General features: G+C 38.5%; 4 protein-coding genes, 2 long non-coding RNA genes and 2 pseudogenes across 12 annotated transcripts in view; 5 read left to right on the top strand and 3 right to left on the bottom strand.

Annotated features, from left to right (window-relative positions):
• The first annotated feature begins 76,666 nt into the window (after positions 1–76,666).
• Positions 76,667–77,300, top strand: LOC145511423 (large ribosomal subunit protein eL22-like; annotated as a pseudogene).
• Positions 77,301–85,785: 8,485 nt separating this feature from the next.
• LOC145511424 (uncharacterized) lies at positions 85,786–224,723 on the bottom strand. The gene is made up of 3 exons (XR_014057841.1): positions 224,645–224,723; positions 211,197–211,286; positions 85,786–89,468 (listed from the first exon to the last, which is right to left on the bottom strand). It is a non-coding gene; the product is annotated as an uncharacterized LOC145511424 (long non-coding RNA).
• Positions 147,759–160,996, bottom strand: LOC145511427 (uncharacterized). Its single transcript, XR_014057846.1, has 2 exons — positions 160,733–160,996; positions 147,759–149,949 (listed from the first exon to the last, which is right to left on the bottom strand). It is a non-coding gene; the product is annotated as an uncharacterized LOC145511427 (long non-coding RNA).
• On the top strand, positions 215,316–215,406 carry LOC145511827 (small nucleolar RNA SNORA42/SNORA80 family; annotated as a pseudogene).
• Positions 224,724–224,965: 242 nt separating the features above from the next.
• Positions 224,966–232,293, top strand: CCNG1 (cyclin G1). 3 transcript variants are annotated; one of them, XM_081504632.1, is made up of 7 exons: positions 224,966–225,264; positions 226,368–226,681; positions 228,609–228,862; positions 229,419–229,497; positions 229,578–229,676; positions 229,894–230,088; positions 231,054–232,293. In XM_081504632.1, the coding sequence occupies exons 2-6, from the start codon at positions 226,418–226,420 to the stop codon at positions 230,083–230,085; spliced, it is 888 nt and encodes a 295-aa protein (XP_081360758.1). In that variant the 5' UTR covers positions 224,966–225,264; positions 226,368–226,417; the 3' UTR covers positions 230,086–230,088; positions 231,054–232,293. The 3 variants fall into 3 exon arrangements, with proteins under 3 accessions (XP_081360758.1, XP_081360757.1, XP_081360759.1); XM_081504631.1 differs by having other exon boundaries at positions 224,966–225,172; positions 226,418–226,681; XM_081504633.1 differs by having other exon boundaries at positions 224,966–225,172; positions 226,418–226,681; positions 229,422–229,497.
• Positions 232,294–237,385: 5,092 nt separating this feature from the next.
• NUDCD2 (NudC domain containing 2) lies at positions 237,386–245,794 on the bottom strand. The gene is made up of 4 exons (XM_081504634.1): positions 245,545–245,794; positions 243,351–243,399; positions 242,981–243,132; positions 237,386–240,224 (listed from the first exon to the last, which is right to left on the bottom strand). Exons 1-4 carry the CDS (start codon positions 245,731–245,733, stop codon positions 240,141–240,143), a joined length of 474 nt encoding a protein of 157 aa, XP_081360760.1. The 5' UTR covers positions 245,734–245,794; the 3' UTR covers positions 237,386–240,140.
• A 475-nt stretch (positions 245,795–246,269) lies between these two features.
• HMMR (hyaluronan mediated motility receptor) lies at positions 246,270–275,321 on the top strand. 5 transcript variants are annotated; one of them, XR_014057840.1, is made up of 18 exons: positions 246,270–246,407; positions 249,456–249,554; positions 250,038–250,117; positions 252,507–252,554; positions 255,944–256,132; positions 257,192–257,278; positions 257,355–257,455; positions 259,212–259,286; positions 259,417–259,595; positions 260,234–260,382; positions 261,832–262,046; positions 264,235–264,351; positions 269,168–269,314; positions 269,575–269,727; positions 269,815–269,950; positions 270,724–270,936; positions 273,254–273,416; positions 274,373–274,452. XR_014057840.1 is itself a non-coding variant. In XM_081504624.1 (18 exons), the coding sequence occupies exons 1-18, from the start codon at positions 246,362–246,364 to the stop codon at positions 274,390–274,392; spliced, it is 2,145 nt and encodes a 714-aa protein (XP_081360750.1). In that variant the 5' UTR covers positions 246,270–246,361; the 3' UTR covers positions 274,393–275,321. The 5 variants fall into 5 exon arrangements, 4 of the variants coding, with proteins under 4 accessions (XP_081360750.1, XP_081360751.1, XP_081360752.1 ...); XM_081504624.1 differs by having other exon boundaries at positions 269,815–269,914; positions 270,760–270,936; positions 274,373–275,321; XM_081504625.1 differs by having other exon boundaries at positions 252,510–252,554; positions 269,815–269,914; positions 270,760–270,936; positions 274,373–275,321.
• An 11,806-nt stretch (positions 275,322–287,127) lies between these two features.
• Positions 287,128–288,358, top strand: part of MAT2B (methionine adenosyltransferase 2 non-catalytic beta subunit) — an 18,243-nt gene continuing 17,012 nt past the window's right edge. The window contains exon 1 of the mRNA XM_081504630.1: positions 287,128–287,247. Within this exon, the coding sequence (XP_081360756.1) occupies positions 287,218–287,247 (30 nt within the window). The 5' untranslated portion in view covers positions 287,128–287,217. The remainder of the gene's footprint in view (positions 287,248–288,358) is intronic.

The following is a 288,358-nucleotide window of genomic DNA, read 5'->3' on the forward strand; positions in this document are numbered from 1 at the left end:
TTCTAAAAATCCTAGGGTCCTTAAGAATTATGCTGAATCTACTGTGCCTATAAATGGAACAACAAAGTCTGGATGACTGCACATCTGTTTACAACAAGGTTTACTGAATATTGTCAGCCATTGTTGAGACCTACTGCTCAGAAAAAAAAAAAAGTCCTTTCAAATTATTACTGCTCATTGATAATGCACCTGGTCACCAAAGAGCTCCGATGGAGACATACAATGGGATGACTGTTGTTTTCATGCCTGCTAACATATCTGCAGCTTGTAGATCAAGAGGAAGTAATTTCAAAGTTCAACACTGCATTTCAGTGTTAAGAAATGCATTTCATAAAGCTACGGTTGTAATAGATGTGGGCAAACCATTCTAGATACCATTAAGAACATTCATGTTGCTTAGGAAGAGGTCAAAATATCAATATTAATAGGGTTTGGAAGAAGTTGAATACAACCCCCATGGATGACTCGGAAGGATTCAAGACTTCGGTGGAGAAGTCACTACAGATGTGGTGGAGACAGCAAGAGAACCAGAATTAGAAGTGGAGCCAGAAGATGTGATTGAATTGCAGCAATCTCATGATAAACTTTTAACAGATGGGAAGCTGCTTCCTACGGATGAGCAAGAAAGTGGTTCTTTGAGAAGGAATCTCCTGGATTCAACAATGAAGACTATTGAAATGACAACAAAGGATTTAGAATATTACATAAAGTTAGTTGATAAAATAGCAGCAGGGTCTGAGAGGACTGACTCATATTTCAAATGATGTTCTACTTCATGAAAAGAAGAGTCAATCAGTGTGGCAAACTTTATTGTTCTCTGATTTTAAGAAACTGCCAGAGCCACTCCAACCTTTACAAGCTACCACTCTGATCAGTTAGCAGCCACCAACATCTAGGCACAGATGATGATCAGAATTTTTAGCAATAAAGTAGTTTTAATTAAGGTACATACATTGTTTTATTAGATAAGGCTATTGCACATTTAATAGACTATAGCATAGTGTAAACAACTTTTATATGTATTGGAAAACCAAAAAATTTGCATGACTTGTTTTATTGAAAACCTCACTTTATTGCAGTGGTCTGGAACTGAACCCACAGTACCTCCAAGGTATGGCTATGCTGTCAATCTCTTCTTAATTAGCCTGTGAGCTTCAACAGAAACAGGCAATGTCTGTAGTACCATATACTGAATGTTCCGTCACTGGCAAACCATTTGGCATGTACTTTGTAGAGAAACAGTAAATTTGGCATTTTTAGAAAACTCACTAATGAAGGAAGTAAGTATATTGAAAGGTTAACTAATGACGCAGCTCTATTAGGTTTCTCCAGAGAAACAGAACCAATTGGATAGAGACAAGGAGAGATTTATTATGAGGAATTGGCTCTTGTGATGATGAAAACTGGCAAGTCCCAAGATCTGTAGGGTGAACTGGCAAACTGGACACCCAGGAGGGCTGGTGGTTTAGTTCCAGTCCAAGTCTGAAAGTCCAAGAAGCAGGGGACCAACGCCCTAGTTCAAGAGCCACCAGGCAGGAAGAATTCTCTCTTGTACCAGGAAAAGTCAGTCTTTTTGTTCTATTCAGGTCTTCAACTGATTAGATGAGGCCCACTCACATGATGGAGGGCACTCCTTAATGTTAATCTCACCCCAAAACATCCTCACAGCAGCACTCAGTACAATGTTTGACCGAGTATCTGGGCACATGTAGCCCAGTCAGGTTGGTTCATAAAGTTGCTATATTAGCCAAGTAATTTCATGGGTTTGGCTTTTTATTGAACATTAAATGTCCTTATATCTCCAAAATATTAATGTCAAAGCCAAAATCCTAACACACAAAGGGTTTTAGGAAAGTCAATTTGTCTGACACATTATTGCATGACTTTATGATTTTCTTTTCCTAACTGCTGAACTGCATTATACTTCAAAAACATAAAAGCCTAAAAATGATAGTGGAACTAATCATTAGATGTTAGATGGTCCATGGGCTCCCCCTATATCCTCCCACCACCACAGACAATGCCCAACAACTAACACAAGTCTCTGTTTTTCTGAAGCTGGACAGAGAAAGAAAAAGAAATTTAGATCTAGATACTCAGGACAATTTTTTGCAGAGTCTAAGGGAAATAATTGTAAATAAAAAGTTAGCTGGGCTTCCCTGATAGCTCAGCTGTTAAAGAATCCACCCTCAATGCAGGAAACCTGGGTTCAGTCCCTGGGTTGGGAAGATCCCCCAGAGAAGGGAAAGGCTACCCACTCCAATATTCTGGCCTGGAGAATTCCATGAACTGTATAGTCCATGGGGTCGCAAAAAGTCAGACAGGGATTCTTTTAAAGTATGATCCACAGTCTCTAACTTTGTTTCTCTGTAAGTCCTTCCTCGTCTTTCCATCCTCAAAGATATAAACCCATACCTTCAGTGTGAAGAAATGCTCAGTTATGTCATAGGGTCCACTGCCTTCCCCTATCCATGGCTCATCCTTCCCCATCCACAGCAAAACACAGTTACATATTCTAGTACATTTTCTGAAGAGTATTCATTCTATAAAAAGGGGACAAAGAGCTCCAGCAAAACACTTCACAATGGAAGAGGTTTGACACTCCAAATCTAGCTGATCTCAACGACTTTAAATACATTGGGTTCTTTCATTAGTCAGGTCTCCAAATGCTACAGACTGAATGGGTATGCTGTGATGGTCAATGGGAGGCAGAAGGGTGGGCTGGGAGTTTGGGGTTAGTAGATGCAAACTATTATGCTTAGAATGGATAAACAACAAGGTCTTACCGTACAGCACAAGGAACTATATCCAATCTCCTGGGATAAGCCATGATGGAAAATAATATTTTAAAAGAAGAATGTATATATGTGTATAAGTGAATCTCTTTGCTGTATAGCAGAACTTAGCACAATGTTGTAAATCAACTATACTTCAATAAAAAAAAAAAAAATCACATGCTGAAATCCCATCCCCCAATTTGATGGTATTTGGTTTGGCCTTTGGGAGGCAGTAATGAGGGTGGAGGCTTCATGAATGGGATTAGTGCCCTTATAAAAAGACACAAGCTTGCTCTCTCTCTCTCTCTCTCTCTCTCTCTCTACTCTGCCACTGTGAGGATGCCATATACCATGGTGGCACACTGATCTTGAACTTCCAGCCTCTAGAACCATGAGAAATAGATTTCTGATAAGCCGTCCATTTATAGTATTTATCTTAGCCCAAACTGACTAAGACACAAAATATACAATATTTATTGTGCCCCTACTACATGCCAGGCACTATTTGTTGTGAAGGGCCCACCACCACCAGAAGGTAAAGATACGCCCCTTTCACACTTTCAACTAGCAGAATGCTATATATATATGCCTGCCAGCCTCCTCTGTCCATTGGCATTCTCCAGGTGTGAATACTGGAGTGGAGTGCGTTGCCATTCCTTTCTTTAGAAGATCTTCTCAACCCAGGGATTTAACCCCAGTCTCCCAAATTGCAGGCAGATTCTTTACTATCTGAGCTACCAGGGAAACCCATATATATACACATATACATGCAAATACACTTCTCAGAAAAATAATACTTTCCCAGATGTAAATTTACCTGCAAGTTTCCCCTTCCCACAGTGCAGATAGCCTTTTACAATTCAATACAGAGCAAACTGTCTGAGTGTCTCTCTATGCCCTCTCTTGTTCATACCAAGTCAAGTTATACTTCTGCCTGAGAAACTAGCAGATAACATCATGTACACACAACACAAACATCTACCTCACATCACCACTTCTAGGTAAAAAAGGACCTTAAAAAAAACCAAAACTTCGAGGTTAATTTATTTGTTTCTCCTTCTACCGTTGTCCAAACTCCCCACACCCCTACTTTCCTGCAATTGGTCTCTATATATAGAAGGGGAACAGAAGAGGGTAAGAAGGATGGGCTTTCTTTTCAGTTATACAAATATATACCATATGTGTGTGTGTGTGTGTGTGTGTGTGTGTGTGTATAACTATATATTGTTTAAATTTATTTTTAATTGGAGGATAACTGCTTTATGATATTGTGTTGGTTTCTGCTGTATAACAATGTGAATCAGTCATAAGTATACATACATATGCCCCCTCCTTCTTGAACCTCCCTCCCACCTTCCATCTCATCCCACCCCTCTATACACACATATACATACATACATACATATATATGTATGTATTTACATAGTCAAATAATGTGTCTTAAAATAACACGTAACATTGTCAGAGGAAAGCTCTTTTCCAAATGCAATACTGCCAGACAGATTTTTCAAGTAGGCTCACACTGCATGTAGTCCATGAGTTCTTGAAAGGTGACCTTCACCCCCAACTACATTAGTCAGCAATTCAATTTTCTCAGTGTTTTAAAGAGGTGATAATAGCTGCAAATTGTCCTGGCATATGCTACCAACTGCTTCTTTAAAGCAACAGTTACACAACTTGCTTTCTCTCAATTTGATTTAAAAAAAAAAAAAAACATATTCATCTGTAACAGTTGTTTTACATTTTCAAACTCGAGTTTGGAATTGAAAGTTGGGAACTCACATATGCAGGAAGATCCAGTAGCCAGCCTCAACTAAACATATTAATCTTACAGATACATAATTCACCTTTTCTCAATCTCATTATTTTTTGATAACTTGAAATGCTATCCTATTGGATCATGTTTATGTTGTCTGTCATTGCAATTTTACACTACATCTGAAATAACACCACATTTTTTTCATAGAATGTTCACATCTCTCATTTCTCAAAAGCCTCACAACCACTGTGAGTTTGGTAGGTGGGGTGGCTAATATTAACCACAGTTTAGAAGCGATGAAATGGAAGCTTAAAGAAACTAGAGTGTGAATATTCTCAAAAACTCTGTCATGAGTTCCTGTTCTTCCACTACACCAAAGACCTCTGGTACTATGTCACTCTAGATTCAACATGCCTTGATATGATGGCCTCATGAAATTCTAACTTTAATTTCTCCTGTTTATCTGAGCGTTGAGCTTGTGAATCTAAATGTCTCTTGAATATTTTTTGCTGTATATTTGACTATAATTCAAACTGAATTGACATCTCCTATGATCTTTTTTCTCCTTCATTAATTCCTACTGCTAGCACCTCCATATCTCACTCTGACTTAAAAATCTTCAGATTCTTAGGGATTCTCCCATTCATTTCCACAAATTAAATTAGTGTGATGTCATCTAACTCCTCCCCTCAGAAATCTTCAGTAGCTCCCCATTTTCTACCACAAATGGCTAAAACTTCTCCAAGGCCTTACCATCCTTGAATAACAGGGTGAAGGTATCTTATCTACCGACTTCATTTTCGGTTGCTACCCATCTCTTGTTCTGCTTCTAATTTGCATATTTGTTTGCCTTGTGAAGATACTAGAATCATTCTTGAATGTCTACCTTTCATGTTTTTCTTTTTACCCAAAATACTTTACACCAATGACTCAGTCATCAGTATTTTTTCCTTGTATGGCTAAAATTAATGTTTATATCAAAAATTCAGCTATTCAACATGTTGCTATCACTACTTTTTTTCTGAAATTTTTCTCACCTTTGAAATCCTTAAATAAAATATGAAAATAAATAAAGTAATTTCATATCATTTTCCAAGTACCCCAGCCAAGAGATTAGATACATTCAAGCAAAAGAGGTGGCAAGGGCAGTTCTGGACTAGAAATCTGAAAGTTGAGTCGACTAGCTTGCAGTGTGACTTTGGATAACTTATTTAACTTCCTGGATTGCAAGATCTCTATCTACAAATATAGAAATAGTAAAATGGGGGTGGGGTGGGAATCCCTCAAAACTCATTTACTTCCCATCTTCATGATCTACCTACTAAATCATTGCATCTGGTTATAAATAAATAGTGATGTCATCATCACCCAGACTCCACATCACCTTCCAACTACCACCCAATTTTTCTGATGCTCTTAATGGCAAGGCTGCTCAAAAAGTGTTATTCTATTCTTTCTGGGTTCATTTTTCACTTTCATGTTTTCCTCAACTCATTGTAATCAGATATTTTAGTTTTCAGTCACTCAGTTGTGTTGGACTCTGCAATGCCATGGACTGCAGCATGCCAGGTCTCCCTGTCCATCACCAACTCCTGGAGTTTACTCAAACTCATGTCCATTGAGTCGGTGATGCCATGCAGCCATCTCATCCTTTGTTGTTCTCTTCTTCTTCCACCTTCAGTCTTTTCCAGCATCGGGGTCTTTTCAAATGAGTCAGATCTTGGCATCAGGTGGCCAAAGTTTTGGAGTTTCAGCTTCAACATCAGTCCTTCCAATGAACACTCAGGACTGATCTGTTTTAGGATGGACTGGATGGATCTCTTTGCAGTCCAAAAGACTTCCAAGAGTCTTCTCCAACACCACAGTTCAAAAGCATCAATTCTTCAGCACTCAGCTTTCTTTATAGCCCAACTCTCACATCCATACAGGATTACTGGAAAAACCATAGCCTTGACTAGATGGACCTTTGTTGACAAAAAGTAATGTCTCTGTTTTTTAATATGTTGTCTAGGTTGGTCATAACTTTCCTTCCAAGGAGTAAGCATCTTTCAATTTCATGGCTACAATCACCATCTGCAGTGATTTTGGAGCCTAAGAAAATAAAGCCTGTCATTGTTTCCCCATCTATTTGCCATGAAGTGATGAAACCGGATGCCATGATCTTAGTTTTCTGAATGCTGAGCTTTAAGCCAACTTTTTCACTCTCCTCTTTCACTTTCATCCAGAGGCTCTTTAGTTCTTCACTTTCGGCCATAAGGGTGGTGTCATCTGCATATCTGAGGTTATTGATATTTCTCCTGGTAATCTTGATTCCAGCTTCTGCTTCCTCCAGCCCAGCATTTCTCATGATGAACTCTGCATATAAGTTAAATAAGCAGGGTGACAATATACAGCCTTGACATACTCTTTTTCCTATTTGGAACCAGTCTGTTGTTCCATGTCCACTTCTAACTGTTGCTTCCTGACCTACATATAGATTTCTCAAGAGGCAGGTCAGGTGGTCTGATAGTACCATCTCTTGAAGAATTTTCCACAGTTTGTTGAGATCCACACAAAGGCTTTGGCATAGTTAATAAAGCAGAAATAGATGTTTTTCTGGAATACCCTTGCTTTTATGATGATCCAGCAGGTGTTGGCAATTTGATCTCTGGTTCCTCTGCCTTTTCTAAAACCAGCTTGAACATCTGGAAGTTCACGGTTCACATACTGCTGAAGCCTGGCTTGGAGAATTTTGAGCATTACTTTACTAGCATGTGAGATGAATGCAATTGTGCGGTAGTTTGAGAATTCTTTGGCATTGCCTTTCTTTTGGGATGAAAACTGACCTTTTCCAGTCCTGTGGCCACTGCTGAGTTTTCCAAATTTGCTGGCATATTGACTGCAGTACTTTCACAGCATCATCTTTTAGGATTTGAAATAGCTCAACTGGAATTCCATCACCTCCACTAGCTTTTTCATAGTGATGCTTCCTAAGGCCCACTTGACTTCACATTCCAGGATGTCTGGCTCTAGGTGAGTGATTACACCTTCGTGATTATCCGGGTCATGAAGATCTTTTTTGTATAGTTCTTCTGTGTATTCTTGCCACCTCTTCTTAATATCTTCTGCTTCTGTTAGGTCCGTACCATTTCTTTCCTTTATTGAGCCCATCTTTGCATGAAAATTTCTCTTGTTATCTCTAATTTTCTTGAAGAGATCTCTAGTCTTTCCCATTCTATTGTCTTCCTCTATTTCTTTACAATGATTACTGAGGAAGGCTTTCATATCTCTCCTCGCTATTCTTTGGAACTCTGTATTCAAATGGGTATATGTTACCTTTTCTCCTTTGCTTTTTGCTTCTCTTCTTTTCACAGCTATTTGTAAGGCCTCCTCAGACAGCCATTTTGCTTTTTCACATTTCTTTTTCTTGAGGATGGTCTTGATTCCTGTCTTCTGTACAATGTCATGAACCTCCATCCATAGTTCATCAGGCACTCTGTCTATCAGATCTCGTCCCTTAAATCTATTTCCCACTTCCATTGTATAATTGTAAGGGATTTGATTTAGGTCATACCTGAATGGTCTAGTGGTTTTACCTACTTTCTTTTATTTTAGCTTTTAATTTTACTTTTGCACACTAGTAAATGATGTTTCTTAAGGTTATAAATATCTCTATTTTGCCAAATCGAATGATCAGTTGTTAGGTATTTGAACCAACTAGCAGCCCTTAAAATTATAAATCATTCTATACTTCTTTTTGTTTGGGATTTTTTCTTCCAATTTCATTCAGATATAACTGACATGTAGCACTATATAAGTTTAAGGTGTACAGTATAATGATTTGACTTGCATATATCATGAAATCGGTACTGCAATAATTTTAGTGAATATCCATCATCTCTTATAGTTACAAAGCAAAACAAATTTTTAAAAATTCCCTTGTGATGACAACTCAGTAATTATTCTCAACAACTTTCATATATAATATACAGCAGTATTAATTTTATTTATCATATTGTATATCACATCTCTAGTACTTATTTATTTTATACCTGAAAGTTTCTGTCTTTTGGCCACTTTGACACAATTCCCTCTCCCCTGACTCCTTGCATGTTGTAACCACAAATCTAATCTCTTTTTCTACATGTTTTGTTTTTATGCCTGTTTTTGTAGTATAACTGATCTACAACATTATGTTAGTTCCTGTTATACAAAGTAGTGATTTGATATTTTTATACCAAACAAAATGGTCACCATGATAAGTCCAGTTACCATCTGTCACCACACAAAAATACTACATAATTATTGACTATATTCCTCATATTGTACATTTCATACCAGTGACTCATATATTTTGCAACTAGAGGTTTGTACCTCTTAATCGCCCACATCTATATCTCTTCAGAGAAAAATGTCCTTCTTGAAATATATACTTAACCTGGCTTCTAGAATACCACACTACCCTGAGTCTTTCTCCAAACTTCTACCTATCAAGGCTCTATCTTCAATCTATTTATCTTTCTAATCTACGTTAATTCACTAGTCACACATTCAACTTTAAATATCATCTTACACATATACACTCAAACATAAACCCATTTATAACCTTTCATTTACACTCCAGATTCATACACACTACTTATTGAACATCACCCCTTAGATGTTTAGTAGGCAACTCACTTTAAAAATGTCCAAGATAAAACACTTTAACAAAACTTGCTTTAAAATCTCCAAATTTTCTCTTCCCTTATGCTTCCCCTTCTCAACAAGTGGCAATACCTTCTTCTTCCATCATGAAGGTCAAAATCATTGGAGACATTCTTGACTTGTCTCTTTTCTACAACCCACGCATCTTACCTATGAGCAAATCCTATTGATTAAACTTCTGACTTATGCTGATTTCCTTCTCTTTTCACCACCTTCATCATCACAACTCCAGTAAAATGAAAGATGCTACCGGCCTAACGTTGTCATTGTACAAATTATTTAAAGGTACTCACTTTGAGCAGGAAGATATTTGGATGCAAAAATGGGACATCTGTGAGATTTAGAAAAAAATATGCACCTTCTGTGAGCAAATGGCTTGGCCACAGATGACTCTGCAAAGATTGGAAAAAGGCTCTCCTACCTGTAGGTGAAAACAACCCTGTGCCAGGGCAGAAGGCTGGGAGAGCAGAGCTCTAGCTGTAGTTTAGCCCCTATTTGATGCTCAACCTGCACAACTATACTTAGCAACTCTGAGTCAACATTACCCTCACCCCTCATCTAGAATATTGCAATCACTTCCTATTCACCCAACAGGTGTCCCACTATATCCAGTTCTCCATGAAACGTCCAAAGTGTCACTTCTGAATTATAAAGCTCACAGGACTCTCTCCTTGATCAAATTCAAGTCAACTCCTCTCAGTCCATTTCTCCACTAGGCCCTAAACTTGGGCTTTACCCTTGGCCTACAGAGTCCAGTTTTAACAAGAAAACTTCTCGTTGGACATTTAGGTTGCTTCCATGTCTTAGCTCTTGTAAATATTGCTCCAATGAATGTTGGGGTACATGTGTCACTTTGAATTATGAATATATGTCCAGTAAAGGAATGGGATTGCCAGATCATATGGTAGCTCTATTTTTACTTTTTAAGGAATCTCCATTCTGTCTTCCTCAGTGGCTATATCAATTTTCCTTCCCATCAACAGTGTAGGAGGGCTCCCTTTTTGGTGGTCTGTAATGACCTAGAGGGAATGGAGGGAGCCCCGACAGGGAGGTGAATATATGTATACTTATAGCTGATTCACTTCATTGTAGAGTAGAAACTAACAATACATTGTAAAGCAACTATACTCTAATTTTAAAATAGAAGAAACCTGCTGGATCAGTTTAGTAAGATTCTCTCATCCTCAATATCTAAGCAAATTCCTCAGCCTCCACCTTGGGTTCTGATCACCCTTGATATCCCTCTGGCCAGCCTTCAGCAAGAATCCTGTCAAGTCACTTTAGCCAGTATCCCCCAATCTCTTGGGAATTTTCTATCCACTGATCCCCGCTCTGTTCCTTGGCTATAAATCTGTGCTTGTCCTTGTTATATTTGAAACTGAACCCCATCTTTCTCCCCTACTGCAAAATCTCCATTGCAGAAGCCCCTTCTTGAATAAAGTCTTTCTTATTGTCTTTAACAACTATTGTGATGAATTTTTCTTGAACAAAGTGGATCTTAGCATACCCTGACTTAAAGATTGCCAATGACTTCCCACCACCCTCAGAATAAAATGCAAACTCCTTATCATGGCCAACAAGGCCTTGTATGATATTATTTTTCCTCTTTCTTCACTTCATCTTTCTACATGTTCTGCCATATTCACTCTTGTTTAGCCATACAGCTTTCTTGCTGTCTCTCCAGCATATCAAGCTTATTCTGCTCTAAGTCTCTATAGCTGTTGCTTCTTCTATGTACAATCACTTTTTCTAAGACCTTTACAAGTATTGTCATTTCAATTTACCCCAGTCCTCTTTAAAAAGTTCCTTCCTGAGTGTCCTATATCTAAAATAACACACACACATAGAAGAACTCTCTATCCCTCAGCCAGCTTTACTTGTTTTCATAGAATTTCTTATAACATGATATATTTTATACTCATCCACTTTTTCTATCATTTGCTTTTCCTTCTAAGTTGTATAGTTGTTAAAGGGGAAAGTATCCATCCTATCACTATATCCTCCAATGTCTAAAACACAGACTGGCACTAGTGGATGCTTGATACTTAAATGAATGAATTAATGATAATTGCCAGGCTTATAAACCACCTTTACAACTGTTTACTGACATCGTTTTACTTAAACTGATGAATGTCTTTGTTATCTAAATGGCTATATTTTAAAGGAAATGTTTTTTTCATTTAAATTAGAAAATGAAAGCAACTGATTAGTAGTGCATTTGACTCAAATAGAAGATAATATAAAAAATGGATATATTGAAAACAAAATAGCATCACAATTAGCTATTATTCTAAAAGATTACATGGCACTGGAGAAGTGATAACTCACTAGCACCAAACTGACTTTCTTCTTTTGAGTAAACCAAAGCAATCAAGAGAAAAACTAAAACAGAGAAAACTTGTTTTTCTTATGAGGATCAAAGTTACTGAATGCCATGCCATTAAACTACTTAAAATTATCACACACACAATAGTCGACTTCTGTTGAGATGCCCTGTACTAGGTGGTTAAGCCTTTCACACCTCTCACTCTATAAGGAATAAAAGCAATTTGCCTAGGTTCACACAACTGTTCAGGGTGGATTAATACTTGGTACAAGATTTTCTTTTCTTATCCCAGGGCTCTGTATACTAAATTAACCATCTCCCCCACTTGACATCAAAACTATACTTGCCAGCTTTCTATGCACTTGGATCTGTCTCTGGCCTTCCCTAAAGTGATAAAATATTCCCAAGTCTCTGGCCATGAATTGTACTCAAAGCTTACCCATGGGTTAAATCAGGGTCTAAGAGAATAACAAATTTTACAGTCCTTAATGCAAAGTCAATTACACCACAGGGTTCTTTTTTTGAGAGTTTACATCATTTGCATATGTGAAATGAAGTTGATGTGCAGTTGAAATGACAGAAACAGATGCTTCTGCCATCACTTAATATGAAACATAATTTTCCATGCTGGTGAACAGAAGGCTCTCAGTTGCAGAGGCTATAGGTACAAAGGGTCTTACATTTCAGAATCTATCAAGTATAAGAAGGCTCTAAACTTTTCCCCAAACACATTTTGTTTTGCTCATTTAATGCTGTGCATTCCTATATTAGTTTGGGTTGTAAACCTCACTGCTTAATGCTTGTCCCTAGGTTGGTAGTCCCACTCTTGTTTCTAAGATTAAAAGAACCTAATTGAAAACCTGAGCTTCTGACCACCCTAGGCCTGATAAGCACTTCTTTGTTACAAATGATCATCATAGCAATAAGCAGAGTATTCCAAAATCAAGATAGATTAATACATTCACATAAAACTTAGAGAACTTAAAATATCCAATTTGGGATCTTTAAGATAAAAAAAAATTCTAAATCCGCTACAGTACAATGGTGAATTAAATGTCCGTATTCAGCAGGTTTTCCAGCCTTAATTTAACAAAAGTCATTTGTTATGAGGAGGCAATATAATAGGGTAAGAAATTTGGTAATATCAGTATATACTGCTGGGTTCATATCCTACTTCTCCCACTTACTAGTTATTAACTAGTTAACTTGGAACTAGTCCAAGTTCTAAGGCCTTGGACTAGAAATCTGGCTCTTCTGTGACTCTGCTTCATAGTCTATATTAAAAAAAAAATAATAATGCCTTTCAAGGCTGTTGTAGAATTAAGTAACATGTGAGTCCATTTGGAAAACTCAGCAGTGAGTTCATTTGGAAAACATTTCTATTTTTGTTTTGACACTTTTGGTTGCCCATGCACCAGGTATTATGCCCATTTTCCTATTTTCTGGAACAATCTGCCTTGGATTATGAAAGCTGGAAGCATCAGATTCTCACTTTCTCATGCATTTTTGAAGCTCAGAGTTGGACATGTGACACAATCATAGGGAATTCTGTATAAAGATTTGAGAATAGTTTGACTTCTAGTCAAAAGATCTGTGAGGAGAAATTCCCCACATTTCCACTTATATATATTTCATGGATGTAATTGTATGAGGACATGATGTCTGAAGCTAAAGCAACCACATAGCCTCTATGAAGGGATAATCCTAACAGTGAAAATCAAGCCACCCAGAATGGTGGTTCTCCAAAGGACAGAAAAGTTTTACCCTCAGACAGTACCAATGATCTTCTGAACTTGCTAATCCTAAAATCTGCCCTGTGTCCAGAATCCTTGTTGAATGGTTAATAGTCTTTTCATGGCTTCAGACTCTTTTGGCTGTATGTTGTACTTAGAGGGGAGAGCCCTGTAACTATTACACATCTAATTATACTGTTTCATAAATTTATCCTTCCCCACACCAACTTGTGTTTGTCTACTTGAACATGACCTTTATTATTCAAAGTCCAATGAAATTTTTGACACCTGACAATCTCATTCCAAGAGAAGATAGCCCTGCTCCAGTTCATTAACTTTTATTATCTATAGCAGTGGTTTAAACTGCTTGTTACTGAAAAGAATTATTTGAGGAACTCGTTAAACATTTAGCTTCCCAGACTACTTTCAGACTTACTAAATCAGTCTCTGGAAGAAAGAAATCTGGAAATTTGCATTTTTAGCAAGCTACTCAAATAATTGTGGTAAACCTCTAACTTCAGGAAGTTGCTGTTGTTGTTTAGTTGCTTTGTTGTGTCTGATTCTTTTGTGACCTCATGGACTGTAGCTTGCCAGGCTCTTCTGTCCATGGGATTTCCCAGGCAAGAATACTGGGATTCCCACCTACCAATGCAGCAGACATAAGAGACATGGGTTCGATCCCTGGGTCAGGAAGATCCCCTTAAGAAGGGCATGGCAACCCATTTCAGTATTCTTGCCTGGGAAATCCCATGGACAGAGGAACTTGGTGGCCTACTGTTCACAGGGTCGCAAAGAGTTGGACACAACTTAAGCAACTGGAGTGGTTTGCCATTTCTTTCACCAGGGGAATCTTTCTGACCCAGGGATTGAACCCATGTCTCTTGCTATAATTAAGCGATTCTATACTATTGAACCACCGAGGAAGTCAAATTTAGGAAGTACTGGTCCATATCATACTGATACTTAGTTTATATGTTTATTATCTAACCCCATAACCAGGTTTGTAAGCTTCTAGAGGCAGAAACTAAGCCTTAAGTCACATGTTTCAGTTTTTTGGGCATATTTTCTGTATTCTTCTAGGGTAGGATTACTCAAAAATGTAGCCCAAGACCATGTCAGGTCTAGAGATTATTTTAGGTGGAGCATTATATTTTGATAAAATGAATAATGTGATATGCTTAAAGATATGACCTGATATCTAATTTCAAAGCAGTCATTAAGAAGCAGAAAAGCAAAAATCATCCCTAGGAAACTAAATAATAATAGAGGTCCATGAGAATCACTTTGTTATATCATACACCAGGAATTGCTCAGAATTTATTTTTATATTTACCTTTTCTTTATTACACATAATGTTAATTTAGACAAAAATAATATGTAAAAAGAATCAAGGTAGAACTCAAGTTGTTGAGAGTTGAGGAAGATTGCTCTGTGGGACTGCGGTATATAGATAACCTTAATTTCATTAGCCATGACAGTAATCCCTTTAATTAACTGGGGGGAAAAAAAAAGGCAATCTACCTTTCAACTTGATGTGCTGCCTTGCACCAAGTGTTGCACATAGTAAGAAATGCATTAGTATAAAGGAAAATAAAATTGCAAATTTTACCCTCTCAACAGTGAATCTCTAAGGTCATTCACACACGCAGTACTTCAATCATTCAACAAATATTCACTGAGCATTTGCTATGCAGCAAGCTCTGTTCAACCAACTATTTGGATGCTACAGTGACTGTGTAAAAAAGCTTGAAATGTCCATTTTTAACAGGTGATCTGAATGACTGTGATGAGCCTTCAGGTTTAGGAAGCATTAGTCTGTGTTATATGAATGTTTAGTCATATATTCATTAACACTGTCCTCATGGAACATGTATTTTCCATGTGGGGAAGTAGGTAATAAACAACTGAGCAAATAAACACACAATATGACATAATAAATACTACAGAAAAAATGGACTTCCCCAGTGGCTCAGTGGTAAAGAATCCATCTACAATGCAGGAACAGCAGGAGACTTGAGTTTGACCCCTGGATAGCGAAGATACCCTGGAGGAGGGCATGGCAAACCACTCCAGTATTCCTGCCTGAAAAATCCCATGGACAGAGGAGTCTTCTGGGCTATATAGTCCATAGGGTTGTAAAGAGTCGGACACAACTGAAGCAACAGCTCTCAGACATGCACATAGAAAAAATAAACCATGGTAGTACCAATTTCAGGCAGGTGGCGTTATTCAGTAACCATGAAGGTGGCACTTGAACAAGATCTGAAGAAAGGAAGAGAGTGAGTCTTGGGATATCTGGGGGAAGAGTGTTCCAGAAAGAGAGACAGGGGAAGGCCCTAGAACAGGAGCTTAAATGGAATGTTTAAGGAACAACAAAGAGGCCAGGCTGGGAAGTTGAGCCACTGGAGAGAAGCAGGAAGTGAGGTTAGTGAAATAGCAGAGGGGCGGAACTTGAAAGACTATTTGGCCATTAATAAGATTTGGAATTCTTCCAGGTATAAAATAGATGGCTAGTGGGAAGTTGTTGTATAACAGGGAGCTCAGTTCAGGGCTCTGTGATGACTCAGAGGGATGGAATGGTGGGTGGTGGTGTGGTAGGAGGGAGGTTCAAGAGGGAGGGGATATATGTATAATATAGTATGTATACTATATATATATATATATATGTATATGTGTGTATATATGTATACTATATGTATATATATAGCTGATTTATGTAGTTCAGCAAAAAATAACATATTTAAGCTATTATATACTTCAATTAAAAAAACTAAAAAAAAAAGAATAGTCACACCACATATATCTAATTGAAACTTTGCAACATCCATTTACATCCTGACTCTGACTAATCTAAAAAGTACTTCCCAGGTGGAGCTAGTGACAAAAAACTCACTCAACAATGCAGGAGACATAAGAGATGTGAGTTCAAACTGTGGGTCGGGAAGATTCCCTGGAGGAAGCCATGGCAACCCACTACAGTATTCTTACCTAGAAAATTCTATGGACAGAGGAGCCTGGGCTACAGTCCATAAGGTTGTATAATCTAACTTATGTTTTAGAAAACTTATTTTGCCTGCAACATTGAGTATAGACCATAGGAAGAGCAAGTGTGGAAGCTGGGAGACAAGTTAGATGAACAGGCTGTAATGTGCACAGAAAATGAAATTTTATTTTATCATAATAAGAACGGTAACAAATGGATCAATTTTGTATGTGTTTTGACAGTAGAGCCAACAGGATATCCTGAAAAATTAGGAGCCGGTTTGGGAAAAATAGAGAAATGAAGGGTTATTCTACATCTTTTGTTTTTGTTCTTAGTTTGTTCATATTTTATTTATTTTTGCTGGGTTTTTTGCTTGTTTGTTTTTATCTGAGCAACTGGAAAGAAGGAATTTCCATTTATTAAAATAGAGAAGATTCTTAGAAGATTAATGCTGGGGAGAAAAGGACAGAAATCAAAGCATGGTTTGAGACATACAATACTAAGTTAAATAAGTCTGAAGTACATTGAAATAGAAACAGTAAGTAGGCATTTGAATCTATGAGTCTAGTGTTTAGGGAAGGAGCCAAGGTTGGAGACAGAAATTTTAGAGTTGTTAATAGTGAGAAGGTATTAAAGCCACGAGATCTGATGAAATCACAAAATGAGGGAGAACGGAAAGAGACATTTAGAGATGTAGCCCTGAGATGTCCCAAATAAATTAAGGAGATGAAAAGGAACTAACAGACTGAGGGAAAGTGCCATTGATATAGAAGAAACATCAAGAAAGAATGGTGTCCCCAAAGCTAAATTGAAAATTAGGAAATGAGCACCTGTGTCAAATGACCTGAAAGGTCAAATAAGATAAGAACTAGGGATTGGCTACCAGATGAGCAAAAGGAAAGTCACTGATGACTCTGATAAGCACAAGTTTGATGGAATAAGCAGAGAAATGCAAAGGAGAACAGGAGGAAAGAAAGTGGTCACAGGTGATAGAGACTGTCTTTCCAGAAGTGTTGTTATACATGCATGCATGCATATTAAGTTGCTTCAGTCATGTCCAACTCTTTGCGACCCTATGGACCACAGCCTGTCAGGCTCCTCTGTTAATGGGATTCTCCAGGTAAGAATACTGGAGTTGTTGCCGTGCCCTCCTCCAGGGGATCTGCCCAAACCCAGGGATCGAACCCAAGTCTCTTATGTCTCCTGCATTGGGAGGCAGGTTCTTTACCACTAGCACCACCTGGGAAGCTCGTTGTTATATAGGAGATATGGAATGAGACAGGAGCCAGAGGAGAAAGTATAACCAAGCATTTTTTTGGTGTATGATGGGATATAAGTCCATACAATTAGGCTAATAAAAATTACAGTGGAAAAACTAATTTCCAGGAAAGAGAAGAATTGCTAAAATGATATTTTTGAGAAAGCACAGGAAAATGAGACTCTCTGGACTAAGGAAACCAGTTTTTCCATAGTAACAGAAAAGAAGGCAGGATAAGTGAATACAAATGCATACAAGCTCACACATGTGGTAGCATCAGCTAATACCTCGTTAAGTATGAAGTGAAAGTCACTCAGTCATATCTGACTCTTTGTGACCCTATGGACTGTAGCCCTCCAGGCTCCTCTCTCCATGGAGTTCTCCAGGCAATAATAATGGAGTGGGTTGCCATTCCCTTCTCCAGGGATCTTCCCAACCTGAGGATGGTACCCAGGTCTCCTGCATTGCTGGCAGATTCTTTACTGTCTGAGCCACAAGGGAAGCCCTAGTACCAGGCCTCAACTACCCAAAATAATCTATGTTTCATTTGACAAGAAGAAAAGATGAGCCAGTATTCTGTTTTTCCACCAATAGCCTTTACTAGAAGATTTTAAATGGAACCAAGTTTTGAAGGAACATACATTTACAGAGGTGTTCTAATTCAATCAGCTGGAAAGAAAAATTAGAAGATAGCAATATTCAGATATGTAATCAATCAAAACTATCTTGACTTCAAAAGCTCCCTAACAACAAATAAAGGAGGAGTAAAGTCGGAAAGTTACTTCCACTTAAGTATATTACTCTTTCTTTTTATTGTTATCTATCACAACTAATCATACCATAACTCAATAATAAATCATTTCCTTGACTGCAGTTGGTTGTAATTATAGGATGAGGTGATTGATCATGGCCTGGCTTAGTCAATGATGATATATCTCTATCAACTTTACAATAGAATTTGACTTAAGAGTCCCTGGTATCTTTGAAATTGAAATGACCATTTAAAAGCCTGTAGAAATATGTAATACACTGAAATGGTGTACCTCTGGATGGGATCCAAAAAGTGATTAGCTTAGCCTGTTACCCCACCTCAGGCCAAAGTCCCTAGAATGCTGAAGCATCAGTTCTGGATCAGGGTCGGACTCAATCCACATCCAAAATAAATTAATGTTTATAGGAAAACTTGAACAAGGTTGACCGTCAAGTCCTTGAGAACAACTGAGGCTTGCATTTCTTATTCTGATGAGCTAACAACAACAACAAAAAATATAATAATGAAACTACAAAACCTTCAACTTCAAGCTAATTTTCCCATTGACCACAAGTATACGCAGCATTCTCTCAATATTCAATAGCTTAAGAATACCACTTCTAAGGGCAAAAACATCTTTACTTTATTTGAGAATATTTGATATTTACATATAGAGTCAGAAACTTTTCACACTTGATCCAAAAATGATGGCTGAGCCAAGGCCTACAATTTATTTTTTTTAATTAGTTGTTGGGAGTCAGTCATTCTGCTTCCAATGTTAGATTTAAATCATCTCTGCCTCTTTCCAAGTCACCCTACAAGCAGACCAATTCTTTTGGGCAATACAAAATTAAATTTTTTAACTTCCAAATATTGAAAAATCTTATAAATAGAACCTAAACTTTACTCATCATAGAGTTACCAATCCTTCCTCATGGTTCAATGAGAATATAAAACACTTAACTCTGAAAAGATATGTCATGATGTAACACGTTTCGGTACATCACTTTCTGAGTCATTAATAAATATACAAATCTATACAAAGTACATGTTATTGGAAAACCAAGCACAGGAAGTATCCGAATGACTTGCAAGCACCTGATAATCAGGAGAGATGGTGTCTTGAAGGACAAGTTGAGCTTTTCAAATGTTCTAGCCTACATGAATCATTAATATTTCTTCAATTATTTAGGACACAATTTTTACTTTTCACTGGAGGCATCATGAGATTTATAATAGTTTCTTCAGTGGTAACATTACCACTTCTGTTTACCTAAATAAAACTGTATCTTCTTTTATGTATGTGCCCACGACCACATTGCAACATTTAAGACCAAAAGCACAGTGCAGCAGGCTTTGTAACATCAACCACTTCATTTTTCTTAATTCCCATGGATATCAGAAGAAAATATTTTAGCATTTTTAAATACCTGTGTCATAAACAACTGCAGCAGAAATAAGCGGAAATAGAATCATGTCCACTATAATTAGCTGATATATAATTCCACATGTAAACTACAGTAATACAAATACATAAATGATTTTAGTCATAGTTTTCTACCCATAGAACCACATCTAGCTTTTCTTCACTTTTTCTCTAACTAGAAATTTCATGGGTGAGTCAGAACTCAAAAGAAAGTGAGGAGGGAAAAGAGTCAGAAAGTCTTTGAGAAAAGCTATAAAAAAAAAAAATCCTGGACTTCCCTGATAGTCCAGTGGTTAAGAATCTGCCTGTTAACGCAGGAGACATGGATTCGATCCCTAGTCCAGAGGATCCCATATGCCACGGAACAGCTAAGCCTGTGCTCTAAAGGCTGAGAGCCATAACTCCTGAAGCCTGCTCACTCTAGAGACCACGCTCTACAACAAGAGAAGCCACCACAATGAGAAGCCAGTACACCACAATGAAGAGAGTAGCCCCTGCCTGCTGCAAGGAGGGAAAGCCCTTGCAAAGCAACGAACACTCAGTGCAGCCAAAAATAATAAAGAAATAAAGAAATAAAATAAAAAAATTTAATCCTAATTTTCTTATCTATATTAATAGAAAACAGTTCTGTCTCCATCAGTTCAGTTCAGTTCAGTTGCTCAGTCGTGTCCGACTCTCTGCGACCCCATGAATTGCAGCACGCCAGGCCTCCCTGTCCATCCCAACTCCCGGAGTTTACCCAAACCCATGTCCATCAAGTCGGTGATGCCATCCAACCATCTCATCCTCTGTCGTCCCCTTCTCCTCCTGTCTCCATAATGTCATCTAATATTATACAATGGTAATTAACAGCATAAGTCAAAAGCTTTTCATTAATTCTAGAAGCACTTCTGGGTTCAGACCTTCTTTCTTCACTCCTTATGTCCTGTTTATGGTTGGAGAAGGCATGGAGGGCACTGATTCTCAGAACAGATTATGCATCAGAACTAGGTCTGTTTATCTAGAATCCGCCCACCCCATCAGGAGGAGCTCGGCCCCACAGCTCCTGAGGACTACATGGCTCTGATTTCATTATTCATGTTTAGTCTTCCTATTACAGCAGCATTCAGAGAGCAGGTTAAATGGAAATGTTTTGAGCTTCCATTTTGTGGTATGAATACTGACAGTAGCTTGTAACATCTACTGTAGTGAGCCCTGGTCACTATCCACACATGGTATGAAAGGAAGGAAAAAGATACTAGTATCTACCAATGTGTGAACACAATTCCCTCTGCTCTTCCTTTCTGCAACACAGGTTCCAAGAAGGTTATGGCTTTAGATAGTCAATAGATGACATATTCAATATTCTGTAGACCCAAGTACATCCAGACAGTATTTTTCATGAAAAAATATGACCACATTGTTCCCTGCATTGATCAATAATGCACTGAAAAACTGGTTTTTATACATTCTAATGGCAACATAGTTTAGTAGAGAAAAGATGGCCCTGATGATCAAAGACTATAGCTTTATCTAAGCCACCAAACATTTAGGACTGCAGAATTGTCATTTTTCAGGTTCCCTTGCTGGTATATGGGGATGGTATCTGATTACAAGCAAATGCTATGGGGTTGTGATTGAGAGAGTCCTGGATACATGTTTACAGGAGATGGTCAAGAGCAGCATGTACTTTCCAGTCTATCACTATGACACTCCTCTCCACAAGGCCACAGGAAATAAGGCAATGACATTGTGAGATAAGTTCACTGGAGACTGTCTTTGGGATTGAGTCACGTTTCAAAGCAGAATTTAAACAACTGTGTATCCCAGCAGGCCCAGTCTTTCTTGGAGCTTTTACCTGCATTTGCTTCAGCAGAAGCAGGGACCCTGCTGTCACCTTTCCATCCCACTCATGGTGGAAACTCTGGAAACCAAACGGCACATCTAAATGGCTTATTCACTCTGAAAACACACACACATGCACACAAACACGGAAAGAGTCTACTTTCAACAGCACAATTTTTTTGTTCGTTTGTTTGCTTTCCCTGCTTACTGAGGCAAAGCTCAGTACCTTTAAAAAATAAGAAGTGTTAGTAAGTATAATGTGCAGTATGGTTCCTTCTCTGAGAACATTTTACTGTAGAAGGTCTCTAATTGACCTTCATTTAAATGAATCACTAGATTAAAAGATCTGCTCCATTCCCTCTAACAGACTCACCAAACTGACTAATATCCATGGATTGATGAAATTTGGGGCATTTTTCTAAGACTCTACCTAATTATGCGCCCACCAGTTGGGTTGTAATTTTAGCAAGAGTCAACTGTGTTTCTTTGTTCCTACTCTATTTAGACCAACAGAACTTGTTAAAGTAATTAAAGCACTTATTAAACTACTGTGGAGAGAATTCTCTGGCAGACAAGTGGTTAGTGGTTTCCCAGGAGGTAGCACTAGTGGTAAAGAACTTGGCGTCGATGCAGGAGACATAAGAGACGTGGGTTCAATCCCTGGGTCAGGAAGATCCCCTTGAAGAGGGCATGGCAACCCACTCCAGTATTCTTGCCTGGGAAATCCCATGGACAGAGGAGCCTGGTGGGCTACAGTCCATAGGGTCACAAAGAGTCAGACACAATGGAAGCAACTTGGCAGACACGCACACCAGAGGTTAGGACTCCTGGCCAGGTTTGATCCCTGGTCAGGAATCTAAGATTCCACAAGCTGTGCACCTAAAAAAATTTTAAATACTAGCATGTAACCACAAAAATATGAATCCAAAAGAATGAAAGGTGTTTTTTTATGACAACCAAGTTGAATGTTTTGAAAAGATTTTCTAAATAGGACCACAATTACAAATTTTCCTATTAAGTATGAATGGGATTGTGGGGGGTCATAAAGAAATCTAGATAGAATCTGGAAGTTGGTAGCTTCACAAATATTTTTAAATCCTGACTCTTTTTAAAGAAATAGAAACTGGAAACAAGATATGAATGACACAGCCTCATGGGTGCAGCTTAGTCAAGAAAAAGAGAACTCCAGTCAGTGAAGCTCCCCCCAAAGGCCTTAGATTATATTAGTGAGATCACCAAAGGAATATATATTTAAGTATTTTATACTAAAACAAAATACTTAAGTATGTACGCTTCATTTTTTCATGATTCCCGCTTTACATGACTTTTTCAATTAATCCGCCACCCATTGTTTCTACTTACTTTGAGTAAGGTCCTCTTTTATTTTGCTAATTTAACCACATTTCACTTCCTCCTGTTACTCTACTCCTCCCAAGACAAACCCCTCTGAATAGTATTTATTAAGAAATCTCTCTATAGCATGACTAAAAATGCTGGCAAGTATAAAGATAGCAAGTCTTTGCATTGTAACAGTGAGTAGTGATAAGGAATCCTAACAACCTGCATACATTAAGATTTCATTTTGGCTTCAATTTACTCCTAACCCTGTTATCATCCCACAACATTTTGCACTACTAGGGGAAGGGGTTAGCTAAAGTCGTTGGTACAGATGTAATTTATGGCAATTTAAACTGAGTCAAGAAATTAATAAATTTGAAATAATGCATGCACTTCACACTGAGTTTAATCAGGGCTTACTAAAGATGAGTTACATGTGCCTTTTTGCCCTTCATGTATCCTGATGTAGAAACAAGCTCACCTGTAATTAAGCAAAAGCCCTCCAATGCTCTTAGTATCTTCTAAATTGTGAGCTTTTTGTAAAAATGACTTGTCAGAACATAAATGGTTAAAAAAAAGATTCCCGCTGCTCACCTTCATCCCTCCTCGGGTACATTTCAGGTACATTATCAGCTAAAAGCACATTTTTCTCCACTCTGAAAGTACAGAAAATGACACTGTTGTGAAGCCTCCAGGACTCCTCACTAAACATGAATATTCAGTACCAAGAAATGAAGCTTCAGCACATCAAATTAAATGTAACCTTAAGAAGAACTTATCATTTTTGAGTCATTTGCATCTTTTCCCCCTAGACTTCCCTTCCAAACTGTAGAGGATGACTGGGCATTTCTACCCAGCGTGAACTTCAAATGAATTCTTTTGCTGGGGCTCCAGGGTGGCAGCTCTGGCTGGTCACCTGTAACAACTGTGCATCCGCCAATGAGTCAGTATTCTGTGGATAAAGGTTATCACTGACAAGCCTCGAGATACTATTCAAGTCCTGTGAGATAAGTATGTGTTAGGAATTCTCAATTAGGATTGTTTGGTTACAAGTATCAGAAACCCCATTAAAGCTGATTTAAGCACCAGCAGGCAACCCACTCTGGTATTCTTGCCTGGAGAATTCCATGGACAGAGGAGCCTGGTGGACTATAGTCCATGGGATTACAAAGAATCAGACATGACTAAGCAACTAATGCTTTCACTATTCTCAGGGATATACTACACTTAACCTGAAAGTTACAGGGGAGCAAACTGGCCTCAGGCATAGATGGTTGAGGGGTTCAAACAATGAGGTCATATCTCTTTTTCCTTATGAATCTCTGCTCTCCCAGAAAACCTGCATTGTATAAGGGCAGCAATAATGTATGTTGTACCGCAAGCCTGCAAATTCAGTAAAAAGAACACCACTGAGTGTCTGTGTCAGCCTCTGGATTGTTAAGTTCCCTGATTGGGTTATATGCTTTTGGCAGGGTACCCAGGGCCAAAGAATTAACCCTTTCAGAGATCAGGGTATGGGAAAAAGACAGTTCCCCCCAAAAAACAGACACAGGATGAACCAAAAATAAATTTAATTAGTCAACATCCACAAATATCCCATAAAAGAGTCAACAGACAGGCAGATAGCCAGGGAGGATACATATGAGTAAGGACAAGGATACAAGCTTTGGAACCAGAGTTTTGTCTTTGAAAACTGTTTATACCACCTACAAGCAGGGAGTCCCTAAGTCAGTCATCTCTCTAAGCCTGTCTTCCCACCTGCAAAGCAAAAGCAAGTCCTACCTGGCAGGGTTATTCCAAGAATTAGATTTCCTCTCCATAAGGCACTTAGCATGGGGCCTTCCAGAGAGCAGACATCCAGTATTCTGTGCCCAGTTTCTAAGTAGTATCTGATTCTTTGTGAGTTCCCATTTCCTTCTCCAGGTGACCTTCCTGACCCAAGGATCAAATGTGCTTCTCCGGCAATTGGCAGGTGGATTCTTTGCCACTGTGCCACCTGGGAAGCCCAGACATCAAGGGGTAGTTCTTATTTGGGTGCAGCAAAGGAGCCAAAATAAGGAGATCAAACCAGTCAACCCTAAAGGAAATCAATCTTGAATATTCATTGGAGGGACAGGTGCTGAGGCTGAAGCTCCAATACTTTGGCCACCTGATGCAAAGAGATGACTCACTGGAAAAGACACTTATGTTGGGAAAGATTGAGGGCAGGAGGAAAAGATGGTGACAGAGGATGAGATGGTTGGATGTCATCATTGACTCAACGGACATGAGTTTGAGCATGCTCCAAGAGATGTTGAAGAACAGGGAATCCTGGTATGTTGCACTCTACGTGGTCACAAAGAGTTGGGTATGACTGAGCAACTGAACAACAATCAAAAAGAAGCAGACAGTTGGAGAGATATGAAAAAAATGTAAGTTTACTCGATCTGTGCTGTGATTAGTCACTCAGTTGTGTCCAACTCTTCACAAACCCATGGACTGTGGCCCATCAGGCTCCTCTGTCCATGGGGAATCTCCAGGCAAGAATACTGGAGTGGGTTGCTGTGCCCTGCTCCAAGGGATCTTCCCATCCCAGGGACTAAACTCAGGTCTCCCGCATTCCAGGCGGAGTCTTCACTGTCTGAGCCACCAGGAAAGCCCTTACTCCCTCTCAATTCAGTTCAGTGACTCAGTCGTGTTTGACTCTTTGTGACCCCATGAACTGCAGCACGCCAGGCCTGCCTGTCCATCACTAATGCCTGGAGTCTAACCAAACCCAGGTCCACTGAGTAGGTGATGCCATCCAAACATCTCATCCTCTGTTGTCCCCTTCTCCTCCTGCCTTCAGTCTTTTCCAGAATCAAGGTCTTTTCAAATGAGTCAGCTTTCCCGATCAGGTAGCCAAAGTATTGGAGTTTCAGCTTCAACATCAGTGCTTCCAATGAACACCCAGGACTGATCTCCTTTAGGATGGACTGGTTGGATCTCCTTGCAGTCCAAGGGACTCTCAAGAGTCTTCTCCAACACCACAGTTCAAAAGCATCAATTCTTCGGCACTCAGCTTTCATTATAGTCCAAATCTCACATCCATACATGACCAGTGGAAAAACCATAGCCTTGACTAGACGGACCATTGTTGACAAAGTAATATCTCTGCTTTTTAATATGCTGTCTAGGTTGGTCATAACTTTCCTGCCAAGGAGTAAGCGTCTTTTAATTTCATGGCTATACTCACCATCTGCAGTGATGTTGGAGCCCAGAAAAATAAAATCAGCCACGGTTTCCACTGTTTCCTCATCTATTTGCCATGAAGTGATGGGACTGGATGCCATGATCTTAGTTTTCTGAATGTTGAGCTTTAAGCCAACTTTTTCACTCTCCTCTTGCACTTTCATCAAGAAGCTCTTTAGTTCTTCTTCACTTTCTGTCATAAGTCTGGTGTCATCTGCCTATCTGAGGTTATTGATATTTCTCCCGGCAATCTTGATTCCAGCTTGTGCTTCCTCTAGCCCAGTGTTTCTCATGATGTACTCTGCATATAAGTTAAATAAGCAGGGTGACAATATACAGCCTTGACATACCCCTTTTCCTATTTGGAACCAGTCTGTTGTTCCATCCACAGCTGGGTATCATTTTTGCTTTGGCTCCATCCCATCATTCTTTCTGGAGTTACTTCTCCACTGATTTCCAGTAGCATATTGGGCGCTTACTGACCTGGGGAGTTTATCTTTCAGTGTCCTATCTTTTTGCCTTTTCATACTGTTAATGGGGTTCTCAAGGCAAGAATACTGAAGTGGTTTGCCATGCCCTTCTCCAGTGGACCACATTCTGTCAGACCTCTCCACCATGACCCATCCGTCTTGGCTGGCCCCACACGGCATAGCTTAGTTTCACTGAGATAGAAAAGGCTGTGGTCCGTGTGATCAGATTAGCTAGTTTTCCGTGATTATAGTTTCAGTATGTCTGCCCTCTGATGCCCTCTCGCAACACCTACCGTCTTACTTGGGTTTCTCTTACCTTGGACGTGGGGTATTTCTTCACGGCTGCTCCAGCAAAGTGCAGCCGTTGCTCCTTACCTTGGACAAGGGGTATCTACTCACGACTGTCCCTCCTGACCTTGAATGTGGAGTAACTCCTCTTGGCCCTCCTGTGCCACACAGCCTCTGCTCCTTGGGCCTGGGGTAACTCCTCTCGCCACCGGCCCTGGCCCCTGGCCAGGCCTAGCTCCTCTCGGCCAGTGGCCCCGGCACCCAGCCTGGCCTAGCTCCTCTCGGCCACGCTTCTGCGCGGAACTGTCGCAGAAGTGGACTTTTGTTGGTAAAGTAATGTCTCTGCTTTTAAATATGCTATCTAGGTTGGCCATAACCTTCCTTCCAAGGAGTAAGCGTCTTTTAATTTCATGGCTGCAATCACCATCAGCAGTGATTTTGGAGCCCCCAAAAATAAAGTCTGACACTGTTTCCACTGTTTCCCCATCTATTTCCCAATAGGTGATGGGACCAGATACCACGATCTTAGTTTTCTGAACGTTGAGCTTTAAGCCAACTTTTTCACTCTCCTCTTTCACTTTCATCAAGAGGCTCTTTAGTTCTTCTTCACTTTCTGCCATAAGGGTGGTGTCATCTGCACATCTGAGGCTATTGATATTTCTCCCAGCAATCTTGATTCCAGCTTGTGTTTCTTCCAGCCCAGCTTTTCTCATGATGTACTCTGCATACAAGTTAAATAAGCAGGGTGACAATATACAGCCTTGACGGACTCCTTTTCCTATTTGGAACCAGTTTGTTGTTCCATGTCCAGTTCTAACTGTTGCTTCCTGACCTGCATACAGGTTTCTCAAGAGACAGGTCAGATGGTCTGGTATTCTCATCTCTTTCAGAATTTTCCACAGTTTATTGTGATCCACACAGTCAAAGGCTTTGGCATAGTCAATAAAGCAGAAATAGATGTTTTTCTGGAACTCTCTTGCTTTTTCCATGATCCAGCGGATATTGGCAATTTGATCTCTGGTTCCTCTGCCTTTTCTAAAACCAGCTTGAACATCTGGAAGTTCACGGTTCACGTATTGCTGAAGCCTGGCTTGGAGAATTTTGAGCATTACTTTACTAGCATGTGAGATGAGTGCAATTGTGCGGTAGTTTGAGCATTCTTTGGCATTGCCTTTCTTTGGGATTGGAATGAAAACTGATCTTTTCCAGTCCTGTGACCACTGCTAAATTTTCCAAATTTGCTGGCATATCGAGTGCAGCACTTTCACAGCGTCATCTTTCAGGATTTGAAATAGCTCAACTGGAATTCCATCACCTCCACTAGCTTTGTTCATAGTGATGCTTTCTAAGGCCCATTTGACTTCACATTCCAGGATGTCTGGCTCTAAGTGAGTGATCACACCATCGTGATTATCTGGGTCATGAAGATCTTTTTTGTATAGTTCTTCTGTGTATTCTTGCCACCTCTTCTTAATATCTTCTGCTTCTGTTAGGTCCATACCATTTCTGTCCTTTATCGAGCCCATCTTTACATGAAATATTTCCTTGGTATCTCTAATTTTCTTGACGAGATCTCTAGTCTTTCCCAATCTGTTGTTTTCCTCTATTTCTTTGCACTGATTGCTGAGGAAGGCTTTCTTATCCCTCCTTGCTATTCTTTGGAACTCTGCATTCAGATGGGAATCTCTTTCCCTTTCTCCTTTGTTTTTCACTTCTCTTCTCTTCCCACCTATCTGTAAGGCCTCCTCAGACAGCCATTTTGCTTTTTTGAATAGTAATTATATTTAAATAGCAAAGTAGTGTTATATGGTGAGTATTCAGCTCAGTTCAGTTCAGTCGCTCAGTCGTGTCCAACTCTTTGCGACCCCATGAACCGCAGCACACCAGGCCTCCCTGTCCATCACCAACTACCGGAGTCCACCCAAACTCATGTCCATTGAGTCAGTGATGCCATCCAACAATCTCCTCCTCTGTCGTCCCCTTCTCCTCCTGCCTTCAATCTTGCGCAGAATCAGGGTCTTTTCAAATGAGTCAGCTCTTCACATCAGGTGGTCAAAGTATTGGAGTTTCAGCTTCAACATCAGTCCTTCCAGTGGTGAATATTACAGTGACATTTACAAACCAAGCATGTGCTCAGAATGTGTAGTTGCAATAAATATACGGCAAATTTTTTCAGTCTCAATATTCGAATTGATATTTAATACACACTGAATAATTAGCACAACTCAAAATGTGTTTCTAAAAACAGAACTAGGTGAAGGCAGCAGGAAAAGCTTCTGGATGAGTAAGGAATAGAAGCTATTTAGAGTTTGAAATCCCATTTCTGGCTCTCACAGTAACCTCCTCTATGACCTTGACTGCCAGTCCATTAACTTCTTTTTTTTTTTTTTAATAAATTTATTTATTTTAGTTGGGGGCTAATTACTTTACAATATTGTAATAGTTTTTGCCATACATTGACATGAATCAGCCATGGGTTACATTAACTTCTTAATGCTCGCCTCATCTGTGAAAGAAAAAGCTAGTGAGTTCTAATCTCCTCTAAAAGACAGTTTGTGTTTGAGAACATGACACGAAAAAGGAAGAGAGTGTATTTCAATCCTTAAATTTCACCTCACCTCCCAGGACAATTTTATTAAATGAGCAATTAATTAATACACACCTATTCTTCTCATCAGTTGTACATCCATGCTAATTGGGCTTTAATAAGTAAGATCAAATCTATTAAATTGGCAAATTGTATAGTTAACAAAGGAATTCAAATCCACAGAGTCACAGAGCTATAAAGACAGGTAATCTTGGAATTGAACTAGTCTAGCCTATTCATTCGGAGAAGGCAATGGCACCCCACTCCAGTACTCTTGCCTGGAAAATCCCATGGATGGAGGAGCCTGGTAGGCTACAGTCCATGGGGTCGCTAAGAGTCGGACACGACTGAGCGACTTCACTTTCACTTTTCCCTTTCATGCACTGGAGAAGGAAATGGCAACCCACTCCGGTATTCTTGCTTGGAGAATCCCAGGGACGGCGGAGCCTGGTGGGCTGCTGTCTATGGGGTCGCACAGAGTCGGACACGACTGAAGCGACTTAGCAGCAGCAGCAGCAGCAGCAGCAGCAGCAGCAGCAGCAGCAGCCTATTCATTTTATAGATTTGGAGAGTCAGAACCAAGTTCATATCTTCCAAGCCTGAACTCTCTTCTACCATTCCACTAAAGAGATTTTTTATAAGGTTCTAGAGTCTTCTTTTAAGGCAGTTTTAGGTCTCTCAACTACAAGGAGTGAAATAGAGTCAACCTAAAATTGAGTTCCTGTGCAAAGTTTATGACTAACCTCTCTATCCAAATTGTTCTTCTCTTTCTTTTCCAACACCTGTTCCTCTCAAGATTAAATAATATCAAAGAAAAGGGGGAACTGAAACCAAGCAGGACTCTAGGGGGCCATCCCAGGCACAAAAGTCCTTCCATGTCCCCCATTTCTTGTTGTAAAGGAAAAAGGTTTCTGTCTCTTAGACCTTCCGGGAGTTCCAAAGAGCAGATTTAAATAGTTACTAATTAGGGAAGTAAAGAAATGCAGAAAGAAACAATAGTGCAGAGATGAGGCTTGGTCTTGGCTCCCTGCCAAGAGTTATACAGAACAATCTGATACATAATCTCTGAGCTCTTCTACAGGAACTGCTGCTGCTGCTGCTGCTAAGTCGCTTCAGTCGTGTCCGACTCTGTGCGACCCCATGGACTGCAGCCTACCAGGCTCCTCCGTCCATGGGATTTTCCAGGCAAGAGTACTGGAGTGGGGTGCCATTGCCTTCTCCCTACAGGAACTAACGCCCCCAATTAAGTGGAGCAAAACCAGTTGGAACCAGAAGCTGATAACTGAGATGCCTGAAACACCACCTGGTTACCTCATCACCAACAAATCAGAAGAAGGTCACACACCCTGCAGACCTCCCCCCAAATTTCTCCTATAAAAACTGTTCCCTGATAACTATTGGGGTGTTGAGGTCTTTTGAGCATGAGCCATTCCTTTCATTTCTCCACTCCAAACTTCAACATTCAGTTTGCTTGACTTCACTGTGCACTAAACACACAAACTTGGGTTCGACAACAGAAAAGAAAAAAAAAAAAAAAAGTAAGAGGCCGTGCTGAACACTGATGGTCCAGATTAGGGTTTGGTTGAAAAGATGTCCTTGAGATGAGATACTGGGGAAAGCCATTAACCACCGGGATGAATGAACAAGCAGAAAGATACAGAGATACTCAGAGAACTTTAACTTAATAATCTCCACATCCCACAAGTATACAACATGGTTATCTACAAAGTAAAGAATCAGGTAGATGGACATCAGAGTGAGAAATAAACGCTAGAATTCAATAGAAATGTTCACTTTACTAATCAATAGAAGGTTACTAAATTAACAGTTGGCAAGGAAAAGTTAAATAAAATGTCATCATATCCACAATGATTTTGAGTACCTACAAGCAAATTCTAAGCAAAGAAAAGATGATTATTAGTAGGTAATGTGTGCTAAATGCCTAGAAAATCAACAAACTCATTGTGTTTAATGATAGAAAAAAATTGTTTTTTAATCTTAAATATACAGCCTCTGTAATCTAATCTTTATGGCTCAGAAAACAACCGCTAAAAAATGATTTGAGTAAAACTCTTGAGATTCTAGAGTAAAAAGCTCAACAGACCCTCCCTCAGAAAGCATTGATAAGACTGAAAAATAAAATTATCCAAAACTAACATTTCAGAATTTTGAAATGGACCAAAGGTAAAATTTCACTGGAAATGGGATGATGGCATACCACAAACTGAGATGGGTTTATGTAGGAGTCTGTGGGGTTTTAGCCTGGAACTGCTTCCAACCCCCAACCCAGCACCATTAGCTACATAGATCTACTAAGGTCAGGGCAAGCTGTGAAAACCAGCAGTTTTATTGCCTGAGGGGGACACTGATTTAGAGAAAAAAAAAAAAAAAAAAGTGCTCCTAGGAACTGCCAAAAAGGGTAGTGCTCCCTTCAACAGCACATATACTAAAAAAAAAAAAAAAAAAAAAAAGAGTAGCCTCCTTGATGTTAACAGAATGGGGAAGATCAAAATCACAGCTGACCTGAGGCAATGATCCTAGATAGCTCTAGTAAGAAACAGGCAGACTAGCTAGGAATTTAACAGGATGATTCAGAGAATGAGATTCATGTATTGGGTTTTGATAAGCTACTACCTACCCCTGGTAACCTGAGACTGCACATAAGGACAAGGTCAGGCAAGAGGGCAATCACACACACTTGGCTAATTAGGAGGTCATGCACCTGTGCAGAGGTAAAGCAAGAGGGCTCAGCAATGACACTTCCCCTGGTGGTCCAGTGGCTAAGACTTCGCCCTCCAATGCAGGGGATGAGGGCTTGATCCCTGGTTCTTAGGGAACTAAGAATCCCACATGCCACAGAGAGTAGCCAAAAATTAAAAATAAATAAATAAACACAACATTGTAAATCAACTATACTTTAATTTAAAAAAAAAATTAAGAGGACTGAGCAGTAAATAAAACTCAAGGAAGACTTGTAAACTGATAGAACTTTGAATGCATTACCCCAACCACACATATATCCATTGGCAAAGGATGGAAACACTACCAACTTGAAATGTTTGAACATGAAGGAGATGTTCAGAATATCTTACCCCTAAACGTGCTACTTTGGTACAAGGATTATTTTGACTTGAAGGCAGTTGAGAAGCAGATAAAAGAAAAGATTCCTGCCTCTTTCTCTTTGCCTAAAAGTAGGACACAAGTTTTCAAAGGTGTCTCTCCTCTCCTCTCTACTAAGAAGGACAAAAGTCAATCATCAGAGACAACTTTAGACCCTATTAGCCCAACGCCTTTTATCTACCATTATTTTCCCATATATTTACATTCCTATAGTTTGATGCCCTAGAGGCCTATTATTGCTTTCCTTTGTCTATTATTTCTTTACCAATTTATTGTACTTTGTTGGAGTTACTATATAAGTCTGAATTCTAAGCCAGATCTCTGAGTTACTCTTCCTAGAACTACATATATAAAAATATTAACTTATGTTTTTATCTTGTTAATTTTTTATTATAGAACCTCAGCCGAGAATTTAAGATGAATAGAGGAAAAATTTTCCACCCTTACAAACAAAACTTTGGCCAAATACTGGCTGAATATCAATTCATGCTGGCTCAAGAGTGACTCCAAGGAAGTCAGATTTTAATATACATACAAAACTTAAGGGAAAACAGTAAAAAAAAAAAAAAAAACACTAAATAGAGACATCAATGGCTACACACCAAGGGGAAGACAGACTCCACAGAATTAGTCCAGGCAGCTTACTTAAAAAACAAATAAAACGGTAACAAAAAATCCAGAAAGGGAAAAATCAGAATCCAGAATTATATTAAAAATGCCCAGTTTCAAGAACAAAAAATATATGTGAAAAGAAATAGGAAAGTTTGATTCTTATTGGGGGAGGAAAAAAATAGGCAATTAGAAATGTTTCTGAAGGTTCCCAGATATTGAACATGGCAGAGAAAGATTACAAAACAACAGATAAATATGTTTAAGATACTAAAAGAACTATATTTAAAGAATTAAAGGCAGTTATTATGACAAAGACATATTAAACAGACAATTTCAATAGAAAGCATTTTTAATGAAAATCCTGGAGTTGACAAGTACAATAACAAACTACTAAATCTGACTTTAGGAAAAGTAGAAACAATATTCTTTCATTTACTCTTTCATAAAATTCCCTAAGGCCAATATAAATAAAGACACAACAAGAAAATAAATTACAGAACAATATCTCTTATGAATATAGATGTAAAATTTCCTCAACAAATATTAGCAAGTCAAATCCAATAATATTTGATAATGATTAAACACCATGGCTCCAAACTGGGAAAGGAATACTACAAGGCTGTATATTGTCACCCTGCTTATTTAACTGATATGAAGAGTACATCATGCAAAATGACAGGCTGGATGAAACACAAGCTGAAACCAAGATTGCCAGGAGAAATATCAATAACCTCAGATATGCGGATGACACCACCTTTACGGCAGAAAGCAAAGAGGCACTAAAGAGCCTCTTGATGAAAGTGAAAGAAGAGAAGAGAGTGAAAAAGCTCGCTTAAAACTCAACATACAAAAAACTAAAATCATGGCATCTGATCCCATCACTTCAGGGCAAATAGAGGGGGAAATAATGGAAACAGTGACAGATTTATCTTCTTGGGCTCCAAAATCACTGCAGGTGGTGACTGCAGCCATGAAATTAAAAGATGCTTGCTCCGTGGAAGGAAAGTTATGACCAACCTAGACAGCATATTAAAAAGCAGAGACATTACTTTGCCAGTAAAGGTCCATCTAGTCAAAGCTATGGTTTTTCCAGTAGTCATGTATGAATGTGAGAGTTGGACTATAAAGAAAGCTGAGAGCAGAAGAATTGATGCTTTTGAGCTGTGGTGATGGAGAAGACTCTCAAGAGTCCTTTGGACTGCAAGGAGACCCAAAACCAGTCCATCCTAAAGGAAATCAGTCTTGAATATTCCTTGGAAGGACTGATGCTGAAGCTGAACTCTCATACTTTGGCCACCTGATGCAAAGAATGGACTCCTCAGAAAAGACCCTGATGCTGGGAAAGATTGATGGCAGGAGAAAAAGGGGATGACAGAGAATGAGATGGTTGGATGACATCACTGACTCGATGGACATGAGTTTAAGCAACCTCTGGGAGATGGTGATGGACAAGGAAGCCTGTTGTGTTGCAGTCCATGGGGTCGCAAAGAGTCAGATATGACTGAGCAAATGAAATGAACAGAAACACCATGACCAAGTGGGATTTATCCTCGAAATCTAAAGTTGGTTTTCTACCTCAAGATCAATCAATGTAATAAGTTTATTAAAGAACAAAAATCATATGACCATCTCAATAAATACAGAAAAGACATCTGATAAAAATTCAACATATTCACAACTTAAACTCAACCAAGAAGGAAAAGAAGACAGTCTTCTTCAACTTGATAAAGAGCATTTAAGAAAATCTATGACTAATATCAAACTACACTTTGCTTTCCCATTAAGTTTGAGAACAAGGCAAGACTGTCACTGTCTGCCCTGCTGTCATCACTGCTATTTGACATTGTACTGGAGTTCTTGCCAGTGCAATAAAGCAAAATAATAATAAAATAGTAATAATAGAAAGGAAGAAGTAAAATGAAAAAAATTCAAACTGTAAAAATATGTTCATGCACAGTAAAATTTTGTATAAAATTCTAGGAAATCCACAAAAACACTGCTAGAACAAATAAACATGTCAGCAGGTTCACAAATACAAGACTAATATTTAATAACTCATTGTATTTTACACATTAACAATGAGCAATGAGAAAAGGATGAGGGGAAGGGACAGTTAGGGAGATTGGGACTGACATGTACACACTGCTATATTTAAAATGGATAACAATAAGGTCCTACTGTATAGCACAGGGAACTCTGCTCAATGTTATGCAGCAGTCTGGATGGAAGGGGAGTTTGGGGCAGAATTGATACATGTATATGTATGCGCGTGTTCAGTCACATCTGACTCTTCGCAGTTCCATGGACTATTGTAGTCTGCCAGGCTCCTCTGTCCACAGAATTTTCCAGACAAGAATACTAGAGCAGGTCGCCATTTCCTACTCTAGAGGATCTTCCCAACCCAGGGATTGAACTTGGGTCTCTTATGTCTCCTGCATTGGCAGGCAGATTCTCTACTCAGTAGAATACTATTCAGCAACAAAAAGGAACTAACTACTGATCCATGCTACAGTTTGCTCAAAAACATTATCCAAAAGACAAAAAGATTATATATTACATAAATCCACTTAACTGAACTGTTCCAAAAAAAAACTGAAGAAATAGGCAGTAGATCAATGGCTGTCATGCAAGGAGGTAGGAGCAGAAATTGACCAGCAATAGGCAAGAGGAATTCTTTGAGTTGATAGAAATGTTCTAAAATGTAATCATAATTGCACAACTCTATAAATTTACTAAATTCGTTAAATTTTACACTGAGAACAGATGAATCTGATGGTATGTAAATTTCACTTTAAGAAAGCTACTAAAGTAAATGATAGATAAAAAATTAAGTGACTAGAAGTATAATTCAAGCCACTTGCAAATAATATGCCCTGAAATTACACATAGGAATCTAAAGCAACTTCTATCTTTCCTTGATTTCCCTTACAGTAGGGGATGGTGCAATCAGTTCTCTGTCAATTTCAAATCATGATTTGGAAGAGATCTGGGAACTGAACTAAATAAAGGAAACAAGTGACACAAGTTTTGTTTTAAACAAGTCTTTAAAATAAAGTTTAAAGACTAACTGAAAACCTAAACCACAGTGTATGACCATAATAAGATCAAGATCACACATAGGTCACTGAGCACTAAATTTCATGTCACTCCATTTTAATCACAGATAACAGATGAATGAAACCATGAATGCTGATATCTCTGAGCCCTAATGTGAGCATCAAAAAGAATCCGAGTCAATTGTTCTAAAAGTCAGAAAACTTAAATATTCACACTTTTCATCCTTCTCTCTTTCCACACAAAGAAACTGATAAACTGTGAAATTTCTGAAATCACTGTTTTCCCAGATAAAATATTTTGGAAATTCTTTTCCCACATTTGTAATAATTTAATAATCCTCATTTCTTACCTGAGAAAGACAAATAAGACTTTTCTTCTTTCTAAGGACTAAATTGGGCTAAGGAAAGCATATTTCTCTTACCCTACATACATTCAAAGAAAATATGGATGTTTTATTGATATTTATTGATACTGGACTTATAATCACAAAAACTTAAAATACTCTTATATTAGGCATTGAAGACTTTGGAATGTGTGGACACAAATATTTACTTGGCAGTGTTGTATGCGCTGAGCAAAGGTTTAAAAGCAAACTGTTGCTTATGGAATCTGTGCTGTTATGGAAACTGGACTAAGGATGAAGAAAATAAGATTAGAAAACATTGTCATAATGGATAGGAGCTCATTTAAAAACTCCATATAAAACCTTTCTTCCTTGAGTTATGCTTAAAACCAGCCTGATCTCCTATTGTTATCATCAAGTTCAAATAACTCTCCTGAGGTTTTATAAGCCAGGCTGATCTTTATATTCTTGCTTACCCAGGATTCTCATTGAGCCTCAGTTACAGGATGTGGGGAGGAGTATTACAGAATCTGTAACAAATTGACCTTATTTAACAACACCGAGAGATTACAAAGATCTTTAACACTAGCACTTGATTTCTATTTTTATAAAGATGGACTCATCCTCCTTTTCAAAACTAAGCTGGAAGGCAATCAGTTCAGTTCACTTCAGGCGTTCAGTCATGTCTGACTCTTTGCGATCCCATGGACTGTAGCACACAAGGCCTCTCGGTCCATCACCATCACCTGGAGTTTACTCAAACTCATGTCCATTTAGCCGGTGATGCCATCCAACCATCTCATACTCTGTCGTCCCATTCTCCTCATGCCTTCAACCTTTCCCAGCATCAGGGTCTCTTCCAAGGAGTCAGATCTTCGCATCAGGTGGCCAAAGTATTGGAGTTTCAGCTTCAACATCAGTCCTTCCAATGAACACTCAGGACTTACTTCCTTTAGGATGGACTGGTTGGATCTCCTTGCAGTCCAAGGGACTCTCAAGAGTCTTCTCCAACACCACAGTTTAAAAGCATCAATTCTTCAGTGCTCAGCTTTCTTTATGGTCCAGCTCTCACATCCATTAATGACTACTGGAAAAACCATAGTTTTGACTAGATGGACATTTTTGGCAAAGTAATGTCTCTGCTTTCTAATGTGCTGTCTAGGTTGGTCATAACTTTTCTTCCAAGGAGTAAGTGTCTTTTAATTTCATGGCTGCAGTCACCACCTGAAGTGATTTGGGAGCCCCCAAAATAAAGTCTGTCACTGTTGCTGAAACTCCAATACTTTGGCCACCTGATGCAAAGAGCTGACTCATTTGAAAAGACCCTGATGCTGGGAAAGATTGAGGGCAGGAGGAGAAGGCGACGACAGAGAATGAGATTGTTGGATGGCATCACCGACTCAATGGACATGGGTTTGGGTAGACTCCGGGAGTTGGTGATTGACAGGGAGGCCTGGCGTGCTGCGGTTCATGGGATCGCAAAGAATCGGACACGACTGAACAACTGAACTGAACTGTTTCCACTGTTTCTCCATCTATTTGCATGAGGTGATGAGACCAGGTGCCATGATCTTAGTTTTCTGAATACTGAGCTTTAAGCCAACTTTTTCACTATCCTTTTCCACTTTCAGCAAGAGGCTCTTTAGTTCTTCTTTGCTTTCTGCCATAAGGGTGGTGTCAACTGCCTAAATGAGGTTATTGATATTTCTCCCGGCAATCTTGATTTTAGCTTGTGCTTCATCCAGCCCAGTGTTTCTCATAATGTACTCTGCATATAAGTTAAACAAGCAGGGTGACAATATATAGCCTTGACGTACTCCTTTCCTGATTTGGAAACAGTCTATTGTTCCATGTCCAGTTCTAACTGTTGCTTCCTGACCTGCATACAGATTTCTCAAGAGGCCAGTCAGGTGATCTGTATTCCCATCTCTTTCATAATTTTCCAGAGTTTGTTGTGGCCCACACAGTCAAAGGCTTTGGCATAGTCAATAAAGCTGTAGTAGATGTTTATCTGGAACTCTCGTGCTTTTTCGATAATCCAGCAGATGTTGGCAATTTGATCTCTGGTTCTTCTTCTTTTTCTAAATCCAACTGAACATCTGGAAGTTTACGGTTCACATACTGTTGAAGCCTGGCTTGGAGAATTTTGAGCATTACTTTACTAGCATGTAGGATGAATGCAATTGTGTGGTAGTTTGAGCATTCTTTGGCATTGCCTTTCTTAGGGATTGAAATGAAAACTGACCTTTTCCAGTCTTGTGGCTGCTGCTGAGTTTTCCAAATTTGCTGGCATACTGTGTGCAGCACTTTCACAGAATCATCTTTTAGGATTTGAAATAGCTCAACTGAAATTCCATCACCTCCACCAGCTTTGTTCGTAGTGATGCTTCCTAAGGCTCAGTTGACTTCACATTCCAGGATGTCTGGCTCCAGGTTGGTGATCACACCATTGTGAGTATCTGGATCATGAAGATCTTTTTTATATAGTTCTTCTGTGTATTCCTGCCACCTCTTCTTAATATCTTCTGCTTCTGTTACGTACGTACCATTTCCATCCTTTATTGTGCCCATCTTTGCATGAAATGTTCCCTTGGCATCTCTAATTTTCTTGAAGAGATCTCTAGACTTTCCCATTCTATTGTCTTCTTCTATTTCTTTGCATTGATCGCTGAGGAAGGCTTTCTTATCTCTCCTTGCTATTCTTTAAAACTATGAGCCATGCTATGTAGGGCCAACCCAAGACAGACGGGTCATGGTGGAGAGTTCTGACAAAATGTGGTCCACTGGAGAAGGGAATGGCAAACCACTTCAGTATTCTTGCCTTGAGAACCCCATGAACAGTATGGACATTGAAAAGATAGGACATTGAAAGATGAACTCCCCAGGTTGCTAGGTGCCCAATATGCTACTGGAAATCAATGGAGAAATAACTCCAGAAAGAATGAAGAGATGGAGCCAAAGAAAAAACAACACCCAGTTGTGGATATGACTGGTGATGGAAGTAACTCTGATACTGTAAAGAGCTATATTGCATAGGAACATGGAATGTTAGGTCCATGAATCAAGGCAAATTGGAAGTGGTCAAATAGGAGGTGGCAAGAGTGAACATCAATGATTTTAGTAATCAGCAAACTCAAATGGACTGGAATGGGTGAATTTAACTCAGATGACCATTATATCTACTACTATGGGCAAAAATCCCTTAGAAGAAATGGAGTAGCCCTCATAGTCAACAAAAGAATCCAAAATGCAGTGCTTGGATGCAGTCTCAAAAATGACAGAATGATCTCTGTTCTTTTCCAAGGTAAACCATTCAATATCATGGTAATCCAAGTCGATGCCCCGACCAGTAACATTGAAGAAGCTGAAGTTGAATGGTTCTATGAAGACCTACAAGACCTTTTAGAACTAACACCCCCAAAAAATGTACTTTTCATTATAGGGGACTGGAATGCAAAAGTAGGAAGTCAAGAAATACCTGGAGTAACGGGCAAATTTGGCCTTGGAGTACAGAATGAAGCAGGGCAAAGGCTAATAGAGTTTTGCCAAGAGAACACACTGGTCATAGTAAACACCCTCTTCCAACAACACAAGAGAAGACTGTACATATGGCCATCACCAGATGGTCAACACCGAAATCAGGTTGATTATATTCTTTGCAGCCAAAGATGGAAAAGCTCTATACAGTCAGCAAAAACAAGACCGGGAGCTGACTGTGGCTTAGATCACGAACTCCTTATTGCCAAAATCAGACTTAAACTGAAGAAAGTGCAGAAAACAACTAGACCATTCAGGTATGACATAAATCAAATCCCTTATGATTATACAGTGGAAGTGACAAATAGATTCAATGGATTAGATCTGATAGAGTGCCTGAAGAACTATGGACAGAGCTTCATGACATTGTACAGGAAGCAGGGATGAAGACCATCCCCAAGGAAAAGAAATGCAAAAAGGCAAAATAGTTGTCTGAGGAGGCCTTACAAATAGCTGTGAAAAGAAGAGAAGTGAAAGGCAAAGGAGAAAAGGAAAGATATACCCATTTGAATGGAAGGCAATGAGAAGTTTTAATAGAGAAATCCTTAGTCACATTCACTTTAAGATAGGAATTGACTGTGAGCACAGACTAAACTTTCAAAATAAAGCTGCTTGTGGAATAAAAGAAGCCATCTTGATGTGCTGTTCTATGTGTTAAAGGTACAGAGCTCAAAACTGCATCATCAATGCTACGAATAGCCAGAAGTATGGAGTACATATCTGTGGGGCATCTCTCATAAAGACCTCCTATCTATTCTTAGCACAAGTGAAGAGGAGCAAACCTCTCTGTTCACTGACTGCTTTTCTGGATTATATCCTGTCCATATATTCATAAGGTGATTTACTTTTTTCCTCCACTATAATAAAATTACAGCCTGGTATTTTCATTTGTCTGTTTTTAGATGTTGATGTCATTACTGCTTTCTTGAGTCTTAAAGTTAGCCATCAATAAGAAGACATTAAGGTATTTGTGTTTATTTTGATCTTTCTGGATACTTAGGATAATGTTTCAGTGCAAAGACCTCTGAGGTCAATTGACTTGAGTAGAAGTCTAGGCTTTGTCACTGTGAACACTGGGGAAATTTCCTTAATCTCTCTAAGCTTCTCTAGAGTGATGGAGAGATGATTTTAAAAAATAGCATATATAAACTATGACAAAGCCTGACTGAGAGGGTTCATTCAGTAAGACAAACAAGAGGACATTTTCATAATTAAAACTGAGTGTTTGATCTTAGGAGTTATCTGACTCCTGCATTTCAGTTTATGCATTATGGAACAATTAAGGCTGTAGAAAAATGCATTACACTGAGAATTATCCAGATCTTAATGCCTGTTCTACCGAGGAAGGGGCGAGCTAACTATTGCCCAGAGGACAACCAGTCTACAACCTGTTTTTGCAAATAAATTCTTATTAGAACACAGTATATCCAGTCATCACATACCACCTATGACTACTTTTACTTTGCAAAGGAAGAGTTAAATAATTATGACAAAAACTGTATGGCCTATAAAGCCAAAAATATTTACTACCTGGTTTTTCTGAAAAAAGTTTACTTACCCCTCCTGATATTAGAGCTAGCTGTGCAAGCGTGTACAGCAAAACCAGTATCAGAACCTATATAGTCTTATAGATAATTTCAACCTTAATAATTAAACTTAATCTACTAAGAAAAGAAATTATAAGCATGGAAAAAATAAACTGTGACTGATAACACTTTGACAAAAAATTCCAGGAGAATAGGCCATGATCATGATTCCAGTGGAATGTCTTAAAAATCCTACATTCTGATCGGGGGGTAGGAAGATGTTGAATGTAAAATAAAATTTTCTTAACATATTTTCCAACTTAAATTATCAACACTCAAGTAATTTGCAGAAGAAAAAGTTTATTCCAAAACAGACTTATTTCCTGAGTGACATCTAGGTATCGAAGAGTCTACAGAAGTGTTATCTCATGGGCACTGAGTCATTTTTTATGTGTATCTGTTTTTAAAGTTTAAACAATGAACACTGCTCAAAAGACAGAGACTCATGGAAAGATAGCAGTCTATCAGCCTTTCTTAATCAGTATTTCATGAGATCATTAAGTCCTGATGGTCCAAGACATCCATTATATATAGTGAATCAATTTATCTCCTATGCACCTAGAATGGTAGTAGTATACTATCCTTAGGAGAACTCAAGAACGAGTAGCTCAATCATTTTCTACACGCCTTCAGTTCAGTTCAGTTCAGTTGCTTAGTCATGTCCAACTCTTTGAAACCTCATGGACTGCATTGCGCCAGTCCTCCCTGTCTATCACCAACTCCTGGAGTTTACTCAGACTCATGTCCATTGAGTCGGTGATGCCATCTAACCATCTCATCCTCTGTCATCCCCTTCTCCTCCCACCTTCAATCTTTCTTAGCATCAGAATCTTTTCCAGTCCTTTCCAATGAGTCAGTTCATCACATCAGGTGGCCGAAGTATTAGAGTTTCGACTTCAGCATCAGTCCTTCTAACAAATATTCAGGATCTTCTACCATGCCTTAGTTTTCTCATAGAACACTAGTAGACAAAAGCTGGTACTTACAGGGTTGGGCTATGATTTAGTCACATTTTCTTGACAAGATGTATAATGCCCTACTCTCTGTACTCAGACTTGACCATCAAGGAATGTCTATGGGTTGTGAATTAGATCCAAACCAACTAGGATAAGAGATTATAAAGAAACCACAGAATCATCACAGCTCTGGAGTTAAACACCTGCTGATAGTGAGACTTTGGTAAACTAAATGTAATAATGCTTGCTGTGCTGTGCTTAGTCACTCAGTCATGTCTGACTCTATGTGACCCCATGGACTGTAGCCCACCAGACACCTCTGTCCCTGGGGATTACAGTCCATGGGGATTCTCCAGGCAAGAATACTGGAGAGGGTTGCCACGCACTCCTCCAGGGGTTCTTCCCAACCCAGGGATTGAACCCAGGCCTCCCACCCTGCAGGCAGATTCTTTATCATCTGAGCCACCAGGGAAGCCCCATAATGGGCTTACAACTTAGTAGGGGCTCAATAAATGATCATGGTTATTAATTTTTCCTACAACTATACCCAATTCTCAAAATCATCTAGTAGAAAGAACCACCTTGATTTAAATGCACCATACCATAATAGCCAACCAGAGTCTCATAAGAGAATGTTTAGAAGATGAGAATGGAGGAAATACTTGAGAATATCTTTCAGATTTTCAGTAGGTTACTGAGTCAGAAATTCAAAGATGTAAGTGACTAAAGAATCACTATTCTTACCATCCCTACTTAAAAAATAATGCAATTTTATAATGCCTGAATTTTTAAACATTGATTCAAACCTTAATAGAAGGAACAATGTTTTACAGTTCTAAGGAGACTATAACCCTTAAAAATTCTGAATCACCATAATGTATACCTGTAACTTACACAACATTGTACATCAACTTTTTCTCAATAAAAATAATTAGGAGGACCAGAGCATACAGGTTTATTGTTATATGAAAGTGAGAAGACTCTTTAACCTATAAGAAAATTTACTGGTAATTAGGAAAATACAAATAAAATGAAAATGAGAGACCGTTTTCACACATCAGTTTGTAAAAACTAAAAATAAATAATAAATATCCATTGTTACCAATGAAGAGATAAATATTCTCACACAGAATTATATATTGGTTCAGTCTTTTCAGAGGGTAATTTGATTATCTGTTTTATTTTCACATCTTTTCACTCAGTAATTTCACTTATATGAATCCATGCTGCAAAATTCTGACATGTTTGAAGATATGTGTTCAAAAAGTATACTTTTTGTAATTAAAAACAAACAAAAATTCCATCAATTGGAAAATGTATACAGCAATTATGATTATACTATGTCATGGACACAATACAACCATTTTAATCATTAAATAGTTTTTATATGCTACTTTGAAAAATCATCCCAGATATATTGTTAACTGAAAAGAGACTTTAAAAAAGCAAATTCCAGAACAATCTCCATAGTATGCTATTATTTATGTAAATATTATTTTTGTTGATAGGGTGCATTTGTGCACATTTATGCACAAACATAATTCCATCTGCAAAGAAAAGTATGAGGAAAGATACATACCAAACAGATAATAGGATTCTATCTGGGGAAAAAAAGATGGAATTGGGAAAAAGTTAATAGAGAAGATTAATAGTTTTACACTCTACTTACTAATTATTTTTAAGTTATTTAAAATTTCCATCAAGCACACACTACTTTTGCAATCATAAGTACTTTGAATCATTACTAATAGATATGATATCTATGGTTCCTACTGGGTTCAAATATAGATCTAGAAGTTCCACCTAATAATGAAGGTTTCTATCAATATGTCAGAAGTTTTTCCCAGTTTTTCAAAAGTAAAGAACAATAAACATTTTAGGATAACTATAAGTACAAAGAAACGGATAGCCTAATTTTAAATTCAACAAGCATTCATTTAGTACTAGCAATGTGTCAATCATTGAGTTTCTTGGCATTGAAAGATTAATAAAACATATAGACTCTTGCTTCAAGGAGTTTTCAGTTTAGTTGAAGCATCTGATATGTAGACAGATCGCTTCAATATCCTAGGACATGCAGAGATTGAATCATCAAAAGGCTATAATAACAGTGAAGAGGAGGCCCAGAAAGGAAGTCTGGATAATGTTTGCTCGTAAACTCTAAGGAATTAATCTCTAGGAACTGAGAGTCATCCATCTAACTGCAAATAAGCCCAATTAAAAACCAGAAAATACTAAACAGGATATGCCCTAATAACTCTTCAATATATTTTTCTACTTAAGGAGTAGAAAATTAAAGATCCATGTCAACACCACATTATACTTTAGCTTACTAAGAACAAGTGAAAAGATTTGGAATTACATGTTTATTTATTTCTTGTTGAGTTCCCACCAATATGTGTGTGCATGCTAAGTCACTTCAGTCATGTCCTACTCTGTGATTCCATGGACTGTAGCCTGCCAGGCTCCTCTGTCCATGGGAGTCTCCAGGCAAGAATACTGGAGTGGGTTGTCATGCCCTCCTTCAGGGGATCTTCCCAACCCAGGGATCAAATCTGAGCCTCTTATAACCCCTGCATTGACAGGCAAGTTCTTTACCACTAGTGCCACCTGAGAAGCCCTTCCACCAATACAGTCATGGGCAATTATTCAGTCATTTATAGTTTATAAAGCATCTACATGTACATCATTTCACGCCCTCCTTACAATTTTTGTGTTAGATGGGAGGAATCTTTTCCACTGAACAGATTAGAGAAGGGAGGATTACAGAGGTTACAGTATACTGTCCCTAGTCAGATGACATTCTGCCAAAAATGGGGCATTTTTCTTCATCTGAAGGAAGATTCTGGATTTGAAAATACAATATTTAATAACTAGAGAAAATATAATAAAGTGTTCCTGTTTTCTCCATAACAAACAGCAGGACTTTTTAATGCCATGCTTACACGATTACAGTAATTATCGTGGTAACAAGAGTAAAACATACTGTTAGAAAAGGAAAAAAAAATATCACCCTAACTTCCCTGAGAACCCCTTAGAAACACTCAAAATGGCACCTTATATTTTTTCAACTCTTAATTACTTCATGCAATTGTCCCTCCAACCAAAGCTCCTTTTACCGATAATTTAATTTTCCATTTCCATGAATTACTTCACCAAGTTACTACACCAACCATGTGACATTCAGGAAGTTAAATACAAAATAGTTTATTTAAAAAAGGAAAGATTTAGAATCACATAATGTAAATTTCAAGAATATGTATGTTTCAGGTATATACTGATATAAGGGCTCAAATAATGACATAAGGACCCAGATCCTTTCTTTCCATTGGTTCTGCCCTCCTCAGTGTTGGCATCAAATCTCAGAGGGCAAAATAATTGCCAACAGTTCCAGACCACAGGCTTCCAGGTTCAAATCCAATAGGAAAAGTGCTTATACCTTTTTCTTAGCAACTCAAGCAATTTTTGTTTTGCCTCATTGGCTATTATTGAGTAACATATTTATTCCTAAACTTTGGTCAGAATAAAAGTGATACTTTTAATGGTTAGGCGTAAATCTCAAGTCAATCCCTGAAACTGAGGATGAGCCAATGTGACACAAAGCACATAGAACAAGAAGGAAAACACAGTGTATCTCACCAGGAAAATCAGTTTACAGTTGCCAGAAGGAAACTTACTGGATTTTGAAAGGCAGAAACAATAGTCATTCATGACAGATCCATATTGGTCTTATATTAAACTGCAAGCTCAGTTTTGTATTAATTGAAGACTGAATGCTGGTTTTGAAGCATAAAAGTACATAAGGGTAAGAAAAGATGCTATAGATCAGGTTCCCTGAGAAGCAGACTCTGAAATGGAGATCATTTGTATGAATTTCACTTAGACATGCATTTATCAACTTCTAAGTGGGTGAAGGAAGCAGTACTGAGCAGTGGAAAAGTTTGAGCTCTGAAAATGTTGGTCTTAGTCAATCCCACAGGGAACTTTGAAGCTAGTATGGTCTCCAGAGTTGTCCTGAATTTAGGCAAGTAATTGATTTCCCACATTATCTAGTATTGGATATAGGCTGCTCCTATATCCCATTACTGGATATAACCTTGGGTGAGACAACAGCCTTCCCTGAAATGAGTTCCTGGGAGACACTCAGTTGCACCCTCCCAGCAGATAACTACCAAAAGCTGGGGGAAAGAGCACCTTGATACTGATGTAGCTAATCTAGGCAGCACACCGCAGCATTCAAGGGTTTACCTCTCGTGCTACCCAGATCCATTGGTAGTGATAGGCAGCCTCCCCAATAGCTCAGCAGGTAAAGAATCTGCCTGCCAATGCAGGAGACACAGGAAATCTGGGTTCGATCCCTGGATCAGGAAGATCCCTCGATCCCTGGATCAGGAAGATCCCTTGGAGGAGGAAATGGCAACCCACTCCAGTATTCTTGTCTGAAAAATCCCATGGACAGAGGAGCCTGGTGGGCTACAGTCCAAAGAGTCACAAAGAGTCAGGCATGACTGAGCGCATGCACACACACACACACACACACACACACACACACACACACACACCATCTCCTTTAGCATTCTGGTTGATCGCTTCCTGGGAAAACTTGCAAGTAGAAAGTTAGTGGGACAAACTATAGTCCTCCACCACTGCAACTATTCTCAGGGCCTCAACTGATATTTATCATCTCCTTCCTTTACTACCAATTTAAGATTCTCCTCCACCTGCCACAGCTAGTTCCTTTGCCAGTATAAGCCCATTTTCATCACTCCTTTCTCAGGTTGCTGCCCTTGTCCACTTATGGTCAAAATTAGGCAGCAGAATACCAAGAGGTGTCCCCTGGATGTGTATTTGAATCTGGTGTGTTCATTATATAAACACAATCCTACTTTCTCCTGATGATGACAGTCAATTATCCTTACCAGAGTGCTTCCCTCTTCCCCTGCTTTCTAATTTTTTGGCCCAAGGATATCAAAGTGACTGGATCCTTAGTCATGGGTCAGAACTTAATGGGATGCTTTGTGGGTCTTCTGGTAGATGGATTCTCCCTCTGAGACCATAATCTCTAGACCCATAGAACCCAGAGTTATAAGAACAAGAAAACCAATTTCTCAAAGGGTCTCAAAGTAATAGGAAGCAGGTCAACTCCTACTACCAATCCTTGGTTTCCAGACCTATGCATTTGATCTTGCTGGGGACACAGCATCATATAATGGTTATTGATCAAGAAAGATTGTATCTGATATTCTATGCCCTTAGAAAGCTGTTTATTCATTACTTCGTTACTCTGACAGGCCAGCAGATCTTGGTACAGAATGAAACAGTGAATAAATGGTCAAGCACTCACAGTTGCACCTCCTTTGCTGTAAAGTGGGTCTCTTGGTCTGAAGCCATATTATATGGAATTGTATGTCCATGGATTAAAGACGACTCACCCCTTGGATAGTAGAAACAGCTGAATCTCTGTGGACAGGAAACCCAAAACCATACCCAAAATGTATTCCAATCCCAGTCAACATTAATCTCTCCTCATTCCATGGTGGGAGGGGTCCAATATAAACAACTTATTGTAATAACTATCAAATGGCTAGCTAATCTTTTCAAAGAATGGTGCCAAATCAAGGGCTCAGCATTGTCTCTGTTGCTGGAAGTTTAGACATTAATCAGCAGCAACACAGCTGAATTAGCCTGGGTGGTGATGACAGGCTGATAGACATCTCCAGGTATAATCACTGTTATCTATTTAGTTGTTTCATAAAATTTAGTACAAATTTTCTCTATTATGTATTAATATAATGCAAAAGCTTTCACACAAGATGAAGTTAGAGACTAAACTTATACTCCCACTTGAAATGATTTTTAAAAACCAATAAAACATATGAAAGCACAGTTTCAACATACTAGATACCAAGTAACAAAAAACAGTGATTCCCTTCAGTTGAGGAGATACAGCTGAGAATTCATCCCTAAAGTATGGAAAAAAATTGCCAACCCAAAATTGTATATTCAGTGATAATATCTTTCAAAACTGAGGATGAAATAGAAGTCTTTTGAAAGAATTTATCAACAGCAGATGTGCACTACAAAACATGGTAAAGTAAGGCCTTGAAGTAGTAGGAAAATGATACTAGATGAAAACATGAATCTACACAAAGAATTAAAAATAGCAGAAATGGTTACTACATAGGCAAATACTTCTTTTTTCCTTATTATTTAAATGTCGTGAAAACAATTGGCTTTTTGAACATAAAGAATATCAACATATTATGGGATATGTAGCATATATTCATATGTAAGTATTATAAAATAAGAGCACTAAATTGGAAGGATAAAAATGGAAGGATACTACCATAAAGTATTTACACAATTTTTACAATATATGAAGTGGTATAATACCACTTGAATGTAGGCTGTAGTAAGTTAAACATGTTTTTAAACTCTAAGTCAACCACTAAAATAACAAAGAGTTTAACAAAAGAGACAAAATGGAATCATAGAAACTACAATTACTCCAAATGAAGGCATAAAAAGAGGGAGGAAAAGAAAATAAAGAACAGATAAGGCATATAGAAGATGAAAAGCAAGAGGATAAACTTAAACACAACCATGTCAATGATCACATTAAATGTAAATGCCTAAAAGGAAAAAAGATATTCCATGCAAATGGAAGCAAAAATAACTCTGGGGTAGCAACACTCAGACAAAGTAGACTTTAAAATAGCTTATAATAAATGACAAAGAAGAGCATTATATAAATAAAAGAGTCAATCCAAGAAGAGGGTATAATATTGATAAACATATGCACCTAGTTTAGAAGCACCTAAATATATAAAACAAAAATTAACAGACAGAAAGTGAGAAATTAATAGTAATACAAAAATAGTAGGGGACTTTAACACCCACTCTCACCAATGGCTATATCATTCAGATAGAAAATCAGCAAGGAAACACTGACCTTAAATGACATACTAAACCAGATTAACTTAATAAATACCTACAGGACATTCCATTCAAAAAAATTCTTCTCAAGTGTACCTGGAACTTTTTCTAGGATATATCACATGCTAGGCCATAAAACAATTCTCAATAAATTTAAGAAGATTGAAATTATATCACAACTGCAATGGTATGGAGCTAGAAATCAATTTGTTGTTGTTTAGTTGCTAAGTCATGTCTAACTCTCTTGTGACCTCATGGATTGTAGCCTGCCAGGCTCCTCTGTCTATAGGATTTCCCAGGCATGAATACTGGAGTGGGTTGCCATTTCCTTCTCCAGGGGATATTCCCAACTCAGGGATTGAAGTCATGTTACCCACATTGACAGGCAGTTTCTTTACCACTGAGCCACCAGTGAAGCCTCAGAAATCAATTAGAGGAAGACAAATTTTTAAAAACACACAAACATGTGGAGACTAAACAAACCTGCTACTAAAAAAAGGCTAAGTCAACAAAGAAATCAAAGAGGAAATCAGAAAATATAAAAACAAAGCTTTCCAAAATGTATGGGATGCAACAAAAAGAGTTCTAAGTGGGAAGATTACAGGCTACCTCAATAAACAAGAAAAATACCAAATAAATGACCTAACTTTCCATCTAAACAAATGAAAAAAGAACACACAAAGCTCAAAGTCAGAAGAAGGTAAGAAATAATAAAATCAGACCAGAAGTAAAACAGAGGCCAAGAACATCAGTAAAACAAAGAGCTGGGGTTTTTTGTTTTATTTTGTTTTTTTAAAGATTAAAAAAAATTGATAAACCTTTTGCCAGGCTTATCAAGAAAAAAGAGAGAGGACTTGAACGAACAAAATTAGAAATGAAAGTGCAGAAGATACAACCAAAATATAACCCAGCTGAGCTACCAGGGAAGCCCTAAAATATAAACAATCATTAAGAAAATGCTACAAACCATTATATGCAAACAAATTGGATAAACTAGAAGAAATGAATAAATTCCTAGTAACATACAGTCTTCCAAGATTCAATCAGTAACAAACAGATAATATGAACAGACTGATTACTAATATTAAAATTGAGTCAGTAATCAAAACACTCCCTACAAAGAACAGGATCTGACAGCTTCATAGGGGAATTCTATCAAACACTTATAAAATTAATACCTATCCTCCAAACTACTTTCCAAAAAAGTCAGTGAGGATAGAATACTCCCAAATTCATTCTGCAAAGTCAGAATTACCCTGATAACAAAACCACACACTACACAAAAGAAAAGAAAGAAAATTACAGGCCAATATCCCTGATGAACATATATGCAAAAATCCTCAAAAAAAATTTAGCAAAGTAAATTCAACAATACATAAAAAGGAGCATATATCATGATCAAGTGGGATTTATTTCCAGGGGTGAAATGATGGTTCAATATGTGTAAATCACCAACGTAATACACCACATTAACAAAATAAAGGATAAAAATTACATGATCATCTCAACAGATATAGAAAATGCATTTGAAAAAATTCAACACCTATTTATGATGAAAAACTCTCAGCAAAGTTGTATAGAGGGAATATACCTCAACATAATAAAGGCCATGTATGACAGACGGACAGCTAACTTATACTCAATGATGGAAAGCTGAAATTTTCCTCTAAGATCAGGAAAAAACAAGAATGCCCACTCTCACCATCTCTGTTTATCATGGTACTAAAGTCCCAGAAATAAATTCAAATTAGAAGGAAAGAAGTAAAACTCACTGTTTGCAGATGACTTGATACTATGTATAGAAAATCCTAAAGACTCCACCAAAAACTATTAGGACTAATAAATGATTTCAGTAAAGTTGCAGGATACTAGATTAATACATCAGAAATAAACTGCTTTTTTATGCACTAACAATTAGCTATCAGGAAGAAAAATCAAGAAAACAATTATATCAAAAAGAATAAAGACTTAAATGTAAGACCTGAAATTATAAAACTAGAACAAAACATAGTCTGTCCACTTTTTGACACTGGTCTTAACAATATTTTTTGGATATCTCCTCAGACAGGAGAAATAAAAGCAAAAATAAAAAAACAGGACATATTCAAACTTAAAAAGCTTTTGCACAGTGAAGGAAACCATCAACAAATCAAAAAGACAACCTAATGAATAGAAGAAGATATTGGCAAATTATATGTTTGATAAGGGGTTAATATGCAAAATATACAGAGAACTTACACAACTCAATGTCAAAAAGACAATCCAATTAAAAAACGGTTAGGCTTGATAAGCAGTTTTTAAAAAAAGGACACAGTTGGCCCAACAAACATATAAAAAATGCTCAGTATCACTAGTCATCAAGGAGATGAAAATCCAATCACAAAGAGATATAAACTTATTCCTCAGAATGGCTGCTGTTAAAAAGACAAAAAAATGAACAGTGTTGCTGAGCGTGTGGGAAAAAGGGAACTCGAGTACACTGTTGGTAGGAATGTAAACTGGCACAACAACTATGGAAAAAAATATGGAGGTTCTTCAAAAAGCAAAAAATAAAACTACCAAGTGACGCAGCAATTCCACTCCTGGGTATATATCTGAAGAAAATAAAAACACTAATTTCACAGTTCAATGTTTTCATTATTTACAACAGCCAAGATATGGAAGCAACCTAAGTGTCCACCAAAAGATGAATGAATAAAAAAGACAATAGAATATTGGCCATAAAAAGAATAAAGAATGAAATTTTGCCTTTGCAACAACGTGGATGGATCTGGAGGATATTATGCTTAGTGAATTAAGTCAGAAAGATAAAGATGAATAGTGTATGTTTTCATTATATGTGGAACCTAAAAACTAAAATAAATGAATATTTTAAAAAAGAAACAGGCTTATAAAAACAGAGAACAAGCTAATTGTTACCAGTGGGAAGAGCGGTGGGTGGAGGGACAATATAGGTGAAAGGGATTAAGAGATACAAACTACCAGGTATAAAATAAATAAGTTACAAGGATGTAATGTATAGCATAGAAAATACAGCCAATATTTTACAATAACTTTATATGAGGTGTAATATAAAAAAAAATATCGTTACTATGTTGTACATTTAAAACTATTAGAGTTTTCCTCTTTATGATTTAAATGATGAATGGAAGATGAACTAATTTTAAAAATTAGGATAGGTGTTAGCTCTTCTCTAAATTTTTGGTAGAATTCAGCTGTGAAGCCATCTGGTCCTGGGCTTTTGCTTGCTGGAAGATTTCTGATTACAGTTTCAATTTCTGTGCTTGTGAGGGGTCTGTTAAGATTTTTTATTTCTTCCTGGTTCAGTTTTGGAAAGTTGTACTTTTGTAAGAATTTGTCCATTTCTTCCAAGTTGTCCATTTTATTGGCATATAGTTGCTGATAATAGTCTCTTATGATCCTTTGCATTTCTGTGTTGTCTGTTGTGATCTCTCCATTTTCATTTCTAATTTTGTTGATTTGATTCTTCTCCCTTTGTTTCTTGATGAGTCTGGCTAATGGCTTGTCAATTTTACTTATCTTCTCAAAGAACCAGCTTTTGGCTTTGTTGATGTTTGCTATGGTCTCTTTTGTTTCTTTTGCATTTATTTCTGCCCTAATTTTTAAGATTTCTTTCCTTCTACTAACCCTGGGGTTCTTCATTTCTTCCTTTTCTAGTTGCTTTAGGCATAGAGTTAGGTTATTTATTTGACTTTTTCCTTGTTTCTTGAGGTAAGCCTGTATTGCTGGGAACCTTCCCCTTAGCCCAGCTTTTACAGTGTCCCATAGGTTTTGGGTTGTTCTGTTTTCATTTTCATTCGTTTCTACACATATTTAATTTCTTTTTTGATTTGTTCTGTGATTTGTTGGTTATTCAGCAGCGTGTTGTTCAGCCTCCATATGTTGGAGTTTTTATTAGTTTTTCTCCTGTAATTGACATCTAATCTTACTGCATTGTGGTCAGAAAAGATGCTTGGAATGATTTCAATTTTTTTTTAATTTACCAAGACTAGATTTATGGCCCATGATGTGATCTATCCTGGAGAAGGTTCCGTGTGTGCTTGATAAAAAGGTGAAATTCATTGTTTTGGGGTGAAATGTCCTATAGATATCAATTAGGTCTAACTAGTCTATTGTATCATTTAAAGTTTGTGTTTGCTTGTTAATTTTCTGTTTAGTTGATCTATCCATAGGTGTGAGTGGGGTATTAAAGTCTCCCACTATTATTGTGTTATTGTTAATTTCCCCTTTCATACTTGTTAGCATTTGTCTTACATATTGTGGTGCTCCTATGTTGGGTGTATATATATTTAAAATTGTTATATCTTCTTCTTGGATTGATCCTTTGATCATCATGTAGTGTCCATCTTTGTCTCTTATCACAGCCTTTGTTTTAAAGTCTATTTTATCTGATATGAGCATTGCTACTCCTGCTTTCTTTTGGTCTCTATTTGTGTGGAATATCTTTTTCCAGCCTTTCACTTTCAGTGTGTATGTGTCCCTTGTTTCAAGGTGGGTCTCTTGTATACAACACATATAGGGTGGAGATTCCTTAAAAAACTGGAAATAGAATTGCCATATGACCCAGAAATCCCACTGCTGGGCATACACACTGAGCAAACCAGAATTGAAAGAGACACGTGTACCCCAATGTTCATTGCAGCACTGTTTACAATAGCCAGGACATGGAAGCAACCTAGATGTCCATCAGCAGATGAATGGATAAGAAAGCTGTGGTACTTATACACAATGGAATATTACTCAGCCATTAAAAAGAATACATTTGAATCAGTTCTAATGAGGTGGATGAAACTGGAGCCTATTATACAGAGTGAAGTAAGTCACAAAGAAAAACACCAATACAGTATACTAATGCATATATATGGAATTTAGAAAGATGGTAACGATAACCCTGAATGCGAGACAGCAAAAGAGACACAGATGCATAGAACAGTCTTTTGGACTCTGTGGGAGAGGGCGAGGGTGGGATGATTTGGGAGAATGGCATTGAAACATGTATATTATCATATGTGAAACGAATCACCAGTCCAGGTTCGATGCATGATACAGGGTGCTCGGGGCTGGTGCACTGGGATGACCCAGAGGGATGGGATGAGGAGGGAGGTGGGAGGGGGGTTCAGGATGGGGAACACATGTACACCCATGGTGGATTCATGTCAATGTATGGCAAAACCAATACAATATTGTAAAGTAATTAGCCTCCAATTAAAATTTAAAAAATTAAAGGATTTTCTTATGCTACCTTTAAAGAAATGTAAATGGTCTAAACATGCTAACAAGTCAGCGGTTGAAGAAATAAAAAAACAAGAGCCAAATACATGCTGCTTATAAGAAATGAACTTTAAATACATAAGTACAAATAAGCTAAAATAAAACAGATGGAAAAAGATACTTTCCATAACTTTTTGATTAGATAACACTAGTCAAAAGAAAGCTGTGTTGAATATATTAACTTTAGCATCACCTTCAAGAAAAGGGACTGCACTGGAATTTAAGAGGATGTAATGATGTTTTTCTTTCTGGCTTACTTCATATATAAGGAATTTGAAAGATGGTAACGATAACCCTATATGCGAGACAGAATGAGACACAGATGCATAGAACAGTCTTACGGACTCTGAGGGAAAAGGTGAGGGTGGGACGTTCTGGGAGAATAGCATTGAAACATGTATATTATCATATGTGAAACAGAACACCATTCCAGGTTCAATGCATGAGACAAATGCTCAGGGCTGGGGCAATGGGATGACCCAGAGGGATGGGATGGGGAGGGAGGTGGGAGGGGGGTTCAGGATGGGGAACACATGTAAACCCATGGCTGATTCATGTCAATGTATGGCAAAAACCACTACAATATTGTAAAGTAATTAGCCCCCAACTAAAATAAATAAATTTATTAAAAAAAAAAAAAAAAGAGGATGTAATGAGTCACTTCTGCTGGTCCAGAGGATTCAGGAAGATGGTAAGTGTTAAGTTTCTCAGGTATTTTAACTTAAATGTCTCCATTCTAAGACAGCATCCTGCTCCTTCCCAATCAGGATCTTTTCTTTGCACAGCAGAACTGCTGGCCTTGAGAATACTGTGATTCTCTTAGGAGCCACATTTTGATCCTGGTATTCAGTTTTCTCATTTCTCTGGCTTTGAGAGGTGAGAATTTCTTTACGTCATACTACTGAAGTTCTTGAACTTCACACTTAACTCAGTGATCAGTCACCTGCAGCCTTGCACTCTCTTCAATGTTTCCATGGCACTCAGCAGGAGATAACCAACTCTGCAAACCTTATGACTACTACTTTCCCTAAGCCTATCAAATGTCTGCAATATTGAATCTTGTAGTATTTCCTTCTCTCAGCATCTGATCTTGACTCACCACCAAAGGATATTTGAATATTCGCACTAATAACACAGGCTAGCTACACTCTACCTACCATTGGTGATGTAATCTTTATTGCCATCCAACTGGTAATCAGTAACAAAATCTCATTTTAGAGTCTACTTGTTGTTTATATTCTGCTGATTTCAACTGTCTTAAGTCAAGCTCACAGACTCTGAGGTTAAATTTGCATTCAAGTAGTCTATTAGGAAATGCGTTCAAGACAAAATTCTATAGGAGCAAAGGATATAGGACTGAGCAGGAGAACTTGAACTGTGATGGAGTTGAAACAGACACTTTAGCTGGTACCATGAGGGCCTCTGAAGCTGAGATTTCCTGAACAGAAGCAAGAGAATTGAGCCCTTACTCCCCAAATTGGTAAATCTCTGGATGTGGGCTGTCCCTGAGGTGGGGCTTAATCTTGGGTGTAATCTCCTTGCTGAAGGAAATTCCTTGGTAGGAACTCAGCTGTGAGCTGTCAATAGGGAGTTTATGACAAATTATGCATGTATACTATAAATTTTCACTCAACTTCTAAAATGAAGCTGATCAAATAGATGCCTTGATGCTAATGCTAGAAGGTGCTAGGGAGAGACAGGAAAAGAAATTAGGTAGCGCATCACAGACCTACCAAAATAGTATTGAGTGAAAAGGGGTAAAACAGTTCACCTCATTCCTATTTTTAATTCTGTGAGCTTCATTAAAAAAAAAAAAGTATCACTACTGCTTCAACCTTCTTGGGAGAAGAACCAATGATAATAAACAAACCCTTCAGTAGGAGTTTTTGGCATCTTCCTAAAAGAATCAGAAAGAATAGATCTCCTTTACTTGACAGTTGTCAAATGGTTACACACTCATTACAAACACATAATTCTTTTACTTCAGATTGCCCAGTGGATGCATCAGTCTATCATGGATGTAAGAGAAAAGGTCAAGGGAACAAAAGTCTAGCTGATACTCATTTTAAAATCAAACAAAACCATTTCCCAAATGCTAATTTCTCTTCATTGTTAACATGAGCTCAACATTTCTGTTTTATCCTCATTGAACACATATTGTAGGATTGGTCTACTCAATACATACTAATTCAGTTGAAATAATTTTTAATGTGTAAACAGAAAATGTGTGTCTGATCTTTTCCCAAATAAACATTATGTGGAATAAGTATTTCTGGATCACACAATTTCTTTTTACCTTCATATAACTCAAATCCCTTCATAAGGAAGTTTTTCTCTTTTAGAGTTATTATGAGCCAGACCTATCCAAAAGCAATGAATGGCTCTCCCAACAGAAATTGCTGCCTGACTATATAATCTCACCTATAAAACAGGGAGGGGGGCACAGTTCTTGAGGCACCAGCCTAATGTGTTCCTTCTTGGCCTGATAAAGAAATAGAGCCACTCTTTCTCCTCTATAACTCTGTATTTCTGTTTGGCACTGGTGCAAAAAGAGCCAAGAATTGGCAACACCCCCAAACAAATGCATCAGACAGTTTCATTTCCTTGACTAAAGCTGGCTTTACTCCAGATTCTACTTCAAATATTACTCACCCCATACATTCTCCACATGGTACCTAACAAAGTCACAAGAAGCCATCCACATCCAACCATCACAGGTTCCACCTACACCTATAAAGTAAGCATTGACAAAGTCCATGCCATGAAATCCATATAATTCCACATCTTCAAAGAGTTTCAGAATAGAAAAAACATCTGCCTTTACATCCCAAAGAATCACTGCAGGATTCAGATGCATGGGTTACTAACACCAGAGAAATGAGATAACTAACTGCATTTGTCTGCTCAGGCTGCCATAATGAAGAACCGTATCCTGTGTAGCTTAAATAGCACAAATTTATTTCTCATTGTCCTGAAAAGTACAAGATCAAGGTGCCACCCTATACAGTTCCTCGTGAGGGCCCTCTTCCAAGTTTGCACCTTCTTGCTATGTCCTCACAAGGTGAATAGAGAAAGAACTTTGGTCTCTCTTCCTCTTCTTATATGTATACTAATCTCATGATGGGGCCCCACCCTCATGAAATCATCTAAACCTAATTACCTTTCAAAGAATCATCCAAATACGATCACATTGGGCTTAGAGTTTCAACATGAATTCTGAAGGAACAGTCTATCACTAACACACTCAGAGATTCAAAATTATGTACTGTTTTGTCATAATTTCAAGACTGTTTTCTGTATATTAAACAAATGCCTACATTAGCTGCTTAATGAACAAGAATTAAAATTGGCCACAAAGTACATTTTAACAATGACTTTTAAACACAGATTCAATAATAAATAACTGGTTAGATAAATGGTTTTGTGATATTCTCTTGAATTTAACCTTGTATTTTAATAGGATATTTTATCAGCTAAACATTTTACATTATATGGAAAGCTCATGCTTTGAGAAACTATGGTTAACAAAATTGTTTGGTCAACTAAATATTGAGGCAGAAGATCGATCCTTTAATTCAATAATCTGTGTGCTTTGAATACAAACACACACACCAATACACACTTTATGTATATCAATCTATATCTAGCTAGACATATATCGCAGAAGGTAATGGCACTCCACTCCAGTACTCTTTCCTGGAAAATCCCATGGACGGAGGAGCCTGGTAGGCTGCAGTCCATGGGGTCGCGAAGAGTTGGACACAACCGAGCGACTTCACTTTCACTTTTCACTTTCATGCATTGGAGAAGGAAATGGCAACCCACTCCAGTGTTCTTGCCTGGAGAATCCCAGGGATGGGGGAGCCTGGTGGGCTGCCGTCTATGGGATCACACAGAGTCAGACATGATGGAAGCGACTTAGCAGCAGCAGCAGCAGGCATATATCAGTTCAGTTCAGTATCTGAGTCATGTCCAACACTGCGACCCCATGGACTGCAGCACGTCAGGATTCTCTGTCCATCACCAACTCCCGGAGCTTACTCAAACTTATGTCCATTGAGTCTGTGATGCTATCCAACCATCTCATCCTCTGTCATCCCCTTCTTCTCCCGCCTTCAATCGTTCCCAGCATTAGGGTCTTTTCAAATGAGTCAGTTCTTCTCATCGGGTAGCCAAAGTATTGGAGTTTCAGCTTCAACATCAGTCCTTCCAATGAATATTTAGGACTGATTTCCCTTAGGTTGGATTGGTTGGTTCTCCTTGCAGTCCAAGGGACTCTCAAGAGTCTTCTCCAACACCACAGTTCAAAAGCATCAATTCTTCAGTGTTCAGCTTTCTTTATAGTCCAACTCTCACATCCATACATGACTACCGGAAAAACCATAGCTTTGACTAGACGGAACTTTGTTGGCTAAGTAATGTCTCTGCTTTTTAATATGCTATCTAGGTTGGTCATAACTTTTCTTCCAAGGAGCAAGTGTCTTTTAATTCCATGGCTGCAGTTACCATCTGCAGTGATTTTTGAGCCCAAAAAATAAAGTCTGTCACTATTTCCATTGTTTCCCCATCTATTTGCCATGCAGTGGTGGGACTGGATGCCATGATCTTAGTTTTCTGAATGCTGAGTTTTAAGCCAACTTTTTCACTCTCCTCTTCCATTTTCATCAAGAGGCTCTTTAGCTCTTCTTCACTTTCTGCCATAAGGGTGGTGTCCTCTGCATATCTGAGGTTATTGATATTTCTCCCGGCAATCTTGGTTTCAGCTTGTGCTTCATCCAGCCCAGCATTTCTCTTGATGTACTCTGCATATAAGTTAAATAAGCAGGGTGACAATATGCAGCCTTGACGTACTCCTTTTCGTATTTGGAACCAGTCTGTTGTTCCATGTCCAGTTCTAATTGTTGCTTCCTGACTGTGTGGATCACAATAAACTGTGGAAAATTCTGAAAGAGATGGGAATACCAGACCACCTGACCTGCCTCTTGAAAAACCTGTATGCAGTCAGGAATCAATAATAATTATACCATAAATACAGATGATTAACATTAGGCTGTTTTGTACATATCACAAAGTATATTTGTATATTTTTCATTTTCTGAAAAAGAGGCAGTCCTTCTTTGAATAGATGTAATACATATTGTGTAAGTCCAGCCAATTAAATGCTCCAAGATTACCAAGAGAAACACTCATCTGTTACCTAGAGTAACAAAAACTTAATACAAATACAATATCATAAATTAGGAGGTGAATTTACTTGTAATGGCACAGTCATGTTGGCTTTGGTCTGCGAAGCTACAGAATATGCAATAGGTTTTGATAATAACTATAAAGGGGTTGTTCAATCTTGACAGATACAACAACCTTGAACTAAAAGGCATAAATCGTCTTTCTTTGACCCGGACTTACACTTCCCAAAAGCAAGGATTTTATTGATGTCATTCAATATGAAAAACATGTCTTAAATCCTCTTCTTATCTACTCATCTCTTATTCAGAGCTACTTGGGAAATGACAAATTCCCTTTATATCCATCCCATATACAGTGCCTAGCTCCTGGCCCAATTTATGACTCCCAGTCCCTGGTCCAGTCATTGGTCGCAGTCTAACTACTGGCTCTATCTCTGCAACACAGAATTCTGCAAGTATGACTGGGGCTGCGATAGAAAAGTAAATAGTCAGGATGCCAGAATAAGAACAAATGGAATTGCACTCTAGAGAGAAGAGATCCAGCTCCACCCACCAGAACACCGACACAAGCTCCCTCAACCAGGAAACCTTGACAAGCCACCCGTCCAACCCCACCCACAGTGAGGAACCTCCACAATAAAGAGGAACTTCAATCTACCAGAATACAGAAAGGCCACACCAAACACAGCAATCTAAACAAGATGAAAAGGCAGAGAAATACTCAGCAAGTAAAGGAAAATGAGAAATGCCCACCAAACCAAACAAAAGAGGAGAAGATAGGGAATCTATCTGAAAAAGAATTTAGAATAATGATAATAAAAATGATCCAAAATCTTGAAAACAAAATGGAGTTACAGATAAGTAGCCTGGAGACAAGGATTGAGAAGATGCAAGAAATGTTTATCAAGGACCTAGAAGAAATAAAAAGGAGTCAATATATAATGAATAATGAAATAAAGGAGATAAAAGACACTCTAGAGGGAACCAACAATAGAATAATGGAGGCAGAAGATAGGATAAGTGAGGTAGAAGATAGAATGGTGGAAATAAACGAAGCAGGGAGGAAAAAAGAAAAAAAGAATCAAAAGAAATGAGGAAAACCTCAGGGACCTCTGGGACAATATGAAATGCCCCAACATTCGACTCATAGGAATCCCAGAAGAAGAAGATAAAAGGAAAAGCCATGAAAAAATACTCGAGGAGATAATAGTTGAAAATTTCCCTAAAATGGGGAAGGAAATAGTCACAGAAGTCCAAGAAACCCAGAGAGTCCCAAACAGGATAAACCCAAGGCGAAACACCCCAAGACACATATTAATCAAATTAACAAAGATCAAACACAAAGAACAAATATTAAAAGTAGCAAGGGAAAAACAACAAATAACACACCAGGGGATCCCCATAAGGATAACAGCTGATCTTTCAATAGAAACTCTTCAGGCTAGAAGGGAATGGCAGGACATACTTAAAGTAATGAAAGAGAATAATCTACAACCCAGATTACTGTACCCAGCAAGGATCTCATTCAGATATGAAGGAGAGTTCAAAAGCTTTACAGACCAGCAAGAGCTGAGGGAATTCAGCACCACCAAACCAGCTCTCCAACAAATGCTAAAGGATCTTCTCTAAACAGGAAACACAGAAAGGATGTTTAAACACGAACTCAAAACAACAAAGTAAATGGCAACGGGACCATACTTATCAATAATTACCTTAAATGTAAATGGGTTGAATGCCCCAACCAAAAGACAAAGACTGGCTGAATGGATACAAAAACAAGACCCCTATATATGCTGTCTACAAGAGACCCACCTCAAAACTAGGGACACATACAGACTGAAAGTGAAGGGATGGAAAAACATATTTCATGCAAACTGAGACCAAAAGAAAGCAGGAGTCACAATACTCATTTCAGATAAAATAGACTTTAAAATAAAGGCTGTGAAAAGGGACAAAGAAGGACACTACATAATGATCAAAGGATCAATCCAAGAAGATATAACAATTATAAATATATATGCACCCAACATAGGAGCATCACAATATATAAGGCAAACACTAACAAGTATGAAAGGGGAAATTAACAATAACACAATAATAGTGGGAGACTTTAATACTCCACTCACACATATGGATAGATCAACTAAACAGAAAATTAACAAGGAAACACAAACTTTAAATGATACAATAGACAAGTTAGATTTAATTGATATTTACAGGACTTTCCACCCCAAAACAATCAATTTCACCTTTTTCTCAAGTGCACATGGAACTTTCTCCAGGTTAGATCACATCCTGGGCCATAAATCTAGCCTTGGGAAATTCAAAAAAACTGAAATCATCCCAGTCATCTTCTCTGATCACAATGCAGTATGATTAGACTTCAATTACAGGAAAAAAACTATTAAAAATTCCAACATATGGAGGCTAAACAACATGCTTCCGAATAACCAACAAATCACAGAAGAAATCAAAAAAGAAATCAAAATATGCAAAGAAATGAATGAAAATGAAAACACAACAACCCCAAACCTATGGGACACTGTAAAAGCAATGCTAAGGGGAAGGTTCATAGCAATATAGGCGTACCTCAAGAAACAAGAAAAAATCAAATAAATAACCTAACTCTACACCTAAAGCAACTAGAGAAGGAAGAAATGAAGAACCCCAGGGTTAGTAGAAGGAAAGAAATCTTAAAAATTAGGGCAGAAATAAATGCAAAAGAAACAAAAGGAACAAAATCAACAAAATTGTAAGCTGGTTTTTCGAGAAGATAAACAAAATTGACAAACCATTAGCCAGACTCATCAAGAAACAAAGGGAGAAGAATCAGATCAACAAAATTAGAAATGAAAATGGAGAGATCACAACAGACTCCACAGAAATACAAAGGATCATAAGAGACTACGACCAACAGCTATATGCCAATAAAATGGACAACTTGGAAGAAATGGACAAATTCTTAGAAAAGTATAACTTTCCAAAACTGAACCAGGAAGAAATAGAAGATCTTAACAGACCCATCACAAGCACAGAAATCAAAACTGTAATCAGAAATCTTCCAGCAAACAAAAGCCCAGGACCAGACGGCTTCACAGAAGAATTCTACCAAAAATTTAGAGATGAGCTAACACCTATCCTACTCAAACTCTTCCAGAAAATTGCAGAAGATGGTAAACTTCCAAACTCATTCTATGAGGCCACCATCACCCTAATTCCAAAACCAGACAAAGATGCCACAAAAAAAGAAAACTACAGGCCAATATCACTGATGAACACAGATGTAAAAATCCTTAATAAAATTCTAGCAAACAGAATCCAACATCATATTAAAAAGATCATACATCATGACCAAGTGGGCTTTATTCCAGGAATGCAAGGTTTCTTTAACATCCACAAATCAATCAATGTAATACACCACATTAACAAATTGAAAGAAAAAAACCATATGGTTATCTCAATAGATGCAGAAAAGGCCTTGACAAAATTCAGCATCCATTTAATATAAAAACCCTCCAGAAAGCAGGAATAGAAGGAACATACCTCAACATAATAAAAGCTATATATGACAAACCCACAGCAAACATTATCCTCAATGGTGAAAAATTGAAAGCGTTTCCCCTAAAGTCAGGAACAAGGCAAGGATGCCCACTTTCACCACTACTATTCAACATAGTTTTGGAAGTTTTGCCCACAGCAATCAGAGTGGAAAAAGAAATAAAAGGAATACATATAGGAAAAGAAGAAGTAAAACTCTCACTGTTTGCAGGTGACATGATCCTCTACATAGAAAACCCTAAAGATTCTACCAGAAAATTACTAGAGCTAATCAATGAATATAGTAAAGTTGCAGGATATAAAATTAAAATTAACACACAGAAATCCCTTGCATTCCTATACACCAATAATGAGAAAACAGAAAGAGAAATTAAGGAAACAATACCATTCACCATTGCAACAAAAAGAATAAAATACTTAGGAATATATCTACCTAAAGAAACAAAAGACTTATATATAGAAAACTATAAAACACTGATGAAAGAAATCAAAGAGGACACAAACAGATGGAGAAATATACCGTGTTCATGGATTGGAAGAATTAACATAGTGAAAATGAGTATACTACCCAAAGCAATCTATAGATTCAATGCAATCCCTATCAAGCTACCAACGGTATTTTTCACAGAACTAGAACAAATCATTTCACAATTTGTATGGAAATATAAGAAACCTCGAATAGCCAAAGCAATCTTGAGAAACAAGAATGGAACTGGAGGAATCAACCTGCCTGACTTCAGGATCTACTACAAAGCCACAGTCATCAAGACAGTATAGTACTGGCACAAAGATAGAAATATAGATCAATGGAACAAAATAGAAAGCCCAGAGATAAATCCACGTACCTATGGACACCTTATCTTCGACAAAGGAGGCAAGAATATACAATGGAGAAAAGACAATCTCTTTAACAAGTGGTGCTGGGAAAACTAGTCAACCACTTGTAAAAGAATGAAACTAGAACACTTCCTAACACCATACACAAAAATAAGCTCAAAATGGATTAAAGATCTAAACGTAAGACCAGAAACTATAAAACTCCTAGAGGAAAACATAGGCAAAACACTCTCCAACATAAATCACAGCAGGATCCTCCATGACCCATCTCCCAGAATATTGGAAATAAAAGCAAAAATAAACAAATGGGATCTAATTAAAATTAAAAGCTTTTGCACAACAAAGGAAACTATAAGCAAGGTGAAAAGACAGCCTTCAGAATGGAAGAAAATAATAGCAAACGAAGCAACAGATAAACAATTAATCTCAAAAATACACAAGCAACTCCTGCAGCCGAATTCCAGAAAAATAAACGACCCAATCAAAAAATGGGCCAAAGAACTAAACAGACATTTCTCCAAAGAAGACATACAGATGGCTAACAAACACATGAAAAGATGCTCAACATCACTCATTATTAGAGAAATGCAAATCAAAACCACAATGAGGTACCATTCCACACCAGTCAGAACGGCTGCTATCCAAAAGTCTACAAGCAATAAATGCTGGAGAGGGTGTGGAGAAAAGGGAACGCTCTTACACTGTTGGTGAAAATGCAAACTAGTACAGCTACTATGGAGAACAGTGTGGAGATTCCTTAAAAAACTGGGAATAGAACTGCCATATGACCCAGCAATCCCACTGCTGGGCATACACACCGAGGAAACCAGAATTGAAAGAGACGCATGTACCCCAATGTTCATCGCAGCACTGTTTACAATAGCCAGGACATGGAAGCAACCTAGATGTCCATCAGCAGACGAATGCATAAGGAAGCTGTGTTACATATACACAATGGAATATTACTCAGCCATTAAAAAGAATACATTTGAATCGGTTCTATTGAGATGGATGAACTGGAGCCCATTATACAGAGTGAAGTAAGCCAGAAAGAAAAACACAAATACAGTATACTAATGCATATATATTGAATTTGAAAGATGGTAATGATAACCCTATATGCGAGACAGAATAAGAGACACAGATGCATAGAACAGTCTTATGGACTCTGAGGGAGAAGGTGAGGGTGGGACGGTCAGGGAGAATAGCATTGAAACATGTATATTATCATATGTGAAACAGAACACCATTCCAGGTTCAGTGCATGAGACAAATGCTCAGGGCTGGGGCAATGGGATGACCCAGAGGGATGGGATGGGGATGAAGGTGGGAGGGGGGTTCAGGATGGGGAACACATGTAAACCCATGTAAACCCATGGCTGATTCATGTCAATGTATAGCAAAAACCACTACAATATTGTAAAGTAATTAGCCCCCAACTAAAATAAATAAATTTATTAAAAAAAAAAAGAATGAATGGAATCCAATAGATCAGGTTTGCATGTAATGCAAGTTAATTAACAGTAATCTGCTTGACCAGTTTTTCAATATATGAAGTCCTCAAGAACAATACATTTTTCCAAAGCCCTTTTCTCCTGAGCCCACCAAACAGAACAAGCACAGTCTTTCTCTTTACCAGACCATAAGTCCATCTTTTATGCAGCATCCAGATTTCTCACTATTCAACTGACAACTCTTGAATCTCAATTTCATTTGATTTTCTTCTTCTCAGGAATCAGCATAATTCTGATTAGTCAACACTTTTCAGAAGCATATATCAATTAATCTTCAGTAATAACTAACTTCATTTAGAAAAGTCTTTTTATTTTTCATATACCCTTGAGCTAATTCTGAAAATCACTGGCTACTCACACATATGGTTCCTCAGCTTGGTGCTTAACTGTTAGTCTCTGAACACACTGAACAAAACAGAGAAATCATCAGTCCGTATTCATGTCTGATCCTCCCTTTCTCTTTTCTGGAATAAGCAATGGGCTTGTAAATTTTTATTGAAACTGACAGATGAAGGTTGTATTTTTCTTGTCTCCTAAAGAATCCCTTCCCCAAAAAAATACTGGTTAAAAGTTACAGTTGGTTAAAATTTTTTGTCAGTTTGCTGTAACTTTAAACCTATAAAATAAAAAAATATTCTCACCCAAAGCAAGATAGAGAAAAATAGGCAATTACAGCATATTCTGGGCTTTTGATGTATTCAACTTCAAATTTTTCATCCTTTCTGTAAAATTTCTATGCTGAGAACCACTTTTTGTTTCTGTTTAACATTCAGGACAAAGAAATGTACATGCCTATAGACCTATTTTGTCTAGAAATAAAAGTAATGAATGAGAGTCACATTTGAATAACAAGAATGGACTAGACATGAGAGAATAGAACAGGCCTAGGCAGCTTCAATTCTCCATCTTAAAATTACTTACTATTGTTGAGAATAATAGAACATCAAAAGGATAAATTCAAAACTCAAATTAGTTCCTGTCCTCCCAGGAGAGACTGCCTGCCTGATTCTGATCTGTCTTTCATGAGTCGTTTCTCACTCAAAGTTACAATTTCAAGGGCTAGAGTGTCATTCCAATATGCAAACGAGCATTGGCATTAATGAGGGTTATATTTAGAAATCCTTCTACTGTGAGATAGAATATAACATTAAACTTGTGAATTTTAAGGTCATGACAAGGATATATTGACAAGCTAAAGTTTTGAAACTATGTAAATTAGCTACTTGGGTAATCACAGGCTCTACAAATCTTCTGCTCAAATTAAGAGACAAGTTTTTTCATTTCTCCCACAACTCGGGATCTGTCAGAATAGGGCTATGCTATATTTTGCTAACAAACAATCCCCAAATCTTACCAATTGATTTATAAAAGCCAAGGTCTATTTCTCCCTCACACCACATGGCTGCCTTTGCAGGTCTTCTCATTCTCGATGGAAAATGATTGAGAAGCACCAATCTCAAATGTTGCTACTCACTTTGACAATGGGAAAATATAGCTCTAGGGTGTGTTGCACCAGTGATTAACTATTTCTGCCTAGAAACAAGTCTCACTCTTCTCTAACAAGTCGTTGGCTAAATCAAGCCATAGGCATGACAACCAACCATAATGGGGGCAGGGAGGTACAATCTGTCCAGGTATCCAGAGTAAAAAACAACCACCAGAGCAGTGGTCTCAAGAACAAAAATCCATTAGAAACCTATTAGTTAAAGGAGTCATGCAAATACAAAATATACAAATAAGCAAAGGAGGTATGTACCCCACTGGAGTAAGGTTAGGGAGGAGATAACCAATGATGTGGTAGAGTAATGTGAGGGGAGCGAAATTAATTAGAAGGTCCATTTTAGACAAGCTGGTTAGTTGACCCGATAAAGTTGACAGCAGATACATTTTTATATTTTCCCATTGTCTTTTACTCAGGGAAATGTTAACCAAAACTACACGACTTGGCCAGGCCCACTTGTCTGAGTTGTTTCATAACATGAGGTCCCAATAAAGAACATGGTGCTGCCACAGAACACTAACAAAGAGAATTCTGGAAGGACCAAAAGAGGGAAGAGATGGTCAGCCTCCCAGAATCCTTTTTGCTGGAATCCATCTTGGCTGAGCAATGCTACGTGCCACCAGGAAGGACTCTGAGTCAGAGTGATTGGCCAGAGACAACCTGGAAACTAACCCCCTTATTATAAAACCGGAGCTGTAAACCAGGTGGCACAGCAGTTCTCCTGGGTTCACTTACCCTGCTGCTCTCTGCCCAGGCCACCTCAGAGTTACTCATTTTTCCCTAAGTATCTCTCATGTATACAAGATATATATGTTAACAAACTTCTGTTTGATTTTCTCTTGTTAATCTTTTATTATGGACATCTTAGTTAAGAACTCAGAAGAGCAGAGAAAAAATAATTTTTCTTCCCCTTATGGACTTAAAAAATATTCACAACCTAAAAGTTGAGAGTTAGGTTTTATTCCATGGGAATTTTTTTAAGACTGCACGCCTAGAAGACAGCATCACAAGTAATCCTGAGAGAACTGTTCTGAGGAGGCAAGGGGAAGAGCCAGATTATACAGAAGTTTTGCAACAAAGAGCAGGTAATCTGAATGTCAAAAGATTATTGTTAATTAAAGAAAACCAGATATTCCAAGTTAAGGAATTTAGTGCCTTTCTATGTATGGGAAGATGGAAAATTCTGGGCTCAATGAAATCATTACTTTGATATGAACCTCAGCTATCTGGGGTCAGTATCCTGTGTTTTCACATCTTGAATTTCCTCGTGGCTCACCATAGTGAGTGGCTACAGGCTGATGACTGCTAGATCACAGGTATTCTTCTTGAGTTCCCTCAGGGTTCACCAATTCACCATCTGTGATGACTGTGACATCCTTTGTTTATTGATATGGTAGGAAATATTCCATTTCTCACCCTGTATATGTATGGACTTCATCAATGAAATTCCTTCCCTCCTCACCCCGCTGGCTTCTAGTTAGGTTCCCCTTCTGAGAGGCACAAGGGTGAAACCAGAGAGAAGCAGAAGAGTAAAGTCACCATATCGTTCCTGATGGGACTGCTGCTGGCGGACTGCATCCCACAACTATGGTCACAACTCCATAACTATACCCAGGTAGCCCTCATTCCATGCATTCACTTTCTGCCCACAGAAGTGGCCAAACCCTCTTCAGTTACTTCAGGCCCAAGAGTGGTAACTTCCTAATATTTCTAGCCACCAGGTACTGCACTATCTGATATGGTTTCCCTCATTGCTATGAACTGAATTGAGTCCCCACAAAACTCATATGAGAGGACACAGTGAGAAGGCAGACTTCCGCAAGCCAGGAAGAGAGCCCTCATCACAACCCAACCATGTTGGCAACCTAATCTCAGACTTCCAGCCTCCAGAACTGAAAGAGAATAAATACTTGTTGTTTAAACCACCTTGACCATAGTATTGTGTTATGGCAGCCTGAGCAGTATTAGACACTAACCTATACTCTTATAATAATCCCTTTATTAAACTCTTCTCAAATTATCCCACACAAGCATCTCTTTCCCTGCTGAGATTCTTATTCATACAAAATATGTATTTTGAATTCTCATTTGTTTGCACCTATAATTTCTCTCCAACTTATAATTTCCTATATACATGACAGCTTAATTATGACTTAGAAAATGAGAACAAACTTTAGTTTTAAAGGGTAATATATTTAAGCAGATATACCATTTATGTTTTATTTAAGGCACAATACAGCATAATTATTCAGAGAACAGGACTCTAGAGGTTTAGGCTGACTTGGAGTTCACTCCCATTTCTGTACATGGTAGCAGAGTTACTCTGCCAAGTGACTTCTCTAAGGTTCAAGTTCCTTATCTGTTGAATAATAATCACAATCTGAATTATACTCCAATTAAAAATAGATTGAAAAAAATTTTTAAAAAAAGAATCACAATCTGTTTTATAACCAATATGATTATCATAGGGTTGCAATAATAGCCCAAAATGAAACAGAAAAAGCTATTACTATTAATCATTATTACTATTATTCTCTTATCATGAATCCTTTTATGATATTGCTGTTTTGAGAAGCTCCTTGAAACCTGAGCATATCCATGGATACTAGTTCTCACAACCCTCAAAGCCCATGGGATTCTTACATCAAGGAGAATAGATTAGTACCCATATACATGCTCCAAAGGCAGCACGAACTAAGGCCAGGAGGCATCCTGCATTTTGCCTAAGAACATTCCCTGTAGAGGGGAAGTTAATCAATGCCTTATCACCCTTAATGAAGTTCTCATATTAAATGCAGGACACTTGATACAACTTACTTTAATTAATTACTTTTCTATGCTTACAGAAAGTGCTTGACAAACTATTTGTTCTGCCTGGACATTCTCTTTTTATCTTTTTTGTCTGCTGCCACATCAGACATGGATATGTCCTGAACAGAGAGCTGAAAAATACTAACAAGCACTAACTACTACCTCAGCAACTAACATAAGACTTATTCACACATCACTTAATTATTCTTTAATAACATAGAATGTTCTATGGCTCAGCCAATAAGCATCTTATAGGAAAGTCAAGTTAGGCTCTGAAGTCTGCACATATTATGAGCTTTGCAATAGGAAAAAAGATTTCTGAGCAGGCAGACTGAATCATGAAAAGTCTGAAAACCAACAATTTATGCAACAGGGTTATGCAACACGGAAGGTTTAGCTTTTTAAAGCCAATGTTCAAAAATAATTTCTAATAAATTGCTGCTATACATGACCTTGAAAGATACCTAATCAACCCAACTTCCAAGAAGAGAATATTAAACAAATGAGATATACGACCTTCACCAAGTTCCTTAGCCTCTCTGATTTTTAGATACCTCATTAAAATGGGGCAAAAAATGTAACACAGACCAAGGGCTGCTGAGAGAATGACATGAAATAAGGCATACAAACTACAATTTCCTGATGTATAGGAAAACACTCAATTATAGTTAGATGTGTGTGTGTGTGTGTGTGTGTGTGTGTACTCAATCACTCAGTTACATCCGACTCTTTCCTGCCCCATGGACTGTAGCTCACCAGGCTCCCCTGTCCCTGGGATTCTCCAGGCAAGAACACTGGAGTGGGTAGCCATTTCCTTCTCCAGGGGATCTTCCCAATCCAGGAATCAAACCCACATCTTTTGCGTCTCCTGCATTGTCAGGGGGATTCTTTACCACTATTGCCACCTGGGAAGCCCAGTTGTTGGATAGGCTATTATTATGATATCTTATATCCATTTTAGCCCTACTACACTATGGCCCATTGCCATTTAGAAAATTTGACTCGTCCTACAATAAAAATGGGCTACTCATATTGCTATATGACTACTCTTTTCAGTTTAAAGCTTTCAAATAAACATTTGTATCCCAAGAAAAATGTGACAGTTTTCAGTTTTTAAGGTTATCCCATGTGGGTATGTCCATGAAGATCACTAGCTTGTTAAATAACTCCATTCTGATAAGCAACAAAGCTTTTCTGGCCAATCACAATCTAGACTATAATAAAACTAATATAAATTTAACCATGAATAGCTTGGAGAAATAGGGAAACCAAGTTTTCAACATTAAATATTAAGTATCTACTAATTTGCCCAAGGATTCATTTTAACTGTGAAGTTTATAACTTAAAAAATTATCCAGAAAAAATTAAAGAATAAACTAATAAAGAAGTTCTCATTCATGTTTTGAGGTTTCTGAGTTTTATGATTTGCATTTGTTGTTGTTCAGTCACTCAGTCATGTCCAACTCTTTCTGACCCCATGGACTGCAGCACACAAGGCTTCCTTGTCTTTCACCATCGCCCAGAGCTTGTCCCCATGTCCATCAAGTCTGTGATGCCATCCAACCATCTCCTCCTCTGTCATTCCCTCCTCCTCCTCCTGTCTTCAATCTTTCCCATCATCAAGGTCTTTTCAAATGAGTCAACACTTCGCATCATGTGGCCAAAGAATTGGAGCTTCAGCTTCAGCTCCAGTCCTTCCAATGAATATTTAGGACTGATTTTTCTTTAGGATTGACTGGTTTGAACTCCTTGTAGTCCAAGGAACTCTCAAGAGTCTTCTTCAACACCACAGTTCAAAAACATCAATTCTTAAGTGTTCAGCCTTCTTTATGGTCCAACTCTCACATCCATACACAACTCCTGAAAAAACCATAGCTTTAAATAGACGGACCTTTGTTGGCAGGTAATGTCTCTGCTTTTTCAAATGCTGTCTAGATTTCTCACAGCTTTTCTTCCAAGAAGCAAGTGTCTTTTAATTTCATGTCTATAGTCACCATCTACAGTGGATTTGGAGACCAAGAAAATAAAGTCTCACACTGTTTCCATTGTTTCCCCATCTATTTGCCATGAAGCGATGGGACCAGATGCCATGATATTACTTTTTTGAATGTGGAGTGCTAAGCCAGCTTTTTCACTCTCCTCTTTCACCTTCACCAAGAGGCTCTTTAGTTCCTCTTCACTTTCTGCCATTAATGTGGTGTCATCTGCATATCTGAGGTTATTTATATTTCTCCTGGCAATCTTGATTCCAGCTTGTGCTTCATCCAGCCTGGCATTTCGCATGATGTACTCTGCATATATGTTAAATAAGCAAGGTGACAATATACAGCCTTGACGTCCTCCTTTCCCAATTTTGAACCCAGTCTATTGTTCCATGTCTGGTTCTGTTGCTTCTTGACTAGCACACATGTTCCTCAGAAGGCAAGTAAGGTGGTCTGGTGTTCCCATCTCTTCAAGAACTTTCCATAGTTTGTAGTGATCCACACAAGCAAAGGCTTTAACACAGTCAATGAAGCAGAAGTAGATGTTTTTCTGGAATTCTCTAGCTTTTCTGTGATTCAATGGATGGCAGCAATTTGATCTCTGGTCCCTCTGCCTTTTCTAAATCCAGCTTGTAAATCTGCAAGTTCTTGGTTCACATAATGTTGAAGCCTAGCTTGAAGGATTTTGAGCATTACCTGCCTAGCATGTGAAATGAGTCTAATTGTGCAATAGTTTGAACATTCTTTGGCATTGCTCTTCTTTGGGATTGGAATGAAAACTGACCTTTTCTAGTCCTGTGGCTACCTCTGAGTTTTCCAAATTTGCTGGCATATTGAATGCAGTACTTTAATAGCATCGGCTTTTATGATTTGAAATAACTCAGCTGGAATTCCATCACCTCCACTAGCTTTGTTCATCGTGATGCTTTCTAAGGCCCACTTGACTTGGCACTCCAGGACATCTGGCTCTAGGTGAGTGAGCACAACAACGTGATTATCTGGGTCATGAAGATCTTTTTTGTATAGCTCTGATGTGAATTCTTGCTACTTCTTAATGTCTTCTGCTTTTGTTAGGTCCATACCATTTCTATCCTTTATTGAGCCCACCTTTGCATGAAATGTTCCCTTGGTATCTCTAACTTTCTTGAAGAGATCTCTAGTTCTTTCCCATTCTATTGTTTTCCCCTATTTCTTTGTATTGATCACTTAGGAAGACTTTCTTATCTCTCCTTGTTATTCTTTGGAAATCTGCATTCAGACAGGTACATCTTTCCTTTTCTCCTTTGCCTTTAGCTTCTCTTCTTTTCTCAGCTATTTGTAAGGCCTCTACAGACTACCATTTTGCCTTTTTGCATTTCTTTTTCCTGGGGATGGTTTTTATCACCGCCTCCTATACAATGTTATGAACTTCCATCCATAGTTCTTCAGGCACTCTATTAGACCTAATCCCTTGAATCTATTTGTCACTTCCACTGCATAATCGTAAGGGATTTGATTTAGTTTATACCTGAATGGCCTTCTGGTTTTCCTTACTTTCTTCAATTTAAGTCTGAATTTTGCAATATTATTTTTTAATAATTCCAAAATACATTTTCAAAAACATTTTTTAAATGAGGAAGGGTTATAATCCCAAGGACCCTACAACATGAAGAAATGTTTCTGAAGTGCATTCACTCATGCCAGACAGTTGGGTTGCCCTTACTAGATGAACTAGTCAAAAAGAAGGTATATACATGTAGTCAGACAGTTCACAATCCAGTTTTTATTTCCCCAAACAGGATCCAAAATGTAAGGAAATAAGCAGATGATATTCTAGCCCTTTTCAATATTATTTATTTTTTTTAATTTTCTTTGGGAAGAAGAGGAAAGTCTTAAGACAAAAGTAACTATTTCTGCTTTAGAAGTTAATTGTAGTTATGTAACTTAAGGAATAAAGGCTGTCATATAAAAATACAATTCAAGCAATGTTGGGATGCTAGTCAAGATAGTCCACTTCTACAATGAAATCTAAAGCCGGATGAATTGTGAGCTTTCCTATAGGATCAGAATAAAAAAGGATTTAATATTGATTTTCCCAGGATAAATGTTCACAAGACAAATTCTCAGTATTATGCCATGACCAAATCCCTCACACCTACATCCATTCTCACCGGGAGTTAACAACTGGAGAATTTAACAAAGTGACTGTCCCTCAAAGTTGCGAAATAGAAGGGATCAATATAGGATCCTTTAAAACACTTTCAAAACCTCCTGAATGTAGACTGTTCCACAGGATAACCTTCTTGGACTCTTCAAAAGTCAATGTCATGAGAAACAACCACACACATCAAAAAAAGTTTTTAAATAAATAAAATAGAAGCACATCTATTAAACAGCTAAAATTTATAAAAACTTATTTTACAAAGTGTTGGCAAAGAGGAATAGGAACGCTCATACACTGCTATTGAAAATGTAAAATAGTACAACCACCTTGGAAAACTGTTTTGCAATTTCTTCAAAGATTAAATACACATCTGCGACACAATTTGGCCATTTCAATCCTAGAAATATATCCAAGACCAAAAAAAAGAATATGTCCATACAGAGACTGGCGCACAAATATTCCCAGCAACTTTATTTGATATAATCAAAACACACAAACAACCCAGGTGTCCACAAACAAGTAAATGGATAAATGACTTGCAATTGATAGACCCACAAAATGGAATGCTATGCAGCAATAAAAGAATGAACTACTAATATATGCAAAAAACATGGAGGAATCTCAAATTAATGATGCTGAAGTCAGACACAAAATGGTACCTACTGTATGACTCCATTTATATAAAATGTGAGAAAATGTCACTAATCTCTAGTGACAAAAACATCAGTTGCTGCCTGGGGGTAAGAAAGGCAAGCAAAGAGAGGACAAAAGGGAAAGATTAGAGAGGGGAATGAAGCTTGAAGGATGATGTGTATGTTCACTGTCTTGATTGCGGTGACAGTTTCACAGTGTAAACAAGTCCAAACTTTTAAATTTACCAAATTGTACAGTTTAATGTGTATACTTTCATGTCAGTTATACTTCAGTTTTTTAAAAAATGAATTTCTTTAGAATAAAAAGACTGAAAAGCCATTACAATGTGTGACCATTCACTGGACCCTTCTTTTAAAAATCATATAATTGTAGGACATTGAGGAAATTTATCTATGGATTACATAGATATATAGAATTCAGGACTTTTTTCTTAGGTAAAACAACAGTAGTACAAGAGATTCACTCAAAAAGATTTAGGATGAAGAGTTGATTTCTACAGATTAAATAAAATAAAAAATACTGAGAGAAAGGAAGAGAAGCAGTAAATGTGATACAATGTTACCTGCTAAATCTAGGTTAAAGTTAAATAAATGCTTATTTGACAATTCTTTTAATTTTTGTATTTTTGAAATTTGTCATAATAAATGGATTAATACCCTATATTATTTTCTTTCATTTCATTCTTGTCTTCATTCAGGAAGCAATGATACTCAGTAGGGAGTATTTTTTAAATATCCTCCTATGTAGCAGAACACAATAGCCATAAAATCTTCAATTGTTTAATTGGTAAAAATTTATCTTCTCTTTGAGATCTCTCCACAGGTGTCAGCATAGGTTGTTAATGAAGCAACTAACAATGATAAGGATCACAGCAGTGAACTACCATTGGCACTGACAATGGTCTACAGTCTTTACATGCATTTTAGCTCTCTCACCTCTCTTAATATAATTTGCTTAACAATCTGATACTGTAGATACTACTACCATCACCCCTATACTGCAGATGAGAAAACAATACAAAGAGGGTTAACCAGCTCACCCAGAGTTACATACGATAACAGGAGGAGTGGGTACTCAAGACCGGCAGTCTGAGGCCACAGCTTTTGCTCTCAAGTTTGAGGTCACAAATTACAATGCCACTAAGTAGAGGCTGAAACGGAATGACCAGGTAGGAACTCTGACAAATTACTGCATGTGTCCCCTGCTTCTTGGCCAATATTGCCATGTGTGGATTTCTTCAAGAAAAGCCAGAAATACGGATTTTTAGGTGAAGTGTCATATTGCTTTTGTTTGATTATTGGTTTGTTTACATTCATGACATTCTTTTTTTACAAACAGTGCTGTTAAAAAAAGCAAAAATTTTTCAAGAATTCATTTGGCCCATACATGCCGGTTTGCAATCTACGGCAAAACAATTAAAGCCCCTTAGTATTGTGGCCTTAAGAAATAATTAGGAATTTCCCCTCAAAAAATCTCTTTTGAGGATTCATGATCCAAACTGTTGATTCACAAACTGTCCCTCATATAAGGAGGGGACAGATAGACCAAAGAAACAGGCAGATCACTCCAGATGGTAGGCAGCTGTTAAAATAAGCAAGGGAGCCCTTTCTGCCTCCACTGCTGCCATGGCACCTATGAAAAAGCTTGTGGTGAAAGTGAGGCAAAAAAAAGAAGCAGGTCCTGAAGTTTACTCTGGACTGTACCCAGCTTCCCAGGTGGCGCTAGTGGTAAAGAAGCTGCCTGCCAATGTAGGAGACTTAAGAAATGTGGGTTTGATCCCTGGGTCGGGAAGATCCCCTGGAAAAGGAAATGGCAACCCAGTCCAGTATTCTTGACGGAGAATCCCATGGACAGAGGAGCCTGGCAGGCTATAGTCCATGGGGTTGCAAAGAGTCAGACACAACTGAAGTGACTTAGCACTTAGCGTACCCACCCTGTAGAGAAGATGGAAACATGGATGTCACCAGTTTTGAGCAGTTTCTTCAGGAGAGGATCAAAGTGAACGGAAAAGCAGACAATCTGGGCAGCGATGTCGTAACAATCAAAAGAAGCAAGAAGAAAAAAAAGAAGAAGCAAGAGCAAGATCACTGGAACTTCTGAAGTGCTGTTGTCCAAAAGGTATTTGAAATATCTTACCAAAAACTGTTTGAATAAGGATAATCTACATGATTTGTTACACGTAGTAGCTAATGGCAAAGTTATAAACTGTGTTGTTTCCTCATTAATGAAGATGAAGAAGAGGAAGAAGATGAGGATTAAAACTCAATCTGGAATATTTGGATAAATTCTTAAATAAAATTTATCAACAACAACAAAAAAAAACACCCAAGGGAACTTACAGAGAAGATTTGTCTTAAGGGACTGCAAGATGAGTAGCTCTCTGCACCTGCTTACATAGAGCTTATGTAGAGGCGTTAACAGGATTCCCATACTCGGTCAGGATGGTCTCAACCACATAGACTTGCTCTCTCAAGAATGCATCCCTGAATGACTCTGGCTGTGCCAGCAGTGGGCAGAGTGTATGTTCCAAGGACAGGGGTAGGAATGAAGAGCCTCCAAGTGTCTGGGTCCAGTTCACATGTCAAAAGGCAATCACATCCTCTCAATGACCTCCTCCAACAGAAGTTGAGAATTAAATTCTTTGCTCCCATCCATTGATCCTGTTCAGTGATCAGTCTGAAACTGGAAACTCCATCACGCCAAAACACGGGATGGGTAACAGATTTGGTGGAAGGCACACCAGTACACATAGAACCTACAGTGTGCCTTAGCTCGCCACCATTGCACCAAGTCCCTAGGACTACAGTACACAGAGGGTACAGCTAACAAGAAAATCCTTCTCTAAACTCTGTCCTTACACTACCTGACCTTATCAACTTTTCCAGAAGGAAAGGCAGAAATGAAACAGATCACAGTCTCTGCTTGCTCTGCTCAGTGAGCCCAACAGGCAACACAAATGCCCAGACACCGTACCTTTATCTCACCTTGAGCCTGTCATCGTCAGCACCCTGGGAAGGATCAGAGCCTTCTGGTAGCCTCACCACCTGCATGCCCTTTGCTCTGCTGTCAGTCTCACAGCATTCCTCTTTCTCCTTCCATGACAGGGCTCAGCAACTCACCAATGGGCCTTCAGAGCCAAGAAGAAAGGGAAAAGTGGGAGTAAAAGAACATAAAAACTATCTTAACATGAGCATGATCACATATAAACCTCCATAAGCTAACACTAGCAGATGCTGACTGCAGCCACAAAATTAAAAGTCATTTACTCCTTTGAATAAAAGCTATGACCAACCTACATAACATATTAAAAAGCAGAGACATTACTTTGCCAGCAAAAGCCCATCTAGTCAAAGATATGGTTTTTCCACTAGTCATGTATGGATGTGAGAATTATACCACAAAGTAGGCTGAGAGCCAAAGAACTGATGCTTTTGAACCGTGATGTTGGAGAAGACTCATGAGAGTCCCTTGTATTGCAAGGAGATCAAACCACTCAATCCTAAAGGAAATCAGTCCTGAATATTCATTGGAAGAACTGAAGCTGAAGCTGAAGCTCCAATACTTCTGCCACCTGATGCAAAGAACTGACTCACTGGAAAAGACCCTGATGCTGGGAAAGAATAAAGGCAGGAGGAGAAGGGGACAACAGAGGATGAGATGGTTGGATGGCATCACCGACTTGATGGACATGAGGTTGAGCAAGCTCTGGGAGTTATTGAAGGACAGGGAAGCCTGGCATGCTACAGTCCATGGGGATGCAAATAGTCGGACACAGCTGAACAACTGAACTGAACTGAATTGAAGTTAACACTTTGGTGCTGGCAGTGCCAAGTAAAAACGAAGTTCATAGTAACAGTAATGTCTGAGCACTTACTATTTGCAAGATATTAAGTCAGGTACTCTCTGAACACCATCATCATAGGGCCATTTCACAGATGGAGAAACTGAGTCAGAATGAGTTTATATGCCTGTGGTCAAGAGTTTACCTTCAGCAGATGCAGCACCTAGGATTCAAATCCAGACATCATTCCAGTGCCTGAGTTTTTTTCTGTAGCTTTGTATCTCAAAGACCAAAGGTTTGTGGTGAAGAAGAGAGAAACGAGAATTAGGAAAGAGAACTAAACTTTCAGAGCAGAGATGGATACCTCTCTATACTTTGCTCCAGCCCCCAGCCTGCCAAAAAGACTGAGCTATTTCTCACAGGCTTACCTAGTATCTCTGCTTAAGAATGAGCCAGGGAGATAATTTAAAATGCAGATTTCTGGGCCCCACTCCAACCCTAATAAATTTATATCTCTAAGGCAGAGACCAGCAATGTGTATTTTTAATATTCAGAAAAGGACCAAGGCAGAATCTAAAAATCTTGAACAGAAATTTGAAGGCAGAAGGAGACTTTTAGAGTTGCAACACAGAAAGGAGACTTTGCTGTCAGACACATAATTTTTAATTCTCTAAGAGAACAATTATTATCGACAAACATCTGAAGGAAATATAGGCCATTTATTTTACATGTTTTGACATCTGAAGAAAATGACAAGCTGGAGGGAAAAACAGGTTTAAGGATTGCAGCAATTAGTTAGTTTGTGACTGATTATTAAAAAATAATATATGCACCTCTTTGCTTCTCCAGAGGGGAGAGTTACAAATTACTATGGCTGTTGTTGTTGCTGCTGCCATTGCTGGTGTTATTGTTGTTTTTAAAAGATCGCAGCCTTCAGATGTTTGTGAATATTAATATTATTTGAGGTTTGTCAGGTTGCCATAGCTACCTTGGTTCCCTTCTGCCAGCAGGACGTGATGCCCTGGGAGTTAGAATTGCAGAGTCCACAATGTAAATGCAACCTGGGAAGCTGTCTTACTTTTTCCCACAACTCCACACCTTGTTCTTCAGATACATTGACCAAAATACAGCTGCCTCCAGCCTGCCAGCCTTCTCACGCTTGTGTTTTCTCCACTCAGTTATCCTCCCCACCTCCCCTGCATTCCTCTAGGAACCCTTCACTGGGCTCTTTTAAACCCTTGGACATGGATTCTCACTCATCCCTTCTGGCAACACCTCTTCTACCTTCTCTCCTAAACTAAAACCTGGCTTTTCCCAGATAATCATAACACTGAGCTCTCGTGTACACAGATGCTGGTGATGTCATGTTTACCCTCTAATCCACCCCTAGTTCCATCTTCCCCAAGTTTTAGGAGCAAGAAACAGATCAGGATCAATCTCAGTGTTTCTGCTGCTTCTGCTGATTCACCATTTTCATTCCAGGACTCCGCCCTCCTTTGTACTTCCTCCCTCTGGTCACACCATCCTCCTCTGATCTCCCTCTTTGTCTTCTAACCTCTGGGGGACCTCCAGGCTTCCCTGTAGGTCCTGTCCCCTCCCCCGCACTGAGAGATTACCCAGGACTGCACTAGACCCTGGCCACTGCCACTCTGTCTCCTCTACTCCAAAGCTGCTACAGTTCCATTTTCACTTCCATCTCTTGCTGATTTAAGTTTCACCTACAGGTCCTGAGCCAATGCTTCCAGCACTGATCACTTTTCCTACAACATGACTGCATTCTTTCTACAACCCCAAAGCACAGAAAGCAACAGGGTGTGGTACTTTAAGAATTTGGTGTCTGGATTAAACCCCACAGGCAAAGTCCTGGCTTTACCATTTACTGCTTCTGTGGTTCAGGGCAAGCTAACGAACCTTTCCAGGCCTCAACTTTCTCATCCATAGAATAACAATAATATCGCCTATTTCACAAGGCTGTTATACCAAGACAGAAAAAGAAATCTCCTTCGCATAATTTAGACTGTTTGAAGGTAAGAGAAAACCCAACTCTGACTAGCATAAGAAACAAGTATTTTATTGGTTCATTTTCCTCAAAGTCCAGAGCAAAGATAAGGCTTCAGGCTGGGATTGATTCAGTGGTTCAGCCACAGAGCAAGTATATTATATCTCTCCCTCTGTTCTGTCTTCTAACTGTCAGATTCAGTTTAAGGCTAGTTCTCCCTCATGGCTATAATAGACTAAGATTGGGTTATAGACTTACTCATTCAAAGCCAAAAAAGTTAAGAAAATGATCATTTCCAAAAGCTCTCCCAGCATAGTAATGGAGAACTTTTCCAGACATTCTCAGGAAATCTCTCAGGTCCCATTGTCCAGATGTGAATAACAACTCCATTCCTGAGCCAATGCCTGAAGCAGAGGAATTACTAATTGGCTCAGACCTGCTCAAATGGACCAATCACTGTAGCATAGAGAAGAGATTACAAATACTGGAAAGTATTTATGTGCCTATTAACTGTACATTAAATATGAGATGATGGAGAAGGGAATGGATGCTGGGGAAATGACTAACACCCGCTGCACAGAGTCAGCTCCTTGGCTAACGATGGGCAATTAGCAAACACTATGCTAACATCAGCTTGTATTATTATGTCATTTTTACCTTTGAGGACTACTTCTGATTCTTCTTTGTATTATCATTTATTATTCACATGATTGTTTCTTTATACTCTCCCATCCTCAAGCTTGTCAATCCTTAAGGCAGTGTGCTTTACTGATTTTTTACCACTAACGTGGCCCACCCCAAATTCTGTACATAGCAGAATGCATAAGAAAAACTGAGCTTCAGTAAATGCTGATTAAATACATGAATAGACGATAAAAAATGGTTCTACCCAGTGACAAAGCCTCTCTGGCAGGAGTTAAAGATTATGCAATGTTCCTATGTCCTTCAGTAAAGAACAACTTAATACATTTAACAAATATTCTTTCCTGTACAAAATAATATTACTAACCCACCACTGATTATCCAGGCACAGAGAGTGAATGTCTTTGCTATTTTCTAACTGATCAGTAAGAGCTTATTCTTTACCACAACTACACACAATTTATTCTTTCTCAGGTTTCTTTCACAATAACTTTTGAAGTAGGTTACTCCATTTGACAGAAGTATATGCAGTACAAAGAATACTGTGAGACACGTGATTTGCTTTGGTCATGGTACCCTCATAATGAAAGCTAAGAAACCTTCAAGTTGGTATGTTTTAACTATGAGTTATATGTCTCAAAACCACAAATTACCAGGAAAAACTCCCATACTACACAGCACAAAGTTATAAGATATTTATGTGGGAAAAAATTTCCCTGTTCAGATTATTTTAAATGTTCCATTTTGCATAAAATAGACTTCAATTTTAAACCCATATAGATATATGCCTTATTTTGCCTTGTGTTTTTTTCTTAGTAAATAAAATCACTTCCAAAGAAGTTTATTTTAATGCTTTTAAAATTAGGTAATATTAGCAATTCCATCAGAGAAGGCAATGGTAACCCACTCCAGTACTCTTGCCTGGAAAATCCTATGGACGGAGGAGCCTGGTAGGCTGCAGTCCATGGGGTCGCCAAGAGTTAGACACAACTGAGCGACTTCACTTTCACTTTTCACTCTCATGCACTGGAGAAGAAAATGACAACCTACTCCAGTGTTCTTGCCTGGAGAATCTCAGTGACAGGGGAGCCTGGTGGGCTGCCGTCTATGGGGTCGCACAGAGTCGGACATGACTGAAGTGACTTAGCAGCAGCAGCAGCAGCAATTCCATAATAATGCAACTTAATGTAATTTTTAGATAGTCGTGTTAAATGGCTGAGTATGTGAGTTTTTTTAATTTTTTGTATTTCTTTTAAAGTCTGCAGGATTCCAGAATTTTATTATTACCTGAAAATTATCTGACTTAAAAAAAAATACATTATTAAACTTGAAAATGTCTTTGAGAAAAGAAAAGCATGTGGGAGACTATAAAACATACTGGCAGCCTAACAGTAAAATATGGGGAAATGTGGATTCCCTATCTTTTAACTGAGAGGCTGTAGCAATGCAGAACCTTTACTTCTTGTCTGTGGAGACTATGCAGTGAATTTTAAGAGTGAAACCTGATGAAAGAGTAAAACAAGAAATGTTCAGAGAATATAAATTAATCAGACTAGCTGAATTTCATGAAAAAGATAGTAATAAATTTAAAATCATAATTATAGCACATGAGTCCAATCCAGGTAATACTACATATATAAAGCTTTACTACACATTTTATATCTAATTACTCACATGCATGACCGGTCACATTTTTCTTTCATGTGCCTCTTAAAACTGCCACCTTGCTTATCTCTAGCCACAAGCTTTTCACCATCCAATACAAAGGAAGGCCCCAGAAAATAATGAAACAATAGGATGGATAGTTAATGCAGTGAACAGTACTATATCCCCATAGAACTGGATGCCTGATGCAACTCCATGGAGTAGGTATTGTTACCTGAGGCCACGATGTTAAACGATCTTTCTTTTTTCTTCTGAGTATTGGAAATCAGGTCCCAAAGCCCCTGATTGCACTGTAATGTGAGGTCTAGCCAATAACTCTTTTTCCCAAAGCAAAATCCAGCAGAGAAAGTGGGCACCATTAATCTCACACATCCAGCTAAACAGCCACAAGGCTGTGTGACATAAGTTATTCTATTACCTCTGTTGGATTTGGGAGATGAATCACTCCAGTGAAGCTTCTGGTGTTTCCTCAGTGATCAGCCTGCTTGGTGAAGCAATCAAAGTTCATTCAAACCCCTGCAGTCTCTACTCTGGCTTCTTGGAAAACCCTAAGTACAGAAATAATTTAGGATGCAACCAATACAACAGAAAGAGCCCTAACCTCAGTCATGTTTACAAATCAACTCTTTGAGATGCTCAATATTACTCAATATTTAAAAGGAAAAATTAAGAGAAAAATTAAATGCCTTTTTTGCCCATAAAATTTGAATACTATGAATTTTTTTAAACGTCTTATTTGTCAGTAGGTAAACTGATGCACTCTTGATGGATTTAAATTTTAAACATGCATACACTTTGAGCCAATAATTCCATTTCTATAAATGTATTTCTACAAAAATGCTCACAGACATATTCAAAAAATATCACAGTGTTGAATAAGTAGCTACATTTATTATAGTAAATCCATGCAATAGAATGTCATGAAACCTTTAGAAAAAATAGGGTGAATCTATATAGATACTGATATGGAAAATAGCCCAATTTTATTACAGAGTGAGGAGAAGCAGTTTGATAACAAATCTATAACATGATTCCATTTTCACATTATGATTCTATTTGTGAAAAGGTTGTATACATATTTTTTCCTTGTATACATATAAATTTCTGGATGTACTCACAAAATACACACAAAAAATGATAGTCTGTGGAGTGGGAGGAGGGTCAGTGTCGGATACAACAGGGGACCTTAACTTTTCATCGAAAATTTGAAAACTTTTGAAAATTTTTACCATGAGAAGGGCAAGAAATTCTCTTCTCCAATGTCTTGGTTATATGAGGGTGAATATAGATGACATGAATGTCCAGCATAAAGAAACTGTCAGACATCAGGAACCCATGGCTGTTGGTTTTCCCATTCGAACATGAGTGTGAATGTACACACACACATACACACAACTCACTCCTTTCCGACACCTTCTGAACCCTGACATCATTTTACATGCCACCAATCTTACCATATGCCTCCATTATCTTTTAGATATCCTTATTTCCAGAGAGAATTGAAGAAAACCAGCACAGGGAGATGATTTAATTTGGACATACCAGCAGCAGCAGTCCCCTAATACCTAGCTTACGTTTTTTCAAAAGAGAAAGGTGGTATTTTATTTTCCATTTTCAAAACAGAGGGAAATAAAATGTTCCCAGGTACTATCAGTGACATAGGAAAATGCTTCATCCTGCTGCCTACTTCAATCAATCTTGAAAGAAATACTGGGTGGGAACACTTAAAACATGCCTTGACTGTTATTGAAAACCACAAGAATGATGAAACTTTATGCATAATGATGTTGAAATAACCGTCTGTGAATTGTGGGGATTCTGACAAGCAGTGAGATTTATGACTCCTTTCCTCCATTCCAAATCACAGAAACAGTAAAGAGAGTGAAGAGCTAACTTCCAGGTCAGTCATCTCCAAAGTAGAAGTTGATTTCATAAGCCAGTGGTAAAAAAAGCTTGAATAAGCATCCTCAACATATTTTTACTTATTTATAGATCATATAATTACACCATTGTACTAATAATTTAAAACATTAGCAAATATAAAAGTAGAAATTAAAATGTATAAAATTTAAAATATATAGAAAATCAAGCATCTAGTATTTTCTTCCCACACTCACCCAATGAGATACTATTCCAAGTAACTCAAATAGCAGCTATCATGGTGTCTCATATATAATTAAGAAATTTACATTCATACTATCACTCAATATAACAATGAGTTATTATACCAATGAAAAAGTTTCAGGACATGCTTTCAGCTGAAATGCCTCCTCAGATGGACTAGGAGTATATTATTTAATTGAGAAAATAAATAATTCTACCTAATTTGTTGTGAATCAGGGGAGAGTATAATATTTAATAGATGCTTTCTAGGTGCCAAGATTTAAAACATCTCATATTTAATTTTCTCAACAACTCTTTATGGTATATCCTTTACAGACACAGAAAGAGGATTAAACTGGCCCAAGATCAGCTAGTTAGAAACTGGTAAAGGATAGTATCAGAATCTGGTTTAACTGATTTCAATATCTAAACACTAGTCCTCTTTAATGCCTAGAAAAGGAAACACCAGGGGTCAAAAACGTGTATACATACTATATGTACATGAGAAGCAGTTTGAGGGTTGGAACCTCTCTCTACTATCTCACAGTTCTATCACTCTGTTTTTTGTTTGTTTGCTTTTGTGTTTTTGGGATCTTAGTTCCCCAACCAGGGATTGAACCTTGGGCCCTTGGCAGTGAGAGGAGCCTTAAACACTGGAAAGTGAAAGTGAAAGTCGCTCAGTCGTGTTTGACTCTTTGCGACCCCATGGACTATACAGTCCATGGCATTCTCCAGGCCAGAATACCAGAGTGGGTAGCCTTTCCCTTCTCCAGGGGATCTTCCCGACCCAGGAATTGAACCGGCTCTCCTGCATTGCGGGCGAATTCTTTACCAACTGAGCTATGAGGGAAACCCTTAAACACTGGACCACCAGGGAATTCCCTCAATTACTCTCTTGCTACATAAAGTGATTTTCCTGCAACTAAAGGAGAATAGGACCCTGATGCATTCATCCCTGGGCACAGTAAACTCTAAGAACTTTGGTAGGAGAGGTTCAGGGAAAAAGTTTTCCACAAATTTTTAAGTTGTCTCTGTAGATCATATTACTTTCTTTAAACTGAAAATAAAACCACGTAGATTTTTTTTAATGTTAAGTTGTGCATAACGGACTTCCCTGGTGGTCTAGTGGATAAGTATTCACCTGTCAATGCAGGGGACAAAGGTTCAACCCCTGGTCTAGGAAGATTCCACATGCTGTGGGGCAACTAAATCCATGCAGCACAACTTGAGAGTAGCCCCAGGTCGCTACAACTAAAGAAAGACTGCATGCAGCAACAAAGAGCCAGTATAGTCAACAGACAAATAAATACAATTGTGCATATCATTTATGTGATAAATTCTTCTTCAAAGAACTATCTCTGAGGCAGTGGTTTTTATGGGTGAGAAATTTTGGCTCCCATGGGACATGTGGCAATGTGTGGAAACAGTTTTGTCTGTCACAACAGGGAGTGGAAGTGCTGCTGGCATCCAGTGGATAGAGGCCAGGGATGCTGCCCAACATATTAAAATGCACCAGACAGTCCCCTAAAACAAAGAGGTCTCCTTCCCAAAGTCAACAGTGCCAGGTTTGAGAAACTTTGCTCTAAAGAAGTCATCAGTGGTATGCCAAAGACGACTCTCAGATGAGTTCATTAGCACTGTTTGTGACAGTTTCATTATCTGAGACTCATTAAATTACAGTGCATCCATTCATTGGAATGCTGTAAACATTAAAGTTATATTGTGGAAGAATTTTTAAGACTATGAAGAAATGCTCATTATATTTATCCTAAAATAATATATTTAGTGTGATCAGAGCATTGCAAAAGTATACACACACTTGTGTATAGTACTGGAAAATACTTTGAAAGAGTACCAACCAAAATATTATTATCATTTATTTTACCATGTATTTCTGAAGAGTGGTAAGGAGTTCATGTGAAAGATACTTCACAATTAATGTCATTAAAAATATCTACACTATTTATCATCCTGAGGAGGACAGTTGATATAAGCCATTATCTCAAAAACTATACACGTTTGCTAAATACATAAGACTTTGTACCCTCTCTTTTCAGAATGTGTCATTGGAAGAGTCTGACTTCCTGACATCCAGTTCTTCAATGGTAGAAAAGAGTACCTGCAGGTGTTTCTCACCAGATGCCTTTGTGATGGCAGCAGGCAGACTACCCTGGGTATTTTTGTTCAGTGCCAAAATAGCACCTGCTATTCTCATTCCTTCTCTTTAAAAGCCTTCATTGTTATACTATGATTCAAAAGTAGAATTACTCGCTTCCACCCACACCAAAAACAGTACGGTCATGACACTTTGCAAATTCAATAAATGTGTCCAACATCATGAACACTCATCCCCAGTTGAGAAGGTTTTCTGAGTAAGAGGCATTATGATATCATCTGCGATGCAGCCTTATAACTTCCATATTGGGATTTAAAGTGCTGGTGTTGCCAATAAATTACTCCTATTTTAGTGACCAGTAGCCTTATGTGAAGAAGAAAGCAAAATGCCAACAAGTTCTCATAAATAACACAATATTTATATTAACCAACAAAACTGATTAGTTTTGCTCACCAGTATAACTGAACTTGTAATCTCCATTGGAGATAAAGGGAAGGTCGGGAGTAGGGATGCGGAGAAGTAGGGAACTATCCGGCAACTTTATTTGATGTCAATATAATACAATTCGAATTTTAAACATTTTACAGTACAGTAAAGGAAACAAGAAAAAAACCTCTCCAAAAGAGATAGATTTATAGAAGAATTCCAAATAATTTGAGTAGACACCGCCCCCTCAATGAGGTGGGGCTCAACTCCCACCCCCTGAATGCGAGCTGTTTAGTGACTTGCTTCCAAAGATTAAGAGTGTGGAAGGATAAAAAAAGCAACTTCACAGTGGAGAGCGGGACAAGTCCTACCCCTGCCAGTGCATCAAGGTTAACATTACCAGTTATAGGTTATGCTGATAGCACACTCTCTTGATACGATATGATGACAATGGCATTTTATTTCTATGATTTTCCTTCCACAACCATATACTAATCATGGGAAAAAGCTTCAAACAAACCCAAAATGAGAGACACTCTATAAAAAAAGCTTGATGTCAAAACTGTTAAGGCCATCACAAAACAAAACAAAAACCCCCAAACAAACAAATAAACAAGAACAGAAAGTCTGAGAAACTATCATAGACCCGAGAAGGTTAAGGAGATATGTAATTGGTACCCTGAATGATTCTGTAACAGGAAAAGGGGAGTATTAAAAATCTATTAAAATTTGAATAAAGTATGGAAATTAGTTAGTAGTAATGAACTGATGTTGGTTCCTTAGTAACAAAGGTACTACAGTAATATAAGATGTAAATAATAGGAAAAACTTGGTGAAGAGTAAATGGGAACTCTCTACAATATTTTTGCAACTTTTCCATAAATCTAAAACTATTTGAAAATTAAAAGTTTATTTAAACAAAAATAAATTTAAAGTTACAGCAAAAAAATATGTCCTGTTAGAATTTGTTTTAAATTCCAGGTAAAACTGAACATTAAATCTGGAATTAATTAGATAACAAAAGAAGAGCAAGAATCATTTTATGCTAGCAAATTTAATAACTAAGATGAACAAACTTCCTAAAAAATGACAACTTACCATGACTGAAACAAAACAGAAAACATGAATTCTCCTATTAAATAAAATAATTGAATTCATTATTAAACATCATCCCAAACTCTAGGCTGAGATAGTTTGACTAATGCAGTCTGTCACACATTTAGGGAAAATATAACACAAATCTCATACTAACTCTATTATAAATCAAAAAGGCAAAAATACTTCTTATTTTATGAGGCTAACGTAATCTTAATAGCAAGCTGATAAAGACGATAAAAAAAGAAAAACACAAATCAATATTTCTTCTTTTTTAAGTCAAATTATTTTCAGAAATACATAAAAAGAGTAACACACTATTAGCAAACAGGTTTATCTAAGGTATGTAAGGTTGGTTTAACTCTTGAAAATCAATATATAAAATTCACCATGTTCAAAGTAAAAACAAAAATTCATATGATAATTTCAATAGATGAAGAATAAGCATTTGACACAACATAATACCCATTCATGGGCTTACCCAGTGGCTCAGTGGTAAAGAATCTGCCTGCACAGGAGTTATGGGTTCCATCCCTGGACTGGGAAGATCCCCTGGAGGCGGGCATGGCAACCCACTCCAGTATTCTTACCAGGAAAATCCTGTGGACAGAGAAGCATAGCAGCCTATAGTCTATGGGCTTGCAAAGAGTCAGACACAACTGAAGTTACTGAACACACACATACAAACACACACACACACACAACATCCATTCATGATTAAAACCCTCAGTCAACTAGGAAGAGAAAAGAACTTCCTTCATCTGATATAGGGAATCTATGAAAATTCAATAAGTGACCTCATATTGAATGGTGAAATACTGAGCACTTTCTCACTAAATAAGGACTGAGACAAAAATGGCAATTCTCACTGTATTTATTTAATGGAGAGCCCATCTACTGTAATAAGGCAAGTAAAAGAATTAAAGGGCATACTGATTAGATAAGAAGAAGAAAAACTGTCCCTCCTATTTGCAGCTGACATAATTGCTTACTTGGAAAATTCTAAGGAATCTATAAAACAGCTACTAAAGCGTAAACTTGAAAATTTTGCATGTTATAAGAATAATTGACAAAAATAATTTGCATTTACATACATGGCATTCAAATAATTTTAAAAATGACTTTTAAAATTATATTTACAATAGCATTAGAAAATTAAAACACAGTTGGGACTTCCCTGGTGGTCCAGTGGCTAAAACTCTGAGCTCCCAGTACAGGGGGCCCACGTTTGATCCCTGGTCAGGGAGCTAGATCCCACATGCTACAACAAGACCCAGGGCAGTCAAATAAATACATAAAATTAACAAAAAAGAAAATCAGAAAATAATTAAGAATAATTTTAACACAGTAACATCAAAATCCTAGGTAAAAAAATACAAAGCATTGCTGAGGGAATTTTTTAATTAAAATTATATATTGAATAATTTATATGTATCTATTTTTATATATATGAAATCATGAACTGGAAAACTCAATATAGTTTAGATGTCATATTTCCCAAACTGAGGTACAGATTTAATACAACCCTGTTCAAATTTCATGGGAATTTTTTTGTAGAAATTAACAAGCTATGGAAATTCAATAACCTAGAATAAACAAGACAATTTTAAAATAAAAAGAACAGTCGAAGAACTTGACTACCTAATTTCAAAACTTACTACAAAGTTAAGTAACCAAGCTAGGGTGGTACTGGCATAACTTACATAGTTATTGGATACTTCACAGAGGAACCAAGGCAAACTAATGGAGAATTGAAAATCTTTTCAGTAAATGGTGATGAAACAACTGACTATCCACATGGGAAAAAATAAACCATGACTGCTACCTAATACCACATACAAAAATTAATTCATGCAAATCAAAACCACAATGAAGTACCATTTCACACCAGTCAGAATTGCTGCTATCCAAAAGACTACAAGCAATAAATGCTGGAGAGGGTGTGGAGAAAAGGGAACCCTCTTACGCTGTTGGTGGGAATGCAAACTAGTACAGCCACTATGGAGAACAGTGTGGAGATTCCTCAAAAAACTGGAAATAGAACTGCCATATGACCCAGCAATCCCACTGCTGGGCATACACACTGAGGAAACCAGAATTGAAAGAGACACGTGTACCCCAATGTTCATTGCAGCACTGTTTATAATAGCCAGGACATGGAAGCAGCCTATATGCCCATCAGCAGATGAATGGATAAGGAAGCTGTGGTACATATACACAATGGAATATTACTCAGCCATTAAAAAGAATACATTCGAATCAGTTCTAATGAGGTGGATGAAACTGGAGCCTATTATACAAAGTGAAGTAAGCCAGAAAGAAAAACACCAATACAGTATACTAATACATATATATGGTATTTAGTCAGTCAGTAAAGATAACCCTGTATGCGAGACATCAAAAGAGACACAGATAAACAGAACAGTATTATGGACTCTATGGGAGAGGGCAAGGGCGGGAGGATATGGAAGAATGGCATGGAAGCATGTAAATTATCATATGTGAAACGAATCGCCAGTCCAGGTTTGATGCATGAGACAGGGTGCTCGGGGCTGGTGCACTGGGATAACCCAGAGGGATGGGATGGGGAGGGAGGGGGAAGGGGGGTTCTGGAAGGGGAAAACATGTACACCCATGGTGGATTCATGTAAATGTATAGCAAAACAAATACAATATTGTAAAGTTAAAAAATAGAAAATAAACTAATTAAAAAAAAAAAGAAAAGACCCTGATGCTGGGAAAGATTGATGGCAGGAGAAGGGGATGACAGAGGATGAGATGGCTGGATGGCATCATCAAATCGATGGACTCGATGGGTTTGAGTGGACTCTGGGAGTTGGTGATGGACAGATGCCTGGCATGCTGTGGTTCATGGGGTCACGAAGAGTTGGACATGACTGAGCAACTGAACTGAACTGAAGACATATAGTCGACCTAAATGTTTATCTGTGGATGAATAGATGAAGAAGGTGTGGAATACTACTCACGTTAAAAAATGAAGGAAATAATGCCATTTCTAGCAACGTGAACGGACATAGAGATTATCATAGTAAGTGAAGTTAAAGACAAATATCATATGATATCACTTATATGTGGAATAAAAAGTGATACAAATGAACTCATTTACAAAACAGAAACAGACTCACATATTTTGAAAAAAAAGTTATGGTTACCAAAGGGGAAAGGGGGAGGGAGAGATAAACTAGAAGGTGTGTATAACCTACACACACTACTATATATAAAATAGATAATAAACAAGGGCCTACTGTATAAGACAAGGAACTCTACTCAGTATTATATAGTAACCCATATGGGAAAATAATCTGAAAAAAAATAGGTATATGTATAACTAAATCACTTTGCTGTCCACCTGAACTTAACACAACACTGTAAATCAACTATGCTGCTGCTAAGTCGCTTCAGTTGTGTCCGACACTGTGCGACCCCATAGATGGCATAGTCCAACATAAAAAAAAAAAATTTCTTAAAAAAAATAATTAATTCAAGGTGCATCAAAGACCTAAAGCAAAAGCTAAAATAGTAAAGCTTTTAGAGAAAACATAGGAGAATATCTTCATGACTTTGGTTAGGCAACTATGATTTCTTAGGCAAATCATAGAAAGTAATAAGTATTAAATTTTGTGTGGCATGGTGAGTTTAATCTTCACACACTTTTTGGGGAAAGAATAATCAAGTCCAAGATTGTGGACAGCACCTCAAACCTCACTCCTCTCTTGGGCAGCCTTAAGATATATGGTTAGAATAAAGCTGAAGAAAGGGGAAAAATAGGATTAATCAGAAAAATATCAGAAATTATTAGAAAATAAGAGAAGCTTTAAAGATGACTGATGAAGCAATGAAAAAAGACTGATTCTTTGGAAAGATTAATAAAATAGACAAACTTCTGCAATCTTAACAAGGAAAAAAATGAAGGAAATTTTTAAATGAACAATATTAAGTCATGAAAAGGAGAACATAGCTAGAAATACAAAGATAATTGGGGATTTTTGAAAATTTCAAATATGTACAGAAGTAGAAAAAGTATGCTAATTACTCTCGTAGCCATTGGTCAGCCTCAATAATGGCTAACTCCTGGATAATTTTGTTTCATCTCTATCTCCTATCACTGCCCCCAGCCTAGATGATTTTGAAGCAAATCTCAGACATCAAATGATTTTATCTGTCAATATTCAGTGTGTATCACTAAAATTTATCTCTTTTTAAAGATAGCCACCATATCATCATAATGCTTTCAATATTTAGGTTTTTGTTTTTATACTTCCCCAGTCATCTTAGAATTTTTTTTAGTGTGCTTGAAACAGAATCCAAATAATCTCTATATTGCTGTGGGTTGATAGGTTTTCCCTTTCTCTTTTAATGCATGTTTCCCTTCTCTTTTTATCTCTCTCTTCTTCCTTGTAATTTTTTTTCCTTTTTTTGCTGAAGAAACTATCTTTTGTCCTGCAGTTTGCCAATAGTCTGGATTTTGTTGATTATATCCTGCAGTGTAATTTAGTACGTTTCTTTGTTCTCATTTGTTAAAAACTGGCAGTCAAATCCAAAAAACCCAGAAAATTCAAACATCACTTCCATCAGGATCTGATTGTCTGCTTTTGTGATGTAACAGCCATTGATAACCACTGGCCACATCAATTCATTGATTGGAGACGAAAACTGGTGATATTCTAGCATCAAAATAATGATCAGAGAATATTCTGTACAGCTTCATACTGAAAAATCAACAACTCTAAATTAAATGAACTGTTCTCTTGGAATATCTATTATGAAAACAGAGTCTTAAATCAGTAAGAAACTTTAACAGACTAGCTACCATACAAGAAATTTAGAAGGTAATTAATGAAACACCCATGTTTTAGGTACTCATTTTCCAAAACCTTCAAGGGACAGACAATTAATTCTTTTGTTATAAACAGCTTCAGACCACAGAAAAAGATAAAAAATTTTACAGTCCATTTTATGAAGCAATAACCATTTTGATATGAAACCAAATAAGAGTAATGAAAATGACAAACCAGTTTCATTGTGAAGATAAAAGATTATTATCAGCAAAATGAGCACAGCAATATAATAAAATAATTTAAAATCATAATGAATTGGGATGGATCCAGAAACAGAGAGGTGGTTAAATGTTCAGTTCAGTTCAGTCGCTCAGTCATGTCCAATTCTTTGCAACCGCATGAATCGCAGCACGCTAGGCCTCCCTGTCCATCACCAACTCCCAGAGTTTACCTAAACCCATGTCCGTTGAGTCGGTGATGCCATCCAACCATCTCATCCTCTGTCGTCCCCTTCTCCTCCTGCCCCCAATCCTTCCCAGCATTAGGGTCTTTTCCAGTGAGTCAACTCTTCGCATGAGGTGGCCAAAGTATTGGAGTTTCAGCTTCAACATCAGTCCTTCCAATGAACGCCCAGGACTGATCTCCTTTAGGATGGACTGGTTGGATCTCCTTGCTGTCCAAGGGACTCTCAAGAGTCTTCTCCAACACCACAGTTCAAAAGCATCCATTCTTCGGCGCTCAGCCCTATTCACCGTCCAAGTCTCACATCCATACATGACCAGTGGAAAAACCATAGCCTTGACTAGACGGAACTTTGTTGGCAAAGTAATGTCTCTACTTTTAAATATGCTATATAGATTGATCATAACCTTCCTTCCAAGGAGTAAGCATCTTTTAATTTCATGGCTGCAATCACTATCAGCAGTGATTTTGGAGCCCAAAACAATAAAGTCTGACACTGTTTCCACTGTTTCCCCATCTATTTCCCATGACGTGATGGGACCAGAGGCCATAATCTTAGTTTTCTGAACATTGAGCTTTAAGCCAACTTTTTCACTTTCCTCTTTCACTTTCATCAAGAGGCTCTTTAGTTCTTCTTCACTTTCTGCCATAAGGGTGGTGTCATCTGCATATCTGAGGTTATTGATATTTCTCCCGGCAATCTTGATTCCAGCTTGTGTTTCTTCCAGCCCAGCATTTCTCATGATGTACTCTGCATATAAGTTAAATAAGCAGGGTGACAATATATAGCCTTGACATACTCCTTTTCCTACTTGGTTAAATGTTAGAAAATTATTTATACAAAAAAATGGATGTATCCCCTTATTTCAATTGTTGAATATTTTTCTGGATATTCTAGTTAGTGCAAATAAAATATACAGTTGTTTAAAGTTTGGAGATGATATAACTATAAACCAGAAAAATCTAAGATTTCAATCTAAAATTTGTTACCAAAAAAAAAAAAACCAAACAACTAAGTAGGCTGGAATAAAATCAATATACAGAAACATTATGACTTTCATATTTCCAAACCACCACCTTGAAAGAATAATGGAGTAAAGAGTAAATACTGTAAAGTCAACAACAATCAAAATACAAAATATCTAAGAATAAACATTTCAAGAAATTCATAAGATTTAAATAAAAAATGTTTTAAATGAAAAAAACTTTAAAAAGTTTTAAATCCCTTGAATTCTTGAGGAAAATCTAAAAGGTGAACAAATAATTACATACCATATTACTAGATAGGAAGATTACACATCATAGAAATGTTATTTCTTCTTAAATTAATCTATAAATGTAGGGTAAGCCTAACTCCAAAGTTTATAGGGAACAATAAACAAGCAAAAATAGTCATGAAAAAGATATGATGGGGGAAAAAGGCAGAGTACTGAAAGGGACTGGCCCAAAGAGGCATGAAAACATGATGAAGCCACAGTTACTAAAACAGAGTAGTAGCAACACATGAAGAGATAATCAAATCAATGGATTAAAACAGCAGTGTAAAAATGAACTGAAATGAATGCAAAAATATAGTATTAATAAAGAGTTTCTTAAATCAGTAAGGAAAAGATGGCTTATGCAATAAGGGCAATGGATTAGCTATCTGGAAAACTGGATCCACCCTTATACTTAAATAAAATCCCCAAAAGATGAAGGATTTTATAAAACATAAAAGTGTTAGAAGAAACCATTTGCAAACTCTTTTAGAATCTCAAATTGGGAAAGATAACTATGATACAACATCTAAGGAAAAACTTAATAAAAAAAACAAACTAGGCAAAGACACTTACAAATAATAATATAAAAGCCTAAAGGTTTTTCAAGTATGTGAAATATAGAAAGAGTTTCTCAGAGCATGAAAGTGGCTCCTCTGTGACACCCTTGTCAAAACAATGTGCTAATTAATTACTTTTGCCATACTGATAGGTGAAAAAGTAACTTAAGTTCATGCTATATATTTTTAAGTTAACTTATGTATATTCATTCAAGGAAAAAAAGACAACTTTCCATAGTTTCCATAGTTTCTGCTGCAGGGGTACACAAAGTTTTGATTTCAGTGGAAATATACCCCAAACTAAACTCTGAGCTGGGTCCAAGTCTCACTCTGCCACTTCATAAATTACTTATTATTGTTACCGAACTTGAGAATATCCATCTGTAAAGGATTGCTGGTAATATCTACTGTGAACCCTGTGAGGGTTCTCACTAAAAAGAAAATGAGACATTTGTGAAGTTCTGGGCACAGAAAAGGGATTTGACAGGTGTTACCTTTCTTACCTCTTTCTTTTCCTTGCCCTCACACCTGGGCAGTTACATTTCTTCAAAGCTGATGTGGGTGCAGAACACTTTAAAAACCACCTCAGACTCACAGAATGTTCTAAGGGGAAAGGGGATCAAGGAACAGCTAGTAGAAACCTTTAGCTTTACAAACAGTAAAAGAGCCCTTTCAGGATGTTTCTGGAAGAACATCCTACGAAGATGTGAAGGAATAATGACTAAGTTTTCTCCCATCTTCCCGAAACTGTCAAAAACACAAGTCATTGCCAAAACTCCAACTCCAAAGGTCATAGGAGTCTGGCTGGTTTTCCCATGTTCCATGAAATCTATAAATCAGTCTCCTCCACAAACTACCCAAGGCAGCAATCCAGAAGTTAAAAAACAGTCACAATTTTTTGCTTGCCTGTGTCTTTTCTAGAAATGCATAAACAAGCTTAGAAGAGTTAAAGCTGAGAATGCCTCTTGGACACAGCACAAGGGCTCCACCTTCAGCTCTCAGACTGAAGAGGAATTCTTCAAAAACTCTGCTGCCAGAGTCCTCAAAAAGTAGATCTGAAATATAATCTTTTCTCATGAAATTTAAGCCACAGAACCTTTCACTTTTAAATATTTCAGTCCAGAATATGTATCTACTGTCCATAGGTGAAAGGTAAGAGTCTTACTGTGTTATATTGATATTAAATAGACAAAATTTTAAAATATATTATGTTTTCTTTCAGTTTTTCAGAATGCCTATCTTGATGTCATTTTCTTTATAGCTGCAGCAGAGTCTGATAAGATCTTTCATTCTAATTCTCCCATGGTTTCACTCCACTGGACTTATGGTCTTGTAATAAAAGAAAACGCTAATTCTTGCCTGGCAGGACTATCCATAAATTAACAGCAGTTTTTTAATATCCCACTAAATATATGCCAGTTTTTGAAGGCAAATTTTATGTTGACAAAGGAAAGCAAAATTAAATTCTATAAAAAGGCATTAGTTGGGCCTTGAAGATTGATATCTACCAATTGGTAATGGTAAGGAATACAAATTTATACACACAAAAAAAAATAGAAAGGAAATTACTAAAAGATATCCCCATCATTTCACAGAACAAAACTCCCAAATCTAAACTGAATTCTAAAACAGTTTACGTAATTACATAATAGAGTGAACTAATCTTCCACCACATAATCTGTTAAAGGAAGGTGACCAAGTACCCACTTATTTACACATTATGGCATGTAGGAGGGAAAACAGTCATTTTTCTACATTAAAAGGTATCAGTAGATTCGGATTATACAAATACACAAACACTATGTCTTCCAAACTCCAATCATAGGAGTAAATTTGTTGCTAATTTTCTCCCCCTCACTTTCTTCTTGGCTTAACCCAACTCAGATTTCTGTCTCAGCAAAAGGAAGTCATAAACCTTCAGGGTTACAGAACTGTGTCTGCGTAAGGAAAACTAGAAAATTAAACTTATGTTATACCCTGGAAAATTTTTACATGCCTCCTAATGACACCCAGAATTTTCATCTTTTTTGCCCTTAAGCTATTTACAAGCCTGAAATGAGATGCTGACACAGAGAAATGTGAGTTTTGTGTGTCTTGAAGTGGGAGTTGCAGCAAGGACTGAAACTAAGTTCAAACTCTTGTTTTTTCAACACCCAAAACATTTCCAAATCCTAGGCAGTTTTAGGGTGTAATAGTGAGAACTCTGAACTCTGAACCCAAAGCTCCTGAGTCCTTGGCCATATAAAACCTCTTCTGTAAGAGTGAAAGGTTGAAATCTGTAGAGCATTGCTATGTGCCTAGATTCTTTTTTTTTTTTTTATAAATTTATTTATTTTAGTTGGGGGCTAATTACTTTACAATATTGTAATAGTTTTTGCCATACATTGACATGAATCAGCCACGGGTTTACATGTGTTCCCCTTCCTGGACCCCCCACCCACCTCCCTCCCCATCCCATCCCTCTGGGTCATCCCATTGCCCCGGCCCTGAGCCCTTGTCTCATGCATCGAACATGGAATGGTGTTCTCTTTCACGTATGATAATATACATGTTTCAATGCTATTCTCCCAGAACGTCCCACCCTCACCTTCTCCCTCTTATTTTTTTATTTAAATTATTTTATTTAATAATTTAATTATATTAAATATTTAATAAATATTAAATAAAAATATTAAAAAATAAGGTATTTATCTTATTTTATTATTTAAATAAGATTCTTTTTAAATATATTAAATGTTTCTAATTTTCATAATAATTCAATAACTTAGTTTTATTTAAAATATAGTTGCTGTATAATATTATGTAAGTTATAGATGTACAGGATGGTGATTCACAATTTTAAAGTTTATGCTACATTTATAGCTATTATAGAGTATTGGCTATATTCCCTGTGTTGTACAATATATCCTTGTAGCTTATTCTATACATAATAGTTCATACCTAATTCTTTTACTCTTTGTTGTATCATTGAGAAAACCAAGGTTTAAATAAATTAAATAATTCCAGAGTCACGTAGGTTGACTAAACAAGCCCAAACTCTAAACCCCATGCTCTATATACAAATCACCCACAATAACCCTGGATGTAGATAATATCCAATTATATTCATTAAATACTTCTTGATAAATTTCTATTTGGCAGACAATATACCTGATGAAAATGAAGCATAGAACTGTTAAGGGACTTGCCTAAGATCTCAGAGCAACTTCAAAAACGCTAGAACTAGAGCTCTCACACTGAACCTCAATCCTAAAGAGTAAAAACAGGATAATAAGATGAAAGAGCCCCAGCTCTGAAAACAGGCATGTCCACATTCACATCCCAGATCTATCATAGGCTAGCTATGTAACTTAGATGAAACTACCCATCATTTCTTTTCAGTAAGTTCTTTTTAGTGATTTGAGAATAATAATAGTTTTTCAAGCTGTTAAAGTATTAAAGCTACTATAAAAAAAATAATCTAGGACAAAGTATATATGCAAGTACTATTACTTTTCAGTCCAAGGAAACTTAGGAGATCTCTTTGGTCTTTTGCCCACAGCGAAAAATTGTCCCTCACCTTTCAGCAACCTTGGTTCTTACACTTGCTCCAAACATGAGAAATTTAACATCCCAGGACAATGACCCTGGAGCATGGCTGTCCCCGAGTATCTAGAGAAGATACTGTGGTAGGTGGAAAAGTAACCATATATGCCCAACCTCCCTTGCTTGAGTCTCTCTTCTTCTTCCTCATCTTGTTCTTCTCCCTCCTCCTTTCTTTCTCTCTTTCCCTCTCTCTTTCATCTACACACACAGTGTCCCAAATGCGAGAAAAAATTGTAAGATTACATTGTTTCACTCAATGGAAATGAGAAGAAATACAAACCATACAGAAAAATACTTAATTCAAGTCTTGCTATATTTTTGAAGATTAAAAAAAGTTTTACAAAGACAAATAATTACCCTAAGGCTAATTATTTCAATTGAAAAAAATGGAAAGTTATTATATTAATGCCTTTTAAGCTTCTCTCCTCACTAGATTCATGTCAGACATCTACACAGGTCCTTTTATAAAACGAGAAAGAGTCCAGAAGTAAGTAGTTAGATTTCCATTACTGAGACAAGATAAAGAAAGAACTGTTCACCACTCTGAAATCCATCACCAAGACCATTCCTTAGCAGAAAAACCTCTGCTGCTGCTGCTAAGTCGCTTCAGTCGTGTCCGACTCTGTGCGACCCCATAGACGGCAGCCCACCAGGCTCCCTCGTCCCTGGGATTCTCCAGGCAAGACACTGGAGTGGGTTGCCATTTCCTTCTCCAATGCATGAAAGTGAAAAATGAAGGTGAAGTCACTCAGTCGTGTCCGACCCTTAGCGACCCCATGGACTGCAGCCTACCAGGCTCCTCTGTCCATAGGATTTTCCAGGCAAGAGTACTGGAGTGGGGTGCCATTGCCTTCTCCAGAAAACCTCTGGATTACATTAAAAATACATTTCCTTTCCACATCACAATTCATCCAATTTTGAGAGCAGGATGAGACCTTATGGATTATCTAGCTACAGTAGAACCTGCCTAACTTTTGTCCTGTTTCTCTTGAGAATTAACTCCCTCCAAATAATAGAGTGGACCTCTCAGTTATGTTTGTAACAGATGACTCTCCCCTACCTGTTCACAGGCATGGATTCCTGAAACAAGGTGAGAGAATCTGATTAGACCTGAACTTCCTGAACCTCCCAAAGGTTCCCTTTACCCAAACATGCTAATTAGCCTCTGGAATAAACTAGAAGCTAGAGAAGCCATTTTTTTATCATGGGCATACCAACTCAGGGAAAGGAGTCTACAGTATTGAAGGGGAAAAAGAAAACAGATAATTTAAAAAGAGAACATATATGAAGTGAGAGATGGGAAAAGATGAAAAGAAAAAAATAACCTTCTCAGATCCTGACCGCTTTTCTACTTCCAGGTATTAGTGTTTCAGAAAATAAACACTACTTTCTTCCCTTGATTTCCATGCCAACTCGTGATTCATCATGGTCACTTCTTTCACCCTTAATTTATAGTTTCTATTTCCAACAACCAAATAATCCCTCACTAAAAGAGTAGACCAGTACTCTCTTCCCATGACATCTTACAGATCACAGAGAGGCTCAGAAAAGCAATGCTCCTGCTTACTCTGACACACATAATTAGCAGAACCAAATTCAGTTCTTTTGTTTGCAACTCAAGTTTTCTTTCTGCAAGACAGATTTCCATTTAATTCCCTTAAATGCTGAAATAAAAAGTATGCCAACCCCAAATGGTATTCCTGGTATTCATGGTATTCCTCACAATAATTATTCCATTTAAATTAAAAAAAAATTTTTTTGCCCTTACAAATAACAGGTGTTGATGGTAGAAGATTAAGAAAATAAAGACTTACAGGGGAACAAAATATCAAGGGACTTCTGGGGCAGCTAAGATGGAGAAGCTGACGAAGTTTCTCTCTCCTACTGATTTACAACTAAATATTCTGAACAGAATACAAAATATACTACTTGAGGACTCTGAAAAGTAAAAAAATAGCAGGTGGATTGAAGACTAAAATCAGAATATAAATAATTGTCTTCAAAGTGGGAGGCACCAGTCACGAGGAACCTCCTAACAGGAAAGAAAGCTAAAAGTCTGAGGAAAATAAATCTTTCTGATCAGAGGTGCAAGGAAAAGAGAATCTTGGGATCCAGGCAGTATGGAAGAAATCTCAGAGGAGACAGCTGAAGAAAGAGATTCCTCTAACTGTGTGCAGCTGAAGAAAGAGATTCCTCTAACTGTGTGTATGAAGTCACATAAGTTCTGCACTTGCCTCTAAGCTGAGCACACACAGAACAGACCAAAAGGAAAGAGCAAAGGTTTCAAGAGGTGAACTACTATGAAAACCTTTGCATAAAAACTCAAGAGACATATGTGCCAGACTGATTCAAAAAGCACAGCAAGGGCTTAAAATCCAAACTGACCTTGGAAACACCACCATCAGAAAGAGCTCAGAACTTGTGATTTGGATGTAACTAGGTTTGATTGCCTGCTTGAACAACAACAAAAATAACATTCTGAGAATTTACTAGGACCCAAGTCTATCAGCACAGTATTCAAAACCTCCAGGATACAATCCAAAATTATTTAACATACAAAGAAACAAAATTATCTGACCAATACTCAAGAAAATTAACAGCCAACAGAAAACAAGCCTGAGGTGACCAGATGTTGGAATTATCAAAAACTTTAAAGTAGCTATTATAACAATCTTCCACAAGACAAAAGTAAACACTACTGAGATTAAGGAAAAGATGAAAGTTCTCAGAAGCAAAATTAAAACTATTAGAAAAAATGGACTTCCCTGGTTATCCAGTGGCTAAGACTTAATGCTCCCAATGCAGGGGGTCCAGATTCAATCCCTGGTCAGGGAACTAGATTCCACATGCTACAGTGAAGATTCTGTGTGCCACAACTAAAACCCAGGGCAGTCAAATTAATTAATTAAATAACTTTTCAAAAACAAATGCAAATTTTAAAACTGAAGAATACAATAATTTAAATTTTTAAAATTAACCACATGGCTCAATAGCAGAATGTAGGTGAAAGAGGAAAAAGCTAGGGAAATTAAACATAGAGCAATAAAAAGTAGGCAAACTATAGGACAACAACAAAAGACTTCAGATATTATTAAAGTCCCAGAAAAAAAGGAATAAGAAATGGGTGCAGAAAAATATCATCAAGAATCCTGTCATCCATCATCAATTTTAATATTTTATATAGACTCTTCTAGACTTTTTTCCATTTATATAAACATATACATGTATACACATACACACACACACACACACACACACACTCTACTGTAAATAAATTGTGAATGTTTTTTATATTTCAATGCTTGTATGCACATCTGCATAATAACTTTTATTAATTGGTTAATAGTTCATTTGTACTTCCCAGGTGGCTCAGTAGTAAAAAATCCACCTGCCAAGCAGGAGATGAGGGTTAGATCCCTGGATGGGTAAGATCTTCTGGAGAAGAAAATGGCAACCCACTCCAGTATCCCTGCCTGGAGAATCTCATGGACAGAGGAGCTTGGTGTGCTATAGTTCATGGGATCACAAACAGCTGGACATGACTTAGCAACTAAAGAACAACAACAGTTCATTAAATAATGAAGCCATAATTGTGTTATTCAGTAAGCTACCATGATTTATTTTCCCCTCCTTTTTAATTATTATAAAAATTCTACACTTATCCTTAATGCTAAATCACTGTCACCTTTATTATTTCTTCATTTATATTCCTAAAAATAAAATTGCTGCGTAAGAGGATATTAATCAACCAACATTCAGTCAACTAATATTTATTGAGCATTTAGTATAAAGTAGGCACTTTCTCTGAACACTTGCAAATTCTAAATATAATCAAAAACAGTCAATCTTGAATGACAAATTTCAAAAATATGCATATCTTTGGCTTAAATGGCACAAGAAAATTTTCTCTCAAGGGGGCACTGATGGTGCAAGACCAAATATCCAATAAATTCTGTAAGAGTCAAGAATCAAATCACTAAATTAAAAATACAGGAAACACATTGATTCACTTTCTTGCATATTCTTTACTTAATTAATATGAAGTGTTTTTAGCAGCTTCAAAATTGGCTCATGTCAGAGCTACCCATTTTGTCTCAATCACTATACTGGTGATCCATATACATTTAGACAGTCTCAATGTTGCATCAGTGTGACAATTACCTAATTGGCTGCAATTATTTCATCATTTCTGCCAAACAACCAAGTGAGTGAGAGTTGATCAGCTGTGTCCGACTCTGTGACCCTGTAGCCCTCCAGGCTCCTCTGTCCATGTGATTCTCCAGGCAAGAATACTGGAGTGGGCTGTCATTTCCTTTTTCAGGGAAACAACCAAATTCTACTAATTTTAAGATTCCTTTCTAAAGGTTCTATAAAAGGGCAAGGAAAATATCTTGCTATTATTGAAATCATGTAACTTAGATTGGGACTTGAACCCACTCGGCTGGGATTCAAACCAGACCAACACCAGTCTTCCACCTGAGATCACATACCTGGTTTCAGGACTTAATGAAGCTCAGGTTCTTGATGTCTCATTGCAGAAAGAATTCAGTGAGAGACAAACCGATAGGTAACAAGTGGATTTATTTAGGGAAACACACTCCACAGAGCGTGGGCCATCTTGTAAGGAGACAGCGGCCTTGAAATATGGTGTGTTAGCTTTTATGGGCTTGGTAATTTCATAGGCTAATGAGTGAGAGGATTATTCTAACTATTTGGGGGAAGGGACAGAGATCTCCAGGAATTGGGCCACTGCCCACTTTTTGATCTTTGTTGGTCAGCCTTGTAACTGCCTCAGTGCCTCTGGGTGTGTCATTTTGTGCTGATGTGTTACAATGAGGATGTACTGAAGTTCAAGGTTAACGAACCTCAACTTGTCCACCATTATGGATCCATTTGGTTCTAATCAGTGAATGTCCTGTCCTTGGGTTATGTTATTCTTTCATAGGCTGCAACTTGCTCTGTGGCCTGTGGGATCTTCCCAGACTAGGAATCGAACCCGTGTCCCCTGCATTGGCAGGCACTGTGGCCTGTGGCCTGATGTTATTCTTTCATAGGCTGTGCTCTGCCCCTCTTGTTTCATTATTACTACCTAAAATTCCCAACAAAGTAATCCATTCTTCTGTATTATTTTAAGAATTAATCTTTATGAAGATAAAATGTTAGTGGGAGAAGAGCATAAAACGTATTATTAAGGTATGATGTTATCTCTCAGATGGGACACAAGTGCTCAGTCATGTCTGACTCTTTGTGACCCCATGGACTACAGGCCACCAGGCTCCTCTGTCCATGGGACTCTCCAGGCAAGAATACTGGAGTGGGTTGTCATTTCCTCCTCCAGGGGATCTTCCCAACCCAGGGATTGGACTCATGTCTCTTGCATCTCCTTCACTGGCAGGTGGGTTCTTTACCACTAGCACCACCTGGAAAACTAGATGGAATCGTAATGCACAACTATTTTGGTGTCACTTCTTCCTTTGTGACCTCACTTTATCTTGTATATACCATCAGTACATGACATACTCAACAATTATCAGATTATATTCTTTGAAGACTGTCTCTCCTAGTGTACACTGAACCCTATGAGGGCAGGAAATAAATCCTATTCATTTTCATATTCCCACCAGTTAACTCAGAAAATGCTAGGTATGTGTATGTTGATTTTTTAAAACATATTTTGGTCTACTTTCTCTCTGCAAATCTAGAAGATATTCCACTTAAAAAATAAAGTGAATTAAAACAATGTATGGTTGCCAGCTAAAATACAGAACACCCAGTTATATTTGGATTCAAAAAACATTTTTTTTGGGAACACGTATGTCCCAAATACCGCATGTTTATCTGAAATTCAAATTTAACTGGACGTCTCATATTTTTATTCACTAAATCTGGCAACTGAAATAACTGGAGATTTCCTAGAATATCACTCAGACCAGAGTAAAACTTTCTCCCTGATCTAGAAAGTAAGGCTTCCAAAAATCTCCATAATTGGACTGCAGGACTTTTCATCTAACATGGGGCAACATAAGCCACCTTATCAGGGAGGCTGTATTGCTTAACAGTTTGGACGATGTCACTTTCGAGTCTTTGCCTTTTTTCACATTATCCCTATGTCCCTGTGCTTCAATTTCTGGAGTCCTTTTTGCTGCAGAATTAGAAAAGTTTTGGATTTTATCAACTCATCTGAACCAGTGAATCTTGAGGCTTTGAACCGTCCATCTCCATGGCCGGTTCCCTACCTAGCTCTGGGACAAGACCCTGGAGGGTCGCCCCCAGGGGAGATCCTTTGTGAAAGAGGCATATGTATATCACAGCAGCCACATTAGCACACAGCCAGGCTCCGTCTCAGAAGCTATTTTGTAAGCAGGGACTTATTCTCCCACAGACAATTCTTGCTTGGTTACCTTCCCCAAATCCCCAACTGCTGCCAAGGTTAATGCAGGCCCTGACTGTGGCTGTTGATTCTTATTAATTAAGCCAATCAATGATCTTGTATCATCAAGTGTCTGTTTTTAATATAACTTATTTGATGAGGCTATATTAATTTAGAAGAAATATGCATTGGCATTCTGGCACGCACTTTTCCTAATTATCTTACAGCCCTCGTTCAGCAGTGAAATTAGTCTCTGGTTATCACAGTTAACAGATGCCCACAGCTCTGAGCTAAGTGATCTCCACCAGTCACCTGATCTTTTCTTGCTCTCAGCTGCATAAACATGATGGCACTATCTATGCCTTCCCCAGTGAATGCATAATTTGAACGTGGGTGTGAATGTTTTAACAAAATCTTCTGCTTCAGGGCAACAAGATGGCAGTCTATTCTGGTATATTTCTTTAAGTGGATGGATAACAAGATTGGGAAGACAAGGCTGTGAGAGGAAACGTTACACAATAACAGGGGCAAGGCCAGGAGACAGCTTCTGAGGATACACAGCACACTTGAAACCAGACCAAGCAGTTAAAGGTCAGAAGACAGATTCTCCATCAGAAGCAGAAAAGGACATGAAATTCACCATGTCTTCACTCACGGTGCTCTTGAGCTCTACAATGCCTCTCCTGTGTTTTCTACCTTTCTCTTAAAAACTCTGTGAAGGGCTTCCCTCGGGGTCCAGTAGTTAAGAATCCACCTGCCAATGCAGGGAACATGGGTTCCATCCCTGGTCCGGGAAGATCCCACATGTCGCAGAGCTACTAAGCCCATGCACCACAACTACTGAAGTTTCACAAGAGAAGCCACTGCAACAGGAAGCCCACGCACCACAATTAGAGAGTAGCCCTCAGTCCGTGCAACCAGAGAAAGCCCACAGAGCAACTGAAGACCCAGCACAGCCCCCCCCAAAAAAACTCCATGGAGTGCTTAGTCAAATTATTAATTTTTCCTCTACATTCCTATTCACTACATTCATTCATTCATCCGTTCATTCAATAAGTATCTACAAGATACCAAACACTGTCAAAGGCACTGCAAGTAAACCTGATGATAAAACAGAAATAGTCCCTTCTCTCATAGAACTTCAGTCTAGTCAGTGAGACAGACAATTAAACAAGTTAAATAAAACCACTAATTACAAATTGTTAAAATGGTAGGAGAAGACTCTTTTTAAAATTAATGTATTCATTTTAATTGGAGGCTAATTACTTTACAATATTGTGGTGGTTTTTGCCATACATTGACATGAATCAGCCATGAGTGTACATGTGTTCTCCATCCTGAACCCCCCTCCCATCTCCCTCCCCATCCCATCCCTCAGAGCCATCCCAGTGCACCAGCCCTGAGCACCCTGTCTCATGCCTCGAACCTGGACTGGCGATCTGTTTCACATATGCTAATATACATGTTTCAGTGCTATTCTCTCAGATTATCCCACCCTTGCCTTCTAGGAGAAGACTCTTGAGAGTCCCTTGGAGTGCAAGATCGAACCAGTCAATCCAAAAGGAAATGAGTCCTCAATATTCATTAGAAGAACTGATGCTGAAGCTGAAACTCCAATACTTTGGCCACCTAATGCAAAGAACTGACTCGTTGGAAAAGACCCTCACACTGAGAAAGATTGAAGGAGGGAGGAGAAGGGGACAACCGAGGATGAGATGGTTGGATGGCATCACCGATTAGATGGGCATGAGTTTGAGTAAACTCTGGGAGTTAGTGATAGACAGGGAGGTCTGGCATGCTGTAGTCCATGGGGTTGCAAAGAGTCAGACAAGACTGAGAGACTGAACTGAACTGAAAATGCTAGGAATAAAAAAAAAAAATTTTTAATTTTTAACAGGGTTCTCTGATAGAAAGGGCTTCCCTTGTGGCTCAGCTGGTAAAGAATCTGCCTGCAATGCGGGAGATCTGGGTTTGATCCCTGGATTGGGAAGATCCCCTGGAGAAGAGAAAGGCTACCCAGTCCAGTATCCTGGTCTGGAGAAGTCCACGGGGGTGCAAAGAGTCGACACAACTGAGCAACTTTCATTTTACTTCTGATGGAAAATGACCAGGAAGAACCAACTTTTGAAAAGGTACTCAGGGAAGGGCTCTCTGAGGAGGTGATTAGACTCAAATGACCACAATGAATCAGCCCTTCTAAGCACTGAGATAGAACAGTCCAGCAGAGGAACAGCAAATACAAAGGCCCTGGGGCATGAATAAGCATGGTTTGTTCCAGAAGACAAAGGTAGGCTACTGGAAAAGAAGAGAGAGGCTAAGAATATGATCCTCTAATCAGCCCTTCTGCCTTTGGAATCTGGGGTGGAAATGGCTATCTGTCTCCTTCCCTTTCTCTCACTGGACAATAAAAACTTAAGGGCAGAATTGATACATTATTTATTATTCATTACTCACAACTTCAAGTGTGATACCTCTTGTAAAATATAATAGATGACCGAGAAATGTAGTTAAATTTATTTATATTTATTTAAATGTACTACAAATTTCTATTCTATGTGTGAAAAGAGAAAGCTACTTAGTTGTTGACAATTTTGCTAATTATAATAGTTAATGTTTTTTAAATAGTTAATATTTTACTGAGCTGTTATCATTTACCAGGCACTCTTCAAAGGTGACTATACATATTCATTTCTTTAAGGCTTACAAAGATCCAGTAAGTAATATTATGTTTGTTTTCATTCTAAAGATGAAAATCTGAACAGCAAATAGGTCAATAATAAACTAAAATTGAGAATATAATAATTGTTCAACCCAGGATATGAATCTAGGCAGTCAGGCTTTACAGTATGTCCGTAATCATGATGTTAATGCTCCTAGCAGGCTAAATGTGTCTTGGAAAACTAATTAAGCCATTGAGATACTTCAGTATTTAACACTCTGGGATTTAAGTCAGATGTACAACATGACACAGATGGAATATGTGCTGTTCTGTGCTAAGCCACTTCAGTTGTATCTGACTCTTTGCAACACTATGGGCTATAGCCCACCAGGCTCCTCTGTCCATGGGATTCTCCAGGCAAGAATACTAGAGTGGGTAGCCATTTCCTTCTCCAGGAGATCTTTCCAACCCAGGGATTGAACCCGGATCTCTTGACATCTTCTGCATTGGCCTATGGGTTCTTTACCACTAGCACCATTTGGGAAGCCTCAAATGGAATATACTTTCCCTGAATATGTATTTGAATATATCTGAAATATACCTTTAATAAATTTCCATCTCTGCTTTCTTGGTTATAAGAAAGGATTATCTAGTCTTCCTTCAAAAGGTTTGAGTGTTGCTATAGAAACTGCTTTTCCTTAAGTTTGCAAGGTGCCTCTCTCAGCTTGTAAGACACTCAGCTATGAAAACAGTAGATAGCCACAGTTGTACCACAATGCCAACAGCAAGGGGTGGCTTAGGGAAATCTTTAATTTTTCCAAATATTCTCCATCTTTTTCTCTCCCTCTTCCCCCTAACCAATTCAAATACAGAATCTAAATAAAATTAGTGTGCTTGCTATGGAAACATAATTTTAAGACAAATCTCTAACTCCCTCTTCTTCCAACAACCTGCTGGCTTCCCCTAAAATGATCTCAAATAAAGCTCTGGCATATCCACTGCTCATGGAAGATGAAGTAGAGCTATCTCTCAGAAGACTCCTGTTCCCTGGTTATCACCTTCCCTTAGGATGCTTTCCTAAGACAGAGACTAAGGCAAATGGAAAACACACTAAAGGTGTTGACAAGAGCAGGAATGTAAAGTTCTCTGGAAATAAATGAGAAGAATGTAATGAAGTTTTGGCAAAGTGACTCATCTGTCCTTCAAAACCCACATCCTACTTCATCCTCTTATCCACAATATCGAGTACAGTTTCTGGTACCAATTAAATGCCACATAAATGTAAGACATCTCTGGTCCTTTGGGAGACTAATGTATGAGGGAAAGATACAGACAGTTCATAAGGCCACTTCCCTGATTACTCTAGTCACAGCCTTCTCTAAGTCCTTGTGCACAGATTGTCAGACTAGCCCAATCAACATCCAAGATTATCTTTGCAATTATTTTGAAATGCTTCTATTTTGTAATCAAGTATGTTAACCATGCTATTGACACATTTTATTTATTTTTTATTTAGGTCTACATACTATTTCTCTAAGCAGACATTAAGACACAGGTGGAGCCATTTCCCTTCTCATTGTTCTTTTAACTTATCATTTCTAATAACACAGTGCTGAGCACATTATAGAGGTTCAATAATATTCAGTCAGCCGCTGATAAATGCAGAAAGATGGAGAGCTTCCTGAGGGGTCTTACCTTGTTCTTCCAATAAATATTTTGTCACACAAGCTGGGAAATTCCCACAGAAATCTTTCATTCACTCTTCACACAAGGAATCTTGAAAAGGAAGGGGAGAGAGGAGAAGACAGAAGAAAGAAAGAAAGAAACTGGAAGCAACTTTCATATAGGAAGACGGAATTTTAATGGGACTGAAAGAATATGAGTTTGGAGTAAGATAAGCTGAGATCTAATAACACAAGACCTTGGGCAATAAATTGAACTATCTCTCTCTCTGAAATATGAATATAAATACCTTTCCCAGAAAATACAAATAATAATGAGAATTTAAAAGAGATAGAACTCTGAGTTGCAAGTGGGAGGAACACATCTAGCAAAAGCTACAGCAGAGGTTCTATGGGTGCTCATAGAACCCAAGGGGTTAAGGAAGGGGGAGGGTTCAGAGACCATAGAGTCTTCTAAAACTTGATAAGTGTTGTAATACAAAAACTACAGACCAAACATTTACATTTAGACAGTCGTCTATAATGATTTTCCATGCAGGGAAGTGAGAAAGAGAGAGAAAAAAAAAAAATAGACCCCCTATAGAGAGCTCAACTCTCTCAGCTCCATTGTAACCTGAAGTTACAAACATTCTTATATACATCTTCATGTAGAATTAGGCTAGTTACCTAAGGAAGCCATTGTGTCTTTTTCCAATCCACCATTTTCTATGTTAAGAATTTTCTCTTTTTTTAAATTAATTTTTACTGAGGTATATTTGGTTTATAATGTTGTGTTAGTTTCTGCTGTACAGTATATAGAGAGAATTTTCTTATGATATAGGCTGCTACTGCTGCTGCTGCTAAGTCACTTCAGTCGTGTCCGACTCTGTGCGACCCCATAGATGGCAGCCTACCAGGCTCCTCCGTCCATGGGATTTTCCAGGCAAGAATACTGGAGTGGGGTGCCATCGCCTTCTCCAATGATATAGGCTAGCCATGGGCAAAGCAACCTTGAGACACAAGGAAGACTGAGTGGGCCTGAGAGAATCTCCTCTGATTTCTCACTGACTGTTGGGCCTCCTCGATGCTATCTTCAGACCCTGTTATGTGGCCCTCTCGACAACATAGCAGTTTGCTTTTTCAAGGCCAGTAAGAGAATCTCTCTCATTCTTTGAAACTCTCTTTTCAGAAAGATCAAGGTCACTTCTCCATTTGTCTCTGCTCCCATACTAACTGCTTGAATTAGTTGCTGTTGTTCAGTCACTAAGTTTTGTCCAACTCTTTGCAACTCCATGGACTACAGCATACAAGGCTTTCCTGTCCTTCACCATCTCCCAGAGTTTGCTTAAATTCATGTCCATTGAGTCAGTGATGCTATTCAACCATCTCATCCTCTGTCATCCCCTTCTCCTTTTACCCTCAATCTTTCCCAGCATCAGGGTCTTTTCCCTGGAAAAGTACATGAGCTTGAATAAGTACATGAGCCTTAAATCCAAACTGTGCCACAAAATATCTGATTCATTCAGATACTTATCTGTGACCAGATGAGGCAAACTTTTCTCCATTCCACCCCTCACCACAAGAGACTATCACACAGAACACAGGCCAGCTTTTGAACTGGTGACTTGGGATCAGGTGTTCATCTCGAGTCCAATTTCTTGTGCTCAGATAGTAAGGTAATAGAGATTTATGTTAAAGAAACTGCCTTGGAAATGGATTGTGGCAGGCTTGGGTTAATGGGTACACTTCTCCAACCAAAGGATAATTTCAGGTATGGAACTGAGTGTTTTCCTTAGATAGTGGGTTTTTGCATTCATTATTTCTTTTTAACTTTAAAGTCACAAAATTCTGCCATATGTATGGAGAAAGTATTCTAACCTTCATTTTAAAAGAATAAAACTTAGGTCCGACAAAATGATGCCATTCACCCAAAGTAACTCAAAAGACAGTTAGTGTGAAAGCCTGGACCATATTTTGTGACTCTGAATTATTTTTTTTGCTTTCACTACATTACATGATCACTGTGGTCTTCCATTGTTTTATATTTTTTATTATTCTTTAAAACAAACAAACAAACTCTTGTTTACACCATCTCAAAAACAACTATGACCAGAGGAGATAAAGAGGAGATAAAGATGTCAATAAAGGAAGAGAGAGTGTTGCTGCCTTAAGATTGATAGAAGGGAGGACAATCTTAGATCATGCTCCAGGACAATCGTAGATCACGCTCCAACTAGGATCAGTTGGTAGCAGATGTTTGTAACTCTGTGTCAAGAACTCTAAAATCATGTCTTCTCCGGGTGAAGGGAAAGTTTCCTGATAGATTAATAATGTCTTGGGGGAGGAGACTATTTTGTGATTGCTTAGTGATATCTGCGTGGGCTCTGGAAATAACAGGGGAGAAAGAAAGAGGTTATTTCCATGCCAGGCTGAGAGTGTCAACATCATTCATTTGAGATTATGGCACAAAATTTATTATTCTGGTGCTTTTAGTAAAATGAGGGGAAATAATTCTTGAGAGTTGATCTTTGTAAGGGTTTATTCAGGGTTTCTTATATATTCAAATTAAACTTAAAAATGGAACATGTGAAGAGAAATTAAATATAAAATTTAGGGATCATAATATTTGACAAACTATGGCTGGATTTGGTTCAAAGTAACAAAATGAGTAATGATGATGTTGATGATGAGAACAATAGGTCATAGTGCCTAAATATTAATATAAACATTCTCTAGAGAGAAGAAAGCTGATGAAGGAGAATTTATCTGAAAGATTTATACACAGACCTTCCAAAATATAAAGCATCATTCAAACTTGTGAAAAAATAATATTCTGCAGCTGGTTTTCATCTCTAAAAGAGTGCTGAAGAGCTATAGGAAAATTAGAATATCATTCAATTTCATTTTTAATTGGAAAAAATTCAGCTAAGACACATAATTGTTGTTGTAGAGAAATAACACTGCAGATGCAAAATTTTCTAGATTCTAAATTTATTTTATGATTTCTAATTTGAGATGGTGTTTGTTGTCATTGTTGTTTTTACTTACTTTGAGGTTGTTTTTCACTATAAAGCATCATCCTAGAATATCTCCTATTGGAGGGAAAATTAAGAGTCCATTTCAGATGATTAGCTTGAGAGTCATAGAAAAAGCGAGAAGTATAACCAGTGGTTCAGAAGACTTCACTGCACACAGATCAGCATGAGGTTAGGAATAAGGCAGGGTAAGAAAGTCTGGGAAACTAGGCAGCAATATTCTGAGTATTCCATGGCAGAAAACAAACCTGAAGGCCACATCCCAAGGGCAACCAATCTGTCTATGAGAGAACAAAAAAAAAAACAAAACAAAAACAAATCAAATAGCACTGAATTTTATTGTCAGATAAATTGCAATCTTGTTGGAAAGTTATTTACCTCAAATAACAAAAACATAGAAAAATAAACTGACAATAAATCAAACTTGTTCATCTGGAAGAACTCCATGTGCACCAATTAAAGACAACTAGCATTCTAAGTAAAAGTCAATTTATATATACAAATTAAAATATATATAGTATATATTTTTGTACACTTTGGGTTTTATATAGGATGCTATATGTCATACAGAGAGAATATACACCTACATACTTACATATACTGTATATATATATATATATATATATATATATACACTAATATATACTTAGTGTATGCCTACACACACACACACACACAAATATACACACACTAAGAAAATTCTAAAATGTGTGTATGTATATTTATTTGTATTATAAGGAGACTTTCTCTAAAATAGAAACAATATTAAGCACAGTACTCATATGTCTTATTAAAACCATGTAGGACATCTAAAACTGGGCTTGCCATTTCTCTGGAAAGAAAAGAAATTTAGCCAATTTAAGATTGAAAAGAAAAATGAGCCCTGTACATACATATCAGATGGAAAGTAAAAGAGAAATAAGGTAACTGAATCTAGAAATTTCAAATGGAGCTCACTGGAAAAAGAGAAGCCAGATAAAAACAGACTCAAAGCACATACATGATAACAAACATGCAATGATGTAGCCTCTCTCCTAAAGTTAGGTCTGCCTCTGCATTGGGGGTGGGAAGGGTGGTCTGGAAGGAACAATACACCTCAGACAGGCTGGAGGCACATGTTCTTGTGGATGCCTCTGCTTCAGGTTTCTTGCCTAGATCATGAGTCAGAGAGTGCCACTGTCTGGATCTCTCTGAAGAGAAGCTCTATTCAGATCCCTAATTCATTGGTTCTTATTCATCCAACCACCCAAGACTCCATGTTTAATCTCTGTAAATTCAGGGCACAATATATTTCTCTTTACTTCCGAATTATTCTGGTCTGTGGACACTATCCTTCGTTATTCAGTTATTAAACGCTGGGCTGGAGGAAGCACAAGCTGGAATCAAGACTGCTGGGAGAAATATCAATCACCTCAGATCTGATAGACAGAGTGCCTGATGAACTATGGACAGAGGTTCATGACATTGTACAGGAGACAGGGATCAAGAACATCCCCATGGAAAAGAAATGCAAAAAAGCAAAATGACTGTCTGAGGAGGCCTTACAGATAGCTGGGAAAAGAAGAGAAGCGAAAAGCAAAGGAGAAAAGGAAAGATATTCCCATCTGAATACAGAGTTCCAAAGAATAGCAAGGAGAGATAAGAAAGCCTTCTTTAGTGATCAATGCAAAGAAATAGAGGAAAACGACAGATTGGGAAAGACTAGAGATCTCTTCAAGAAAATTAGAGATACCAAGGGAACATTTCATGCAAAGATAGGCTCGATAAAGGACAGAAATGGTAGGGACCTAACAGAAGCAGAAGATATTAAGAAGGGGTGGCAAGAATACACAGAAGAACTGTACAAAAAAGATCTTCATGACCCAAATAATCACAATGGTGTGATCACTCACCTAGAGCCAGACATCCTGGAATGTGAAGTCAAGTGGGCCTTAGAAAGCATCACTATGAACAAAACTAGTGGAGTTGATGGAATTCTAGTTGAGCCATTTCAAATCCTCAAAGATGATGCTGTGAAAGTGCTGCACTCAATATGCCAGCAAATCTGAAAAACTCAGCAGTGGTCACAGGACTGGAAAAGGTCAGTTTTCATTCCAATCCCAAAGAAGGGCAATGCCAAAGAATGCTCAAACTACCACACAATTGCACTCGTCTCACATGCTAGTAAAGTAATGCTTAAATTCTCCAAGCCAGGCTTCAGCAATACGTGAACCATGAACTTCCAGATGTTCAAGCTGGTTTTAGAAAAGGCAGAGGAACCAGAGATCAAACTGCCAACATCCGATGGATCATTGAAAAAGCAAGAGAGTTCCAGAAAAACATCTATTTCTGCTTTATTGACTACGCCAAAGCCTTTGACTGTGTGGATCACAATAAACTGTGGAAAATTCTGAAAGAGATGGGAATACCAGACCACCTTATCTGTCTCTTGAGAAACCTGCATGCATGTCAGGAAGCAACAGTTAGAACTGGACATGGAATAACAGACTGGTTCCAAATAGGAAAAGGAGTACGTCAAGGCTGTATATTGTCACCTTGCTTATTTAACTTATATGTAGAGTACATCATGAGAAACGCTGGGCTGGAAGAAGCACAAGCTGGAATCAAGATTGCTGGAAGAAATATCAATAACCTCAGATATGCAGATGACACAACACTTATGGCAGAAAGTGAAGAAGAACTAAAGAGCCTCTTGATGAAAGTGAAAGAGGACAGTGAAGAAGTTGGCTTAAAGCTCAACGTTCAGAAAACTAAGATCATGGCATCTGGTCCCATCACTTCATGGGAAACAGATGGGGAACAGTGGAAACAGTGTCAGACTTTATTTTTTGGGGCTCCAAAATCACTGCTGATGGTGATTGCAGCCATGAAATTAAAAGATGCTTGCTCCTTGGAAGGAAGGTTATGACCAACGTAGATAGCATATTTAAAAGCAGAGACATTACTTTGCCAACAAAGGTCCATCTAGTCAAGGCTATCGTTTTTCCGCTGGTCATGTATGGATGTGAGAGTTGGATGATGAAGAAAGCTGAGCGCAGAAGAATTGATGCTTTTGAACTGTGGTGTTGGAGAAGACTCTTGAGAGTCCCTTGGACTGCAAGGAGATCCAAACAGTCCATCCTAAGGGAGATCAGTCCTGGGTGTGCATTGGAAGGACCGATGTTGAAGCTGAAACTCCAATACTTTGGCCACCTCATGCGAAGAATTGACTCACTGGAAAAGACCCTGATGCTGGGAAGGATTGGGGGCAGGAGGAGAAGGGGATGACAGAGGATGAGATGGTTAGGTGGCATCACTGACTCGATGGACATGGGTTTGGGTAGACTGTGAGTGTTGGTGATGGACAGAGAGGCCTGGTGTGCTGCGATTCATGGGGTCGCAAACAGTCAGACACGACTGAGCGACTGAACTGAACTGAACAGATATGCAGATGACACCATCCTTATGCCAGAAAGTGAAGAGGAACTAAAGAGCCTCTTGATGAAAGTGAAAGAGGAGAGTGAAAAAGTTGGCTTAACGCTCAACATTCAGAAAACTAAGATCATGGCATTCAGTCCCATCACTTCATGGCAAATAGATGGGAAAACATTGGAAACAGTGGCTGACTTTATTTTTCTGGGCTCCAAAATCACTGCAGATAGTGATTGCAGCCATGAAATTAAAAGACGCTTACTCCCTGGAAGGAAAGTTATGACCAGCCGAGACAGCATATTGAAAAGCAGAGACATTACTTTGTCAAAAAAAGTCTGTCTAGTCAAGGCTATGGATTTTCCAGTGGTCATGTATGGATGTCAAAGTTGGACTATAAAGAAAACTGAGTGCCAAAGAATTGATGCTTTTTGAACTGTGGTGTTGGAGAAGACTCTTGAGAGTCCCTTGGACTGCAAGGAGATCCAACCAGTCCATCCTAAAGGAAATCAGTCCTGGGTGTTCATTGGAAGGACTGATGCTGAAGCTGAAACTGATACTTTGGCCACCTGATGCGAAGAGCTGACTCATTTGAAAAGACTCTGATGCTGGGAAAGATTGAAGGCAGGAGGAGAAGGGGACGACAGAGGATGAGATGGTTGGATGGCATCACCGCCTCAATGGACATGGTTTTGGGTGGACTCCAGGAGTTGGTGATGGACAGGGAGGCCTGGCGTGCTGTGGTTCATGGCGTCACAAAGAATCAGACATGACTGATCAACTGAACTGAACCGAACTGATGCCAACGTGGCCCCTCCAGCCATTGCTTACACCTCTGTAACTCACTTCCAGTCCCTTTGGCTCACAATCAATGAAATGCTACACGATACAGTAGAAGAAAGTTGCAGAGTCAGATGGACCTTGGTCCATGCTTGTTCCTCCACAAACTGCTGTGTGAGTCTTAGCAAGTTGCTTCAACTCTCTGCATTTCAGGTTCACACTAGTATAATTACTGTCTAGATTTACACTAATTTTTAAAACACAATTCACTGGCACATCACGTACACTCAAAGTTATACTAATTATCATCATCTGAATTCCAGGGCTAACATTTCATTCCATTCTACTATTGTGTCATTTCTGATCTTCTGTGGAACTATGCAAAAAAAAAAAACCCACCTTACTCTTCACTAATTAATTCATTCAACAATTATTTTACTGGTTGTCTACCAGGATATCAGCCTCTGTGGTAGGCACTGGAGATGTAGCAAGGAGCACCGAAGAGATAGAGATGCGATGCCTGCCCTCGTCAATCTTTTAGTGGAATAAAAAGTATATTTGTAAAACTCAAATTAATAATTTTGTGTGCTCTTAATTGCTATGTAATAAGGTCATGAAGAAAACGTACTGTGACGCCTAACCTATTGTAGGAAAGGGATTGTTGTTGTTCAGTTGCTTAGTCATGTCCGACTCTTGTGAGCCTATGGACTGCAGCACGCCAGGCTTTCCTGTCCTTCATTACCTCCCAGAGTTTGCTCAAATTCATTTCCATTGAGTCAATGATGTCATTAAACCATCTTGTCCTCTGTGGTCCCCTTCTCCTCCTACCTTCAATCTTTCCCAGCATCAGGGTCTTTTCCAATGAGGAAAGGGGTAGATCAGAGAAATTCCTAAGATATGCTGCTTCAAACTGAGACTTAAACAATGAGTAAGATGACTTATTCAAGCACAGACAGCAGAAGCCACATCAAGAGGATAGATACGTGAGAAAGCCTGAAGGAGGAAAGGTTTGACACATCTGAGGACCAGGAGACAGTGTGACTGCAGAAGTCGCATGCTCAGGCAAAAGAGGATTGCAGTTAAACGTAAGTAGCACACCGGTCCAATGTGGACCACAGGAAGAGTGCAGCAAGAAGCTGTTCCCAAGTCTCTTAATTACTCAATGAGCCAAAGAACAAGGAGGGACCCAGTCTCTGAGACAACATAATAGTAACAGGTTTCCTGCACAGGATTGGGCTGTAGGTGATGAATGTTGCAGTAATTTTGGGAAAACACATGTGCCCCAAAGAATACTTGCCTTGTAAATAGATCTCAAGCTATTTTAGGGACACCTTAAGGTAGCAACTGACAACTACATGATTCTCAGTCACCACATGTTGGTCAACCTGATAATATTCCAGCCACAAAATATTTCTCTCCTCTGTGCTGCCACAGAAATTTGCCCCTGAACCTCATTTAACAGTTCACAGGTCTGACTGTGAAGGGTATGTCTCCACATAAGCTGGATTGGCATCATCTCCCATGCCTAGAACAGTGGGACACAAACAAAAATAATTGTTTATTGTTTAGTCATTGAGTCATGTCCAACTCTTTCATGACCCATGGGCTGTAGCCCACCAGGCTCCTCTGTCCATAGAATTCTCCAGGCAAGAATATTGGAGTGGGTTGCCATTTCCTTCTCCAGGGGATCTTCCTGAACCAGGGATCAAACCTAGGTCTCCTGAATTCGGAGGCAGATTCTTTACCACTGAGCTATCAGGGGAGCCCTGGATCACAAATTACATGCTCGATAAAAACTATATTCAGACTTTTTCTTTCATATTTGGAATATCCTTCCCCTCCCACTTGTTTTTTTGTGAATAACTTCTCTCTCAAATAAACAGATGGACTTTCTGTGTATTTCCTCTAAACTTCACCCATCACTCTCAACTATCCACCTACATTATAGTTATCTCTTTCCTTCAAACCTCCAGGAAACAGTAACATTTATTTTATTTGCTATGCCTCTAGGACCAATAAAAGATGCTTAATAAATATAGTTTGAATTAATTAATGTGTTGAATTTGTAAAAAATGAACTTGCTCATGAGGCCAATTAGCCTCATGTTCATTTTATAGACAATGAGATCTGTCCAGTCAGCAAATTTAGAGGAGCACCAGATTCACAACTCACCAAGCCTGAGTTATAGCTATGGAACTCGTCCCACTGAGTTTGGTTAATTCCCTGTGGCAGACATTAAGGAAGAACTATTGGCATTTAGATTTTATTTCTTTGTTTTATTCTGTTTTGTTCTGCAGAGGGAAATGCTTTGGCATTAGTATCAGCCATTAAAAAACAACAGAAAAGACATCAAGGCAAAGTATCCTAAGTACCTAGAAAAAGGTAATCAAGCAAGAAACAGAATAAAATCAATTCATCACAAAAGAACAGAAAACAACAAATTAATTCTAAAGCTCTCTGGAGGCTAAAATCAACACATGAATGAACCCTAGCAATGCTACAACATATTCAAAAATCATGAGCCTGAATTTGTTCTTTTAAGAAAGAATTGGATCATGTATCCCAGCAGTGTTTGCCTCAACATACTACATGGAACACTCTCTGTGAAGGTCCTTGGTTGAGTAGGTTTGGGCTGAACGATTCATCTTCCTTTATGATTAACATGTATGACAGTGAAGAATCTGTCTCCACCTGTTTAATCCAGTGCTTCCCACACTTATTTAGCTTCAAAAAAAAACTTTTCTTTCCTCCTTTTAACATCAATTAATACTTAGAGAAAGTGAGTGTGTGCTCATGTCTGACTCTTTGTGACCCTATGAACTGTAGCCTACCAGGCTCCTCTGTCCATGAATCGGATTCTCCAGGCAAGAATACTGGAGTGAGTTGCTATTTCCTCCACCAGGGAATCTTCCCAACCCAGGGATCGAACTGGCATCACCTGCATTCGAAGGCAGATTCTTTTACCACTAAGACATCTGGGAAACCCTGTAATGGTCCCCAAAACACTGTTTGGGAAATACTTATGTACGTAGCAGGAGAGAGTAGATGAAAGGGAAAAATCTGTCCCAAGGGTGAATCCACACTAACAGGTCTCTGTGCTGTGCTGTGCTTAGTCACCTAGTTGTGTCCGGCTCTTTGCAACCCCATGGACTGTAGCCCGCCAGGCTCCTCTGTCCCTGGGGATTCTCCAGGCAAGAATACTGGAGTGGGTAGCCTATCCTTTCTCCAGGGGAACTTCTTGACCCAGGAATCTAACCGGGGTCTCCTGCATTGCAGGTGGATTCTTTACCAGCTGAGCTACTAGGGAAGCCCCATAGGTCTCTAAACACATGTAAATGTTAAGCTTTTCTAAAGAGCACTCTCCCATTATTGCTTTCAATTCTACTGCTTGGAATATTTCTGTGTCTCCTAAAATCAAGACAAGTTAGACCATAAGGAGGACTGCAGGAGATGACTGTCCTTCCCCAAGATGAAATAAAACTAGTTTGATATGAAGTTAGAAATCCCAGCTGCTTTAATAATACACTTTCCATTGTCAATCACACCTTTTAATGGATGCATAGCCCCCAGCAACCTCCTAGTCCATTTTTTGGATGCTTAGTGCAAAATGTGCTGAGAATTTCTTTTTCTCCCTTGTTGCTCTAACTCGGTATGGCATGTCTATTTCAAACACATGTCTAATAACATTTCTAGGGATTTAGAGGTAGGAGATACAGAAAGGCCCACAGGAAAAGTGACAGTCATCAAGTCCTGAAGACATGTACTATGCAGGTAGCGGGCAGTTTCTCATAACTGAGCTGCAACTTTAAAAAAAAAAAAACAACAGCTTAGCATCATGGTCTGAACCTGGTGGTGGTACTAGGAGGTGGGGCCTTTGGGAGCTGATTAGGATTAGATGAGATACTGAAATGAGCCCTCACAAATGGGATTCGTGTGCTTATAAGGGTCATGAGAGAGCTTACTTCCTGTCTGCTCTCTGTCATGTGAGGATAACAATGAGAAGACATCAGCCTGCAACCCAAAGGCTGGTCCCCACCAGCACCAACCTAGCTGTCACCCTCATTTGGGACCTTCCAGCCTCCAGAACTACGAGAAACAATTTTCTGTTGTTTATAAAGTGTCCATTCTATAGTATTTTTGTTACAGCAGCCTGAATAGACTTAGTAGCGTGATCCAAAAGTATCTTAATAGTGGGGAAAAAATGATTTAGAAAGCATACCATTGTGAAACGAGCTTAACATTTTCCAAGAAGTTTTAAACCTACAGGGAATCTGTGACAGAGTTCCTTTAAATGGTAAGATTTCTTGGTAATTTTGTCAAGGTGTGTTCAATATAACAAAATATATTAGAAATGTGGGGCTGCCCTATGGAAGTTCACAGTCAAATAGTGGAAATGAACCTGTAGTTAAACAGCTGAAATACTGTATAATATATCTTCCAACAAGATTAGATCACACAGATTAACATGATGAGACAAAATGACCAGCTATACTTAGAAGAGTAAGGGAAGGCTATAACTGAAAAGATGCTGGAATGAGATGTTGGAGGATTAATAGACATTTGCTCGATGGGCATGTTAGAGAGAGGCATTCATAGGAGGGACAATCATATAAGATACTTAAAACAGTCTGGTTAATTCAAGACACTGTGAGGCAATGAGAGTGGGAAGTTATCAAGAGGTGTTCGGGAGAGGAGGGAGTAAGGAAGTCACCTGGGTCTACCTGCTCTCTCCTAGGACATAGTAACAACTTTAACCATTTTTAAGTTTTTTCACATCTGTCAACCAAGACTATTTTCTTCCTCATTTAAAAGATAATTAAATGTCAAAAGAATTTAACTTTATAGAGTTGTATAACAATAAGCTATTACCAAAAGTCAACTCTTGGGCCTACATTCCTTTCTATTGGACAAGAGGAGTTTCTGCGTGAAACAAGAATTTATTTTTGCCAAAAAAAAATTAACTTTCTGGGGACACAAAATGGTAAATGGCTGTTTGCAGGAAAGAACAAAGTCCTTATCAGTTCAGAGGAAGAAGGCAACAGGCCCCAAATGCCCAAGCACCTTTCCTTCAAGTCGTGAACCCCCATCCTGGTGTTCCAACCTGAAATGATGGAGGCCCTCCCCCAGCACCACTATGTCAATTTCATGAAAGAGAGACAGCTGTCAGGGATCCATCATTGTTCTTTGGTTGCAAACAAAATATACAGAATCTGATTATCTTAAGGCAGAAAGGAACATACTGGAGAGACCTGGGATAGTTCACAGAATGAAGGAAAGCAAACATAATTTACTGTCGGGAGCCGCCATAGGCATTACTGACAAAATGGAGGCATGGCCCCAACCCCTTCTCCTCATCCCACAGGCACGGTCCTGGGATGAAGGAGTTAGGTCTTATGATTCTGACTTGTCCTTTCCTTCCTCCGGTTGAGTTGGCTGGAAAGAATGTTATAATCCATAAAGTTAACTATTGACATTTGTTCAAGGATCTTTACAAAGAATGTTCCAGGATGAGCACATGGGCTGCAGCTTGAAGCCATGGGAAACATTGTTATCTGAAACCTGCCTGTAAGGGGAATGTTTATGACAAAAGAAGTTTGCTGAGTTTAGGAGTTAGGAATAATTAAGAATAATTAGAAGCTAAAAGTTTAAGGTATATTGTAGTATTTTACTATAGCTTATAGAGACTAGGAATTTCAGAGATACTAATAGTTAGAAGTCTTTTTAGGAGTTAATGAGCTCAAGCAGGATTTAGAAAGATAAGAAATAAACTGAAGAATGTGGTATACAGCCCAGAGACAAACTTGAGTTACAATGTTATCACAAGGACACTTAAGAGGGAACTCTGAAGGACAACAATGATTTATGGAGACAGTAAATCTGGGTGAGGGGAAACTGAAGATGTCATACCTCTGACCTAATGCTTTCGTAAAAGTATAAAAGAAAACCTGATGCTTAAAATAAACATGCAGCCCAGTGCTTTGAGCGAGAGACTGCATCATTTTCTCCACCGACCCCGTTCATCCTTTCAGAGCGATTCCCTGGCTGCTGGACTGGACTCCGGCAATTTACTTCTAAGAAGGCCCAGCCAGAGGAGCTTCAGGAATCCTGATGAACTGCAAGAACTCTATTCAGTCTTCTCCTGACACCCTCATCAAGGTGGAAGAACTGAGCTGTTTTGGTCCCATTCCTGTGAAGATTCAAAATATAGAGACAGAGGATCTGATCCCACTAGTTTGCATCCCGAGTCTATCCTTTAGCCAAGGGAATCCAGGGCACTCAAACAAAGATGATGACGGAGAGATAGTTTCCCTAAGCAAAATAAGGATGCTGATACCAATATAAGAGAGAGGAGACACTGAACAGATGAAATCAATAAAGGCCACCATAATCTATTATAAATTTTCTGCAAGTGGATCATGCATCTGAAAATTTATAGTCATCCCACTTATTTACTGAAATCTACACCCTGTACCCATATAAATGGGAAGAGATGGAAGAAGTATTACAAGGGAGAGAGGCAGGAGAGTAGAGAAGTAAACAATAAGATTCAGGGAGGCAAACTATGGGACCAGGTCTCAGTTCCACCATTTACTAGTGGTGAGAATTCAGTCACGTTTCTTAAATTCTCTGTGCTTCAGTTTGTGTACGTATAAAAACAAGACAATATTGGTGCTATTGGTAGAAAATATGAGCTAAGCATCAGTCCCCAACATTTTTGGCACCAGGGACCACTTTTCTGGAAGACAATTTTTCCACCAACCAGGGCAGTGGGGGGATGGTTTTAGGATGATTCTGGTGCATTACTTTTATTGTGTGCATTATTTTTAATACATCAACTCCACCTCAGATCATCAGGCATTAGATCCTGGAGTCTGATGACCCCTGAGCTATGACATGTGATGCATTTAGTGCTATGCTGGCATTCTCTAAGCACTCAATAAACATCAGTTATTATCATTTAACTCTCTGGCACTGTGACATCTATAGCTCTTTTTCTTCCCCTTTTAAAATGCCTTGTTTTGATTCTTGTTTTCTCTAGATCCTCTTACATAGCATCACAATGTCATAATAGAAATTCAGAGTGAGAAACATCTTTGTTCCTTTACCACCTTGTTTCTCTCCTACCTGAAAAGAATAGTCAAGATACCATTTAGATTTCAAACTAATGTTCTGTGGCAACTGTTCAACATGGGCAGCATTCAAAATACACCTCCAGCGATTTTTTTCTCTGAAAGGTACACAAGTAAGGTTAATAGAGGTGCCATTTTCAAAATATATCTGCCCTGAGAAACATAAAAGGATTATTTAAGAGGTCACAGGGCATAGGACACACTCTGATATTAAAAGGCTTTGCAACTAAAATTAATATTACAAGCTCCCCCACATACCAATTTTCATTGACTCTGAATTTTCTGTCTAAATTACTTTTTTCCTCTTGTTCAGGGAAGTCTAAAAAAAATGAGTAGGAAGAAGAAAAATCTTTTCATTTGCAAACCATTGCACAGACACCTGCACCTTTTGAGCATTTAAAGGTAAATGACTTTGTCCTTTTGTTGTTCCTTTTTTCTCTGCAGAGTTGACTGATAGCAGTATTGGTACAAAAATAAAATACCTATTTCCCCTCATCAAGTCTCTCTGCTTTTTAAATTATCTTGGATAGTCTTCATTTGTAAATATCTTATCTATGAGAACAGATGCCTTGAAATTTGCTAAAGAAAAGAATAGCTTTCTTTGCTCTTTTATCAAAAAACATATCTTCAACAAAAGTAAAACTGAGAAAGATTTCTGATTTTTGAAAAAATTTATGGCCCTAAAATACTTAATTTTAGCTTGTTCAAACTTTAAAATAGAGGATAAAGTTCAAAATTAGACTAGACAGTTTTTTTGTTTTTGTCTCAATTACACTCCTGGGATTGACATTTGAAATAAATTTCAAGCTAACAAATTATAGGTCAAAATGTTCTCAGAAGTATTTCAAAGTCCAAGATTATGTCTTTATTCTCTTATAATTATTTAAGAGTTTATCTCCATCAAATCATTCTAATTATTATTAAAAAGCAGCTACATGCTTTTGTTTCCTAACTGATTCTGTTGGCTTAGTATTTTAATGAACAATCTTTCTTTTAATGTTCTTTAAATGGATATGGACTGGTTCAAAATTGAGAAAGGAGTACATCAAGGCTGTATATTGTCATCCTATTATTTAACTAAGATGCAGAGTACATCATGAGAAAGGCCAGGCTGGATGAATCACAAGCTGGAATCAAGATTGTCAGGAGAAATATCAATAACCTCAGATATGCAAATGATACCTCTCTAATGGCAGAAAGCAAAGAGGAACTGAAGAGCCTCTTGGTGAGGGTGAAAGAGGAGAGTGAAAAGGCTGGCTTAAAACTCAGTGTTCAAAAACTAAGATCATGGCACCCAGTCCCATCACATAATGGCAAATAAATGGGGAAAAAGTGGAAAGAGTGACAGCTTTTATTTTCTTGGAAAATAAATATTGTGAATGGTAACTGCAACCATGAAATTAAAAGCACTTGCTCCTTGGAAGAAAAGCTATAACAAACCTAGACAGCATATTAAAAAGCAGAGACATCATTCTGCTGACAAAGAATCATATAGTCAAAGCTGTGATTTTTCCAGTAGTCATGTACAGATATGAGAACTGGACCATAAGGAAGGCTGAGTGCTGAGGAATTGATGCTTTCTAATTGTACTGCTAGAAAAGACTCTTGAGAGTCCCTTGGACTGCAAGGAGATCCAACCAGTCCATTCTAAAGAAAATCAGTCCTAAATATTAATTGGAAGGACTGATGCTAAAGCTCAAGCTCCAATACTTTGGCCATCTGATGCAAAGAACTCATTTGAAAAGACCCTGATGCTGGGAAAGATTGAAGGCAGGAGGAGAAGGGAATGACAGAAGATGAGATGGATGGATGGTATCACAGACTTGATGGACATGAGTTTGAGCAAGCTCTGGGCAATGGTGAAAGACAGGGAAGCCTGGTGTACTGCGGTACATGGGGTCAGAAAGAGTCAGACATGACTGAGCAATTGAACAACAAATAACAATTTTTTAAAAGATTAAAATAAAATTGAACAGATTTGGTATTTTCAAACTTTCACAATACACAGTTCAGTTCAGTTCAGTCACTCAGTCATGTCCAACTCTTCGAGACCCCATGGACCACAGCACACAAGGCCTCCCTGTCCATCAACAACTCCCAGAGTCCACCCAAACCCATGTCCATTGAGTCGGTGATGGCATCCAACCATCTCATGCTCTGTCCTCCCCTTCACCTCATGCCTTCAATCTTTCCCAGTATCAGGGTCTTTTGAAATGAGTCAGCTCTTTGCATCAGATGGCCAAAGTATTGCAGTTTCAGCTTCAACAAAAGTCCTTCCAATGAATATCCAGGACTGATCTCCTTTAGGATGGACTGGTTGGATCTCCTTGCAGTCCAAGGGACTCTCAAGAGTCTTCTCTAACACCACAGTTCAAAAGCACCAATTTTGCTGTGGTCAGCTTTCTTTATAGTCCAACTCTCACATCCATACATGACTACTGGAAAACCCATAGCCTTGACTAGATGGACCTTTCTTGACAAAGTAATGTCTCTGCTTTTTAATATGCTGTCTAGATTGGTCATAACTATCCTTCCAAGGAGTAAGCATCCTTTAATTTCATGGCTGCAATCACCATCTGCAGTGATTTTGGAGCCCCCAAAAATAAAGTCATGCACTGTTTCCACTGTTTCTCCATCTATTTGCCATGACATGATGGGACCAGATGCCATGATCTTAGTTTTCTGAATGTTGAGCGTTAAGCCAACTTTTTCACTCTACTCTTTCACTTGCATCAAGAGGCTCTTTAGTTCTTCTTCACTTTCTGCCATAAGGGTGGTGTCATCTGCATAGCTGAGGTGATTGACATTTCTCTTGGCAATCTTGATTCCAGCTTGTGCTACATCCAGCCCAGCATTTCTCATGATGTACTCTGCATATAAGTTAAATAAGCAGGGTGATAATATACAGCCTTGATGTACTCCTTTTCCTATTTGGAATCAGTCGTTGGTGCATGTCCAGTTCTAACTGTTGCTTCCTGACCTGCATACAGGTTTCTCAAGAGGCAGGTCAGAGGCAGGTCTGGTATTCCCATCTCTTGAAGACTTTTCCACAGTTTCTTGTGATCCACACAGTCAAAGGCTTTGGCCTAGTCAATAAAGCAGAAGTAGATGTTTTTCTGGAACTCTCTTGCTTTTTCGATGATCCAGCGGATGTTGGCAATTTGATCTCTGGTTCCTCTGCCTTTTCTAGAACCAGCTTGAACATCTGGAAGTTCACGGTTCATGTATTGCTGAAACCTGGCTTGGAGAATTTTGAGCATTACTTCACTAGCGTGTGAGATGAGTGCAATTGTGTGGTAGTTTGAGTGTTCTTTGGCATTGCCCTTCTTTGGGATGGAAATGAAAACTGACCTTTTCCAGTCCTGTGGCCACTGCTGAGTTTTCCAAATTTGCTGGCATATCGAGTGCAGCACTTTCACAGCATCATCTTTCAGGATTTGAAATGGCTCAACTGGAATTCCATCACCTCCACTAGTTTTGTTCATAGTGATACTTCCTCAGGCCTGCTTGACTTCACATTCTAGGATGTCTGGCTCTAGGTGAGTGATCACACCATCGTGATTATCTGGGTCGTGAAGATCTTTTTTGTACAGTTCTTCTGTGTATTCCTGCCACCTCTTCTTAATATCTTCTGCTTCTGTTAGGTCCATACCATTTCTGTTCTTTATTGAGCCCATCTTTGCATGAAATGTTCACAATATTATGGCTTATAAAATTGCATAAAGAAAATAAATCTCTTCCCCATGCTTTAGTTCTTTATACAGAGCAACCCAGAGAGCAGATAGGAAGACATTTAATTCCTTTTCAACTCTAGCCTGATGCCTATAAAACACAGAATCTGGACATTAAGAAAACAGGGTGAGCATTCAGCTGCTGAAAGAGTGCTACTGGGAGATGGGCAGGACACTGTCTTTTCTACCATCTCCTTACTGGACCATTGGGTTTCTGCTACTGGCCAGCATGCACTGCCCCCTTTACAATTTCAGAAGAAGCCCCCATTGTGTGTTGTATTCATTTCCTAGGGCTCTAGGAACAAAAGAAACTGTTACATGGATTAAACAACAGAAATTTATTCACTTACAGTTTGGGAGTTTGTGAGAAATCTGGGAATGTCTGAGACATCAATGCTTTCCCTGAAGTCTTTGGAGGAGCATCCCTCCTTACCTCTTCCTCACTTCTAGTGGCTGCCAGCAATCCTTGATGTTACTTGACTTGCAGCTACGTCATTCCAGTCTCTTCCTCTATTGTCACGGGGTGTTTTCTTGTTTAGCTGTATCCAAATTTCCCTCTATCCATTAGGACACCAGTCCTTGGATTAGGGCTCACAGAAGACCTTACACCCAAAAAAGATGTCCTTTTCATTATAGGGGATTGGAATGCAAAAGTAGGAAGTCAAGAAATACCTGGAGTAACAGGCAAATTTAGCCTTGGAGTACAGAATGAAGCAGGGCAAAGCGTAACAGAGTTTTGCCAAGAGAATGCACTGGTTATAGCAAACACCCTCTTCCAACAACACAAGAGAAGGCTCTACATGGACATCCCCAGATGGTCAACACTGAAATCAGATTGATTATATTCTTTGCAGCCAAAGATGGAAAAGCTCTATACAGTCAGCAAAAACAAGACCAGGAGCTGACTGTGGCTCAGATCATGAACACCTTATTGCCAAATTCAGACTGAAATTGAAGAAAGTGCAGAAAACCACTCAACAATTCAGGTATGACCTAAATCAAATCCCTTATAATTATACAGTGGAAGTGGCAAATAGATTTAAGGGACTAGATCTGATAGACAGAGTGTCTGATGAACTATGGACGGAGGTTTGTGACATTGTACAGGAGACAGGGATCTAGACCATTCCCAAGAAAAAGAAATGCAAAAAAGCAAAATGGCTGTCTGAGGAGGCCTTACAAATAGTTGTGAAAAGAAGAGAAGTGAAAAGCAAAGGAATAAAGGGAAGATATAACCATTTGAATGCAGAGTTCCAAAGAATTGCAAGGAGAGATAAGAAAGCCTTCCTCAATGACCAATGAAAAGAAACAGAGGAAAACAATAGAATGGGAAAGACGAGAGATCTCCTCAAGAAAATTAGAGATACCAAGGGAACATTTCATGCATAGATGGGCTCAATAAAGGACAGAAATGGTATGGACCTAACAGAAGCAGAAGATATTAAGAAGAGGTGGCAAGAATACACAGAAGAACTGTACCAAAAAGATCTTCATGACCCAGATAATCACGATCACTCACCTAGAGCCAGACATCCTGGAATGGGAAGTCAAGCAGGCCTGAGGAAGTATCACTATGAACAAAGCTAGCGGAGGTGATGGAATTCCAGTTGAGCTATTTCAAATCCTGAAAGATGATGCTGTGAAAGTGCTGCACTCGATATGCCAGCAAATTTGGAAAACTCAGCAGTGGTCACAGGACTGGAAAAGGTCAGTTTTCATTCCAATCCCAAAGAAAGGCAATGCCAAAGAACACTCAAACTACCGCACAATTGCACTCATCTCACACACTAGTGAAGTAATGCTCAAAATTCTCCAAGCCAGGTTTCAGCAATACATGAACCGTGAACTTCCAGATGTTCAAGCTGGTTCTAGAAAAGGCAGAGGAACCAGAGATCAAATTGCCAACATCTGCTGGATCATTGAAAAAGCAAGAGAGTTCCAGAAAAACATCTACTTCTGCTTTATTGACTAGGCCAAAGCCTTTGACTGTGTGGATCACAAGAAACTGTGGAAAAGTCTTCAAGAGATGGGAATACCAGACCTGCCTCTGACCTGCCTCTTGAGAAACCTGTATGCAGGTCAGGAAGCAACAGTTAGAACTGACATGGAACAACAGACTGGTTCCAAATAGGAAAAGGAGTATGTGAAGACTGTATATTGTCACCCTGCTTATTTAACTTATATGCAGAGCACATCATGAGAAACGCTGGGCTGGATGTAGCACAAGCTGGAATCTAGATTGCCGAGAGAAATATCAATCACCTCAGCTACGCAGATGACACCACCCTTATGGCAGAAAGTGAAGAAGAACTAAAGAGCCTCTTGATGCAAGTGAAAGAGTAGAGTGAAAAAGTTGGCTTAAAGCTCAAAATTCAGAAAACTAAGATCATGGCATCCGGTTTCATCACTTCATGGCAAATAGATGGAGAAACAGTGGAAACAGTGGGTGACTTTATATTTTGGGGCTCCAAAATCACTGCAGATGGTGATTGCAGCCATGAAATTAAAAGATGCTTTCTCCTTGGAAGGATAGTTATGACCAATCTAGACAGCATATTAAAAAGCAGAGACATTACTTTGTCAAGAAAGGTCCATCTAGTCAAGGCTATGGGTTTTCCAGTAGTCATGTATGGATGTGAGAGTTGGACTATAATGAAAGCTGACCACAGCAGAATTGATGCTTTTGAACTGTGGTGTTGGAGAAGACTCTTGAGAGTCCTTTGGACTGCAAGGAGATCCAACCAGTCCATCCTAAAGGAGATCAGTCCTGGGTGTTCATTGGAAGGATTGATGGTGATGATGAAACTCCAATATTTTGGCTACCTGATGCAAAGAGCTGACTTATTTGAAAAGACCCTGATGTTCGGAAAGATTGAAGACAGGAGGAGAAGAGGATGATAGAGGGTGATATGGTTAGATGGCATCACCGACTCAATGGAGATGAGTTTGGGTAATCTCCGGGAGTTGGTGATGGAGAGGGAGGCCTGGCATGCTGTCCTCCATGGGGTCGCGAAGAGTCAGACATGACTGAGCGACTGAACTGAACTGAATCCAATATGACCTCATGTTAACTGGATTACATCAGTTAATCAGACCATATTTCCAAATAAGGTCACCTTCACAAATACCAAGGATTAGGACTTCATCTTATCTTTTGAGGGGACACAGTTCAATCTACAACATGTGTGTTTTAATGTGAGACAATGCCTTGTAGCCCTGCACTACACAAGGAGAAATCAGACTGTCCCACTTTCTAGCCAGACATTTGACCTGGTCTCAGCTCATTGGATACTCCCAGCCCCTATATTAGAGCTGGACCAAGTGGCACAAAAGTGAAAGACATTTTAACTTCATTCCCTCATGCAGCACTGATGCCCAACTAATATCCCAATAATAGTACAATTCTCTTGTTTCTTCCAAAATATAAAAACCCTTTGGCCTGACATAGCTAGAGTCAGTTTGTTATTTGAGAAAAACAGCTCTCAAAAATATAAATAGGAGACAAAGGAAGAAAGAAGGCAGAGAGATACCTCCCCTAGAAGGTGTAGATTCTGCAGGAAAAGAATGTGGTCTTAGAAAAGCTAAGAAAGGAAGATCTTACAAGAAGTATCTACTGAAATATGTGTATGGAATCAGTTCAAAATGTTACAGTTCTAGGCAGTAGGATTTAAGAATTCCTGTATTTAGGAATTATGCACATGGGATGAACATGTGCATAGTACTATATATAAGATAGATAACCAGCAAAAACCAACTGTGTAGCACAGAGAACCCTACTCAACATTCTGTGATAACCTATCACAAGAAAAATCTTTAAAAGAATGAAAAAAATCTTTGAAAGAATGAATATATGTATATCTGAAACACTTTGCTGTACACCTGAAATTAACAACATTGTAAATCAACTATGCTCCAATAAAATTAAAATATTATTAAAAAAGAATTCCTGTATTAAAATCTGTAAAGCATTGGAAAGAGAGCTAATTTCTTATTGTTAATTTGATAGAAGAATTTAACAAGAAGGGAAGAAACATGACAAATGTACACCAATCTCTGCTGGTTAACACTGAATCTGGATAAATTTTTCCTAACTGGTGAATAGAAAGATAGACAGATATGTCCTCAAAGAATGATGATAAATGCAAAACATTAAGAAGAAAAGTCACACTGAAGAATCATAAGACCATAACTCTGAAAGTGATTTACTAGTAGAAACAAAGGAAAAAACATTACAAATGGTATAGCACTTCTCAGTAGGATGCCAGAATATATAACCTGTGTAAAACAATAACAGAAAATCAAATATAAAGTAGACTGAGAAGAAAACATAGCATGATGGTAAGAAAATATCAATTAAATTAAAATTAAAGAATTTAATAACCATGGACTAACGTGTATTAAATAACAGAATTTACATTATTGTGATAATTGAGCATAGACATATGTTAAGTTTGGTTTGGTTTGATTTTCATGAAGTCAAAGGTAAAAGTGCAAATCAAGCAAAACAAGGATGAAATACCAGAGTTGGCTACTACTCCTAAATTCAATACTTATCATGCATCTCTTAATATATATGTCTTCTAAAATTAAAGTAAGAACCAAGTGAGAAAAAATTCCTTTGTTTCTTGAAACACTACCCACTGTCTTATAAACTGACAATTTGTTTGCATATTTATCTGATACTTTGAAAAGACAGCATAAGGTCTTAGCTCTAAATGTATGAACAAGTAAATTTGGATAGACAAGTTTAACTGAACACATATTTGAATGGAAATGGATAAACTGCATCTCAACATACTGTGAAAAGACAGCATACAGTAAAGCCTCATAGAAATATCTATAGAAGCATTCCAGCATAACAACATTTAGAGGTCAGAAAAAAAGGGAGAAGAATCAGCAAGAACACTGAGAACCAGGGTCTATGCAAGTTAAGGAAGCTGTCTTCCAAGAGAAGAATGAGACAGACATTCAGAGAAAGGAAAGGATTGAAGGAACCCTGGAGAGATGAAGAAAAAGATTTCAGTTCCTGCCTAGAATGGACTTCAATTATTTTCCCTGTCCAACATCCAGCCCTAAATCTTAGTTTAGGTTCCGCAGAAGCAGAGCCAGAGAAGGAGTTATTAATTAAGGCTGTGCTCTCAGGAGCCAGGGAATGAGGGAAGCAGGATGGACACAGGAGTGAGCTAATCAAGGTGGTGCTCTCTCCTGGAACTCTGAAGCATGACGTGCATTATTACCTTACTCCTCTGAGAAAAGAAGCGGCCCTTTGTGCCCTTGAATCAAATAGTCACTAGGTGCAAGCTGCTGGAGAAAGGGGTGATTTACTTTCCGGATGAGCTGCTTCCTTTGCTGAAGGCAATTATCTGGGGAAGAGGGAAGCTCCACACTGTTAGCAGCCAACACTCAGAGCAGCTCAGGGATGGATGCTCCAGCTTGAGAACTGGATCTGGGAGGAGCACCAGCAGCATCGACTGCACTTCTGTTAACAGACCTCATTGTTCCAACAGGGAACCACTCTTTCTTTACTCTCAACTTGTTCTGCTGGAGTGGTCTCTGCTCTTCCCACCCCAACTGTAGTGATCAATAGGCATGAGAAAGGCTTCCCGACCAATGGGGTCGTAATTATGGGTGTAGCCACCAGCTCATGACTCAATTTGAAACGGTAAGAGCCAGATCCAGAATTTTTGCAAGAATTGTTAGGAGAGGGAATGTCTCTTCACCAGGGTTGCTAAGATCTGAGGATGTAAAGATAAAATTGCAACTTTATCACCAGGAAGGAGTCTACCTAAGAATGAAGCCAAATGAGAGGAAAGCTCAGCTTAGGGACAGAGACAAAGTCCTGACCTTATCTACGCACCTTGATACAAATGTATTGATTCACCTGGGCTTTTTAGGTTTGTGAAACAATAGTTCTTTTGCTTTGGCCAGTTTGAGTTGAGTTTGTCTCTTCTACTCACCTGAAGGTCTAGTTATACTGCCTGAAACTGCCTTCTCTGTGATTCCCTTCTATTATTTACAGTTAAGTCCTGAAGCAAATTTGATTAGCTCTCTTTTCTTTGCAACCAAACATGCAATAAGACACATTTAATACATAGAGATTAACAGTTCAAAGATTATAATACAATTAAATGAACAACCTCAAAATAGCACCAAACACACTTTGATCTTTCTTGGATGACTTAGAAGGTCATTCAGAATGATCCAATGCCTTTGGGTGGGTTATGTTTTCTAAAACTAAGTATCAATATATTTCCCATTTGGAATAAATGTTTAAGGGAGAAAATAGATTTTTTTACTGGCATTTTTCCAAAATAAAACAAACAAACAAAAAACTATCCCTCAATCCACTGTTGTGTGAAAAACCAATATTGGACTAGAGATTGTATTCTACTTAGGTTATCTATGGTCTTTTGTCTGATTTTACTTCTATAAAATGCTATAAATAATCAGTTATTTCTCCTATAACTGTTATAAAATGCTAGTTAGAAATCACTTATTTCCTCTACTTAACCTATTGTCCACAAAACACTCATCAAAATTTTGCTAATATACACTGATCCAGCACAAATCCAGGGAGTAAATAAATCACAACTGACCTTGTTGAAATCTGACAGTTTCATTTAAACCCTTATTCATATCTGTGTATATGTCTTTCTTCATTACAGTTTCAACATACTGCAGTTGTTCTTTGACCCTTAAATGGTCACATTCATTCATAGTGATTTCAACTCCAGTTATAGCAAAGGTTGAAAACTGAGTCCCTCACCCAAGGCTTCTCTCTCATACACATTCACAACTGTCTGACTGGGCATTAAGCTATTGCTAGAACTACAAAAGTTTAACTTTTTAAAGAGAGATTAATGGGAGCAAATAGATCATAAAGAATCGTAACATACTTAATGCATTAATAATAATAATATCATGCAGCCAAATAAATTCTATGAAGGCAATTAGAAAGATTATACATGATGAAATAAAAAGGCTACTGGGAAAATTGTGACAATATATTTTTGTGCCTGTTGTTTTTTTATTAATATGACATCACTCAATAACAAGAGTCCTTTACTCTCTGCATTTTGTAACCAGAGGAGATCCTTCAGAAGAGATGACTTTTCTTTGATTCCACCTCCCCATAGTCCTCTGAGCTCCTCAGGGAGCAATGTCAATTATACCATCGTCAATGCAAATGGCATTTTAAGGAGTTAGTACAGCAGGCAGAGAATGTTAATGCTGCTCAGAAGTGCCAATGTGCACTGCAGACTATCCCCTGAAGTCTACAGCCCATCACATGTCTTTATTCAGTCAGATCTAATCCTATCAACTCAGAGGACAGGCCACTGGCTTGCTTTCTGCCTTTGTCACTCAAACTTACCCATTAAAAACAATCCATTTGCTAAAGTCGGACAGTGTGTAATTCAAGTTTGGCAGCCAAAAGATAAACTCCTCTACATAGAGAATGATAATGAGGAGCCTGCTGGCTTTCTTGCTTGGTAGGTTATTCTTATTAAGATAAAACGCATTCCAGAAGTGACTCAGAAACATGGAAATCAGCTAGTTCTTAAAAAGTTATGGGAGCTTAGGCTTTCAAATTAAGGAAACAAATATGATGAACATGAGCTCAAACTCAGTAGAAAAGTGGCACCATTAGAAAGTCCTCCTTGTACTGTGTTTTCTAATGTTGCAGTATCATAAAGAAGAGTCTCATAACTACATTATCACGAGAATTTAGATGGCTCGATAATTGGAACATCTCTACTAAGTTTTTATTTAATGAACATTTCATTTGTGGTAATCAATTAAGCCTATAAATAAAGAATTATCTTACTTTAATGAAGCATCTACCATGTACAAAACACTGTGCTAAGCATGGTAAAGGGCATAAGAAACTGTAAGATTGAAAAAGAATGTTGCTGCTGCTGCTGCTGCTAAGTCACTTCAGTCGTGTCCGACTCTGTGCGACCCTATAGACGGCAGCCCCCCAGGCTCTCCCGTCCCTGGGATTCTCCAGGCAAGAACACTGGAGTGGGTTGCCATTTCCTTCTCCAATGCATGCAAGTGAAAAGTGAAAGTGAAGCCGCTCAGTCGTGTCCGACTCTTGGCGACCCCATGGACTGCAGCCTACCAGGCTCCTCCATCCATGGGATTTTCCAGACAAGAGTACTGGAGTGGGTTGCCATTGCCTTCTCCATGAAAAAGAATAGATACATGTATATGTATACCTGAACCACTTTGCTGTACACCTGAAACTAACACAACATTGCCAATCAACTTTATACTAAAACCAAGAATAAAAACTTTTTAAAAAGAACAAATAAAAAAAACAGGTCTTTTTCCAAAATAAAGAATAGTATATTAGAAAAAACAATAACCACAATGCAAGAAAAGATACAAAGCTGTGGAATGTCATACAAATCACATGTGTATATATGGCAATCATATAGAAACTCAAAAAGCAATAAAGACAGAGGAACAGCCCATACTGAGGCTGACTGGTACTAATATGACTTTAACAGCTCTATTATAACACTTATTAATATCTCTTTTAAAAAAGACAGAAAACAACCACATCCACTTCAAATTCAATAAAATTGTTCTCAATAAATTTGCATTTACTTTTATATTTACCATCTATTCATGTCAAGTGGCACTCTTTTCCTATTTATATAAATAAGTAGAAATAATACTATAAAGCTTCCATTGAAAGCAAAAGAAAACAGTTAATTTAAGGGGAAAATTGAGTATAGAATAGTACACATGTATAGAGCAAAAATCAAGAAATAGAATGCAATTAAGTTTGGAAAACACAGACCTAGGCTAGGAGCCACTGAACATTTTCATAAGGAAATACTCGAGCAAGCGCAAAACAAGTTTATTCAAGTATGTTCACTACAGCCTTGTTATAATACAGAAAAACTGAAAAAATAAATATTCTCAAATACAGAAGAAGTTAAATAAAATATGGCACCACTATTCTAGATTGCAGCTGTTCAAAGAATGGCAAAGAACTACATGTATTTATGTAGAAATATCACCCTTTTTAAAAAAAATAAGCAAACAAAACAACATAAAATCATGTGTTTGATACTATCCCAATTATTTTTTGAGATATATAAGTAAGCATATGTAAATACACAGAAGAAAAACTGGGAGAATAATCATTATAGTTAATATTGTTTAGCTCACTAACTTCAGGAGAAGTAAGTGTGAAATCCAAGGTAGGGGAAGAGCAATGATAGCCACACCTTCTTTGATATACTGATGGGTTGTTTGAATTTTAATTTCATGTATCTTTGAATTATTGTTGCAATATTTTAAATACTTAAGAAAACAAGGGGGACTTTCAGGTGAATTTCCATTTGTTTAACTCCCTTCCCAAACTACACTAAAACATCAGAACTTTTTTAAAGGGCACAAACCACAAGGACAAAGGAAAAAGGTACAACTGCAGCACAATTTTGAAAGCTGGGTGGATGAGTGGGAAAGAATCTAAGGGGAAGGAATCTAAAGGGAGCTCATTCCTTAATTTGCAGTGGAAGGAGCCAAGAAGAAACTCAATATACTTTGCAGAATCTACAAAGGCTCTGGAATTGGCAACATTAGGTCCTCTGCGAATGCACATGGAAGTGAAATTAAAAACAAGGGGACAGCTGGAAAGACTTAAAGCAGTAGTTAGAGAATCCTGGGATTAGCTACATCCCGCTCCCTTCCCTGTTCTGTGGTTACTTTGGGCATCATCTCTGCCCAACAGGATGAAGGGTGTTTATCCTCTAGAGGACATAAGATAGGTTTACTCTCTAGATGGAGAGCAGAAGGCATAGATAACTAAGGCAGAAGATAATAGATGGAAAATAGGAGTTCTCCATCAGGAATTGTCTTAATGAAAGGGCCCACTGAGATCAAATTATAAGGGAGCCCACAGTCCAGAAGCTCCACACACGCACTCAGGAGCTTCCTGCCAGTTGTTTATTGCCCTATTCTTGAAGAATCACCAACAACAGAAACAAGACTCAAACGTGTAAGGTAGAGTTTGAAAGAAATAAAAGCAACCTAAAGGAAGCAGAGTCTTTGCAAGGAGAATAAAACTTTAAATAAACTATCCCCGCTTTACTCAAAAGATAAGGCAAGCTATAATACACATTAAATAAGAACATGATACTATTAAAAGAAGGAGGAGGAGGAGGAAAAGAAGTGGGAGGGAAGGAGGAGAGGAAGAAAGAAAAGAAAGAACAGAACAAAAGAGAGCTATGGGGAAAAATAAATATATACATATACAGTAATATGTATATAGTACATATATAGGTGTGTGTTTATATACAGGGGTATGTGTGTGCACATGCGTGTAACTCAATGGAAGAGATGAAAGATGAAGGTGAGGAAATCTCCCACAAATTGAACAAGACTTCAGATAATAGTTTTGCCTGTATTTATAATATTTATGTGCTTTTTTTCCAGAGTGGTTTTTGCTCACAGCTTAACACAGTATACCTCACTGACCCATTCGCTTATCTTGATCTTTCAATTTCCCAGTTTCCTTTAACATTCCTGTTCCACTATCATCTCAAGAGCTAATTTTTTCTTTAGCAAGTACAAATTTTTATTTCCAATTTTGATTTCCAATCCAATTTCCAAAAAAAAGTGTTAGAATGTAAATCACTTCTCTGCTTTTGGTCCCAGAAGAGGGTGAAGTCAACCCTTGTAAAAGAAAGGAAAGAAAGAATATAGTTTTTATTTGTTTATGTCAATGTCTCCCACTTGAATGTAAATTACATTCCATGATCAGGGACTCTTGCTTTCTCACTGTCTAGAACTGTGCCCAATGAAATAAAAGAGATTAGAAAATACTTCTTGAATGAATAAATGAACAAACATCACCCAGGGGGATGTGGCTTTTGGAAGTGCCATTGCAACTTAGAGAAAGAATGGATATAGTAATAAAGAAGCAGTGAGAAATAGTCTGACAACCACAGATTTTATCTCTTATGATACTTGCCTTGAAAAGTCTCAAGTAAGGTATCTCTGCAATTAAATCCATTTCCCCATTATAACTCTGATCAGACCATACTTGGAGGTACAACAGTCAATCTCTGTAATGACTTTCTTTATATATATATTTGTGACCCAGGGATTCCCATCTGTTATAGGATCCCCTTGGGAAAATTCCCTATATGGTCTATGAACCCTCATTCCTGCCTTATGACAAGTATCTGTGTGTTAGAAGCAGATGGTTTAACAGGCTGTGAGTTTTCTTTTTTACTTAATGTTTTCTTAATTTTAGCAAACTAATGCATCCACGTGGCTTTCAAGTCACAATCAGATGGTGGGGTAGGGAGTGGGCCATTTGGTTGAGGAGCACCCAACTGTTAGCATTCGTGGGTTCCTTCTGTTGGGGGTGTAAGCCTAGCTGTCAGTATTCTGAAACATTTCAGAATAGGGACAGGGGATCTCACCATTCAAGCTACAGACATTCAATATCTCACTGTGATCCCCAGCTGTACAAACCTCGCCAGTGGGAACTTCCCACTTTCTACCAGGGTGGACAAGGAGCAGCTTTTAGGTAAGAGAGCTAAGAGAATTCATCTCATGACGCAAAAGTTTAATGAATCCCGATTTTTCACTTCTTGCCATTCTCACTTTTAGAAACTATCTGGCATCTCTGATTCCTACGCCTTTCTAGATGCGAGGATATAATTTTCCTTTTCTCTCATTGGCTTCATTTACTGCAGGCTTTAGTTTCAGCTTTTCCAGATTGGCTAATTCAGCGTCTTTTTTTAGAAATTGCGTGTCTTTGCTTTTCAAGATTTTATAAAACAACAGTGATCCAAATACGTAAAACAAATGTCATGAGTACTTGTCACCAAAGGTCCATAATTTCTGCCATAAGGGAAACAATAAAGGAGAGATTCACTTCCCCACCTCTCTTTCTCTCTCTCTCTCTCTCCAATTTCACAAAAGTGGTAGCATTGCTAGAAATCTGTCTCCATTTACTTGTTCATGTCCATTCTCTTGAAGGTACATCAGTTCAGCGGCAAAGACTTTTCAGAAAATTAAAGAATCCCAACTTCAGACAGGAATTAAATAGAGAATGCAATCTTCTGACCAGTCTCAGTCTCTTAGTGTCCTGCAATTTCTGTTTCATTTGGGATCAAAAAAGGATCCAAGTAAGACCTTCCCAGTGAAGTAGAAGCCTTGGCCCAAAATAAGGGGCAGATTGGAAGGGCTTCCTGAATTATACTTCCAGTGCATTGATCTTGATCCCATCAGACATCTTAGAGTAAGTCCATTGCTGTGGTATACTATTGATAATACTGACCATCACGTTTCCGTGCTTTCTTTCCACTTTATTTAGCAGTGTTGTTCTTGGGTCTTAATCTGGATCCCTAAAATTCCAGGTTTTCCCATTTCGAGCTCCATTTCCTGACTCACAGACCTCAAGCTGCCTCTGAACATTGACAAATCTGAGGCCTTCCACTGCCCCCACTGCCAACACCAGCAGCTCTATGGCACTAGTCATATTCCCTCTCTTTTTTTCTGATTCACACTTAAGAAGTGTTAGCCTGCTGCCAGCCATGTCTGTGACAACATCACTCTTGCTTAAAAACCTGTGAAGGTAAAACCCACTGTGTGGATTTCAGCCTATAAATAAAGCCATGCACAAAATATCTTCACCTAAAAATTACCCAAATAGGTGAAACCACTTCATAACCAGCTATTTTTCCCATCACATTTACCTAAATATCACCCTTTAGGTGGGCTTCACAGGTCACGCTAGTGGTAAGGAACTCACATGCCAATGCAGGAGATGTAAGGGATGCAGGTTCAATCCCTGGGTCGGGAAGATCCCTTGGAGGAGGGCATGGCAACCCACTCCAGTGTTCATGACTGGAGAATCTCATGGACAGAGGAGCCTGCAGGTTATGGTTCATAGCGTCACAGAATTGGACACAACTGAAGTGACGTAGCACACATGAACATCTTTTAGGCCTGTTCAATCCCATACATACTTAAAAAGCTAGATCACATGTTACCCTTTGCAACAGCCTCAAGTAATATTTTGAGTTTATTCTCAGGTCTCCTTTTCCACTTCTCTCAATTTTACATTTAACTATATACTGCCTTACATTGCTGTTAAATGTTCCTGATTAAGTAAAGGACAAAAAGATGAGTTTCATAAGATAGAAAATAATGGAAGAGAGAATCAAGCTAAGAATTATACATATTCCCAAGCAACAAAACACAGAATTGGGACAAAAGTAATTCTTAATGTATATTGCCACAGTACTATAAGCTTGATATAAAAGGGAAAAGCTCATATTATGCTGTTAAGTCGTGACTCTATGATGACTCTTCCAGCTTATTTACCAACCCTTCCATCCGCACATATATAGTCCTCTTGCCACCAGAGACCTAGATATCCTTCTAGCATTAAAGTTATATCACTTGGGTGTTCTGGAACAAGAGATTTATCTTGGATTCCAAAATTAAGAGAAAAATGCCCTTAGGTATGTTTACCATGTATGTCAAAAAGAATATGACTCTGAAAAAATATGGAACAAAAAAACGCACAAAAAAAGTCTCCTTCCAAACAACCAGTTTCTTCCTCCCTGTTCAGGAAAAAGTATTTCCGTAATCTATATATACTTTTAAAGTATTTTTTTCAACCATCATATTGTCTCATGGTAAAGTTAATTACATTTCCTTGGGTCACTAAGAACAAGCTTACTATCTTTTCTGGGTAAACTCAATATCTATTAAAAAAAAAAAAAAACACAATGGAAGATTTCTGATGTTCAAATATTAATAATCAAAGAAAAAGTTCCCTCATTAGAAAAATAAATATGGCCTGAGTATGCAGTATGAATGCATTCACCATGTTCAATGCAATCAATAGAGAGACACTCAGATCCAGGCATACCACAACAAATATTTCGGTTTATAAGAATAAAGAAAACATCCTAAAAGTATACAAGCAAGAAGAAGAAACACACCACCTATAATAAATAAAAGCTAGGTTGGCCTAAGATTTAACACTAAATTTTATTGTGAAGGGAAATTCAGTGACTCAGTAATTTAGTATCCAGATCACTTGTTTTAAATGTATAAAGATTCTCAGGTGCAAAAAATCTTTAAAAAACACACAAACAGAAAACCAAATTTGAGGAGACACTCGAGTCAACTGAAAGATAACATCAAAATTAGGAACTAAATCGAAAAAGACATGAAATAAAATTGATTCCAATACTTAATTTGCAGCACACTTTGGGGCTCCACTTTAATTATGTTTAACTGACTGCATTCAAGTATGAAACTTGACTATATACTGCCTTGTGCCATGTGTTCAGTTGTGTCCAACTCTTTGCTACCCAATGGACTATATAGCCCTCCAGGCTCTTCTGTCCATGAGATCCCCCAGGCAAGAATCATGGATGGGGTTGCCATTTTCTTTTTCCAGGGGATCTTCCCACCCCAAGGATTTGACGTGTCTCTTGCATCTCCTGCATTGGCAGGCGGGTCCTTTACCCACGGAGCCATCAGTGAAGCTCCATATAGTGCCTTGCCCACATGTTTCTCTTCTGTGTGTCTCCTTTCTTCATTCCAAAAATACATGTTTCTTGAGCCCTCTAAGAAATGCAGCAAAAAGGCTGGGGATTTGGAATCATCTTCTATAAAAGTTTCACAGTAATTTACAGCAATCTGCAGCAAAGGAAACAAAAGTAAGCACTTAAATAATTTGCCCAACCTACTGAATTTGTTATTCTCCAAAACAGAAAAACACAATTTTAATACTAAGGCCTTTTTTAATATAAGTAAGTAGGAAAGTTAGAAAGATAATGGGAAATCACTGATCATTGTCCAAAGCAGAAATTATAGGGTTTAAGGAAAAACTGTTATATGTATCCTCCAAAACCTCTAATATGATGTTTACATATCCATTTAAGCATAAAAAAGATCTATTACCAAAATTATTGAGCTTTGATACTGGCCACAAGGACTCAATTTGAGAGTCTGTGTTGTTATTCAACATGAAGCTACCCAACATAATTGGAAAGCATTGTAGTATAGAATATACTTGTCATTTGCACAGGGAAAGTGAATTTATTCACAATAGCACTGTTCTTTTTATTGATTTTAAGGGGAACAGTTGCCATTTGGATTATGTGTCTCATTTCCCAAGCTATTTATTAAAGTTTAACAGCAGGGGGAAACATTTTTAAGAAGCAAACTAGGGACTTCCTTGGTGGTCCAGTGGTTAAGACTTTGCCTTCCAACTCAGGGTTCGATTACCTGGTCAGGGAGCTAAGATCCCAAATGCTTTAGGGTCGAAAAAACAAAACATAAAATAGAATCAATATTGTAAAAATTCAATAAAGGCATTTTAAAAAAATAAGAAAGTTATTTGCATATGGGTGTTCTGTTTGGTTCTTTTTGCAGATGCCACAGCCACATATGTACCCCATGAGCAGAGTTGTTTAAAAAGATTTACTCTATCTATAATGCTCTCTCGCCTCTCTAAAATGCTTTTAGCTGTCTAATGATGTTCACAATGAGAAGAAGAGGGATATGGACAGGAGACTGAGTCTCACCTGAAGTCTCTGAACAGAATAGAGAAATCTGGGTCCCTTCCACTGCTCACAGGGACCCAGAATCATTATGAAAGGGCCGCCAGGGAGAGGCTGGGGATGCTGCAGGTTTATGCGTGTGCTCAGTCGCTTCAGTCGTGCCCGACTCTGAGACCCCATGGACTGCAGCCCACCAGGCTCCTCTGTCATGGAATATTCCAGGTAAGAATACTGGAGTGGGTTGTCATTTTCTCCTCCGGGGGAATCTTCCTAACCCAGGGGTCAAACCCACGTCTTCTGCATCTCCTGCATTGGTAGGTGGATTCTTTACCACTGTGCCACATGGACGGAGGAGCCTGGTAGGCTGCAGTCCAAGGGGTTGCGAGGGGTCAGACACGACTGAGCGACTTCACTTTCACTTTTCACTTTCATGCATTGGAGAAGGAAACGGCAACCCACTCCAGTGTTCTTGCCTGGAGAATCTCACGGACGGTGGAGCCGGGTGGGCTGCCGTCTATGGGGTGGCACAGAGTCGGACTCGACTGAAGCAACTTAGCAGCAGCAGCAGCAGCACCTGGGAAGCCCCAAAAGCCTACAGCATGTGGTATTCCCAGGCAATCTATCCAAGTACTAACCCGGCCTGACCCTGCTTAGCTCCCTAGATCAGACGAGACTGGGCACTTTCAGGGCAGTAAGGGATGAATTTAGTAATGAAAAATATTCACAGAGAAAACATGCTCAAAAGCCATGACTGAGAACCCTAAATACATTTTCATCACAAACTTACTGGAAAAATCATATAATATGGCAGAGTTTAAGCTTTAGAATCAGAAAGACCTGGAACTTCCCTGGTGGCCCAGTTGATAAAACTTCATGCTCCCATGCAGAAGGCCTGGGTTTGATCCCTGGTTGAGGAATTAAGATCCCACATGTTGCAACTAAGCCTGAATGCCACAGCTGCAGAAGCCTGAGCACCACAATGGAGACCCAGCCCAGGCAAAAATAAAAGAAGAATCAGAAAGACCTGAATTCAAACCCTAACAATCCACCCCTGGCATATAATTTGGACAAGTTATTGAAAATCTCTGACTCTCCGTTTGCTCTTTGGCAAAATGAGGATAGCAATACCTGCCTTGTGAGTGCTTTTGAAGAACTGAGTTAATATATGTAAATTGTACGTATGTGTGCTCTCAAGTCACTCAGTCATGTCTGACTCTTTGTGACCCCATGGACTATAGCCCACCAGGCTCCTCTGTCCATGGAATTCTTTAAGCAAGAAAACTGAAGTGGGTTGCCATCTCCTCCTCCAGGAGATCTTCCCAACCCAGGGATTGAATCCATGTCTCCTGCGTTGGCAGGTGGGTTCTTTACCACTGAGCTACCAGGAAAGCAAGGATTCTTTACCACTGTGCCATAATAATGTCCCCAGGTCAACTTAGAAAAAATAAGAAATCCAGTGACTTTGTACTGAAGTGAACAATAATAATAATATCAATCAGTAAAATTTATTGTAAACTTACTGTGACCTTCAAAGCTGGGGTGTTGTGGAATATTTTAAAATTCTAGTTTTGCCATATTAATCAAATAATAAACTCCTGAGGGTCATGGATGAAACTATGAGCACTACAAAAAGTGAAAAGGAGACTTCTATGTAGAAAGAGGGAAAAATAAGAAGGCAATGGGAGCTGAGCCTTACAGAATGAGCAAAGGAGAAACAGAAAAAGTAAGGGAGGAGACAGCAATTCATAGAGGAATTTCACAGTGTGTGTGCATGTGTGTGTGAGAGAGAGCAAAAGAAAGGGACAGAGCGAGAGAAGAGAAAGGAGAGGGAGAAGAGAGATACAACCGTGAGTTGGGTACCCAATGAAGGCCAGTACTGCATTCATTGCCCTACATGTGGCTGTGCTGTGCTTAGTTGCTCAGTCATGTCCAACTCTCTGCAATCCCATGGACTGTAGCCCGCTAGGCTCCTCTGTCCATGGGGATTCTCCAGGCAAGAATACTGGAGTGGGTTGCCATGCCCTCCTCCAGAGGATCTTCCCAACCCAGGGATCAAACCCAGGTCACCCACATTGCAGGTGGATTCTTTACCATCTGAGCCACCAGGAAAGCCCAAGAATACTGGAATGGGTATCCTATTCCTTCTCCAGGGCATCTTTCCAGCCCAAGAATTGAACCTGGGTATCCTGCATTTCTCCTGCAAGAATCTTCGGCAGATTCTTTACCAGCTGAGCTACCAGAGAAGCCCTGCCTTACATAGTAATCACATTTAATCATCAGAACATATCTGCAGGTATTATCTCCATTTTATAGATAAAGAAACTGAGGTTATAGAGGTTAGAACACAGAGCTATCTAGCAGTGACAGAGGCAGGATTTGAATCCAGGTTTGCCCAATCCAGTACTTAGGCTTTTCCCAACATCACAGTTGTCAAGTCATGATAAACATGATCAGACTGGAGTGTTCTGTGCTTGTTGAGGAAGGCATACATTTTTATTCAGCATTTCCATCTTGTGACAAAAGCCTCAATTTTCTGGAATTCCAAGATTGAAATAAACATCCCACTCTCTTTAAAGTATAGGAATTCAGCTCTTTTCCCCTTAAGCAAAAATTGCTTTGCTGTTGTTCAGTTGCTTAGTCATGTCTGCATGGACTGCAGCACACCAGCTCCCCTGTCCACTGTCTTCTGGAGTTTGCTCTGATTCACATCCAATGAGTTGGTGATGCTATCTAACCACCTCATTCTCTGCTGCTCCTTCTCCTTTTGCCTTCAATCTTTTCCCAGCACCAAAACTTGCTTAGCAGATCCAAAAACCCCTGCAAAGACTACTATTCTCTTCATGTACTAAATTCCCTTCTCATCTACCTCCTAGCCCCAGCAAATTCTGTTTCTCACTCAGAAAGGAATTGATTTTCATTGGTATTCATTTGAAGTAGGGAAGGTCACAGCTTAGAACACTAGAAATGTATTGTCTAAAGAGCACAGTTTGTATCTTGCTTCCAAGAGAAGATCTTTAAAGATGCCTTGGCTTAGCTGACTTTTCTTCCCTTCCTGCATCCAAGAAACATCCTCCAGGGAGAAAGTCAATTTCAAATCTCACACTGCAGAAGCTCTGGGGCAGTCAGTTGCTGAATGCAGATTAGCCTAGTCCTTCTCTTTTGAGATAAATGGAATCTAAGAAGAGTTTTAAAAGAAAAGTTTTTAAGCAATCCTTAGGGCCTAGACTATGTTTTGATAAGACCAAGAAACAAGGTTCCAATCTGAAAGCCAAATAGGAGCCTTGATCCTCATTGAATTTATTTTTATTTTCCAGATCCTCCCTTTTACATTTGAGAATATGTAAACATTCTCAACTACTGTAAGTCCCCTACATACGAATCTTCAAGGTTCAAACTTCCAAAGACACGAACATGCATGCCAGCCTCTGTATGCCAGCTGTTATACTGTACTACTGTTCTTTTCAATGTACTGTACTCTAAGATTAAAAATGTTTTCTTTATTTTTGTGTTTGTTTTTTATGTGCATACTATTTGTGTGAAAATTATTACAAACCTATTACAGTACAGTACTATATAGCCGATTGTGTAAGTTGGGTACCTAAGCTAATTTTGTTGGACTATGAACAAACTGGACATACAAATGGGCTCTCAGAATGGAACTTGCACTTATGCAGGGGACTTATTATATTCTAGCCATTAAGTTGTTCTCCTTGCAAAAGTGCATCATGGAAAGGAGGTTTGTCCTTAAGATGGTGAGCATGAGGACTGAATTATTCTGCAGTTTCCTGAGAAAGAGCTCAGTAAAATCTGGAAGCATTTGAGGGTATTCTTAATACTCAGACAGAATTATCAAAGCACACAGTGGCTCCATCTATCCCTCCCTACTATCTCACTCTAATTTTCTTTTTTACAATGTAGATATTTTACATAAAATTGTCTGGAGAAAAACAGACTATACTTGAGGGAGCAAATGTTAGGCCAGCCTTTCTCTGCTGTGACTGGTACTGGTGAAGGTCTTGAATATTCATGAGGAATACTTTTTAAAAATCACATGGAGTGATTATCACTTCTTTTTCCTTTTCCCCAACATTTTCCCACACTGACTAGAATAATTCAAAACTTTGGGCTGGGCACAAACCAGATTACATAATTTATAAGTTTCAGTTGCAACGAGTAGCCAAGTTTGAAGCCCACAGGAGCTCCTTTCTGAGTGAATATCCCTGGGAACACAGGAAGCTCTCCTTCACCTGCAGCTCCACTGAGGTAGAGAGCAAATGAAGACGGTCTAGGAAGTTGACCACCAACAGCTATAAACCAAAGATTCAAACAGAAGGCTAACCTTGGACAACAATGTTATGTACTAACACGTGCCAGGCCTATGGCCAAAGTTTTGCATTCATTCCCTCACTTAACTCTTACAATTCTATGAGAGGCATCACTATCACCCACTTTTCATATATGAGGAACTAGGCATAGAGTGAGAGGAAAGTAAGTGGTAAAGCCAAGGTTTATGCCAGGCAGTATAACACTGAAACAGGAGGGAAGGGTGCAGGGCACAATCCCTAAAGAATGACATAGCCTTTGAGGATACAACAAAATCTGGTAAGAACCAATTAGGCCCAAGATGGTGGAAGATTTAACTTCCAGTAGACCGTGAGCCTCATTGTACGCTTACTGTAAAACATTAGCTAATGGCTCACCTACAGGTGCCAGGACAGTTCTGAGACTAACTATAAAAGGTCAAAAAGTGAGCAGTGGCCTAATTCCTGGAAATTTCTGTCTCTTCTCCAAAATAATTAGAAAACTCCTCCCACTCGTTAGCCCATGAAATTACCCAGCCCATAAAGCTAACTATTCCTCTAGGCTGTTAAGATGGCCCACACACTGTCTGTGGAGTGTGTTTCTCCTAGGGCTGTTCTCGCCTTTTGAAACAGACGACATTCTGTCTATGAGATGTGTATTTCTCAAAATAAATTCGCTTCTTACCCTACGGCTTTTCGTCTCATTAGAAAGTTCTTTCTATGCTGAGATGTAAAGAACCTGAACTTCAATAGGTCCTGAGACCAGCTTTGTGGTTTTCATTAAAAGACAATGGGTAAGCCCCCTAAGTTAAGGACTTGAGTCATCCTGTTCACCTGTATACCTCCAAAAATCCTAAAACAGTGTGTGGCACACAGTAGGTGTCTAATGATTGTCTAACTATTTAATTGTATAATTAAATGATGAAAATATGAATAAATGAAGTTTTCATTCTAGCTTGTTCCCTTGATCTTCAGATTTCTTGGGTACAGAAAACAGGACACTCCCGGAAGCATGAAAGATACCACCATGTGAAGAATCCCTCCCCCAGCTATTTCTCTGGTGTGGACTCAGCCACCAGACATGCATGATGGCAGTGCAGCCCCTGCCCACATCCCTGCGGATATCTTTTTCTTTATTATTCTGTAGCGCTAATTAGTCTCTGTTGTGCATTTCCCTAACATCATTCTTTTCCATCATTTAACAAAGTGCGATTTGAGAGCAAGAGAAAGGGAAAAATTTGCCTCTGCACACTCGTCCACAGTCTCAACAGGAAGTCAGACAGAACTGCCTGAGGTGTCTGCCGCAGACGGGATTCCAGGGACCAGTTTCAGACTTTCGGCCTCAGAATCTCAGGGCATGGGGCCCAGGAAACCGAATGTTTAACCAGCTTCCCATGTAATTACTGTACAGATCCATGTCAGTGAAGCACCGCTATCAACTCTCTTCCCCCACAAAGGAGGCTCCAAGCTCTTTTTAAAAACCCCTGATGTTGGGCTCTAGCATTTCAGGAGATCTCTTCAAGGGAAGTCTACTTCCCTCCATGCTGAACCCTTCCACTCTCTCCCAACATCTCCAGTTTCTACCATGGTGCCTCCCTGAGACCCGCCCCGCTTCCCTGGGTTAATCCTCTGGCTGAACAGTGTGCCTAACCCGACGACGGCATCCTGCCTGGATGCCTGTTTATGATCTTTCTTGGTGCATCCTTGGTAGTCCGAGAGCAGCAGTGGCCCATCCAGACCAAGCTCAAGCACATAGAACTCCAGGTCCACCCACTCCTGGCCTCCACCTGTAGGGCAAGAATTTGAACATCTGTGAACCAGTCTAGGTCACTTGCATTCCCCTTCTCCCAAACGTTATTATTCAAAGGGAAGTATAGGACCTCCCTTCAGGTACAGTGGATAAGAATCCACCTGCTGATGTAGGGGACACAGGTTCTACCCCTGGTCTGGGATGATCCCACAAGTCTCAGAGCAGCTAAGCCCGTGTGCCACAATACTGAGCCCATGCTCTAGAGCCCAAGAGCCACAACTACTGAAGCTCGTGCGCCTAGAACTGGTGCTCCACAACAAGAGAAGTCACCACAATGAGTAGCCTATGCACCCCAACGAAGAGTAGCTGCCGCTTGCTGCAACTAGAGAAAGCCGGCTCGCAGAAACAAAGACATGCAAAAAAACAAAAATAAATAATTTTAAAAAACAAAGAAAAGTATAACATCAGGTTTAAGAACGTAGATTCTGGCACCTGAGCAAACCCACATCTCAGCTTAGCTTCTGACTAACTGTGAGCTCTTTTTGTTCTTTGCCCTAAGTTTCTCCACTTGTAATAGTACCTCCCTCTTAGGATGACCACAAGATTAAATGAACATGCTTAAAGCATGTAAGTGTGTAAGTGTGAATTGCTGCTATTCTTGCTATTGTTGTTGTTACCATTATTCAGGTAAAATAAGGTATCAAAAGCATCTAAGGAGAGGCTTAGAGTGGGAAAAATATGTAATGAATATGAACCCTAAGGGGAACTCAGTGAAGAAAAAGAGGAGTTCATCACCTCTGTCTTGCTATATATACGATGTGAATAAGGGCAGTTTACACATATTACAGTGTCCTTTTCTCCCAGTGATATCAGCTGAGCATTCTCCACATTAACTCCTTAAGTACAGAAGCCATACCCTAAAGACAAGTTTACATCTTCCTTTACCCAGGAGAAGGGATTGGCTATGCACTCCAGTATTCCTGCCTGAAAACTTCCATGGACAGAGGAGCCTGGCAGGCTACAGTCCACAGGGTCACAAAGAGTCGGACACAACTGAGCGACCTTTCACTTTCACTTTAATAAGAAATATATTTAGATTTTTTTCAGTCTTTTTGTGACCCTTTGAGTAAGAAGATAAATTAAGAATCTGAGGAACTGGGAAACATAATTAATTTTCCTAGGCCTCAGTTTACCATTAAATAAAAGGGTTGAATTTAGACTACCCAGCTCTGCTATCTTACAAGGCACTGTGCTGACAAGCTTAGCTGACTCAGCTGAGCTGCAGAAAGTTAAGCCTCCTGATCATCACTGCATCACTGCCTTACGAGCAAACCATGGCCCTTGGTTTTCAATCACATGCCAAAAATGTGGTGAGGAGGCTATGGGTGGGAAGTTATGGCAAAGAGACCAGAACAGAGAATGGGTAGAAAGAGAAAGTCAGAATGTACACAGAACATTGGTGCCAAGGTATTCAATTTAAAAAATTGTACTACAGACTTAGAATATATGCAAGATATATCATATAGCAACAAAAGATTGAAAATATATGTGCAGCAATAGAAGTGGGTTAAACAAATTATGGTCTTTCCAAGTGGCGCTAGTGGTAAAGAACCTGCCTGCCAAGGCAGGAGACATAAGAGATGTGAGTTCAATCCCTGGGTTGGGAAGATCCCCTGGAGGAGAGCATGGCAACCCACTCCAGTATTCTTGCCTGGAGAATCCCACAGAGGAGCCCGGCAGGCTACAGTCCATGGGGTTGCAAAGAGTCGGACACGACTGAAGCAACTTAGCACACACACACACAAATGAATTATGGTAGAATCAGAAAATGAAATGCTAAGAGCCATTAACAATAATTAAGCAGCTCACATTTTATAAATCTTGTTAAGAAAAGATCTCCAAGGCATACTGTTATATGAAAAAAAACAGTATATAAAATATTTTCTTTCTCTCTCTCTCTGTCACACACACACATGCACACGCACACACACACACACACACACACACTTTTATACAAACATAGACTATCTATGAACAATGCATAAACCAGTTACCGTGGCTGGAGTCAAGAGAGAGAAAGAGGAGGAAGACGGAGGAAGTCTTAACTTTTCATGAATACATTGTCAAAGCATTAGAATTTTGAACCATGTACTACTTGTTAAAAAGTAAATAAACATTAATGAAAAATTTAAATTTATTCCAATTCCCACAGCAGTGATAATAGATAGAAAGGTATGCTATTTGGGAACACAATGTATATTACATACTATATACATATAAGTTATATACAGCAAACATATGAAAATCTGCTGATGTAAATTACAGCAAAAATAGCCTCATTAACATGATACCTGGGAATTTCTTTAATATGGGAGGAGGGGAAATGGATTGGGGTTTAGATGAAAACATTACTGGTCACGAATAGGTAAATGTTGAAGCTGGTGATGGGTACACAATGATCCTTTGACTTTCATAAAGTATATTTTCCACAAGAGAAAGTATTTTTAAATGGTTTCATTAGGAGTCTATAAATAAGTAGACAGACTATATATAGGGCTCTGAGGTCAGTCAAATTTATTGCAGAAATATGAAGTTTGTGAGTGCAGATCTAGTAGAGGGAAAGAAAGTTCTTAGTGTTTAGCACAAGGAGCACTGGCTCACAGGCAGCCTTGAGAGTCAGACCAGGCTGGAAGTGAAGACCTCACTCAGGCAGAAGCTGACAACATGTGTTAACCCTGGAGACAATACTTAAAATGACAACTTTTAAATTAGGATTATTTTTTAGAAGAGTTCTACGTTCATTGAAAAATTCAGGGGAAGGTACAGAGATTTCCCACATCCCTCCTGCCCCTACACACGCATAACCCTCCACACTACCCACATTCCCCACCAGAGTGGTGCATTTGTTACAACTGACGAACTTACACTGACACATGATAATCACCCAGAGTCCATCATTCACCCTAGGGTTCACTCTTGGTGTTGTACATTCTATGGATTTGGACAAATGTATATTGACATGTACCCATCATTATAGTACCATACGGAGAAGTTTCACTGCCCTAAAAATCCTCTGTGCTTTGCCTATTTATCTCTCTCTCTCCTTTAACCCCTGGAAACCAATGATCTTTTCAGTCTCCATAGTTTTTCCTTTCTTAGAAGGTCATATAGTTGGAATCATACAGTATGTAACTGACATCATTTAAAATATATCATAACTAACTTTTTTAGATCTTTCTAAACCAGGACCACCATCCCAGCAAGGTGTTCAGGTTTTAAAAATAGAAAATAATCCAGTTCTTTTTAATTGGTTATTTCTTACAGCTTCCATGTTCCATCTGCATATATACAAGGGTAAGAAATAGCAGTAGAATACGTTTCAATTTATTTCAATATTTTTATACCTTGAACAAATTCAGATTTTCTGATCTTAAAAGAATCTGGCAAATTCAAGGAATATAACATGAAAATGGTATTTCTATTTTAAATTCAAGGTGCTCAAGAGTTCACCAGATGTATTTCCTACATCCGGCTCACACAATTTCTCTCTGTATTGCTGTTAAACTCCTGAGTGACAAAATGTACCATGTAAGACCATAAAGGTATATCAGATCCTGATACCTGGAGGACCCAGCACTTCTTGTCAGTATGGCTGAAACAAGAAAGATGAGTGTCTCAGATGCCACTGTTAAGTGTTTTAAATTCTCCTCCATTGCTTGTTGTTGTCATTCAGTCACCCAGTCCTGTCCGACTCTTCACGTCTCCATGGACTGCAGCACGCCAGGCCTCCCTCTCTCTCACCATCTCCTGGTGTTTGCCCAAGTTCATGTCCATTGCATCAGTGATACCACCAGCCATCTCATTCCTGACGACCTCTTCTCCTTCTGCCCTCAATCTTCCCCAGCAGCAGAGTCTTTTCCAATGAGTTGGCTGTTCACATTAGGTGACCAAAATATTGGAGCTTTAGCATCAGTCCTTCCAGTGAGAATTCAGGGTAAATTTCCTTTAAAATTGACTGATTTGATCTCCTTGATATACAAGGGACTCTCAAGAGTCTTCTCTAGCACCACAGTTTGAAGGCATCAATTCTTTGGCACTCTGCCTTCTTTATGGTCCAGCTCTCACAAAAATATGTGACCACTGGAAAGACCAAAGCCTTGACCATACGGACCTTTTGTCGGCAAAGAGATGTCTTTGCTTTTCAACACACTGTCTAGGTTTGTCATTGTATTCCTTCCATGAAGCAATCGTTTTCTGCTTTCACAGCTGCAGTCACCATCCACAGTGATTTTAGAGTCTAAGAAGAGGAAATCTGTCACTGTTTCCATCTTTTCCCCTTCTACTTGCCATGAAATGATGGGGCTGGATGCCATGATCTTATGGCTGTTTAAATGGTGATTCTTTGAATTTTCCTTTAGAAATACACCATTTTCAATATGCAATGAACCTAAGGGCTCCTTTCCTCTGCAAAGAATTAGACATGTTCGATCCACCATTTTATTCACTTACAAAAAGTAGGAACAAAGTGTAGGTTCCGTTCGAGTGGAGAATTGGGTTCACCGAGTATTGCTTCTTTGTTCCTGGGTCCCTTTCTCCTCTCCCAAACATTGCTTCCCTTTTTATGTGTGTTGTAAGAAAAAGGGGCACTGGCTTTGATTCTGCAGACCTAGTTGCAAGTGCTGGCTTCTGTTACTCAGTGCTGACTTTCTTTATAACTCTGAGTAAGTAACTGATTATCTATTTCTTTATCAATAAAAATGGAGATAAAAGACTTATCTAACTGACTAGATAGAAGTCTTGGAAATGAAAACGGAAAGTCCTGCAAAATTATCATGTGTTACATGCTGATACAAGCTGCTTTCCTGCTGCTTAAAACATACATGCTGCCTCTTTCGGGTCCTGCATCCACTGGCTCTGTACATTTTCCTCCAGGCAGACTGACTTTGCCTTTCCCACTTCCCAAACAGCCTCACCCTGACTGGCCTCCATCTCCACCATTCCACTGCAACTGGTTAGACGAAGATCACCAGTCACTTCCATGCTGTAAAGATCTACTGGCTGTTTTCAGTCAATACCTTTGCAGACATCTCTCCAGAACTGAATAGTTTCTGAAAACACTCTTTCCTAAATTTACGCTCTGCTGTTCCACTTTTCTAGTATTTCGCAAGCCTATCTGGTGACTCTTCAATCTCCTTTGCTAGTTCTGTCTGTTAAATTAATTTTTTTTTAATTTCTGAAAATTTTTGTTTAAATAAGAAATTAGCAGAGATTGAGGTTTCTCTTGGTGATGGTGGTGGTGTACCTTCACACATGCAGAGGAAGAACATTCTCCTTCTGGTTTAACAAAGAAAATTCTCAAGTATTTACACTTCTTTGAAAGTAAAGTCAACTGAAATATTATTTGCAGGGGAGGGAGCAACACATTCTTAAGAAAAACTAATGAGATTTATAGACATTTTAGAGGTTAGAGGTTATTTTCATAGGGCCTATCAATATGTAAAGTCTTAGTGTTTTACAAGATGCTATTGTTAAAAATATCTATTGCAAGGAGAATTATATGATGCAAAACAGAATCTGCTTTTCATCGGTGACAAGAGAAGGTGGAAATTTTTCTCCTCGTAGCATAAAGATTTCTTGCACCAGCAATTGGAGGAGGCTAGAGTTTAAAGGCTAATACTGGAATTCCATTAGCTAGCTCAGTTAGCAAAAGAAGCATGACTGATAATGTGGAACTTAAACTTAAGGGGCAGATGGAAGGTAAAACAAGATTTTTAACAAATGTGAACACACAATGTTTTGCAATTTGGGGGGCCAGATTCAAAATATTTAAGTCCCTCTGTGCTCAGTCCCAGACCCCCTACTACTTCTTGTGGCCTTAATTAACACCTCTTTGCAACTGACTCCCAGGTTATATCTCTAACCTAACTTCTCTTCTAAGCTCCTGACTGGAATCTCCAAATAGAAGAGTTACAAGCACCTCAGTATTATCAGATCCGAAACAGAACTCCTGGTTTCTGGTCCCTATAACCTCTCCCTCCCCTCTGTCACTGATACCTAACCTGATGGCAACATTTAGCACCTACCCATCCTTGACTCTCCTATTTTTTTCACACTCCTCTAAAGCTATGCACTCTCTCATTAAGTCTTATCTATTCTACTTTTAACCTGTGTCTGGATTCTATGAGCTTTTCTTCAGCTCCACTGCCACTATCCACATCCAGGCCATGATTATCTCTTCTCTGGACTATTACAATCAACTTCTAATTGATTTTCTGCTTTTATCCTTGCCCCAATACAATTCATTCTCCCTACAACATGAGTGGGATCCTTTTAAAATCATAAATAACAACAGTTAAGGCCTTTGCTTAAATCCTCTCAATGGCTTTCCCTTATATTTACAAAACGATCCAAGCTCCTTAAAGAGCCCCCAGGCTCCGGTGGCTGCCTATCTCTGTTCATTCTGACCTCATTTCACCCCCTCTCCCTCTCACTAACACATTTCACTCATAACAGCTTTTTTTCAGGTCCTCTAACATGCCACGTTCTTTCCTACCTCAATGCCAGTAAACATACTCATTCCACTACCTGGAACATCCTTCTACTCGAAACTTTAAAACTGGGGTCCCCAACCTCCAGGACCTAATGTCTGATGATCTGATGTAATAATAATAGGAATAAAGTGCACAATAAAGGTAACGTGACTGAATCATCTCAAAACCATCCCCCACCCCCAGTCCATGGAAAAACTTTCTTCCACGAAACCCGTACCTAGTGTCAAAAAAGTTGGGGACCGCTGCTTAAAAGACTAGGACCATCTTACCATCCAAGGCTCAGCTCAGCTGTCACCTCTCCAGAGAGGCTTCCCTGTTGTTTTCCCTTGTGACAATGTGTTTTAATTTTGCTAAGTCTTTCTTTGTTTACTCGTCTGTCTGACTCACTGTTCACTGACTCACTGACTCACTGTTCACTGTCTGACTCACCCACAAGGCCACACTGTGTGAACACACAGACCACAGCTACTTGGTTCTTCACTGCACACCAGCACCCAGCATTGAGCCTGGAATGGAGGAAGACACTTCTCTAGTCTGTTCATAAAAATCCTGTTTGCAAATGAATTTACAAATTTTAGGATGATATAAATTAGAGAATCTTCATAAATAATATTTTTCCTAATTCTTCAATGGTAAAAAGAGAAAAATCTTCAACTAATTTCATGATCATGGTAATTCTTTAATATGGCAGGATGAGGGCAGCATGGGGCCTGTCCTGTTCACTGTAGGATGTTTTACATTATTTTTTACCTTCATCCGTCAGTTGCCCAAAGCATGGCCCTATGACAACCAACTGTGTCTCCAGATATCGCCACATGTCCACTGGGGAGTAAAATCACACCTAATTGGAAACCACCGACCTGCATCATCAACACTTAATATGTCATTTAATCCCCCACAAAGATAAAAACAAAAACATTAAGTGAGGAAGTTAATGCACCAAGAGCATAAGTGACCTGTTTAAGGCTGCAAAGAATTAGGACTGGAAAGGGGAGCAAAATTCAGCAAACAAACCTCCCAATTAATGCTGAAGTAGACTTCTGTTTCATAAACACCTGGTCGATCTGCTTTTGTGAATATGAATATATTTGTTTTGAAAGAAAACAGTAGTTATATTCCCATCAAAGTTAACATTAATTAATGTCAAGTCATTGGAAAGACAGCTACATTGAACTGACAAAAATTCTTTGAGGCTGGAATTGTTTTCCCCAGTCTTGAAGAAGCCTTACATCTAATGCTTGGTTTCTAACTTTACTGATACATAAGTACAGCTTTTAAACAAAATTATTTTAAATAAAAAAATTATGTCTCATTGTTATCTCTTCCCAGTAAAATCTCAGAATCACATAAGCATTCTAGATTTTAGCTACTTTTTTGATAACTCATACAATGTACAGTCTGGGCTTTAATGAGTGTTAAAACACTCAAATGTTTACTCCAGAGGATCTCAACCCAATGACCAACTATCCAGGAGTACCCAGGACCATCCTGGTTCTAGCCCTGAAAGTCCCGCATCTGGGAAGCCCTACCTATAGATGTGTTCCCTCTCCAGTCTCTACCAAGTCTCCCTGATGCCAGCTGCCTCTCTACATCTCTAAATGCTCACTTCTTGAAGAAACATTAAGACTTTACTATGTGGCAAGACTTGACTACATTAAGACTATGCCAGATACAAAGGATATCAAGGCAAAAAATTCCAAATCTCTGAACAGGTACCATATGCCTGCTATATTATCTTTCATACTGATAGCTATCCTTTCAAATACCAACTGGGACTAAGACCTACCATCTACCACTATACTCTAGAAATACCATGTCCAACCTGCCCAGCTCTTCTTCCTCTGCCTAGTCTCTCTAGCGGCTATCTTGCGTCCACCTGCTGTTCCCACAGGGTCTGGTCTTTTCACCCAGTGTGCTATGTGTGGGCTCAGTCAATCAGTCATGTCCAACTTTTTGTGACTCCAAGGACTATAGCCCACCAGGCTCCTCTGGCCCTGAATTTTTCAGGCAAGGATACTGAAGTGGGTTCCTATTTCCTACTCCAGAGGATCTCAACCCAATGACTGAACTCCTAATTCCACACTGACAAAAGCCTCACTACCTCTTTTCTGGACATACCCATCTTTTCCACTTTGAGAGTGCCATGTTTTGTATGATCATAGGAAATGCAATCATTTTCTTTAGAGTGCTGATAATCCTTGACCCTCAATTATTCTGAGAAGAATTGAATTGTTAAGTGGTTTCCCACACATTGATATAGACACTTCTTATGAAAGAAAGTAGGAATGATTGAAAAGAGAAAACAAAGAGAATTAGATTCTAAAAAGAAGCCACTTTTCTAACTGGCCTACCTAGCTAAAAGGGAAGCTAGAAGTAGCTAAAAACCTCATGCCTCAGGAGAGCTGTTGAGTCAATGATATAAGTGTTTTTTCAAGTTCTGGACCACAGATCCTCAAGCAAAACACCAGAAAAAAGGTTATCAGAGGATCTCTATTTTCAAATATAATTGGGAAATCTGGAAATACTGTTTTCTCATCCTCAGTACTTTCATTTCTCTGCCTCCTTAGTTCTATGTTCATTTTTTCCCCTCAACTTCTTGAACTGAACAGTTGCCCCTTATAGCTACTTCCCATAACTGCTTTTCATAAGGAATATATATATATAAATATATTAGTATCAGCTCAGCCATTTATTATCTCTGCTTCCTTAAAGACATCACTTCATCTTTCAGGACCCCAGTTTATACAACATGAATGGGATGATAATATCCTAACAAACTAACATGTATTAGGACACCTGTCATGGATACCTGTTGTTTTGTCTACCTTATATACATCCCTTTACCTTATATCTAGTAGCGAGATCTGGCTTATGAGTAAGAAAGTCATTGCAAGCAGACTGCACTGAGTTTGTGTAACCATAATACACTTCTATCCATCATTTAACTCCCTTTCCTCACCAATATTACCCTGAAATTCTTTATGAAACATGCATCTCCCCATTCTTAGTCATATCCTAGCTGAATAAGCAAGCTACGCTTGGCTTAATGCAACTGATATATTGCATCCTCCAGACCATAGGAGGAGGCATGTGACCCAATGCCAGCCATTAAGAGAATGCACGAATGTCAGAAATTGTGTGGGAGCACTGAAAGAGTGCTCTCAACCTGAATCACAGTGTGAGAAATAAAATCATTCTGATCCTGTAAAGAGAGAAACTCTAGTTGCCAGGGTCATGTATGGAGCCTGAGAATGAAATTAACAATATAGGACACAGCATGGAGAGCTGGGGAGAAATCAGGGATCACCCTGATGACATTGTTTGTAGGCTGAACCCCACCTGAAATCAAATCTGTGTGAGCCATTTGATTCTCTTTATTGTTTGTAGTAGTTTAAATTGAATTTTCTGTCTCCTGCAAACAAAAGACATTTGAATGAACATGAGACCCACACCTGGCCAATCAGAGCACATCCACCCTTCAGTTTACAGATATCAGGGTTCAAGTGTGCACAGAGAAGCCAAGGCAGGAGCTCCCTAGGACTATTCAGCCAGCGCTCTTAGAGAAAGATGTTTCTTTCCTTCCTGGGGGTTGCTAAGCAATCCTTGCCCTCTGCAAGGAAAGAATCTACCTCACAAATGGGTCCCTCTTTGTAATCACATTCTTTGAACTGCAGAGTCAAGCAGTACCAAAATCCAGGTCTAGCCTTGATTTTTAGTTATGTAAAACACATTCCTTTTGCTTAATAAGTCTGAATTGTATTTCTGCTATTTATAACCGAAAAGGCCTTGACTAGCCCCTTTATACTAGATTCTTTGGTAACACTTTTATGCACGTGAGAAATCATAATCAACCTCATTTCATAGATGAAGAAAGTGTGGCTCAGAGAAGCTAAGTGACTTGTTCAAGGTCACAGACCAGGAACTTGAGAGCTCATGAAGTTAAAATTTGCTGTTAATAATTGTGTTAAATGGCTTGCAGATGCTTTCATAAGGTTGGTCACAATTCTCAGACTCTGATTTAGCAGCTAAGCTCTATGGAACAAAAGGAATGGGGTAGTCTTGATGGATGACCTCACTGGCATGTCCCCAGAAAAGATTTCATCAAAGGTTTACTCTACTAATTCCTTAACAAAATTCTTAACAACTATGGATTCTGCTTGTCACAGTCAAATTCAAGTACTTCAGCATGATTCATTTCCCTATAAAACCAAAGGTGCCTTGCAGGTGGATATTTACCACCTTGTTTAAAGGAATGCATGATATTGGTACCTAAAAGCAGAGTCAGCAACATTTACATTCCACTGCTTACAGACAAAAAACAGGCAGCTTCAGGATGTCAAACAGCAACATCTTCTGGTGTTCGTTTTTAATTGTTGATGGTGGTGGTGAGGCTATTGGTGCAGTAGTGCTACTATCTTGAAAACAGACATTTAAATCCAAGCAGGAAAAATTCTACTAAGAAAACAAACAAACAAACAAAAGGCAGCTTCTATAAAACCACCTAAATATTAAGTCCATCCCATTCCATGGCGCATTATGATGTCATGTTCCATCAGTCTTTCCCTCCTTTCCAGAATAAAGAAAATTCCAAGTGGAGTGTGACTTTGGTTGCACATTTTTCTTGTACTGCCCAATTACTACTGCTCAGACACTGGAGGGCATTTAGGGCTGGGACTCTTTATTTATTCAAAACTTTCAGATGGATTCATCTTTTATGGATCAGGGAGAGGAAGGGTTTAGTATGAGCAGCTGGTCTCAGTCTTGACTCTCAGCCTCTGGACGCGGGTAAATCCACAGAACTCTGTCTTAGTGCATCAGTCCCCTATGGCTGCCGTAACAAATTACCACATACTTAAAACAATAAAAATGTATTCTCTTACTACAGTTCAGAGGTGAGAAGTCAAAATGAGTTTTAAGGGACTAATATAAAGGTCTTGGGAAAGCTTGTTCCTTCTAGAGGCTCCAGGGAGAATCCGTTCCTTGCCTCTTCCAGGATATAAGGTGGCAAATTCCTTGGCTCCTGTGGCATCACTCTAATACCTGCTCCATTATCGCACAATCTTCTCCACCTCTGTTTTTCTTGCTTCCCACTTACAAAGACCATGGTGATTGTCGTTAGGATCCACAAGATAACACAAGACAATCTTCCCATCCCAAGGCCCTTAACTTAATCACACATCCAAAATGTCTTTACAACACTGGCAGTCTTCATGGGTTCTGGGAACTAGGAGGTAGGCATCTCTGGGGAACCATAATTCAGCCCACCACAATACCACAATACCCCGCTGGACACTTGGATAGAGAGGCAAAATCTGATACAGAAATTTTTAAACAGTCCAATGAATGAAATCCTAGGTCACTTTCCAGACACAGTAGAATGGGTACAGATGAAAAACAGCCACATATCATCCACTGTAGAAACAGTCTAGTTTACAACATGGTACAAGTAGGCCAGATCTAGAAAAGGCAGATCCAGAATTTTTTTTTTTAAAGGCTGTAGCTATTCCACTACTTCTCAACAGCTCTGTGATGCCTTATATGAATTACTCAGTCTCTCTTTTCTCCTTTGCTTTCTGCTTCTCTTCTTTTCTCAGCTATTTCTAAGGCCTTGCTCCTTGGAAGAAAAGCTATGACCAATCTAGACAACATATTAAAAAGCAGAGATATTACTTTGCCAACAAAGGTCCATCTAGTCAAAGCTATGGTTTTTCCAGTAGTCATGTATGGATGTGAGAGCTGGACTCTAAAGAAAGCTGAGTCCCAGAGAATTGATGCTTTTGAACTGTGGTGTTGGAGAAGCCTCAAGAGTCTCTTGGACTGCAAGGAGATCCAACCAGTCTGTCCTAAAGGAAATCAGTCCTGAATATTCATTGGAAGTACTGATGCTGAAGCTGAAACTCCAATACTTTGGCCACATGATGCAAAGAACTGACTCATTGGAAAAGACCTTGATGCTGGGAAAGATTGAAGGCAGGAGGAGAAGGGGACAACAGAGGATGAGATGATTGGATGGCATCACTGACTCAATGGACATGAATGAGTTTGAGCAAGATTCGGGAGATGGTGAAAGACAGGGAAGCCTGGCATGCTGCAATCCATGGGGTTGCAAAGAGTCGGACACGACTTAGCGACTGAACAACAACAATCTTCTAAACCTGTTATACTCTCTCTGAAGTGGGGAATACTTACCTACCTCCTAATGCTGTCATGAGGATAAAATAATCACGTAAAACAACAGCTCAATGTAAGGAATGTAGCTGGTAACCTACACGTTAACTATTTGTATAATGTTAATAACAATAATAATCTCTGATTTTTAAACTCGTGAAATAGTTGACTAAATTTCCCAGAAAGGTTTGCAATTTCATAGGGTTTTTTAAAAAGCAAGACTAGAAAGTAATTTTTCTCAGAGAGTGCCATAACTTTCATAAGCAAAGGGGATCATTTTTGCCTGAGGTCTCTCTCTAACAAATAAGTTATTGATCCGCAACTTGTTATGCAACCCTGCCCACGCTCTTCATAGCAGGAGATTAAAAAGACTAAGATGTATTCTTCATCCTCAGGAGCTTTGCACTGTAGTTAATGTTGACAAGACTAACTTATTTAAAACACAGAGCAAAATAAGAGATGTTATCAAGTCCAAATTTCATGGAATGGATTATAAATGCTATAAAACCCCAAAAGAAAAACAGATTAGTATGGGATAGAGTGGTCAGGCAAGAGAGAAGGCATAAACTAGAACTTCAAGGGTGAGTAATATTTGGAGAGCCAGGAGGAGGGCATTGAGAGGCATGAAAAATGGAAAGAACAGAGAAGCAAAGGCTAAAGGCCAAAGGGAGAGCAATCACTATACCCTGGTGCCAAGCCTATGAATGTTAAAGAGGCAAGAGCGGTGAAAAAGAAAAAAAATCATGGGATAATGGTTAAGAGTAGGGACTCAGGAGTCAGAATATTTGGGTTTGGATCAGGTCTTCCCCACTTGCTAGCTTTGGGACCTTCAACAATTCCTTTAACTTCTCTGATTCTCAACTTCCACACCTACAAAATAAGTGATAGTATCTACCTCGTAGCATTGCTTCAAGATTAAAGAACATGAATGTGAAATGCTTAACACAATGGCTGGTACACATGAATAATTCAGTAAATGACATTTCCAGTAATAGTTGTAACAGTAGTAGTAGAATAATCATGCTTGACTCTAGAATCATAGATATTCAAACACAGAACAGACCCCAGGGATTATTTTATCTGAGCCTCTCATTTAAGAGGGAAGATAACTGAAGTGTGGAGAGATGAGATGACACTCAGCTTCTCATTGGCAAACTAAGAATCCACAATTCGTCCCTCCACACCTGTCAGATTCAGCATTCCTCTTCCAAAATAACTCTTGGTTGGTGCTCTTGAATATGCTAAATTAGTGCTGATTTAGGATTCCTTTTTAAAGGACTGCTGAGTGTTAGCTGCCTCCAGTCAGAGGGAGAATATGAGAAAGCCAAATTCTACAAATAGAGGTTTTCAACCCTCCAATAACTACTCCACCAAAAGTAGGAGCCGAACAAGGACACTTTGGACTTAAACTCGTTTGCCTGGTCTTCCTCCAGTCAACTTTTTACCCGATTTTTTGCTGGAGAAATTCCACTTTGGTCTCCTAGAGTTTAAATGAAGTCTATTAAACATCTCTCGTATATGTTGGAGGGTTGTTTTTTAATGCCCTTGAATTTTTAAGCCCTGGAAACACATGTAAAAATAAGTTCACAAAGCACTTGGTGTGATTTCTAATAAAAAAAAAAAAAATTCTAAAATGCAGATTCTTCAAAGAGTTGGTACAATTAGGGATAAGCAAACCATGTTCTTACATTGCCCTCTTCTGGTTGATGCCCAAAAGAGACAGCCTGTATGGTATAAGAAACTAGCTCGACTTCATTTTAAATAAAATCTCTCTCCTTTATAATCACCTAGCCCTGTTGATAGGCAGCTGCAGTAATTTACTAGCTAGAACTAGTTACATCAGATGAATAACCATTAATGTTAAAGTGAAAGCAGCTTTTGTGCTTTGGAAGGGCAATAGGTAGGGAAAAAATTACTCAGCTGTCTTAGCATTAGGGAAAAGCATTGAAGCAGAGAAGAAACAGAACATGCTCCATGGTTGCTGAGAATGGATGATGTGAAATTTCTTCAGATGCCAGGTTTAGCCAAATCGCAGGAGGATGCCATTAAACATAAGGTAAGCAGCAGGAATATCCACCTGAGCTTTCTTTTTTGATGAGATGGAGGCAAGGGAAGGCTGATTTCTACAATATTGTGGCTAAATAGAGACCAATTTGAGGAAAGAATCCTGGCCTCTGAAAATATCTTTCTTCCTGAAACATGAAAAAAGGCTTGAGAGAGGATTTAGGCAGGTATAATTCCTCTTATCCAGGTACAGTCTGCTGGTTACGATAAGATAAGCTATGCCACAGTGACAATCGGAAAATCTCAGTAGCTTAATTCCAAAAGAAGTTTATTTCTCACATAAAATCCACAAGGCCAAGGCTCACTGTCCATATCATACTGTGTAGTAGTTGTCTATTTGTTTTTTATAGCAAACTGTATGGTCAGGTCACTCAAGATGGCTATTCTCTTGCTCTCTGTATATTCTCTGCTCGACATACACCTACTCACATGACTATCCAATCCTCTTTATTATAGGGCTAAATCAGTAACTGCCTACACGCATGCCCCCTGCCCCAGCTTCTGGCCTCCCTGATAACTGATAAGCCAAACTGATGTCCATTCCCCCTGTAACTGGTAGCCTTCCTCTTACACCCCCTTTCTCCCTCCCCAGTAGTGAACTCTGTTGCTGTGTCCTGTCTGCCAGCTGCTGTACACAGTGGGCTGTCATTCCAGGACTTTGCTTCAGACTTGTAAGAGTCTCTATCCAATAACCCATTGATGTTTCTGTCACTGTCCTGGGTTCTTTCTCCAGTCTCTCAGCTAAACAATTACAAGGCATGCAAGCCTGCAGGATGCAGCCCAACAAGACCATGAACTATCTTCTGGTAGAAAATATGTCTGTTCAGGTCTATCCTGTATCTGCAGTACTTAGCACACCACCTGACACATAGGTACTCAAGGAATATTTGTTGAATGGTGAAAGAAGGAAGGGACAAATGAATCAATCAAGTTAAACACCTCTGGCATCATTTCCAGGAGCTCTGACTTCTTTTTCTCCCTCTGCATATCTTAGGTACAGACCTAAAGCAAATGCCATTCTATACTGCAGGAGAGTTACCCTGTTCCCCTAGGGCTCTGTCATGGTATCATGCCCATGTAACTATGAGACCTCTTTTAAAGGTCTTCTTAGAGAGCCCTTGACACCCTGGGGATGTGAGCCAACAAGGGTGGGAAGTAAATACTCTTAGCAACTAAGCTTTGTAATGCTTGGCTTAGGGAGAAGCTGATGGATAGAGGACATACGGAGACCCTTACAGATGGGTTTCTTGGGGAGACACTTCACAAAATGATGCCAGCACAAAGCACTAAAAATTAAAAAGGCAAGGTCTTCCCTGGTGGTTCAATGCTAAAGAATCTGCCTCCCAATGCAGAAGACATGGGTTCAGTTCCTGATCAAGGAAGATACCACATGCCACGGAGCAACTAGAGCCCAGACCACGACTACTGAGCCCATGTGCCTCAACTACTGAAGCCTGCAGGGCCTAGAGCCCATGCTCTGCAACAGAGAAACCACTGCAATGTGAAGCCTGAGCACCAAAACTACAGAGTGGCCCCTGCTCTCTGCAACTAGAGGAAAGCCTGTGCAGCAATGAAGACCCAGAACAGCCAAGAGTAAAAAATTAATAAATAAATAAAGGAAATGCAAGAACCACTGAGATCACAAGGAGAAAGACAAGGGGGGAATAGCATAGTTAAAAGAAAGAAGAAGAAAATTGCACTTTAAGACGTGATTCTCATCAAAACAAAACATATCCATATGTCTTACCAGCCGTGCAAAAGACCCCAGGAGATTTTTTTTCCTTTTGCTTTTCTCTTTCCTTTCTATAGCGTTTTATCATTTTTCACTGACCAAATACTAACTGAAGTAATACTGTGACAACTCTCTTGAATCCCCATCCCTAAAGATCTTACCATCTCTGTCTCTTTTTTAACAAAGGCCCTTCTTACCAGTACACACTGATGGATAACAAGCTAGCAGCTTTGGCTCTCTAAATTCCTCAATCCCTTACGTATTTATTGGAGAATTAATAGATTATTATTTTGCACCTAAAGCAAGATAGGGAGTGTTTTTGAAATCACAAAAGGTGCTGGGACATAAACTCTCTGAACCATAAATCTTGCAGTTTAATAAGAACTGTACCCAGGGGTACTGAGTCTGACTGTATATGAGGTTTTGGAAAAAAGATCCAGTTCTATCGACCACAGCCCTGTTCTTTGAGACTTTGAGGATCAGCTTACAAGTTGTGCTGAACCCCTGAGCTACTAGCCCAAATGTCTTCCTCCTTCCTGGCTCCCATTCGCTTGATCCTGCATCTGCAGAAAAGGTGCAGTTCCCTCCCACCCCGTGGTTAGAGGAAGAAGAGCACGGTCACTAGGGCTTATATTTGCCTTGACCTTTTGCATACTCACATTAGGCAGTGATGACTATTTCTGGACTGCAAAATACTAACTGAAGAACAGATAGATTATATAGTGCTCCTCCTAAGTGGCATGTTGCTATGGTTTCCCACTGGAAGAAGAGAATTCTCGCCATCAGGTTATCTGAAATCTGCAGGATTGCTCCGCACTGTTTCCACAGAGCAATGGACTGTCCTTTGACCACAACTCCATCTGTATGATCAAATGCAGTCTCCGACTAGCAGAGAACGAGGTGTGTTTTTGAAGACTGTCTTCACCAAATGCAGTGGGATCTGCAGGACATTTTTGAGACTAAAACAGGCACTGACCTCTGTTGATAAGGCACCCTTCCTGTATTTATTAACTATGACCCTTATGCCAAAAAAGTTATTGAATCTGAATCACCTGAGCATGCAAATAGGGTGCTTTAAACCCTCCAAAAGCTTCCCATTGCTCTGAAGATAAAATCCAAATCCTTTCGCATGGCCTGTGTTCCTTATAAGGTTAAACTCCAAACTACTTCTCTACCCTCAGCTCACCCAACTCTTTCTCCCAATTCAGGATCTGCTACACTCACCTTCTTTTACTTCCTTGAATGTATCCTCTAAAACACTAACTTTTTCCCAGCAGTAAGGTCTATGCACATGCTCTTTCTTTTGTTTAGAATGCTTCTCCCCATTTCTGGCCTGCCTTAATTCTTACAAATCCTCCAGTTCTCTAACACCACATCCTAAGATACTCATCACCCCAATTTCAATTCAGTTCCCATTTGTACACTCTGACAAGACTCTGCACTGTCATTTCACAGCACACACCAAAATTTGAAATTAACTGTATATTCCTGTGATTGTTTAATATATATCTCCTCCACCAAAATAAATCCTTGAAGTCATAGGTTATGCCTTTTTGGTCTGCTATATCCCCAGCATTTACTATAATACAAAACTTGGCACATCGTAGGATTCAATACTAAATGAATGAATCAGCCCACTGATTTAAATCCCCATTTACTTAGTCATGAGGAGGGACTGAATGTCTGCTTACTCAATGATCCATTGAACAAGTATTAAAACTGACAAAAATTCAAGGAAGTCTTACCTTCAAGCAGCTTATGAATGCAGTATGGGGAAATACAACAGGGAAAACAAATAACCATATATAAGTGAAATAGCAATTTATATGCAGTGTTTCTTGTCTCATGGAAACCTGATGATCATGGGCAATTAAGGTCCATACATGGAACAGAGTTGTACTAGACACACCTCTGAAGAAACTGCTATCCTGTCCGGTAGTAGCTCTTGGGTCATCACATACCTCCACCCAGGATAAAGGAAGCCCAGAGATACAATAAGGAAGAGTATACTTTGAAGGGTATTTGTGGAAACAGAGTTCTCTGACCTATATCCGCTTGCTCTCCTCACATCCCATGAAGTGTTCACAAGAGAATCCTTCAGGGAGAGTGGGGAAAACAAATCCAGAGTGTTGCAGGGAGGGCGGGCAGGTGAGCACACAGAATGGTAGCTGAGTCAGAGCTGTCTTGAAAGGACTCCTGCTTCAGGACAAAGGGAAAACCAGGAGTGCACTGCCAGTGGGCAGGCACTAGGGGGATGTCGGTATCCTGAGAGGGCAGCCCTTGCTCCTCATGGGATATCCGAAGAGTCATTAAAGTGCTCCTTGGTAAGGAAGAGCCAGCAGGTTATCCTTGTCATGAAAGAAAGCACCAGCAATCAAACTGACCCAGAGAAAGTATACCCTTTCTCTTTAAATTCAGCACACACACACACACACACACACACAAGTACACTTATACATGCTCTCTGCTCAACTCTAGAAGAGCCATAAGCAGCAGAGTGAATGGAAGGACCAGGTGGAACAAGCACAATCAGAGAATGAACCGTGTTGCCCTTTCCCACTGGAGGACTAGGATTCAGTGGTCAGGCCTAGGGGGAAGAGGTTGGATAGAGAGAACCCCTGACTTAGATGAGAAATTAAAGTTTTGATTTTGTTTGTACACAAATTGATAATACCTAATAATGAGACTGTTCAAATACCTGAAAGTGTCTGAGATTCACCAAAGAAATCCTCTGAATTGGGGAAGACGATCCAAAGAGTCTTGTTGAAGGCAGTGTTTGGAAAATAATGAAGCTGATTCCTCACTGTACCCTCTCAGTTCAGTCTAACCAATAAGCCATCTACATAAAACAGAAAATGATAAGTTCAAGGAGAAGAGTAAAAATAAAGTACAATAGTGGATGTAATCTGCTCAGTCCCTTCTCTGCTTAAGAAATTACTTAACCTACCAACCAGTGTCGTAGAAATATTAGGAATAATAGAATCATACTTTTACTGTTAATTTATGCAAAGTATATTCGTATTTTTTCTTCCTTCAGCAAAAATTATTCATTGAAAAGATAAATTTCTCATCAGCTCCCAGTAACAGTGTGCATCCTGCTACTATGGATAATTCAATAATTTTTCTGAATGTCAAATGACAGTATATCACATCTGAACATGTCCTATGCAAAAAACTTCAATGACAAATGTCTTTCACTCATCACCACCCTAGGTAGTTGGTAAAGAAAATATCCTCCCATTTTACCAGCAAAGAATAATCTCTCTCTCTTTGTGAGACCAAAAACAGGGGTCTGCAAATTATGACCTACCAGGTAAATTCATCCCACCAACTGTTTTGGGATGGCTCATAAGCTAAAAATAGGTTTATATTTTTAATTCATTGAAAAAAATCAGACAAAAATAATACTTCATGACACATGAAAATAAAATGAAATTCAAATTTCACTGTTCATAAAGTTTTATTGAAACATAGCCAATGCTCATTCATTGACAGCTTATAGCTGTTTCCACACTACAACAACAGAAATGGGTAGTTCTGGCAGAGATTGTATGGCTGGAAAAGCTTAAAATATTTACAACTTTCCCATTAAGACAAAAGTGTGCTAATCCCTGCTCTAAAAGGTTAAATGGCATCTACTTACATATGCTTAATTAGCCGCAAAAAAGTCATAAAACCACTGATTCAGAACATAAATCATTTTATCATATTTCATATGTAATAATAAATATTGGTAGTCTACATGCTTTTATTTTCCCTTTCTGTTGGGTCGCCACATTTTGGAGGAAAATAAAATCTCATAAAACTCAGAAATTTTGCTTAGAATGCCCTTCCCCTATTCTTGGTCTGCCTTACCTCTTACAAATACTGTAGGTCTCAGATTAAATATTACCTCCTGAGGAGTCCAGTGGTTAAGAATCCACCTGCCAGTGCCAGGGACATGGGTTCAATCTGTGGTCCAGGAAGATCCCATATACCAAGGGGCAACTAAGTCCATGCACCACAGCTACTGAGCCGTTGCACCTGAAGTCCGTGCTCCACAACAAGAGAAGCCACAGCAGTGAGAATCCCCTGTACCGCAACAAAGAGTAGTCCGCAGCTAGAGAAAGCCCGCATGCAGGAACAAAGACCCAGCACAGCCAGAAATAAAATAAATAAATAATAAAAATTTAAAAAACAAAAAACTTTCTCCCTCATATAATTCCTCTGCAAATAGTCTGTGGAGGCTTTTGCTGTCATGGAAATTGAACTTCTATAATTAATGGTAAAGATGTTATGATTTCATGGGAAAGACTGTTCAATAGAGAGTAAATAAATGTCAGGATGTCAAATGCTATCGTTTTCTTGCTAATTTTTTCAAGTGTATATTTTTTTCCTGTATCTTCCAGATGCTGTTCCCCTTACCAGAGTTCAAGTATTTAAGTTAGAGAAAGACTGAATGTTGTTTTATTTTGAAGCCATTTTTAAAATCTTGGAAAAAATCCATTTCTTAAATATGCAGAGTATCACGAATTCAGAGAATGTCTTCATATTTGGTAGCCCAAATTGCTGACAAGGTCCACTAATGATCATTATCAATAAATGTACACTAGATACCAATGGCAGTGGGGTGGGGGCGTGGCGTGCACAGTATTTCAGAACTTAAAGTTTCCATTCTCCCTATTGTCCTGCAAAATGTTCCCTACTGAAAGTATTTTCAGCCATCACATTGGCAAGCACTGATCACTGAACCGGACTACACTATTAGCATGTATGCCTGTCCAGATGCTCATGAACTAAATACCGACTATTCTGACCCCTCCTGAAAAAAAAGAACCAATTCTCCCTGTTTTAATGTGGAAAGACTTGGAGCCACAATGATAAAAGCTAACTAACTGAGCATTTACTATGGACCAGACACCATATTAAGCACTTCAAACAAATATCAATATCCATTTGTTGTCAAGACAGCCTGTGATGGAGTTTCCATTATCATCCTAATTTTACAGAAGAGAAAACAAGGTTAACTGTCCCAGGTCACATAGCTATTAAATAACAGATGAGATTTAGCCTTGAGATCATCTGACTCCAAACTCTGCGCTACAGATTTTCCAAAAGCTACGATATCCTGGAATGAGCACAGAGCTGAGATCCAAGAGGTAAATGTTCTTGTCTCAGCTGTGAGATGAAGTAAGTGGGTAGTTCTGACCATGATATTTCCCCTCTCTGGGTTTCCAATTCCTCTTCTACAAAGGGTGGTAATTGGACTACAAGATGAATAATAAAATTGCTTCCAAGACTAATATACAATGATTTGAGAGCAGACACTTTGCACAAAAAGAGGACTAGAAAGACAATGGGAGCCATCTGGATGTGAAAATGATGAATGGCAAAAGCTCTTGGAGGGGATAGTCTCAGATTAGCATTCCATGCCACGGGGTCCACACACCACACTGCCAGTCTCCTGCAAATTGCCTGCAGCTGCACTGATCTAGAGGCCATTTGGAGTGCAGAACCCTTAACACACTGTTCAAGGTATTTAGTCTTGGGTTTCCCGGGAGCTCATCTAGCCACATTAAATTAAATATCTTGTGATTTGCCAACTTTGCTGTTAGAAGCATAACAAAGTTTTGGTTGTTGTGGTTTGAACTCCATTATCCCCCTTCATTCTTGATAGAAAGGATGCCTTTGTAAATTCTTTTTTGAGTAGCTGACTGAAAGATTTTCACATCGATCAAAAAAAATGAAAACCATCTAAAGAAACCACCTCTGTTGATGATGGGAGAAAACCTGTGATGTTCTCATAATTTACATGTCTGCTTCCACTTTACAGAGTCATGCCTCTGGTATTCATGCCCCTAGTCCAAAATGCTCTTCCCAAGGCTTCCACAAATTTTTAGGAATTTATAATCTCATTATTACTACTTATTTTTATTTTGGGATCCTACAGAAGTTCTTATTCTCATTTTAGCTTCCAATAGCTATCATTTTCTCTGTCCAGTGTTAACTGTGTACCTCCCTAAGTATGTCTCCCACAGGGTGGTGTTGGACATAACAAAGGAGGGTTCCCTCACAGCATACCCAGCAGAGCACACAGTTCTAAATCTAACATTGGTGGTGGTGGTTTAGTCACTAAGTCGTGTCCAACTCTTGCATTTCCATGGACTACTGTAACCTGCCTGGCTCTTCTGTCCATGGGATTCCCCAGGCAAGAATATTGGACTGAGTTGCCATTCCCTTCTCCAGGGGATCTTCCCGACCCAGGAATCAAACCCAGGTCTCCTGCATTGCATGCAGATTCTTTACCGACTGAGCTATGAGGGAAGCCCCATCCCTGTCCTTAAATTTCTCTGAGCCATCTTCACCACTGGGAATTTTGCAGTGGCCATATTTTGTCTTGAAGCCCTGGCCCTGGCCCTTTTGTCATGCTGCGGGACCCTCCCCCTATCTTTCTGGTTCCTTAATTCCTTAAGATACTCTCTCAAAAATCATATGCCAGGCTTCCCCGGTGTTTCAGTGGTAAAGCATCCACCTGCCAATTCAGGAGACATGGGTTCAATCCCTGATCCGGGAAGATTCCACATGCCACAGAACGCCACAAATACTGAGCTTGTGCTCTAGAGTCGGGGAGCCGCAACTACTGAAGCCCATGGATCCTAGAACCTGTGCCCCACAACAAGACACCACAATGAGAAGCCTGCACACCACAACTAGAGTAGCCCCCACTTGCTGCAACTAGAGAAAAGCCCATGCAGCAACAAAGACCCAGCACAGCTAAAGATAAATAAATAAATAAAATTATTCTCTTAAAAAAGCATATGCTCATGATGCTTTCATGCATAAAATGTGGTTGTTTCTACTACCCTTTCCTTCCAGACCATGCCCAGAGCCTATTTCTTTAAACTAGCAAAGAACTCTGCCATTAGCATTTACCAAATAATAATAACTCAGAGCTCCATCTGCTGTTTCCCAATCTTAGTACAAATTACAAATCTATTACTACTCAAGGTTCTGTAGTGAGGTTCTGTATGACCCAGTCTCACAACATTCAAAGAAAAAAATAATAATTCTTATTTTTCAAATTATTTTTTAAAATAAACTGACTGCATCACATCTTAAAATTCTTCTCACATTTCTCTTCACCCCCATCTTTCATGTTAACTGCCCCAAATTGTTCTCCCCATTCTTCACTCTTCATTTTCTAGAAGAAAAAAAATTTTTTTAATTACCCAATAGTCCTATCCTCACAGACAGTTCTGTTTTCTTGTTCCTCTCCTGAACTCTTTGGTAATAGCATTTGAGGATGAGTGGGGGGAAGGTGCGCCTTTTTGCTTTTGCAATACCATTTACCTCCTTTTGAACAATCCCCTCCTGTCCTTGGTTCACTGATTGGTCTGATCAACACCACAGGTGAAAGGAGAAGTGTAGACAGGCACAAATGTTCAGGTTCAGGTAAGGGGGAGGGGAAAATGTGATCTTCATCCATCATGGATTTTTGCCCCTTTTACAAATAAAAATTTTTAACAAACAGAAACAAGATGAGAAAAGAATTGCAACTGAATCATGCAGAGACAATTGTCATGTCTATAGTTCTTAGGACTTGAAAGAGACAACATGCCAGAAACAAATTAAAGCTCTTTTTGACATAGTGAAAGACTTGCTTGAAAAGAGATTTAACTTGAGATTTGTACCTGAAAAATGACAGCTGTGAGCGGATTTGAATGCAACAACAGCTATTAAAGGGAACCAAAAACAACTAGATGTTAAAAATGCAAAAGAAGCTTTTGAACAGTGTATTTGTAGCTTTAGGCAATATTCAGACAACAGAATAAAACAGGACCCAGCATAATGAAATCCAGTCCAACTGAGTGTTGACAGCAGAATGCAAATCAAGAGCGCTCTGGAATCAGTTAAGCTTCATTGACTGCAAATAACAGCAAAGATCCTGACTAACCAATCAAAATAGAACGTTATTATGTTTTAAAGTGAAGGAATGCAGGGAATGGAGTGAGAGGTTTAAATATGGCCATCTCATTCCCGAGCTGGAAATGCTTAAGTGAATTTAACTATAATTAAGATCAAGGCCAAACCATTAATAATGCCTGCACGCCAGGCATGGCCTTCCTGCGTCTCCAGCAGTTTATTTCATCTTTCTCTCCCTTCATCTCTAATTTCAACTCACTCTGACCACCTCATGGTTACTCTTCCACCACTGTCCTCTAGCCAAGGCCTTAGCACATGTTCTTTCCTCTTACTAGGCGCTTTTCCACTTTTTATCCCTCAAACTAGTTCTCTTGTACTCACCCCATAGGCAAAGGCTCCAATTACACTTCTCAGGTGAGTGACTTTAGGGTTGAATACACATATGAAAGTCCAAGTAAAACAAAACAGCAAAACACGATGATTAACTCTAGCAGAAGATTAAAAAGCCTTTGTAAGAAAAGAATGATTATTGTACACCTCATGACTAAGGCACGAGTAATATTTACACACAACAATCATATTGTCAAACACTGAACTTTCTAACCAAAATTATAATACAACTGTGAGAGAAGGGTCAGGAGAGTGACGACGTTAGTGAGGGATCAAAGGGAGTTAAATCTTTATCTTCCATAGCATAAAACCACCATAAAAGTGCCTAAAACTGGAAAGTCAAGCTACAACACGAAAGTCCGTTATTTAGAATTTTGAAGATAAATACCAAAATAAATAGCTGGAAGAGTTCAGAGTATTTGCCTCTGAAGGATTGAGGAGAGGGAGAATCAGGAAATAGGGTTAAAAGATAACTGATACCTTTAAAGTAATTCTAGAGTAATTTTTTATTCTTAAAGTCAGGTATATGTATAACTTTAATTTTTAAATGATGGTTTTTTTTTTAAGTTTTTATTTTGTATTGGACTATGCACGTGTGCTCAATTGCTTCTGTCACGTCCAAGTCTTTGCAGCCCTAGGGACCGTAGCCTGCCAGGCTCCTCTGTCCATGGGATTCTCCAGGCAAGAATACTGGAGTGGGTTGCCATGCCCTCCTCCAGGAGATCTTCCTGATCCAGAGATCAAACCTGTGTCTCCCACATCAAAGGCAGATTCTTTACCTACTGAGCCACCAAGAAAGCCCATATTGGAGTATAGCCAGTTAACAAACAATGTTGTGATAGCTTCAGGTGAACAGTGAAGGAACTCAGCCATACATATACATGTATCCATTTTCCCCCAAACTCCCCTCCCATCCAGGTTGCCACATAACATTGAGCAGCGTTCCATGTGCTATACAGTAGGATCTTGTTAGTTATCCATTTTAAATATAACTGTGTGTAACTGTCCATGCCACTCTGTAACTATCCCTTTTCCCCGTTCTTCCCCCACCCCAGCAAACCATAAGTTCATTCTCTAAGTCTGTGAGTCTGTTATTGTTTTGTAAGTTCATTTGTATCATTTCTTTTTAGATTCCACATATAAGCAATGTCATCGTTATTTCTCCTTCTCTGACTTCTTCACTCAGTATGACAATCTCTAGGTCCATCCATGTTTTTACAAATGGCATTATTTCATTCTTTTTAATGGCTGGGTAATATTCCATTGTATATATGTATGACATCTTTATCCATTCCTCTGTCGATAGACATTTCAATTGCTAAAACATTTTTGAAATAATCAAGGAAACTCGAATATGGACTGGGTATTCAATAATGTTAAGAAATTGTTAGTTTTGTTAGGTATGGTAATGGCATTGTATTTGTGTTAAAAATATGCCATTTTATGTCAGACATATATTATGCATACAATGTACATAATAAACTAGTAACTGTAGTTAGATGACATGATAGTTGGGATTTTCTTTAAAGGCTGAAATATACCAGCAAAAACAATGGTAATGTCATCAATCATAGTAGTAGTAATAAGAATGGAAAATAAAATAAGAGTAACAAAATGTTTTACAACACAGAAACTTAGTGATAGGTACACTAGGGATCATTACATTCTTCTCTCTACTTCTATAGAAATTTTTGAATTTTTTTGAAATTAAAAAAATTTTTACAAATTGTTTTAAATTTGCCACAATAAAAATAATTGAAGCCTCAAATAATTTGGAAGCAAGTCTCATGAGTGAGGTATTGATTAAAATGGATTATTCCATTTTGGTTGAAAACTATATTTGTCTCTACCACAATGATTGGTTTTCTCGTGTGTTGCTGAAGGCAAATTCACAAAGAACCAGGTGACCCTGGGCAACCTGGCCTCCACATGGCTAGCTTTCCTTATCAGTCAGCTAAGAATGACTCAATCACCAAGGTCTTTTTCCAGCAGTATTCTAGAGCTCTTCTAGAATGGTGGCTCAGCTGGTGAAGAACTCACCTGCCAATGCAGCAGACAAGAGACATTAGGTCCTGGGTCAGGAAGATCCCCTGGAGAAGGAAATGGCAACCCACTCCAGTATTCTTGCCTGGAGAATCCTATAGACAGAGGAACCTGGCAGGCTACAGTACAGAGGGTCGCAAAGAGTTGGACACAACTGAGTGCACACAGACACATACATTCTGGGCTATTCCACTCTAAAACAGAGTAACTGGATAAGGGAATGGATTTTAATGCAATAATAACCAGTTGATTTTATAAGTATTCATTTTTTAAATAATTTTTAAAACAGCTTCATAAAGGAATTCCCTGGCGGTCCAGTGGTAGGACTCCACACTCTCACTGCTGAGGGCGTGGGTTCCATCCCTGGTCCCTAAGATCCCTCAAGCTGAGGTGCACGATCAAAAATAAAACAGCTTCATCACCTGTAATGACTATATTTAATATTCGACCACAGTGATTGTGATTATACAAGGTCAGAAATGTCCAAAGGCAATCAATGCTATGAACAACAATATCTTATGAGGAAACTGCTTTAATTTGTACTTTTCCAGTAAAAGTACAAACCCATAACACCTAGAACTTCTAATACTGATCCAGTCATGATTGTCTTTATGGCTCAGATCACCAGAGAAGAGCTTCATTTATTTTAATGACTGGATTGGTTGCCTCATCACATACCAAAGATTCTTCAAAATAGTACTCTGATTCTGTATAGATTAAGAGAAAATTCAGGAGGTCTCATACTCTTCAAACAGTTTGTGCTGATGACTTGTGGGTGACCTTGTGGATCAAATATTACCAACTGAACAAACCATTACACCCTCACCTTCCGTACACACAGAAGTGAAGCAATCCAGTGTGGGATTCAGTTTATCGTTTTTGTTTTATCATTCTCAGTCCATTATTTTTTTGCACAACTCCATTCTATACACTTACTTCCTAGAAACATTTCCACTTTAGGATCAAACAAATCACTCATTAAGAGTAATGTTTCCACTTGAACCTCCCTCCCACCTCCCTGCATCCCACTCCTCCAGGTTGTCACAGAGCACTGAGTTTGAGCTCCCTGGGTGATGCAGCAAATTCCCACAGGCTCTCTATTCACATATGGTAATATATATGCTTCAATGTTACTCTTTCAATTTATCCCTCCTCTTCCTCCCTCCACTGTGTCCAATAGATTGCTCTCTCTGTCGGCCGTCTCCATTGCTGCCCTGCAAATAGTTTCATCAGGGAGGTTTAAAAGGGAGGGGATGTACGTATACCTCTGGTTGATTCATGTTGATCTATGGCAGACACCAACACAATATTGTAAAGCAATTATCCTCCAACTGAAAATAAATCTGAAAAGAAGAGTGATATTTCCATACCTTTCTTTTGATGATAATTTTAACTTACTTCAATTACCAAACTGCCACTGCATTATTTGATTTTAAACTATTTTTATCAGGCAGAGAAGAGAGATTTTTCATATCCAATGTTGTCCCTCTTGTTTTAAAACTCCAAGTTATGGCTTTCACAAGGGAGGAAACATAATATACCGTCAGTAAAATAATTCAATGTTTGTATTGGCACATGGTAGGTATAATTAACTAATAAGGTTTAAATCTGAAATATTTGAGTAATGGCTAATTACTTTAAAAGATAAAATTATTACTCAACATGAGTACTTTTTTGCTTAACTACAAATAATGACCCAGTCTGTCAACAATTTTGCACATTAAAAGATGTCAGACTTCGAAAGGAGCAGAATGTAATGATTCAGTTTCAAAGTTTTCAGAAGTATCTTTGGTTTCTTGCCCTGCCTTAGGAAGAAAGTAATCGCACTCTCAGATTTAGAATTTTGAGAGAGTTTATGGAATCAGCTTTTGTTTCATTCTTCTAAGCCCTTTCAAGGTAAAATTTCTCTATTGCTTCAGGAAAGAAGAAGTCTGATGAATTTGAAACAAAGTATTGCTTTTGAATTCCTTCATTAATTCATATCAGGCTCTAAAACCCCTACTAGATAATTCTGGGTTGAAATGTTTGAATTTCCCTTGAAATAAACTTCCAAGTGCAAATTATCACTGTTTACAAAAGCCTGGTGGGGCATCATTTGAAATTTTTTGATACTTTAACTGCTAAACCCCAAAATACATATTTCCACTTCTAACAGGCCACCACACTGCATACCTAGGAGCAGTATTATGGCATCCCACTCCATGTGACGGAGAAGGCGATGTCACCCCACTACAGTACTCTTGCTTGGAAAATCCCATGGACAGAGGAGCCTGGTAGGCTGCAGTCCATGGGGTCGCTACGAGTCCGACACGACTGAGCAACTTCACTTTCACTTTTCACTTTCATATATTGGAGAAGGAAATGGCAACCCACTCCAGTACTCTTGCCTGGAAAATCCCATGGAGAGAGGAGCCTGGTAGGCTGCAGTCCATGGGGTCGCTACGAGTCAGACACAACTGAGCAACTTCACTTTCACTTTTCACTTTCATATATTGGAAAAGGAAATGGCAACCCACTCCAGTACTCTTGCCTGGAAAATCCCATGGATGGAGGAGCCTGGTAGGCTACAGTCCACGGGGTCACTAGGAGTCGGACACGACTGAGCGACTTCACTTTCACTTTTCCCTTTCATGCACTGGAGAAGGAAACAGCAACCCACCCCAGTATTCTTGCCTGGAGAATCCCGGGGACGGCGGAGCCTGGTGGGCTGCTGTCTATGGGGTCGCACAGAGTCGGACACGACTGACGCGACTTAGCAGCAGCAGCAGCAACAGGCTATGTGGAGAAGGAAATGGCAACCCACTCCAGTATTCTTGCCTGGAGAATCCCAGGGACAGTGGAGCCTGGTGGGCTGCCATCTGTGGGGTCGCACAGAGTCAGACATGACTGACACGACTTAGCAGCAGCAGCAACAGCAACAGGCTATGTTCACACAGTACAAAGCAAATAAATATTTGGCAATCTTTGCATTCATTTGTTAGGGAGAAATAGACAAACTAGATTTGCAATTCAAACCAGCAGTGTGATAGTACACACTGACCAAGCAAATATACTACATAACAAAATTCTGTTTTGTTCCTGTAGCCATGAAATTAAATGATGCTCTCTCCTTGGAAGGAAAGCTATGACAAACCTAGACAGAGTATTAAAAAAAACAGAGACATCATTTTCCAACAAAGTTCCATATAATCAAACTATGGTTTTTCCAGCAGTCGTGTACAGATGTGAGAGTTGGACCATAAAGAAGGCTGAGCACCAAAAGGCTACTTTCGAATTGTGATGCTGGAGAAGACTCTTGAGAGTCCCTTGGAAAGAAAGGAGATCACACCAGTCAGTCCTAAAGGAAATCAACCCTGAATATGCATTGGAAGGACTGTGGCTGAAGCTGAAGCTCCAATACTTTGGCCACCTGATGCGAAAAGTTGACTCATTGGAAAAAAAAACCCTGATTCTGGAAAAGACTGAAGGCAAAAAGAGAGGAGACATGAATGTGAGCAAACTCCAGGAGATAATGGAGGACAGAGGAGCCTGGTGTGCTGCAGTCCATGGGGTCGCAAAGAGCCAGACACGACTTAGTGACTGAACAACAACAACTGGGAGAAAGACCTGATCAGTACTTCAATGCCCAACACAACATAATGTCTTCTATCTGTAAGAGCCTTGTTCTAAACAAAATGCTGCCACAGACATCTTATCTTTTCCTTCCCTTTTATTTTTTTATTTTTTTTTCCTTCCCTTTTAAACAACAATATAAGTGATATTATTATCCATGTTAGTATCATATATTGGATGAAACTGAGATTTGGAGAATTTAAATAGCTTAACCACAGCCACTAAGAGTGATAGTACCATAACTGATATCTATGCCTTCTAATTCTAAAACTTGAGGACATTCCACCACCACAGTCAAGGTCAAGTTCTATTTCAATCATTTTTCTCTATACAAATCACAATTTTTAACTTTTTGATGCATTTCTGAAGCTTTTTTTTTTTTTGGCCACACTATGTGGCATGCGGGATCTTAGTTTCCAACCCATGTTCCCTGCAGTAAAAGCACCGAGTCTTAATCATTGGACTGCCATTGGTCCCTCAGTCTTTCTTTAAGAAATTCTTCCAACCTGCTGTCTTATCACCTAAATGTAAGAGCATAATGAGAAGAGAATCAGGTCATTTCAAATAATTGTGGTGAATAAAATTGCCAAAAATAGAAATAGGCAAGTTATTTGTTTTGCAAGCTTTTGACTGTCAAGTTTATAAAGTAAATGGCATGAACCATGGAGCCCATAAGTTGCCCTTTCTCAGTAAGATTCTTTCCCCTCAGAAACTGGCAATAGTGTGAGGGCAGGGAGAGGTGGTCAAGAATGGTAGAGCAGGAAGCATTCCTTGAAGCCCAGATTTATTCCAAAATCTGGGCTCCAAGGCAATGATGTGTCCTTGAATGTCTCTGAGCCTCAGTTTCTTCATCTATAAAATATACAGACCAATATACCTACTCTCAGAGTAGGTATTATGAGATTAAATGAGGTAGCATATGCATGGCATTAGTACATGACAACAGTTCAATATAACTGCATCTAGCTAGATACTTCCCAAAAGCTTAAGGATGTTATTTTAGTTATTTTTTTACCATCTCTATGAATACTTTGGCCACCTGATGTGAAGAGCTGACTCATTGGAAAAGACCCTGATGCTGGTAAAGATTGAGGGCAGGAGAAGAAGGAGGTGACAAAGGATGAGATGATTGGATATCATCACCAACTCAATGGATGTGAGTTTGAGCAAACTCCAGGAGATAGAGAAGGACAGGGAAGCCTGGCCTGCTGCAGTCCAGGGGGTTGAAAAGAGTTAGACATGATTTAGTGACTGAACAACAACCACAACCACCACTGAGTCACTGTGTAAACAAACTTCAGCTTCTGGCCTATTTTCTCAAGGGTTAATCACATTCCTTGAACAATGAATATGATGAGTCTTTCAGGCTTAGTCCAGCAAAATAGAACCACTTAGCATTGTTTTGTGGAAGAATAAAGTACAAGTCAGTGTGTTCTGGGTTTGCAGTCTCTCTTCTATTTTGGAATTCGAATTTGTCCAACAAGCCTGCAAAGATGAGCAGCTAAGACGGAAAGAGAGTTGGTTCAGTGTCATGAAGACAAAAGATAAGGAACTCTGAGACCTGGATTCTTCTTGTGGCCAAAACAAAACTCCAAAGTTCCTAGAAAAATAAAACTTTCCAATACACTCACAAGAAGATGCAAAGGACTAATTTCACAGACTTTCCTTCCTTCTTCCTCAACAAAACTGCTCTTGGGAAAAAGCTGGGGCACTGGTGATCCACTGTCTCCTCTCTCACTTATTAACTAGTCTTAGACAAGTCAGTTAAGCTTTATGAGCCTCAGCAGGTCCCCCCATTTGCAAGAGATATTACTTACTGTTAGTGTGAGAATTCAATGAGAGAAAACATCTAAAGTGTTTAGCAATATGCCTGGCATACAGCCCAATAAATAACAGTTATTATTTGTATTATGATGTATGGCAATGACAGTGTTGCTGGAAAATAGCTTGAAGATTACTCAAGCGAGCTTACACCTGGTAAAGGAGAAAAGCAAAGGTAAAAAGTTAAAAAGACAGACCATATTTCCCTTTGTTTAAGATTTTGCTAAAGAATGCTTCCAGGTTTACAAACAGTTGGCAGCCAAGCACCAAGGATGTTTTCTTAACTGCTCTTATAAAATCCAACCAGTCCTCAAAAGAATAGACTCTATGTCGACCTAAGCAGACTAGGGTTGCCAGATTTAGCAAATAAAAATACTGGATGCCTATTTAAACTGGAATATCAGATAAATATTGAAAATTTTTAGTTTGAGTATTCCATGAGATGTTTGAAATATCTTTACTCAAAAAGTACTTGTTGTATAGCTGAAATTCAAATCTAATTGGGCATCTTTTATTTAATCTGGGAACCCTAATAAACACCTGGGTTCCAGAAATCAGGAGAATCCAAATGGTGTACCTAGAGCAACCTGTAGACACCACAAGTATAAGCCTGAGGGCTGATAAGGACGTTTAAAGGAAATGGAAAAGTGATATTTAACTTCAGTGGCTTGAAAGAGCTTCTACTCCTCCCAATCAAAAAGGTTTGAATACCAAAACACTTTCCTTGTCTGTTTTAGTTTTACTATCTTAAAAGATAGAGGAACAACAATCATAAGGCTCTTGTAAAGACAAAATAGAAACTGAACGTGAAAGCACTTTTAAACTAGGTTTGGGGGACTTCCAGGTAAAAACACTAGATTGAACACATGCTCCCTCCAGCAACCCTTCTAAAATAAGAGGGAAGGGACTTTTCTTCGAGCATGAACCCAAAAGAAAAAGGAAAACAGAACCCAAAAGGACGTTGAGGAGACAGCAGCAGCAGCAACCCCTCCATGGTGCCAGACTGGTGAATGAGGCTGTTTTGGACCTTTTAGACGAGACCACCTAAATATCAGCAAGTGACCTCAGTCATCAACAGATGGAGAACAATCCCCAGCTAAGTCCTATTCAAATCCCAACCAACAAAATGATGAGCTGTAATAAAAGAGTGGGTATTTTAACCCATTCATTTGGGGTGATTTATTCCACAACACTGGAACACATAACGGATGGGATAGGTATCATTAAGACATAGGGTGATATGGACACAGGTAAAGATCCACTTCTAAGTAAGAAAATTGGAGAAAAGTCCAATCTCAGCTCATCTTAAAGGATAAGTAGAAAACAAGAAGCATTTCATATAGTGTATAGCATAAGCTTGAAGCCATTCTCTCTTTCAGAAGGCTTCGGAGAGCCCTAGATACTAGTCTGAACGTCCCCTTAAATTATGGGAAATGCAAGGATGAAGTGAGAAGTGAAATCCCAGGTGCTAATGGAAGAGTAACTCCATGAAAAATATTAGCTTCAATTCTAAAAAATAAGATTATGAAAAATATACTATTCCCAATACCTTTCAAATACTGCTACCTACAGAAAGTTTTCTTTGCCAGTGAAAACAGAAATCTGAACATTTAATACAAGTATTATTGCTTTTTCTTTTTATAGACTGTCTTAGAAAAAGACCATTTCTGTCACAACTGACAGAATGCCAATTGAAACCAACTTAAGCAATTGGACAACTTTAACAACTCAAGAAACTTTTAAAAGTTCACACATGAAACTGACCTTCTCTAGAATTCAAATGATAATTTCATTCTCTCTTTCTTTCTGTGTGTCTATATGTTATCTGATTCTTTCCTATTATACAAAGTCTTTGGTCAAAAGATGTTGAGCAGGCTATGACTTCAGAAAAGACTAAATCACCCCAGCTTGGTAAGCTCAGAGAAAAATGATAGCTTTTCCCCCCTCAACCTCTTGTTACTAGTATTGAAAATCCCAGGGAAGATCTCTGATTGGTTGACTTGCTCACATTTCTTGGTCCAATTATTGTCCAATCATTGTCACCAGTTCATAGGGTAATATGATTTGCCAGTGTCAATAAAGGTTCCTACAAAATGAAGGGTAATAGTGCTATAAATCAGAAGAAGCAAGGTGAAAATGTTGCTGGATTGATAAAAAAAAAAAGATGGCTACTATATGGATATAATGGCTGACTTGTTTGTGGAGTTACAATTTGAATAATGAACCCTCACACTTTTAAGGGTGGCATAACTATTCATTCCTAAAGCATTCTTTCCTCATCCCACCTCAGTCTAATCTGACTGACTCTAAACTTAACAAATCATAATCCTTGAGGAATTAAACAACTTGCACATCACAAATAAGATCAATGAATAGACCTAGAAACATAATTCATCTTTTCTAAATTCATGACATGTGCAGGAAAGAAACACAAGTAGGAATACATACCTCTTGAGAATGCAAAATAAGAATATAGACAACAGAAATAAAGTGAGGAATGGATAAATTTTCCACTCTTGCACAGCAGGTTTTATTTCCAAACATCTCATTCCCTCTCAAAAACTGCAGTGCAGATTTTGCAAACATGATGGGTTACATAAATAGGATTATGTACTCTTCATGCAAACTCTGAAGCCAGCTGTCCATCCGGTTCTATTTCCCAGATACGAAAAAGGATTACTACACAGCTCCAACACAATACTGAATAGATATCAATCAATTCTGACTCTCTCATTTCAACTTAAGAAGAGGAAATGTGTGTATTTGAAAAGTTTATTCAACCAGACTCTTAATGAAGTCAATGGCATGTTGATTATATAATTATAGTTTTATAATTATATATTCAGTGTGTATATCAGGGATCCACACAATATATCCAAGGATTATGAGTTTAATTGTGTTCTCCAAAAATTCATATGTTGATGTCATAGCCGACCCCATACTTCACAATGTGGCCATATTTGGAGATAGAGTCTTTATGAAAATAATCCATTTAAAATGAGGTCATTAGCATATGACTGCTATCTTTATAAAAAGGGGAAATTTGAAGACAAACAGCCACAGGGAGAATGCTATGTGAGGATAAAGGCAGCAAGCATGGCAATGCTTCTACAAGGCAAGAAACACCAAAAATTGCTGGAAAACCAACAGACGCAGGGGCAAGACTCGTGGAACAGATTCTCCCTTGTAGCTTCAGAAGCAACTAACCTTGTTGACTCAGAACTGTGAAACAATATATTCCTATTGTTGAAGCCACAGTTTGGGGTACTCTGTTACAGCAGCTATAGGAAACTAATACATAAAGCAAGAAATGTCACATCACAAGAGTGGAAATGGAAGGGAGATTATATGACCTCTGAGAATTTTAAATTTTCATTTTTGCATACACTCTAATGAAGAAAGGATTTAGTCTATTCTCAGACCAAATAAAAGTCAGAAATTGAGAAAAGTATCTTGATAACCCAGGTCAAAACTTCTACTATGCTTTATTCAGTAAAATCAGATTAACTGAAGCAAAATTAGGTTCCTTCCTACTGACTAAATAATCCAGATAATGGTCTCAGTCCTCAACTTTGGTTGATCACTATGTAGTAAACTTGATTTCAGGTAGAGGAGTTTAGATTATCTTTAACCAAAAAGACAACACCTTCATCACTCTCTATTCATTGATACAGAGAAGAGACCACTGAGAGGCAGGGTTTTCCCTTTCTAACCTGCTAAGCAATTTAGCCCTAGTTCCAGTGTCTAATCTACTCCTCCCTTTCAGTTCCATGTGGATTCATGTACCTTTCTGTGCAAGTGGTGGAGAAGGGTCTGGAGGGAGGGATGAAGATAATGCTGGAAATGCAAAAGTAACAATTCCAATCATCTGCCTCTATGTGTCAGGTGAAGGTCAAGACCCAGAACTGCCTGGAAACATATGTAAGCTTCTCAACTTTTCCATTTCAGAAGCATTAGCCTGCCACCCACCCAAGAAAAGGAATGAGAGCTTTAGTGAAGAGAGTGTATCTGATAAAACGATACCTTGATCCCATGACTCCAACAAATTTCTTTTCTAGGATAGTGTACAGCTTTAGCAGAACTATATGGCCCTTAGCTTCCTTGTCACTGGTCAATCTGAGCATCAAGTTCAATTGTTTCTCCAGTAGGTATCAAGAATGCAGTATGAAGTAAAGGTAGTTATTAACTGGTCCTAAAGTAGCCTGAAAAGTCTAGAATTTGTTGTCATTTCAACCTCAATAGGGTGGCTTTCCCTCATGGTTCAGTGGTAAAGAATCCTCCTACAATGCAGGAGACGCAGGAGATGTGGGTTCAATCCCTGGGTGGGGAAGATCCTCTGGAAGAGGAAATGGCACTCCATTTGAGTATTCTTGCCTGGAAAACCCAATGGACAGAGGATTCTGATGGGCTGCAGTCTATAGGATCATGAAAGAGTCAGACAAGACTGAGTAACTGAGTAGAACCTCAGTAGGAAAACAACCTCAAAAGCAACCTCAGTAGAAAAGCACAGAAAGTAAAATGGGGTTAAGGTTACTGCATTGTTCAAGAAACAAGGGTTGTAGGAGAAGCATGTTGTCTTGTTCTTGCCTCCATTATTAATAGAAACATGACTGTTTACTCAATTTCAGAAGCCCACTTAGGAATGCAAAGAGCATGGCAAGTGTGCCAACCTATACATTCAAAACGGCAAATGCCAAGTTGCTTTATAGAGGCATATGGTGTGAAGTACATTTTGAGCAGAAGTAAAGCTACAAAGCCTCAAGAAATCTCTAAACTTTCAGCCCCTTTTACCCTCCCAAACCTGCCAAGTCCCCCAAGAAGACACTCCCTTCACTCTAGGCTTGGTTACTGCCTCTTTGCATGCCCCATCCCCTTATAACTCAAACTTTCACACTGCCTTGTGGTTGAAACTTTATTCACTTAAATTACTCTATTAATACCACATTCCCACCTCTACCTTGACTTCACCCCAATAACCAAAGATCATCTCTGTCTCATTCCTATATCCCAGCACCAGCTCACCAGCCTGATGTTTCAAAGCCTTGATGTACTGTTGTTGCTATTTTAAACTTCCTCTATATCAAGAAAGATACGTGATTTTACTCCAAATACCACTTTATATTAATCGATAGAGCTTGTTTCAGGTGCTGTGTTAAGAAAGATTCTGATGTCTTATCCTAATTTGGTTGTAAAGGATGCCTCAGCAACTAGCAATATCTGCTACAGTTGCTAAGAGAGAAATGGAAAAATGCCTGCAATATGTTCGCCAACTCTCCTGTGAATCACTAAATCCTGTGTTTTGGTTTAGTTATTTCTTCAAATACAAACACACACACACATACACACACACAGAGTCATTTTAAAAGAACTATTTCAGTTACATATTCTTACATCTATAGCTCAATGGATGTGATCAAGTTAATTTTAACCACATGGTAGCAACCTGGGATTACAGGCCCATACATTTAAAAATGGAATTTGCAAATTTAACTTGTAAAAAGATAACAGTAACATGACAAATTATAAAACATTAGCACATACACTTACATTTATTAACTATATTGCTTCAAAATATCCTGAATAAAGAGCACAGAATGAGTCATTTTGATGGGTCTAGGAGGGAATGGAAGTAAGGTCCACAGCATGGGGTAGGATCTAAAAGGTCAAGCCAAGAGGAATGGAGGGTCTCTGGCACACCATGCTTAGAAACATCTGAGGAGATTCTGAAAAAAAAAAAAGGAAATTCTGAAAGAAACAGGCACCAGAACCAAGTTGCCTTGTTTCAGAGCTTTTGAGGGTAGATGCTAACTATAGGGAATGTCTTGTGAAATGAGATGGTATTACAGTCTGTCCCAAAATGAATAACCTTGAAACTGAAATCCACAGAAGGAAAAATCACATGAGTTAAAGCTTCCGTAGGCTATCTTTAAACACAATTTGGTGTGTGTGTTGGAGGGAGGAATCTATTTAAAACAAGCCTCTAGAAAAGCATCATTTCTCTGGCATGATTATTATGTGCTTCATGTTGGCAGGAAGACTTGATTTCCAGTGATATTTTCCAATTGTTAAAATTAAAAAAAAAAAATCCCCACCGCTTTCTTTGCTATCCATAATTTTGTATCTTTAATTTCGATAACTGAAGTGTCTCTAAGCAGAAATAAACTGCATATTCATGAGTCCTGATTTGCTGTAATCATTATTTCTGACGCTCTCTATCTATGAAGATTCCAAGTACTTGAGTCCTTGTTCTCAGGCAATTATATCAGATTGGCTTGGAGCTGAGGAAGCTTGGAGACTCCCCTTTTTCCTTTTTCTCTTTGAAGGGCTCTGTTACTCTATCTGAGGTCAACTTTCCTCGCTCCCAAACGGGACTGATAATTAGTTGCCTCAACATTGGAAGGAAGGATAAAAGTCTACTTTACATGCTAACTAGAGAATTGTTAACTTTTCATCAATCAGCCTTTGGTCATAGACAGCAAAGAGGAAAATCAAAGGGGAAAAAAAAAAATATATATATATATATATATAAATGAGCTGAGCAAAGAGTAAAGGAAAGCAAAGGTGCATCAACAATGTTTTGTTATGTGAAAGATATGGATGCAGAAGTAAAAAAATAAAATGAAGATGGCCAAAGGGTAAAATCAAAAAATACTAGGAACTGGAAAAAACATCTGGAAGTCATCTATCTTCCTGTCTAGAACTTGGCTTCTCTTAGTGAAAACAGCCCAGGTTTGATGTTCAAAGAAACAGAGTTTGAATGTTAGCCCTGAAGATTACCTGTTCTGTGTAAAGGGCAAAGTTTTCTAGTCTCTTAGCCTTATTTTCTCAGTCAGGACTGATATACTCAGCAACAAAGGAATGATCACTAAAGTTTTGCTGGGAGACTTAAGAGATGAGTTGAGATGTGTTGACAGCATCTACTATTGAGTCTAGTACAAAGTATATACTCAATAAATGTTGCTGACTTGCTTTGCCTGATTTCTCTTTATTTCTCTTCTGGCTAAATACTTTTTCTGTTTTTAAAAGTCTAACAGCTCTCTTTAGCAACCATTCCAGACCATAGCAATCATCTCATTTAGGAAGTTCTTCCTAAAAGATGAAACCAGAAAAGATGTCCCTGGTCATCTACTCATGTGCCTGCCATGGGGTTTTCTTTAGATACAGTAGAAAGTGCGCAAACAAGAGTTCCAAATCTGGCTCCACCGTTTAGTAGATATATGGCCTTGGGCTTTCTAAACTTCAGTTTACTCATCTGTACTTTTTAGATTTAAAAGAGATAATAAAGGGGCTTACCACAGTAGCTGGACAAAGTAGTAGATTACCAAATATTATTTGTTGTCATGTCTCAAGTCCTTCTACTTCCCCTGAGAAGATGCCAGCAGGAAGTAAGAGCACATTTGGGAAATGTGTCCCTCCTTTATGCAATTTTTTGACGATAGTTCCATGGTCATATCATTCAGTTGCAGAATTAGCTTGGATCAACAGCCAGATTTCACTCAAAACCTCCATTTTTCAGATGTTGTGGGTGAAGTTAATGTCCCCATTAGAGGTCACACAACAGAGGATGTCTGAGATTTTAAAGCCATGAGATTAAAATAAAATAGTGTGTCTTGGGTCAACTGCTCAGCTTCTTGGAGCAACTCAAGTCTACATCTTTAAAAATGTGACCCGACCCTCCACCGCCACAGACCATTTTCTCGGCCTGTCAGTTGGTTTGTTTTTTCAGGATAAGTTAAATTTGAGATATATATTACCAGCACTCACAAAGCTATAGTTTATTTATTTATTCATTTACTAAGAGAGTGAACCGCTACCAGGAAAAATAATAACATTTTCTATACAAATTCCTTGAGGGCAAGGACTATGTCTTCATCTTTGTATCCCTACAAGTACTTAGTAAAATCCCTCCTAATCAGTATTTGTTAAAGGATTATCTAATTGAGAAGAGGGAGCTTCCCAGGTGGCGCTAGTGGTAAGGAATCCATCTGCCAATACAGGAGATACAAGAGACGCAGGTTCGATTCCTAGGTTGGGAAGATCCCCTGGAGTAGGAAATGGCAATCTACTCCAGTATACTTGCCTTCAGTGTTTGGAAACCCACTCCAGTATTCTTGCCTGGAAAATTCCATGAATAGAGGAGCCTGGCGGCTATAGTCCACGGGATTGCAAAGAGTCAGACATGACTGAGCGCACACACACTCACAGTTGAGAGGAGGGTCTCTCCTGCTTTTCCCTGGCTCCTTCCTTTACCATTCATGAAGGACAGAGGTGCATTTTCCACCTTTGAACCTTTGCACCTGCTGTTCCTCCCCCTGCGATGGTCTTCCCCATCTCTTCAATCAGCCAGCTTGTTGTCAGCCTTCAACCCCTGGCTTACGTGCCAGTTCTTCCCAGAGGACAGCCCAGACCTTTCTTTGTAAATTCCAGTGACTCACTATCTGACACTCCTAGTAGCTTCTTTAACTGTGCCCATCACAATCGGAATGACCAGATAGTGTTTTTCACATAAGCCAAATGAGAACACATTGCTTATCTGACTTGTTCTTTGCTAGACGTCTAGGGTGTAGCATTGTTCCTGGCCACTAGATAAGGCTCAATGTATGTTTACCAGAAAAGTGAGTAAAAGAATACAAAGCGGGAACCCATAGTGAATTTCTGATCCAGTGTTAGGAATACATTAACTGGTTCCTACTTGTCTTCCATTAGAGACAGAAAATGTGGACTGGATGCTCTTGGTATTCTCTTTTCCTTATTTAAAACACTAATCAATGAATTAAATTCATTCCAGGGCACAAGAGCACATGTGAGTTCTGAAGGCTTTACTTCCCAACCCAAGGCTTCATCTTGATCCCAGGCAAGGCCCCTAAAATCAAGATTAGCAATTGCACCGAGGAGTTTCGTGTTTCATTTGAAAATGAAACCCTACCTGGCTATTCAAGAGATCAGCATTTATACCTCAGTTTTCTCCTGTTAGGTTACAGAGAAAGAGCAGGTGGATTCCCAGTAGGATGATTAAAAGGGCATTTTTGTCCTCTCCTAATCTTTCTACGTAGGTGAATCAGAGCTGACAGGCCATTACAGCAGTACAGTACTCAGCTGACAATATTGACTGAAAAGCAACTACCTCGCTTATTTTGTGTTGACTTAATGATGGGACAGGCACACGTGGAGCTTGCTGTCTTAGCTTTTAGTTCTTAATCCTGTCAGAGAGCTTAAACACAAACCACGCGTTGGTCATGCAGAAAGAGATATCAAGCTAAAAATAAAAGCCTGCCCAGAATATTTTGAGACAATCACACGGCCATTTCACTCTCACACTTGAGTTTTCTCCCTAACATCATGTTAATGAATTATATGAGAATATAACTACAAATGCTTCATTAAAGTAATTTTTGCTATATAAACACTTCACAAATTTTGCATGTTAAAATATTTGGCTCTGGATAACACATTTAATTTTATGAGCAATCATCACACCTACTTAGGAATTCCTACCAGGCGAGCAAATTAATTTTTTAAAGTTTTCAAACTGAATAAAATTTTATGACTAATATATTTAAGATTATTAACATTGATACAATATTAAATTTTGTGAATACCTGGTTTAGTATTTTTCCATTATGACTTTTCAGCTTTATATTGCATTTTTGAGCCAATTCAAAGAATTTTTTTTTAGGTCTTAAACACAGTCCTTTAAAAAGCCCATACAGGATTCCCTTTTCTCCACACATTCCCCAGCATTTATTGGTTGTAGGCTTTTTTTGATGGGCATTCTGACCAGTGTGAGATGATACCTCATTTTGGTTTTGATTTGCATTTCTCTAATAGTGAATGATGTTGAACATCTTTTCACATGTTAGCCATCTGTAAGTCTTCTTTGGAGAAATGTATGTTTAGGTCTTTGGCCCACTTTTTGATTGGGTTATTTGTTCTTCTGGTATTGAACTGCAAAGCTTCTTGTATATTTTGGAGATTAATTATTTGTCAGTTGTCTCATTTACTATTATTTTCTCCCGTTCTGAGAGCTGTCTTTTCACCTTGCTTATAGTTTCGTTGTGCAAAAGCTTTATTGCAGCACTATTTACAATATCTGGGACATGACAATCTAGATATCCATCAGCAGATGAATGTATACAGAAGTTGTGGTACATATAGGCAATGGAATATTACTGAGCTATAAAAAGGAAAACATTTGAGTCGGTTCTGGTGAGGCAGATGAACCTAGAGCCTATTATAGAGTGATGTAAGTCAGAAAGAGAAAGACAAATACCATATATTAACACATATATATATGGAATCTAGAAAGATGGTACCGATGATTCTGTGTACAGGGCAGCAAAGAAGATACTTAAAGAAAAGACTTTTGGACTCAGTTTGAGAAGGAGAGGATGGGATGATTTGAGATAATAGCATGGAAACATATACATTACCACATGTAAAATAGATAACCAGTGCGAGTTTGATGCATGAAGCAAGGCACCCAAAGCCAGTGCTCTGTGACAACCTAAAGGGATAGTGTGGGAAGGGAGGTGGGAGGAGTATTCAGGATGGAAGGGACACATGTATACCTATGGTTGATTCACAGTGATGTATGGCAAAAACCATCACAATATTGTAAAGTAATTATCTTCCAATTAAAATAAATAAATAAAACAAAAAGCCCCATAGACCCTAATCTCTTAGCAGATAAATTAGCCCTGAATAAAGTGAAAGTATTAGTCATTCAGTCACGCCTGACTCTTTGCAACCCCATGGACTGTAGCCCGCCAGGCTCCTCTGTTCATGGAATTCTCCAGGCAAGAATATTAGAGTGGGTTGCCATTCCCTTCTCCAGGGGATCTTTCTGACCCAGAGACTGAATGTGAGTCTCCCACATTGCAGGCAGATTCTTCACTGTCTGAGCCACCAAAGAAGCCCCCTACTTAATCCATGCAAAATTCAGGTTTCAAACTGATCAACTTTCAATAGATAATCATACCTCTAGAGTAAACTCACTGGTGGATTATCCTGAAATTGTGCCCCCAAATAAAATAAATAAATAACATTGGATCTATGGGGTAGAAAAATGAGTAGGTTCTTGACCCTCTTCAGAGAAACACTTAATGGAAATGAAATGTTTTTGACAGACCTAAATACAGAACCTACCAAATAGTAGCTACTCATAATATTTTTACTCATGTGAGTTCATATTATAGAAAGTGGCTGGAAATAGCTCTGGTTCTTCTGCCTAAACCAAATACCCATGCATTTTCACTTGGTGGTGGAAGAGACACATTAAAATATCTTACCTTAAATTCATGTTTCTTTTATATCCAACCATTTGGAAATTTCTGGTACCCTAGGAATTTTTGCAGAAGTTATTATAACTAGTTTCAAAGAGAATTCCACGGTGGACCAGTGGTTAGGACTTTGCGCTTTCACTGCAGGAGGCATGGGTTCGATCCCTGGTCAGGGAGCTTAGATCCCACAAGCAGTGAGGTGTGACCAAAAATTTAAAAAAAGAAATAAAGACTTGGTACACTATACATTCTCTAATATATACACATTGAAAGAGCTCCTAATCACTGATATTTTCTGAGAAGGTGTCTATAGGGTGCAGTTAAGATGAAATAATTCAGGGCATGATCCATATTCTCATTCCTTAACAGTTCAGTATTAGTATTCAGTGTAATTCGAAATAACCTTTTTAAATCACATTGGTGATTAGGTAATTTTTCTCTTCAGCTACCCAATTTTTCTGAAGTTCATCCCTTGAATTGAGTGCATTAATATTAAAGTTTGCAAAACAGCAACCTTGGAAAAAATGTATGCTCTGACTTTTCCCCTTTTGGAAGTGACTTCACCAGTGACTGCAGCCATCGGATGCTCAATCAGCTGAATAACAGTGATGATAATTAATATTTATGGAGCACTTGTCGTATGCTAACACTGGGCTGAGCACTTTACATACATTTAATTTCTACAGCAATTATAAGACAGGTATTATTATCTCTAGTCTAGAGATGAGGGAACAGACTTGAAGAGGTTAAGTAAACTACGAAAGTCCCATAGTTGGCAAACAGTATAATAGGAATTCAAAGCCAAGCAGTTTAACTCAAGAGTTCACACTCTTACCCTCAAGGCTAGTTCTTTTCTTAAATGGATAGTTTAATTCAACTGAGTATTTAACAGGCACTGGCAAAATTCTAGAAGATAATGGATTTTTTTCCTAAGTAGACCAACAATCCTGACATTATGATGATAAAATTGCTAGAACCTGACTCCCAAGAACTAAAGTGACTATTTCTTATTGTCAATTGTTCAATATGATTTAATTCTTAGTAAATGCAGATGAAATCATTCCAGATGTGGGGTGGGAGTCCAGACAGCCTCAAATGGCACCAACTTAAAAGACATACTCTAAAAAAGCTACAGCTCTTAACCTTTAAAGTAAATATTGATTGACTTGGTTTCTTTCCCTAACTTTGAAAAAGCTTTAAAAAGAGAATAAAAGGATAAGCTAAAGAGAGAAAATGACCAAGAAGGAGAGGATCAAGGAGAAAAGGGGAAAAAATGTCACTACTATTCTGTATTTCTCAGCTGTGTATTGTTCCAATAAACTAATCTACTCTGATATCTACCTGAATAACTCCACTTGACTTGGGTGATTTGTCAGAGAAATTGATAGAGAACTGGGAATATTCTCTTTTACATGCAAAAATCTGCATTGTCTTTTTGAAGCCTTCTTTTGTGGTCTTTATTAAGCACCAGCAAGGGATACACAAAAGAGGGTCACTAGAACTCAGTGGAACTCTTCATTTACTCTGTCATCATCCATTCCGGCTGCTACAACAAATCCCACGGATCTGTGCCTTATCAACAACACAAATGGATTTCTCAGAGTCTAGGAGGCCGCAAGTCCCGGATGAGGGCGCCAGTATGATTGGGTTCTGGTGAAGGCCCTTTCTAGGTTACAAACTGACATCTTTTTGTTGTGTCCTCACAGGTCTGAAGCCTCTTTTATAAGGGCATTAATTTCATTCATGAGGGTGGAGCTATCATGACCTAATCCCAAAGGCCCCACCTCCTAATGCCATTATATTTCAGCTTGTAACTTTCGGGGGTGGGGGGACATTCAGACCATAGTACTTTCCTAGATGGGTATAATCTCCTCCTATCTCTCTCTCTCTCTCATACACACACACCCCCCCCCCACATACACATACAAATGACATTTGTTTACTTCACAATTGTATGCACACTTCAGAACTTAGGGCTTGTATGAATCCAATATTTATTTCTAAATGCTCTCATCAAAGATTTATTGAGTATCTATTGTGTCCCAGACACTATGAACAACACTAAGTATACAAGGTGAGTAATCTATAGTTCCTACTGGATTATAAAGGATCCTCAGTTAAGAAGACAAACATTTTTTTAAAAGCTACCATTTTCTGGGCACCTAGATGCCAAGCTACCTGATTTTCATTTGTTCTCTCAGTCATCACAAGAGCCTCATGATAAAAGTACTGTTGTTTTTTCCATATGCCACTTAGGTAACTGAAGTTTAGATAAGCAGGCAGTTTACACAGGATCACAGTGATGGAACTACTACTATTATTAGTGTGTGTGTGCTCAGTCGCTCAGTCCTATCCGATTCTAGTAGGAGTATACATACACAGCATTTACAATGTATCAAAGAATTCTCTAAGCACCTTATATAGATTAGTTTATTTACTCATTATCTTCCTTTAGCCAAGGAGGCAACAGCAGCAGAGAGGTGTGAAATTCTCCAAAGTTACCCAGCTAATAATACAAAGTGTTAGAGCTGAGAGGCAAACTCTAGCACTAAAATACCAGTCATTCTTAATACCTCATCAATTCAATACGACCATCCCAAACCCATGCTCATAACCACTATGAAACTGGAAAACAATGCATGGTATCCTTGATTATAAGAGTGTGTTGATCTTCCTGTTCAGAAAACCAAATGGAAGAAGAGGGGGTAAGGATGATGGTTTATATCAACAGGTCAAACTTCTTTCAGAATATTTTCTGATCTCAATCTGCAAGTTGTACTCAGAAGTTATAAAAATTCATTAGAGAAATAGGGCTCCATTAAAGCACTATTACATGGCTCAGTCTGCCACCTGTTTTTCCTGTTTATAACAAAGAAGTGAGTAACTAATAGTCATGTACTGCATAAGAGTGCTTTCCAAGTTTACAGAAGAAAAACAAAGTTCCATGAGAGAAAAATTAGGTCCATCTTTGCTCATCATTTTGTTTAAAAAACTGAGCACAGTGATCGGCATATAGTAGTCACTCAGTAAAATTTTATTGGATAAATATTGAGAAAACCCATCTGAATAAGCACTTAGGAGTATTTCCAGGGCTGGGACTAGGGTAAAGCAAGTGAGGCACCCAGGTGAGTGCAATATTTAAGGGGGCATGAAAAAACCTTTTGGAGCCTTTTGCCTCAGGCTCCAAGATGGGTCAGCATGCACTGATGCTGGTCTAATCTATAAATAAAATTTGATATTTTCTTCATAAGGATTATTTTGCATTTATTTTGTTTCTTATCTGACTACATACATTCTGACTATACCCAACTCAATAAGGCAATATAAGGCCAGAATATAACAAAATGACTCAGGCATGGATCCTGTCTTCCTGGACTCACAGGGAAATAGATCATTTTATCTGTGTACTACTTTATATTACAAAGTAGAAAATTATTATTACATTTCCTAAGAAAATCATGCCTATATTTCCATAAGTTATGAAGCAAAAAAGTTAAGAGTTCTAATGTCCAGTTGGAATTGGAGATGTTTTATACCTAAATTCTAATTAAACCTCTTTCTTTTCTATAATAGATGTAGAAAAGGCTAAATGTCATCCCCAAAATAAAACCGATGAAATTTCTGATGTTGGAATGTGGAGAACGGTTCATTTAAAGCCTTATGTTTGATTACCATCTTACAAAACTTGGGGTTGAATCTAGCTGTAATTTGAAGTGAAAGTGAAAGTCGCTCAGTCATGTCCGACTCTTTGCGACCCCATGGATTATACAGTCTATGTAATTCTCCAGGCCAGACTACTGGAGTGGGTAGCCTTTCCCTTCTCCAGGGGATCTTCCCAAGCCAGGGATCGAACACAGGTCTCCCACATTGCAGGCGGATTCTTTACCAGCTGAACCACAAGGGAAGCCCAAAAATACTGCACAGGGTAGCCTATCCCTTCTCCAGAGGATCTTCCCGACCCAGAAATCGAACGAGGGTCTTCTGCATTGCAGGCAGATTCTTCACCAACTGAGCTATCAGGGAATGCTTTAATTTACTGAGGTTTTAAAAACCTACTAACTGCAATCAACATTTTCTCAAGTATTAAGCAGGAGTGTTTTACTGGAAAGTTAAGCTAACCTGGGTTCCAAACTCAGTTCTACCTTTTGGCTGCATAGTCTTGGGCTCATCACTAAATTTCATGACCCTTAGTTTTCTCCAATGTAAGATGAGAGGTAATAAAACTTATTTCATGGGGATATTATGAGAAGTAAATGAAACGATTCATGTTAAGTGCCTGGCACATGGTAGTTACTAAGGCAGCGCCCCCATGGGTTTAATTAAAACTTTGGTTCTTTGCTTCTCTGAGAACAAAATACTTTGAGTGTCATAATTAACGGAGGAAGTCCAAAAAAAAAAAAAATAGAATGCCAGAACCACGCACAGGATTGAGATGAATGGGTTGGCATGCTTTAAGCTGAAGTTTTTCCTCCTAGACTTTGCTGTTTGAAAAGTGACACAAGGCTGCCATCTTGTGGTTGAATGAATGAACGCCAAACCCTTTGTATGTTAAGAATCTTCCCAAAGGTACCCCTATTTTAAAAAATACCCCCTCACCACAAGATTTGTTTGTCAGTAAACAGCCAACATTTTAAGTACAGCAACAAAGCTACTGACACAGACCCTTTCTTTGAGTTCTGCCCAACTGGGTGCCCGACCTCCCCCATCAAAACCTGCTGTCAGCCACTCACCTCGCTAGAAAGAATCCAACTAAATTCAGTGTTATTTTATATTTAAAAATTCCTAATGCAAGGTCATTCCATGGGAGACTTGCATTTTAATTTTGATTTAATTTTGATTTAATTTTATTTTCCATTTCATTTTATTCTATTCAGTTAAGGACACGATTGCTTAGGCAGGGTCTCTCAAACTTTTTGTGCATCAGAATCCCCCTGAGGGCTCTATAAAACAGAATATTGCCCCGTTGCTACACCCTGGAAACAAGAATTTCTAACGATTTCCAGGATGTTGTGATATTGTTGGTCTGAGGATCACACTCTGGACCCTAATTTCTATGACATAATTTCATAATAGGAGACAGCTAATGAGGGAGAGGATTTTTTTATAATTAAATTTGTTTATTTTTAATTGAAGGATAATTCCTATACAATATTGTGTTGGTTTCTGCCAAACATCATGAATCAGCCATAGGTATACCTATATCCCCTCCCTCTGGAACCTCCCTCCCATCTCCCCCACCATCTCACCCTTCTAGGTTGTTACAGAGCCCCAGTTTAAGTTCCCAGGTCATACAGCAAATTCCCACTGGCTACTTCACATATACTAATGTATATGTTTCCATGTTACTCTCTAGGGAGAGTATTTTTAAAGGCACATCTCTGTAAATGGTTCCTGTGCTATCTCCTCTGTTTCTGACATCCATCCACCCTCTCCATCCCTTCTGCTACTATTGTGCTTGAAGTAAACATTGCCTCTCTCCTCCATTCCTTCAACAGCCCCCTTCAATTTTGTCCCTTGGAGACAGATTCTCCGTAACAAAAATACGTCACCATCAAGACCCATCAGGAGTTTCCAATGGACCTTGGGACCCAATTCAAACATCATCTTTTAAAAATATTTATTGATTTAGCTGCACCAGGGTCTTACTTGCATCTGTGATCTCTGCTGTTAGTTCCAGCATGTGAGATCTAGTTCCCTGACCAGGGATCAAACCTGGGCCCCTTGCATTGGGAGCTTGGGGTCTGGACCACGAGGGAAGCCCCTCAAACATCATCTTTTAAGACCCTTTATAATCTAGTCCCTGCTTCACATCCAGCCTGAAAAAAGTGAAAGTCACTCAGTCATGTCTGACTCTTTGGGACCCAATGGACTGTGTTTCACCAGGTTCCTCTGTCCATGGGATTCTCCAGGCAAAAATACTGGAGTGGGTAGCTATTCCCTTTTCCAGGGGATCTTCCTGACCCAGGGATCGAACTCGGGTTCTCCTGCATTGCAGAAAGATTATCACCTGAGCCACCAGGGAAGGCCCACATTCAGCCTATCTCTAGCCAATTCTGTACCTCACTCATTGTGCTCTTTCTAGACTAATGTTTTTCAAAGTATGGTCATCAGACCACTAGCATCAGCATTACCTGGGAGCTTTTAGAAAAGCAAGTTTCCAACCTTGCCAAACCTATCGAATTGCAAACTTTTGGAGTAAGGCCCAGCTACCTGCATTTAGCAAGGTCTGATGCTACAAGGAGCAATACTGCATAGGAACCTGGAATGTTAGGTCCATGAATCAAGGCAAGTTGGAAGTGGTCAAACAGGAGATGGCAAGAGTGAACGTCGACATTCTAGGAAGCAGTGAACTAAAATGGACTGGAATGGGTGAATTTTAACTCAGAGGACCATTATATCTACTACTGTGGGCAAGAATCCCTTAGAAGAAATGGAACAGCCATCACAGTAAACAAAACAGTCCAAAATGCAGTACCTGGATGCAATCTCAAAAATGACAGAGCGATCTCTGTTCGTTTCCAAGGCAAACCATTCAATATCACGGTAATACAAGTCTATCCCCTGACCAGCAACACTGAAGAAGCTGAAGTTGAACAGTTCTATGAAGACCTACAAGACCTTCTAGAACTAACACCCAAAAAAGATGTCCTTTCCATTACAGGGGACTGGAATGCAAAAGTAGGAAGTCAAGAAACAACTGGAGTAGCAGGCAAATTTGGCCTTGGAGTACAGAATGAAGCAGGGCAAAGGCTAAGAGAGTTCTGCCAAGAGAACTACACATGGACATCACCAGATGGTCGACACCGAAATAAGACTGATTATATTCTTTGCAGCCAAAGATGGAGAAGCTCTATACAGTCAGCAAAAACAAGACTGGGAGCTGACTGTGGCTCAGATCATGAACTCCTTATTGCCAAATTCAGACTGAAATTGAAGAAAATAGAGAAAACCACTAGACCTAGGTATGACCTAAATTGAATCCCTTCCGATTATACAGTGGAACTGGGAAATAGATTTAAGGGACTAGATCTGATAGACAGAGTGTCTGATGAACTATGGACAGAGGTCTGTGACATTGTATGGGAGACAAGGATCAAGACCATCCCCATGAAAAAGAAATGCAAAAAAGCAAAATGGCTGTCTGAGGAGGTCTTACAAATAGCTGTGAAAAGACAAGAAGTGAAAAGAAAAGGAGAAAAGAAAAGATATATCCATTTGAATGCAGAGTTCCAAAGAATAGCAAGGAGAGATAAGAAATATTCCTCAGTGATCAATGAAAAGAAATAGAGGAAAACAATAGAATGGGAAAGACGAGAGATCTCTTCAAGAAAATTAGAGATACCAAGGGAACATTTCATGCAAAGATGGGCTCAATGAAGGACAGAAATGGTATGGATCTAACAGAATCAAAAGATATTAAGAGGTGGTAAGAATACGCAGAAGAACTATACAAAAAAGATCTTCATGACCCAGATAATCACGATGGTGTAATCACTCACCTAGAGCCAGACATCCTGGAACGTGAAGTCAAGTGGGCCTTAGGAAGCATCGCTATAAACAAAGCTAGTGGAGCTGATGGAATTCCAGTTGAGCTATTTCAAATCCTGAAAGATGATGCTGTGAAAGTGCTGCACTCAATATGCCAGCAAATTCGGAAAACTCAGCAGTGGCCACAGGACTGGAAAAGGTCAGTTTTCATCCCAATCCAAAAGAAAGGCAATGCCAAAGAATGCTCAAACTACTGCACAATTGCACTCATCTCACATGATAGTAAAGTAATGCTCAAAATTCTCCAAGCCAGGCTTCAGCAATACGTGAACTGTGAACTTCCAGATGTTCAAGCTGGATTTAGAAAAGGCAGAGGAACCAGAGATCAAATTGCCAACATCCACTGGATCATTGAAAAAGCAAGAGAGTTCCAGAAAAACATCTACTTCTGCTTTATTGACTATGCCAAAGCCTTTGACTGTGTGGATCACAACAAACTGTGGAAAATTCTTCAAGAGATGGGAATACCAGATCACCTGACCTGCCTCTTGAGAAATCTGTATGCAGGTCAGGAAACAACAGTTAGAACTGGACATGGAACAACAGATTGGTTCCAAATAGGAAAAGGAGTACATCAAGTCTATATATTGTCACCCTGCTTATTTAACTTATATGCAGAGTACATCATGAACAACGCTGGGCTGGATGAAGCATAAGATGGAATCAAGATTGCCGAGAAAAATATCAATAACCTCAGATATGCAGATGAAACCACCCTTATGGCAGAAAGTAAAGAAGAATGAAAGACTCTGTTGATGAAAGTGAAAGAGGAAAGTGAAAAAGTTGGCTTAAAGCTCAACATTTCGAAAACTAAGATCATGGCATCCAGTCCCATCCCTTCATGGCAAATAGATGGGAAACAGTGGAAACAGTGGCAGACTTTATTTTGGGGGCTCCAAAATCACTGCAAATGGTGACTTCAGCCATGAAATTAAAAGATGATTACTCCTTGGAAGAAAAGTTATGACCAACTTAGACAGCATATTAAAAAGCAGAGACGTTATTTTGCCAACAAAGGTCCATCTAGTCAAGGCTATGGTTTTTCCAGTAGTCATGTATGGATGTGAGATTTGGACTATAAAGAAAGCTGAGCACCGAAAAATTGATGCTTTTGAACTGTGGTATTGGAGAAGACTCTTGAGAGTCCCATGGACTGCAAGGAGATCCAACCAGTCCATCCTAAAGGAAATCAGTCCTGAATATTCATTGGAAGGACTGATGTTGAAGCTGAAATTCCAATACTTTGGCCACCTGATGCGAAGAACTGACTCATTTGAAAAGACCCCGATGCTGGGAAAGATCGAAGGTGGGAGGAGAAGGGGATGACAGAGGATGAGATGGTTGGATTGCATCACAGACTCAATGGACATGAGTTTGAATAAACTCTGGGAGTTGGTGATGGATAGGGAGGGCTGGCATGCTGCAGTCCATGGGATTGCAAAGTCAGACATGACTGAGTGACTGAACTGAACTGAACTGAACCTGCATTTAACAAGCCAGCAGGTGATTCTGATGCATCCAGACCTTAAGAACCACTGCCTGTCCATTCTCAGCCATTTCTCAATCAGGCTACCCCTTCTCTTTCATTGTCACCATTGTGCACATGCCTCTCCCAGAACACTCCAGCCCTACCCCTTTACCATCATAACTCCTCAGTGTCGCTCAGGTCTCAGCATTCAGGTCACTTCTCCCTGGGTAATTTCCCTGCTGTCTAGATTCTGGGCTCATGTTAGGAATTTCACAGTGTCCTGCACTTCATTCAGCACTCAAACAATCACTGTAATACAAGTAGAGTGTTCACATGTTCCAGTCCTAGTCTGGGTACTGACTGGTTTATTACAAGTACCCTGTGAGGACAGGGCCTGGCTCAGAACAGCTGTTCAGTGTTTGTTGAATGACTGAGTAAGTATCACGTGAACAGTTGCCATCTCCATTTGGTTAGGCTGCTCTAATGAGTCAGGGCTAAGTCGCTCAGTCGTGTCTGACTCTTTGCAGCCCCATGACTGTAGCCTGCCAGGCTCCTCTGTCCATGCAATTCTCCAGGTGAGAATGCTGGAGTGGGTTGCCATGCCCTCCTCCAGGGGATCTTCCCAACCCAGAGATCAAACCCACATTTCTTGTGTCTCCCTGCATTAGCATGTGGGTTCTTTACCACAAGTGCCACTTGGGAAGCCTGTGGTTTCCAGCCCCCCAAGAGATATCCAAGTCTTACTTTCTAGTGTTTGTGACTGTGATGGAAATGGAAAAAGGATCTTTGCAGATGTAATTATGTGATGGATCTTGATATTATCCTGAATTTAAAGGGGGCCCTAAATGTCATAACTGGGGTCCTTATAAAATAGAGAGGAGGGAAGTCTGAGGATGAATAAGGAGAAGGCCATGTGAAGACGGAGGCAGAGACTGGAGTGATAAGACAAGGAAAGTCAAGGATTGCCTGCCACCCTCAGAAGCTGGGAGTGAGGCATGGAACTGAATCCTCCTCAGAGCCTCCAGAAGGCAACAAGATTGCCAACACCTTGACTTTGGATTTCTGGCTTCCAGAACTGTGGGAGAATCAATTTCTGTTGTTGTAAATCACTGAATAATTTGTTACAACAGCCCTAGGAAACCAATACAGCCTTGGAGAATGGGTTAAAAGTAAAGTGTTAGATAAAGAAAATGAAAAGAACAAAAGTGCAATCTCATGAAGGTATCATGTGTTGCAGGGACAGGAAGAGGTCTGATGAGGGGACACCAAGCAAAACAAGTCAACTCAAAAGGTAGATGGCCGCCACGTTGAGAGTGGGTGTGACCCTCAAGCTGTGTTAGAAACTGGAGTCATACCGAGAGGTATTTGGATGTTGTTATGTCCAGCAAACTCAGGAATAAGGTAATTATCTTGGCTATTATCCTTGCTCTAACTCAGATGTTGAAAAGGAATGGAACACTTTAGTACCAGCCAAAGCCTTGGACCCAATCTTCATACAGAACTCTAATAATTGATTTGGACCATATGGAAGCTTTCCCTCACCTAAGCCTCTGACCAAAACAGACTCTGAGGTATGGTGCTCCCAGGTACGGCCCCTGCCCCCACCTCCAATACTCTTTACCACTATGGTGCAATAAAAGCTGTTAAAAGGTAAACTGAGGAACAGTAAATTTTTCAAGTTTCTTAAAGCACATGTCCATGCAAATCAGGCACTGCCGAACCAGAAGTTGTTAGGAACACACCACCGACAGGAGCAAGGGGAGAGGTTTTATGCTTTATAGAAGCAAAACAAAGAAATTATTATTTGGACATAACTGAAGTGAGTGCCTTGTTTGGGAAAGCCTAGTTGCTATTTGTGATTGGTCATTCTTAAGTTCCATTTTCCTGGATTCAAGTGCATCAACTCTGGCTAAGGGTTTGGTTTGCTAGCTTCCCTAGGCTGCCAAGGCATTAAAGCCACCTCAGTCTAATGGCTTCCTCATTTAACTACTTCAGCAAAACCAAGCCTGCACTCTGAAGCATCACTGGAAGTGAAGCTAGTGAGTCCCAGGAAGGTCAGGTTTACCCCTCACTGCCTGGCACTGAGGCCCCCTGGGCCACTGTTGTGGAGCCAGCTTCAAAGTAGAAGGGACAGGACGCATGACAATGGATCCCACTCCCTTGTGGGTCGGTGCCCTTATCAGACTTCACACGGGTTGCCTGTTGTAAATGTTTTGTATACATACACATACATACATATTTATAAAGCAAATTTCATTTGCTTTAATAAAATTTTTTATTATTTCCTATTTATTGAAGAAGTTTTTTCTCTTTTTACCTAACATCACACTCATTTCATAACTAGCATCACTGTGGTATCTATACAGTTGAATCTGAGGCTTTTGAATATGCTCAGTTGTTAGTAAGATACCCTTTGTCTCTTTTGACAGATCCTGCAAAATGCTGAATTGCTAAATGTTGTTTGCTCACAGCATCTCTTCATAGGTAGCTGTGCAAAATAAGCTATTTCAAATGAAAACTAGATAGACAACTATATTTTTAAGCCACAGAAGACCTCCTCAGTCTGCTTACTTTGAAATTCATGATTCGCCTCAGCCAAAATTAATTTTACTTCGAAGATGTTCTCAGCCTCCAGGTCAAATGCCCCCATCATCCTACCCTCAGAAACTGTACTCACACTATACCCAGGGGCCCAGAGCTCACCAGTCTGGATGTGATCCACTTTCCAGACAAAGCTGTGTGGAGTTCAGACACCCCTAAGCCTCTTTCGTCTATGAGGCCAGCCGGCAGAACACAGAAGCACTCAATCAGCTCAAGACCTCAGAGGCGAGAGAAGTAGGTCCACTCTGAGCCAGTTCCTGAAATTACAAGCTAGAACCAAACTAAAATGGAGTCATCCATGTCAGGGACAAAATGGAGACAGTCAATGCAAGTGCTTAAAGAAAAACAAAACTACCTCCAGAAACAGAATGAGACATCAGCAGAGAGATCAGCAGAGAACTCCAGCTAACTCCCGAATGCCAAGCCTGTTCACACTATCTCTGGACTTCCTTGTTCCTCTGATCCAAATAAGGAAGAAGGCCACTAGGCAACCAGTCAGCTGAAAAGCCAAACAACTACTGCATTTACCCCACAAAAATCCCTTAGTCTGGGCAACTCAGAACTCACTGCTCACGTAAGCCTGTGTTTCCCAGCTTCAGGCTGAAACCCTTACAGTAAATTCGTCTTCCTACTTCATTTTATTCAGCACAGAGTTTGTTTTTTGACAACAGTCGAGCCACTGGTCCAACACATGGAGAGCGCAGTGGTTGCCCATACTGCTCTGTATCGTCTAGATTCATCTTGCTCTTACTTCTCTTTCAATTGTGCTGTTTCAGTTTCTTTCATTTCTGCTTCCTCATTTCTACTAACCCCGTGTCCCACAACTTCTAAGCCTGTGCTCTAGAGCCCAGGAGCCATAACTACTGGGCACACAAGCACCAATTACTGCAACAGGCATGCCCTAAAGCCCATGCACTGCAACAAGAGAAGCCACCGCAATGAGAAGCCCGAGCACCGCATCTAGAGGGTAGCCCGCACTCACCGCCATTAGAGCCCACTCACAGCAATGAAGACCCACTGCAGCCAAAAACAAATAAATATTCTAAGAAAGAGAGAGAGAGAGAAGAAGGGAGGGTGGAAAGAAGAGGAGGCGAGAGAGAGAAGCACCACAGGAATAAAAAGCTTCGGGTATCTATCTCAGAAGATAGAGTGAAATCTGGGTGATCATCTGGAACTCTGTAAAAGGAGCAGTAAACCACCCAGTTCCCCATCCACATGTGACAGCCAGGTAATTGCTTCTCCCCGACCCCCATGGACACTGCTGGGCTTATTCTCTAAAGACACTGAGGCAGAGAGATCCTGGGCTCTGGAACACAAGGCACTGAGGAGATGGAGTGAAGCCCCTTACTGAAAACAAGCAGACTTGCCTAACCTCCCCGGAGGAGGAAATGGCAACCCACTCCAGGATTCTTGCCTAGAGAATTCCATCAACAGAGGAGCCTGGAGGGCTACAGTCCATGTAGTCCCAAAGAGTCAGACACCAAAGAGCGACTAACACTCCCTACCTCACTCCCTGTCGGCTAAACTTATTATTTTTTATTTTTAAATTCTGCAGACAGGCTGTTAGAAGATCCCTTGGTGGAGAGAATGAATGCTACCCAAGAAGTTCTATAGATAATAGTTTTTCAAATACTTTTGTGAATATATCTCCCAGTTGTCCTATCACTAATATAGCAAAGGCGATTATATCCAATCACTTTGACATTACTGACATTTCGGACCCTATAATTCTTTGTTGTGGGATCTGTCTTGTACTTTATAGGATGTTTAGCAGCATTCCTGGACTCTAGCCAGTAAAAGGCATAGATCTTCCCCAGCAGTGACAGTCATGAACGTCTCCAGATGTAGGCAAATGTCCCCTAGAGGGTGAAATCACCCCCAGATGAGGATCCTTGCCCTCCACTTACAAAAAAAAAAGTATGGACGTAAATGCAAGAAAAAAGTACTGAAAATGTTCAGGGCTTTTATCTTTAATGAACAGATGCAAGGGATAGGAAGAAATGGGGCAGGGATTTGAGTCACATCGATAGATAGGAAATTAGCTGTTAGCACTAGTACTAAGAAGACAGAAGGTGATAACTGCCAAATGAAGGAGACAAATGATGTTAAAAAAAAAAAAAAAACTTAGAAAAAGTTGTTTTTCTTTGGGGAATTGAGGAATTGGCAATATCTTCACCTGGTGGCTCAGATGGTAAAGAATCTGCCTGCAATGCAAGACACCTAGGTTCGATCCCTGGGTTGGGAAGATCCCCTGGAGAAGGGCATGGCAACCCACTCCAGTATTCTGGCCTGGAAAATTCCATGGAGAGAGGGACCTGGCAGGCTACAGTCCATGGTGTCGCTAAGGGTCGACATGACTGAGTGACTTTCACTTCACTTCACCAAAGAAGGTGTGTTTGAAAACTATCTTAAAAAGCCAAAAGAATTGAGAATGTGGAGATAAGAGGGTGGGAGACATTTCAGACAAAGGAATTTACGTTTAAACGAGACTGAATATGCAAGCCAGGGAACCGAGAATGGCTGTTACTAGAGCAGTTACAGGGAACAGGAAGAAGAGCTCGGTTTCCTCAGCTAGCAGACAGAGGGCGCACTGCTAGGTGCAGTCATGGCAAATGCTAACATTACAGCCGTTGCTGTAAGTCTCCAACATTTTAAGAGGGGAATGTCAACCCAGGGGGTTCTAGTCTTGGAGGGAGAATTACTGTATTAATATCCAGGTTTTTAGGAAACTACCAAGAGGAAGAGCATTGATTTTAGGATGTCCTCATTATCTGCAGATAATTAATAACAAGAAAATTATATCTACTTAAAAGGAGAATATCATTTCATATTAAGCAATGAGAAATTTTTATAAGGACTTTCATCATGAGATGAGAAACCAAAGATTATGAAATAATTTTATGTCACATTAAAGAATGAGTTTATAATTACAATTAAATTCTAACACAACAAACAAAAAATGAATTAAGGGTAGACTTTATTTTATTTTCGGCATAATTCTTTTGATAAAGTTGTCTGAGAGTCATAAACCAGTCTTTCTTTCATAGTCAATTTTCAGAGTTTTTGCAAAACATTACAGAGCTTCATCAATTTTCCCAAGGGCCTCTCCTTATCCTTTGATATTCAAATCATTCCATTCTGAATCATCTATCCTGCCATCATCCTTTTCACAAGATCTGCAATTTCATTTTGTAATCTGTTCGTGTCCCATATACATTATATATTCTGCTTGACAAAGACACTGACCTGATGGGTGAGCTACTAGACACAAGTGCTAATGAGTGAAAGAATCTTTAAGATGAGACTAATTTCATGAGTTTAGCTCATTTAGTGAGTATGTTCATATTACCATCCACAACTGCAACTGTGGGGTAACATTTAATAAGCACTTGTTTAACAAGAACTCCTTGTACCTACCACAACAGTCTTGAGCTTACATATGAAATAAAGGTTCTGTTGTCCAGGGAATGATAAACGAGAGTTATGAAAACATTCTGGTTAACTGATAACATTCGGGTTTCCTTAACCTTTAACCCACAATTCAGGAGGGTAAATAAGGAGAAACACCACCAGTAACATCACGTGACTAAGAGAATGAAGTAACAGTGTCTTTCTTCTCAAATCAAAGTGATAACTAACTGCAGCAACTCAATATTCACTTAATGCTTGATTCCTGGGAGGGTCAGCATTTGGTACCAGTAATTGCACTGAAGTTCAAATAAAAATATCAAATATATCTAATTATAGAACTTTCTGTTTAACAAAGTAACAAACAATAAAATTTGGAGTAGTTTCCACACCACCCACCCCACCCCCAGTTATGAGTAACTTTCTCAAAAGGCTCATATTGACCATGGGAATAATCAGATCTGGTTACACAAATGTAAATCACTGTAAGTTCAAAAAGAGCATAAATAAAAGCACTGACCATATTCTGGCAATACAGTCACTTTTCTCTATAGAGTTCTAAATGAACTTCAAATCAATTATCTTTTTCTGACTTTCTTTGACATATTACTTTGTTCAACATTCATCTTCCAAACTGTCTAACCTTTTCTAATTTTAAAATTTGGTGGTTTCGAAGTTTTAAAAAAGAACCCACAGTGATAACATCCAGATCATTTTGGATAGCAATATTTCTGTACAAGTTTAAGTAGAATGATTAAAAAAACTTATTAGACCATCTCATTCAAACCCTAAGATTAGTGAGTCTGCAAAAATAGATTCTACTTTGCAATACTTATCATGAAAACTTGGCTCATTTAAGCCTTAGAAAACTTCATGGTTCCCTTTCAGAACTCTGCCTGAAATTACCACTTGGACAATCATTTCTTTAGATTTTGATGTTGCCTCTTTAAAATTTGTATATTACCACAGAGAAGTACAGAGATTATATAATTCAAAAACAACCACAACCCTATTTCTCATTTTACATGCTTTTCCAGAACTTGGCAGCTCTCCATTAAGAAGAGGAACCTATTTTCCCTGTCCTTGAATTGGGCTAGACTACCAATACAAAGGGGCTTCCCTGGTGACTCAGAAGGTAAAGAATTCACCTGCAATGCAGGAAACTGGAGTTCTATCCCTGGATTGGGAAGATCTCCTGGAGAAGGGCACGTATTCTTGCCTGGAGAATCCCATGGGCAGAGGAGCCTGGTGGGTTATACTCTATGGGTTGCACAGAGTTGGACTCAACTAAGCACATGCATGCACACAGACCCCACCGCAAAACAGCAGAAGGAATGTAGCGTGACTTCTAAAACTAGTTGAGACAAGACAACAGAGCTTCTGCCCGCTCTCTGTCTCTGTCTCTAAATCATCACCCTTGGAATCCAGCCTCTGTGCTGTGAGAAAGCCCAGTAGCCACAAGAAAAGGTCACATGTAAGCATTCTGACCACAGCCAAACCTGATGTCCCACACGGCATTAAGGCCACAAATGTAAGTGAGTGAGTGAGCGACCCTGCAGAGGATTCCATCTACCAACCTCCAACCCACTCGAGAGTATAGATTTGCTAGTAAGCAAATGACAACATTATTTTACGTCCTTAGCTTCAAGAGCTTTTCAAGCGCCCATAGATAAGAAACAGGAGTAACACATTAATACTGGTACAGGTTAACTTTTCAGATTAGCTAGTCATTTTGTAGTAGATATAAAAATCATGAGGGATTACAACATGGAGAGAATAAGGAAGAAGACAGATACTGAATCTAAGGCAAGATTTTTCTGCTTATGTTTGGGTAGGCTAAAACTGTAAAACTCTTAGAAGAAAACACAGAGGGAATTCTTGACATTGAATTTAGCAATAATTTCTTGGATATGAAACCAAAAGTGCAAGCAACAAAGTAAAAAAGTAAAAGTTGGACTGTATCAAGTGAAAAGGCAATCCATGGAAGGGGAGAAAAAAACTTGCAAATCATATATATGACAAGGGGTTAATTTCCAGAATATATAAAAAACACCTACAACTCAGCAACAGCAACAACAAAAATCTGATATAAAAAAATGGACAAATGACTTGAATAGATATTTCTCCAAAGAAAATATATTAATGGTCAATCACAACATAAAAAGTCAAAACATCCCTGTGAAAAGGATGTTATTACTTTTATAGAGAAGAAAGAACGGATGTTAAGATAAGTTAATAATGTTCCCAAGGTCACACAACTAGAGCCAACCTAAATCCAAAAATGTCTTAAGCCCTACTAGTATCCCAGTAGCATACTCTACTAAGACGAGTTTCTTGAGGTCCAAGATTATGATGTACTTTGTTTCTGTACACTCAGACTTAGGTCTTGGAAGATGCCTAATAAACATCAGTTGAATTTTAAAAACAATGAAAAAGAATATGAAAAGATGCTTAACATCACTAATCATTAGGGAAATGCAAGTCGAGACCACAAAAACACCACTTCATTATCAATTAGGATGGCTCTTATCAAAAACAATGAAAAAAAAAAGAAGAAAAAGACAAAAAAAAAACTATCAAGTGTGGCAAGGATATGGAGAAATTAGAACTATTGTGTGCTACTGGTGGGAGTATAAAATAGTGCAACCATTATACAAAAAAGTATGATGTTTCCTCAAAAATTAAAAATAGACTTACCATATGATCCAGCAGTCCCACTTCAGAATACCCAAAAGACTTGAAAGCAGAGTCTCAAAAAATATTTCTACAGCAATCTTCATAGTAGCACTATTCATAAAAGTCAAAAGATGGAAACAACTTAAATGTCTACTGATGTATAAATGAATAAACAAATATAGTACATACATACAATGGAATACTATTTACTCTTAAAAAGGAAAGAAATTCTGACACATGCTACAACATGATTGATCTTAGAGGACATTGCTGCTGCTGCTGCTGCTAAGTCACTTCAGTCGTGTCCAACTCTGTGCGACCCCATAAATAGCAGCTCACCAGGCTCCACCGTCCCTGGGATTCTCCAGGCAAGACACTGGAGTGGGTTGCCATTTCCTTCTCCAATGTATGAAAGTGAAAAGTGAAAGTAAAGTTGCTCAGTCGTGTCCAACTCTCAGCGACCCCATGGACTGCAGCCTACCAGACTCCTCCATCCATGGGATTTCCCAGGCAAGAGTACTGGAGGGGGGTGCCATTGCCTTCTCTGTTGAGGACATTATACCAAGTGAAATATACCAGTCACAAAGAGACAAATACTGTATGATTCAATTTACCTGAAATACTTAGAATAGTCAAATTTAGAGGCAAAAAGCAGTCTGGTGGTTGCCAAGAAGTGGGGAAGAGGATTCAGGGAGTTAGGTGGTGATAGTTGCACAGCAGTATGAATGTACTTAATGCCACTGAACTGTACACTTAAAATGGTTAAAATGGTAAACTTTATCTAATGTATATATTACCACTATTTTAAAAGCTGGGCAAAGAATTTGAACATTTTCCAAAGAACATATTAAATGACCAAAAAGCACATGAAAAGATGCTCTATATCATTAATTATTGTGTTGTTGTTATACCATTAGGCAAATGGAAACCAAAATTATTAAATACCAAGCCCATACCCACTAGGATGGCAATCATCAAAAAAACAGATAATAACAGGTGTTGATGAGAATGTGGAAGAATGGGAACCCTTATACATTGCTGGTAGGAATGTACAGTGGTGCATCTACTTTAGAAAACAGTCTGGCAGTTACTCAAAATGTTAATATAGAGCTACGACGCGTGTGAATGCGTGTGTGCTCAGTCACTTCAGGCAGGTCTGACTATTTGCGACCCCATGGACCATCGCCTGCCAGGCTCCTCTATCCATGGGATTCTCCAAGCAAGAATAATGGAGTGGGTTGCCATGCCCTCCTCCAGGGGATCTTCCTGATCCAGGGATCAAACCTGCATCTCTTATATGTCCTGCATTGGCAGGCATGTTCTTTACCCACTAGCACCTCCTGGGAAGTCCACTTATGTCTATAGATTCATTAAATTCCTCTTATTATCTCCAGAGAAGGTCATGGCACCCCACTCCAGTACTCTTGCCTGGAGAATCCCATGGATGGAGGAGCCAGGTAGGCTGCAGTCCATGGGGTCGATAAGAGTCGGACACGACTGAGCGACTTCACTTTCACTTTTCACTCTCATGCACTGGAGAAGGAAATGGCAACCCACTCCAGTGTTCTTGCCTGGAGAATCCCAGGGACGGGGGAACCTGGTGGGCTGCCGTCTATGGGGTCACACAGAGTTGGACACGACTGAAGTGACTTAGCAGCAGCAGCGATTATTATCTCAAATTGGAGGTAGGAAAAAGAAAGCAGATGTGCCTTGTGTGTGGGCATCGTTGTGCAGAATATTGTTATGATGGCCTCTTCTTGGAAGAAAGGGGATTTTAGTCATACTGGCTCTATCACTTCTCAGTCTTTTAGCTAAGATCAAGCATGGTCATACCGGCTATGAAAACACCTTCTGTTTGAAATGTACAATGAATCAGAGATAAGTCTGTACAAAACATCTTTTTTTTCAATATACAATGAATCAAGAATAAATGTGAATGCGTAAGTGTAATAAAATGTCTGATCAGAAAGATGTTTTGAGTTCTCAAATATTAACAAATTCTGTTACCCAACATGCTATGAATTTTTTGAGCCTTGTAGGAGAGAGAGGAATCAAAACAGGCTGCTCCTAATGGAGTGTAGGGTGGGAGAGGCTAGAAGAACTCAGACTCTGTGTTCCACAGAGGACATTTCATTTGTATCAATACTCACAAGATGTCCCTATTCATTCCCGTTTTAAAAAACTGAAAATTTGGAACCACAACAATTATTAATTCACAGCCCAAGAGAGGTTCTTAACATCACATTCCTTACCAGCAGTTTCATAATAGGTTCTTTCTTTTTCAAGTCCTTATTGTTAAGGGGTGTGTATGCTAGGGAGTATTTAAGTAAGCTAGCCCTTAATTTCTCAAGCTGGTTCAAAATCTATTGTGAAATGACCACCTAAAATTTAACAGTAGTGAACTCTAAGACAGACAGTTTAGTTGAATAAAGAGAAGTTTATAATTAAGCAATGAAATTCTGAGCTTAGAGTTCAACTGTGGATAAAATACCGTTATTCAGTTCCTGACCCAAAAATCATCTTTATAAACACATGCCATCAAGAAAGCATTTGTGGAGAAATAATTCCAGAAGAGAATGTGGGACATTCAATGGGGAAAAATAGGAGGATGAGGAGTCCTGCCAAGTGACCCTAACTAAAATCATTTAACCCCTTTGGCCTTACAGCTCCCCTCAAGAAAATATGAATCACAATCTGTTATGGACTGAATTGTACCTCCCTCAATTTCATATGTGACTATATTTGGAAATTGGGCCTTTAAAGAGATTTGTATTCAGTTGCTCAGTGAACCCCATGGACTGCAGCCCACCAGGCTCTTCTGTCCATGGAATTTTCCAGGCAAGAACATGGCAGTGGGTTGCCATTTCCTACTTGAAGTTAAATGAAGCCATAAAAGTGTGTCCCTAAAACGTTAATATGACTGTTGTCCTTAGAAGAAGAGGAAGAGACACCAGAAAGATGAGAGCACAAAGTCCACGTGAGGACACAGCAAGGAAGTGGCCACGTGCAAGCCAAAGCAAGGCCTTAGAAGAACCCGAACCTGCTGTCATGTGGATCTTGGACTTCAGCCTCCAGAACTGTGAGAAAATGAATTGCTGTTGTTTAAAGCACCCAGTCTGTGGTATTACTATTTTGTGATGGTGGCTCTAGCAAACTAACACACAATCTCTGTCCCGAAAATCTGGCAAGGACTTTAGGGAGCTTGAGAAAATAAATATGAAAACCTTGTGTCCATGGAATTCTCTAGGCCAGAATACCAGAGTGGGTAGCCTTTCCCTTCTCCAGCAGATCTTCCCAACCCAGGAATCGAACTGGGGTCTCCTGCATTACAGGCTGATTCTTTACCAGCTGAACTAAAGGGAAACCCAAGAATACTGGAGTGGGTAGCCTATCCCTTCTCCAGGGGATCTTCCTGACCCAGGAATTGAACTGGAGACTCCTGCATTGCAGGCTGATCCTTTACCTGTTGAGCTACTAGGGAAGCCCCTTGTAAACTATGGAGTTTGCTAAAAATTTCTTCCTTGGAAGAAAAGTTATGACCAACCTAGACAGCATATTAAAAAGCAGAGACATTATTTTGCCAACAAAGGTCCATCTAGTCAAGGCTACGGTTTTTCCGATAGTCATGTATGGATGTGAGAGTTGGACTATAAAGAAAGCTGAGTGCTGAAGAATTGATGCTTTTGAACTGTGGTGTTGGAGAAGACTCTTGAGAGTCCCTTGGACTGCAAGGAGATCCAATCAGTCCATCCTAAAGGAGATCAGTCCTGAATATTCATTGGAAGGACTGATATTGAAGCTGAAATTCCAATACTTTGGCCACCTGATGCGAAGAACTGACTCATTTGAAAAGACCCTGATGCTGGGAAAGATTGAAGGCTGGAGGAGAAGGGAACGACAGAGGATGAGATGGTAGGATGGCATCACCTACTCAGTGGACATGAGTTTGAGTCAACTTTGGGAGTTGGTGATGGAAAGGGAGGCCTGGCGTGCTGCACTCCATGTGGTTGCAAAGAGTTGGACATGACTGAGAGACTGAACTGAATTACTATCTCTTGATGGGAATCACCATACACGTTTATATGTAAGGGAAAGTCCACTTATAGAAAATGCTTCACAGAAGACAGACTAAAGGAAAATGTATAGTGTCCCATGCCAGAGCAAACCCGGCCCGGAACCATTGCCTGGCCTCTGCCAGTAGGCTGCAGGCACTGAAGTGGGTTGCACAGTGGAAAAGGAAAAAAAAAAAAAAGAAAAAAAAAAAAAAAAAAAGGAAAATGTATAATATTGGTTTATGTCGGTTAGTTGATTTGTGTTAAGCAACCGCTCCCAGTTTATGAGGTCATATATCTGGCATACTAGGAGATGTATTGCTACTTTAAAGTGAAAACAACTGGAAGACTATTTTATTATTGTAAATAAAAAAGAGCAAAGACCTTGATAGTTTAAATATACTTAGTCATTGACGTCAGTGGTACCGTGGGTTGTAATTTATTTATCTCACAGAAGGTTACTTATTTCTGCAAATAATAATATCTAACATTTATTGAGTTCTTACATATGCTATTTCTGAGTATCGTTTCAATTAATTAAACCTCATATGTAGTACTGTTACCATTTTTCCAATTAAAATATGAAAGTATTGAAGTTGGGAGATGGGAAAAAATGAGACTCAGACTATTGTCTGTCACTTGATGTCTCAACCAAACCACTGCCTTTAGTTATTAAAAATTCTTTTAAAGGCCAAGATTGACAGGAAATGTGTTATAGAAAACTTTTTATCAAGGATGTTTGGCAGTATTAGTTATCACATCCATGTATGTCCATGTTCATGAACATTCATGGTTGTTTGATGTAAATATATGTATATTTCCATTAAAAATAGAAACTTCCATAATGTGCCTAAAGCTTTTATTCTATTTAAGTTCAATCTATGTATGACTGACTTCCAACAAAAGCTAGATATTTAAAGCTTGAGCAAATAGATGCCTTGTTCTATCATATTTTAACCACACATGGGTACATAAAATGCATGTTTTTATTTATTACTCTTACTTCAACGCTGATATAAAGTTCCTAAAACTGACAAGTCAGAATATTTTAAATCAAGAGGAATGCTTTGGATAATTTGAAACTGAAAATGCTGAATATAAAATAGCCATAGTAAACAAACATTTATCAAGCATGTAGTAATATTTCTTAACATCTATTTAGAAAATTTTAGGCATGCTACACACATAGAATTTCTGCCTCTTTGTGTGGTTTGCTTCCATTGTAGTCTGTGAGTATTTGGCTAGAAGCTTCCATAACAATACAGCTGACTAAATGCAAATTGGCTAGTGTCATATGAGGACTTAGATTGTTCCAGCAGTCAGAGCCTTCTTTTTCTCTGCTGGCTCTTTCCTGTTACTGTATAAACATGTGCAAGTTTAGTTCATCTTTGAAAAACAAAATCTCTCTCTCAACTCCATATCCACTCTCTCTCCAGGGCCTCTATCCTTGTTCAAGTTGCTTGCCAGAGTGGGCTACACATTCATCGATTTTGTTTTCTCTCTCGGTTGTTCAGTATAGCATCAGACCCTGGTGTTCACTCTCTTCTTGAGATGCTTCCCCTTGCATCCTGCAGCAAGTCTTTTCCTTCTAGATCCCATCACAGACTCCTGTTCCCTAGACCCCTCTCTAGGCTTCTCTCACCATCTCCGATGGTCCCTAACTGCTCTACTTCCGTGAGTCAGTCACCGCCACCCCCCATAGTCTAAGGAGCCTCAAAGTTATCTGTAGCACCAGTGTTCCTCTGGATGCCTTTGGACATCTCCACCTGGAATTTCCTCAGGCATCACTACCTCAACGTCTTCCCCCACAAACTTGGTCTCTTTTCCTGTATTTTCTGATCTTAGCACATAAATAGACTTCTCCATTCAACTTTTGCCTGAACCAGAAATGTGAACATTATTCTTGACTCCTTCATCCTGATTCCCTAACCAATCAAATCTAATCAATCACCACAATCCATCAGCTCAACCTTCTAAGGTCCCTTGAATCCATCCCCTTTCCATTCCCACCCTCACTGCCTCAGTTGAGTCTTCCGATTTCTTCCTAGGTTAAGGCCATGGCTCCTAATTGTTCTTCCTAACTCTACTCTTGGCTCCCTCTTTCCAGTTTTCGCACTCGTGCCAAATGGTCATTCTAAAGCACAAATCCAATGTGGTATTCTCTTTAAATTCCATGGTTGGTTCCTAGAAGCCTATAAAGTCCACAATTCCAATAATGGTATATATGACTACCTGGTCCTTTAGGATGAGCAAATGCTTCATTCCCCATCTTATTGCTAGACACCCCCCAAACACCCTCCATGCTTTAGCCAGAGTAATCTATATTTCATTTACAGAAATCTTAGTCTCTTTCCTCTGTGCCTTTGCACATACTGTTGCTTTTGTCTGCAATGTCCTTTGCACCAACCTCTTAACTTGGCTAAATCAAAACTCAGATCAAAAGTTAAAGAGTTAAAAGGCTAAAGAAATGAGGAAAGTGGGTGACTCCAAGCAATTAAGGCCAATCTAGAGAACAAAAGTTCTGACCTATGAGGTCCATTATCCTAGTACAATGTGCAGGAACAATAAAGCTAGATTAGAAAATTTCTCCAAAGAAAACATACAGATGGCCAAAAGGCAAATGAAAAGATTCTCTAATTATTAGAGAAATGCAAATAAAAACTACAATAAGGTATCACCTCACTCTGGTCAGAATGGCCATCATCAAAAAATCTACAAACTACAAATGCTGGAGAAGGTGTGGAGAAAAGGGAACACTCTTGCACTACTGGAGGGAATGTAAATTGATATGGACTCTATGGAGATATGTATCTATGGAGCCAGTATGGAGGGTCCTTAAAAAACTAAAACTAGAACTAACAACCCCACTACTGGGCATATACCCTGAGAAAATCATAATGTAGAAAAACACATGGACCCCAAAGTTCATTGCAGCACTATTTACAATAGCCAGGACATGGACACAATCTAAATGTCCATCGACAGATGAATGAATAAAGAAAATGTGGTACATACATGGAATAGTACATACATACAGTGGAATACTACTCAGCCATAAAAAGGAATAAAATTGGGTCATCTACAGAGATGTGTATAGACCTAGAACCTGTCATACAGAGTGGAGTAAGTCAGAAAGAGAAAAACAAATATTGTATATTAACATATAAATGTGGAATCTAAAAAAATGGTACAGATAAAACATTTGGAGGGCAGGAATAGAAACAAAGAGGTAGAGAAACGACATGTGGACAGGGGTGGGGGGAATGGGAGGGTGGGATGAACTGGAAAAGTAGGATTGACATATATATACTATCATGTGTAAAACAGGGATTTCCAAGGTGGCTCAGTGTAAGAATCCATCTACCAATGCAGGAGACTCAGGAGAGTTGGGTTTGATCCCTGGGTTGTGAAGATTCCCTGGAGGAGGAAATGGCAACCCACTCCAGTACTCTTGCCTAGAAAATCTTATGGACAGAGGAGCCTGGTGGGCCACAGTCCATGGGGTAACAAAGAGTCAGACATGACTGAGCACGCACACACATGTGTAAAACAGATAGCTAGTGGGAACCTGCTATAGTAGAAGGAACTCAGCTCAGTGCCCAGCTCCATGCTCTGTGAGCGGTGAGATGGTAGTGGGGTGAGAGGGAGGTCCAAGAGAAAGGGGATATATGTATACATATAGCTGTTTCAGTTCTTTGTATAGCAGAGACTAACGCAACATTGTAAAGCAATTATACTCCAATAAAAAAAGAAAGTATTCTTTTCCCAAATCTCAACTCTGTCAAAATTTTTTGTCAAGGGGTGTGTGCGTGTGCATGTACATGATTTTGTAAGGAAGGTTAGCAACATAGACAGAGATCTGAATAAGGAAGGGAACTGATTATCCATCCCCAATCCCTCCTTCTCCTACCAAAGCAGCAGACCCCAGAGACACCTTCAAAAAAAAAACAGATGGCCCCTGGAGAATTACCCAGCTAATCCTTCCAACCACTATCTTCACAGAGAGCAACATTCAACACATCCTATTGCCCAAAATCATTAACATTTTTAATCTGAGCCTACAAAACACAATGGTCTGGCATCTAGAAAGTCCTCAATAAATATGCATTGAATGCTGGACAAACAGAAAGTAAAAGGACAACATGGGCAAAATGTTAATGAGTATTGAAGTTGAGTAGTCAGTTTACAATGTTACAGCTTTTTCTAAATAATGTAAAATCAAAATTCAAGCTTTTTGTTAAGTATATTTGTGTGTGTGTGTGTGCGCACGCGTGCACGTGAACGCATTCAGTAGCTCAATCGAGTGCGACTTTTTGTGACCTTATGGACTGTAGCCCGCCAGACTCCTCTGTCCATGGAATTTTCCTGGCAAGAATACTGGAGTAGGTTGCCAAACACTGGGGTGGGTTTCCATTTCCTACTCCCGGGGATCTTCCCGACCCAGGGATTGAATCTGCATCTCTTGGGTCTCCTGTATTGGCAGGCAGATTCTTCACCACTGCACCACCTGGGAAGCCCTGTTAAGTACATTTAGTAAACAGTAAAACAGTTAAGCATATTTAGCGTCTAGGAGATATACAAGATATTCCTCATTTCTCAAGATAATATCACAGTTGTTAGAGGACTAAATAAGGTCATGTGTGTTTAAGTTTAGCACGTGGGAAATACATAACAAATATAAACTCTTGATTATTGGCTCATCTTTTCTTTGCTTTGTGCCCTGTACTCAACAGAGTCTATGGCCATTAGACTAAATGCAAGCAAGTGGAAGATCTCCATCCAATGTCTCCAGGTACCTTTATATAGCAGTGGTTACTTGACAAAGTTTATTTTTCCAGTGAATATCTCAATTAATTGAAAGGGTGACTTTATCTGAGGTAGCTAGAATCTCTGAAGGGCAAGATATAACTGAAATTACAAGTCTGTTTTATTTTATATATATATATAATTGTATATATAAATATATATAATTTTATATATTGTATGCTTTTATATAATAAATATATAATTTTATTTATATATTATATAAAATTTATATTGTATAGAATTTTATATAATATATATATAAATTTAACTGGGTATCCTGTATTTTATTTTGTTTTTATTGGCATATATAATCACTTTACAATGTTGTGGGAGTTTCTGCACTACTACAAAGTGAATCGCTTCCCAGGTGGCACTAGTGGTAAAGAACCTGCCTGTCAATGCAGGAGACATAAGAGACTCAGGTTCAATTCCTGGGTCACGAAGATCCCTTGGAGGAGGGCATGGCATCCTACTCCAGTATTCTTGCCTGGAGAATCCCATAGGCAGATGAGCCTGGAGGGCTCCAGTCCATAGGGTCACATCAAGTCAGACATGACTGAGCACACACACACACAAAGTGAATCAGCCATATGTATACATATATCCCCTCTCCTTTGGACCTCCCTCTGACTCCCCTCTCCATCCTACCCCTCTTGGTCACCACAGGGTACCAAGTTGAGCTTCCTGAGCTATATGGCAGGTTTCCACTCTATTTTACAAATGATAATAATCTGATTTCTATGTATCCTTTTCCCTGCCTTCCCATCACCACCCAAACTATACACAATTTCTCAGCCCCAAACTATCCCAGAGATCAACGAAGACTGCATGAAGCCACGACCTAGCAAGTTCTCTTCTAAGACAGAGCAGATGCACCAGAGAACAGTTGGATACGTGCAGGGGGCTGTAATAAGTAGTCTCAGGAAGGATCAAGAAGTAGTTCAGTTCAGTTCAGTTGCTCAGTCGTGTCCAACTATTTGCGACCCATGAATCACAGCATGCCAGGCCTCCCTGTCCATCACCAACTCCCAGAGTCCACCCAAACTCATGTCCATCGAGTCGGTGATGCCATCCAACCATCTCATCCTCTGTCGTCCCCTTCTCCTCCTGCCCCCAATCCTTCCCAGCATTAGGGTCTTTTCCAATGAGTCAACTCTTCGCATGAGGTGGCCAAAGTATTGTGGTTTCAGCTTCAACATCAGTTCTTCCAATGAACACCCAGGACTGATCTCCTTTAGGATGGACTGGTTGGATCTCCTTGCAGTCCAAGGGACTCTCAAGAGTCTTCTCCAACACCACAGTTCAAAAGCATCCATTCTTCAGCGCTCAGCTTTCTTCACTGTCCAACTCTCACATCCATACATGACCACTGGAAAAACCATAGCCTTGACTAGACGGACCTTTGTTGGCAAAGTAATGTCTCTGCTTTTAAATATGCTATCTAGGTTGGTCATAACCTTCCTTCCAAGGAGTAAGCATCTTTTAATTTCATGGCTGCGATCAAGAAGTAGAGGGGAAGACAATTCAGCTGTAATCCTTTGATCTTCATTTTTTTGGCCCTCATCGCAGTTGCACAAGCCTACATTCCAAAGTTCTGGACATTTGTCAGAGAGCCTCAGCAGAAGGAGAGGTGCAAAGATTCCTCCAGTCTCCAGGACAGAGACAGAACCAAGGAGGAAGTTCCCATAGCTAGGGCAGCATTTGACAAACCATCAATGTTTGCCTGCTTGTTATAATTTTTTGCTGCTCAAGGCACTTCAACAGTCTGCAATGTAGAGAATATGAGTAAATCCTCCTCTTACTGTATTGGATTCTTGCCCAGCCTTAAGGCCATTATTCTGAGCTTCGGTTCTTGCTGCACTTAACTGTTGATGGAGAAGAAAGTATGAAACTGACAGCTGAATATATCACTGAGCCTACAAAATAGCCTGGAAGTCAGTCCTTGGAAAGATTCCTGATAGACTCATCACTCAACCTACAAGTCTTTAAAAATAAAATCACAGTTAACAAAAGGCTCATTTTGTTTTCTTTTATGGTAGTACATAACTGTCTTACATTTGTACATTTTGCTAATTAGGACTTTTAAGTTATTTAAATGACAGTCTATATTCCAATATTATGGAATAAAAATGACGGTGGAGGTGAGAGGTTAGGAGAAAAGGTAAAAAATGTTCAGTTGATTTGATTTCTATTTAATCAATGCTTCTTCAGTACTACTGAAACAGTTTTTGTCATACAGGGAATTTCAGGTTTTAATAAAAAGTAATAATAAGATCATAATGTAAGAGAAACATTTTTATTACATAAACCGTGATATATTACCTAAGGCTGCTGTGAAAATTTTAAGTATAAAAGGCATAGAAATTAATACATGCACTTTAGATACTTTCGTTAGTGTTAAGTAAACAGTTCTACTCAGAGAAGGCCATGGCAACCCACTCCAGTACTCTTGCCTGGAAAATCCCATGGACAGAGGAGCCTGCTAGGCTGCAGTCCATGGGGTCTCGAAGAGTCGGACACGACTGAGGAGCGACTTCACTTTCACTTTTCACTCTCATGCATTGGAGAACGAAATGGCAACCCACTCCAGTGTTCTTGCCTGGAGAATCCCAGGGACGGTGGAGCCTGGTGGGCTGCCGTCTATGGAGTCTATGGAGTCGCACAGAGTCGGACATGACTGAAGCGACTTAGTAGCAGCAGCAGCAGCAGCAGCAGCAGCAGCAAACAGTTCTACTGGAAAAGAAAATGGCAACCCACTCCAGTATTCTTGCCTAGAGAATCTCATGGACAGAGGATCCTGGTGGGCTACAGTCCACGGGTTGCAAAGAGTCAAACATGACTTAGCAACTAAACATCAACAATAACAAACAATTCTAACACTCTGATTCTAGAGGACTAAGTCTAAAATAGATAAAACAGAATTAAATACATCTTTAAGAAAAACATTTCAAAAGAAATGTTAGCAATAAAGGATACTGTTTATTAAGTACTTACTGTGCTCTGGGCACAATGCCTACCTCTTTATGTACTTTTTATTATTTAATCCTCCTGATAACACTATGAATAAAGTGCATTTAAGAAACGACAATGGAAACTCAATGTGATTAAAAAGTTGCTAAAAGTCTAACACCTAGTTAGTAGTCTGTGACTTCAAATCAAATCGGTTTATATTGTCCACAAAACTACAGGTTCCACAAGGACAGGAACTAGTATATCCCATCCTCCACTGGCACACAATACATCTTCAATAAATAGTGAAAGAGTGCACATGTATATACCTATGTTCCTAATTTGGTTACTAATTTGTTCCTTTGTTACTAAAGGAGAAATATGTACATTTGTAAACTCACGCATTACTGTAAAAAGTATTTTTAAAATGTTTTAAATTGCCCATTTATACTCATTACATGAGTTTATTTTTCAAGGAGGACCAAGAACCCCTCCTCATTTGAAACGCGGAGCTTTGACAAACTGACCCGTGACGCTTTAGAGATAATATTTTTGAGGCATTAACTTTTTCTCCCCGGTTTTCCCTACACTTTTCTCCTCACAACTGTGCACCACCACCCCACCCCCTGCCCCGTTTCAGGGCTTGGCTTTGCCTCATTTGCCTATCATTTGCCTCAGGGAAGCACCTGGCAGGGCAAACAACAGAGATGTCCTTCCAGATTCTCATTTTTTTCAAAGCCCAGGTAGCTACTAACCAGGAAGAGTCCATGAGAACAGAGACACCAAAGTACGTACAGCCTGTGAGAAATGATAACCAACTCCTCCTTCTCCAATCCTCAACCCCTTTTTCATGCAGACCCTTCGCATTTGTGAGAATAGGGAAAGAAGGAGGGAAGGAGTTCAGGAACGCTTCAAGCTAGTTATTTCCCCATTTACCCGGCAGAGGCTCACAAGCAAGAGATTAAGTTCATGGCCAGTATATAAAGAGAATAATATCGCTTCACACACGGGATCTGTGGACTCAGATTTTTAATCACTGCAATCATTCTGGTCTACTTATTCCCACATACCTTTCATTTTAAGCCACTAAAGAACTACCAACTTTTCTAATTTGTTCACAATTCAAACTCAGCAAATTGGAGGAAGACCAAGAATCTACGTAGCCCAATTCCACTTTTTTTTTTTTTTTTTTTATAAATTTATTATTTTAGTTGGGGGCTAATTACTTTACAGTATTGTAATAGTTTTTGCCATACATTGACATGAATCAGCCATGGGTCCACATGTGTTCCCCCTCCCGGACCCCCCACCCACCTCCCTCCCCATCTCATCCCTCCGGGCCATCCCACCGCCCCGGCCCCGAGCCCCTGTCTCATGCCAACTCCACTCTTTGATTAAATTTTACAAAAAGCAAAATAAGGCAAGAAACCAGTGATTTCCAAAGCGCACATGGGGAAACTTCTAGAAACTTCATAAACCGCACCACAGAAAACCCAACTCTCCCTCTGTAATGAAAAATAGGGGCTTCACTTTTTTGTTAGAACTAGCCACTGTGGTTGTAGAAAAACAACAGAACCACTCTACTAAACGGAACAGAATGAAAACTCCCAGTACATTCTGGAACGATATTCTGGCCAATCCTTCTGCCAGCAGAAGCCTTACCCGGGCCTGGGTTAGTGAACGCAGCGTTTAACTCCCCCTCTTCATCGAGGACACTTGGGGAAATCCTCCAATGAGAGACGCTTAGAGGCAGGGGGGTAGTCTCAGGGGGCGGAGAATTTTACTTCGGGTGGATAATGAAAAACGTATGCTGATTGGCCGGACATCTTCCCTCTACGGACCAGCCCTCTTTGGACAGCGGGAGCCATCCATCAAAAGACTTACACCAATTAGCGGGGAAATGCTTCCCACTTCCCCCTCCCATCGCAGCGAGAAAGCCCCGCCCTCCAATATATTACAAGGACGGCCAGGCGCGGCCCCTTCGGCGCCGAACTGACCCAGAGAAGGGCAGTGTCGTCTCGGCGGCGCTGCAGAGCCCTCCACCCAACACGGCTCCCCCTCCCCGGGCCTGTCCCCTCTTGCCCGCGAGTCCTCTCGCCTCGTAGGCCTCTCGGATCTAATATCGTGGGGTGAGGTGAGAGCAGGCCCGGGGAGGGTGGTTACCGCTGAGGAGCTGCAGTCGCGATCAAGGTGAGCTGGGATTTCGGGGTTGACTGCAGGGTACAGGTACGGAGCAGGGTTGGAGGCGCGGGGTGCGGGTAAGGAGCCGGGGTGGAGGGTTCGTCTCGCGCCCTTTTCCTCGGTTAACTCTAAACCGAGCAACAAGTTCAGGCTAGTCCGAGCCTGGAGGGGCGGGGCCAGATCAGACCTCCCGAGGCGTCTTAATGTCAAGTTGGCGTGGTCCCAGGCACCAGCCCGGGGGCGAAAGAGCTGGATCCGTGAAGTTTGTGATTCCACATCTGTCCACCTCTTCCGCCGCTCAACCCTGAAGATGCTCTGCTTCCTGCCTTTCGGTTGTTGGGGGGAGGGACTGTCTGTGTATCCTGTGCCTGCGGCATAGTAGGCGTTCAGTATAGTCTTAAATTAATGAAACTCCCAGGTTCCTCTTGCAGGATGGATTAGCCTCCTGTCCCCACTGCGTGTGTTGTTAACACCTGAGTTTCCTTTCGTAACATCAATAAAAGTTAACAGTTGCTGAGCACTGAGTGCCAAGCACTACGCTGAACTCTTCAGTTGAGTCATCTTGTTTAATCTTAACAGCCATTTAAAGAGGCAGATATTGCCTCGTTTTACAGACTATAAATAAGCTCATTGATATTGTCCAGGTGTTTATTAGGCACCTATTGTATGTGCTATATACCTGTGTACCTGAAACTGAAAGTGTTAGTCACTCAGTCGTGTCCAATTCTTTGCGACCCTATGGACTGTCGCCCGTCAGGCTCGGGTGTTCATGGAATTCTCCAGGAAAGAAAACTGGGGTGGGTAGCCATTCCCTTCTCCACAGGATCTTCCCAACCCAGGGATCGAACTCGTTCCCCCTGCATAGCAAGCAGATTCTTGACCTTTATTTCACAGAAGTCTATGAAATGGGTAATAACCTATTAACAGATTAGGAACTGAGAACTAAGAAAAATTGACTAACTTGAATAGTTCACATTATTACTAAGCGGCAGAATACATACTACCATCTAATTTCAAAGTTTGGGCATGAAGATTAGCATTTTTTTTTTTTTTTCTTTAAAAAAGCCCTCTAGAAGTCACAATTTAGGATGGATGTAATCAACTGCTTGGGGAGGGGGGAGAAAAACAGATGGCCCTTGGCAATGACTGAGATTCACTAATAGCATTGCGAGAGGGGAGGCTTATGTTATAAGGCACCTGGCAGGACAGGAAGGGCTGTTCCTCACTCTTTTCTGGGCTTTGTTCTATATATAGATGATAGAGGTACTGACAACAACTGACTCTCAGAAACTGCTACACCAGCTGAATGCCCTGTTGGAACAGGAGTTGAGATGTCAGCCAAAGGTCTGCGGCTTGAGACTAATTGAATCTGCACATGATAATGGCCTTAGAATGACTGCAAGACTGAGGGACTTTGAAGTGAAAGATCTTCTTAGTCTAACTCAGTTCTTTGGCTTTGACACGGAGACATTTTCTCTAGCTGTGAATTTACTGGACAGATTCCTGTCTAAAATGAAGGTACGTTTAAAGCTACATTACCCTGAGTATTTCATGATTTTGTTCAATGTGTTTTGGAGATGATATTCCCAGCTTTGGGCTGGTATTCATAACTTGACCTTTTTTTTGTTTGTTTTCAGCAAGTAACCAAAATGTTGTGGTAATTCTGTGTACTGTAGCGTTGATGAATATTCTTCCTTTTAATCAAGAGTAATGCATCAGCTATTAGACTTAACTTCTGACATTGAATAATAGTCTAATATCAAATCATTGCAAAGCCTCCCAGTAGGAGAGTTGGTTGTTGTTTTTAAAAGTCTTGTTTGATAGTTTGGGTATTTTCATTTATTGTCTTTAAAGAAATGTGTTAAAGGCAGAATGCTAGATTGTGGGTTATAAAATAGTTTGTTTTTTTTTTTTTTCTTTTTGTCAATGCTGTCCACCACCTGGTCAGTAGAGTAAATTTCTTGATCTTTGTTCATATATAAATAAAGTTCCAACTGGTTTAGCCTTACATTTACCTAAGTCATGCCTGTGCTTGGCATTTCCAGCCTAAGTATGCATATAGTAGAGTATCTTCTGAAGGAGCAGATACACAGTTGTTACTTTGTATTGGATAAGCAGGACATCTGTGTAGCTTTCAGAGTTTAATTATTAAAAATACATCTGACTTCTCTGTGTCCATGGTTGTTGGTAGATAATGTGACACTTAAAATGAAACTCATGTTTTATTTCAAAGTACCTAACAGAATGCAACATATACAGAAAGAACTCAATGTTTGTTGAATGGTTCAAGAAACTTGTTCAACAGCCTAATTAAACAACTCTTTTAGACACCATGTGTAGGCACTACCTTTAATTCTAAATGTGGCACAGGTGAATGACATGCATCTGTTTCTTAAGTATATTATAATCTTAGTGGGAGTAATGTTTGCACTTATAACTATCATTAGTACAAGGAATAATAAGAAAAGAATTACATTATACTTCAAAAGAGATATAAATATATTGCTGAAGGGGTTCTAAGAAGAGGAGAGCCCAAATACTGGTAAAGGCTTTTTAAAGCTTCAGTTGAACTGAAACTTAAAGTGAATAGAGGGCTTCCCTGGTGGCTTAGTGGTAAAATATCTGCTTGCCAGTGCAGGAGATTTGGGTTCAACCCCTGGTCTGGTAAAATCTCACAAGTGGCTAAGCAACTAAGCTCATGTGCCAGAGTTACTGAGCCTGTGGTCTAGACCCCAGAAGCCGCAACTACTGAAGCCCGCACACCTGGATCCACTTGGATCCCATGCACTGCAACAAGCGAAGCCACCACAATGAGAAGCCCACACACCACAATGAAGAACAGGCCCCATTCTCCACAACTAGAGACAGCCCGCACAGCAAGGAAGACCCAGCATAGCCAAAAAAAATTTTTTTTAACAAACTGGATAGAATTTTGATTGTAGACATTCAGAAAATGATGTATAAATTTAAAAGATTGGTAGTGAATAGAGCTTTACAGGTAGAGTAAACAGTATGTGCCACAGTATTTAAAAACATTTCACAAGTATTGCTACAGAGAAAACAGCCTGGAAAAACACAACATTCTGAAAAGAAATTTTGTGTATAAGCTGTAAGGTATTTCAATCCTCATGTAGGTCTTTGACCAAGTAACTTACTGCTTATAGTTCTTCAGTGATTTAAACAAACCAAAAGCGGTAAGAATTGTTTCCTGCTAAAGCCAAACATTACACTGAAACTTACTCCATTTACTCAAAAATTGGTTCCAAGTGGGTGCATATGGTTAACAGGCTACAGTTGAGACATCAGTGGATCTTGCTAAGTCCTTCGCCACTGAGAAATTCACCTCACAAATACATTTTTCAAAGTGATAGGTCTGAGTTCTAGATTATACTTTATGGTTTTTTTTAATTGAAATAAGGTTGAGATGGACTTATTGTCTTTTTAGGTACAGCCCAAACATCTTGGGTGTGTTGGACTAAGCTGCTTCTATTTGGCTGTAAAATCAACAGAAGAGGAAAGGAATGTCCCATTGGCAACTGACTTGATCCGAATAAGCCAGTACAGGTTTACGGTTTCAGACCTGATGAGAATGGAGAAGATTGTATTGGAGAAGGTGTGTTGGAAAGTCAAAGCTACTACTGCCTTTCAGTTTCTACAGCTCTATTATTCACTCCTTCAAGAGAATGTGCCACATGAAAGGTATGTGAGCTTTGTTTTCAACAAAGCAGATGTAGAAACCGGAATATGGTCTGAATGTTACAGAAAATCAGTATCCTTGGAGAATTTCAGTCAAGTAAAATGACTGCTAAGCCCCTTGAGTTTCACTTCACTCTCCAGCAGAAGTGAGGAGACATTCAGTCAAAAGTAGCTTCTTGGAGTCTTTGAATTCTTCAGATGGTAAATTTTTTAACATTACATTTTCCATTTATAGACTAGTTAACTTACAGAACCTAGTAGGTAAGCATCTAACACGAATTTATGGAAAAAGAAACTTTCAATTCAAAAACAGATTTGTTAAAATGGAAAGAAACCTTGGTAGTTTTCTTTTTCTTTTTTGGCCCAAATTATTTCAAATTCATCTGTGGTATCCTTAAGAAGTTAATGTCTCTGAAGGAAGGAAACTTCTTCAAATAATTCATTTTTCTGTGATAAGTGTGCATAAACTTTGCTTTAAAATTGACTTCATTATTTTTCTAAAAATTTCTTTTGACTCGATGTAAAATTACCTACATAAAATTTCATTTTCTCTTTAAAGGAGGAGTAGCCTTAATTTTGAAAGACTAGAAGCCCAACTGAAGGCATGCTACTGCAGGATCATATTTTCTAAAGCAAAGGTAAATATTTTATAAAGATTAAATCTGTTTATATACCTATTTTCACCTTCAACATTTACTTTAAAATTTATCTCTTTTAGCCGTCTGTGTTGGCATTGTCTATCATTGCATTGGAGATCCAAGCACAGAAGTATATAGAGTTAACAGAAGGAGTAGAACGTCTTCAGAAGCATTCCAAGGTATGTCAAGGTCATAGCCTAAATCCTATTCACAGCTGTAAAATAAAACGAAACCACTTGTTCCTAAAGTAAAGTGAGATGTCATGTGTTTGCTTTAAACTTAAGTAACTTACCCTTAAATTTTTTTGACAAGCAAAGACATGTTAATGAGATTGTAATTATTACTATAATGAAACTATAGGACTGTTAACATATATTTTTTTTAATTTACGTACAGATCAGTGGCAGAGATTTGACTTTCTGGCAAGAGCTTGTATCCAAGTGTTTAACCGAATATTCATCGAACAAGTGTGCCAAACCAAATGTTCAGAAGTTGAAATGGATTGTTTCTGGACGTACTGCACGGCAACTGAGGCATAGTTACTACAGAATAACCCACCTTCCAACAATTCCCGAAATGGTCCCTTAATTGGTAAATTTGGTTCATAGTTATCCTCCAAATTAGAGAAAATTTTCTAATGCTATATAATTTTCTTCCATAATTCAAGAATATAAATCTGAATTATTTTCAGAATAAACAAAATGGAGTTGGAATAGCCAAGGGGAAAATTACTTCACTGATCTAGTCAGCTAATATTTGAGGGCATTTACTACATTCATGGAGGAGGAAATGGCAATCCACCCCAGTCTTCTTACCAGGAAAATCCCATGGACATAGGAGCCTGGTGGGCTACAGTCCATGGAGTCACAAAGAGTTTGATCCAAATTAGTGACTGAGCACACTACATTCAAGGTATCAATACAACATCCCAAGAGTAACGAATTATCTAAACTTTGATATATATGTTATCCATTTCATTAAATTATCAGCTTACAAAGCCACATCCTCCTTAATAATGTAAACTTTAAAAGTAGCACTAAAACAGTATTTTTTTTTTAATTGCACATCATTTTGCTATATGTAGACTCAAGCTTTAATTCATTTAAAGTTACACAAGCCTGAGTAAAGGAACAGGACCAAAATTTTGAACCGTACATTGAACTCATTTGAGACTATTAGCTTATTACGAAAATCAGTATGAACTGAGTGTTATACTTAAAGAAAAATAAGTTAGGACAGGTGGTCTCTACACTGGGTCTCTGGAAACGGCCAGGGTGTCTCAGCACTGTAGTTATGTATCATTGCTGTAAGAGTTGAACCGTGGAAAGTATGTACATATATAAAAAATGTAAACCTCCTCAGGAATATATGATAGACTTTCTTACCGTCTAAGTTTAACTCATGGTGGTGATTTCACTTTCTTCCTACTCAAAACGCAATGTGAACATAGAACACATCTACATAAGACAGGATTATGAATCTTAGATATTTTAACAGGTAATATAATTTGTGTTTGGCAGACTTCTGATAACTTGATTTTTTTGTTTGTTAAATAGGATGATTACAGCAACAAAATACTTCTGAAGCCTTTCTCCACAATCCTGAGCTATGGATTCCATAATATTATAACGGATTTAAGCTGTGAAGCCTCAAAACATCACAACTAGATTAGCATTGGTGTTCTCAGATTTGGGAAAACTGCCTAATTAACATTACCCTATAGTGGAATTACTCAAATTTGAATTCACCTATGAAACATACAAATCAAAGTAACAGTATAAATGTGAAATGCAAATGACAAGCCTGGAAAGGTAAACTGTGAATCTTCATTTCTAACATTGATCCAAGTTTCTATATTGGGTCAATATATTGTATTTAGGTGGTGTTTAAAAAGGGTAACCTACTTAAATTTAAACTTTAAATTATGAGGTTTACATCAAAACCACCATTTCACAAATGCACTTTTTAAGGCACAATAAGGGTCACTATTCTAGGCAGTGAGAATAGTTAGTTTCTTGGCACCTATGATGCAAGTAATTATTAACCCAGAGATGTGGACCTTACTGCTACATAGAAATCACCTTTAAATTGAGGGCATTTATGTAAAGCAAAACTACCAACCTCTTAATTTTGGCATGTTGTTATCTTTAATATTTTTCTAGAAAACAGGTGATGTTTATATCCATGGTTTTAAAAGTTTTATACAAAATTTACTGCCTCAGTCTAGTCCCATCAAGAAAATTAGTTTTTACTGTACTAGTAACTCAAATTAGCATCACTCTGAAAACTTTTTGATTTAACACTCCATCGGTTTTTACTGAGGACTGTTTTTATAAAAGTTGGTTCTAACTTAGAGTTTTGCTTAAAAGGAAGAGAATGTACTTACATTAATTGCCCCTACTGTGTGCCAAAAGGACGTATTAAGAAAGGTAAGTAGGCATCTTCATAATTACAAGGTTACTGAGGTGTAGTGTTTGGAGATCTATGGGGTTAAAGTGTTGCAGAGAGTTAGTCAATGCAATGTGTAGCCTGAATCCATCCAGGATGGCTGTACCCAATTTTGACATCATTTTGTGGTTATAGAGGCATTAGACAATGAACCAAAGAACCACAGTGTATCTTATACTTTGGTAAACCATGTTTTATGGATAACTTTACAGTTTTCCCAAAATACTGATGAATTTCAATATTTTGAATACATCAGTGTTAATTTTGAGTTGCCAGAGGTAACCTAACCAACTCCCATTATGTTTTGGTACTAAGGGATATACCTTTCAATAAAGTTACTGAAATGCATTCCTTTACCAGGTGGTTTTCTGTTCATTTCTCTTCTAATGTAATTAACTACTTTGGCAGTGTGATAATAGCACCACAATAAAAAGCTGTCTCCAAGATGCATGGTGGGCTTCCCTGGTGGCTAACTGGTGAAGAATCTTTCTGCCAATGCAGGAGACATGGGTTTGATCCCTGGTCTGGGAATATCCCCTAGAGAAGGAAATGGCAACCCACTCTAGTATTCTTGCCTACGAAATCCCGTGGACAAAGGAGCCTGGTGGACTACAGTCTGTGGGGTCACAAAGAGTCAGACATAACTTAGAGACTAAACAAGAAGAAGAAGCATGGTAAGGGGAAAAAAAAATTATGATAGTATAGCTATTACCTAATTGACAGTTTGCTTTCTAGTGGTTTTTTTAAAGATAAACACAAGATAATGACAATTAAATATGCTTACTATGCATTAAAAACTTGTTTATGCATTGCTGGTCACTTTTATTATTTAGATTCATCATTGTATGGGCGTGCTAAGTCACTTCAGTCATGTCTGACTCTTTGTGACCCTATGGGCTATAGCCCGCCAGGCTCCTCTGTCCATGAAATTCTTCAGGAAAGAACACTGGAGTGGGTTTCCATGCCTTCCTCCAGGGCATCTTCCCGACCCAGGGATCGAATTGGTGTCATAATCTTATGTCTCCTGCATTGGTGACATAAGGTGGGTTCTTTACCACCATCACCACTTGGACTACCCCATCACTGTTATGACTGTCCTTAATACTAAATCACCCTCAGATTCAGCCCATCTGTAGTTCTGTGTGACCCTCTTACCTAATTAAACAGGATTCCAGCAGGTGGTTGGTAATGACAGGCAACTGCCAAGTATTGTATTAGTCTGGTTAGACTGCTTGTTAATTATTAATATATGATTTTGAACTGTTCATGAACTAACAAGCTATAGAAAGTAGATACTGTAAGGAATTACTGAATAAATAAAAACTTATAAAAGAAGGTTCCTTTTGTATTTGACTCAGGTTAGATATATTGAATAATCCTTGTCTTCATAAGTGTTGTTTTTTAAAATAGGCACTTTAACCGTCTATGTATTTTAAATTATGTGGCATACTTTTTAAAAACTAGATATTTCTGATCTAACATTTGTGGTTAGCAGTGATAGTTTTTACTGTCAGGTACTATTGTCAGATATTTTAGATGAATCATTTCATGTTATTCTCCAAACTGAATGCGATTATCCCATTTACAAATTACAAACCAGAACAACAGAGCAGGTAAGTGATTAGTCAAGGTCACATACCTGTACTTGGATGTGAGATTCAAATCCAGGCAGTTGTGATTTAGGCTGTGTTCCTAAACACTCTGCACATTACTTCCCGAAATAGATTGAATGGACTTATGTGAAATTGTATCAAAGTTATAGGAATAAAGGATATTAAAAAATGATAAAAGAATCAATTCACCAAGATATGAGTCTTAAATATGTATGCACCTAACATCAGAGCTTAAAAATACAAGAAGTAATAAAAACTGACAGCAGTGAAAGGTAGTATGGACAAAGCTTCAGTTGCAGATTTAAAAGACTCCACTCAGTAATGTACAGTACTAGAAAATCAACAAGGATATAGAAGGACTGAAAAATACCAACAACCATATGGATCTACTTTATATAAAATTCATCCGAAAATAGCAGAATAAGCATTCTTTTCAAGTGAACGTGGCATAGTCACCAAGAGAGAATATATCCTGGGTCATAAAGAAATGAACTAAAATCATACAAAATATGTTCCCTGACCATAATACTAAAAAACAAACAGTTAACGGGACAATCTCCAAACACTTGGAAGTTAAATAAGAAACATCTATGAATAATCCATGCCTGTAAGGGGAAGTCTAAAAAGAGAATGTAGTTTGAACTTACTGAATGAACATATGAAAATACATGGAATGCAGCTAAAGCAGTCCTTAGTAATCATAGTACCAACCAGTTTTGTTAAAAAAGATCTCAAATAATAGTAAACTTCTATTTTAAGAAACTAGAAAAAGAGCAAAATAAACCCAAAGCAAGCAGAAGGAAGAAAGTCTGAAGAAGGATGTGTTTTAAAATAAAAAAATGTATGAAACTGAAACAATAGGGCTAATCAAAATAAAAAAAAATAGGGGTTTGAAAAGAGCAATAGAGAAACCTCTAGCAAGACTGACAGAAACTTTAGGAATGAAAAGGATACCACTCGAAAGACATTAAAAGGAAACTACATTTTTTAATACCAAAAACAACTCTATGCACAGAGAATTAGATGAATCAATTCCTTGAAAGGCATGAACTATGAAAACTAAAATGTTATATAACCTGAGTAAATTCTACAATTTTTAAAAACTGAGTCCACTTGTTTAAAATCTTACTGGCAAATCCCAAATCATTTAAGGAATACATAACACAAATTCTACAAATCTCTCCCAGAAAGAAGAATCACTTCCCAATTCATTTTATAAGACCAGGAATAACTTGATACCAAACCAAGGTAAAGATAATACATTTTTTTAAAATTTTATAAGCTATTGACCAATATCCCAAATAAATACCTCAACAATATCCCCTCCCAAAAAAAGCTCAACAAATGAGTCCAGACATACAAAACCAGAATACAACATGACCAGATTTGCTAGTTCAAAATTAGAAAAATACCAAGAGTCTAAAGGGGGGAAATAAAAGAGGATCAACTGATACAGAAAAAAAGCATTTAGAGAATTCCAGTCCACTCATGAGAAAAATCAGCTAACAATTAATAGATGAGAATTTCCTCAATCTGATAAAGGTCATCAATGAAAGCATACAGCTAGCATAATACTTAATGTTAGAATGCTTTCAGAACTAACATCTAGAACAAGACAGAGATGGCCATTTCCACCACCTCTTTTTTTCTAGCAAGTGCAATGAAGCAAGAAAAGGAAACAAAAGACCTACAAACTAGAGCAGACAGAAACTTTCCTGTTTGTGGTTTATGCAAAAATTTCCAAGGAGACAACAAAAAAACTATCAAAGTCACAGGACCAAAAAGTTTCAAAAAGAAATAACTTACAACAGCTTCAGAAAATGAACACTTAGGAATAAATGTAAGATGGAAAGGTTCTATAAGCAGAAAACCATAAAATGTTGATGATCTAAATCAGAGGTGCTAAATGAAGAGATGCCCCATGTTCATGGATCAGAAGACATGCTATTCCAGTGGAAATTTCAGGACTTTGTTGTAGATAGAGACTAGCTGATAATAAACTTAACATGAAAAAGCAAAATTAGCCAAACTAATTCTGAAAAAGTTGAAGGAATCATGCTACCCAACTTTAAGACTTAATTTAAAGCTACCATTGTCAAGGCAGTGTTCTATTGGTGAAGGGAAAGACATAGATCCATGGAACAGAACAGAGACCAAAAACAGACCCATATAAATAGCAACTGATTTTTGTGAAAAGTGCAAAAACAATTTAATGGAGAATGAATACCCTTTTCAACAAATGATTTTGAAACAACTGGACATCTATATGCTAAAAAATGAAACTCCACCTATATTTCACAGCTTCTACCAAAAAAATGAAATAGGTCACAGATCTAAATGTAAAAGATAAAAATATAAAACTTTCAGAGAAAACATTGGGAAGAAAATCCTCATAACCTGGGGTTTCAAAATTCTTAGACATGACACCAGAAGCATGATGAATTAGACTACATCAAAACTAAGAGCATTCAGGCTTCAAAAGGCACTGTTGAGAAAGTGAAATTCCTACAAAAATGAGAAAATACATGCAAACCATATATGATAAAGGACTTGTCTCCAGAATATATATAAGAACTCTTATACTTCAATAATAAAGAGGTAGATAACCCATTAAAAATGGGCAAAGGATCTGAACAGACATTTTTTTCAAGGAAGATACACAAATGGTCAAGAAGTGCAAGACAAGATGTTCAACATAATTGGCCAGGAGAGAAATGCAAATGAAAACCACAGTGTGACATCACTCCACATTCACTAGGATGGCCAAGATCAAAAAAATCACATAACAAGCATTAGCAAAGCTGTGGAGAAACTGAAACTCATACTGCTGATGAGAATGTAACATGGTGTAGCCGCTTTGGAAAACAATCATCCTCAAATGATTAAACGTAAAGTTTTTTTAAAAACTTGAGATTACACTCCTCTGTAAGGAAATACAGATGTACAGAAAAACTTGTAGTTGAATGTTTACAGCATAATTATTCATAGTAGCCAAACGGTGGAAACCTCCCAGATGTCCATCAACTGACAAATGGATAAATATGTGGTAATCATACAATGGCATATCATCCAGCCAGACAAAAAGAATGATATTCTAATACATGGATGAACTTCTAAAACCTTATGTAAGTTAAAGAAGCCAGAAACAAAAGACCACATTATGACTCCATGTATATGAAATATCTGTAACAGAAATCTGAGGTGAAAAATAACTAGTGATTGCTTGAGGGGGTTGGGTGTATGTGTGGAGGGTGACAGTTAAGAAAATACAGGTTTCAGGGATTTCCCTGGTGGTCCAGTGGTTAAGAATCTGCCTTCCAATGCAGGGGAGCTGGGCTCAGTCCCAGGCAGGGAACTAAGATCTCACAAGCCACAGGGCAACTAAGCACCGCAATGAAGGCTCAGCACAGCCACAATAAAATTACAAGAGAAAAAAGTATGGGTTTGGTTTTTTTGAGGTGATGAAAATCAAAGTTGACTATGGTGATAGTCAATATAGTTGACTATAGTTGAATATATGACTATACTAAAAACCACTGAGAAATTATATACTTTATATGAATAAAATATATGGATGTGAATTATCTCTCAAAGCTATCTTTTAAAAAGGATTACATATGATTCTATTTCAATGAAATTCTTGAAAAAAACAAAATATAGAGGCAGAGACTAAAATCAGTGGACTCCAGGGTTTGAGGCTAGGAGTAGGGTGTGACTATAAAGAGAACATGAAGATTTTGTGGTGATTGAACTGTTCAGTTTCCTGATTTTGGAGGTGTTCATACATGTATCTGTGTTAAGTTAAAATTCACAAAACTACAAACAAGTTAATTTTACTTATGTTTATTCAAAATATAAAAAAAATTTTTTACTGTCAAAAAGATAAACCAATTAAAAGAAAAAAGTCTCTCCCCCATTCATCCTTTAAGTTATTGGGCAAAATGAACAACACAGGTGTCTTGCCAAAGGGTGTGCCTGGGCTGCAGTGGAAAAGTGGGGCATCAGAAACCAAGCGGGTGAGATGGGTACCTCTGCTTAGCACAGGGTGTTGGAGACTAAGCAGACTGAGAAAGGCATTCACATGGGAAGATGACCTAGAATGGGGAACCAAATACATTAACGATAACAAGAATCAGGTATCTCACTGTTGAAAGTTTTATACAATGGGAGAGAGCAAAATGAACCCCATGGGATCAGAAATCAAAGTTTAAGTGTGAACTCATGGTTTTCAACATATACGTAGACATAAATGTATAGATGTAAACATATGCATAATACACACACAAACAGCAACTGCTCACTAACAGATCCTGGTTTCTAAACACCATTCTTCACTAGAGAACCAGGACTCCTCGGAAAAATGGCTGATTTTTGGCCAAGGGTAGGGAAAGCATAAGCCTGGAATATCTTATGCCAGAGAATAAGAAGTTGCTCAAATAATAATGGGAACATGTCAAAAGGGCATAAAAGCCATTTACAAGGAATTTCCACTGGCCAAATCTAGAAAAAACTTGAGGATCAAAATAATGGGAATAATAGATTTTTACCCAATGAATAAAGTGCAAATAATGAGTGTGTATTATAGAAGACATATAAATTTACAGCTTGATTAAGAAACAAGGTAGTACTCTGAAACTACATCACACAAAATATACTCAGTCATAATCATGAAAGAATGGCTTTGTAGTGGAGAAGATGGACAGACACCACTTCTTCAATGATCTAAGTACAGTTGTCCCTCAGCTTCCGCAGGTTATTGGTGCCAGCAATCCCCTCAGACATTAAAATCCACAGATGCTCAAAATATGACATAATGTTTGCATATAACCTGCATATAATCTACCCACATCCTCCGATACTGTAAATCACCTCTAGAGTTATAATATCTAATAAAATACAATGTAAATACTATATAAATAGTTATAAACACATCATAAATGCTATGTAACTCGTTTCCTGTTGCAAGGCAAATTCAAGTTTTGCTATTTGGAAGCTTCTGGACTTCTTTTTTTACTATTTTCTATCCTTGGTTGATTGAATCTGAGAATTTGAAAACCACCAATATGGCAGGCCAACAGTAAACACTATCAGAAAAAGGGCGAACTGAAATCAGTAACTTGTGATAGGATGCAGTAAGAACACAGTATCACTTCTCTTCTGCAACAGTCTCTCAAAGATTCATAACCTGATTCTCATCGTGTAGAAATATCAGACAAAACACACCATAATAGATGTACACAACTAGCCTGTGATCTTCGTAAGTGTGGAGGCTGTAAAAGTCAAGGTTAATATAAAGACTTTTTCCAGTCTGAAGCATACTAAAGACCCTTGATACCAAAAGGTGAGGAATGGGGAATTCCCTGGCAGTCCAGTGGTTAGGACTCATTACTTTCACTGCTGGGAGCCTGGGTTCAATCCCTAGTTAGGGAACTAAGATCCCACAAGTGGTGCAGCAAAACTAAAAAAAATAAAAGCAAGGTGGGATTCTGACTGGATCCTTTTGCTATAAAGAACATTACTGAGACAATAAGCAAACTTGAATGGAATAAACATCCAGAATTAGGTGGTCATAATGTGTCAGTGCTAATTTCTTGATTTTAATGGTTGTATTTGAAGCTATGTAGGAGCATGTTCTTTGAAGGAAATACACACTAAAAGTACTCAGAGGTGATGGGGCATCATGTTATCAACTTACATACAAACCTGAAGAATCAGGAAGAAAACAATTCTGTATGCTTTACTTATAACTTCTCTATACATTTGAGACTATTCAAAATATTTAAAATTAGAAAGGACATAAAAAAAGATGAAAGAAAATTTCAAGACAATTCTTACCTATATGCCTGGATCAATGAAGATCAAAATGATGTCACTGAGTTATACTCATTGACTGTGTTTCTTGTCACTAACAAAGGATTCACCAATAACCAAATTTGCTTCAGTGCTTCTCTTTTGCATTAGTCTATTCTTATTGATACGTTTTTAGCTACTTTTCAATTTCTTGACATAAAGGCATCTCTCAAAAAATAATATACTAATTCAGAAATTTTCAGTAACTCTTAAAATTAACTTACTCAGAATATATCCATGGATTATTTTTTCCTTTCTGAAAACTTTTTTCAGTAATACAATTTCCTGTGAACTGGTACACTTAGACAAAGGGGTACACAATTCCTATTTAGAAAAATTTATTGAACATTATTCCTGCATCACAGTTATTGAAAGAAAAACTTAATTTTCCCTGAAGGCACACTGTCATTTTACATGATCTATACGCTAAAACTTTTTATATTAAAAATACAGCCTAAATATGAAATTAGTAAAGTGCAGCATATAAAACGTCATGCTGAGCAAAAACAAGTCCAAAAGAAAAGTTACCATGTATCAATAGAATAGTTCCCACAGTATTTAAGATGTTTCCTATGTAAATTATATTTGAATACAATTTTTAGAACCATATTTAAGTGTATTTTGCAATTTGTTAACTAGGCATCCACATTTTTCTTCCACCACATGCTCTGTTCCTCTGATTAAGTTGGCAACATCTGCTAGGATCCACAAAATGCAGCAAGAAGGTCACAGTTATTTCTCAAGATTGGAGAAATCTGGTCCACCTTTAGTGTAGTTTCCTGAGATTTCTGCTCCGCTGAAGTCAAAACCAGGATTCTAAAAGACATGAAAAAAAATTCAGATAAAATTAAAAGGAAAACTATAAGTAAGTCAAAAAGAAAATGGTAAAAAATATACACTGGCAACTGACAAAAAAGGAAATCTATTAATAAATGGCCAATAAATATGAAAAGATATCAAATTTCACTGTAATCACCAAAATGGAACCTAAAACTATGAGATATTTTTTCAATTTTCATATTTACAAATATTTAAAAGATTAGTGTGCATATTATAATGTTGACAAGTGTATGGGCAAACATATTCTTTACCTCAGTGTGTAAACAGATTTTAATAATTAGCATTTTTTGAGAGCTTATTATATGCCAGCCAGGGTTCTAAGAAGTGTATATATATATATATTAAAATATTCAATTCTCTTAACAGTCTTATAGAGTAAGTACTACCTCTGGCTTCAGTCATTTCAGAGGCATTTCATTCATTCAACAAACATATATTAAGTTGCTACTGTTAAGAAGACACCATGAAAGGCAGGCAGAATTTAACAGTGAACAAAACAGACGAAGATCCCTATTCTGGTGGACATTCTAACAGGAGGACAAATAAAGCTTGAGCTACCTGGTGCAGGGGCCAGCACAGTTTTTTGTAAAGAGCCAAGTAGTAAATATCAATACTTTAGGCATTGAAGGCCATATAGTCTCAGTCATGGCCGAGACTTAATTCTGCTGCTGCTATAGAAAAGACAATACACAAACAAATGAGCATATAGCTGTGTTCGGGTAAAACATTCCTTCAGAAGCAGGCAGTGGGCTGGATTTGACTGCTGGCTATAGTTTGTCAGCCCCTTGATGCAGTGTATTAAAAGTTGCTAAGTGTTACAGAAGAGAAAAAAGAAAAAAGATGTAGGGAAAAGTAAGGAAAATAAGGAAATTAGAATATTTAAATAGGATCATCAAAGTATGCTTTGTTGAGAAATTACTGGAAAACAGTGAAGAAATCAGGTAAACTTTGGGAGAAGAGTACTGCAGTCAAAAGGACAGAGAAAGAATGGTCAGGCATGTTTAATAAAAGGCAAAAATGCCGGCAAGGCTAGAGCAGAATGAATGAGAGTGGCAGCAGTAGGACAGGAGGTCAGAGCCGTCATGGAGGACCACATCAGTCTGGGCCCTGTAAAAGACTTTGTGTTTTACTTGAATGAAAGAATTATGAGAAGTATACTGTCCGATTGGCATTTTAAAAAGGACTGCTTTAGCTGCTATTTTCAGAAGACTGCAGCTTGGCAAGGGTAGAAGTAAAGAGAACAATTAAAAGGTCATTAAGGGGCACTTTCCTGGTGGCACAGTGGATAAAAATCTGCCTGCTAATGCAGGGGTCATGGGTTCAATCCCTGGTCTGGGAAGATTCCACATGCCAAGGAGCAGTTCAGCCCATGTTCTAGAGCCAGGAAGCTGCAACTACTGAGCCCATGGGCCACAACTACTGAAGCCTACCCACTCGAGGGCCTGCAAGTCACAACTAATGAGCCCCTGTGCTGCCAACAACTGAAGCCCGTGCATCTAGAGCCTGTGCTCTGCAACAAGAGAAGCCACTGCAATGAGAAGCCAGAGCACTTCAACTAGAGAATGCCCCTGCTTTCTGAAACTAAAGAAAGCTGGTGTGCAGCAATGAAGACTGGGTTCAAGCTAAAAAAAACAGGGTGGGGGGAAGGTCATTAGACTAACCTAAGCAAGACTTCAGTGGTGGTCCAGGTGAGAGTGGTAGTAGAATGGTGGTGATAAGTAGTCAAATTCTAAACATATCTAGAAGGCCGAGACAGTAAGGCTTCCTGACAAGCAGGGTATGAGAGAAAGAGAAGAATGGGGGATGATTCCCCAATTTTTTCCCATCTGAACAACCAGTTTCCATCAGGTGAGATGAGAAGGCCAGAGGTACAACAAATGTGGGAGGGAAATTAGGGAGTTCTCTTGGATATGTTGAGTTGGATATGTCTGTTTAACAGCCAAGATGTTAAGTAAACAGCTGGAAACGCAGTTCCGACATTCCATAAAAAGTCTAGGCTAGAGACATACATTTGGGAATCATCATCATTTAGAAAGAAATTATCTATCAAAACTTTAACAGTACTTTGATCCAATAATTCTCCTAGATAGCTATCTTAAAGGAAAATTTGAATATTTTCAGAGATGAAAGCACAAACTTTGTTTGAAATAGACACAGAGAAATCTAAATCTCATCAAAGAGGAACAGCTAAGTAAAAACAATACACTCAAACTAGGAAACACTCTAAAGCAATTAAAAGGAACAAATTTTATCCACATGTGCTAGTAGGGAAAGAGACCTAAGACATATTATTAAATGAAAAGGCAACATGACGATATATACTGTGTGATCCTCCACTTATGTTAAAAAAACAAAACAATAAATTCAATGTATTGAGATGAGAATGGGAGATACAGAATGGGAGACACTGAAGGGGCTTCCACTTTTTTACACTACATGTGTACTGAGAAAATTTTTATCAGTTTATTCCTGAACTACTGATGCAAACTAAATAAATTAAAACTTAGATGTCACAGTGGTACAGATAAATTCCTCTGGGGCAGCAGGGGTGGGGTGGTGAGGGTTAAATCTCTATATAGAAAGGCCAGTTTTCTAACCAATCAACTGAAAAAATTTCTCTGAAGAATGTTAGCAATTTTTTAAAATGATGTTTGAGTTTTGATTTCAAGTAATAATTATTCTATGAGTTTAAGATGTTTAACTACACATATTCATCAACTGATCTGACTTACTTCTTTCTGGAATCTCTCTAATGTAAGTTTTCTCTGCATTTGGTCTTGCACCCAAGGGTCAGCTGCATAATCAGATTCTAGAAGAGAAGTCCAACAATTTGCTGCATCTCTCTTCGTCTTTGTAAGAACAATACGGACCATCTTTCTATCCTCTAAACAAACAAACAAAAATCACAACGAAATCAAAGTTCATCATTAATTTGTATTTTCAGAAACCTAATTAGGAAATGTTGACATACAATTGTTTTCAATACATCCCTTTTACTATAGCTTACAAAGTTGCACATCTACAGCAGGGGGAAACATACTAATTTCCAAGACAAAATTAACTTTTGAAGAGATTCCAAGAAATGTAATAGATTACCCTTACCCAGAGTCCATGTTCCCTCATCAGCTATTGTAGAGTCAAAGAGTTTGCCCTGAAAAATAAACATATGAGGTACTAAAAATAAAGAAATTCCATTAATTTTCATAAAGTTTTCATGATTTAAGACTTCCCTTATTTCCTATCTACACATAATTATTTAATTTGTTTAGAGTAGGGAGAACAAATTTTCTACCATTTCAACACATGATAGGTGGCCAACCCTAAGTTCCCGCCTAGCGAGTGAAACAGAACCTAGTTTACACTATGGAGTGTATACTACAGTGAAGAACACAGAGCGCTCTACAAAAAGATCAGGGCTCCTTAATTTTTAGAAAATGATTGGTTAAATGTGATGTTAACATCTGAAGTGTGGTAACTTTACCAACCATAATAAACTACAAAAAGAGCTCTCCTGCATATATTAAGGAAAAAAGATGTCTTAATATGAACTTACACACACAAAAAAAACCTGGTTCAATCCCTTTGTAAGGCAGTTTAGCATTAAAAGAAAAAAAAATTAAAGCACACACATCTGTACATATGTCTGATGTCAGATGAGTTGTGACTGATTTTTCAGAAACTCCTGTTTTAAGAAAGAACTAAGTAAAATGTAAGTTTAAAAGAGACTGCACCTGCTCAAATCCAAGTTGATTTGTTGCTACTTACCAAATTTTAGCTTTAGGAAATGAAATTAACATGTCACATGAAAAAAAGAAAACATTCTTTTCATATGTCAATACGGGGGGCGGGGGGGATACTACTTGTATAAATGTACCTAAAATCCTAGAGACAGAGTTATTGCCAAATTCCCTAGGTCACTGCAATTACTAAAGTAAATCTGAAATGTAATTTGAAATCACCATTCAGTAAATTATGAATAGCACAATTATTCAGAAAGGTCATCAAGAGCCACGGAGAAGGCAATGGCACCCCACTCCAGTACTCTTGCCCAGAAAATCCCATGGACGGAGGAGCCTGGTAGGCTACAGTCCATGGGGTCGCTAAGAGTCAGACACGACTGAGCGACTTCACTTTCACTTTTCCCTTTCATGCACTGGAGAAGGAAATGGCAATCCACTCCAGTGTTCTTGCCTGGAGAATCCCAGGGACGGCGGAGCCTGGTGGGCTGCCGTCTATGGGATCGCACAGAGTCGGACACGACTGAAGCGACTTAGCAGCAGCAACAGCAGCATCAAGAGCCAAGCTGACATAAATCAGTGTTTCACATAAATCTTCCTTTTCTGAGACACTCAAAACATTTCATATTAAGATAATAATAGCAACATGTAGCGCAAGCTTATTACATATTAGTTATTACCTACTCCAAGCTCTTCATTCACAGATATCATGCTACGTTTAAAACAATCATATGAGAAAGGTACTATAATTATCCCACTTTGGGGATAATGAATAATTTCTTGCCCAAGGTTACAAAACTGGGAAAATGGCAAAGCCAGGTATACTCCCAAGCAGTCTCCCTTCACCATTACACAACACTGCCATCAAATACCTTGGGCTTCTAATCTGAAGAAGAAATCTAACTTCAAGTCAGTTGAATTTAACTATAAATTTTAACAAGGAAGAAATAGGTCACAGACCCAAAGGGTACTGATGAGAATAAAAAGGACATCCATTACTTTCTTCACCACTTCTTGACCACCGGCTTAAACACTCCACAAACTTACAGAATTTTTCCAATTTTAGATGAGAAAATAAATCAACGGACATCACCTCCGAATCCTCAACCCAACATCTTTATTTTCGTTTTTCATTTCCTATAACCTTCTACACATTTATTGATCTAATTATGCCTCCCTGAATAAGGAAACAGTATCTGGCTCGTTCATCGCGGTTCTCCCAGCACCAAGATCAGTGCCTGCATGTACAGATACCAAAAATATTTGTTTTCCTTCAACGATCTAGTTAGGCAGTTCTCAGTTGAAGACCCGCAGAGTTTCATTTGGCTTACAAACAAAGCAAGGTAAACGGGCTACTCATTCCAACCTCAAACAACGAACGGCCCTGAGGTCAGGGGCTCCGACCAGACCAAAATCAGGGCAATCTCATTCATCCTTCGGCCAGCCAGAGAGGCCGAACGGCCTTCCAGCAATCTTTCCACGGAAACCATGAACTTGAGGACTCGCGAATTTGGGGAGGCCGAGAAGAAACTGAGCACAAGCCCCGACCTAGCCGCTACCTTGAGGATCTCGCGGCCACCCACGGCCAGCGCCACATGCCGGCTCTGCAGGCCGCACTGGATATCCTGGGCACGAGTGCCTGGCGGCACCTGAACTTCAATGAACACCTCCTCCAAGGTCTGGTACCACTGGCCCCACGGCGTTCCGCACGGAACCACCCCACTGCGCTCCTCAAACGGGGCTGACATACTCCAGTCGCCTCCCGGACGCGGTGGCACCGAGCAAGCGGAGTCCACGCCCGGAATCCCCGCCTCGGGCCACACCCCGGCTGTCTCCGCTCGGGTCACTGCACATGCGCAGAAATGTAACCTGCGGTCTCCGCTTGTGTTAGCGTTTCCTTTTCAGTTGGCCATTGAGGACGCTGGCAGGACCCAGGTTTCAGGAACTGAACTCCAGAAAAGTTCGCTTCCAAGGAACGATGGAAGAGGGATGGGCCCAGAGAAGTTAGAATTCATTACACTGCCGCCAATATGACGTCAAGAGCGACGGAGAACTCGCTGGTGGGAACTGCGCTTGCGCAAACGCGGCTAGAGCGTAGTTACAATTGAGTAACGCCAGTACTGATTGGGCCGGTGAGGAAAGGGAGAGGAGACCGTAGTAGCCTCCTATTGGATGGTGACCTAAACAGGTCACGTGATTGAACGCTGCGGGAGCCGAGGACGCAAGCTCTTTGGCCTTCGGCGTTCCGATTGGCTGACGTCGGTGGGCGGGCGTTAAGCGGGGCGATTTGAATTTGAAGCCAACAGGTCCAAACAACCCGCAGGATAGTAGCCTCAGACCAGTAGAGACCTTCGATTTCTGGAGCTGGTCGTCAGCATGTCCTTCCCTAAGGCGCCCCTGAAACGATTCAATGACCCTTCTGGTGCGTACGGGGAAAGGTTCTGGGGCACAGGATATGCTCTCACGCCCCTTGTCCTTCTTGGGTTCCCTTCATCAGAGGCAAATAGGCGATTTTTACGGCTGGGATGGGGCTCATTAAATTGATCCATTTTCCTGAAACACATGCTAAGCTTTCACTATTTGCCAAACACTATTCAGGTTAAGGATATAACAGTGAGCGAAGCAAAGTCTTTGCTCCGTGGAGTTTAATTCAGTTGGAGAATGCAGCCAATATACAATTAGTGCTGTGGAGCAACTAAAAGCCAAGGGAGGGGAATAGGAATTAGGAAGCATTGGTAGCTGTTGATCAAGTCCGGAGTTGTCACTTGTATGTATATCTGTGTATATACACAGATATATATTTTACTATTGCTTTTGATGTGGACTTGTGAATTTCTTTTGAATGTCCCTTTCAGGCATAAAAGAAGAAAGATTGGTAAAGGCAGTTTATAGGTATAAAATTATGGCAGTAGCACTTACTGAAAACACTATAGATGAAGTAAAGGGAACAATTCCCCCAAATCCGTAATATTCATTATTTTATCCATAAAAGAATGGAGACTTATATTTGCTCACTGTTATACAACCGAACTGGCTGAACAGTGGCCTGAAACCGGGCCTGCATGAATCCGTCCTGTGTTCCTGAGCACAGTTAGTGGATGCTAACTGTAATCAAGGACTGTGCTAAGGTCTTCCCTACTGGGTCTGGTTTATTCTTTCCAACAGCCAGGGGAGGCACGTATAATTGTTCTCATTTTACTGATGAGGAAACTAAGGGGGGTTGTAACTACTGAGCAGCCTGCAAGTGACAGCTTAACATCACAGCTCATGATTTATCCATTATAATGTACACTTTTTAAGTCTCTCATTACATCTTAATTTCTGTCAGCTAACATACAAACGGGAATGAGCATCACTCTGCTCACAAAGGAAGGCCAGTGAAGAACTGCATCAACACAAGCTTATTTTTTAACTAAAGACTTAAGGACCATATAATTTCTCAGACATTCAAAGAACTACTCTAAGTTCTGTCATTGTGTCCTTTTAGGAGATTTGTTTGTTTTATAATATATTGAACTGGTTTTGACAATTACATAAAACTTCAGGCTCACAGCTTTATTAATAATAAGTGACCATTTATTTGATGCTTAGTGTGTGTATGAGGCACTGCAGTGATTTCTTATGTTACTCCAGTAATCCAAATAACCGGAGTATAAGGTAGATATTATTTTTTTTAGCCCTGTTTCGTGAATGAAGAACAGTCTCAAATAGAAATAACTTTCCAAGGGTCTTAAAGTTAGACTGGAAAAGGAGAGAGTATAATGTTCTTATCCATCATCTTCTCCCTATGGCTACAAAGTACCTGGCCCATACTATTATCTATTGATTGGCAGACAAATCTGGATTTGAACCCTAATCTAGCTGATTACTATAAAAAACTCTGTTCCCAATCCTACATCCCCAGTGACTTTCTGTTTTCTCTGCCACACTATCAAACTCTACCCTGACCTAAATACTGAGTGTAGGGACGTGATTGAGACTGTCCCTAACTTCAAGCAGTTTTGTCTAAGGTGGGAGATGGATAAGTACATTAGTATATCCCATTACAAAACTGCAGGAAGTTCTGCGATAGAAATAGTACACGCAAGCTGCTATGGAATGGAGATTCTAGCTTGATGTGGACATTTGGAGAAAATGGAAGAGGTGACATCCAGACTGAGATCTAAAGTAACTAAGAGCCAGATCTCAAGTCAGCTTTGCATAAGTACATGGAAATACCTTTGATTTGAGACTCTAGTTACATGAGGTTATACAGCATAAATTGCTGGAACACAGAAATACAGTCTAGTGTAGTTTGTACTTTGCATAACATGGCTTTGTAGATTTCCTGGTGTTTTGATATTAGACACAGATGGGTCATCACTAAATTTTTATTCCAAGGTAAATCTTCAGGGCTAGACATTTTTAGTAGCATCATTTCTAAAATCTCAGTGACTCTCTTTGAGTAGATTTGATTCCAAATATTTTATTTCTTAATTCAATTCTTACTAACAGCTGTGTTGCTTGTTCTGACATGTTCAGCCCAAGACTGGACATGTCCATCCCAAGACTGTCTTTGTTGTTTTGCTAAGTTGTCTGTGTTCCTTTAACCCAACTGAAATAAAGATCATTTGGGAAGATAATGATACTGTTCTTCACAGAGAGGCCTACTTTATGATATCAGATGTGCTATTTTTACATTTGAAAATGAAGCATTTAAAAAAAAATGTATTAGAGTGTAATTGATTTAGAATGTTGTGTTTGTTTCAGGTGTATAGCATAGTGATTCAATTATACATATATTCATAGGTTTTCAGATTCTTTTTCTATATAGATTATTACAGAATATTGAGTAGAGTTTCCTGTGCTATATAATAGGTCTTTGTTGGATATCTGTTTTATATATAGTAGTATGTGTATGTTAATCCCAAGCTTCTAATTTATCCCTCCTCTCCACATTTCCCCTTTGGTACATGTTTGTTTTTGAAATCTGTTTCTGTTTTGTGAATAAGTTAGTTTATGTCAATTTTTAATTACAAAAGAAGAAATTTATTAATGGTATTTTTACATTTATGTTTCTCACTTTACTATTTTTTTAATTGAAATATAGTTGATTTACAATATTGTGTTAGTTTTACGTGTACAGAAAAGTAACTCAATTATATTTTTTCTGGATTATTTTCTACTATAGGTTATTATAAGATAGTGGATATAATTCCCTGTGCTGTACAGTAAATCCTTGTTGTTTATCTGTTTTATGTCTAGTGGTTTGTATGTATTAATCCCATACTTATAATTTATCCCTCTCCCTCCTACCCTTTTGTGACTGTAAGTTTGTTTTTTGTGTCTATGAATCTGTTTCTGCTTTGCATACGGATTCATTTGTATTAATTTTTAGATTTCACATATAAATGATATCATATGACGTTTTAAAACATGTTAACATGTAAGTCACATTAGATGAAATTTTACTGTTTTATTTTTCTTCTAGGATGTGCACCATCCCCAGGTGCTTATGATGTTAAAACTTCAGAAGTATTGAAAGGACCAGTATCCTTTCAGAAGTCACAAAGATTTAAAAAGCAAAAAGGTAATGGATCCTAAAATAGAATAATGGTTATATTATCTTGTAAAGTTTGAAGTTAAGGATAACATTATTTAAATTTAAAGATGCTATAACATTTCTAAAAATGTGAAGCTACAACTATATTTAAATTTTCTTAATTGATTTACAAAAGGGTCAGCTTCTGAATAACACTTTCATCATTACACTCTCATATAACCAGAAAAATTAAGCAAGACACTCACATAGACATGTAGTTTTCCTTTTGGTAATTACGTTACTCCTCTCTTAGAGAATATTAGAAGGAACATTAGGAAAATCAAGAAGTGTTAAAATGTGTAAAGAAATGTGTCATTTGTGCAACTAATTACTTGAAAATGTACAATCAAGAAAAGAATAATTTTATATTGCTTACTAATAGTTGCTATAAGGAATTTGGGAATTGATATTTTGTCTGTGCTTCAAACATGTAAGCTCCAAACATGATCTATACAATTCATTTTATAACAGAATCACAACAAAATCTTAACGTTGACAAAGATACTACCTTGCCTGTTTCAGCAAGAAAAGTCAAGACTTCAAGATTAAAGGTGAGTGAGGTGCCCTTATATTCTAGCTGGTTTATCAACTGTATCATAAAAACATTTCTGAAAGGTATTGTATTTGACTAGAATGAGTTCAGTTTATAAATTAAGGTAATCAGTAAATCTGTAAATGAATAAAACATTAACACTGGAACCCTAGTAAGTTTTACCTATCAGCCTATGTCATTACTAAATATAGTGTTTAAATGTACCCTTAGTTCAGAATTACAAAGTGGTCTCCACTTCTCAGTCATTTCTATAGATGGATAAGCTTTATAATACCTAGTGAGCCCTTAAAAATTATGTAATGCTTTGATTTTTTGAGTCATCATCATTTAACTTTACAAAGTAAGGGGAGGGTAAACATTGATGAAGGAAAAGAAAAAACCATCCTAATGTCTACAAGGGGTTTGCTACTCAGAAACTGCCACGGAGTGGGAGGAGATTAAATCCTTAATATCTTTATGTTAGGTCTTGTGCAAGAGTGTACTATTACTGTTTCCGTTAGTTCATAAAGCAAAATTGTACTTTTTTAAGGAGTTGTACAACTTGGTATTTTAATGTGAAAAAGATTCAGAGTTGGGAAAGAGTTCCCAAGCTCTTCGGTTAGAAAGCCAAAACTATAAGTGAAGCTGCTTCCTGTTCATTCATTTGGCAATTACCTAAATCTCTTATTCTATAAAAAAAAAAAACAAAACACTGTGGTTGTCCAGTATGAAAGTGATAAGCCACCAATAACTACTCAGCACTTGAAAATGAAAAATTGGACTTTTAGCCTTATTTAATTTTAATTAATGTGTTGTTAAAAACTGATACTCACTTCACTTGTTGTAATTCTTAAGTGTTTTTGGAATAACTTGGATATGTGAATCTACTTTTTCATCTCTATGTTTTGTGAAGTCTAAATATAGTTAGATATTAGAAATGTCAACAGAATCAAGTATCAGTTTATAACTACACAATTAATTAGAATTAGATAATAATAAAATTAGCCACCACTAAAGACCCTGTGTGCCACAACTAAGACTTGCACAGCCAAATAAAGTAAATATTTTTAAAATAAATAAATATAGTTAGATATTTCTATTGAAAATTTAGCAGTTGAATTGAGATGTACTATAAGTATAAAATGGGCTTTCCTAGTGGCTCAGTGGTAAAGAATCCACCTGCCAATGCAGGAGACAAAGGTTCGATTCCTGGATCGGGAAGATCCCCTGGAGAAGGAAATGCAACCCACTCCAGTATTCTTTCCTGGGAAATCCCATGGACAGAGGAGCCTGGCAGGCTACAGTTCATGGAATCACAAAAGACTACTTAAAGACACTACTAAGCCCCTAAACAACAACATAATTATAAAATATACAGCAAATTTTGAAGACCTAATACCAAAAATGTAAAATATCTTGCTAATAATTTTATACTAATGACATGTTGAAATATACTTTTGATATTTTGGATAAAGTGAAATGTATTATTAAAATTTTTACTTTTTAAATATGGCTATCAGAAAATTGAAAATATGTTCATGGCTTGCATTATATCTTTATGGGCAGCACTGATAAAAACATCCTTTTCTTGGAAATTGATGTAAATTTCTTGACTTGAATTTCTTGGAGAAACAGTTCTGAAATTTTAAATTAATTATAGAATTCACAAACCAGAACTAAATTACATACAAGTTTGTGTAAAACTCCTACATAAGAGGCCTTCAAAGAAGGCCTATTTTGTTTTCTTGACCTTCCTAGAAAATGCTATCAGGTGGAAAATTAAACATGTGACAGGCCATCCGCCAAGTTAGAAATATGTAAAATACGTTTTGTTAAGATGTTTATGACTTTTCTTCCATCTCTAGATGGAAAAGATAGATATTCTGTTTTTGTCCATTATCTCAGAAGGACTGGTGAATATAAAAAAATATGTAAAAAACACATCTTACTGAGAATAAAGGCAATGAGTAGATTAGAATCAGTTTGTACTATTTCAGTTTTTCTTCATGTCTTTGCATTTGTACTATATTTTCTATTTGGGATCTAGGTTTAAGTTGATATCTCTTTTTAATAGTCTTTTTTTCTTCTGAGACAGTATAATTAAGTACTGAAAATGTATTATTTAACATTAGGAAAGAAGACCTGTTATTTTCACTGAAGTTGTTAGCAAAAGTCTAATCTATTGGGCTAAAACCTTTCAAACCTGAAATATTTTAAGATTTGAAGAAATTTTTCCTTCATTGGCTAGATAAGTCACCTACAAAATATTTACTAGACTTAATGAAATGTTGAAAATAGAAATTAATCTTTTGGAACCCTTAATCTTTCCTGATAACTAAAAATCAAAATTGGCTATGATATTTGTGGCACTTAAAGTTGATTGTCACTGTTCTTTGATTTTTAAATAGAAGGAATCTCAGAAGAATGATAAAGATTTGAAGATGTTGGAAAAAGAGGTGAGCAATACTTTTAAGTTACTGAAAAACATAGAGTCAAGAGACAAGGATTCTGTTGCTGTTTGAGAAGTCAGATAGTGAAACATATGTACCATCCAGACTGGTACCCACAGGGTAACCAATCCTTGGCTTGGATACCATATTTTAGACCTTGATTGTCAATGTAGTATACAGTTAGAATACTAAGGGAGGGATACAAGATCATCTATGTCATGAAAAACTGATAAGTAAAACTCAATATTTCCACCATGGAAGAAATCTTTTTTGAGCAAAACTAACCTAAAACACCTGCTTACTTTTTTTTTTAATGTATATGCGTGTGTGTGTGTATATGGATGAGTATAATTGCTTTGCAATGTTGTGTTAGTTTCTTCTGTGCCACAGAGTGCATCAGCTATATGTATACACATGTCCCCTTCCTCTGAGGTTTCCCCCCATCCCACCTCTCTAGGGCATCACAGAGTGCTGAGCTGAACTCTGCTATACAGCAGCTTCACACTAGCTATTTATAAAAAACCTGTTTACTTCTGTAAGCAGGGCCAGGCAGGTCACTGCCAGCTTTGCTTTTCTGGCACTTTTTTCTACATTTCCACTACTGACCAACTCTTTCTGTTAGACATATTAAAACTTTCCATTGATTACAGTTAAATGTTGGCTTAGGCCAGGAGTGTGCCAAGGTAACTTTGAAAATCTCTGCCCTTGTTTCTCTGATCCTTTTTTGTATCTATTTTAATAACATTAGCTATCATTTTATTGAGGACACATGCCTGTGATGTAGGGGTAAATACTTAGAGATCTAATAACTAAGTGTCTCTGGAGATAGCTGATGAGGGAGTGGCAGTTCCAGAGTTAGAACTAGTCATTTTTATCAGTTACTTAATTTTTTACAATGAAAATTTTTTACAAATACTGCTGTATATTATTTAACAACCCCCCCCAAGTATTTGTTGTTTGTTTGACTAATTTGAATTAAATATCAATATTTAATTTGAAAGTAAAATTTCATGGAAAACAAACTCAGATTTCTGACTACTGTTGCAGAATAAGAAGATCTGACAGCACATTTTCTGTGTTCCCCTCCTGGGCAGCAATCCACTAGGCTTGTGCAGGATTGCCTTCTTTTTTTTTTTTAATTATTTTTTTTAATTGAAGTATAATTGACTTAAACAATGTTGTACCAATCTCTGTAGTACAGAAAAGTGTCTCAGTTTTACACATACAAACATTCTTGGTTTTTCTTTACTTTATCTCTTTAAATATGCTTTTTCATTGTGGTTTATCCCAGGAGATGAGATATAGTTCCCCGTGCTATACAATAGGACACTGTTGCTTATCCATTCTAAAAATAATAGTTTGCATCTACCTGGGTTGCCTTCTTTAGATGTCGCATTTGCTCAGTCAGTCCTTACCTGGCTGTCTTACTTACATTGTCTACTTGGTCATGTAGGCATTTGAGTTTACAAACCCTTCTTTGGAGCTTATACTTCTTTAACTGAAAAAAATGTGATGTAGATAGTCTTAACTGTTTTTTTTTCTGCTTTATAATACTATGCTATGAACATTGATTATAAACCAATAATGTAAGAATAAAGAATCTTACAGTTGGGAATTTTAAATCTTGTTCAGTTCTTAGCATCTAGTTCACAGCCATATGTATAAGTGGTGCTTGATATATTTTTAGTTAAGTATTTTTGGCATAGAATACTGAGATAAGTTTGAATACAAAGCCAATAAGAGTAGAAAATACTTTTTATGTGACTTAATATAGCTGTGCTTTCTTGATACTTTTATACCCAGCATAAAGTCTGTTTTGAAGTGAAGTGAAAGTTGCTCAGTAGTGTCTGACTCTTTGCGACCCCATGGACTTTACAGTCCATGGAATTCCTTAGGCCAGAATACTGGAGTGGGTAGCCTTTCCCTTCTCCAGGGGATCTTCCCAACCCAGGGATCGAACCCAGGTCTCCTCCTGCATTGCAGGCAAATTCTTTACCTGCTGAGCCACCAGGGAAGCCCAAGAATACTGGAGTGGGTAGCCTATCCCTTCTCCAGCGGATCTTCCCGACCCAGGAATCAAACTGGGGTCTCCTGCATTGCAGGTGGATTCTTTACCAACTGAGCTATCAGGGAAGCCATAAAGTCTGCTTTGGTAAATGTTTTATGTGCAATAGAAAAGAATGTAAATGCACTTGTTGGTTATAGTGGTCTATATACATCAATTAGTTTAAGTCATTTAATAGTTTTCTTCAAGTCTATTATTTGTACTGATATTTTTGTGTGTTTATTAGTTACTGAGAAAGGTATTTTTAAACTTCCAGCTCTGTGGATTAATCTCTTTTTAATTCTGTCAGTTTTGACTTTGTGTATTTGTTACAATATTACTTTGTTGTGCGTGAAAAATTTAAGATTATGTCTTCTCTTGACCATAAAATTTCTTTGTTACTAGTCATAATGTTTGCCTTAAGTCTACTTCGTATAATATTAACATAGCCATGCCAGCTTTCATTTATCTACTATTTACATGATAAATCTTTTCTATTCCCTTTATTGTCTATCAGTCCTTATATATAAGTGCATATTTTATAAACATCTGAGATCACTTCCTTCAGTCTGAAGAACTTCCTTTAGTATTTCTTGTTGTGCAGTTCTACTGTTGACAAATATTCTCAGCTCTTTTTTTTTCCCCCTGAAAAATGTCTGTATGTCACTTTCATATTTAAAGGCTATTCATTGTGAATAGAATTTTATATTGGCAGATTTTCCCATACATTTTAAACACTTCATTATCTTCTGGCTTCCTCATTTCCTGTTGACAAATACCTGTTTTTTATTTTGGTTTTGGTTTTTACCCATTAGTTGCATCAGGTATGATGGCTTGCTAATGCCTACCACACCCTACCCAGAAGCCCTGTTCTGTTTTCCCAGAAATAAAGGTATTTAGCATTTTAAGCCGTAATTTGAATTCCTATAATTAGAACTAGAGAAAAGAAGAACTTTTATAGGTAGCAATGCCTTACAAGTAAATAAACAGTGTAATTACACCTAGAAGTTTATGGCAATTTAAATTCTCTATTCTTAAAATGCTTACAGATTTTCAAGATGCATCATAAAGTAAATATGATTGCTCAAACAGCCAGGAATATTGAAAAACATCACATCACAATCAGAGGTTTTTTTAGAACTTTAATGTTTGGATTATCGTTAGCACCTACTGCTGCAGGAGAGCATGGCAACTCACTCTAGCATTCTTGCTTGGAGAATCCCCATGGACAGAGGAGCCTGGCTGTCCCCGGGGTCACAAAGAGTTGTACACAGCTGAGTGACTAGGCGCAGCACAGTACAGCATCTAGTAACACGTGAATTATTCATTGCATCTCCTTGTTCCTGTCCAGGTCCGCGTTCTTGTGCAGGAGCGTGGAGCTCAGGACAGACGGATCCAGGATCTGGAAGCTGAATTGGAGAAGATGGAAGCAAAGCTAAACGCTGCCGTCAGGGAGAAAACATCTCTCTCTGCCAGTAACGCTTCACTGGAAAAACAGCTTATTGAATTAACCAGGACTAATGAGCTACTAAAATCCAAGGTATTTGAACCTCATAATCTTTACAATTGAATAAAAAAAAATTATGCTTTTTTCCTCATAGAGCTGTTTGGGAATTTTAGGCCTAGTTTAGTCATTTAACTTCAATAAATGTACTTTAAATATTAAGCCACTCCCAATAGGAATTATTATTGCATCTTGTTTATTATGGTGCCTGGCACATAAGAGGATATAAACAATCATTTACTTTTTGTTTTAACACCTGACATTTTCTCACTCTCCTTCAAAGTCACTCCCAATTAGTAAGACCACTAATAATGTTGCAGAATTTACATCTAGAAATATCTTTAAAGATCTTTCTCTGCAATAAATAATAGCATGATAGCAGGCCTCAGTCTTAAATCTCTTTGGGAATGCAGTAGAAAATGAATCTGTGGACTAAATATGCTCAGTAGATAAATTGTGTTTATCAATATTAATAAACTAATAGATCTTAAAGGACTTAACATGGTCATCCTGCTTTTTATAGAAGTGGAAGGAAGCTGTAAATCACCGTTCAGCTTAATAAGAATCAATTATTCAGGGCCTATAGCATGCTTGGCTCTTTGCTTACAAAGGGAGTAAGGATGCATAAGAATTAAGTACGGGCAAGACAGCATATTCCTGAGCCTCACTTAGGGAGATTATCACTTATTAGGCCTGTGATGGACCCTATAGTCTGCATATTTCAAAGTAGACGAGACAATGCAAATGCATTTTGTTAAGCAAACACAGTTGAATTAACCAATTTTTACAGACAAAACTCTGCAAAAATCTTTTTTTAGAGCCACACAGTAGACTTCCCAGCATATACAGATAAATAATCACTGAAGCTGATTTCAAAAGTAGACCAGAAAGTCACATGAAGGAAAAGGAGGGACAAAAACAGAAATAGTATAAAGCCGGTAATCCTGGTGTGGGTTAAGGATCCTTTTCTCTACCAAAGTATGTTGTAAGCAAATAGTAGTCCCTATAATAGATAGAATAATCAATACTTAAGTGATTTTTACACAACTTTAATAGAAAATATTTCTCAATTTTTTATGTGTTTGCTGTACTCAGTTTTCTGAAGATAATAACCAGAAGAATTTGAGAATTCTAAGCCTTGAGTTGATGAAACTGAGAAACAAAAGAGACACCAAGATGAGGGTGAGTAGATACGTTTGCTGGAACTGGGGATCTGAACAAGTTCTCATTTCCTAAAACAGATATTTCTGTTGTGTAGAGCATAATGGCTAAACAAGAAGGCGTGGAGATGAAGCTGCAGCTCACCCAGAAGAACCTCGTGGAGTCTCAGGAGAAAATAGTACAACTTGAGGGGAAACGGTGAGTGACTAAAAGAAAAGAGATTACGTTGTGTAACCAGTTTTGTATTTGGCTTTCTCGGCTAGTTATTGCTTACAGGGACTTTAACTTTCCCTCCATACTCATCTCATTGCCTGCCTCCACTTGCCCTATTTCTCTTCCTAACGTTCCCCAACATTTTATGCTGAAAAGAAATATGAATATATTATGTTTGTACATCTTCTGTATCACTGTTGAGGAAAGGCACATAATGTTATAGAGGTTGTGGTGAGACCGAAACTGAGAAGCACTGATACAGGAAGCTATGATTAATTTATAATCCTAGACTTCTTTTAATTACTCAACTGTACTTTGCATACAATAACATGCACAGATCGTAAGTATTCATTTTAGTGACTTGACAATTGTGTACTCCTGTGTAACCACCACCCGAGCAAGATAGAGAACACTGTCATTCTCTCAGAAAGTCCCCTCGTGCTCCTTCCTGCTCCCTGTTCCTCCCACAGTTACCCCCAACCCCCAGAATCACTTTCTGACTTCCATCATCATAATTTGACTTTTGGGGGACATTTATCATCACATGCATGCATATATGTGTATATGTGGCTTTTTTTTTTCTGGACATGCTGCACATCTTGCAGGTTCTTAGTTCCCTGACCAGGTCTCAAACCCATGCGCTTTGCGTTGAAAGTGCAGAGTCGAGATTCATCCATATTGTTGTGTATATTATAATTGTTTTTTTCATTTCTGAGTAGTATTCCACTATACAAATATACTTGCTTTTGTTTATTACTCTGCTATTCATCAGTACTTGGGTTTCCAATTTTTGACTATTGTCAATAAGACTACTATATATACCTTTTTGTAGACATAGGTTTCTGTTTCTCTGAGTAAATATCTAGGAGTAGAATTTCAGGGTCATAGTGTTGTGTACGTATAATGTTTTTGTTTTGTTTTGTTTTGTTGCTTGTTTATTTGGGTGTGCCATGTCTTAGTTGCAGCTTGCGGGATCTTTGGTTGTGGTCTGTGGGATCTAACCTGGGCCAGGGGTTGAACCTGGGCCTTCTTTATTGGGAGCATGGAGTCTTAGCCGCTGCATCACCAGGGAAGTCCCCATGTAATGCTTTTTTAAAAGCTCAAAGTATGTATACAATTTTACACTCCCACTTCACAATGCATGATGGTTCCATTCGTTCCATATCCTCACTGATATTTGTCCTGGAGGCAGGCATAGCAACCCACTCCAGTATTTTTGCCAGGAGAATCCCATGGACAGAGGAGCCTGGTGGGCTATAGTCCATAGGGTTGCAAAGAAAGTCCCTTGCCCCTTTCTCAATAAGTAACTGAATAAAAGGCAGCCTGGAAGAAAGGCTTTGAAGCACACAAGTTTCTATTTTGTATGTGTGGTGGGTGGGGATTCTAAGAAAGCTACAGGAAAGGTGATTTCTAATACACTCAGAGTGTTACAGATCTATAACTATATACAGACTCTCATCATCATAATCCTTTTGTCAGAATACATTTGGAAAGCTTTCTCACTTTAAAAAAAAAACAAACTTGAGCCTCCTACTTGCATAAATTGTCAACGTGAGAGGTCACACAAATTAATGGTTAGGAGTTTAGAACCTAGAGTCAGCCTGCCTGAGAGAACAGTATCTGGTACAGAGTAAGCATTATTCTGGTACAGAGTAAGCTTACTCTGTACAGAGATGCTTAACTCTGGTATAGAGTAAGATGATTATTGTATATATTAATGTATGCATTTTTTTTTTTTTAGTGTTTCAATAGAGAAAGAAAAGATTGATGAAAAATCTGAAACAGAAAAGCTCTTAGAATACATCGAAGAAATAAGGTAATATGAAGAGTAGTTTTTGGACTTTGTTTCATTGAAGTGTGATGAATACATCATTTTCATCCCTTTTCATTTGATGTTTCCTCTGCTTAAATAGATGTGCTCTTCAACCTAATTTGTTTTAATGCAGTTGTGCATCAGATCAAGTGGAAAAATACAAGCTAGATATTGCCCAATTAGAAGAAAATCTGAAAGAGAAGAATCATGAAATTTTAAGGCTTAAGCAGTCTCTTGAAGAAAATATTGCTATATTGTCTAAACAAGTACAAGACATGAATGCTAAATGCCAGATGCTTGAAGAAGAAAAAGGTATTCTACTGTTTATAGTACTATTTTCTTTAGATAAGTACTACCTATAATAGTTTTCAAAAGTACTGATATGTTATAGCAACTTTTTAAATAATTACATAAACAACAATGAAAATTTTGTTCGATGCATGGGAATTTTTATCTTTTATGATATTTGTTATCTGTTTATTTCAATAGATTGCTTGTCTTGATTGAAATATATGCAATTGACCTCCTCATTGGGTTGCCATTTAAAATTGGTAGATACATAGAGCTAGCTTTGAGGCTTTTATTATGTAACATATATACTGTTTTATATGTAGTAATGATAGGAACTTCAGAATTTTTTTTACCTCTTTGGAAGTACTTGACTTCTGTGTGTGTGTGTGTGTGTGTTAGTGACTCAGTCATGTCTGACTCTTTGTGACCCCACGGACTGTAGCTCACCAGGCTCCACTGTCCATGGAATTCTCCAAGCAAGAATATTGGAGTGGATTGCCATTCCCTTCTTCAGGGCATCTTCCCAACCCAGGGATTGAACCTGGGTCTCCTGCATTGTGGACAGATTCTTTACCCTCTGAACCACCATGTGAATCTGGGTTTTTCAAAGGTGATATTAGTATCTAACCACAACATTGTTAATAATTTTCCTTTTCTAGAAGACCTCATCAATAGGAACAGAGAACTGGATGAAAATCTAAATTCTGAGATACAAAGCTTAAAAGAGAGGTCTATTCTTGAAAAACAAGAACATGAAGAGCTACAGCAAAAAGTATTGCAAATGGATTCATTTCTGCAACAAGAGAAGGTAGTTTACAATATTAAAAAAGCCTAGTGCTTCTTTGATGTCATACATTTCCCTGTGTATCAGAAAACCTTTAAGTTGTATATATCCTTTGATCCAGCAATTCTACTTTTAGAATTTTATCCTGAGGAAATAATCATGTCTTTGCTGGATATTTAACTGATGTCACCACAGAGTTATTCATGATTTGAAAAATTTAAGCAAAAGTTGAAACAATATAGGGAAATTGTTTTAATTTTTTTTTTCAGCACATTCTTGTGTTAGATTACTACATAGGCATTTACAGTTCTGTGGTAAAAGAGTGTCTAATTAGATAAGAAACGAAACATGACTTTTTGAAATCCAGACTACATAAAGAACATTTTACATATCAATGAGAAACACAGGAAGTTCATTAAAAAAAAAAAATAATAATCCTGGTGATCCATTGGTTAACACTCTCAGCTTCCACTGCAGGGGGCACAGGTTTGATCCCTGGTCATGGAACGGAGATCTTGCATGGCTCTCGGGGCTGCCAAAAAATTTTTTTAAATTAAACAGAAAAGTATTTTTAATGGGCATAGAATGGAAATAGATAATTCTTAGCAGTAGAAATTCAGACAGCTTGTAAAATGAGAAGACTCTGTACTTGTAGTAATAATCAAAGAAATGTTTCGGTGTTTTTTTCCACTTCCAAGATTGGCACAAGTTAAAACATTTGGCAATATGATATATTGGTGAGAATTAGTCAAGCAAGCAAGTACCCATGTGAACTAATGTGAAATATTATATTGTTGGGCAATCTGCAGTGACAAAGGAATTAGGTAGATATGTATATACTGACTTGAAAAGATCTCAACAACTATTTTTATGATATTTAAATGACCTTTTTATGCACACAGTATATTTAATTTATATTTTAAAAGAATGTAAATATATAGAAAAAGACCATAAGACTTATAATGCAAAATTAATGGTTATCTCTGAAGTGGGAAAACTAAGATTGTAGTAGGGAGTAGTCAAAGGCAATTTTTCCTTTATTCGTAATGTTAGAATTTTTTTGCAATGGTGATTTACTTGTATTTATTTATTCTTATTTACTTATATAACTTTAAAATCCTTATGTATAACGTTGAAACCATAATACTCTTTATATAGTATCATATGAGAAAAATATACGATAAAAGCCAGTTGTAGAATATAATCTTAGTTGTCTAAGAAGTGTGTGTTACATAGGAAAAAGACTGAAATAACATTTACTCCAGTCTTAATAAAGGGTAGGATATAATCCATGACGGAATGAATATGAATCTCTCAAGGTTCTCAGAGGCTCTCAAGTTTAGTGTCCATACTTCATTAGCTGTAGTTCTCTTTTGTCCTTAGTAAAAAAAATCTCACAAATTATTAAATTTAATTATTTATTAAATTATCAAAACCTTTCAGATTTGTTGCTGGCTTTCTATTTATATGCAGGAATTATCTTCTGGTCTTCAGCAGAAACTATGTTCTTTTCAAGAAGAAATGATTAAAGAGAGAACTCTCTTTGAGGGAGAATTAAAGCAAGCCTTGGATGAGCTGGATAAATTACAGCAAAAGGAGGAACAAGCTGAAAACCTGCTTAAGCAACTGGAAGAGGAAGCAGAATTTAGAGCTGCAGAACTAAAACGCCTCGAAGAAAAGCTGAAAGGGTTCGTATTAATAGGACTTCATGTTTATAATTAAAAGTTATTTTCTAGTACATTCCCTTGGGATTCTCACACCAATCATATGAGTGGTGAGGTTGGAGTTATTTTACAAATAAGGAATTTTCTTTTTTTTTTTAATTCTATTTACTTTTGGCTGTGCTGGGTCTTCATTGCTGCATGCAGGCTTTCTCTAGTTGTGGTGAGCAGGGGCTACTTTCAGGGCTCTAGGGCACCCAGGCTTCAGTAGTTATAGCACATGGGCTCAGTAGTTGCCATGCAGGCTCCAGAGTGTAGGCTCAGTTCTTGTGGCGCATAGGCTTCATTGCCCTGCAGCATGTGAAATCTTCCCAGACCAGGGACTGAACCCAAGGTCTCCTACATTAACAGGCAGATTCTTAACCACTGGACCACCAGGGAAATCCACAAATAAGGAAGAGACACAGAACGGTAAAGTACATGCGTGAGATGTACAGATAAACAAGTATGACAGCCCAAGTCAGAAGCCATGGCCTTTTTTAATTTAAAGTTCAAGGAGGGAGCCACAAACACTTCAGAAATAACAATCAAAAACCGAAATGGGGAAGAAACAACCAGAACTGGGGAAAATCCAGAAATAAAATATGTATCATTAAAAGTAGAAAGCCTGAGATCCAGTGCCTTTTTTTCTTTGTTTAACTTCATATTGTTTTCACCACATTATATGCCCTTCACCACATTTATTTACAGTATCCAAGTTGATTCTTGAGTTCAAATTGTAAACAAGTACTTGAATCCTTGGGATTTCAGCAGTAAACATTTTCTAGCAAGGAGCTAGACTTAAAGTTACAGAATTGTCACTTATATCACAACTATGTATCTATCTCTTATTAGGTGCTTCTTTATTAATCCCTTTTCTATTTTCTTTTAGTGGTTAGTGATTTTAAAAAACACCAAATTTTTTTATATATGCCTGCATTTTGGGGAACAGTACCAACGTGTAATTAGGGGGATTGTTTCATACTGCAGCCAGCCTCAGGGAACAGGTACATTAAGAAACTTGAGTGGATGATGTCAATTTCAGAAAGAATAATGAGATAATCATTTATTCTAACTCAAAGAACTCAGTTCAAAGGTCAGGAGATAAAGATTTTATTACTAGATCTGTTAGCTAAATGTGTGATTCTGAGCAAGACTGTCTTAATTTCTTTTGTTTTCTGTTTCATTAGATATAAAATAAAGGGGTTTTATGAGATTATTTGTAAGGTCCTTTCCAGTGTGGAAATTTCAGGATTAAGAGAAAAACTTAGAAGTTGACAGGTTTCCTCTAGGGAGCAGGAAAAAGTTTTTTTTTTTTTTTTAAATCCTTTAGTAGTAGTTGATTGCTTTTAGCTGTGGTGTGTATTTTTAAAATCCTATGCTCATTCCAGAATGAATTTGAACAACTGTGTATCTTGTTTCAGTGTCCAACTTAGCCTTTAGGCGAATAATGCTTCTTACAGTTTTAGTTCGATGTGTTCTTTAAAATACCTCTTATAAGCTCATATGCTTGTCAAATAAAGTTTATCACCATTGTAGAAATATGTAATATTCATATATTTAAAATCTGTATAGATTTGTAGTCTAAATTTATAAAGATGACTTAAAAGCCATTCTGTCTAGGCAAAATAGTCTCCTAAATAAGTTGTTGAATCTTTAAATAATTAGTAATTTATTTTGTGGGTTATTGGTATAGTCACGATAAATCTACCATAGTCTTGTAATTATTTTTTCAAAAGAACTCTTAAAATGAAGTTATCTTAACTGTACCTAGTGTTCCCTAAATGTCTTAATTCAGAGAATTAAATTTTATTCAACCCAAGAGCTTCTTAACTTATAATCCTTCACATTCTTCAGTCTTGGATGCCGCCAAGATGCTTAGAGTCTTTTTAATCCCTTTCTTCCCCAAAAGTGTTTAAACTACCTACATAAGTACATATGGTATGAAAATAAAAGTAAGTAAATTAGGATGAAAACAACAGTAAAATAAGAATGAGAAAGATAAGATGAAGCTGCATGTAAATAAGCATGCTAGCAGATATAGATCATGAATGTAGGTCTAAGCTGTCCAGTGTGGGATATATGATTGATAATGTCAAAGGCATATCCTAGTCTCTTTCTTAAGCTAATGGTTTGCAGTTAGGATCTTATCTTTTAACTGTTCCCGTTTTCTTAGGAAAGAAGCCGAACTGGAGGAAAGTAATGCTGCTCACACTCAGGCCACCCTGCTTTTTCAAGAAAAACATAACAGTACAGTACAGAACCTGGAAGATGTTACTGCTCAATTTGAAAGGTATTTTTATGGGGAAGGCTGCTCTCTCAAACATACATGAGCAGGCAAGGGGTGTTTACCTAGGGACATCTGTCAGCAAAACTACATGAATAAAACAATTGTTATTACTTTAAATTCCATAATGCCCAGTCATAAATGGGCATTTCATGTTACCTGTAATCTTAGAATATATAGTAATTTCCCTCTCCCAGTACCCACTTCAGATTTCATACACATCTGTCTGACTCTGCTGATCTCATCATTTTCCTCAAGAAGAATCCAAATGCTTTTATTTCCTCTTCATGGAACCTGTAAATGTACCTGCATCTATGCTCACCCTATCTTCTTCCCACCTATTACAGATGAGGTAACTCATTCCTTGACCTTTAGTGACCTCTTTCCATAATTCATCCCTTATCTCTTAATTTTCAACCTTTCTTCTAGAATTTTTCCAATCAGTATTAAAACATGTTAATGTGCCTTTGTATTTAAAATACATCTTTTTAAATCTCCCTTTACCCCCCACTTCTTTCTGCACCTTTCATTCCCAGTACCGTTCTTACCCCCAAATCCTCCTCATGTTTATAGTCCATCTTTTTTTCTTTATTTTATTGAAGTATAATTGATTTACAGTGTGTTAATTTTGACTGTACATATAGATACATTCCTTTACATATTCTTTTCCATTATGGTTTATTTCAGGATATAGAATATAGTTCCCTATGCTATACAGTAGGACCTTGTTGTTTATCCATCCTATATATAATAGTTTAGTTTATAAATAGTTTATAGTTTATAATATAATGTCATAGCCCATCTTCTTGATAGATACTATGATGTATCTACTTCCTATCCAGTCTACTTATTTTCTCTTTTTTAAAAAAAGTTTATTTTGGAGGGCACTACAAATTACAAAGGATAATACAGCAAACACTAGTACATCACACAGTCTCACACTGAGTGTATTAATGTTAACATTTTTACTTACTGTATTTACTTTATATAATTTTGGGTGGAGGGCTCTTCTTTTATCTATTTTAGTGTATTCAATAAAAAGATACAATGTGTACATAAATCCTAACTCATAAAGGTAAAATTAACATGCATGAGCTCATAGAAGACAACCTATAAACCAAAAGAGTTTCAACAGCTTGCTATCTCTATGAATCCTCCACTGTCCCATCTTCATTCCTCCCCACAACAGGTAACACCATCTCAAAATCTACATCAGTTACTTCCTTGCTTTTTTCCTGTGTATAATTTTATAATGTATGTCCATATGAACAATATATTATCTAATTTTGCTTTTTCTAGAACTTCACCAAAAATGTCCTGGTAGTGTATGCTATATCCTGGGACTTGCCTTTTCAGTCTGCATTATGTATGTTTTTAGGATTGAAGCACAATATTGCCTGAGGCTATAGTTTGTTCATGGTCACCATTATAGAATTGTTGTTCAGTCACTTTAGTCACGTCCAACTCTTTGCAACCTCATGGACTGCAGCACGCCAGCCTTCCCTGTCCTTCACTATTTCCTGGAGTTTGCTCAAACTCATGTCCATTGAGTCGATGATGCCATCCAACCATCTCATCCTCTGTTATAGAATATTTGATCTTATTAGTCTACCACTATTTATCCATTCTCGCTTTGGGCTTTTGGGTTGTTTCCCATTTCTTTCATTTTATTAACAGTACTGTGAATAGTCTTGTGGTCTCCTCTTATATACCTGTAAGAATTACTCTAAAGCCATATTTAAGTGAATGTTCAACTTTAAAATTTAATTCCAAATCATTTTACAAAGGGGAGATGAAAATCTACACTCCCACTAGTGATGTAGGAGTTCCCATTGATCTACCTCTTCTCCAAAGCTTGTTAAACTTCATAAATTTTGCCAGTATACTAAATGTAAAAGGACCTCTTCTTGTGGATAATTCATTTTTCCTTTTCTGTAAAAAGCTTATATATGACTTTTGTTCATTTCTCTAGAGGATTATCATTTCTTGGTTGATTTGTAGGGTTTTTATCAGCTATATGGGTGGCAAATATCTTACAGTGTGTGGCTTATCTTTTCATTTTCTTTATGGTTTCCTGTGATGAATGGCAATTCTTGATTTTAGTGTAGTTAAACTTATAGAGTTTGATGTGAACACTTTTGCATATGAGAAACTTCTTTCTATCCCAAGAACTTAAATAAAGATATTCACCTATTTTTTTTCTAAGTTTCAAAATTACACTTTTCATTTTTCCACCTAGAACTGATTTCTGTATGTGTAGTGATAAAGGGATAAAATTCATGTTTCTTTTTCCATATGGATAATCAATTGCCATGGATAATCAATTGCCTAGTACCCATTCATTAACTAGTAGTACCCTCTAATCTCAGTGATGTGTTCCTGCATCTGATATATTTTGACATACATATTGTATATATATGTTTGTGTGTGTGTGTGTGTGTGTATATATGTTTTGATTTGTTTTATATTTTTGACCATGCTATGCGACATGTGGGATTTTAGTTCCCCAACCAGGGATCAAACTCATTCCCCCTACAGTAGAAGTGCAGAGTCTTAACCACTGGACTGCTGGGGTAGTCCCTATATATTTTATATGTCAGCATACATATAAATTAATATGTATGTGACAAACCTAGACAGCATATTAAAAAGCAGAGATATTGCCAACAAAGATCCGTGTAGTCAAAGCTGTGGTTTTTTCAGTAGTCATGTATGGATATGTGAGTTGGACCATAAAGAAGGCTGAGCACTGAAGAATTGATGCTTTTGAACTGTGGTGTTGGAAAAGACTCTTGAGAGTCTCTTAGACTGCAAGGAGATCAAACCAGTCAATCTTGAAGGAAACCAACCCTGAATATTCTTTGGAAGAACTGATGCTGAAGCTGAAGCTCCAATACTTTGGCCACCTGTTACGAAGAGCTGACTCATTAGAAGAGACTGTGCTGTGAGAACAGCTGAGGGCAGGAGAAGGGAACAACAGAGGACAAGATGAGTGGATGGCATCACTGACTCAATGGACATGAGTTTGAGCAAGCTCCAAGAAATGGTGAAGGACAGGGAAGCCTGGTGTGCTGCAGTCCATGGGGTCACAAACAGTTGGACACTACTGAGCAACTGAACAACAACTATATATATACGTATATATATATAACTTTTAGTGCTGTTCTCAACTCTGAAAAGAGATTTTCCTTCTTGCTACTTTGAAAACTAGTGCCTTTAGAGGCTTTTAGTCATTCTGTGATGTCAGTCACCATTAGTATGCAAGTAGCATTAAAATTTATTTCTTCAAACCTGACCTCTCCTTTCATCCTCTACCCATATATTCAGCTGCCTACTTGACTTCAAGTAGATCTCTCACTGCCGTCTGGTATTAACCCCACCAAAACAACTCTAGATCATTTTGTCTCCCTTTGTCCCTCTCGTCTCTCATTCTTGTTGATCGCAGTCAGTGACATCTCCATCTTCTGATTGTCTCCTTCCATAAATCTTGAGTCATCGTATCATCTTTTCTCCCTTTCTCCCAGTATTCAATCTCTTTCTTGAGTTTTTCCATTCTGCCTCCAAAAGAGATCTCACATCTTTCTTTTGCCAACTCCTTGATCGAAGCCTCCTTTACCACTCACCTGGGCTGAAAAATAATCGTCCTGTGGTTAATCCTCCAGTTGAGCATTCTTGTCCCTCCCCAGTCAGTTCTCTGTATCTCTCTGGAATAATTTACACACTTACTTAGAGACCTTTGAAGTCTGTCCTTTATCATTCAGGTAAGCCCACTGTGCCCCACCGGCAAGGACTCATGCCTCTTGCTTCTGCTTCTGCCTCTCTTGTTCATTAGACTCCTGTCACAGCTCTTTTTTATTTTTATGCTTAATATTTTATTTATTTATTTTTGGCTCTGCTGGGTTTTTGTTGCTGTGAGGGCTTTTCTCTAGTTGCAGTGAGTGGGGGCTGCTCTCTAACTATGGTGTGTGGGCTTATCAATGAGGTAGCTTTTCTTTTTGAGGAGCGTGGGCTCTAGGGCACTTGAGTTCAGTAGTTACAGCACCGACTCACTCAATGGTTGTGGCACACAGGCTTAGTTGCTCCACAGCATGTGGGGTCTTCCCCATACTGGGGATTGAACCCATGTCTCCTGCCTTGACAGGCGGATTCTTTACCATTGAGCCACCAGGCAAGCCCCAGTCCCAGCTCTTAATGGACGGTGTTCTACCTGCCTCCGAGCACAGACGCATCTTTTCCCTCTGAAATACTTTCCCCAATAGTAAATCCCCACTAGCTAAATCCTCCTTACCCATCACATGTCAACTTAACTGTAAATTCCTCAGAAAAGCCTTTTCTAAATCATGAAGCAAAATGTAGGTTCTTCAGTTTTATCAGCTAACATGTTCTGTAGTTTTCCTTCAAAACACTTAGAACAAAGTTAATTATGTAGTTGTTTTTCCTTTTATTTTTGCAACAACCTGAAGAGGCATTTTTTTCTTTCTCTAAGCCACAAGATAATAAAGTTGACAGAGGTAGAGGGATTGTGTGGGTTTTTGTTTTGAGGTAATTTCTATATTTGGTAGTTGATTTCTTTTCATCTTTGTTCACAGATTCCATCCATAATAGGCACTTGACTCTTTAAAGGAACTGCGTATGTCATATAAGTTCATGTTAAGTATTAACTTGACTTCAAACATTGAATTCTTACCTGTGCAAATGTGAAAATAGATAAAGTTTTGTTTCTTTTACCTAAAAGTGTATAAAGTATAAACCAATCAGCTATAGATTTGTTGTGCATATGTTAGAAAAATCCTTTAACCTTTTTTTTTTTAAAAAAAATAAGCTATAAAGCATCAACAGCAAGTAAGCTAGAATATCTTAAGGTGCAGAACGAATCACTTAAGGAAAAACTGGCCAAGGCTGAGCAAAGTGCAGAGGATGTCCGAGATCAGATATTGGCAACTGAGAACTCAAATCAAGAATATGCAAGGTATGTAGGAGAAATAAAACCTGCCCACACCTGTGGTCTTAGAACCATTAGGACAATTGGATGTTGCTGCAAGCCAGCTACTAAGTGATGCAGAAAACTGTAATCCCATGGCTTGCTTTGGGTGATCTTCAATGGTGAATTATGAATTTACACAGTTTAAAAAGTATAATTCTTAACAGTTCTTTGACATTCTTTTTTTTAAAAAAGGTAATTTAAATGGCTATAACTTTCTTAATGGACTCTTCTCTCTCAAATCCAAGGATGCTTCTAGATCTGCAGACCAAATCAGCACTTAAAGAAGCAGAAATTAAAGAAATTACAGTTTCTTCTCTTAAAAGAATAACTGATTTGCAGAACCAACTCAAGCAACAAAGCGAAGACTTTAAGAAACAACTGGAAGAGGAAGAAGCAAGGTAATCTAGGTTGAAAACTGAAATGCCATGCGTCTCAAATTATTTTTTCTAGTATACTGTGTTTTTAAATTTAATTTTCCCTTACAGAAAAGGTGGAAAAGAAAACTCAATAGCAGAATTAACTGAAGAAATGAATAAGTGGCGTCTCCTCTATGAAGAATTATATAATAAAACAAAGCCTTTTCAGGTCTGTCGATTAGGACTTATTTGCATTTGAGAATTTGTATTGTTCCCTGTCACAGTCATGACAGTGACATGGTTCTTCTGAAAGATCATTTTGCTGTGCATTTACAGTGCCAGTTTAACTTCCTATTACAGAAGGTTTATTATAGATGTTACTACATTAATATGCATACATTTTTAACATAGCCTTTATAGGCTTAAATATTACCTCTTAACAAGATTCTTAAAAGTTGATACCTTAGAAGACTCTCCTGATATGAATTTTTGCTAATCTATGTAAATTTATGACACTTATTTTGTTTTGATCTTTCTCAATGTTTCTCTAATACACTTAAAGGATAAATGCAAATCTGGGTACTTAGAGTCAGAAGACAGTATTGGTTATAATGTGTTGTGGCTAATACAGATTAGGCCGGCTAGCAGGTCTTCTTTCCTTGTTTCTTTCTTTCTGTTTCATTGATCTTCAAAATGAAAAACAACTTTTTATTAAAAAAAAAAAAGACTCAATTTATGGAGAGCCCTAAGAATAAGTCAATATAATCTATTTTTGTCTTTTGCCTTTTCTGTTGTTGTTGTTGAGTTTCTATTTTGTTTAAATATTTATTTACTTATTTGGCTGCACCAGGTCTTAATTGCAGCATGTGGGATCTAGTTCCCCAACCAGGGATCAAACCTGGCCCCCCTACATTGGCAGCCTGCAGTCTTCTGCAGTCTTAGCCACTGGACCACCAGGGAAGTCCTATCTTTTGCCTTTTTACTTTCTTTCACTTTAGTTTTCCTTATAGTTAATATGAGTCAAATTGGATTTAATAGTTTTAAATCTTAACTTTACAAAAATATCTTTTTCAGCTACAACTGGATGCATTTGAAGCAGAGAAACAGGCTTTGTTGAATGAACATGGTGCGGCTCAGGAACAACTAAATAATCTCAGAGATTCATATGCTAAACTATTGGGTCATCAGAATCTAAAGCAAAAAATCAAGCATGTTGTGAAATTGAAAGATGAAAATAGCAATCTCAAATCGGTTTGTAAAATCACATTTAGTTCTATTGATATTGGGGTGGGTGGTTTTTATTTTATTAGGGTAATGCTGACTTCATAAAATGAGTTGGGAAGTGTTTCACCCTTTCTATTTATGGAATCGTCCATGAATTATTGGTATTAATTCTTTACTGAATGTGTAATGGAATTCGGTGGTGAAGGCATGTGGCCCTGGACTTTTCTTTGTGGATGGTTTTTGATCAATAATTTAATCTCTTCACTTGTTATAATAGGTCTATTCAGATTGACTATTTCAACTCAAAACCTATGGGATGCAGCAAAAACAGTTCTAAGAGAAAGTTTATAGCAATACAATCCTACCTCAGATTGACTATTTCTTCTTGAGACAGTTTTAGTAGTTTGTGTCTTTCCAGGAGTATGTCCATTTCATTTTCTGATGTGTTGATTCACAACTGTGTGCCATATTCCCTTACATTCCTTTTTATTTTGATAATATCAGTAACAATGGCCCCTCTTTCATTTCTGATTCTAGGAATTTGAGTCTACTCCCTTTTTTTTAAGTTCCTTTACTTCCGCAAACAGGTTTATAACGGCTTTAAACCCTTTTTTGGATAAATTCAATACTGGATTACTCTCTTGGGCAGTTTCTGTTGCTTGCTTTTCCCTAGTATAAAAATCATACTTTCCTGTTTGCATATTTTGTAATTTTTCTGTTAGAAAATGGGTATTTTAGTATGGCAAAAACTACTACAATATTGTAAAGTAATTAGCCCCCAACTAAAATAAATAAATTTATAAAAAAAAAAAAAGAAAGAAAATGGGTATTTTAGACAATATATTGTATTACCTCTGGGTACTGCCGTCCCCTTGCAGGTATGTTGTTATTTTCTTGTTTAGTGAAGTCTATTCCTCCTCCCCACCCCCCACTGAGTTTGTGCCTCTGATGTTGCTGCTGAGGGAGTTTCAGTGTCGGGTGTGTACACAGTCACCCTGAGATGACTCTGGTTTGGGTAAGGCTGCCTCCCTCTCTCCCTGATCACACATAGTTGCTGGCTTATCCCTCTGTTATTTTCAACATTGCACCAGGTCATAAATTCCTCTACAGATTAATCCAGTCTAATTCTGGTTCCTTTGTTGGATTTGTGTCTTAGGTCAGTGATTGACTTTGTCCTGGCTACAGGAGGGCTCCTCCCACCTGTCTTATTCACCACTTCTCTTCTACAAACTAGGCAGCTTACCATTTAGCCCAGTTTTTAATCACTTCCCGTTCCCTTGCACCACACAGCCTCTACTATTCTTAAGGGCACCCTTCAGCTTGAACTGCTCTAAGCTCTGTTGTAAGTGAAGTCACTTGCTCTGGGAATAAATTAGGAGCTCTGTGTTCTCCTCCTAGGCAGAATTTCTGAGACAGGGCTTCAGATCTGGATTTGGGGATGATGGCAAGCTTTCCTCTGAGTGACACCTCTGTCACTGTAGCTGGATGCTTAGTAGACTTGGGGGAGAGGGAAATGAGCAATCTGAGGGTCTCTCACTTTGCCTCTGTTGACTTGGAACCATTTCCTCATGAGCCAGGTAAAGGGTGATCAGGGTCTGGGTATTTTCATCACTCTGCACCTAAGATAGGGCCTTGGTTTCTTGGAAGAAAAGACCCCCCGCTACACACACACACCTCTCAGCCACATTTTCTATGGTTCAGATCAAGGAAGAGCTGGGGGCAAGATGAGAGATGCTGACATCCTGCTCCTCTTGACAGGAGAAGCCTCTGGTTGGGAGCTGGGAGTGGAGGGAACCCTGTGCTCCAGGCTGCAGAGGTCTGGTGTGGAGTCTCAGCTTTGCTAAGCAAGGACTAGGGCGAGAGGGAACAGGATTGGTTCAAACACAACAGGACATTGCCTTTTTTAAAAAACAAAAAACAGTTTTTTGTGAATCTGCTTGAACAATTGTTTCTTCACTTGCTATTTTACCTTAAGGCCATTTACAGAGGTTTTAAGTAGTTGCTTTTTTTTTTGTAATTTTTTATATCACTAGGGAGCAAGTCAGCGGAGCTGCTCATGCTGTTTCGCCAGTAGTGAATCTCAGCATTTAATTTGGTGTTGAACTTATATCAGAAACACAACTTTGTACCTATAGAGGGACAGGAAGATTTAAATGACTTGTTATCTTCTTTGTCATAGCTGTTCATTTTGTAATTTATGGTCTGAAAGCCTGTATGCAGTAGGCTTCTGCCATTAACATTTGAAAAATGAGCAACTGTGAAATTGTCAGTAATATTGGTAGCACATTTCACCAACATATGATCTTCAATAATTATTTACTGACTATATTTTTTCTTACAATAGGAGGTGTTAAAACTCCGTGCTCAGCTTACTAAAAGAAAACAAAGTGAAGCAAAACTTCAGGAGGAATTGAATAAAGTCCTGGGTATCAAACACTTTGATCCTTCAAAGGCTTTTCTCCATGAAAGTAAAGAAAATTTTGTTCCCAAAACTCCATTAAAAGAAGGTAAGAAATGAATAAACATACAGGACTGTCATCTTCCTTTGCATTTGCTTTCATAGCACTGAGCAAGTTATCTAGCTTTATGAACTGTGAAAATCTGTTAACAGTTTCTGATATCTTATATCTTCCTTGAAAACTTGTCTTATGTCTTTCTCTCTTTATTTTTTTATATTTATTTACTTATTTGTTTGGCCATGTGAAGTCTGAGTCGCAACACACGGGATCTTTAGTTGTGGCATGCAAACTCTTAAGTTACAGCATGTAGGATCTAGTTCCCTGACCAGGGGTTGAACCCAGGACCCCTGCATAGGGCTTGTGGAGTCTTAGCCACTGGACCACTAGGGAAGTCCCCTTGTCTGCCTGTTTTGCTCATACCCACTCCCGCCAGAATTAATCCCTCTATCACACCCTTGACATTTTGTAACCTAAACATCCAATTTGTAATTTTGGAGAAGTAGATTTTTCATTTTTTCTTTTATTTGACTTATTCACTTTATTTTTGGGGGCACTGGGTCTTTGTTGCCACTCTTGGATCCCTAGTTGTGGTGAGTGGAGGCTACTCTTCACTGCGGTGTGAGGGTTTCTCAGTGTGGTGGCTTCTTCTGTTGCAGAGCACAGGCTCTAGGGCACAGGCTCAGTAGTTGTGGCTCACAGGCTTAGTTGCTCCTTGGCATACGGAGTCTTCCTAGACAAGGGATTGAACCCGTGTCCCCTACACTGGCAAGTAGATTCCTATCCACTGTACTACTGGAGAAGTCCATTTTTCTCTCTTTCTTGACTACAATCTCTGTATCTTTGACAATAACTGAAATTGGCTGAAATAGTGAATGAAGAAATATAAATAAAATGCAAGTATTGCTTCATCTTCCTTAGAGAAGGTAAACTGCTTTTAGTTCATAATGACTGATGCATTAGTTTTAATATAGAAAACTAACACTGCTGTTTAATACTCCTTCCAGGCAATACAAACTGCTCCTGAGCTCTTAGTGGAGTTTCAAGAATCATGCAAGTAAACATCTGAAAAACCTGTTGAAGATTATTTTGTTCTTACTATTTTTTATTATTATTATTGTTGCTCATTATTGTGTTTATATTTTTTAATCTCTTATTTAATACTAACTTCCTGTCCTTACATATGTGAAAGGAAGTTTGACCATTTTTACCAGTGTTCTCTGACATTCTAGTTACTATTGTCAGTACATCCTCCTTGATGCGCACCCTTATTACCTCATTCTAAATGTGTTGACGCTTTCCAGCTTTGCTCACTCATCCCATCAAATCAGTAGTCTTTTAAAAATGATTCTCATACTATCATTTCCCTATTCTGAAACCTTAGGGTTTTTTTAGCTTGATGCTGAAGACTGTTTCTAGTCTGAACCTCTTATGCTAGGCTAAAATACCTTGGCTTGTTCTTGCCTCTACTCTGATTTTCCTAATAATGTTCATTCTGTCCCACCCATCATCCGTTTATCCAGTTCAAATAAGAAATAGAGGCAAACTTTTTTCCATAGTTATGTCTTAACCAAAGCCACTGAGTTGGTTAATAATTTGCAGATTTCTCGACCCAATCCCAGTCCTCTTAAATTACAGTCTGTGGTTTGGTCTGAAAAACCAAAAGAAATCTGCTTTTTTTTTTTTTTCATAAACAGCAGTTGATTCTTAGAAACTCTGTTCATAAACTCTTTTTTGCCATACCACGAACCAAGTGTGAGATCTTAGTTCCTGATCGGGAATCGAACCCATGCTCCCTGCCCTGGAAGCATGGAGTCATAACCACAGGACTGCTGGGGAAGTCCCTGCTCATAACCTCCTTAGAGAATTTGTCTAGCTGCTTGACATCTGCCTGATTCCTGGGTGTTTGGTTAATATTTATGTATCATGAAATAAAATTACACATTAAGTCACTGACCCAATTATGCAACTTGTATTATATGAAATCACATTAATTCTTCTATTTAAGGTGCATTTATTGTCTCTGCCCTCTTCTCCCCACATTGTCTCCAGAATCACTAATGGTATTAATAGTATACTACTTAGAAAGTGGTCATTTTCCACCTAAAATACCTGATCTACACAGTTGGTATATTATAAGCCACCTTTTTGTCATGTTTCCCCATTGATGGACCAACAGAGATTATTTTAATCAGGATAGCTTTTCTTAATAAATTATTTTATTAGATCTTAATACATAGTTAAGGTCAAAGGAAATGTAGAAATTAGAAAAACTGTCTAATAAAATGGGATCATTCAAGATTCCTGCTTTTAGCCAAGATACAGTAATATAGATCAGATTTATTGCTCCTCCTCCTACCCTACACACACACGCACACACACGCACCCTAAAACTATCCAAGAATGACAAAATATACAAAAGAATGATTTTCATGATGTTAAACGTGAAAAAAAAAAATCCCTAAGACATGGGGAAAATCAACGTGAATCCTGCAATTTATCCATGTTTACAGCCTTGAGAGAGTTTGCAAACATACATGAAAGGGGAACCCAGGCAAAGCCCATCCAGCTAACCGAGTTGAAAAGTCCGAACTGAGACCTGGGGAGACCAAAGATGCTGGAGACTGCAGGACAGAGTCCTGAAAGGACAAAATTGCAGGAGAGAATTGAGATATACAAAAGGTCCCTCAAGGAATCACCTGCATACTGACTAGTGATGCATATGAGGAAACTGCCTGAAGCCTGACGAAGAACCATCCCCTTAAATTAAAAGTAACAGTGTTCAAAGCTCACACAGGCTAGAAACACTGCCTGTTCCCACCAGCCTAACTTGAAAACCTCATGATTTATAGGCAACTGACTAGGATATGCAGAAGGGTTCAGTACTGGGGAATAATTAATCATAAAGTGAGCACTCTGATCCCACCTAACAAATCTTAAAAAAAAGAAGACCCAAGAGGATCGATCCTTTCTAAGAAAATTATTACATTTTGGAACAAAGCTCAAGAAACTGCATAGGTTTATAAAAATGTCAAGTACTCAAGAATGTAAATTTTACAGTTTCTTAACATCCAATCAAAAGATCACTAGACATGCAGAGAGGCAGGAAACATCACCTCTTGAAGAAAATATTCAATCAACTCAGAACTGACACAGAGGTTAGAATTATCAGAGGACATCAAAATGGCTATTTTATATATGCCACATATACCAAAACTTAGTGAAAATATTTAACATTTAAAAAAAAATCCAAATTGAACTTGTAGAGATAAGAACTACAGTATGTAAGAAAAAAAAAAAAAACACTCTCAGTGGGAGTACAGAAAGAAGACATTGCAAAAGGAAAGACTAGTGAACTTGAAAACATAGCAATAAGAACTATTCAAAATGAAACACAGAAATGAGGTTCAAAAAATGAGCAGAACACCAATGTACTCTGGTACAACTTCAAGCAGCCTAACATATATGTAATCAGAGTTCCCAGAGAAGGGAAGGAGGGGACAGAAAAATCACTTGAAGAATAATGGTGGAAACATTTCCAAAGAGGAAAACTAGAACCCTAGGAACCCTAGAAACAATAAATATGAAACATCACAATTGCTGAAAAGCAGTGATAAAGAAAAACGGTCAACCTAAAACTATCTCAACAAAAGTAATTTTCAGAAGCAAGGATGAAAAATTATTTTCAGACATGAAAAACTTATTAGTCTCTTTAAAATATAATTGACTGCTAAAAAGAACAGCAAGATCATGGTCTGTAGTTTAGACATCTTTAAAATTAGATAATGACAGCAATAGCTCAAAGCCTAGGAAGGGAAAAATGGAAGAATATGATTGCAAGTTCTTTATACTATATGTAAAGTGGTATAATGTTACTTGAAGACAGACTGTGGTAACTTAATAATACATACTATAAACCCTAATACAATCACTAAAATAAAACACTTGTCAATAAGTCAACAAAGATGAAATTATAAAGAAATAGTCAATTCAAAAGGCAGAAAATGAGGAAAAGGAAAACAGATGAGTCAAAAAGAAATTAATAGTATTATAATTAAATTTAATCATATCGACAATCATATTAATATAAGTGGTCTGTTTACTTCAATTAAAATGCAGAAATGATTCGATTAAAAAGCAAGACGACTATATGCTGCCTACAAAAATACACTTCACATATAATGACAGAAATAAGGTGAAAAATACAAGGATGTTAAAAAATACACCAAGCTGAAGGGATAGGAAGACCTAGTCCCTCCTTCCCCCAACAAACACACTAATTCAACAACAATACAGAGACAGATTCCCTTTGGAAATGGGGAAATGATAGTCTCCAAAAAATAGCATTGGGAAAATTGTATATCCAAATGCAAAAGAATGAAATTGGAACCTTACCTTACACTATACACAAAAATCAACTCAAAAAGGATTAAAGGCTTAAATGTAAAACCTTAAACTACTGTAACAAACCATGGAAGAAACTTTTATGACATTGGTCTTTGCAGTGATTTCTTGGTTATGATACCAAAGGTCAGTCAAGAAAAACAAAAATGGACAAGTAGGACTGCATTCAACTAAAAAAATTTCTGCCTAACAAAGGAAACAAGGTAAGTGTTGGCAAGCACATGGAAAAATTAGAACCCGTACACACTGTTGGTGTTGGTGGAAATTTAAAATGCTGCAATAGTATGGAAAGTACAATGGAACTTTCTCAAAAATATTAAAAATGGAACTACTGTGAAAGTCACTCAGTTGTGTCCGACTCCAATGGACTGTAGCCCACCAGGCTCCTCTGGAGCTGGATACTGGAGTGGGTTGTATCTTCCCAACCCAGGGGTAGGACCCAGGTCTCCTGCATTGCAGGCAGACTTTACCAACTGAGCCACCAAGGAAGCCAAATGGTCCAGCAATCTCACTTATGTATATTTATCCCAAACAATTGAAATTGAAATCTCAAAGAGAGACTTTCACCTCCATGTTCATTGCATTGTTATTCACAATAGCTAAGATGTGGGAATGGATGAAGAAAATGTGATAATATACTTGCAGTGGAATATTATTAAGCCTTTAGAAAGAAGGAAATCCTGCCATGTGCAAGAAATGGATGAACCTTGAGAACATTATGCCAAGTAAACTTAACCAAGCACCAGAGGACAGAAACTGCATGATTCCACTTAACATGAAATATCTAAAATATTCAGAATCACCGAAGCAGAGAGTACAGTGGTGGTTGCCAGGGCCCGGGTGGCAGAGGAAATGTTGCTGTTCAGTCGCTCAGTCATATCTGACTCTTTGCAACCCCATGGACTGCAGCACTCCAGGCTTCCCTGTCCTTCACCATCTCCCCAAGCTTGATCAGGCTCATGTCCATTGAGTCGGTGATGCCATCCAACCATCCATCATGGAAATGAGGAAATGAGTTGCTAATTAACAAGCATAAAGTCTCAGTTGTGTAAGGTAAGTTCTAGAGACCTGCTCTACAGCATTATACCTATAATTAAAATATTGTATTTTACACTTTAAAATTTGCTAGAGGGTAAATCTCCTGTTAAATGTTCTTACCACACACACACACACAAGATGATGTGCCAAGAATATGCTAACAGATTGAAAACAAAAACTAGAGTGGCTATATTAATATCAGACAAAGAATATTACCAAGAATATGTTTCATGTGATAATGATAAATGGGTCAGTTCATCAGGAGGCCAAAATAAACATTTATGTAGCCAATGATAATCTCAAAATACATGAATCAAAAAATTGATAGATTTACAAGGAGAAATAGAAAAATCTAATTACATAGAGATATCAATAGCCTCTCTCAAGAAATTGTAGAGCAAATAGAAAACTGGAAAGAATATAGAAGATTTAAGAAATATTCTGAACCAACTTGATCAAATTGATGTCTATAGAAATCACCTAACACCAGCAGAATATTTTGTAAGTGAGCACAAGAATTTGCCAAGATTGACTATCTATACACTGGGTCATGAAAACAGTCTCTATAAATTTAAATGGATTCCAGTCATACCAAGGGTGTTGTCCATTGACAATGGACTTGAATTAGAAGTCAATAACATAAGTCTCTGGAAAATCCATAAATGGTTGGAAATCAATTATCACAGTACTAAATGAGATACTGGTCAAACAATAAATCAGAAAGGAAATTAGAAACTATTTTGAATAGATTGAAAATGAAGACACAATATATCAAAGCTTGTAGAATGCTGCTAAAGCAGATTTAGAGCAGAATTACCTCACTGGTGGCCTTTATTTCCAAAAAAGAAAGGTTTCAAATCAATGACCTCTTTCTGTAGAAGTAAGTAAAAGAGCAATTTAAAACCAAAGTAAGTAGGGGGAAAAAAGTAATAAAGGTTAGAGCACAAATCAGTAAGCTACAAAACAAAAATAAAAATCAATGAAATATATTTCATTGAGAAAAACCAATAAAAGTGATAAACCTGTAGCTAATCGAGAATATAAAAATACATAAACTACCAATATCAGGAAGGAGTAAGAAAGGTGACTATTACTTTTGTGAGTGATGGATACATTCACTATCTTGATTATGGTGATGATTTTGTCAGTATATATTGTATATATCTTTGTTACTCTAGCAGTAAGGAAGACCCAACACAGCCAAAAGTCAATAAATAAAATTAGTTTTTGAAAAAAGTAGTTCATTTTGAAACTAAAGTTTTGATATTGAGATTATTTTCTCAATATTGGGCTACTGGTTTTTTGGGTTTTTTTTCCCCCTTTTCAAATTGGGCTACTGGTTTTAAGTGGCTTTATTTATTTACCTGAAGACCTTTTTTGGAGGGTCTTTGGGGATTTTTTTTAGTTTTATCTTTTATTGATGTAAGACCTATTTACTTTTACATGCATTATTTTTAGTTTAGATTTGTTCAAAGAAAACTAGTTTTCAACCTTTGAAAATCTGGAACTTTATTGGGGGAGTTCAGAATGTATTTGTTTTTTAATCATTAATGGAAGAAAATCCCTTAAGGGAAAAAAATATGCCCATTAAACATTTTGTAGATGCTAATGATTTCTTCCCTTTCAAAAATATGAAGACAATGGGACAGTTATTAGGAGGAATCTAAGCTACCCCTTGTATGATGGTTTTAGACTGAGAATATCAAGTCCCAGCATCTAACCCCCTCCCATCTCCAGCATTACACAATCCTTCAACTATGAAATCATTAACATCACCTTTATCTCACTGTGTAAAATATCAAATTCCATTTATTACCAGTTTTAATAGACATTTTGAACAGCTTCAAAATATATTCCCAAGGTTTTGCTACACCACTCCAGAGTGCCTATAATTTCTGGCGGGTAACTTTATCTTCTTTTTTCTTTTGGCTGTGCTGGATCTTTGTTGCTGAGCGGGCTTTTCTCCAGTTGCAGTGCACAAGCTTCTCATTGCGGTGGCTTCTCTTGTGAAGCACGGGCTCTCAGGCAAGACAGCTTCAGCAGTTGTGGTGCCTGGGTGCAGTTGCCCCGAGGCATGTGGAATCTTCCCGGACCAGGCATCAAACCCGTGTCCCCACATTTCCAGGCGAATTCTTAACCACTGGACCACCAGGGAAGTCCTATCAAGGTTTTTTAAATCTGCTAGAGGCTATAGAAAGAACCAAGACAACTCCTAACTTCAAAGTTAAAGTAGAACAAGAAAGACAATCATACTGACAAATGTAAAATTACAAGCTGATTTAACTACTCTAAAGAAAAAGGAACACTGCTTAAATAGTATGAGGATAAATAGAGGTACAGAATATAGTAAAGACCAGCAAGGGTTTACACAACTACACGGGTGAGTGGCCATGGAGGTTAGTGTTTCATAAAGTTGCTAATAATAATAACAACAACAATGACAGTAGTAGTCCTGGCTTTCTGCAAACAAAAGACTATCTGCTGCTGCTGCTGCTAAGTCGCTTCAGTTGTGTCCGACTCTGTGCGACCCCATAGACGGCAGCCCACCAGGCTCTGCCATCCCTGGGATTCTCCAGGCAAGAACACTGGAGTGGATTGCCATTTTCTTCTCCAGTGCATGAAAGGGAAAAGTGAAAGTGAAGTCGCTCAGTCGTGTCTGACTCTTAGCGACCCCATGGACTGTAGCCTACCAGGCTTCTCCGTCCATGGGATTTTCCAGGCAAGAGTACTGGAGTGGGGTGCCATTGCCTTCTCCAAAAGACTATCTAGGGGGAAATTTTTAGACCTTTTAGAATTCAGCTGTGGTATCGTTGGATTGCATTCCCAGGGAGTACCAGGCTAGGGTGTATTGAAGGTATGGATAAGGTCTCTTTAGAAGGACTGACTTATACTTTGGCCTGTTCCTTAAGCCTCTAAGCTTTTGCCTCAAGATTGAGGGCAGGAGGAGAAGGGGACGACAGAGGGAGATGGCTGGATGGCATCACTGACTCGATGGACATGGGTTTGGGTGGACTCAGGGAGTTGGTGATGGACAGGGAGGCCTGGCATGCTGCGGTTCATGGGGTCGCAAAGAGTTGGACACGACTGAGCGACTGAACTGAAACTACCAAGCTTTGGCCCCCCAGGGAACTTGCAGGACTGAGTCTGTGAGTGCTAAGGACTACGGGTAAAAATCCAAGTGCTGTAAAGCTTGGGCCATATCTCCTCCACTCAGGCCTTGTATCTCTGTAATAGCCCTTAGGGCTTCCCTGGTGGCTTAGAGGGTAAAGCGTCTGCCTGCAATGTGGGAGACCCGGGTTCGGTCCCTGAGTCGGGAATATCCCCTGGAGAAGGAAATGGCAACCCACTCCAGTATTCTCACCTGGAAAATCCCATGGACAGAGGAGCCTGGGAGGCTGCAGTCCATGGGGTCACAGAGTCGGACACGACTGAGCAACTTCACTTTTCCTTTAATAGCCCTTAACCTTGAATAGTGTGGAAGCTGTCTGTGTTCCACACTACTAACGAGAGGATTGTCGGAGTTCTCTAGCAGTCCAGAGATTAAAAATCTGCCTGCCAGTGCAGGGGGCATGGGTTCCACACCTTGGTCTGGGAAGATTCCGCATGCCATGGGGCAACTGGGCCTGTGGGCCACAGCTACTGAAGCCCATGTTCCCTAGAGCCCATGGTCCACAACAAGAGACGTCACCAGTGTCCTTAGTTTCCTGCATAGGCAGGCAGATTCTTTACCACTAGTGCCACCTGAGAAGCCTCTACCTTTCCCAAAGGCAAGATAATTTTTTCACCATAGATTAGTTTCACCTATTTTAGAATTTCATATAGATGAAATTGTACTATTTTATGTCTAGTTTCCGGAGAAGGCAATGGCACCCCACTCCAGTACTCTTGCCTGGAAAATCCCATGGACGGAGGAGCCTGGTAGGCTACAGTCCATGGGGTCGCTAAGAGTCAGACACAACTGAGCGACTTCACTTTCACTTTCCCCTTTCATGCACTGGAGAAGAAAATGGCAACCCACTCCAGTATTCTTGCCTGGAGCATCCCAGGGACGGCGGAGCCTGGTGAGCTGCCGTCCATGGGGTCGCATAGAGTCGGACACGACTGAAGCGACTTAGCAGCATGTCTAGTTTCTTTCACTTAGTATAATGATTTTGAGATTCATTTGTCAATAAAAATTCATTTAACAATAAAGTTAAGGAAAAAAGGGGAATTTTATTTGAGCCAAACTGAGGATTATAACCTGGAAAACAGATTCTCATAAAGCTTTGAGAACTCTGTTCTGCCAGTCAGAGTTGAAAGCACAGCCATATATATTTTGAGACAAAGGCTCATACATCCAAATGACATACTGATGTTTACATAAAGTTCACCAAAGGTACATAGTCCAGGTTAGCAGGTACAAAGCAAACAGTAAGTTACTAGACCCCTTACAGAATTTAGAAAGAACTGCATTGATACTGACAGAGGACAGGGGAAAAAAATTGATCTTTACAATTATTAGACACTCCCATCTTTGACAAGCTCTGGTTAGTATGTAATATAGACACACACTGCACATTAAGAGTGGGGAGGAGGCCAAGTGGACACAGAATTTTATGTTTAATTTTTCTTGTTTTGCCTTAAAATATGAAATTTTATTTCATCGCATTCATATAGTTCATTTCTTTGAATAGTTGGGTAATATTCCACAGTATGGATATACCATAATTTGTTTAACCATTCATCACTGATGGATTTTTGGGTTGTTTCCAGTTTTAGGTTATTTTGAATTAAGCTGCTATGAATATTCTTATTTTTGGCTGTGCAACAAGTGATGGGGGATTTTAGTTCCCTGACCAGGGATGGAATCCTTGCTCCCTGCAATGCAGGTATGGAGTGTCAACCACTGGACCACCAGGGAAGTCTTGAAGAATGGAGTCTTAACCATTGGATCACCAGGGAAGTTCTTGCTATGAATGTTCTTGTGCAAGACTTTATGAATATGGTGCTTTCATTTCTCTTGGGTAAGCACCTAGATGTGGAATTTTGGGTCATGTGGTAGGTGTATATTTGACTTTATAGGAAACTGCCAGTTTTCCAAAGTGTTTGTGTAATGCTATATCCTACCAGTAACGAATGAATGTTCTAATTGCTCAAAATGCTTGTTAATATATAATGTTCAGTTCAGTTCAGTCGCTCAGTCGTGTCCGACTCTTTGCAACCCCATGAATCGCAGCACGCCATGCCTCCCTGTCCATCACCAGATCCCAGAGTTTACCCAACCTTATGTCCATCGAGTCGGTGATGCCATCCAGCCATCTCATCCTCTATCGTCCCCTTCTCCTCCCGCCCCCAATCCTTCCCAGCATCAGGGTCTTTTCCAATGAGTCAACTCTTCGCATGAGGTGGCCAAAGTATTGGAGTTTCAGCTTCAACATCAGTCCTTGCAATGAATGCCCAGGACTGATCTCCCTTAGGATGGACTGGTTGGATCTCCTTGTGGTCCAAGGGACTCTCAAGAGTCTTCTCCAACACCACAGTTCAAAAGCATCAATTCTTCGGTACTCAGCTTTCTTCACCGTCCAACTCTCACATCCATACATGACTACTGGAAAAACCATAACTTTGACTAGACAGGCCTTTGTTGGCAAAGTAATGTCTCTGCTTTTTAATATGCTATCTAGGTTGGTCATAACTTTCCTTCCAAGGAGTAAGCGTCTTTTAATTTCATGGCTGCAATCACCATCTGCAGTGATTTTGGAGCCCCCAAAAATAAAGTCAGCCACTGTTTCCATGTTTCCCCTACTATTTGCCATGAAGTGATGGGACCAGATGCCATGATCTTAGTTTTCTGAATGTTGAGCTTTAAGCCAACTTTTTCACTCTTCTTTCACTTTCATCAAGAGGCTTTTTATGTTAGGGAAATTAAAATGGAAGGAGTCTTGTTCGGGCTTCAGAAGTCAGGGAGCAGGCCTCTGACCAATTTCTGACCTTGCCTGGGCTCTGTCTGGATTCCAACTGGCCTACAAGCATACCAATTGTTACCAGCTAGTCTAGGGGCACTTTCGATAAGAAAGGAAGTGGGTATTGAAATTTCTTAAGCTCCCGAGGGCTTGGCCAAACAGCACCCCCCCCCCCAAGAAGTCTTATGACTCACAAGGTGAAACAAATAGCATTGTAAAAGTTAAAAAAAACACAGAGCTGCATTTTTGCATATACACTGATGATAGTTTGCAGCCTAGGATTATAAGTGAGAGCTCCCAGAAGCTGTAATTTGAAGTCTCACCCACTGGGTGGACACACCACCCAGGACCCTATTCCCAGCTGGGACTCCAGATTGCCGTTATTTAGGGACTTCTGGTGCTGTTCAAGTCTGGATATAGGTTGTCTTCCCAATTTGGTGATATATAAGTTGTTACTTCTATTGTTTTTATTTCTCTTCTTTTAATAACTATTTATTGCAACTATGTATATTGGATTGTGTACTGACTGTATTATAGCTGTATATTTTGCTTCCCTGGTGGCTCAGAAGGTAAAGATTCTGCGTGCAATGAAGGAGACCCAGGTTCGATCTCTGGGTTGGGATGATCCCCCGGGAGAAAGGAATGGCTACTAATTGCAGTATTCTTTCCTGGAAAATTCCATGGACAGAGAAGCCTGGTGGGCTACAGTCCAAAGAGTCGGATATGACTGAGCACTTCTTTCACTTCTCACTGAAATTAAGTCAGATAATCTAATTAAATATTAAGATTGTTTATTGTGTGTGTAATGAGTGGTTTCTTTTATTAGTGAATCCTTGGAACCTAAAAGGAAAGTAAGACTTTCTGCAAAACAAATGTTATCTTTACTTTGTAAAGCATCTGTTCAAAACTTAAGTCCATTTAAAAAATGGTTTTTGAAAAACTTTGAGTTGGAGTTTGAGTATTCTGAATGTAAGTCCTTTTAGATATATGTATCAAGATCATTCTCCCCAGTCTGTGTTTTACTTATTTTCTTAATATTGTCTTCTGATTAACATAAGTTTTAAATTTTGATGAACTTTCAGTTCAGTTCAGTCGCTCAGTCATGTCTGACTCTTTGCAACCCCATGAACTGCAGCACACCAGGCCTCCCCGTCCATCACCAACTCCCAGAATTTACCCAAACTCATGTCCATTGAGTCGGTGATGCCATCCAACCATCTCATCCTCTGTCGTCCCCTTCTCCTCCTGCCCTCAATCTTTCCCAGCATCAGGGTCTTTTCAAATGAGTCAGCTCTTCACATCAGGTGGCCAAAGTATTGGATGAACTTTAATTCATCAATTTTTAAAAATTGTATATTCTTCATCACTTACAGACCCTCTACTTGCCTCATACAGTTTACCAGGTGCTTTATAGGAGTAGAATATAAAAAGTCATCTTTTTCTAAAGCTCTACATGAATGGAAATTTTTTTAAAAGACTTTATTGAATTTGTTACAATATTGTTTCTGGTTTTTATGTTTTGGACTTTTGACCATGAGGCATGTAGGATCTTGGCTACACACTAAGATCTAGCTAAGAACTCTCAACCCCTCCATTGGAAATGGGAAGTCTTAACCACTAAACCACCAAGGAAGTACCTGAATGGCAATTTTTTTGTTGGTTGTTGTTAAATTGTTACAAAGCCTTAATCCAGAACAGTGGTTCAAAATGTAACTGAGCATATTCAATACCCTTTAAATTTTAAAAATAGGATTGCTAGGCTCCACTTGATTTTGTTTCATAGATTGTGCGGTGCTGGCAGGTCTGGGAATCACGGAAATAACAGTTCTTAAAGCTCGGCCAAATTTAAAGCTACTCCACCCACCACTTCCTCAAATGGGACAGAACATATTAATGGAAATAACCTGTTGGTTTTTAACATCTGCGTGTTGTTACCACCAGTGCCTTTTACCGGTCCTTTGAAATAATTAATTGGAAAGCACTGGAGAACTTTACCGAACGGATTCTGTTGTAATCACGCATAACTCAATAAACTATTTCAGAATAGGAATCAATTGCATGGCCTGCGTGCTTTCCAACTGTTGGCTCATGCTTTTCTTTCACAAGAGAAAATTGCAACAAGTCTTCACAGGAAGTTTTTGTGGTTGTATCTATATTTCTTTCTTTTTTTCAAGTTGGTTCTCCTAATGGTTTTGATAATGGACCTTATTTGGCTGGCAATACAACATGAAACTTCTCATTGGGTATTTTCAAGACTGCCACGGGGAATCAGCTGCCAGTTTACTGCAATGTGGAATGCTGCACGAGATTCTGGGATCCGACTCAAAATGCTAATTTCAAAGGTCGAGTGAAGCTGTGGCTCACGTTTTCGCGTGCCTGCACTCTCTGCAGGCAGAACAAAGACCCAGCCCGAGGAGGCAGAGGCTGAGACTCATCCCAAATCTTTTTCCTCAGATAATTTTGGAATCATGCCTGAAATGCCGGAGAACATGGAACAGGTAAGAGTGAGCTATTCAAGAAAAGCAGTCTGGAGTTTTATAGAGTTTCTTTACAAGAATCCCAGTGAACGTCTGGGAACGTAAAAGCCGAAAAGGGTGTGTTTAAAAAAAAAGTGTCATTCATTTCTTTAAGACTTATAACTTTGAGACTTGGAATAATTAAACAGCTTTAATTATTGACCCTGTATGGAGAGCTCAGCTAAGTCTCCATCGATACAAATAACCCCAAAGAGCAGTTTCACTTAAACAGATTAAATGCATTCATGTAGGTGAAGGTTCTATAGAAATAACGATTTTATCTATAGTTGGGTGCTCCATGCTTTCTTTGTCTTGGCAAGAAAGGAACCTGCTAACCTAACTTGTATTTCTAGATTGCTCGTTTTAAATTTATAGACTTAGCCACCACACGAACTTGGATATTGTCTGTATAACAATGGCGTTTTTATTCATGTAGAAACTTCCATTTTTAAAAAGGATGATTAAAACCCATGTATGAAGATGTGCCCCTAGAACCATACCCAAGTTTTATCTGGCAAATATTAAACCAGATCCTCAAATGTAGGCAAGTAAACTCTTTTTGTTTCTCACTCCAGATAAGGCTGCTCTGAGACTCAAAATGCTAATTGCATATGCAAGTCCTTAAATCGTCTTCGAGTAGGACAGAATTTTTTTTTTCTGGAAAAATTAGATTGCATTACCGCTGCAACTAGAAACTTCACAAAAATCACCACTTTTAAAAAACAATCGGAGGATCTTGAATCTGCTCCCCCAACAACCACACCATTTCTTTGTTGTTTGCAAATTATGCATGGTTTCGAGTTGGAACTTTTCTCTCAAGGACTCTAAATGATGCTAAATTGATTAACAGCCTGGAGTAAAACAAAAATAGAGAAGTGTGAAGCCTCAGTCTCTCTAGTTGCAGTTCCAAAGAAACTTTATTCTTACAGCAATAAGGAAATGAGTTCTTGCTGGGGGTTGGGTAGGAAAGAAAGTCACCGGACTCAAACGTGGAAAAAATTTTTTAAAGGTTGCTTAGTGTTGAGCTCTAAGGTTAAACCAAAAAAGGTTTATGAAAATATGTTTTAGAAAGACCCAAGCAGTAATCACGTTT

The sequence above is a fragment of the Giraffa tippelskirchi genome, chromosome 6 (assembly GCF_054371585.1).
Source record: "Giraffa tippelskirchi isolate mGirTip1 chromosome 6, T2T-mGirTip1v1.2.pri, whole genome shotgun sequence".
In the NCBI taxonomy this organism is placed as follows: domain Eukaryota; kingdom Metazoa; phylum Chordata; class Mammalia; order Artiodactyla; family Giraffidae; genus Giraffa; species Giraffa tippelskirchi.

What these genes read in the sequence shown, in the direction of transcription:
- CCNG1 (XM_081504632.1), top strand. Translation starts at nt 226,418, where the DNA reads ATGATAGAGGTACTGACAACAACTGACTCTCAGAAACTGCTACACCAG. An exon ending in GATTCCTGTCTAAAATGAAG is followed by an intron (nt 226,682 to 228,608) that starts GTACGTTTAAAG and finishes TTGTCTTTTTAG; the next exon opens with GTACAGCCCAAACATCTTGG. An exon ending in TCATATTTTCTAAAGCAAAG is followed by an intron (nt 229,498 to 229,577) that starts GTAAATATTTTA and finishes TATCTCTTTTAG; the next exon opens with CCGTCTGTGTTGGCATTGTC.
- NUDCD2 (XM_081504634.1), bottom strand. Translation starts at nt 245,733, where the DNA reads ATGTCAGCCCCGTTTGAGGAGCGCAGTGGGGTGGTTCCGTGCGGAACG. An exon ending in GTGGCCGCGAGATCCTCAAG is followed by an intron (nt 243,400 to 245,544) that starts GTAGCGGCTAGG and finishes TTTATTTTTCAG; the next exon opens with GGCAAACTCTTTGACTCTAC. An exon ending in TGAGGGAACATGGACTCTGG is followed by an intron (nt 243,133 to 243,350) that starts GTAAGGGTAATC and finishes TTGTTTGTTTAG; the next exon opens with AGGATAGAAAGATGGTCCGT.
- HMMR (XM_081504624.1), top strand. Translation starts at nt 246,362, where the DNA reads ATGTCCTTCCCTAAGGCGCCCCTGAAACGATTCAATGACCCTTCTG. An exon ending in AAAGAGACACCAAGATGAGG is followed by an intron (nt 257,279 to 257,354) that starts GTGAGTAGATAC and finishes TCTGTTGTGTAG; the next exon opens with AGCATAATGGCTAAACAAGA. An exon ending in CTGGAAGAGGAAGAAGCAAG is followed by an intron (nt 269,728 to 269,814) that starts GTAATCTAGGTT and finishes TTTCCCTTACAG; the next exon opens with AAAAGGTGGAAAAGAAAACT.